General features: G+C 41.7%; 1 protein-coding gene and 1 pseudogene across 1 annotated transcript; one reads left to right on the top strand and one right to left on the bottom strand.

The window, feature by feature from the left end:
* Window positions 1–7,057: 7,057 nt before the first annotated feature.
* On the top strand, window positions 7,058–239,255 carry LOC124545596 (tetratricopeptide repeat protein 28). The gene is made up of 30 exons (XM_047124544.1): window positions 7,058–7,200; window positions 118,004–118,208; window positions 125,001–125,252; window positions 136,037–136,184; window positions 145,011–145,237; window positions 146,157–146,361; window positions 148,837–149,045; window positions 157,712–157,897; window positions 158,597–158,836; window positions 159,128–159,406; window positions 160,834–161,062; window positions 163,887–164,119; window positions 164,879–165,169; window positions 170,421–170,755; window positions 174,838–175,124; window positions 179,842–180,119; window positions 182,953–183,220; window positions 187,163–187,322; window positions 187,483–187,656; window positions 189,898–190,067; window positions 196,429–196,656; window positions 206,950–207,119; window positions 208,132–208,323; window positions 214,318–214,584; window positions 220,017–220,226; window positions 221,103–221,334; window positions 224,643–224,837; window positions 226,553–226,660; window positions 231,176–232,857; window positions 236,017–239,255. The coding sequence occupies exons 1-30, from the start codon at window positions 7,058–7,060 to the stop codon at window positions 236,251–236,253; spliced, it is 8,040 nt and encodes a 2,679-aa protein (XP_046980500.1). The 3' UTR covers window positions 236,254–239,255.
* On the bottom strand, window positions 77,413–77,530 carry LOC124546127 (annotated as a pseudogene).
* Window positions 239,256–269,016: the final 29,761 nt, after the last annotated feature.

The following is a 269,016-nucleotide window of genomic DNA, read 5'->3' on the forward strand; positions in this document are numbered from 1 at the left end:
CCACGTGTTAAAGACACTCAACACACCACTCCTCGAACACCCGACAAATCATGCAGTTTCAGAAATGCTCGTCCCGAGCCTCCAGGACATCAAATCTGCCGTCGGTCAGATGCAACGAGCGCCTTCCTCATTCTACACACGGGCAGCACGCACACTGATACCGTGCGTGTCTCGGACTAGCAGTCATTCCTAGCCAGGTGACGCTGCTATCGCCTGGACAAAGGTTTGTATCGATAGTAGGTCGGTGGTGATAATGTCCTGGCTAATCAGCTTAGTTCTGCTGCGGCACGGATAAAAGCGGGTATACACTAGACTAGTGGGCGACAAGCAACCGCTTCGCTGGCCGAAATTTGCTTACAATTGGTGTATATGGGCGGCAGATCGGAGCCAACGAATTGGTTGGCCTTGGTTGTGATTTGGACGCCTGCGATAACGTCAAAGCGTTGGCGGCAAGTTTTGCTTCGGACCCAAGTCGTAGTGTCGACGTCGCGTAGAATGGTCGCTGGTTCAGCGGCGATTTGCTGTGTCATTTGAACGCATATATATTTATTGTGTCTAATAATATTGGAGTATTGAGTGCAATACTGTCACAGCGTTGAAGCTAATAGTGTTATTGTTAACAGGAATGTTTATGCTATCTTTAGAACTACGATTGTAAAAATAAATTGAAAAGATTGGGCGCTTTGAGGGAAGTAAGTGAGCTGTTCGAAAATAATCTGCACGCTGTTAAGAAGAAAATGGCAGCTTTATGGATATATTTTTACTGCAGGTGCAGCTCCCCTGAAAGTGATATCATCTTTGAAAATTTTAGGGCCTGCATATTGCAATAGCAATTCGAAATATGTAGCTATGATTCGTAAAAAAATAATGAAATACCCCACATTAAAATTCAGATTTAAAGTCAAGTATTAACTTTGTCCCACCACACCGCTCCATACTTTTTAAAAGAGAGATGGTCCACCAACGTTTTCTGATGATCAGCTTCTTGCAGTAATATAAACGCTGCACATGCGGCGGCAGCTAAATCGTCTTTTTCACTCATAGTAGCGGTCGGTGAAACAGTAATGAAAACGTCGCTTTAAAACAATAATAAACTGGAAGGAACTTCGACAAGATATCAGGGCCAACTGCGATTCGATATGGCCGAATCCCTTGGTCCCAACCCCTCGGTTTGGTGAGGATGACAGGCCGAACGCCAAGCGCTGGCGACCAACATTCGCCCGAATCCATTCCCTGACGGTTGTTTACCTTCGTTGGTCTATCGTCTATGTGCCTTAACAGGCGCATTACAGTGTTAGAGCGAAATGGCGTCGCAACTAGAAACGTACTCCGAAGTTCATGTACGCGGCACACCACTATTCTTGCAGCCAAAACGTCTAGAGAGCACTCTCATCCATCGTGAAATTGTGGCGCGCTATTTGGACCAAAATTGATGTCGTGTGCAGTTGTAACGAAGTGGTGCCAACAAGTAGACCAAGGCCGCACACTCGTGGCTGATGCAGTTCGGGAGTAAAGGCCATTTACGCCGACCACAGACGACGGGGCAATCCGGAAACTGATTCGCGGCACTCGCAGGGTGACTATCGCGGACATTGTTTAGTAGTTGCACATCTCAGTACGCAGTGCTCGTTCCACCCCCCGAGAGCGTCTGCAGTATCGCAAATCGTATTCGCAGAGTTCCGCCATCACTGTCACCTGTACACAAAGGCGCAAGTTTTATGGGTCTCTCGACTTGAGCTTTATTCCTCGAAAAGCAATTATTTGCTTTCCCGCACCTTTACGGACGATGGGACATGTGTTCATTATTTCACACCTGCGGCAAAGGTAGTTACTGTGGAATGGAGACACATTTCCTCGCCTCCGCGGAAGAAATGCGAAGTTCCCACATCAGCAGGGAAGGTCACGGCAACCGTTTTCTTCGACTGTGATGGAGATGTGTAGACAGAGTTTATGCCAAAGGGCACAGCTATTAATGCCCACTCGCAATGCGCGATACTCATATTACCGCGTAACGCCGTGAAGAACAAGTGGCGTGGGAAACTAAGCGAAGGCATTACTCTCCTGCATTCAATGCAGCCCACCCCACACGGCGCGCACTGCTTAACTTTGCATCAGAGTTTTCGGTAGGAAGTTTGGAAGCATCGTCCAGACGTTGCACTATGTGATTTCCATATTTTCGGCAACATGAAAAACGTCTGGGGGAAGGAGTTTTTCCATCGATGAGAGGATTCGTATAGCGATTCTCGAATGCCTCCGTGACCAAAAAGCAGATTTCTATCGTCGATGAACCAAGCTATTGGTAGGAGCTTCCGAGCGATGTTTACAGAGAGTTGGTGACTATGTTGGAAATAGTGTCATGTACGAGGGGGCGTTCAACAAGTAATGCAACACACATGTTTCTGAAAGCAGGTTGGTTTTATTCATGATTCCAATACCAAAAAAAAAATGGCTCTGAGCACTATGGGACTTAACATCTCAGGTTATCAGTCCCCTAGAACTTAGAACTACTTAAATCTAACTAACCTAAGGACATCACACACATCCATGCCCGAGGCAGGATTCGAACCTGCGACAGTAGCGGTCGCGCGGAATTCCGTATTATTCCTCACACTTCGGGCTTCAGTACCCTGTTTTTCAACACAATCTACGTTCAATGCGACAGCCTTACGCCACCTTACTGGGAAGGCCTGTACGCACGCGTAATACCATTCTACTGGTCGACCTCTCATTGCATCAATCCGCATACTGCTTTCCGCGGAGTGCATCCTTGTTTGAGCCTAGGACATGCAAGTCGGAAGGTGCGAGATCCAGGGAGAACACTCCAATGAGCTCCTCACGCGTTCGCAGACCCGTTTGACGCATTTTGTTGTCATGGAGAAGGATACGTTCGTTTGCATTTTTGTTGCGACTAACACGCTGAACTCCAACGCTGAAGGAGTCATAACTGTGTGCGGCTGGCCAGCAAGCGGGGGATCGAACAGGTTTGCGAGACCTTGTTACGGTGATGAGAGACGCCTAGCCCAACGACTCACCGTGACTTTGTTGTGTGCCAGGTCTCCGTAGACATTCTGCAAGTGCCTATAAATATCTGCGATGGTCTGATTTTCCTCCAAAAGAAACTCAATGCTAGCTCTCTATTGGAGCGTACCATCGCAGCGCCGCCACTTATTGAAACCCCATGAAACTATAGAGACTGAAACGGGAGTAATCCGCGACCTCGCACAATAAATTCCGCATTTTTTCAACCGAAATTGGCCAAGAAGGACATGTGCTCCAGTACTTATTGAACGCCCCTCGTACCAGAGTGGTTTTGAAACGTAGTGCACCATTCAAAAAACGTTACGTGGCCTGCCATTATAATGTGTAACTTACATTGTGAAACTTCCCTCACAGTACTCTGAGTATTCTGACGACTGCGATGTTCAGAAAGTGACTGCGCTCTTTCACCTTACAGTGAACGATTCTGTGTCTCCTTAATCTTTACTTTTATTATTCGCTTTGCTTTCATTACATATTAGGAATTTCGGAAGAGGACTCGATGTTTTCCCTTCGAGTGTTCTGCTACAAGAGTCATGAAATATCTGAAAGAAAAAATGTTTTAACTTTTATAGTATTCCGACGAAATGTACAAAAAATAAATATAGAAAGAAACACTGTAATGATAACTGCTTCAACAGTGAAACAGTCACTTCCGCTGAAGGAGACGCAAAGGATGAAGTAAAATGGCATTAGTATTACTCGACAAAGCTAACTGTAGCGTGAACCATATTACTCACGTGGCTACGTACAGTCACGTTACAGTTTGAAGCAGAGCGCGTTCTTACCTCACTTCGCAAGCACGTAAAGTGATTGAGGAAAATGTCTTCGCAGAAAGCTGCGGGGGCTTATTGTGAACATCGTGAAATTTATTGACGGTGAGAATAAGAAAGGTGTGACGGATCTGAAGAAAAGGGTGGTGGAAAGTGAAAGCAAAGTGGTAAAACTGAGTAATTAAAAATTCAAATGGCTCTAAGCACTATGAGAATTAACATTTGAGGTGATCAGTCTCCTAGACTTAGAACTGCTTAAACCTAGCTAACCTAAGGACATCACACACATCCATGCCCGAGGCAGGATTCGAACCTGCGATCGTAGCACCAGCGCGGTTCCGGACTGAAGCGCCTAGAACCGCTCGGCCACAGTAATTAGATGAGATGCGATCTGCGGCAAGAACAACACGATACTGAGCCGAGTGGGATTCAAACGTATACAGCAGAAGCAAAGTGGAAAAAACAAAATGCACACAAAAAGTATTCCATTGACGACATAAATGTTTAATCCGAGTACTTAGTTCCTGTTCCTCCATTCCTAATTTTCCTTCTTGGTTTTTAGATACAGGGTAGTACTGTCTGAAAAGCTTGTAAGGATTTTGCAGGGTAGATTATGCTGCGAAATAATTATTAAGAAAAAAATTCGATACGTTACGCCGTTTATGAGTTAATAAGCGTTGAAGTTAGCCAACGAGGCCGCTGCGCGCGCAAATTCAAGCGGCCCGCCAGAGACGGTGGCGCCAAACGTGTTTTTCGTCTGGTTTCCTAAAAGCTGACAAGAGAGCGATCCCAAAAATGTGACGTAGGAGGCAGTAAGGATCAAACCGAGTCTCGAGCGCAACCAAACGGACACTAATTTCATCTGGTGGACTGATTGAATTTGCGCATTGGTTAACGTCAATACTAATTAATTCGGAAACGGGGTAACTTACCGAATTCTTTTCTTAACAATTACTTACCAGCACAAACTAAGCTTCAAAATCCCTACGAGCTTTTCAGATTGTTACTGACCACCCTGCGTACTGCGTATTATCCGTCTTTTCCTACAGCTTACATCTATTTTTTACACAATTTCGAACATCTTGCACCATTTTACATAGTCGAATCCTACGTAGGTGTCTTAATTTTTCTTAAGTTTTGCTTCCATTATCAACGGCTTCCATTGTCAACTGCCTCTCCGATGCCTTTACCTTTCCTGCAGACAAACGAATCGTCGTCGAGCAGGTCTTTAGTATTCTTTCCCATTTTCCTATATATTATTCTTGTCAGCAGGTTGGATGCATGAGCTGTAAAGCTGATTGTCCGGTAGCTTTTATACTTATCTGGGCATGACACCATCATCATCATCATCTTCCTTTCAAGGATTGCCTGCTCCCGACTCAGAAAGTCATTCTCATCTCTTGCGAGGTCTTCCGATATCTCTTTTCTCATTCGGCATGTAGTTCAGGGTATATGGATGGTATTTTTCCGACAATCGAATGGTATATCTTCACTTCCATACAGGGTGCCTCTCCTATCGGTCGTCGGGCACATTTTCTCTGGTGTTTCGTCATATATCTGCAAATTCTTTTTTTCGACCTGTAGCTGGAGTCAGCCCAAACAAATGTTTCTCATCACGTCTTTCATGCAACGCCCAGCGTCGATGGAAAGCTTCTATTGTTCTCTGTTACAAACAAAATTATGTTTAAAGTGTTATTTCACGTGCCCATTCGACAAATTAATCTTGCGGCATATTTAGTTGATCGATGTGTATTAACAGGGACAGTAAAAAACGAAGAATAATCCGTACTCTAGCAGGGTCAGCACCGCCCTGACCCGCAATGACTGTTACTGCCAGGCAGAAGCGCGGCTCAGCCGCTGCTGGAGTACCAAGAGTAATCAGTACTCTTTGTGTTTTACTGTTCCTGTATAACTTCGGTAAAAAAACAGTCGAGATCGCAATAACGTTTGTTTATTACGATCGGTTTCGGCTTATGTTAAAGCCATCCTCAGATTTTTCAGGCTCCCTATGCCTGGTGCTCGCGGCTCCTCGATTTTCAAGTGTACACTGTACCACGTGATGCCACGATCGTACACCGTTCATAAGTCGCAATCGGTCTTAATAAGCAAATGTTATTGTGACCTCGACAGTTGTTTTAACCAAAGCGTAGCACCAGATACCTGCGCTCCACAAACAATGTTGTCTAAATTCATATTCCTATATATATAAAGTAATAACGCGCTAGACTAATTTCGGATCGCCCTATCGAATGGACACGTAAAATTCTACTTTAAAACTGATTTTGTTTATAATGAGAAACAAACCTACTTTTTTCTGTCGACGCTGGACCCGTATGAAAGACGTGACGGGGAGGATTTGTTTGGACTGACTCCAGCTGCACACTGTAAAAACGGAATTGCAAATACTGCCGAAAATATGGCTGACGAACCATAGAAGAGACACCCGGTGTATTCATCACGCCAGCTTAAATTGTTTGATTCTCATTTCCCCAAAAGGTTTCAGAAATTCCGTTGGAATGGAACCTGTGCCTTGCGCCTTATTTAATGGCTCTGAGCACTATGGGACTTAACATCTATGGTCATCAGTCCCCTACAACTACTTAAACCTAACTAACCTAAGGACATCACACACATCCATGCCCGAGGCAGGATTCGAACCTGCGACCGTAGCGGTCACGCGGTTCCAGACCGAAGCACCTAGAACCGCACGGCCACACTGGCCGGCTCCTTATTTAATAGTAAGTCTTGTAACGCTGTGTTAATCTCTAATACTGGATGACCTATGTTATCCATCCATATCGAATCTCAGTTCTTCTTGTAGTACCTACAGACATATATTGTCTATTACCATACAGGCAGTCGTATTTGCGAGTTAACCAGGCTTGACTTTTGCGACGCGTCTCGTGTAATTACTGCCTACCTGGATTCGCTCGTCGAAGAAGTCGCTAATGAAGTACCTCACAGCTCCCGCACAGTATCCGGTTTGCAGTGGAGGCGGGCGTTACGTAAGGCGCGAATCTGCAAGTGGTGGCGCACCAGCCGGTAGTCAGACTGCACTGCGCTCGCCGCCTCCACACCCGCTACTGCACTGCCAGCTGGTACGTCCCCATTGTTTGCGCTGGCTGGCCTATATATCCGGTCGCATTGTGCCCCAAGCGGCGCGCCTATTGTGGCCGGATATGCTGCCTTGTGGGGTGTCGATAACGAAAGTATTACGTGGGGAAATTTCTGCAGCTGCGTGACGCAGCATGGGAGCTACGCTGTTTCAAGCTGAGGAGTGCTGGGTGTCGGTGCGCGTCACCATCATTGGTGGCTCATCGACGAAGCTGCGGCTGGGAACGAGAAGTAAGCATGGGAGAGTTAACAGCCCTGCAGGGCACGGTGCACTGCGGTGGGTACTTGCTGCTACGCAGTGGGGCACATAAATCATTGCATGCAGTCTCATTCGGATCAACCTTGCTTCCATTACACTAAAGGTACAGGCCAGGATCTGTACCTTCATTTACGGTAAATTTAGCGGTCTGGATTAAGGGGAGTTCACAATGGCCATCACATCACATCAGATCTCGGGGACGAAGGTTTGACAGCTAACGTCCTCGTCCTTAGTTGATCACGTGACCCCCAAGCTTATTTCTTCCCGATACACAGCCATGCACATCCTCCATACTTCTTTTCGTCGTTCTTTCGCTAGGTCGTGGTTTCTTAGTTGATATTAGTTGCTATTCTACGTCTTTTCATTCGTTCTTTGTTATTAGTTTTTTTGTTTTGTTTTTTGTTATTTGCTACAAACTGAAAACAGCTGAGGACATCGCTGTGAACAGAGATCACGTGACTAGAATTGTCTTGACGTACCGTTCCGTGATGTGAAGGACACGGGGAATATACCCTGATGTGACGGTGCCGTGACCCGTAACGCAACTGCATTTCCGCTCATGACGTTATCAGTGGGCTACGACATATCATTTTGTCTCGTGTAGCGGCGACCTAAGGTACTGTGCCGCGGGAACTTTAATGTGTACAAGGGCATACTTGCAAAGAAACAACAAACTAGTTATTTATTTATTTATTTATTAGAGGTGAAATATATGTTGCGTAGAAATCACGTGCAAATCGTAGAGATTAGGGGGAATGGCGACAGATATTTCTCCCTTACACCACAAGGGATAAAAGTGTGATAGGAAGTGCCTAATACTAGAAAAAGAGAGGAAATGCAGGTTACTGTTAAGTCTCAACAACGAAGGGATATCAGAGATGGAGCAGAAGCTCGTACTGAATAAGGAGTAGCTCTGTGTTTCCACAGAAACCACTGTCTATTATAGGTTTATAAACGTGGTAGCATTGCTAGGAAAAGCAATATAAAGGAATATGTAAGAGAGAAACTGGGAGCTGCCGACTTCTCTTTCTTTGTTCGTTTGTTTGTTTGTTTTGCACATAATTAGAATCGCACATCATTCAGTGTTAGTTCCCTGTGTATTTTATATCCTTACAGAATATAAATTGCATTTTATAAGGAATAAAAATTAGTCGATAGCGTAACTTCTGTGCTTTTATGTAGACAACGCAATTACTTTTGATGCCTGTAACTGAAGCAGAAGTGAGATGTGAAATTAGAGACCAACGCGTCTAATGGAGTGGCCGCTTATAAGAACGTTTACATAAACGGAATTTCGTACTGACACTTACTTTGGGCCCAATGTGGACTGCGGGTTGGACACCTCTGCTCTAAGAGAAGCTGGCTACCGTCCGGGACTGAGACGCGTGGTTCACGGCGTCACAACGCTCAGCAATGAGCACGACGACTTGTGATGATGGCAGTCATATGACGGAGTACGGAGTTTACTACTATTATTTCCACAAACACAGGTGTGTTGGTCGGGCTTTGCAGGCGACATCTGCGGCTGTAATTTGACTAGAGTGGCGGGTGGGCAATATTTGTCGTTTGGAGGATTTCCGGCGAGCGAGGCGCCGGCCAGGCGGCTGGCAGAGGGTGGGCGGTGCTGGTTGTGGTGGGGGGAGGGGGGGGTAGGTCTTGTCGCCTACCTGGGGACAGCGTCCTTCATTAAGGCCGAGCGAGGGGCGCGCAGGTAGAGAACACAGCCCGGGCCCGGGGGCGGCGGGTGGGGGGCGGTGGCGGACTGCCTCATTAGTGGCGCCGCCGCCGTTAATAGATTGACTCCCGCACAGTACGGCCCGCAAGTTGCTCCCCGACTCGACACAAGTCGGTCCGCCGAAGCAACACGGCGCGTCTCAGGCCCGTTTCACACGAGCCGCTTTCTCGTCAAAATCGACTACTCGCCGTGCGTGCACATCACGTGCCAGCGTGTAAACGGCCGCCAGCTACGAACAACTGAGTGCTCTAAAAGCCCCGCGTATGTAAACAAGCTCTTGCCGAGACCACACTCATGTCATAGTAATGCCTTTTGTGCTATTGTGACTTCTTAGTCTTTGTTTCGTTTTTTGCTTTGTTTTCGTGACACATTCCGAAGGTTGTGCGAGGGCCTGCTATTTTCGTATTGGCGTTCTTCCACCAGAGAAACGAAGTAACCGAGACCAAAATGTTATTTCTTCCAGAGCACCTAAATGAAGAAAAGCCAACATTCTGCATAAACATAAAACTGGCCAAGTGCGAGTAGGACTCGCGCACTGTGAGTTCCGTACGTATTTAATTACGTATCATATGAAACTTCCTGGCAGATTAAAACTGTGGGCCGGACCGAGATTCGAACTCAGGACCTTTGTCTTTCGCGAGCAAGTGCCCTACCAACTCAGCTACCCAAGCACGACTCACGCCGCGTCCTCACAGCTGCACTTCTGCCAGTACCCCCTCCTTATCTATATAAACGATTTAGGAGACAATCTGAACAGCTGATTTAGGTTGTTTGCAGATGACGCTGTCGTTTGTCGTCTAGTAACGTCATCAGAAGATCAAAACCAATTGCAAAACGATTTAGAAAAGATATCTGTATGGTGCGAAATGGTAGAGATTATAGGGAATGACGACAGAGATTTCTCCCCTGCACCACAGGGGGTAAAAGTGTGACTAAAATGACCCTAAACAGTGAAAAATGAGGTCATCCACATGAGTGCTAAAAGGAATTCGTTAAACTTCGGTAACACGATAAATCAGTCAAATCTAAAAGCCATAAGTAAAACTAAATACCTAGGGAAAAAAACACACAGAAAACGTTGTGGGGAAGGCGAACTAAAGACTGCGATTTATTGGCGAAACACAGGAAATTCCAGTATGTGTGGGTCAGCAACTTCTATTAATCAGTACAACGAAAAACCAATCCAGAGTTGCAAATTGTACCAGTTTTACTTACTCAAATACTAGTTTCGGGTCGACTCATTTTCAAATCATCATAACATAGTGAAAAATAGTATTTTCAAAGATTTGGAAACCATGTCAAAAATGTGCAACGAACAGTTACAGCGCATACAGATCTTCGAAAATACTATTTTGAAGTTACGATGATTTGAAAATGGGTCTCGGCTGAAACTAGTCATAGAGTCAATATAAAAAGTAAAATTAGCAACTCTGGATTGGTTTTTCGTCATAAAGGCGTTTTTCGTTGCTGCTGAATCTTCTCACAACATTTCAAACAGCTTTCTCCTGCGAATGCGAAAATATTTTCTTGACGCCGACCTACATAAGGAGAAATGATCATTGTAATAAAATAAGGGAAACCAGAGCTCGTGGGGAAAGATATACGAGTTCGTTTCTTCCGCGCGCCGAAATTGGAATAATAGAGGATTACTGTGATTGCACTCGGTGCTCTTAAGAAGGCGTACAGCGAACGTACTGAGGACAATCCGTGCTCAGTTATCAAATGGCTCTGAGCACTATGGGACTCAACTGCTGAGGTCATTAGTCCCCTAGAACTTAGAACTAGTTAAACCTAACTAACCTAAGGACATCACAAACATCCATGCCCGAGGCAGGATTCGAACCTGCGACCGTAGCGGTCTTGCGGTTAAAGACTGCAGCGCCTTTAACCGCACGGCCACTTCGACCGGCTGCTCAGTTACCGTTCGGTGCTTTCTTCTCCTGTCATTCTATACAACATTCAGCGGTACTCACCACCAGTAACAGGAAACGACTCCAAATGTTCGAACATGGCGATTGCAAAGTCCCTGCTCATAAAACCTGCTACCGGAATAACAGGTTTCCCGCGCTCTCCAAGCCGTAGGAACTATGCAGGCTGCACTAGCGGCACAGAAGGAGCTGCAGTTGAAAGAGAACTAGAGAGCCTTTATAGCAGCTCTCTAGGCAGAACTGTTTGTCGCTACCACTAACAGCCACTCGCCACTGACTGGTAGGCGTCGGCAGCCTGGCTACGCAATAAAATAAACATATGTGTTCTTGCCATTAATGCAGCCAAATTTTTGCACAAAAGGTGTTATACTGTGAAGACATGTGCACAAACATTCAGTCACATGTTGATAAGATTTCAAAGAGGTGCAAGATCAGACATTGCCGGCCGGTGTGACCGAGTGGTTCTAGGCGCTTCAGTCTGGAACTGCGCGACCGCTACAGTCGCAGGTTCGAATCCTGCCGCGGGCATGCGTGTGTGTGATGTCCTTCGGTTAGATTTAAGTAGTTCTAAGTTCTAGGGGACTGATGACATCAGTCCCATAGTGCTCAGAGCCATTTAAACCATTTTGCAACTACTCGTAACTTCAAAAAAATCGAAAATCGTGCACTTAACAGAACAGAACGACCACGAAGTCACTGAGTCACACCTGGAATAAATCAACTCAAAAAATACCTAGGAGTAACTATTTGCATTGATACAGGGGTGGACAGAAATGTGGAAACACCAAAAACGCAACACACTACCATGCCTTAAATGGTGCAGGAAAACCTTCGATTTTCAAAACAGCTTCCACTCGTCTCGGAAAGAATACAGGCTCTGGATGGTTGTCAAGGCAATCTTATATTATTCTTCCTGCAATACAGTGTCAAGTTCAGAAAACGGAGGTGGATAATGAATCACACACCGTTCTCTCGAAAGTAGACCACAGAGACACAATAACATTCTGGTCTGGTGACTGCGGTAGCGGGAGAAGGTGCGGCGTTTCATCCTCGTGCTCAGAAAGCCAGTCGTGGACGGTGCGAGCTGAGAAAAATGGCTCTGTCCTCTTGGGACACACCATCACCAATGGGGAACAAACACTGTTCCAGGGGATGGACCCGAAGAGCCAAAATTGTCACATAACCCTTGGCAGTAATGGAACATTCAGAGTAAACATGGATCTTATGGTACTTGTGGTGATCCATCCTTACAGAATGACGAGATCACCCAGGGAATGCCACGAAAACATTTCTCAGACCACAACGCTCCCTCTTAAGGCCTGTACGCTTCCGACGAGTTTTGCAGAATGTATTTTTTTTTTCCAGCCATTTCACGACGTCCATCTGTCTGATGGAGCATGAAACATGATTTATCTGAGAAGGCCACCTCCGGCCACTCAGCAGACGTCCAGTTGCGAGTACTGCTGATGAACAGCAGTCAGCTTGGCTCCATGAACCGGGAGGCCGCTGCGGAGGCCAAGGGCAGCATCGTTCGCTAAACGATCGTTGAGGATACACTGTTGGCAGCCCCTTGGTTCATCTGGGCAGTCAGTTGGTCAGCAGTTCAAATGGTCTGTTCGAATAGTTCAAATGGCTGTGAGCACTATGGGACTCAACATCTGAGGTCACCAGTCCCCTAGAACTTAGAACTACTTAAACCTAACTAACCTAACGACATCACACACATCCATGCCCGAGGCAGGATTCGAACCCGCGTCCGTAGCAGTCGCGCGGTTCCGGACTAAAGCGCCTAGAACCGCTCGGCCACCGCGGCCGGCTGCACGTCTGTTCGCCCGTACACATCTCCGCAGCCGTCGTTCTCCTCTGTCACTTATGGACCGGAATGCAGGTCAGCTGCCTCGGTGTCGGTTGTGGATAGCGCCATTTTGCCATGTACGGTATACTCTAACCAGGCCGTTACGCACAAAGTTCACAAACTTAGCCATATCGGAAATACTTCCACCTTTGGCTTGAAAATCAATGATCCTGCTCCTTTAGACGTCAGATAAACCACTCCTTTCCGCATTACGACGATGGCAGCACTGTTTCTGCATCCTCCTGACACGCTTTATATATCATCCACTGCTAGTGCTGCAAGCGCCGGATTAAAAGTTCACAGAAAATATTAATACGAGTCGACTGTGTATAAACACGACTGATCTAAAAGCTTTAACAATAAACTGCCTTTTCTTTAGGCCGTGCGATTCTAGGCGCTACAGTCTGGAACCGAGCGACCGCTACAGTCGCAGGTTCGAACCCTGCCTCGGGCATGGATGTGTGTGATGTCCTTAGGTTAGTTAGGTTTAATTAGTTCTAAGTTCTAGGCGACTGATAACCTCAGAAGTTAAGGCGCATCGTGCTCATATCCATTTGAACCTTTTCTTCAGTCACCAACGTACTCGTTTACTGTAACGTCGCCGTGTTTTCCGATAAAGTTCAAATTCAAATGGCTCTAATCACTATGGGACTTAACATCTGAGGTAATCAGTCCCCTAGACTTAGGACTACTCAAACCTAACTAACCTATGGACATCACACACATCCATGCCCGAGGCAGGATATGAACCTGCGACCGTAGCAGCAGCGCGGTTCCGGACTCAAGCGCCTAAAACCGTTCGGCCACAACGGCCGGCTTCCGATAAAACACGGGTTCAATAATAGCGCGGTTGACTAGCGCAAGTACTCATCACATTGATCCGCACTACACAGATACACACCAGGCACTTCATAACAGGTGGGAGAAAGGCATCGGCAAGATCATCTCCACTAGGACCTTGCCTAGAGCGGCGATCCAGGATTCGCGAGTCTGCTCTACAACACTCATTGTCTGAAGATGCGACTAACTTGATAGGAATTAAAACACAATTGCAGCTATTATTTATTTTATTTTGCGTATGGCAATACAGCGACAATATTTTATATAAGTACAACAATGTGTAAACGAAAAGTATAAAACAAAACAATGTGTAAATAGTACATGTTTAAAAAAACAAGCAATAGCACAAAACTATAAAGTACAAACACTCAAGACAAAATAACTACACGTTAAAAGCTTGGCAAGCCTGACTAGAAACTCATTCATATATTTAAAGCTCAATATCTAGATTGCACAGCTAATCCAAAGCAGAGGGTTTCACATATTGTACACTCCTGGAAATTGAAATAAGAACACCGTGAATTCATTGTCCCAGGAAGGGGAAACTTTATTGACACATTCCTGGGGTCAGATACATCACATGATCACACTGACAGAACCACAGGCACATAGACACAGGCAACAGAGCATGCACAATGTCGGCACTAGTACAGTGTATATCCACCTTTCGCAGCAATGCAGGCTGCTATTCTCCCATGGAGACGATCGTAGAGATGCTGGATGTAGTCCTGTGGAACGGCTTGCCATGCCATTTCCACCTGGCGCCTCAGTTGGACCAGCGTTCGTGCTGGACGTGCAGACCGCGTGAGACGACGCTTCATCCAGTCCCAAACATGCTCAATGGGGGACAGATCCGGAGATCTTGCTGGTCAGGGTAGTTGACTTACACCTTCTAGAGCACGTTGGGTGGCACGGGATACATGCGGACGTGCATTGTCCTGTTGGAACAGCAAGTTCCCTTGCCGGTCTAGGAATGGTAGAACGATGGGTTCGATGACGGTTTGGATGTACCGTGCACTATTCAGTGTCCCCTCGACTATCACCAGTGGTGTACGGCCAGTGTAGGAGATAGCTCCCCACACCATGATGCCGGGTGTTGGCCCTGTGTGCCTCGGTCGTATGCAGTCCTGATTGTGGCGCTCACCTGCACGGCGCCAAACACGCATACGACCATCATTGGCACCAAGGCAGAAGCGACTCTCATCGCTGAAGACGACACGTCTCCATTCGTCCCTCCATTCACGCCTGTCGCGACACCACTGGAGGCGGGCTGCACGATGTTGGGGCGTGAGCGGAAGACGGCCTAACGGTGTGCGGGACCGTAGCCCAGCTTCATGGAGACGGTTGCGAATGGTCCTCGCCGATACCCCAGGAGCAACAGTGTCCCTAATTTGCTGGGAAGTGGCGGTGCGGTCCCCTACGGCACTGCGTAGGATCCTACGGTCTTGGCGTGCATCCGTGCGTCGCTGCGGTCCGGTCCCAGGTCGACGGGCACGTGCACCTTCCGCCGGCCACTGGCGACAACATCGATGTACTGTGGAGACCTCACGCCCCACGTGTTGAGCAATTCGGCGGTACGTCCACCCGGCCTCCCGCATGCCCACTATACGCTCTCGCTCAAAGTCCGTCAACTGCACATACGGTTCACGTCCACGCTGTCGCGGCATGCTACCAGTGTTAAAGACTGCGATGGAGCTCCGTATGCCACGGCAAACTGGCTGACACTGACGGCGGCGGTGCACAAATGCTGCGCAGCTAGCGCCATTCGACGGCCAACACCGCGGTTCCTGGTGTGTCCGCTGTGCCGTGCGTGTGATCATTGCTTGTACAGCCCTCTCGCAGTGTCCGGAGCAAGTATGGTGGGTCTGACACACCGGTGTCAATGTGTTCTTTTTTCCATTTCCAGGAGTGTATAACGTCAGAGACAGGTCCGGCGTATCTTCTTAAGGGGCATTCCTCAATAATATGGCGGACGTTCTGTTCTGGTGCTCCACAGTCACAGGCTGGTGAGTCGCATAGACCCCACTTGTACTTACATGCTTTGCATCTTGCATGGCCCGTTCTGATACGGTTTAATTTAGTCCATGTACATCTCTTCAGGTCAAAGCCCGGTAATTCCAGAGTAGGGTCTTGGATACCTTGTTTATTAATTCCAGAATCATTCCAAAAGTGCCGCCATTGCTCCTTGATGTCAGGTTGATGTTCTTGTGTATTAACCCACACAGGCTTCCGTGGCTTCAAGCGGGTCGATGGTATTTCGTTCAAAACATCGTGGATTGGTAGATTCCGTGGGTAATCTGAGTCATGAATTTTTGACCACTCTCTTGCTGCTGCTTCTTGCCTTCTCAATTGTGAAGGTGGGATATTGCTTAGAGTATGCAGCCAAGGGACTGGGTTGGATTTAATAGTACCCGTTATTATCCTCATACACTCGTTCAACTGGACGTCGGTTTTCTTGGTATGAGTGCTCGAATGCCAGACAGCAGAGCAATATTCCGCAACAGGATATACCAGGGCTATTGCGGCAGTACGTAAGGTGGATACTTGAGCTCCCCATGTCGAGCCAGCCAATTTTCTCAGGATGTTGTTGCGACTCTTTAGCTTTTGGCTTACGTTTTCTAGATGTTTTTTGTAAGTCAGGAAGCGGTCTAGTGGTATGCCAAGGTATATGGGGTTGAAGTTATGTTTGACTCTTTGTTCACAGAAGTTCACATTCAGTTCCTGGTGGGCCATTTTATTGCAGTGAATCGATAACATACAACAAGGACTCGTATTTCTTCCCAAGGTTGCTCAGAAGTGAACATGTAACACGTCAGCCTCAGTTGCAAACAGAAACCAATCTTTACCCAGTTTTCAGCCAAAATAATTTGGCCTTCTTCAGAAGCCAGTGACACTAAATTACTGGATGCCAAAGTTTGGCCATGTCAGGTATAAAACTGTAGCACCGTAGTAACCAGTCATAAATTTACATCACTTGGGCTGCAGAGAAACAGCAGGCCCCACTGCGGGGACGAGGTCGATAGGCCGCGAGAGCAGCGCAGGAACAATTTTATACTTGACATGGTCTAACTTTGGCAGCTGCGCTAGTGGCTTCTGAAGAAGGCCAAATTATTTTGTCTGAAACCTGGGTAAAGATTGGTTTCTATTTGCAGCTGAGGCTGACGTGTTACATGTTCAGTTATCACAGTTGCTGACAGGGCTGCACAATGTTAAAAATTCTTTGCTCATAAGTCGTGTAACTAGCCTAAACCGATACGTCACCTGGCACAGTGTCCGAGCAACGGGTCGCTGCGTCACACTGTGATGGCAGCCTGCCTGCGGGTGTGCTGGTTCCCACGCAGCATATTAACGACACATTTAAAACCCACATTCACAATCGAGATGAGACTGGGACTCTCCTGCGTCCGACTGACGAGGCAGCGTCGCGGTCCCAACATCGATAAGACCAGCGACAATATTAATTGCCCGTCGTTTCGATGTACTTCAGATTATGTCCGACTTGTTTGTTCCACCGACTGTGCGGACATTTGCTTCACCATAAACCTTCGGAACAAGCTGCCATCAATTACAGGGCGTGCGAATCGCAATATTGGGGCCCTCAAAAGAATTGCCCAAGTGCTCGACACTCTACCAATTAAGCCCCGCCTCTGTAATTTATCTGGATTTATGGGCTCGTAATCACATGGACCACACATTGTCGCAACGAAGAAGCTGCCACAGGTTAATAAAGCATCTAGACGTACGCTGTAGAAACAAGGTTATGCCTGTATAATTCAATTCCTTCAGTACACGAAAGTATGGCTTGAGGCATTACGTGAGTAGCCACCTTAACATCGCAAAGATGCAATTAGTGGCTTTTCTGACACGCTGTCTTTTGCTCCGTATATCTTGATGCATCTCTTATATCAGTACATCAATGTGCAAATTAGCACCGCCCTACTGATACAGTGTAAGTACTATTTTATATGCGAATGCTCGCTTTTGATCTTTACAGTGTGGCGGTTATGAAGGCTGCTTTGTTAGAAGCGAACTTTCGTATTGGGCCTTACACTTCTGACCAGTTTGTCCTTATGGCTGGGAGCTACAGAAACAATAAATATGTGAGGTTTTATATATATATATATAAGGGCGACACTACGTTGTGGTAAACCAATAGCAGGAGTATCAGAGAGAGACAAATTTTCGCGAAGTTAATGACTGGTTTTAATTGCTTTACAGTCTGAAAACGTGCTTCTCATTCGACTCTGAAATGTCAGAAATACACTGAAGCGCCAGAGAAACTGGTATAGACATGCGTCTTCAAATACAGAGATATGCAACCAGGCAGAATATGGCGGGGCGGTCGGCAACACTTACATCAGACAACAAGCATCTGGCGCAGTTGTTAGATTGGTTACTGATGCTACAGTGGCAGTTTATCAAGATTTAGGAGAGTTTGAACGTGGTGCTATAGGCGGCTCACGAGTTATGCGACATAGTATCTCCGAGGTAGCAATGAAGTGATGAATTTCCCGTACGACCATTTCACGACTGTACCGTGAATATCAGTTAACCAGTAAAACACCAAATCTCCGACATCGCTGCAGCCGGAAAAAGACCCTGCAAGAACGGGACCAACGGCGACTGAAGAAAATCGTTCAACGTGGCAGAAATGCAACCCTTCTGCAAATTGCTGCAGATTTCAACGCTGGGCCATCAACAAGTGTCACCGTGCGAACCATTCAACAAAACATCTTAGATATGGGCTTTCGGAAACGAAGGACCACTTGTGTACCCTTGATGACTGCGCGACACAAAGCTTTACGCCTCTCCTGGATTAGTCAACACCGAGATTGGAGTGTTGATGACTGGAAACATGGTCGGATGGGCCTCGTTTCAAACTGTGTAGAGCGGACGGACGTGTACGGGCTTGGAGACAACTTCATGAATCCATGGGCCCTGCACCTCAGCAGGAGATTGTTCAAGCTGGTGGAGACTGTAGCGGTGTGGGTCGTGTGCAGTTGGAGTGATACGGGACCCCTGATACGTCTGGATACGACTCTGGCAGGTGACACATATGTAAGCCTCCTGTCTGATCACCTGCATCCATTCATGTCCATTGTACATTGCGATAGACTTGGGAAATTTCAGCAGGACATTGCGACCCCCAACAGAATGGCTCTAGGAACACTGTTCTGAGCTTAAACACCTCCCCTGTCCACCAAACGCCCCAGACATGAAGATTATTGAGCATATCTGGGATGCATTGCCTTTCATAAGAGATCTCCACCCCCTCGTACCCTTACGGATTTATGGACAATCCCGCACAGGATTCGTTGTGTCAAATCCCTCCAGCACTACTTCTGACATTATTCCAGTCCATGCCACGTCGTGTTACGGCACTTCTGCGTGCTCATGGGGGCCCTACACGATATTAGGCAGGTGGACCAGTTTCCTTGGCTCTTCAGAGCATAATTCATTCGATAAGTGTAGTTTACCACAAAGAAACAGTACGCAGGTAGAATGTTATTAGTTTGTGGGTTTAGACGTTTATGAAAATTTAAACTCAAAAGCTCAGATAGTAGACTTACGAAACATGTTGCCGTGAACATGATTCCCACCTTTAGAGATACACTAATCAATAAACATGGTTTACATATTTACTTTGGTTTTATTGATTCATGTCGTAGAAAATTATGTTTTCGTGGTACTTCTTAACATAAGCAAAAATGTATCACTCCTCCAATTTACGCGAGATATTTTCACACGAACAACTTGTAGGCTCTTTCTGAAGGAAATTTACTGATGAAATTATCAGTTTGGGTACAGGACAAAGTGAAGCACAGCTGTAAATTAACCATGAATTTTTTTATTTATCGTATGGCGTCAACAGTAAATATTTAAGAAAGAGATACATTTTACCATCATTATACATTTACGGATTTAGGCACAAAGCTAATATGTTTGAATTCTTAAAGTTAGTAATTCAGTAATACTAAAATGACATTTAAACTATTCAAATAAGACCGTTAATTAAAACAGAGATGTTCAATCAGAGTTCAACATCTTTTGAATGAAGCCTATTGACTGCAGAGGGAGCAGCATTAATAAAGTCACTGAATGGTCCTGGATACTTTCTCGAAGGACAGTCTTGGACAATATGCTGAACAGTTTGATCTTGGGTCTCCCAAACGCAGGCTGGAGAGTTTCGGTGTCCTCACTTGTCATCTTAGCATTACAACAGGCGTGACAGGTTCTTATCCTGTCCAGTCGTGTCTACTCACTCCTCTTCAGACCAAATCCTGGCAGATGGATCTTGAACACATGTTTATTGTTACAGCATTCCATGTCTTGCACCACTCAAACTTCTTGTTGTTTCTTTCACTGTGCCTCTGTGAAGTGCGTGACATCAAGCGGTCTGGAGGAGCGTCATTTAAGACTGTATGAATTGGGTCGTCTTAGGTGATGCAGCTTCTTCCACCCTCGATCGTTTCCTTCTTGGCGTCGCAATTCAGGTGGAGAAATATTACTGATAGCGTGCAGCCAAGGGATCGGCGTGGATTTTTGTACACCAGTAGTAATTTCACTGATTCATTCAGATGGATGTCCAGTTTTCTTGCATGAGCACTGTGTTGCCTCGCTGGGGTACAGTATTCAGCTACTGCGTATATTAGGGGTTGGGTTGTTTGTGAGAAGAGACCAAACTGCGAGGTCATCGGTCTCATCGGATTAGGGAAGGATGGGGAAGGAAGTCGGCCGTGCCCTTTCAAAGGAACCATCCCGGCATTTGCCTGGAGCGATGTAGGGAAATCACGGAAAATCTAAATCAGGATGGCCGGACGCGGGTGCGTATATTAGTGTCAGAGCTGCAGTCCGTAGGGCGGGTGGTTCAGCACCCCAGGTTGTGCCAGCCAGTTTCTTTATGCTGTTGTTTCGGGTCTGCCCATGCAGATAAAGTGGCTGAAAGCAAGAAGTATTTTGATCAAGAAAGAACTTGAATGAGATTTTCACTCTGCAGCGGAGTGTGCGCTGATATGAAACTTCCTGGCAGACTAAAACTGTATGCCCGACCGAGACTCGAACTCAGGACCTTTGCCTTTCGCGGGCAAGTGCTCTACCATCTGAGCTACCGAAGCACGACTCACTCCCGGTCCTCACTGCTTTACTTCTACCAGTATCTCGTCTCCTACCTTCCAAACTTTACAGAAGCTCTCCTGCGAACCTGCCCGTGAAAGGCAAAGGTCCCGAGTTCGAGTCTCGGTGGGGCACACAGTTTTAATCTGCCAGGAAGTTTCAAGAAAGAACTTGTTTCCCTATGGTAATTTCTTCTATACTGAATAATAATTCTGGAACAGAAATCAATAGTCTACTACCATTGTTGTTGTTGTGATCTTCAGTACAAAAAATGTGTGTGAAATCTTATGGGACTTAACTGCTAAGGTTACCAGTCCCTAATCTTACACACTACTTAACCTAAATCATCCTAAGGACAAACACACACACCCATGCCCGAGGGAGGACTCGAACCTCCGCCGGGACCAGCCGCACAGTCCGTGACTGCAGCGCCCTAGACTGCTCGGCTAATCACGCGCGGCTCTTCAGTACAAAGACTGGTTTGATGTAGCTCTCCACGCTATTTTGTGCAAGTCTTTTCATCTGTGAATAACTACATCAGACTAAACGCATTTTAACTTGCTTACCGTATTCATGTGTAGGTCATCCTGTACAGATTTTACGTCCCACTCTTCCCTAATTTACTATCTCTTAATGCCTAAAGATGTGTCCTGTCAACCGATTCCGTCTTCTAGTCATGTTATACCACAAGTTTCTTTTTTCTCCAGTTCCGTTCTTTATCTTGCCATTATTTACGCTATGTACCAATCCAATCTTCAGCATTCTTCTGTAGCGCCAAGTTTCACAAACTTCTATTTTCTTCTTATCTGAGCTGCTTGTCGTCCACGTTTCCCTTCCGTGCAAGGCTGCACTTCAGACAGATACCCTCAGAAGTCTCCCCAGCACTTAAATTTATATTATACGATACGAAAGTCCTAATTTTCATGGACAAAATGTAAGGGAACTATCATCATCGACAGTTCCTTTTCATTTGCGCGTCTTTTATTGTAAGACCAATGTGATGCTGTTTAAGGTCATGACATACGTAGGTGACCACGTGTTCTTACTGTAACTTTCGAAACATCTAAGAAAGATTAACTGCCTTTCCCTCTGATGTTTTTGCTCTTTCTTCCTGTGGTGATGGCTTGAGAGACCGAAACCGGCAGAGAATAAAGGTCTATTTGTACAACTGGTGGTTAAAATGCAGTTCTTTAAGGATTTGAAAGCTTTAGAAAGTCTCTTTGCTAAAATATATACATTCCGTTAGCCTTGCTTTACTTTTGTTGATGTTCATCTTATAATGTCTTTTTATGGTACTATCTATTCCGTTTAAGTGCTGTTCCAAGCCCTTTACATGGCATCCGCAAACGTCAAAATTGTTAAATATTCTCTCTGAACTTCAATTCCCTTTGCATATTTCTCCATGGTTTGGTCTACACGTCTACTATGTACTTGTAAGTAATGATGTATGGGTCTATAAGTAAAAAATGATTCAAATGGCTCTGAGCACTATGGGACTGAACATCTGAGGTCATCAGTCCCCTAGAACTTAGAACTTCTTAAACCTAACTAACCTAAGATCACACACGTCCAAGCCCGAGGCAGGATTCGAACCTGCGTCCGTACCAGTCGCGCGGTTCCGGACTGAAGCTCCTAGAACCGCTTGGCCACAACGGCGGGCGGTCTATAAGTACATTTCGTTTAATACGTATGTGTAATAGCTGTTCAAACGCAACTTTCTACATCCGAACGCTTACGTGAATATGATGTATGAAAATATAACTAAGAAAGTACCCGATTTCTCCAGGGAAACGCGATGTTAGTTCGGAAACAAATACAAGGCGCCTTGTTTTTTCCCCTCCTTCCTCTTCCCTCCTCCTTCTCCTCCTCCTCCCACATCAGTAAATTAGGGGCGTTCGGCCGCTAATGGAGTACGTTAGGTACCGAATCCATCACCTCCAATCACGACTGTCTGTTGCCGCTGTAGGCGTTACGGAATTAAGTACTTCATTTATTAGCGTTCACCACCGGTCCCTCTCTCTCTCTTCTCCATTTCTGCTTCAGCTGTTTAACTAGAAACGACTCAGAATGAATTAGGTGCCGCGCATGCGTAAAGCTTCGACATAACACTCGAAAACTGGTCCAGAACGGAGCTATATAAAAAAAACTAATTAGTGAGTCACGCTTTTTTTCTTTTGTAGAGTTGCTCCTCTTCTGAAACCGAAGAGTCATGAATGCGACATTAGAAGGATTTAACTGAGCCCAGGTACACGGCAAGGGCAGGACAACGAAATGATACTTCGTGTTACATATAAAAGCTGCACGATAAAAATTACTCGAAGTTGATACCAAGGACAGAGCCGTTAATGTTTAAACATGAAGTGGGTTTGTTGATGAGCTGGATATAAGATGACAACATTCTGACCGCTTTTAGTTGCTAAATCTTGCACCCGGTATTCTCACATCCAGCCAACTTCTTCGCTTATTTCTCTCTTAATACCGATAATTCCACAAGCAATGGATAACGAGGCACCTAAGTGACATTCTTCTGATCTATATTTTTCCCGACGCCAATTTGTGTTTTCGTAGTTTACCACAGTTGCGTGGACTCAACTCGAAGAAACCGACATCATTTCTCTCTCCGATAAAGTCACTTCTATATCAAATGCAAGTATAGATGTTTCGCTTCAGAAACGAATAGTAATAGCACAAAAAAGAGATGGAATTATGGGTATTCGGACACATGAAAAAAGCCAACGTGCATACTCCTGGCCCATGTAAGTTTTATCTCCAGTAAGACGATAAAGATAGAAAGCTTACTTTACTTTATTTCCCAGTGAAGTAGTTTTCACCGACTGTATATCGGATATATCGAAACATTGTTTTCAAACTTGGAAAACAATTCTGTATAATATAGTTTTCTGTCTTCTTTCGTCGTACACAATGATTCCTTAATACGAAAAACAGCAAGTTGTGCCTGATTCCATGTCTGTGTTAAAATGTTGATCCTTTTACAACTGGCTCAGTGCGAAGACAAGAGTATACTACTCCCACTTAGGACCATGCTTAGTAACGCTCTGCGGCTTTCAAACCAATCTTCGGGTGACTATGCGAGCGCTACGAGAAGTCGCTAAAGCTTGTAAGCACGTCAGTTAGTTTAACTGTCAACATTGCCCACATATCACACTGACGATGAAACGTTTGGTGTTTCCGGTAGGAGCTATATACTCTCGCTGCGCATGCGCACAGAATACTTTCTTCTTCTCGTGCTCCTCAACCCTCTGACAGAGAATGAACCCGGCCGGAGTGGCTGAGCGGTTCTAGGGTCTACAGTCAGGAACCGCGCGATCGCTGCGGTCGCAGGTTCGAATCCTGCCTGGGGCATGGATGTGTGTGACGTCCTTAGGTTTAAGTAGTTCTAAGTTCTAGGGGAGTGATGACCTCAGAAGTTAAGTCCCATAGTGCTCAGAGCCTTTTGAATCATTTGAACAGAGAATGAAAAATTATCACATTCTGGAACTGGGATAAATCACTCCAGGCTAGTTCAAGAAAAGCTGGATAACGATCCATATCAAAACCCCAACCGGTAAACTGTGTCATTTTGGGCGCTGCTGCACGTGCTAGGTGTAGTCCTGGAGAAAGCACGCGCCAGTCCTTCTTGTGTCTTAATCAAACTGTTTGTTAAGCGATCTCTTTTTGATTTCCCAGTTATGGTTCTGCATTTGTCCAAGCGATACATAACGTAGCAACTATGTAAATCTCAAGAAACTTGTGTGTCGCCATCCTACAAAACGCTCTTCGCCGACCTCTGTTCACTCTCACCGCCCTCGTTTCATTGTTTAGGCTGCTACTTAGACTCAGGAGTGCGATTATTGTTCCAACAGTCATCCACGGTGACGAATATTTCAAACGACACGTGGATGTTGTGCCTAGTCACGCCCAGACTGCACATACGCAGCTTTGTCATTTCCAAGTTTTCCTGCAGAATTCAGTGTTTACGATGTCAATCACGACCATCTGTATGCCCTTTCCCTAAGGGTAACCTTTCCAAATGTTCTCTTTGTGGCGATGTCAGTTACCATCTTCTGTACGTCTCCGACCATTTATAAACTTATTAACTAAAAAATAAGTAGCCTTCGATGTCAGTGCAAAGCCAGTTGTCCATCTCTTACAAAATGTAATTATTTAAAACGGTGTGTCTCACGGACTGGTGCAAAACATTCTGACACCATGTGGGGGGCTTGCATAGTAGCTGTCTTGAAGTACGACTGTCTGGTGCAGATGTGTGTGTGTGTGTGTGTGTGTGTGTGTGTGTGTGTAGTGGTATTCGAGCTGTTGCAATGGCGACAGAAAGAAGATTGTCAAAGCCGATGCCGGTACACACAGCCTACCCGTCTCGAATAGCAGCATCGGGCCTCCGGACTTAACATTCCCGTAAGATGGACAGATCACCACCGACAGTGGCGCATGGCCTCCATGAAACGCTGCGGAGGGGTTTGAAATTTAAAACAGGACGTTGGTGGCAAAATTTTGTACCACCTCCTACGTTAGAACCGTCTACCTCCCAATGCAGCGGCAATACACAACCGTTCCTTAGTGGCATCAACTACAGAGATGGATAAAATGTGCAGTTGTTGTTGTTGTTGTTGTTTTTGTTAGTGTTGTGCTCTTCTGTTCGCAGACTGGTTTGATGCAGCGCTCCACGCTACTCTATCTTGTGCAATCCTCATCATCTCCGAGTAACTACTGCAAACCACGTTCTTCTGGACCCGGTTACTGTATTCATCTCTTGGTCTCCATCTATGATCTTTACCCCCCACCGCCCCCCCCCCCTCCTCATGCTTCCCTCCAGTACTAAATTGACTATTTCTTGATGTCTCAGAATGCAACCGATCCATTGTTCTTTTCTCACCAGTTCTGTTCAGCAACTCCTCAAGTTACGCGATCTACCCACCTGATCTTAAGCACTTTTATGTAGCACTACATTTAAAAACCTATATACTCTCCTTGTCTGAACCGCTTAACCTCCACCTTTCACTTTAGTCCAAGGCTACTCTCCAGACAAATGCCTTCAGAAAAGGGCTCCTAACACATTTATATTCGCGCAGTAACAACCCGAAAATCGATTTGCTCTTGTCTTCTACGCCACACAACAAGCTGATTACTTCAAAAAAAATGTGCACATCACAACCGCTTCAGACTTCCAACAAATGCGTTACAAGAATCAGTTCCTCACTGGTCTGAAAACGTACGCTCTGTGAATTCCAACACCAGACCATTCTGTGGACTACAACGTCTTTCCTGTAATTTCTGTCACCGAAGACGTTTGTGACGCTCTCGCGATACTTTATTCTGTAGTCCGGTAGTGCCTTTTTTTACAATTTTCATTCCTGCCAACATAGTTTTCAATTATTTACGTGGGAAACTTGTGTCGAAACGCCACGCACCCGTTTGAGAGGACGGTAAAAACTGACAGCGGGGCAGGACTGGTTGTCATAGTTGTTAGCTGGACATAGGAAAGCTGTCAGGTAGTCGAGAAATCCTCGAGAAGCACAGCTGAGAGCTCACATTTTTTTCTAGGAGAGAATGCAGTCATTTCGGATTTCAGCCAGGTTTCGTGTTACCGGTGGGCACTGTTGAAGATGACAGGACCTAGAAATAGTTGTGATACACGGGTAGGATTTACGGAGGCGGAGAGGATTTACAGTGAAGAGCAGACAGGGACAGGACAAAGAACCAGCGGCGTCCGGCACCCCGCCTCTATCCGCGCTCGCGACGTGATGGGGAGAACAAAACGCCGGCCGCCGTGTCGCCAGCGCCCGGACGCGTTTAAACATTCATTATTCCCGGCCACTCCGGGGAATAGGAAATCAACCCGTCCGAATCCGGTTTGGAGCGCCGCCCTCCTAGAACCGTATCGACAGTCGACTCGCGCCATTTTATAGCGAAGCTTTCCTGCAAACTCTAGCCGCAGGGGGCAACTCCGGGGGCGGTTATTCGAGCCTTATCTACCTTCTGCTCATACGAGGGTGGATCAGATGAAAACCTAAAATAATTTTTAAATATTATTTATTTTGCAGAAGTGGTACAAATCCGCATTACTTTTCAACACAATCTCCCCCACGCTCAATGCAAGTCCTCCAGCGCTTACAAAATGCATAAATTCCTTTAGAAAAAAATTCTTTTGCTAGTCCGCACAACCACTGATGCACCGCATGGCGTACCTCTTCATAAGAACGGAACTTCTTTCCTCCCATTGCGTCTTTGAGTGGTGCAAACATATGGAAATCACTTGGGGGAAGGTCTGGTGAGTATGGTGGATGAGGAAGACACTCAAAATGCGGGTCTGTGGTTGTTGCAACTGTTGTACGGGCAGTGTGGGGCCTTGCATTGTCATGTTGCAAAAGGACATCTGCTGACAGCAATCGTCGTCGCTTTGATTCGATTGCAGGCCGCAATGGATTTTTTAGGAGATCTGTGTATGATGGACTGGTGACAGTGGTCGCTCTAGGCATGTAATGCTCCAAAATGACGCCTTTTTCGTCCCATAAGAGAGTCAGCATAACCTTCCCTGCTGATGGTTCTGTTCCAAACTTCTTTGGTTTTGGTGATGAGGAATGGCGCCATTCCTGCCTCGCTCTCTTCCTTTTGCGGTTGGTGGAATTGAACCCAGGTTTCGTCCGCATTAACGATTTTTGCAAGGAAGCCATCACCTTCTCATTTAAAGCTCCGAAGAAATTCTTCACAAGCATCAACACATCGTTCTCTCATTTTAGGAGTCAGCTCCCGCGGCAGCCATCTTTCAGACACTTTTTGAAACTGGAGCACATCGTGCACAATGTGGTTTGCTGACCCATGACTAATCTGTAAACCTGCTGCAATGTCATTCAGTGTCACTCGGCGGTTTTCCTTCACTATGGCTTCAACTGCTGCAATGTTCTGTGGAGTCACAACTCGTCTTGCCTGACCTGGACGAGGAACATCTTCTACTGAAGTCACACCATTTGCGAACTTCCGACTCCATTCGTAGACTTGCTGCTGTGACAGACATGCATCACCGTACTGAACCTTCATTCGTCGATCAATTTCAGTAGGTTTCACACCTTCACTACGCAAAAACCGAATAACAGAACGCTGTTCTTCCCTGGTGCAGGTCGCAGTATCAGTATAAAGATGGCCATCTTTATACTGATACTGCGACGGTATGCGTGCATTTGTACTGCGCTGCCACCTACAGTCCATTCTGCACGCTGTTTGTAGCAAGCTTACCAACTTACGGGATAACGGCGCGAAATTTCGATTTGTTATTAGAAATTTAAGGTTTTCATTTGACTCGCCCTCGTATCTGCAACTGCTTCAGCAAGTGTATTTGTAGTGTAGAACCAGTCGGCTTACATACAGTGTTGTAAAATATTTTATGCTTTATGGATCGCTTATCACGGATTGTGTGAGATTTGGAAAAAAAGGTTAGACAAGTGCGAGTAGTACTCGCGCAGTGAGAGTTCTGTAAAAAAACTTAATTATGTATAGAGACAGTTCGTCTATAGTTTTTGATGAGTGAGTCTGCGAGTATCGGCCTATTCTGAAAATAAGGTCTGATCGGTCGCAAAATGGAAACCACTGTGAACATAAAAATTGTTTTATTTGTAACATTTAGCTCCACATTCCAGCTACTTCTCTACATAGTTGCCGCTCCGATTTAGACATTTGTCGCAGTGTTGTACGAACTTTCCAATACCCTTATCATAGAAGCAAGCCGCCTGTGCTTCCTGCCAGTTCTCTATGCTGGTCTGCAGCTCGTTGTCTGTGCTAAAATGTTGTCTTCATAGCTAGTGACTGATGTGAGCAGAGATTATACTGAGGGAGACCAATTACGTGCTTTGATGTGGGTCATCAGATACTTCCCATGGAAAACGCTACAGGAGCATCTTCATTGCCCCTTCGGGAGTGCGGCCGAGAACTGTCGTGCAGAAGGAAACGTATGACAGCTGTGTTATGTGGGCTGCATGTGGTCAGGTGAATCTTACACCAGGCCCGCATACTTTGAGGGAGACACCATCGTTCGAAGCATCTTCACGTGCTCTCTGTGTGCTCAAAACTGAAAAGAGCGACATGGCGCGATCCACGGGCATACTAGAGACACTGCCCAACACATCTGGGCAAAGCTTCATGGGATTTTCATTGTGGTTTCCATTTCGCACCACGTCGGATCTTACTTTCCGAACAGTCCTCGTATGTGACAGAAATGGCCGTATATTTTGACTGCATTGACTTACACCCAAACCTCCGGATGTCAGACACTCAGACCAGTACCAAACGTTGCATGTCGATAGAGTATCAACCAAAACATCGATTTAGTTCGTGCCATGTACTGTCGTCCAGTACAACATGTGTAAACGGTAATTAAAAGTAACACCAGAACTACGGAGCACATGATCAGCTATCTATGAGTGATTATTTCGTAGATCTAGCCTGAGTGAGTTGGCAGAGCGTGCACGCGTCGTATAGAAGTTGCCGCGCTCAAACACTAATAGTGACAGTATTGTTTAACGGTTTACGAGTGAGAACGTTATGGGGAGAAAATTTTCCTGATATGTAAAAGGACTTTTCGGAGTTTGTAGGAATGTTCTTTTGGCAGTCTGCTTTCACTTCGTTAGTTGAACGTTATCTACTTATTATTGATCGTATTATTTTGTTTAATATTACTACTACTACTACTACTACTACTACTACTACTACTATTATTATTATTATTATTATTATTACTACTACTACTACTACTACTGTTACTTCCGCACGTGCGATGCAATAGTTTACTTTTCTGTTCGGATTGTCTATTCCATGAATGTACTCTATCGGTTTACTATTTTTAAAGAAACGAAGCGAAAGCAGACTGCCAAGAGAACATTGCTGTAAACTCCAAACAGACATTTTACATGTCATGAACATATTATCACATATAACACTTTCATGCACAATACAGTAAAAAATTTTGTCGATATTGGGATTTGAACCGAAGACCCATGGATGAGGATCTAACTCTCTATCAACTTCACCAATGAAGCTGTAAGTATTGATTACTCTCGGTTATTCTTTTCCTGTGCTCCGTAAATCTGATGTTAACTTTAATTCACGATTACGCCCGTTCTGCTGGATCACAGCACGTCGTGCGAACTAAATCACAGTTTCGGTTGATACTCTATCGACATACAATGTTTGGTGCCGTTCTGAGTGTCTGACATCTGGATGTTTGGGTTCAGAAGATTAATTTTTTTACACCGCCAATGGATCACAGACCTTATTAGTATTTGGCATAGGTTTCAACTTGATACCTCTACCCACTCCTAAGAAAAAGAGTTCTTAACAGATGAGGAGAGAGACAAACGGACAACAAATGACAAGAAATATTTTTATGTGATATAACTATAAATTAACAAATTTCGTTTCTTTTTTTCTTTACTTGTACGGTGATACCTTGCGTCTTGCCAAATTTCGTGATTCTAGGTCAAAGGGAAGTACCCTATAGATCTGATTAGTGAGTTGGCGAGTATCAAAATATGTGACAGTAATGACCGTATATTTTGATATATATTTAACATATATGAGGACAGCCTGCCATTCGCAGAAGACATTCCCTTGATCACAGACACGCCATGAAATGTCAGAATCCATATATAAAACCTAACTGTGCGAGGAGGATAAATTGGTTGAGAAATTTCTTCCCAAAAACAGAATCTATAACTCAGAAGAGTGTTCCTGGAGCCACTTTGTGGTACCTCTGGACGTATGGGGTGTCGCATTGTCCTGCTGAAATTGCCCAAGTCCGTCGAAATGTACAATGGACATGAATGGATGGAGGTGATCAGACAGCATGCTTGCGTACGTCTCACATGTGGCAGTCGTATCTAGACCAGGGGTCCCAAGCCATTAAAGAGCCTCTGTCATCTTGAAGAGTCCCCTGCTGACATGCAGGGTCCATTGATTCATGAAGTTGTCTCCATACCCGTACACGTCCATCCGCTCAATACAATTTGATAAGAGACTCGTCCGACCAGGCAACATGTTTTCAGTCATCAACAGTACAATGTCGGTGTTTACGGGCCCAGGTGAGGCGACAAACTTTGTGTCGTGCAGTCATCAAGAACACACGAGTGGGGCTTCGGCTCCGAAATCCCATATCGATTATGTTTTGTTGAATGCTGCACGCTGACACTTGTTAATGGCCCTGCATTGAAATCTGCAGCAATCTGCGGAAGAGTTGCACTTCTATCACGTTGAACGATTCTCTTCAGTCGTCGTTGGTCCCATTTTTGCAGGACCTTTTTCCGGCCGCAGCGCTGTCGGAGATTTGATGTTTTACCGGATTCCTGATATTCATGGTACACTCGTGAAATGGTCGTACGGGAAAATCCCCATTTCATCGCTACCTCGTAGATGTTGTGTGTCATCACTCTAGGACCGACTATAACACCACGTTGAAACTCAAATGTTGATAACCTACCACTGTAGCAGCAGTAACCGACGTAACAATTGCGCCAGACACTTGTTTTATACTGGCGTTGCCGACCGCAGCGCCGTATTCTGCCTGGTTACATATCTCTGTATTTGAGTACGCATGCTTAGACGAGTGCAGCGAGCGCACAGACTGGCACCTTCCTCCTGGCAAGTGGAGCTCAGTGGCGCCCCGGTGGTCTGGCCCACCTCTGCCAGCTGCCAGGTAGCGTCTCCTCGCCTCCTGACGCCCCCACACCAGCCGTGGACTCCGCCCACTGGCCTTCCAGGGAAGCACGCCTCTCCTCTCTAATGAAGCCTTTCCTGTAATTACGTCGCATCCTGCTCCTCCATGTGGTGCAGCCGGCCGCAGCACAAGACAACACAACACTCAGCATACACTAAGTGGCACCGTGAATGCACACACAACACAAGCTGTTATCAGCGTCTATAGGCGAGCACCAAATGTCGGATTTCCATCTCGCTGCGGACTTGCTCGGTCACCAGGGGCAAATGTTAATGAATATTCCTTGGAGGCAATTAAATATAGGACCCTTTGCGTATAGGTATGAGGTCATACAAAAGTAACAGGAAAGTGAAAATCGGCAATTCAGGAAGTACTCTTCTGCCTCGATGCAGAAAAATATGGGATAGTTTTAGTAACGAAAAATTATACTGCTAGATTAAGGCAATACGCCATACAGTGTCGTGCTGCAGCGCGCATTTCTGTGCAGTCATAGGTATATTAACTTATACACTATTTGATCAAAAGTATCCAGACACTTAGTAGCGGAAATTAATGTAGGGTTGTCCACTCTTCGACTTCGTGACTGACTGAGCTTTGCTGGGACACTTTCAGTGAGGTCTGAATGTGTGTGAAGGAATGGCACCCCATTCGTCCCTAAGAGCCGAAAAGAGGGAAGATAGTGCTGTTGAATGCTGGGGTTATGGAGCTAAATCGACGTTCTAGCTCACCCCAAGAGTATACCATTGGGTTAAAGTCGGGACTGTGGGCGGGCCAGCCCATTTCAGCAGTGTTACTGTCCAAAGCCCATCGTCTCATGGATGCTGCTTTGTGCCAGGGGGCTTTGTCGTGCTGATACAATCATCGTCTCCGAACTCTTCCTCTATTGTACCTAGTGCACAATGCTGTATCCTTCCACATTTAGCAGGGACCACGAAAAATACCCCCACTCCATAGCATCACTTCCTCCGTATTTCCACTGTTGACGTTACATTTGATGGCAGACGACGGTATAGCGTGATACACGACTCCAAATCATTCGTTCCCAGCCATCCACTATCCAGCGGCGTCGCATGCTACTCCACATCAAGCGTCATTTGGGACTAACAACACAGATATGTGGCTTACGACACAGTACCCCATTCTTTTTAGCTCGCTAAGCACGTTCACTGTGCTGGCTGCACTATTGGCAGCACTCCGTAACTCTCGAATGATTCCTCTCGCTGATTTAATGCGATTTCTTACGACCAGCCTCCACAATGCTCGAGGGTCCCTGTCGATCTGTGAATGGGGTCTGGACTGCTGACGGCACTTTGGAACTCACGAGTGATTCGTCCCCATCATTTAATGTGAGTTCTGCCTGGTCGTGCTTTAGGTGTGATTTTCCTTCGTGTTTTGACGTCACAGTCACTTCACCAACAATTGACTTGGGCAACTTTAGAAGGGCTGAAATGTCCCTGATGAATTTGCTACTCACCTGACATCCAACGACTAGTCGCCGTTCGAAGCAACCGTGCTGTACTGACCGATTCATTTTGCTGTTGCTGGTACTCTGCTGATAACACTAGATTACCTGCCTCCTTTTATACTGGCGAACCCGCATTTCGTGAGATCTAATGGTCAATTCCGCATTACGTAGGGTTGTCCGGATATTTTTGACCAGACAGTGTGTACATATTTCAGAGGGAACAATGAAGCCATTGGTTTCACGCTGTAGAAAAAGGGCAACGTTTATCGTAGAATGCTCTCGCAGAGTGTGTGAAACATTTTGTGCTTCTCCCTGGGTATCAGGAGCCATACCGCACGATGTGGCTTTTGGCGCCGAGCCACCGTGCAGTTCAGGTCGCCTCACTGCCATCCACACACCTGTCGCTCCCGATTCCTCACGCTGCTCACACGGCCTGCCCACCTCACTGCCAACATGCGATACGATCCTTATTCAAACTGACAGGACATTCCGAGAAATGTGCAACGTGGACAGGTTAGCTTATGCCTTCCCAGCACGAGTTAATTTTCCAACTTTGCTGATAGAAAAATTAGGGACTTATGTGATTTCAACATACAAGTCACGATGAAATAAATCCTTGTGTCTGTTATATTAAATTAAGATGAACTTATAGTTTTTACGATTCCTCTTTCAAATACGAAAACTATGCTTTGAAAATTTAAGAAATATAAACCCCAGTGTTAAGAACAAATAAACGCTGAAATAACGAGGAATTTGTCACGAAACGTCAGTCTTATTCGTTCATGGAACCTTCCTTTGAATTATTTTAACGATGGAGTACACTTCGTACTTCGATGACTGAGAGAATCGGTCTTCCTCGTTCGAGATATCAATTTCCGTTCGTAAGTATAAAAAATAAGGGTTAGAAGGTAACAGGCATTGAAATAACACTTCATTTTAGACTCACGTATGTACACTGTAATTATTATGTTTCTGTCTTTCTGCATTTTGCGTTTTTACTTATCATTAATTTAAAATTAGAATGACAGAGGCCCACCATCGATCTAAATGAACATGAAGGGCCATTGGAAACCAAAACAGCTCTTCTGATTATAAATCATTAATTCGAGCATTGAGGCTGGACATCTTGTAGTTCAGATAATCTAATATCTGTACAAAGCGTCAAACGAATGAACAAATACAGCTTGATACTATCTATACCTGTCTTCTAAACCGACCACGAGGATTGCAGAATGACATCGTATTTTATGTACAGGCAATTCACAAAATATAGCAATTACAAACAAGTGTAACTGTTTAAAGCATTGGGCTACATCGATAAAGATTACTGATAATGTAAAAGAAAGTTATTTTTTCACATATATCAACGATGTTCATTATGACTCAATCGAACTGCCGATGCCATCTGCGAATGTTCTTGGCATTTTGAGATGCATGACTTAATTGCTGATGATATCTTCTCCGCACTGTGACGACAAAACGACAGTTGTTAAATTCTAACTCGCGAGGTGCCGTCTGTATGGAGCCCTCCATTTTCACATACGACACGGAAGTTTGCACTTACGTATCATCGCTCATGCTCCGTCTTGGCATCAATCGCGCAACAGTCTACATGTATACACCTACTCAGCAAGTACCGTACGGTGGTGGCAGAGTGTACCCTGTACCACCAACATTCTTTTTTTTTTCTTGTTCCACTCGCAGATAGAGCGAGGGAAAAGCGACTATTTATATGCCTCCGCATGAACCCTAATTTCTCGTATCTTCGTGGCCCTTACGCAAAATATATGTTGGCGACAGTAGAATCGTTCGGCAGTCAGCGGTTCTCTAAATTTTGTCAGAAGTTTTCTTTGAAAAGAACGGCGCCTACCCTCCAGGAATTCCCATTTGAGTTCCCGAAGCATCTCCAGAACAGTCGCATGTTGTGGGAACCTATCGGTAATAAATCTGGCAGCCCGCCTGTGAATTCAAAAAATGTTCAAATGTGTGTGAAATTTTACGGGACTTAACTGCTAAGGTCATCAGTCCCTAAGCTTACACACTACTTAACCTAAATTATCCTAAGGACAAACACACACACCCATGCCCAAGGGAGGACTCGAACCTCCGCCGGGACCAGCTGCACAGTCCGTGAATGCAGCGCCTGTGAATTGCTTCGTTCCCAAACACTCGAACAGTACTCGAGAATAGGTTGTATTAGTGTCCTGTATCCGATATCCTTTACAGATGGACAACACTTTCCCAAAATCCTTCAATAAACCGAAGTCGACTATTCTCCTTCCGTACCACAATCCTAACATGCACACCGCGTTTCATATCGCTTTGCAGCGTTACGTTCAGATATTTAAACTTAGCGATCGTGACAAGCAGCACGCTGCTAATGCTGTGTCCAAATATTATATGTTCGTGTTCCCTACTCAACAGCATTAACTTACATTTTTCTATATTTAGAGCTAGCTGCCATCACACCAATTATATATTTTGTCTGACCCGTCTTGTATCCTCCTACAATCGCTCAACAACACCTTCCTGTACACCACATCGTCATTAGTAAACAACCGCAGATTGCTGCTCACCCTGTCTGCAAGATCATTTATGTGTATAGAAAATAATAGCAGCCCTCTTACGCTTTCGTGGCACACACCTTACTATACCCTTGTCGAGGACAACATACTTTTCTTTCTTTCTTGGGGCTTTTGTCCCACACCAATGCGGGGTCGCCATGTTGCTATTGATTTGGCAGTGTTAGTTGCAGAGGGTGGCCGGATGCCCTTCCTGCCGCGACCCCAAACCCCCTAGGACGGAATGAGTGTATCCCAGCTGTCTGCATCTAGTGTAAGCCATGGAAGAGTGCGAACGGTTTCCAAATGTCTGCGAGACGTGTAACTGAGGCGGAACGTGGGAACCGGCCCGGTATTCACTTACCGGGATGTGGAAAACCGCCTAAAAACCACATCCAGTTTGGCCGGCATACCGGTCCTCGTCGTAAATTTGGCGGGCGATCTGAGGGCCGCCGCGCCTATTCGAGTCCAGGAAGCAGCGCATTAGCGCTCTCGGCTATCCTGACTGGTGTCGAGGACAATTTACTGCGTTCTGTTATTTAAAAGAGTCTTCGAGCCACTCACATATCTGGGAAACTCTTCCATATGCTTGTACCTTCGTTACCAGTCTGCAGTGCGGCACCGTATCTAATGCTACAAATATGGGATCTGCCTGTTGCCCTTCATTCGTAGTTCACAAAACATCATACGATGAAAGGGCAAGCTGAGTTTCGCACGACCGATGCTTTGTAAAACCGTGCTAGTCCGTGGACTGGAACTTTTCGGTCTCAAGGAAATTTTTAACTTTCTTTTACATACTGTGTAATTCTTGTCGATGCCCGTTTGCAATCGGTACAGTCGTTTTGAATTGCTCTGTAGATTAGTCACTTTACGAGACAGATAACTTAGCCGTGCTCGATGGCTGTTATTTTCGTGGACTAATGTACGAGCACTTGACGAGCACGTATATCTGGGCGTGGCGCATTTATAGGGAATGCTGAGTGTACTGTGCCCTGTTAGTAGAAGAAGCTCGGGATGCGCATTGTAGCAACTGCGGCCAGCTTGACCACTTCTCTTGCAACAACATTTTGAACTGTCGCCACCGATTCACGGAGGCGGCGGAATGCAGCAGTGCCGCGCTGCATCTGCTGACAAAAAGGCCGACTCGACGACGCGGCGCCCCAGAAACCGCAGGCAGCCGCCTAATGGCGCCGTGTTTTGTTTCCTGACACCGACGGGGCCCGGAAATACCTGGCGCGCGCTACGTGACGCCACACCTGTCCCACTCCTTTTGTTCCTCCTCCAGTCCGGTCCCGTTGCCAACCCGCCCTGCTCCGCGGCTGACCACTGAGTGCAGACGGGACCTTTTGGATGCGATGCTATCCGGCGTCCGAAGAGATCGACAACCGCACAGACATCGATATCTAGTACTGCTCCGACGCAAAAAGTTTTTAAAATTGCTCCAGTACAGGTGACGACAAAGTTAGACATGGCTTCGTTATTAAGTAAGAAAGCATTTTCCGATATTCCCATTACAGAACTGTAGGCGAGTTACCCTGCCTGCGAGTTTGGCCTGCTCGGGTTCTTAAAGCTCCTTTTACTCGATTGACTTTCTTGTCTCAAGTTGACTACTAGACACAACTGAATCTACCGCATCATTCCTGGCATTTTATTTCTGTAGGTTAGAATAGATCCAGTTTTCGTTCCATAGACCCAAAAATGACATGATTCTCGTGGGTTCGGAATATATCAGAAGTATATCATAAAAAGAACAGAACATTTGAATGTAATACTCAGTTCCCTGACCATTTGTCAGGAGATTGTCAAGATATATGAATACAGTAAAGTAAACTGGAACTGCTAATATTTACAGACTTAATACACTGTCAGAATGAAACATAGTTATGCAATTTTAATGAATTTATAACACACAAAATACCTAACCTTGACTGTTGTCGTGAAATGCTCTCAAAATTGAAACAGACATTTTTACTTAAGCTGGTCAAACAATCCCTATTCATCTATAGAGTAGAAGGAGTTGCCTAGCAAAAAGTATTTCAAATGGTTCAAATGGCTCTGAGCACTATGCGACTTAATTTCTGAGGTCATCAGTCGCCTAGAACTTAGAACTAATTAAACCTAACTAACCTAAGGACATCACACACATCCATGCCCGAGCCAGGATTCGAACCTGCGACCGTAGTGGTCGCCCGATTCCATACTGTAGCGCCTAGAACCACACGGCCACTCCGGCCGGCAAAAGTCTTTCAGCTCTGTTTAAACTGTACTTTATATGAAACCAAGTTTTTCTTTATGGTTGTCGTCAATTTATTGAAAATGTGTGTTCCTCAGTATTGGACTCTTTTTGGACCAAGGTAAGTGATTTTAGGTCTTTACGTAGATTGTTCTTATTCCTAGCATTGATACTACGTATTGAGCTGTTGGTTGGAAATAGAGATATATTATTTGTATCAAATTTAATTAAGCAATAAATATGATGAGAAAATGCTCAATTCCTTGAGCATGTGTCTACATCATGTTCTTGAATATAACCACAAATGAGTATTATTACACGCTTTTGCACTGTAAAAACTTTTTCTCGGTTTGACGAGTTAACACTGAGTGTTGTTGTTGTGGTGGTCTTCAGTCCCGAAACTGGTTTGATGCAGCTGTCCATGCTAATCCTATTCAGTACCTCCTCGTTAGTTATGTGATCTACCCATCTAATCTTAAGCATTATTCTGTTGCACCACATTTTGAAAGCTTCTATTCTCTTCTTGTTTAAACTATTTATCGTCCACGTTTTACTTTCATACATGGCTACACTCCATACAAATAATTTCAGAAACGACTTCCTGATACTTAAATCTATACTCGACGTTAACAAATTCCTCTTCTTCAGAAACGCTTCCCCTGCCATTACCAGTCTACATTTTGTATCCTCTCTGCTTCGACCATCATCAGTTATTATGCTCCCCAACTAGCAAAACTCATTTACTACTTTAAGCGTCTCATTGCCTAATCTAATTCCCTCAGCATCACCCGATTTAATTCGACTACATTCCATTATCCTCGTTTTGCTTTTGTTGACGTTCATCTTATATCCTCCTTTCAAGACACTGTCCATTCCGTTCCGCTGCTCTTCCAGGTCCTTTGCTGTCTCTGACAGAATTACAGTGTCATCGGCGAACCTCAAAGTTTTTATTTCTCCTCCATGCATTTTAATTCTAACTCCGAATTTTTCTTTTGTTTCCTTTACTGCTTGCTCAATATACAGATTGAATAACATCGGGGAGAGGCTACAACCCTGTCTCACTCCCTTCCCAACCACTGCTTCCCTTTCATGTCCCTCGACTCTTATAACTGCCATCTGGTTTCTGTACTAATTGTGCTCCCTGTATTTTACCCCTGCCACCCGCAGAATTTGAAAGAGATTATTCCAGTCTACATTTTCAAAAGCTTTCTCTAAGTCTACAAGTGCTAGAAACGTAGGTTTGCCTTTCCTTAATCTATTTTCTAAGGTAAGTCGTACAGTCACCTTTCGAATAGAAATTAGACCCACGGATGCAGTTTAGATATGTACGGACCGCCCTGTACTTGGAAGGCAGAGGCGTGTCGTGTACCCCAAACTTATACGTTCGAGTGGACTGAGGGAATGGCGTGCCGTGACCGTGAAGCGGAAAGGCGTCGACCACACGGCGAGCGAGAGGTGTGCCGCCGGTGGTTATTGCTAGTGGGGGCGGCAAGCAGCGAGCGCGGACGAGCGGAAGCGTCCGCCAATCAGCGCCGGCAGAGTCCGTGACGGCGGCGGCCACGCCGTGCCTCTCACAAGGCGGCGCTCTTCGCCATCCACCGACCATTCCCGAGGAATCTGACAGCCGTCTAGTGGCATTATGTGGAAAATACGCCCACTGGCGCAGGCAGAAGAGGGCGTACACAGATCACACCAACACTCAAGACGGGAAATAGGAGCAATCCGCTGAATTATGGACGCCTACCACCGACACTGATTTGCAGTAGGGTTTTGGAACATATAATGTGTTCTAATATAAACAACCAACACGGATTCAGGAAATCAGCTTCTTGTGAGACACAACTAGCCTTTTATTCTCAAGAACTAATGAGTGCTATCGACAACGGATCTCAAATTGAGTCGGTATGAGTCCGTATTTTTACATTTCCAGATTTCCTTACAAGCGACTTCTAATCAAATTGCGTGTCTATGCAGTATCGTCCCAGTCATCCGACTTGATTCTTAATTTCCTGTCAGAAAGGTCACAGTTTGTAGTAACTGATGGAGAGTCACCGAGTAAAGCAGACGTGGTCTAGCGTTTTATAGGCCTTCTGTCCGCCACCGGTCGCTGCGTGGTCAGCGCGACGAAATGTCAATCCTAAGGGCCTGGGTTCGATTCCCGTCTGCGTCAGAGATTTTCTCCGCTCAGGGACTGGGTGTTGTGTTGTCCTAATCATCATCATTTCACCCCATCGACACGCAAGTCGCCGAAGTGGCGTCAACTCGGAAGGCTTGCACCCGGCGAACGGTCTCCCCGACGGGACGAGCTAGTCACACGACATTTACATAGGCCTTCTCCAGTTCTTAATCTATATATAAATGATTCAGGAGAAAATCTGAGCAGTTCTCTTAGATTTTTTGCAGATGATACTGTCATTTATCGTCTATTAAACCCATCAAAAGATCAAAACTAATTGTAAAATGATTTATACAAGATATCTCTACCACGCAAAAGGTGGCAACTGACTCTAAATAACGAAAAACGCGTGGTCACCCACACTAGTATAAGGAATCAGTTAAATTTCGCTTACACGATAAATTGCACAAATCTAAAGACTGTAAATGCAACTAAATATCTAAGAATTACAACTGCAAACAACTTAAATTCGAACTGATTTCATCCGTCATAAATGGTTTTTGAAAGCCTGCGACTGCAGAAACAATAGGTTTGTTTATAAATAAATAAATCTTCTGCTACCAGTCACCATTTTCCTTTATTTTACTTTTCGCACGACGCGTCTCTGCACAAAGGGACCATTAGAAAACTGTAAGTAGTCTGCAAATTCTTCTAAATTTCGGCACTAACTTCACCAAAAGAATTGGTACCCAACTAAGAAATCTCGAGTTTCTTATTGCAGTAAAAGTCAACGAAATGAAGCAGATTCAGACATACTGACTGTGGTGTCACCGCCAGACATCACACTTGCTAGGTGGTAGCTTTAAATCGGCCGCGGTCCATTGTTACATGTCAGACCAGCGTGTCGCCACTGTCAGGGATCGCAGACCGAGCGCCACCACAAGGCAGGTCTCGAGATACGGACTAGCACTCGCCCCAGTTGTACGGACGACGTAGCTAGCGACTACATGGACGAAGCATTGCTCATTAGCCGAGCCAATAGTTAGAATAGCCTTCAGCTAAGTCAATGGCTACGACCTAGCAAGGCGCCATTAGTAACATTGCATGTATCTATGGAGTCTCACTTATATCGTCAATAGCGATGTATCAAGGATGGATTAAAGTTAAGTATTCCAGAAGCTACGTACTTTTCTTTATAGCATTCATTACGTATCCTGTTACAGACCTATCTCTTGCCTGCTAAACGCGTGCCTTTCGGCTACTTCCGTGGCGTGGCTGTCTTGTTACGCCACAACACTGACAACATAAAAAGAAATGGCTTAATGCACACAAAAAAAGCACTTGAAAATGGGAATTATTTCTCGAAACGCGTCGTGCGAAAAGTAAAATAAAGAATAATTATGACTGGTAGCGGAAGATTTATTTATTTGTAAACAAACCTATTAAATTCGAACGATCACATAGATAATGTTGCGGTGGAAAATGAACGCAAGAGTACGTTTTGTTGCTAGAACACTTAGAAGTTGCAACAAATCCAGTCTCTAAAGAGACTGCCCACAGTACGCTTGTCCGCCCTCTCTTACGTTATTGCTGGTTCAGTAGGGGTCCCTACCATATAGTACTGACGGAGGACATCGAAAAAGTTCTAAAAAGGGCAACTCGTTTCGTGTTACCTCGAAATACAGGACGACGTATCATGGGTATGACATCCGAGTTAGGGTGGAAGTCATTAAAATGTCATTGCGATGAGATCTTGGCACGAACTTTCAGTTACCAACTTCTCCTCTGAATGCGAAAATATTTTACTGGCGCCAACATACATAGGGAGAAATGATCATCGTAATGAAGTAAGAGAAATTAAAGGTCGCACGGAACGATTTAAGCGTTCATTTTTCCCGAACGCTTTTAGAGAGTGGAACGGTACAGAAATAGTCTGAAGGAAGTTCGATGAACCATCTGACGTCCGCTTAAGTGCACAGTAGTCATGTAGATGCAGAAATGGTTCAAATGGCTCTGAGCACTATGGGACTCAACTGCTGAGGTCATTAGCCCCCTAGAACTTAGAACTAGTTAAACCTAACTAACCTAAGGACATCACAAACATCCATGCCCGAGGCAGGATTCGAACCTGCGACCGTAGCGGTCTTGCGGTTCCAGACTGCAGCGCCTTTAACTGCACGGCCACTTCGGCCGGCGTAGATGTAGACATAGACGTAGATGCAGATTTCAGTGGAACCGCACAAATACGTGGGAGCAACTCCATGTACATGCTGTAGCGAAACAGAGTTTACACAGAGTGTTTCTCATTGAGAAATCGCATATGAATATTGGTTGCTCCTCAGAAGATTGTGTAATGCCCCGTGTAAGAAGGCGAAAACGTGTACCAGGACGTGTCGGAATTCTACAGCATCAGGTTCGTGGCTTTTCGTGAATACTGTTTATCGTTCAGCGATATTGCTGCTCGCGCTGGTCGAGATGAGACGACTGTCACGCGAATCTCGAATTGCAGAGTGAGGAGGGCCCCACGCGATCAGCGCCCGAGAGGACTGTCACATTGTTCACAGGGGCGTACTGGATAGTAGAGACATGTCACGAACACTAGGCTGGTATTCTCACGGTCAGTGCGACGACGTGTGGACTGCCAGCACAGCGGCCATTGTTGCGGCTTCCTGTGACGCGGCAGCAGAGAGGGGCGCAGTGGCGCGGCGACTGCTACAACACTCGACGCAGGAGTGGCACCAAGTAGCCTTCTTTCAGACGATTCCCTGTTCTGCGCACAGGATCGGGGTGGAAAAATCCGCGCAAGATGCGAGATGAACGAACGTTGTCGGATTGTATCTGTCATCGTCACATGTGTCCAGCAACCTGCGTCATGGCGTGGGATGCCATTGCCTACGCAACAAGATCATCTCTGGTTCGCATAGCCCGTAATTTTGACAGCAGCCGTCGCATTTATGATGTGTTAAGGCTGCTGGCTGTGCTCTATGTTCGAGGTCTCCTTGACCATATCTTTTAACATGATAATGCAAAACCGCGTGTTTATTATGCTGTTCTACCTGCCTTGACACAGAGAGGTTTGGCTGTTGTCCTGGCCAGCACATTTCACGCAGTGAAAACATATGGTCACAGATTGCCGAGGGAGTATAATGCCACCATCCACCAGCCACTACAGTTGATTAGGTCTGATGTAGAGTCGAAGCAGTATGGAAGGGCATGTCATTTAACCATGTGTTGCGTGACTGATTTTCCGGAAGTATGCAAATTCATCATGAAAGGCCAATTTGATCGGAATATTTGACGCTGAGGAATATGACAAACAGCAGAGCTAGTGATGGTCGGTAACTGACTAATGTAACCTTATTCTCCATTTACTCATTATTCAGTTTTGCATGCCATGTAGAAGTGAGACAACGTTGGAAACATTTCCGAAGGTGCAAAAAGCTCATGGACCACCAGGGACAGCAAGAATCGCCCACCAACCTTAGAGCCATTTCGCAGTAGGCATCCCGGGATGGAGGACAGGGTCAAGAGCCAGCCAGATCTTTTTGACGCTTCTCTGGGGCCCCTGAAGCATCGTGGGCACACGCATAGGATCTCCTGTGGCATTGGCTCCCTTCGCCAACGTTTCACAACCCAGAGAGAGAGAGAAATGTTCAAAAAGAATGATCTATTGTGAACAAAAGCAGAAAGCAAGAGTTTTTCTCTGTATTACACTGGACTACAGTGATAAACATCTCGAATGTGGAATGGGAAGCCGCAGATTTGGCCCTTTGGAGGCGTAAGACATCGTAAAAAAGGAAATGTTTGTGAGACATAAAAATCACAGGAATGGGCTCACTTAAATAAAGGACAGGCTTGTCAGAGAAGTTCGACTGTGCCAACGGAGATCGCTTCATTACTCACAAAAAGAGAGAGGGAGAAAGTGAAGCGACTTTTTTCTGTGTAAGATGAGGCAAACGGTATTGGTCAACCAGATAGAGGAGAGGGCGGCGAAGAGAAGTAGTTTGTTGGTTCAGATGGCTCTGAGCACTACGGGACTTAACATCTGAGGTCATCAGTCCTCTAGAACTTAGAACTACTTAAACCTAACTAACCTAAGGACATCACACACATCCATGCCCAAGGCAGGATTCGAACTTGCGCGGTTCCGGATTGAAGTGCCTAGAACTGCTCGGCCACCGCGGCCGGCAATCGGCAATTACAGTGTTCTAAGGACTAATTTATCAGTTATCGCTCGGGAGAATCGGAAATACAAAACATTGTAATGCGAGGTATCCTTAGACTAAACATTCGATCAGAAATCATTTCATCTTACTCCTTTATCGTCAACTTCATCTGAGCCTTCGTCTTCGTTTTGGTCGCTGCCGAGTGCTGCCACCGTAGCTGATACATCGAGGGACATGAGGAACTTAGGGCTGGTTTGCTCCTTGCCTTTGGCGAAGGTCGTTGGTGTCTCCAATGACTGATTCTGCAGCCAATTCAGCCTCCACCTACAGCACTCTGGTGAGATCGAGGCGCACCCGCGAGACAATGATGTAATAACATTCCGATCACTCCAAGTCTTACTTTGAAGACTTATATTTAGAATCAGTGAACAGTCTGCTTTCAGATCTAACCACGTGTGTGGCAGATACCCTTTTGCGACGCTGTTTTCAATGAACATCGCGCCGACCGCATGACACCTCACAATTGAAATTAATTCACTTGCACGATTATTGTCATCTTTCTCAAATGGTTCAAATGGCTCTGAGCACTGTGCGACTTAACTTCTAAGGTCATCAGTCGCCTAGAACTTAGAACTAATTAAACCTAACTAACCTAAGGACATCACACACATCCATGCCCGAGGTAGGATTCGAACCATCTTTCTCCCCCCGATCCCTATTCCAAATATGCAAAAGTTGTAATATGTCAATGTTTCCACTGTTTATTATTAGATTCTGGATAATTTTATCGGAATAAAACAAAGCACTTGTGATTCGTGTCTCATTTAGCAGTCATAGACTTCCTCATTCGTTATTTTGGAGGGCATCATATTTTTTGCGAGCCTGATAGGGTTACAACTGATTTAAAACCGTGTCGCCTTCCATAGGCTGAGTTTCACCCGCTGGCCTGCGATGTAGAGCCTTTATTGCTGCCAAATATGGCAGTTCGGTGTATTAAATTTCGCGCCCCGTACATCTCCAAATTACCTACCTATTTAGTCAATGTTTTCCTTCTATATTGTATGCCAGAACAGGTAAATTTTCGGTATTTGCTGTACTTTCTACTGTTGCAAATTTTAATGTGTAGCAGTGTATTGTTAATTGAAAACCTCCTGATCATCTTGCACACCGTACACACATATTTAGTTGACATTCCTCGTTCGCAAAAAGAGAACATAGTTCTCCTCTTGTTTCCTTCCATCCATTCTATTGTTTTATCCCGGTTATTAACGATGCCAGGTATAGAGGCCACACGGAAGGTTGAACTCCACTTACGTGGGCTGGTATGACTGTGTTGCTGCGATTTTGAAAAGTATGGTTTCCAAAATACAACTATAGAGAGAAATTCACCTTGGAGGACGTAGCACGGCGATGGCAGTATAATGGCCCGATTGACCAATGGAAGCTCGGGTTTTAGTCGTGTATGAAACAACAGAGCAAAAAAAAAAAGTCTGCCAGGATACAGGAGCATGCAGAGAGCGTCGGCAGTGGGTATTGGACAAGCGTGGGCGGTGAGCATGGAGAGTCGTGAGACATTACAGAGTAATGGGAAAACGCACAGAGGAAGAGGTTGACGGTTGCACCTGCAGCGGCGGAAAAGCTAATAGAAGCAGTTTTTGCAGCGCAAGCTGAAGTGCTAAAGGGAACTCTCTGTAGTTAAATTATGGCCAGGAAGAAGCAATTCTGTCCGGTAGAAAACTGTTTCTGTAACTAGATTCCGGGAGACGCTCGGAATTTCTAACGGTGTTATTGAGGCTAGTGAGTGAACGTATAGAGCAAGGGATTCGGGAGAAAAGAGCGTCATTTTTAATTTACACTTTAAGGAAAAAAAAGATGCACCACGAAAAATTATCAGAATGGGAATAAGATCGGTAGATGTGATGCATATGTACAGACAAATAAATGATTACAGCTTCAGAAAAATTGGATGATTTATTCAAGAGAAGGACTTCACAAATTGACCAAATCAACAACGCCTTTCACAAATTGAGCAAGTCAATAACGCCTTGGTCCGCCTCTGACCCTTATGCAAGCAATTACTCGGTTTGGCATTGATTGATAGAGTTGTTGGATGTCCTCTTGAGGGATATCATGTCAAATTCTGTCCAGTTGCCGCGTTATAGAGTCAAGATCCTGAGCTGGTTGCAAAGGCCTGTCAATAATGCTCCAAACGTTCTCAGTTTCAGAAACATCCGACGACCTTGCTGGCCAAGGTAGGGTTTGGGAAGCACGGAGACATAGAAACTCTCACCGTGTGCAGGCGGGCTTTATCTTGCAGAAATGTACGCCCAGGACGTGCTATGAAGGGCAAGAAAACGGGGCGTAGAATGTCGTCAACGTTTCGCTGTGCTGAAAGACAGCCGCGATTTACAACTTAGCGGGTCTGCTATGAAAAGATATGGCACCCCAAACCCTCCGTATGGCGGTCGACAGGCAGGTTGGAATCCCACCGCTGTCTGGGCCGTCTCCATACACGCATTCGCTGGTCATCGGGGCTCAGTTCGAAGCGGGACTCATCGCTGAAGACACTTCTACTCCAGTCAGTAGGGTTCCAGGCCGAATGCGCCCGACAACACTGCAAGGGGGCTTGTTGTACAGTGGTTGTCAGCGCAAGCCGTGCCGTGACCTCTGACCCATTCCTGTGAACTGACTATTAATGGTCCTAGTGATCACTGAAGCACCAAGTGCACGTCGGATCGATGATAATGATGAATCTAGAGCCCTGACTGACTTTCTGACGATTGTTCAGTCTTCTGTCGTCTGTCTAGGTCGACTGCTGCCTTCTTGACGCTTTACTCATTCCTGTCAACGTCGCCGAATAGTGGCGCCGCTCCTATTCAAATGTCGAGAGATCCACTGATTACTCCAACTAGCTTTTCTGAGCCCAACTGCACGACCTCTCTCAAATGCTGACAACTACGTATATTGGTCACGCGCCTGTCTGCGAGGCACAGTTACTATGTAACTGAACACACGGAATCAAATTCGCAGATTTTATGACCTGGTATTTAATGTCCCCTGTTTACTGTCCTTGCCAGCTGCAGGGTAAAATTGCGCTGCAGCGTCACACATTCATTCATTGGCCACCAAAGTTCACTGTTTTGCATTTTCCATTGATACCTGTATGAATATCAGTTTGTGACCAGTCTGCATAATTCCTTCGTGGTACGTCTTATACACACATCACCCCGGTTCCCAGAACTCCTGAAGATAGACGTTGACTGTCGATATTGTATCACAGACGCATTTCCTTTGACTGTTCAGAGGTGTCACTAACCCCGCCCAAAGATGTAAGCAACCATGCACGAGTAGCGCCTATTAGACGGAGGGGGTCCGACAGCCGATCAGTTCCAGTCATTCCAACAGAAAGGAGATACACGGTTCGTGTTGTCTGTAGTTCAACCATGCCAGGGTCAATACCGCGGTTTGATCGCGTTCGCATTGTTACTTTGTGCCAGGAAGGGCTCTCAACAAGGGAAGTGACCACGCGTCTAGCAGTGAATCAAATCGATGTTGTTCGGACATGGAGGAGATACAGAGTGTAAGTAGGCTGTTTAGGTTTTTTTATTGGTAACGCCACCTCTGTATGAAAATCACTGGCTGTGCTGTGTGAAGTCTGTGGCTGCTTTGCATTGTTGTAATACTCGCCATTGTAGTGTTGGGCAGCGGCAGCTGGATGTGAACAGCGCGTAGCGTTGCGCAGTTGGAGGTGAGCCGCCAGCAGTGGTGGATGTGGGGAGAGAGATGGCGGAGTTTTGAAATTTGTCATGAACTGCTATATTTATATATGATGATATCAAGGTAAATACATTGTTTCTTCTCTATTAATATATTTCATTTGCTACCTATCCCTATCAGTAGTTAGTGCCTTCAGTAGTTTGAATCTTTTATTTAGCTGGCAGTAGTGGCGCTCGCTGTATTGCAGTAGCTTGAACAGCGAAGATTTTTGTGAGGTAAGTGATTTGTGAAAGGTATGGTTTACTGTTAGTCAGGGCCCATTCTTTTGTAGGGATTATTGAAAGTCAGATTGCGTTGCGCTAACAAAATATTGTGTGTCAGTTTAAGCACAGTCACTTGTATAAATTGTTCAAAGGGGACGTTTCAAGAGAGACAGGAACTGTCGATGACATGCCTCGCTCAGGCCGCCCAGGGGCTACTACTGCAGTGAATGACAGCTACCTACGGTTTATGGGTCGGAGGGACCGTGACAGCAACGCCACCATGTTGAATAATGCTTTTCGTGCAGCCATAGGACGTCGTGTTACGAGTCAAACTGTGCGCAATAGGCTGCATGATGTGCAACTTCACTTCCGATGTCCCTGGCGAGGTCCATCTTTGCAACCACGACACCATGCAGCGCGATACAGATGGGTCCAACAACATGCCGAATGAACCGCTCAGGATTGTCATCACGTTCTCTTCACTGATGAGTGTCACATGTGCCTTCAACCAGACAAACGTCGGAGACGTGTTTGGAGGCAGCCGGCTCAGGCCTTAGACACATTGTCCAGCGAGTGCAGCAAGGTGGAAGTTCCCCGACGTTTTGGGGTGGCATTATGTGGGGCCGACGTACGCCGCTGGTGGTCATTGAAGGTGCCGTGACGGATGTACGATACGTGAATGACATCCTCTGACCTATAGTGCAAACATATCGGCAGCATATTGGGGAGGCATTCGTCTTCATGGACAACGATTCGCGGCCCCATCGTGCACATCTTGTGAATGACTTCCTTCAGAATAAATAGAGTGACCAGCATGATCTTCAGAAATGAATCCTATCGAACATGCCTCGGATAGATTGAAAAGGGCTGTTTATGGACGACGTGACCCACCAACCACTATGAGGGATTTACGCCGAATCGCCGTTGAGGAGTGTGGTAGTCTACACCAACAGTGCCTTGATGAACTTGTGGATAGCATGCCACGACGAATACAGGCATGCATCGATCCAGAGCAGTGGTTCCCAACAGGTGGTCCGCGAACCCCCAGGGGTCCGCGAGCTATGCCAGAGGGGTCCGCAAGATGCTATTAGAATAAATCAGTTTTAATTATTTCCTGTCATTTTCAGTTCATACTCAGTTTTTTTTAAGGAGTTTGTTATACTAAACATCCAGATTTGAAGACAAAGATTTTGAGCAATAATCAAAAATTTAACAATAACAATGACGACTAAATTGAAAAAGTTTTAAGCTCAATACTTTTTCAATAATGAATATGTCAATGTTTTTCTAAGCACCAAAAATAGAAAACGTATAAAAAGGCTCTTAATTTGGTTTTTTAGGTACTTGATACTGTGATATGACAAGGTACCAATCATGCTCGATGAGGGGGTCCTCGAGAAAATTTTGTTGGGAAGCCCTGATCCAGAGGACGTGCTACTGGGTATTAGAGTACTGGTGTGTACAGCAATCTGGACCACCACCTCTCAAGGTCTCGCTGTATGGTGGTACAACATCCAAGTGTGGTTTTCATGAGCAATAAAGGGCGGATATGATGTTTATTTTGATCTCTATTCCAATTTCCTGCCCAGGGTCAGGAACCGAGGTGATACAAAATTTTTCTTATGAGTGTATATGTATTGGCATGCATTTTAAAATAGTTAAAAATGAAAATATTAAGTCCTTCCAATCCATATGTGGTATACAGCAAACCAGCGCTTAACAGTATTGGTTAAAAACAGTCTTGGTTGCAATTTTAGTTTATTTTTCAACGGCGCGTTTCGCCTTATTTAGGTTTCTTCAGGTTATCTTAATTTGGTAGTTCTTAGAAGAATCCTTTAGTCAGTGTAGCCAAAGGGCATCGTCGAATACATCAGGCCGGCATCGCCTTCGTTAAACTCAGTAAAAACTTTTCTAGATGGACGCGAGTGACACCAAGATCTGCATAACGCGTTCTGTTACTCGCTCCTGTGAACGGGAACGCGTTATACAGATCTTGGTGTCACTCGCGTCCATCTAGAAAAGTTTTTACTGAGTTTAACGAAGGCGATGTTTGCCTGATATATTCGACGGTGCCCTTTGGCTACACTGACTAAAGGATTCTTGTAAGAACTATAAAATTAAGATAACCTGAAGATGCCTAAATAAGGCGAAACGCGTCGTTGAAAAATAAAAAACTAAAATTGCAACCAAGACTGTTTTTAACTAATAAAAATATTGAAGTGTTTTATATTATTTCGTTGTGACTCTGTATTCCAGAGCCTGCCGTAATCTTAGGGTGTGATGGATATTAGTGGGCAGATGTGTTTATCTAAATTTATGTATTGTGTTCATTCTCCCAGTGTCGATATCCGCCGCGCGGTTAGAGGCGCCATGTCACTGATTGCTTGGCCTCTGCCGCCGGAGGTTCGAGTCCTCCCTCGAGCATGTGTGTGTGTGTGTGTGTGTGTGTGTGTGTGTGTGTGTTTTGTTCTTAGCATAAGTTAGTTTAAATAGTGTGTAAGTCTAGGGACCGATAACCTCAGCAATTTGGTCCCTTAGGAATTCACACATATTTGAACATTTGTCGATATCCCTTTCGTTCGCAGGTCCTATGAATGGATGCTGGGTCTTCGAGAAATGGGCCTGGTGAGGAAGCCCCCTTGTCTCATGGGGTGAACATTTTACAGAGAGACTGGCGACCCTTTCTTTCTTTTTTTTTTTTTTTTTTTTTTGAGCGAATGTATTTGGTTGGAAAGGGGGGGGGGAGTGAGTGTTGGACGCGGCAGAAGGCGTTTTTCTTCATTTAGGTGGTTCGAAAGAGGCGGTACGTCACAAGAACGTTACGGCAGTTGGCAGCTACCGTGCTGTGCTGTTCTCGGGCAGCGACAGCACTGCACGTGCGGCGCTACGCGCCCTCGCAGCCGGCCCGGCCCGGCGCGGCGGCGGCCGTGAACCTGCCGTGACTCGCCATCCATCGATCACCGGGCTGCAACGATGGGCGTTGTCGCCTCGTTTGCGTCCCCATAATCTCCGACGCCTTCGTGGTGGGCAGAGGCGACACCGGCCCAGATGGCAGATACCGTGGGCGGGCCGCCGCGCGCTTTTTAAGCGAGCGTTGTGTGTATGGCACGGTGGAGGAGGGGGGGGGGAGGGGCAGCCGTAGGTGTGTCTGCCGGATTAGGGGGCCGATCCAGAGAATGGGCGCCATCAGATACGGCAGTACTCAGCAGGCGAAATTCTTGTCGCGATCCAGACCAGGCTGACGATGCATGGCACTGTTCCTGCTATTTTAGACGGCGGCAAATCCACGCCTTTCGATCTCTAGTGATACAGCGTATGAGTAAGTATAGCCAAAAATACCTGAAGCTGTGAGCAATTCCACGGAATCGTAGCCTTCTTTAACGTCCACACTGTACTGACCTTGACGGCCGATATTTACCTCAGTGGTAGGATATGCATTTCAGGACTTTTACAGTTTCCTGCCGCGGGAGCCAACGTTAAAAGGTTACGAAGTTGGGTATCCTCCACGACACCTGGCCTACTAGGCGTTTTTGGCAAGAAATGTAACGTTGTACGGTGGGGAATCTCAGATGGAACGTCGTGCGATGACATTGTCGCCGGGAACGTCCACAAATATCATAATAACGCTGCAGGGCAGAGGTCAGCAAACTGCGGCCCGAACCAAGTTTTCCTGCCAACAGCGGTTGTGAGCCGTATTTTATAATAATGTGCTTCTAGCAACTAACAGTCGAACCCAAAACAGTCAACTAGCGTCAGGAGCTTCTTAAGAGAGTAATTTTCCTGTTCAGCAACAAACATGAAGACTTACAGAGACAGTAACATTTTAACATGTGCTTATTTGACTTTAGTGAATTTAGCCATGCGCTAATAAGGGAAACTCTCCATGTCACCACCTCACATTTAGTGGTAGAACGGTCCAGTGGATAGCCCATCAAAAACTGAATACGGTAGCCGCGCGGTCTAGAGCGCCTTGCCACGGTTCGCGTGGCTCCCCCATTCGGAGGTTCGAGTCCTCCCTCGAGCGTGTGTGTGTGTGTGTGTGTGTGTGTGTGTGTGTGTGTGTGTGTGTGTCTTGTCCTTAGCGTAAGTTAGATTAAGTAGTGCTAAGCCTAGGGACCGATGACCTCGGCAGTTTGGTCGCATAAAACTTACCACAAATTTTCAAATTTCCAAGCTGAACAAGGATCAAGCATGAAAACAGCAAAAAGGTGTACTGAACTCTCAAAATAGAAGCAAAATAGAACCAGAGAACGGTCAGAGTTCAAAATGTGCAATATTGGTCAAGAACGACGGCGTCGTGGTCATGTGGCCACGATGTTAGATTGCGAAGTGGGACATCCGTGTTCTAATAACCCTCGTGCACAGCATTTTTTTCCAAAAAAAAAAAAAAATCAAATGGCTCTGAGCACTATGGGACTTAACTTCTGAGGTCATCAGTCCCCTAGAACTTAGAACTACTTAAACCTACCTAACCTAAGAACATCACACACATCCATGCCCGATGCAGGATTCGAACCTGCGACCGCAGCGGCTGCGCGGTTCCAGACTGTAGCGCCTAGAACCGCTCGACCACTCCGGCCGGCCTTTTTTTTTTTTTTTTTTTCAAAAAATTATTAAGTTTCCGTGCAGTCGTTGACGTGTGTTCTCCTTCTGTAGTCCTGGCAACTGTGATACAACACATTGGTTATGGAACATCAGTCATGTGTTAAGAATACATTACTGTCGCGAGTAAATGTGACGAATTGCGACGTGCCGCATAGACCTCTCAGAGAAATGAAAACGAGAAATAAACGGGAGTGAACTATGTTAGAAAAAAGAAATGAAAAAGGGTCAAAATTTCCAAAACGGAAGGAAAGACTCGTAACATGTGGTACTAGTGTGGAGCAAATAGGAGGTACCTAGGTCTGGAGATCCCTTCATTACACCTAGCTTTTACAAACGGACGTTACGTCACGACACAGAGGCAAATTTGAATACAGCGAACAGATACGTCAGTGACCGGACGGACAGGTGATAATTTTGTGAAAAAAAATGGGGCACGAGGGAGATTTGAACATGGGAGCTGGCATTTTCTTTCCAACACCGCGAGCACATAACCACGATGTTGTGGTTCGTCCAATTCGCTCGATGTTGCACATTTTGAGCTTGTACCGGATCATCTTATCAGTAAATCTGAGGAGGTTGCGTAGGGGATTTTCCCTTGCAGGCACGGTTGGCCGCTTACCTCAGGGGTAGAGGGGCGAGAGGCGCGGCCACTGCGAGCATAGAAAATGTCGGAGCAGGAATTTTGTTGTTGTCTGTCTTCCAGTACTGACAACACACAGGCGTGCGCGACTTGTATGGAACAGCTGTCACGGTATAAATTTCGACGTGCAGGTAACATAGATTCGTGAACGCGCGTTACAGAGTCCCATACTTATTTGTAGCAAGAAATATAAAACTAAATGAAGGCTGTTGTAATACAACGCGAGGGGTACCGGTACAAGAAAGATGACATTTAAAAGTTTTAGTAAACATTGGTGATCACGTTTCATATTGAATAGTGCATTTAGTACAATCACTGTTTTAAACACTCCACCATCCGCTTACACAGGTAATACAACAACGCGTCAGGTAGTTACAAGTGTCACAACTTTGGAGTCACCGAGGGTGGCAACAATCTGAAACAGATCAGTCGATAGGAAGTGTTCCAAATGGTGCCGGCTTTAACGATCACTACGTGGGAGCCGGCGGCAAACTTGTCGCGCCATTCCTGTAGTTTCTCTATTGAGCGCCCATAAACTCTAATTTATGGAGCTTTCGAATTAATAATAAAATACGTTCTGAGGTGCCGCCCCACAAAGTCATTATCGGCTCTTGAGCAAAAGAGTTTGACGACCACCGCTGCAGAGCGTAAAAACTCGCGCTTACTGCTCAAAGTATCACCTAGCGCCAAGCCAAGAATAACAGTGCTCTCTAGCGTTATTGTACGAGGGTCACTCCAAAAGAAATGCACACTATTTTTGTAAAAATACAGTCTTCATTCTGCATGTGTGAAAGTTACAGTTTGTAGATACATCCTTCCCGCTTGTTTTCAAACTTAGTTCAACCTGTTCCCGTGAGTGGCGCCGTCACAGCATGTCTTCAAGATGGCTGCTACCCTTGACGTTCGTCAGAAGCAACGTGCTGTCATAGAATTCCTGTGTTGTGAAAACGAGACAGTGGGAAACATCCACAAGAGGTTGAAAAAGGTGTGTGGAGATGCTGCTGTCGATCGCAGTACAGTTTGTCGGCGGGCAAGCAGGTTACGTGATGAAAGCGGGCACGGCAATATTGAGGATTGTCCTCGCAGCGGCAGGCCTCGTACTGCACACACTACAGACAATGTGCAGAGAGTTAACGAATTGGTGACGGCTGACAGACACATAACAGTGAACGAATTGTCAGGCTACGTTGGGATAGGGGAAGGAAGTGTTTGCATAATACTGAAAGTGTTGGCGTTTAAAAAGGTTTGTGCCAGGCGGGTTCCCAGGATGTTGACAGTGGTTCACAAAGAAACAAGAAAAACGGTATGCAGCGAACTTTTGGAACAGTACGAAAATGGTGAGGATGAATTTCTTGAAAGAATTGTGACAGGTGATGAAACATGGCTCCATCAGTTTTCAACAGAGACGAAGAGGCAATCAATGGAGTGCCATCATGCAAATTCACCCAAGGAAAAAAAATTCAAAACCACACCTTCTGCTGGAAAAGTTATGGCTACGGTGTTTTTCGATTCGGAAGGACTCTTGCTTGTGGGCATCATGCGAAGTGGAACCACCATAAATTCTGATGCATATGTGTCGACACTGAAGAAACCAAGTTCGGCTGGGTCGTGTTCGACCACATCGGCAAAAGCAGGATGTTTTGGTGTTGCACGACAATGCACGGCCACATGGCAGTCACAAAACTCGGATGGACAACACTGAAACACCCGCCTTACAGTCCTGACCTAGCTCCATGTGAGTACCAGCTCTTTGGGAAACTGAAAGACTCTCTTTGTGGAACAAGGTTTGATGATGATGACTCCCTTGTGCACGCTGCCAAACAGTGGCTCCAACAGGTTGGTCCAGAATTTTACCGTGCGTGTATACAGGCGCTGGTTCCAAGATGGCGTAAGGCAGTTGAGAGGGATGGAAATTATGTGGAGAAATGAAAATATTGTTCCTAAAGGATGTATCTACACACTGTAAAACATTCAAACATGTAGAATAAAAGATGGATTTAAAAAAAATGTATGTCTTTTGGAGTGACCGTCGTATGACATTACCCTCGATTTGTTCCTCAAGACACCCACAACAACATCTTGTAGCTTATCGGTATCGTTTAATTACATCCTGTATAACATACTGGCGATGGCTTATGCATCTAGTCAATGACGAGGCGTGTGTTGGCCTAATCACATCAAGGGAGGCTGTCAGAGACTCCTTTTGAAATGGCACGAAATGTCTGCCGCCGAGAAAACTAACGTCGTTACCAACTGCTAGCACCAATACAAACACGGTACTGCACTATGCACGCACTCACCACACACACACACTTATACAATACTGTTACTGTTTAGACGAGTAACAAGAAAGCCGTCCACGTGGGGCAACCAGAAAGGCTCGTGACAGGCCGTGATCTGCACGATTCACCCATTGATGCGCCGAAACGTTATGGCCAGCTGCTGAGTATTTCGTTGGTTCACTTTGGAATGCAATACGGCAGCGATTCTGAATGGCATGGATTGGACAATCCCTCGGTAGGTTTCCGCGGGTACGTGGCACCACTTTTCCTGCGCACTGGTCACGCAGGTCAGGTGGTTTGCGGGCACGGCGCTAGCGCCCCAGATGCGTTCCTTTGGGATCAGGTCAGGCTTGTTTGCTGGGCAAGTCATCAGTGTTAGTTCACAGCACGATTAGGCGTTTGTGACGCAGCCAGTTATCGTACTGGAAGACGCTATCGCACTCTGGGAAGACATCAACCATGAAGAGGTGCAGGTGATCCGCAATAAAACTCACGTAGTCCTCAGCTATCACGCTACCTTTTATTAACACCACAGCCCAGATGAACGTGCCCGTAGCACATTACTGCCGAACAGCTAGCGTCCGTGGCACGGTACATGTTTCGAGCAACCGTACGACTGCAGGACAGCGTGTCCGGGCACGACCTGTGGCCTGGTGTAACAGGAGAGTGATTCATCTGATCAGGCGGCAAGTTTCCACGACTCGCGGCCCAATATCGACGATTCCGTGCTCACTGCAATCGTAACTGGCGATGTCTACATATCTACATATATACTCCGCTAGCCACCAAGCGGTGTGTGGGGGAGGGCACAATTCGCGCCAAAGTCATATTCCCCCCCCCTCCCCCCCCCCCCCTCCCCACCGTCTGTTCCACTCGCGGATCGCGCGAGGGAAAAGCGACTGTCTGAACGCCTCAGTACGAGCTCTTATTTCCCTTATCTTTGAATGGTGATCATTACTTGATTTGAAACTTGGTGAAGATTGGATTTCGGAATTTAGTGAGCAGCCCCTTCTGTTTAGCGCGTCATCTATCTGTAAGTGTGTCCCACTTCAAACTTTCTATGAGATTTGTAACGCTCTGGCGATGGTCCCATACAGACGAACAATACTCTAAGACAGGACGAACTAACGTATTGTAAGCTATTTCCTTTGTTGAAGGACTGCACCGCTTCAGGATTCTACCAATAAACCGCAATCTAGAGTTCACCTTACCCGTTACTTGTGTAATCTGATCATTCCATTTGAGATTATTTCGAATAGTCACACCCAGATACTTGACTGATGTTATTGCTTCCAAAGACTGATCATTTATTTTGTACTTGTACATTAATGGGGATTTTCGCGTTGTTATACGCAGTAGGTTACACTTACTAATATTGAGAGATAACCGCCAGTCATTACACCACGCATTTATTTTCTGCAAATCCTCATTGATTTGTTCACAACTTTCGTGTGATACTACTTTCCTGTAGACTACAGCATCATCGGCAAACAGTCTAAGGCCGCCGTCAATACCATCAACCAGATCGTTTATGCAAATCGTAAAAAGCAGAGGACCTATTACGCTGCCCTGGGACACACCTGAAGTTACTCTTGTTTCTGTTGAAGTCACCCCGTTCAAGACGACATACTGCTCCCTGTCTGTTAGAAAACTTTCTATCCAACCGCATATGTCATCGGATAGACCGAAAGCGCGCACTTCTTGTAGCAAGTGACAGTGCGGAACTGAGTCGAACGCCTTTAGAAAGTCGATTCCACATAATAAACCTCGTAGCCGGTATCTAGAGCCGGTTGTATATCATGCACAAAGAGGGCCAGCTCTGTCTCGCATGACCGCTGTTTCCTAAAACCGTGCTGGTTTCTGCAGTTTAGCTTCTCAGACTCTAGAGAGGTCATGTCTGAACACGAAATATGTTCCATGATTATACAACAAATCGACGTCAGTGAAATTGGCCGGTAATTATGTGCATCCGATTTTCTACCCTTCTTATAGATTGCTATGACCTGGGCCTTCTTCCAGTCCCGTGGAACTTTCTGCCGTTCCAATGATCTCTGATAGATGACGGATAAGAATGGTGCTATATTTGTAGCATAGTCAACATAAAATCTTCCGGGGATACCGTCTGGGCCAGATGCCTGTCTGGCGTCTAAGGATCTTAACTGTTTTACAATCCCAGATACACTAAACACCTTTTCCAATACAAAATATCAGCTTAAAATTTTTTAAAAGCGCCTCTCATCAATTAATCTTTAAAAATATTTAAATTCCCGGAAATTTATAAATTTTGGGCATTTGCCCAGGCATTTATCCTGGCCATTTGCCGCAACTTACAAATGCGCAGACGTTTTACACCACTAAGCTTGAAAAATCAACAGCTGTAGAAGAGAATCAGCTATCTTACACGTCCAGAAGCAAATTCATCGCGTGACTGGGAGCATGGGTCGACATAGGGACACGTAGTGGTCATCTGCTGCAGAGCCCCCCCATGTTCAACAGTGTGAGCTAAACAATATATTCCGATTCACACTTGTTTTGCACTACCATTGTACGCTGTCGTCAGATCTGCTGCAGATCGCTATCTATCCTGCTTTGGAGACGGGTAGTCCTCCGACCTTCACTTTCGGTGATGAAGCGTGGAGGTCCAACGCCTTACCGCGTGCTCGTGGTTTCACAGCGCTTCAGCCATTTTCCATGCATGCTGACGACATTAACACACGAACAGCCGACCAGCTTTATGGTTTCAAATGCATATACCTAGTGTAAGGTGGCAGAATAGATGGTCAGATTCGCACCTTACATGAGCCCTTTACAAATCGCAATGAGAAGATGATACCGAACGTAAATCGACAGTTATGAGAACATTTGCCTACCAATATGTAATGCAAAAAGGGATGACAGTTAATCGACGGTAATTAACACACCATTCCCATACAATCCATGTCTTTGAGCGGAAGGCAGGACAGGGAACGCGAGTCGAGTCGCTTTTAGTTTTGAAAAGCCAGCTCCACAACAGCATAGCGAAACCGCGCTGTGTGAGTTACGCTGCCAACCACTTAAAGGGGTGACAGAAAGGAGGACAGCGACCCTGGGCCAGGTGATTCAAGCTGGAGAGCCGCCTGTAACGAGGGCATACGTATAAGAACAGAGAAGAAGCTTTAGAAAACTGCGTTTCGAAATTCCAACAGGATACGAACAAAAGCAAGCGACGCATTTTCGTCCAGCGAGTGCGACACATGGAAAGGTCAACGTACTTTAGGCGTCTAGAACGGGCACAAAACGTCGGATTGGCGGAAACTCACTAGGAAGGAGAAAACTACTGAAGTTTCGACGCAGTTTGATTGAAGGGAAGGTGGGGTTTGGTAGAGGGTGTTTCTACAAAATGAGAGGAACGCTCCTATTGGTCGAAAAAAGCCGTGACGTGAAAAAGGAACGCAAGTGGAGGGAGGCAGTTCTGCCATGAGTAGGACAAGAGAGAAATTTGGTTTGACTCTTCTCTGAACTGGCGTCAAATGCAGAACGAAGCACTTAACACTTCGTACGATGCAGAGAAGAAATTGATGAGGACACTGCATTCACAGCGGCTGCCCTCCAGCTAAAATTATCTGTAGCAACATTTAGCTCCAACTGCGGAGAAACGAACCAGCCAGATTAGTATAATGTTCTTGCGAGAACTGAGAGGGCACTATAACATCCACTCTGCTCCAACCATGCACATGCATATCGCCACATAATAAGACTTGGGCTGAGTACATGTTTTCTCGCATAACGAGAACCATAGGCAAAGTTTCTGCTGGAAAGTTCAGCAAAGGCCAGAATAGTTTTGTAGGAATTTCAGTGGGAGAAGCGGCCTTGCAGACAGCAGCACGTCGCAGCTTAAGGTAAATACCACGTGCAGAGGCGTAAACTTTGTTGGTTTACCAGCTTGTGTCCACTGTAAACTCGAGCGGCCTCGGGTAATCTTGCGCTCAAATTTGTCACTTGACTAACCATCCACCGTAGACTTGATTGTCATCCTAAATAGCACCGAACTTCAAACTGGAATCGGACGATGTTCGTAGTACTGACCAACATCATAACGTATGTGTAGGAGCAATTTTGTAAAGAGATGTCCAATTATACTTTCATATTATTGTGCTTGGGATTAATGTAAAGAAACTTCCAATTAAACTTTCGTAATATTGTGTTTAAGATTAATGTTCTTTCAGAGAGTTAATATTTAACATTGTTGTGTGTAAACTTATTTCACTTTTTAATGTTGGCAAGATACGTTATCCATTGCGCTGTTTTTATGTTGGCGAGTTGAAAACTGTGTGAAAAGCTGTAATTTGGTGAGAAATACTGCGACATTAAACTTGTCATTTCACCTCACACAGTTGTTCTCACTTCAAGAACAAGCAAAAAACAAAACCCCATACCCTTACATTAGGGGCCGAACAAAATAGTCTGCCAATGTGTCACAGTTTCATATGCCACTGGAGTTCCCCATCTATGCACTGTGTCTTAGCTAGAATGATACCCCCTTCGTCTCTGCTCCGCTTATACGATGTGGATCACAGCTGACTGTGAACCGAGTCACGCGATAAATTTGCTTCTCGACGTGTAAGCTAGCTGATTCTCTTGTACAGCTGTTGAATTTTCAAGCTCCTCATTTATAAGTTACGGCAAATGGCCAGGATAAATGCCTGGGCAAATGCTCAAAACTTATAAATTTCAGGAATTTAAACATTTTTAAAGGTTAATTGATAAGAGCCGCCTTTAAAAAATTTTAAGCTGATATTTTGTAATGGAAAGGTGTTTTGCAATACTGCTTCTTTAGTGGTTGGGTAACGATGTTGCAAAAGCTGCTTGAGGATTGGGGGAGAGTTACTGCGGAAAATAAACTGGACTGTGAACATAACTTTTTACATCTTTGATGAGGTCAATTTTATCTTCACAGCAGCGCAGTCATACGGAAGTAGATAAAGAAAGGAGCAGAATGGAAAACTCCAGCCTGTCTCAAATGTCGCTACATGTTACAGTAAAGCATTTTTTTTTTTTGTTTTTTTTTTTTTTTTCGCTGGAAACAGTTTAACATTCAAGAACACATTTATCATCAAGAAACACGTGCCAGCTGTGTAACACATTCAGTAATAATTTTGCTATCAATAATCATTCCTCAATAATATTCAGAGATTTGACACGGGTTATAAAGTTTGTTACATTACAGAACGATGACATAAGGACAATGGTGTTTTTTGTTTTTAGCCAGAAATCACTACATAACTGTTCAACGCAGATTGTGTGTGACAATACGAGCGCAAGAGAGAGAGAGAGAGAGAGAGCGAGAGTGAAGAGTAGATCTGTAATAAGAAAATGGCCATTATAAATGGCGCCCTTCCTTGGTACAGCGAGGTGGAATGCTAGTAAAAAAAGAAAAAAAAACTTGCTTCCCTTTTCTTAACTTTCGTTCTTCGTAATAAAAGCAATGAATGATATACGTAGGTTTAAATGTGAATATTTACTAACTTCTAATATCGATAATTTCGCTCCGTCCCTTATTTTAATTGGTAAATTATATATTCTAGTAGTAAAAACTTCAAAAAACACTGTTATATAAACGGCCAAATTTTGGGCATTTAAAATGCTTTGGGCAAATGCCCATTTATAAATGCTCTGCCCACTGGTCATTTGCCCGGCCCACATCACTATTCAAGCTTCCCACTTTCAACTTATCAAACTTCTCAATGACCTTGAGCAGAAAGCTGTTTCCTTACGCTAGGTTTTTTGTGATTTCCGCCTTACATTCCCATCCATTATACAACAACAATGCAAGAACAAGATGAAAAGCAATTTCGTACGTCTTCAGAGGATTTTCCAGTGCAAACTGCCAAGGCAGTAATGTATTAACGTTTCTACAGTGTTAGGGTAACAGGTTAGGAATTGATTATAGTCACTTGCTCGTTTAGAGTTCATCGTTCCACCGGAGACGGAGCACAATCTATACGCCGGAAAACTTATATCTGGCTGAGTGAAAGGAGATTTGAACCGGTGTACTCCGAAAAGCGAGTCCAATGCACCACTTCACTCAGTACTTATATCCTTTCATTGCTTACTTCATTTCTCAGCATGTTTGTCTTGTTCGTTAGAGTTTGTAGCATACTATTTCAAAACCTACCTGCCAATTGATATGCTAACTGATATCTCCTTTGTTACAGGTAAGAGATCACTTCCTTCGAAGTATGCAAGCAGAGCCTGAGAAGGTAAACTCTTTATAATTATATTCTCGAAATGCAATGTGAGATTAGTAAAACTATTCTAGATTCGCTCAATTTTAACGTACCATGTGTATGCTCCTAGGTTATTTCTAAGAATCGTCGCTTCCTATCCCGCACATCAGATTAAAAAATAAAATAAAATAAACAACACCGCAAAGCCAGAAACTTTCTGCGATAAATTCTGCTTTCATAAGTGAGAGAATAGCAAGACTCTCAGGAAGTGTCATGTCCTAATTTTGTTTTCTGAAACAAATAATCCTCTGTATGTAACGACTATTATCACACATAAGAAACTACCGAAATGGAATTTAATCGACTATTAAACTACATTACTATTTTAGTGGAAATCAAATGGAGGTTGAAGGAGGATCTTCCCGTAATTCCGAGAGATACGAGAACGCCGAGAGGACGAAGGTGAGTTCCGTCTCATCTGCATAAAACATAGATCTTCATAGTCATTACTTTCTTTGAAGACTACATCCGACTGATGTAACTCTACCGTAATACGCAGCATACTAGACCGCTTTCGGTAGTATGAACTAAGCCAGGCCGTTTGTTGAAGCCTGTACAAATAGTTATAGCTGTTGTTAGCTGTTGTTGTTGTGGTCTTCAATCCAAAGACCGGTCTGATCCAGCTCTCCGCGCTACTCTATCCTGTCGCTCGGTTCCAGACTGTAGCGCCTAGAACCGCTCGGCCACTCCGGCCGGCCCCACACACACACACACACACACACACACACACACACACACACACACACACACACTCCGGTCAATACCAAGCTGACGATTCCTTGACGCCTTGCGATGTGCCTTACAAAGTAATTGCTTCTTTTAGCTAAGCTATGCCATAAAATTATTTTTTTTTCGTATTAGACTCGCTACCTCCTCATTAGTTGTTTGATATCCACGTCTAAACATCAGCGTTCTTCTGTAGCACCACATCTGAAAAGTTTATTTTCTCTTGTCGTCTGAATTTTTGGTAAATTTTTGTGGTAAGGACTTATGGGACCAAACTGCTGAGGTCATCGGTCCCTAAGCTTACGCATTACTTACTCTAACTTAAACTTACGCGAAGGACAACACACACACCCATGACCGAGGGAACCTCCGACGGGGGGGAGCCGCGCGGACCGTGACAAGGCGCCTGAGACCGCGCGGGTACCCTGCGTGGCGAACTTTTAGTCGTCCGCGTGCTACGTCCGTACGATGCATCACCCCAGAAAAAATACCTTTAGAAAAAGCTTCTTACTACTTAACTACAAATTCGATGATTCCTAATTTGATTACATCAGCATCATTGTTTTACTGTTGTTTATCTTACATCTTCTCAAGACCTATCAATTCTCTTCAATTTACCTTCCAAGTCCTCGGCCGTTTTTGACATTGTTGCGGTGTCGTCCCAAGAGCGAGGTGCTAAGGCAAGACCGGTAGCTCGCGCCGGAACCACGCGGAAACGTAATCGCTGCCAGAGGTTCCACGCGGCACCGCGTCAGCTCGCTTACTTACGTCCGAGAGCGCTGCCGCTGAGCCCAGTCGGCAGTCGTCGCCGAAGACGACGGCGTCGCCTCTCTACAGAGCCAGCAGTGCCACAACTGAGAACTCTGCGTACAAGTTTATAGTCAGCGGTTCTCTGTGTGAAGAGTAGTGTGATACATTAATCTTCCCATCTCGGCCCCTCTAGGAGTAAAGTTAAGAATCCACCGTTGTACCGATGAGCGTTATTTCGTCCGGCACAAGAAATGTCATCAGTAGACCGCAAAGTTTTTATTTCTTCTGCCTGAACTTCAAATTCCTTTCCACATGTCTCCTTGGTTTCCTTAAATGCTTGATCTGTATAAAAGATTGAACAAAATCGGGGAGAGGCTACACACTGTCTCATTCCGTTCTCACCGTCTGTTCCCTTCCATGTCCTTCGATCCTTATAGCTACAGTCTGGTTTCTGCACAACTTGTAGACTTTTTTTTATCCCTGAAAGCTTAATAATTTCAATGAGAATCTAAAAGTGCTGCAAACGGAAGTTCGCCTTTCTTTTGGAATAAGTCGTTGGGTCAGTACCGCCTGGCGCGCTCCTTCATTTCTTTGTAGCCCAAACTGATCTTCCTCGATGTCAGCTTCTACTGGATTTTCCATTCTTCCCTTAAAAAAAAAAGTGTCAATATTTTGTAAGCATGACTTATTAAACTGATGGTTCAGTAATATGTATATGTAAAGTAACATAGCAGTATATAGTTCTAATTTACGAAACTGTTCGAATCCAATAAATTGTTAAAGTTATGATTGCGTAATAGGTATTCCTAAAGCATGCTAACGATATGTAATTTACAAAACTGATAGAGTGCAATAAATTGATATAAAAATGAGAAGTCAGACACGCAAATATCTGATACATTATAAAACATGCTGGAGTAACATAGTTGCATACACCTCGACAGTACAGTGCATGGAAAAATCTGAACAAGACCTTAATCCAGCAGTGGACTTGAAATACACGATGCAATTCACTCAAATCAATAAAAAAATGGATACCAAGGTATTAAGAGTATTGTAAAAACAAAGATACCGGCTGCTGACTGCAGTACGCTTTGCAGTGTATTGTTGAAAATGGAAGAAAATTACTGACTTAAGAGAGATTTGTGCTCAATATTCTGATCATTTACAACGCGACTAATTGACTGACTCTAAATTTACAAAATTTGCAGTCAACTAAAATAAGTAAGTGGATGACGTTTTAACTACTTTTTTTATTTAACTTCACACTTTCTGAAATGAAATTGTGTTCAACATTTGACTGACATTGTACGCTGAAGAGCCAAAGAAACCGGTATACCTGTCTAATATCGTGTAGGGATCCCGCGAGCATGCAGAAGTGCCGCATTACGACGTGGCATGGACTCGACTAATGTGTGAAGTAGTGCTGGAGGGAACTGACACCATGAATCCTGCATGGCTCTCCATAAATCCGTAAAAGTACGACGTGGTGGAGATCTCTTCTGAACAGCACGTTGCAAGGCATCCCAGATATACTCAGTAATGTTCATGTCTGGGGAATTTGGTGGCCAGTGGAAGTGTTTAAACTCAGAATAGTCTTCCTGAAGCCACTATTAACAACACAGGAAGTGTGGGGTGTCACATTGTCCTGCTGAAAAAGTCTACCGCAATGTACAACGGGAATGAATGGGTCCAAGTGATCAGACAGAATGCTTACGTACGTGTCATCTGTCAGAGCCGTATCTAGATGTATCAGGGGTCCCATACAACTCCAACTGCACACGCCCCACTCCATTACAGAGCCTCCACCAGCTTGAACAGTCCCCTGCTGATATGCAGGGTCCATGAATTCATGGTCTCCATACCCGTACCCATCCGCTCGATACAACTTGGAACGAGACTTGTCAGACCAGACAAAGTGTTTGCAGTCGTCAACAGTCCAAGGTCCGTGTTGAAGGGCCCAGGCGAGGCGTGCAGTCGTCAAGGGTACACGAGTGAGCCTTCGGCTCCGAAAGCCGATATCGATGATGTTTCGTTGAATGGTTCGCACGCTGACACTTGTTCATGCCCCTGCATTGAAATCTGCAGCAATTTGCGGTAGAGTCGCAGTTCTGTCTTCTTGAACGATTCTCTTCAGTCGTCGTTGGTCCAGTTCTTGTAGGATCTTTTTCCGGCCGCAGCGATGTCGGAGATGTGATGTTTTACCGGATTCCTGATAGAAGGTACACTCGTGAAATGCTCGTACGGGAAAATCCCCATTTTATCGCTACATCGGAGATGCTGTGTCACATCGATCGAGCGCCGACTATAGCACCGCGTTCAAAATCCCCTAAATCTTGATAACCTGCCATCGTAGCAGCAGTAACCGATGTAACAACTGTGCCAGACACTTGTTGTCTTATGTAGGCGTTGACGTCCGGAACGCCGTATTCTGCCTGTTTACGTATCTCTGTATTTGAAATTGCATGCCCGTAGCAGTTTCTTTGGTGCTTCAGTGTATTTCACAAAGTAGTCATCTAGGAGCGTATAAGCTTAAACAGAATATGGAATTTCGGCAAAAGGTGCGCAGGATGAATTTGTGGTAAGTTGTGAACAGGTTCAGAAACGGGCATCGGCAGAATGCAGTTTAGCTGAAATTTTTCTTTATGATTAACGTGTGGAGTAACGACCTTCAGTGCGAGCGAAAAAGAAATGTGGCCATTCGGCGTAATACGACTGCAATGGCAACGGTGACATGGCGGAGAGGGCGACTGCAACAGCTCCTAATTGCGTCAGGAAACTAGAAAGGAGTGACATCACGTATTGGAGCCGCAGCGTGACATCACCATTACTATTCAGAATACAAATTGATAATTTATCGGATGACATCAGCAATAGCTCCACACATTACACGGCGTATGCGCGCCGTGGAGGGGAAGTACACGGGCATTAAGTCGCAGTGTGGGGGAATAATCGCTATTCAGCTGGAGGTAAACCAGAGATCTGATCAACAGGCGAAAACACATAAAACAGCGCAACACAGTGACGGCAGCTTCTTGTGTCAGACGAAATAAATTGCGTTTTATAGCTTTTTAGAAGGAAAGATAGCAACCAGTATCAAAACCAGTTACTCGTTTATTTACTATCATTACCCGTTCCGACTAACTTTTCCTTTCACATTCTGAGGCTCCGTAATAAAATTGGCACACACTTAACGTTTTTAAGCATCCATAATTCATACAATATTTTAATTAGTTTCCTGTAGAATATAGATCATAAAAATAACTAATGTACCTTATTTACTATTATCAATTTTTTGAATTGCGAATATTAAATGAAAGTAAGTATTTGAACCGTCATCTAGCATAGATATTGATTCGCTTTTTTGTAAATTTAAATGTTGTATCAATGGGCGAATTTTAATGATGATAGACAATTAGAATAGACCTTCTATTTTAATTGAAACCAGAATGTTATTACGTAAATGACACAAAAATTCTGTTACAGCAAGTTGCTACCTTTAACTAAAACACGAATTGTAAACTGAGGTTAAAAAAATAAACTAAAACCGATATGCGTCCCACATGAGACAATGAGTTTATCACTCTGTGAATATAAGAATGCAATGCAAAGCATTTTTTTTTCTTTTCTTACAAGGTATGTGATTATGTTATGCACAGACAATTGCGGAAGCCTACTTTGTCGAGACGGTTCTACTGACGTTAACAGATAAGAAAAATACTACGAACCATGAACGTGATACAAAGGGTGTTTCCGTGACGGTGTTTCAAACTTTTTGGGGTGATAGAGGATGGTAAATGTATCAATTTCAGGTACGGGGCCATGGTACGGAAACGACCGAATCGAAAACTATGAATGAACCTCTTCTACCTCAAGCTCTTTGCTTTCCATATTTTGAGAGATGGTAGTGTGGACCAAAAAAATAAAAAATATCTAGTAAACATGGACTCTAAAGGGCATACCTTAAGAACTATGAACACTCTGTGAAACACATCTCTTCTGCTGAACAAGCGCTCACAGTTCTTAAGGCATGCTTTCTATGCCTCATTTTTACTGCACTTTTTTTTGTCCATGCTACGACCCCTCTAAATATGGAAAGCAGAGAGCGTACGGTACAAGACCACTCTAACTTTCGACTCGCTTATTTCTGAAGCATAGTCCGTAAACCTCAGATTGATTCATGTATTCTTCTCCATAATCCCCGAAAGCTTGTAACAGTATCGCAGAATCATCCTGTATGGAAGGCTGAGTGCGACCTAGTGGGATTCCGTGCGTTTATAGCCAGTTCAGTGCGTCTGTTTCATGAAAATGAAATCAAATAAACATCTTTTCCGTCCCAAGAAACCCTGCTGTCAGCGAGTACGTTCCCTTATAATTTATATACTCTTCTGAAACTTAACTACACTCCACAACAATTCTACTAGCTTGTACTTCGCAGAGTCTGAAAGACACTGATATGTGATATGTGAAAGTCATCATCAATTTTTGTGTAGTAAATTTCTATACGATATTTGATGTTTCAGTCGGCCACTGTGACCGAGCGGTTCAAGGCGCTTAAGTCCTGAACCGCGCTACTGCTACGGTCGCAGGTTTGAATCCTGCCTCGGGCTCGGATGGGTGTGATGTCCTTAGGTTAGTTAGGTTTAAGTAGTTCTAAGTTCTAGGGGACTGATGACCTCGGATGTTAAGTCCCATAGTGCTCAGACCCATTTAAACCATTTTTTGATATTTTGTTATTCTCATGACAATTGATATGTTTTAGTACGTACTTGGTATAATCTTTTCGTATTTACCAACCTTTTAAAATCCCTCTACGACAAAAATTCAAATGAAAATATGGACCTATTTGAGTAGGAAATTAACTTATGATGCGTCAGTGCCATGTAACATAGCTCTCTGAAACTTGAGCCACCCACAGGAAAAACTGCTATAGTACATCACAGAAGGTAACCAAAAGAAATACCCAATGAGACGAACAGCGGTGACACTTTTATTCAAACAATTACTCTGAAGTCATAGTTGTTTATGACGGGCCCTGGACATTACAAAAAATGGTTCAAATAGCTCTAAGCACTATGGGACTTAACTCTGAGGTCATCAGTCCCCTAGACTTAGAACTACTTAAACCTAACTAACCTAAGGACATCACACACATCCATGCCCAGGGCAGGTTTCGAACCGGCGACCGTAGCAGCAGCGCGATTCCGGACTGAAACGCCTAGAACCGCTCTGCCACAGAGGCCGGCGACATTATAAAAGATGGGTCGTGGTTGTTAATAGGCTGTGTGATTACCACGGACGGCAATGCATGTTCTCCAACTTACTCCATTTCTTGGTTCGGAGTTCTAGTGGTACGGCGTTCCGTTCCTCCTCAAGTGTGGCTGACAAGTGCTGGATGACCGCTGGTGCATGCGCACGTGCTTCAATACGTCTCCTAATGCATCCTCCACGCGCTCGATGGGAAATGAATCGGAGGAATCGGCGGGCCAGTCTGTTCGCCGAATCTCCTCTCGTTCGTAAAGCTCCTCCGCCTGCGATGTTGGTCGTGCATTGTGGTACATAAAAATAACATCAGGGCCGAATGCACCACTGAAAACACGTGCGTTGGGAAGGAGCTCAATCTGAAAATATTATTGACCAGTGAGTGGAGGTCAGTACGCCCATACAACATCATGCCTCCCCACACCCGCTGAGCCACCAGAAAGATAATGTTCAGTGATGTTCCTGGGATGTATAACGTGTTTCCGCCTCTCGCCATATGATGGTACGTCAAGCATTGTCGAGCAAGATGATAGTGTTGGTCCTAGCGTTACGCTGTGGGAAGGCATCACCTTTATACGGGCGTACGGGCCTTTAAATCTTTCAACACAGTTCTCTTACCAGTCAGCCATATTGTGACACTGTACTCCATCCCCATGTGCGCTTTTCAGGGGTGCATTCTGCCCTGACTTCATTTTTACGGATGACAATGCGCGATCCCATTGAGCAGCGCAGGTGGAGCAACTGTTGTAACGAGTGGATATTCGGCGAATGCAGTGGCCTACCCGTTCTTCCGAATTAAATCTGATTCAGAATGTGTGGGATGCGTTCACACGCACAAACGACCATTCAGAGTTGGCCACCGCGCTGATGGGAGCCTGGAACGCCCTACCACAAGAACACGTTACCAACCTTCTGACCAGCATAGGAGCACATTGCAGAAGATGCAATGCCGTACGTGGTGATCAGACACCCTGTTAAGAACCATATCCCTCCTTTTGTAATTACCGTCTGAAACGCCCTCCTAAACCCGCAGGACAGGACAGGTAGTTTAAATTGTGGACAGCGGCCAAAATAAGGATCTCAAAATGGTTCAAATGGCTCGGAGCACTATGGGACTCAACTGCTGAGGTCATTAGTCCCCTAGAACTTAGAACTAGTTAAACCTAACTAACCTAAGGACATCACAAACATCCATGCCCGAGGCAGGATTCGAACCTGCGACCGTAGCGGTCTTGCGGTTCCAGACTGCAGCGCCTTTAACCGCACGGCCACTTCGGCCGGCAAAATAAGGATCTGTCAGTTACACTCGAACATATAACTTTATTATTTGATCAACATTACAAGACGGCCAAAAAAATTTTTTTAAACACACAGCTTTAATCTTTGGGACTTAATTACCGGCTAGAAGCCACTTTAATTTAAAAACGGCTGAATGCCAATAAGTTAAAACGCAAGCATAATCAGACATTTAAAAGGCAAGCCTTATATTGCAAAAGTTGTTTATGTAGGGTGAAGGCCCAAAGAATCTGAGATTTTCGGAGCAAACAATTTGAATTCAAAATCGACTGAACGCCCAACACTTAAGGCTAAACAACATTAAATTTAAAAAAAAAAACAAAGGCCTTAGGTAAAACAGTTATTAATTAGGCAAAACTCAACCAAAACAGAAATTTAAAAGGCAACGACTTACATTAGAACAATTCTTTAGTTAGGCTGAAGGCCCAAAAAATCAACACACTTCAACAGCAAACAAGTTAAATTTAAACCGGCCGAAGGCCTAACGCTTAAAACTCCATAACATCATTTTTTTTAAATACGTCAAACAGGTCTTTAATTTAGGCTGAAGGCCTTAAGAGCAAAAAAACTCAAACTCAAAATCGGCTGAAGGCCCAACACTTAAAATTCAACAACATTAAAACCGATAAAATGCCAAAGGTCTTACGTGAAACAGTTCTTTAAATTAGGCTGAAGGCCTAAAGAATCTTACGACAAAACAACCTTAATTTTTTAAAAAATCAGCCGAAGCCATACAAGTACAAACAACAAGAACAAATAAAAAAAGGCAGTACACCCAAGGGCGCTCAGATGTTCGAGGGTCGACCTGGAATTCAAGCACTAAATCTCGCTTAGGTGAGACAGCCAGTCGGGCCATCCATTCACGATCTGACCACAACCCAACCGACCGACAGTCAACAGACTCACCTACAAGATAATTTCCACTTCACCAGACCAGGGCACAACAGGGAGTTCAACGGAACAACGTAGAAGATATTGGCGTCCATAACCAATCATAATATGGAGCTGTCAAGCTACACACCGTGCTGGACATCAACAACACGATGAGAAAACTACACTGCCTGAAATTTAAGTCCACGGCCAGGGCAGGTAACCGGAACGTTAACGGCCACTGGGCAGAAGATTCCGTTGGTGCACTTCAATTCAAATAACCAAATAGTGTGAAATTCCATCGGAGGGTGGCTAGAATTTTCCAACTTGAAAACCACGTTGTTGCTTGTGGGAATATCGCAGCAGCCAAAAACGAACTCCAATCGACATAATGTGAATAGTCTTGACTTGCTGATAGATTAAATCAAAAGTCAACTTTCGTGTCCAGGGTCGGTGAGCCACGGACCTCATAGTAATGGGAACAGCCCCCCAGACTCCGACACCGCGTAGAGACCACCAGCGGTGCCGGCCAAACTACGTCCCGCGGATAATTCCTCGCTGCTCCGCGCGAACCGACCGACAGGTCGCATACCGCCCAGCCGGAAACTACAAGCGCCAGGTCAAAGATAGTCCAAGGTGCGAATATCGATGCACACCTCTGCTGCCACCAGTGGAAGGAGAGGTTAACAGCATAATTGCGATAACCGCGGGAGACTAAACACAGAATCGTAACGAAGGTTTAATCCTGTGCATAGCGTGAGCCAGCCACGGCTCACCGTCTTTGAATAAAAGTGTCATTTCTATTCATATTACTAAGTATTTCATTCAGTTACCTTCTGTATTATACTGAAGCACTTTTTTCAATGTATGGTTCAAGCAAGTTTCGTCGAGCTATGTTGGCAGTGACACATCATGCGAAAGTTACTTTTGTCATTAAGAGCACACTGATGCGGTTAGGTTCATGTGACTCAAGTGTCCCAACAGACTAACTTTCAAAATAGATCAACTTTAAAAAATTAAAAAAAAAAAGGAGTAATACACGAAGGTGGCAGAAGCAAAGAGATACCTCTTAATATCGTGTCGGGCCTCCTTTTGCCCGGCATAGTGCAGCAACTTGACGTGGCATGGATTTAACAACGCGTTGAAAGTTCCATGGAGAAATATTGAGCCATGATGAGTAAGGTATTGTGCACGAACAGACGTCCTGATTATGTTATAAATGTTCGATGGGATTCATGTCGAGCGATCTGGGTGGCCAAATCATGCTCTTGAACAGTCCAGAATATTCTTCGAACCAATCGAGAATAGTTGTGGCCCGGTGACATGGGAAATTGTTATTTGGGAACACGAAGTCCATGAACGGCTGAAAATGTTCTCGAAGCAAACGGAGATACGCATTTACAATCTACGATCGGTTCATTGTGACCAGAGGACATAGTCCATTTCATGTAAACACAGCCCAGACAATTGTAGAGCCATCAGCAGCTTGCACAGTGCCTTGTTGACAACTTGAGGCCATGGTTTCGCGGTGTCTACGCCACACTCGAACCCTACCATCATTTGTTATCAACTGAAATTGGGGCTCATCTGACCACGACAAGGTATTCCAGTCGTCTAAGGTCGTCTAAGGCATATGAGAGGCGGTTTAGGCGATGTCGTGCTGTTAGCAAAGGCACTCACATCGATTGTCTGCTGTCAGAGCTCATTAACGCCAAATTTCACTGCCCTGTCCTAACGGATGCTTTCGACGTACGTCCCACATTGATTCCTGTCCTTATTTGATGCAGTGTTGGTTGTCTGTTAGCAGTGGCAGCTCTACGCAAACGCCGCTGCTGTCGCTCATTAGCTGGAGGCCGTCGGCCACTGCGTTGTTCATTGTGAAAGGTGCGTTGTGGGTGTCGGAATATTGAATTCCCTGACGATTTCCGGTGGCGACACCTACAACGTGCTGACATGAGGAAACTTTCCAACCGACTTCTCATACACAAACAGCAGTTGCCTAGAGAAACGTTGTTGTGATGCCTCGTGTAAGGAAGAGAGATGCGTACCATCACGTCTCAGACTTTGATAAAGGGCGGATTGCAGCCTATCGCGATTGCAGTGTATCATATCGCGACACTGCTGCTCGCGTTGGTCGAGATCCAATGACTGTTAGCAGAATATGGAATCGGTGGGTACAGGAGGGTAATACGGAACGCCGTGCTGGATGTCAACGGCCTCGTATCACTAGCAGTCGAGATGACAAGCATCTTATCCGCATGGCTGTAACGGATCGTGCACCGACGTCTCTATCTCTGAGGCAACAGATGGGGACGTTTGCAAGACAACCATCTGCGCGAACAGCTCAACGACGTTTGCAGCAGCATGGACAACCAGCTCGGAGACCATGGCTGCGATTACCCTTGACGCTGCATCACAGACAGGAGCGCCTGCGATGGTGTACTCAACGACGAACCTGGGTGCACGAATGGCAAAACGTCATTTTTTCGGATGAATCCAGGTTCTGTTTACAGCATCATGATGGTCGAATCCGTGTTTGGTGGCATCGCGGTGAACGCACATTGGAAGCGTGTATTCGTCATCGCCATACTAGTATATCACCCGGCGTGATGGTATGGGGTGGCATTGGTTACACGTCTCCGTCACTTCTTCTTCGCATTGACGGCACTTTGAACAGTGGACGTTACATTTCAGATGTGTTACGATCCGTGGCTCTTCCCTTCATTCGATCCCTGCGAAACCCTACATTTCAGCAGGATAATGCACGACCGCATATTGCAGGTAGTGTACGGGCCTTACTGAATACAGAAAATGTGTGACTGCTGCCCTGGCCAGCACATTCTCCAGATCTCTCACCAATTGAAAACGTCTGGTCAATGGTGGCCGAACAACTGGCTCATCACAATACGCCAGTCCCTACTCTTGATGAACTGTGGTATCATGTTGAAGCTGCATGGGCAGCTGTACCTGTACACGCCATCCAACCTCTGTTTGACTGAATGCCCAGTCGTATTAAGGCCGTTATTACGGCCAGAGGTGGTTGTTCTGGGTACTGATTTCTCAGGGTTTATTCACCCAAATTTCGTGAAAATGTAATCACACGTCAGTAGTAGTATATTTGTCCAATGAATACACGTTCATCATCTGCGTTTCTTCTTGGTGTAGCAATTTTAATGGCCAGTAGTGTAAATATTGCGGTCAGCCTCGTAACGCGCGAGCAGTTGCTCACTGATGGTCCTTTATTGCTCCTTACGCTCTTCTGTTAGACCGCGAGGAATGCAGGTGACACACACCTTTGAGTACCCGCACCAGTGAACGAGTGTGTCAGCACTATCAACAGAGACGCCCATTTATGCAGCGAGTTGTTTGATTGTGATCCGGAGATGAGAGTGTCCGCCCGTCCCGACAGTGCAGGCGTCACAGCTGTGTGCGAGTGACCGGCACGCGAGAGGCCGGACAGGTTTGCGCGGCCTTGTTGCGACGATGACTGACGGCTCCCCCAACGACTCAGCGTACTTTGTTCGCTACCAGATGTCCGTAGACATTCTGCAAGCGCATACGAATGTCTGAGATGCTCTGGTTTTCCGCCGAAAGAAACTCAGTGACAGCTTTGCTTGGAACGCACCTCAGTTACAGACGTCACGAGGACGTAGCTGACGCATGCAACTGCTTGAATTGGTGTTTTGGAGGGGCCTGGTGGTGAGGAAGTGAAGAGGCGGTGCGCTGACAGGCCGCGTTTGTGGGCGCGCACCTGCCCGCCTGCATCCCGCCAGCCCAGCCGCGACCCCTGACCCGGCCGGAATGCCAGATATTCGGCCCCAGATAGCGGCTGCGGACGCGGCCTGACCGGGACCGCTGCCGGCCCGGCGCCTCTCCTGCCTCGCCGGAGACATCGCCCCTCTACACCAGTCAGCGATAGCCTAATGTCTCCGTCGTTCGGAGTCTACGGCAACTCTTCCGTGGTTACGGCTCATTTTAGACATCCATCATGAGAAATACACTGAAGTGACAAAACTCGTGGGAGAGCGATATTCACATGTCAAAGAACAGTACGTTGCCGGAGGTGTCATTTGCATTCAGATGATTCATGTGGCAAGGTTGCCGACGTGATTACCTATTTTGTTGTAATCTTTCAGTTGTTTCTCTACGCCAGCTATGTCCATTACTATGTTCTTAGGAGGAGAGTGAGGACGGACCTCAGTGCAAAATAACGGGTGATCAAAAAGTCAGTAGAAATTTGAAAACTGAATAAATCACGGAATAATGTAGATAGAGAGGTACAAATTGACACACATGCTTGGAATGACATCGGGTTTTATTAGAACCAAAAAAATACAAAAGTTCAAAAAATGTCCGACAGATGGCGCTTCATCTGATCAGAATAGCAATAATTAGCGTAACAAAGTATGACAAAGCAAAGATGATGTTCTTTACAGGAAACGTTCAATATATCCACTATGATTCCTCAACAATAGCTGTAGTCGAGGAATAATGTTGTGAACAGCACTGTAAAGCATGTCCGGAATTATGGTGAGGCATTGGCGTCGGATGTTGTCTTTCAGCATCCCTAGAGATGTCGCTCGATCACGATACACTTGCGACTTCAGGTAACCCCAAAGCCAATAATCGCACGGACTGAGGTCTGGGGACCTGGGAGGCCAAGCGTGACGAAAGTGGCGGCTGAGCACACGATCATCACCAAACGACGCGTGCAAGAGATCTTTCACGCGTCTAGCAAAATGGGGTGTTTTATTTTTTTGTTCTAATGAAGCCCCATGTCATTCCAAGCATGTGTGTCAATTTTTACCTCTCTATCTACATTATTCCGTGGTTTATTAAGTTTTGAAATTTGTACTGACTTTTTGATCACCCGGTATGTTTTGCAGTATCCAGAATAAGATTTCCACTCTGCAGCGGAGTGTGCGCAGATATGATACTTCCTGGCAGATTAAAACTGTGTGCTGGACCGAGACTCGAACTCGGGACCTTTGCCTTTCGCAGGCAAGTGCTCTACCATCTGCTTCGCAGAAGACCTTCTGTGAAGTTTGGAAGGTGGGAGACGAGGTACTGGCTGAATTGAAGCTGTGAGGACGGGTCGTGAGTCGTGCTTGGGTAGCTTAGATAGTAGAGCACTTGCCCGTGAAAGGCAAAGGTCCCGAGTTCGAGTTTCGGTCCGGCACACAGTTTTAATCTGCCAGGAAGTTTCATGTTTTGCAGTATGTTTGTAGGATCCTCCTGCGTGAACGATTTCTTAATCGCAAAATCAGCTTTTCTTTTGCTGTCCTCTATTGCCACTCCAGATTGGTCGACGTCTGACTGCATATTGGCCTTCGATCCGCCTAACGACTTATGGTATGGCGAGAATTTTCTTGGGTTCTCGGCACAATCTTCCGCAAAAGTATGACTGTAGAAGTTGTTGTATGCTACACGCATCGATCATCTTGCAGACGAACGAATTTCTACTAACTTCTGCCTCTCGACATTTGCACGTTCTTTTTTGAACTGAGAGTGCACCAATCACTGCTTCCTCAGCATTTTCCGAATTCTATTATTAACCCACAATGGGTCTTTCCCATCCTTAATCCATTTACGCGGCACCTACTTTTTCCATGGCTCGATTTACAATCAGTTTAAACTTTCCCGTTATTCCTCTACACCCATCGTATTGGAACTAAATGAATCATAATCCTCAGACGGCTATACCGAGCGTAGAACCGCAGAAAGAATCTGAATCTTTCTCTAGGCGGCAATATTAGATTACTGGCCATCAACATTTCAACATCTGAAAGGACAGTACATAACGAAATCTTAGTTGCTGTGCACATACGGTGCAGCAGGAAAAATCCGTGATTGTCGAGGGATGTATGCCAAACTGTAATACACTGAAGAAAACCTTTCAAGACAATGAAACTTCATTATGTCCATACACATGCAAGTTTTCATGCTTATTGAGTTTATACGGTTTTAATTATAAACATTTAAAATTTTATCAATAAGATGAGTCCAAATGTTCTTTTTTGAAACATCCATGAGAGCGAAATTAATGCCTTTTTCTTCAAAGTTTTTTGACCGGCCGAGGTGGCCGAGCGGTTCTAGGCGCTACAGTCTCGAACCGCGCGACTGCTACAGTCCTTAGGTTTGTTAGGTTTAAGTAGTTCTAAGTTCTAGGGGACTGATGACCTCAGAAGTTAAGTCCCATAGTGCTCAGAGCCATTTGAACCATGTTTTGTTCAAAGTTTGATATACGATGAATACTTTTTTGCTTTGTTTTTACATCTCTCCAAATATCTGGGAAAAAAGCACCAAAATTTAAGGTTTTTCTCCTACAATAATGCCTTAATATTGTATCAAATGAAAATTCTTTCAACAGAATGTTTCACAATAGAATTGACTAATTTGTGCAAAATTTAAGTATTCTAACGACAGTGGTTTGTTAGGAAAATGTATATACATTTTCCAGATTGTAAATTACGGAAAACCTGGATTAAGGATTTGACATTGTTTGTATTCGGCCGTACCTTCTCTGGGTGAACTAGTGCAAACCATATGCATACTCCTCTTCAGCCTCAAGCAATCTTTTTCTTTGTTCATCTTCTTAAGTTAAAAAAAAACTAAACTCCGCCCGAATTGGCCATGAAGGCCCAGAGATACCGACCGGCCGCCGTGTCATCCTCAGACCATAGGCGTCACTGGATGCGAATATGGAAGGACATGTGGTCAGCACACCGCTCTTCGAGCCGTATATCAGTTTACGAGACCGGGGCCGCTTCTTCTCAATCAAGTACCTTAACAGATTGCCTCACAAGGACTGAGTGCACCCCACTTGCCAACAGCGCTCGGCAGACCGGCTGGTCACCCATCCAAGTGCTAGCCCAGCCCGACAGCGCTTAACTTCGGTGATCTGACGGGAAACGGTGTTACCACTGCGGCAAGGCCGTTGGCCCCTTCTTAAGTTAACAAGATATTAAAACTGTGCAACAGTAACGTTAGCCGCCTCCATTATCTTTTTCAAAGCACTTGTTTCCTTGCCTGAAGAGGGTCTTCATTGATTGTAATTACTAAGCTAATTTTCAAGTTGTCCTTATAATACCTAGAAGAACGATACTTCCTAACCTTTTTAAACACTTTACTGGAACGAGTCATGCTGCAGATTGTGTTAATAGATCTACACACAACTTTCGTAAAAGCCACTCCTTTGTAACCACTAATAAACAAAAACACCTTCAACCAAAGGGTACAACAACAGTGGTAGTGATGCTATTCCAAAGCCTTTTCGATGTACCATACAAACATTCCCCGCATTTTGATTGCATAAAACTGTAGGGAAACCAGAAGGAATAAATAATATGAGAAAATACACAGCAAAAAACGGGTGTAGCGCCACTCATGCTTTTCCAAATTATCATTTTTATCACGCTTATGATAAGAACTGGAACGTAATATTCAGACATTGAAATTTCAATACGATGTAGTAAATGAAGAGCCAATACAACTTTTTTCACAATTTTTATAGCTTTGACGTGCGTCCCCCCCCCCCTTCCCCATTAAATTCGAAAGTGATTTGGAGGCATACAGGATGCAAGGTTCAATACACAGCGCTGCCATCTCTGGTAGCAATAATGGCTCTAACAGGGATGGACATCGAGTCAAGTTGAGATTAGGCGGCACATACCGGTTCGTCATTCCATATTACTGCGACTCTGTACCAGAGTTCATCAGTCGTAGTGGTTGGCGAGATGTGTCCTGAGCCCATGAGTAGATGTTCCCAGTGGGTGAGAGATCTGTATAGCCTGCTGACCATGCCAGTAATCGAACACCTTTTGTATGGTGATAAGTGTTGTGTAATCTTGTTGTAAGATAAGCTCACGGAGATCTCGAAGATAGGCTACAGCCATCATAAAGCGCAGTGACTTCAGTCAAATTATTGTCACCTCTGTCAGTCTCATTGCGTATTTCTTTCAGTTACCTTCTGTGCTATATTGCAGCGCTCTTTGAATGCATGGTCCAAGATTCAAAGAGCGGTGCTACTTGATAGTGACATATCCTGCTAAAGTTACTTTTGTCCTTTAAGTTTTGCACACCAGTGTATTTAGAGAATGATGTTTTTGTGGTCTTCGGTTCGAAGACTAGTTTGACGCAAGCCTCCATGCTACTCTGTTCTGTGAGAGTCTCTTTTTCTCCGAATAACTTCTGCAACCGACATTCTTCTGAATGTGCTCACTGTATTTATTCATCTCTTGGTTTCTACCCCCCCCCCCCCCCCCCCCCTCTAGACATCGGTCCAATACTGAGTTGGTGATCCCTTGATGTCTCAGAATGTGTCCTATCAACCAATCCCTTCTTTTGGTCAAGTTGTGTCACAAATTTTGGTCAACTTGTATCACAAATTTCTCATCTCCCCAATTCTATTCAGTACCTCAACATTAGTTATGTGACCTACCCATCAAATCTTCAGTAGTCCTATAAGCCTCCCTCGGGATACTTTTACTGATGGACATTTCATTCTTTAACAATGACATGCTATGTTACGTTTGCTATAATCTCTTCAGTCCAATCACAAAACAGTTCTCATATTGAATACGCGACACTGCGTTACTGTATCGAAAGCTTTCTGGAAGTCGAGGAACACGGCATCTGCTTGGGCGCCGATATTTATTTCCTTCTGGTTCTCGTGGACGAACTGAGTGAGGAGATCTTATCACGATCGTTGGCTTACGGGACCCATTTCGATTCTTGAGTCCTACACAGGAGTTTTTCGATCTTCCGAAAGGTAAAACGTGGCGCCTGTTAAGTGCTATAGGATAATGGTATGGTGGGTTAAGAGAGGGAGAGAGAGAGAGAGAGAGAGAGAGAGAGAGAGAAATTGGCAGAGAACGACCTGGAGCCAGTCGTTAGTATTGCTGTCGACGGTCTTCCAGGAGCATATGAGGAATCCCACCGGAAAGTTTAAACCGCGGGGCCACTCAGCAGCTTTCCCCACGCTATCAGCCATAAACGAGAAATTCCTCACTCTCCTCAGAGACGGCGGGGGCCGAGATGGGAGCCTGCCAGCTTGCGGGGTCGGAGACCCGAGGTTCGCTCCAAGGCGCAGGCAGAACGCCGTTACCAGCTGCGGTCCGTCATTATTTCCGCGGCACCTATCGCGACCTGCTGATGACGCCAGTGACGTCATTGCTGAATGTAAACCAAGAGTATATATTATTTATGACGAATATACCATTCAGTTAATATGACAGCGGATAATGAAAATCATGTGCAGAATATGCAGGGTTATTCATAAGTATCTTCAGGGATGTTTTTGTGTTCGGTCCGAAGACTGATCTGATGCAGCTCTCCGTGCTACTCTATCCCATCTTCATCTCCGAATAATTACTGCAACCTACACCTTCTGAATCTGGTTACTATATTCATCTCTTGATCTCCCTCTTCGATTTTTCCCCCCACATTTCCCTCCAATACTAAATTCGTGATTCCTTTATGTCTCAGAATATGTCCTTACAATCGATCTCTCCTTCTGGTCGGGTTGTACCACAAATTTCTTTTCTCCCCATTTCCTAGCCAGTTACGTGATCTGCGCGCCTAATCTTCAGCATTCTGCTGTAGCACCACATTTCAAAGACTTCTATTCTCTTCTTGTCTAAACTGTTTATCGTTCATGTTTCATTTCTGCACATGGCTACACTCCATACAAATACTTTCAGAAAAAACTTCATAGCCGCGCGGGATTAGCCGAGCGGTCAGGGACTGTGCGGCTGGACCCGGTGGAGGTTCGAGTCCTCCCTCGGGCATGGATGTGTGTGTTTGTCCTCAGGATAATTTAGGTTAAGTAGTATGTAAGCTTAGGGAAGGAAGACAAGGATTTCTGGTCAGATGAGTATCGGGTAATATCAACAGCAGCAGTAAATGGTATAACAGGTGTAGGATTCGTTATGAATAGGAAGGTAGGGCAGAGGGTGTGTTACTGTGAACAGTTCAGTGACCGGGTTGTTCTAATCAGAATCGACAAGCAGACCAACACCGACAACGATAGTTCAGGTATACATGCTGACATCGCAAGCTGAAGATGAACAGATAGAAAAAGTGTATGAGGATATTGAAAGGGTAATGCAGTATGTAAAGGGGGACGAAAATCTAATAGTCATGGGCGACTGGAATGCAGTTGTAGGGGAAGGAGTAGAAGAAAAGGTTACAGGAGAATATGGGCTTGGGACAAGGAATGAAAGAGGAGAAAGACTAATTGAGTTCTGTAACAAGTTTCAGCTAGTAATAGCGAATACCCTGTTCAAGAATCACAAGAGGAGGAGGTATACTTGGAAAAGGCTCGAAGATACGGGAAGATTTCAATTAGATTACATCATGGTCAGACAGAGATTCCGAAATCAGATACTGGATTGTAAGGCGTACCCAGGAGCAGATATAGACTCAGATCACAATATAGTAGTGATGAAGAGTAGGCTGAAGTGCAAGACATTAGTCAGGAAGAATCAATACGCAAAGAAGTGGGATACGGAAGTACTAAGGAATGACGAGATACGTTTGAAGTTCTCTAACGCTATAGATACAGAAATAAGGAATAGCGCAGTAGGCAGTACAGTTGAAGAGGAATGGACATCTCTAAAAAGGGCCATCACAGAAATTGCGAAGGAAAACATAGGTACAAAGAAGGTAGCTGCGAAGAAACCATGGGTAACAGAAGAAATACTTCAGTTGATTGATGAAAGGAGGAAGTACAAACATGTTCCGGGAAAAATCAGGAATACAGAAATACAAGTCGCTGAGGAATGAAATAAATAGGAAGTGCAGGGAAGCTAAGACGAAATGGCTGCAGGAAAAATGTGAAGACATCGAAAAAGATATGATTGTCGGAAGGACAGACTCAGCATACAGGAAAGTCAAAACAACCTTTGGTGACATTAAAAGCAACGGTGGTAACATTAAGAGTGCAACGGGAATTCCACTGTTAAAAGCAGAGGAGAGAGCAGATAGGTGGAAAGAATACATTGAAAGCCTCTATGAGGGTGAAGATTTGTCTGATGTGATAGAAGAAGAAACAGGAGTCGATTTAGAAGAGATAGGGGATCCAGTATTAGAATCGGAATTTAAAAGAGCTTTGGAGGACTTACGGTCAAATAAGGCAGAAGGGATAGATAACATTCCATCAGAATTTCTAAAATCATTGAGGGAAGTGGCAACAAAACGACTATTCACGTTGGTGTGTAGAATGTATGAGTCTGGCGATATACCATCTGACTTTCGGAAAAGCATCATCCACACAATTCCGAAGACGGCAAGAGCTGACAAGTGCGTTAATTATCGCACAATCAGCTTAACAGCTCATGCATCGAAGCTGCTTACAAGAATAATATACAGAAGAATGGAAAAGAAAATTGAGAATGCGCTAGGTGACGATCAGTTTGGCTTTAGGAAAAGTAAAGGGACGAGAGAGGCAATTCTGACGTTACGGCTAATAATGGAAGCAAGGCTAAAGAAAAATCAAGACATTTTCATAGGATTTCTCGACCTGGAAAAAGCGTTCGACAATATAAAATGATGCAAGCTGTTCGAGATTCTGAAAAAGTAGGGATAAGCTATAGGGAGAGACGGGTCATACACAATATGTACAACAACCAAGAGGGAATAATAAGAGTGGACGATAAAGAACGAGGTGCTCGTATTAAGAAGGGTGTAAGACAAGGCTGTAGCCTTTCGCCCCTACTCTTCAATCTGTACATCGAGGAAGCAATGATGGAAATAAAAGAAAGGTTCAGGAGTGGAATTAAAATACAAGGTGAAAGGATATCAATGATACGATTCGCTGATGACATTGCTATCCTGAGTGAAAGTGAAGAAGAATTAAATGATCTGCTGAACGGAATGAACAGTCTAATGAGTACACAGTATGGTTTGAGAGTAAATCGGAGGAAGACGAAGGTAATGAGAAGTAGTAGAAATGAGAACAGCGAGAAACTCAACATCAGGATTGATGGTCACGAAGTCAAAGAAGTTAAGGAATTCTGCTACCTAGGCAGTAAAATAACCAATGACGGACGGAGCAAGGACATCAAAAGCAGACTCGCTATGGCAAAAAAGGCATTTCTGGCCAAGAGAAGTCTACTAATATCAAATACCGGCCTTAATTTGAGGAAGAAATTTCTGAGGATGTACGTCTGGAGTACAGCATTGTATGGTAGTGAAACATGGACTGTGGGTAAACCGGAACAGAAGAGAATCGAAGCATTTGAGATGTGGTGCTATAGACGAATGTTGAAAATTAGGTGGACTGATAAGGTAAGGAATGAGGAGGTTCTACGCAGAATCGGAGAGGAAAGGAATATGTGGAAAACACTGATAAGGAGAAGGGACAGGATGATACGACATTTGCTAAGACATGAGGGAATGACTTCCATGGTACTGGAGGGAGCTGTAGAGGGCAAAAACTGTAGAGGAAGACAGAGATTGGAATACGTCAAGCAAATAATTGTGGACGTAGGTTGCAAGTGCTACTCTGAGATGAAGAGGTTAGCACAGGAAAGGAATTCGTGGCGGGCCGCATCAAACAAGTCAGTAGACTGATGACCAAAAAAAAAAGCTTAGGGACTGATGTAGTTGGCAGTGAAGTCCCATAAGATTTCACACAGAAAAATACTTCATAACATTTAAATCTATATTCGATGATAAAAGAAATTGTTCTTCAGAAACCCTTTTCTTGCTATTGGCAGGCTATATTTTATATTCTCTACTTCGGCACCATCAGTTATTTTACTGCCCAAATAACAAAACTTGTCTAGTACTTTGTCTCGTTTCCTAATATGATTCCATCAGCATCACCTGATTTAATTCGACTGCATACCATCATCGCTGTTTCGCTTTCCTTTCAAGATACTGTCCATTCCGTTCAAAAAATGTTTCAAAGTCCTTTTCTGTTCTGACAGAATTACAATGTCATCGGCAACCCTGGAAGTTTTTATTCCTTCTCCATGAATTTTAATTTGTACTCCAAATTTTTATTGTATTTCCTTTCCTGTTTACTCAGTGTACTGACTGAATAACATCAGGATAGGCTGCAACCATGCCTCACTCCCTTCTCAACCACTGCTTCCCTTTCATGCCTCTCGACTAGAGTAATTGTCGTATGGTTTCTGTAAAAGTTGTAAATACCCTTTCGCTCCCTGTATTTTACCCCTACTACCTTCAAGGTTTCAAAGAGAGTATTCCAGTCAAAACTGTCAAAACCTTTCTCTGCATAGGCTATAAACGTGGATTTGCCTTTCCTTAACCTTGCTTCTAAGGTAAGTCCTAGGGTAAGTATTGCCTTGCGTTTGCCCACATTTCTTCGGAATACAAACTGATCTTCCCCGAGATCGCCTTCTACCAGTTTTACCTCGAAGGATGCAGTAGATGAATTTAATAAAAATACAAGATCTTCATAAAGTAGACGAATATCAGTAGACAAGTTTGTAATTCACATTACAGGAGATGAATATGGACACGGTTTGTGACCCGTCTAACGTCACTACAAACGTGCAATTAAATGACGCCGCTGACACGAACTGACTGGGAAGTAGTGACGGCAGCAAGCTTTACCCATCTTCAATCGCGAATGAATTCGGCGCGTAAGTACAGAGCAAATAATTTGTCTGTGTTTTCTAATACGCCTGCCCCCGTAGTGCAACTACGCCACGGCGTGTATTAGTAATTGAAACTTGGAGAGATGGTCTGTCCACTGGTATATGTCATTCGCTGCATGTCTTGTGTTTTCCTGGAGTCGTCATCTGAAACCATGAAGGCACTTATGAATGACCCTGTACATGTCAAGAATTAAGAAAAGTTTAAAAGTAAAAAAATGAAAAATTACGATAGTAGCTAATCAAGTAAAAAATAGGCTCACTTGACAACCAAACTGAACGAAATAAATCAGAAAAACTGAGAAACTTCCTTGTTTAGCCATGTTAGTTGCGGAAGGAAACAGACGTAACACGCAAATCAGGAAATCAATTGCACCAGCAAAACGTGCTTTCGGTTAAAAGAACACAACTGTTAACGAACCACGTTTAGTGCAGAGAAGAAACAAACAACTTCCGGAATGAGATTTTCAATTTGCAGAGGAGTGTGCGCTGATATGAAACTTCTTTGCAGATTAAAACTGTGTGCCCGACCGGGACTCGAACCCGGGATCTTTGCCTTTCACGGGCAAGTGCTCTGTTTCTGGAAACATCCCCCACGCTGTGGCTAAGCCATGTCTCCACGATATCCTTTCTTCCAGGAGTTCTAGTTCTGCAAGGTTTGCAGGAGACCTTCTGTGAAGTTTGGAAAGTAGGAGAGGAGGTACTGGCGGAAGTAAAGCTGTGACGAGGGGGCGTGAGTCGTGCTTGAATAGCTCAGATGCTAGAACACTTGCCCGCGAAAGACAAAGGTCCCGAGTTCGAGTCTCGGTCCGGCACACAGTTTTAATCTGTCAGGAGGTTTCAACAAACAACTTGTCCAGAAATTCTGTTATGCCCGCGAAGACACAGAGAAAGGGCTTAGACGCGATGACAATGGCTTTGGAGAAGCCAACGAGGACCTGAAAAACATTGTAGAAACCATCCAAAAAGGCTGTGCGAGGCGGAGGGTATTTCTGGTCCCACTATCTCCTCTCCTCTTCCGCGCGAACCCTAATTTCTCCGATTTTCTCGCCGTGGTCGTTTCGCGAGACGTACTTGGGAGGAAATTACATGTTGCACACCTCACTATCTGGGAAGCTCAATCGCAGACCTCTCTTGTAGTGTCTGCCTCTGGAGTTTGTTGAGAATCGCTTTTATGCTCTCGCGCCGACTAAACAATCTCTTGACAAAACGCTCGGCTGTTCGTTGGGTCTAAACTTTTCTTCTATTAATCCTACTTGGTAACGGGTGACAGGCTGATAAGCAAAACTCAATATGCCGTCGAAGAAGTGTTTTGTTAGCCAAGCCACTTCTGTCATGGATGTAATACTTTTCCTTAAGATACTTCCAATGAGTCTCTGCTTTCCCTACAATTAGTTTTATGTGGTCATTCCACTTCAGGTAGCTCTTGATGGTTACACCTACATATTTTTTGGTAGGTACTGTTTCCAGCAGTTTGTCATCAGTAGTGTAGTTGTATAGTTGCGGATTTCGTTTCGTATATATACGTAATATGTTACATTTGTTCACGTTCCCTATCGCTGCTGGTCATTCTGCAAGCAGATACTGTTCTGGCGTTGCTGCTTTCTTACAGACAACCATTACTGGTTCCAGTGATTTGTCGACGATAGTGAAAGGAACAATATCGATACACCCGGACAGCCGCGCGTTAGCACTCCACAGCGGGATTCGGGAAGGCGCGCCGGACCCCGATTCAGCAATGGGGGCTGATACGTCGGCCAGCCTGGATGCGGTTTTTTAGGCGGTTTCCGATATCCCATTACGTGAATATCTAGCAGTTGCACACTTCACGCCTCAGTTACACGCTTCACAAGCACTTTGAAAATGTTCTCATAGATTCACATTAGACGCACACTGATACAGTACACAAATTCCATACCGGGGTGAAGAGGTGTCGATAGGAGGGCCACCCTGTATCACTAACATTGTCAAATCCAGATTAACCTTCCGTCCCCGTGACGACATAGTATAAGGTCAGGAAATAGAAGAAAGAAAGAGGGAAAGGATCTGTAGTGGATTTCTTCGACCATTTTTCCGCATTTCGTCCATTTATTGTCGTTCTGGGTCAACTCCCATCCTTGCTCCAATCATCGATTTAGGTTTTCTGTGATTTCCTTAAATCGGTTAAGTCAACTGCCGGGATATGTCCTTTGAAACGGTACGGCCGATCTCCTTCCTCAGTCCAAGCTTGTGATGCGTCTCCCCGTCGTCGACAAGACATTGACCTGTGATTTGTCGCGCGGGATTAGCGGAGCTGTCTGAGGCGCTGCAGTCATGGACTGTGCGGCTGATCCCGGCGGAGCTTCGAGTCCTCCCTTGGGCATGGGTGTGTGTGTTTGTCCTTAGGATAATTTAGGTTAAGTAATGTGTACGCTCAGGGACTGATGACCTTAGCAGTTAAATCCCATAAGATTTCACACACATTTTTTGTGATTTTTCTTCGTTTTCAAATGGCTCTGAGCACCATGGGACTTAACTGCTGAGGTCATCAGTCCCCTAGAACTTAGAACTACTTAAACCTAACCAACCTAAGGACATCACACACATCCATGCCCGAGGCAGGATTCGAACCTGCGATCGTAGCGATCGCGCGGTTCCAGACTGTAGCGCCTAGAACCCCTCGGCCACCTCGGCCGGCTTCCTTCGTTTTCACCTGTTGAGTGGCTGCAAGTGAAAGACAAACTAGTTTAAGTCCACAAAGCGGCCATGGCGGACATCCTTCTAGTCACAAAGCACAGATGACGCCCTCGCTCGTCTTCGCACAGTACAGTCCTACGACACGCAGCTTTTCCTTCCGGGGAGAGGACCCTCCATTGTGTGGTGCTTGTGGCGTACAAATCACAGCGCGTCCCATTTTATTAGACTGTGTTTTATTTTCGGACCTGAGAGCAGCAGCACATTTGCCAAGAGATTTGGCCTCTAATATAACAGGCAATCAAACGAATTTGATACAGTTTTTAAGATTTGTAACTTGTCTGATTGGTTCCCTAAAGCTCAAAGGTATTACAGACATTGAATGCTAGGGGACATTCATTGAAATCAATGGGGATAGTTGAAAATTTGTGCCAGACCGAGATTCGAAACCAGGTCTCCTTCCTTAATCGGCAGATGCTCTGACATGTCCAAAACAACTCACACATCGCCGTAAAATCTTAGGGAGAAATTTTTATGTGTCATCAGAATATCTTAACCATGTGTTTTATAAGTGCCCGGCCAGTCAAATTTCCCAGTGTAATTACTTCAGGTCTTCTCTTTTTTTACTTCCTTTTTAATTACCTGTTTTAGCACATTTCTTTGATTTTATGTCATCTTAACCCCTTCATGATTAAAATTTATTTAGCAAATATTTGAAAAACAAAAGATTAAAAGCTGTGTGCCTTTGTGATAAATAATACACTTTCACTACCAAAAACGTTGCAAGCTGACCGATTTTGAAAATCAGTGGAGGGGACGCATGTATCCCATGAACCTTACCAGATCCATCTTTTCATGTGAACCTAGGATTTTCAGAGTTAAGAAATGGTTCAAATGGCTCTGAGCACTATGGGACTTAACATCTGAGGTCATCAGTGCCCTAGAATTTAGAACTACTTAAACCTAACTAACCTAAGGACATCACACACATCCATGCCCGAGGCAGGATTCGAACCTGCGACCGTAGCGGTCGCGCGGTTCCGGACTGAAGCGCCTAGAACCGCTTGGCCACCGCGGTCGGCTTCAGAGTTAAATATGTAATTATTGAATGATATTATGAGAATGGCAATTACGGAAAAAAGTGCAACAAATCGGTACCAAAACGCATTTATTCTCGTGACAATGAAAAGTCGCGCACGAGTTTTCAACATTACATTTGAAGATGGCTTTGACATACCACATACCATTATTTTCTACGTAGTCTTCTGGCCCCCCCCCCCCCCCCCCCCAACATATAAATTATGTACAAAACAGCAGAATTACTGAGGTGTGTAATAATCTTTTAAATCAATGTCTATGATGTATAAGGAAACACAGGTAGTTACTTCAGATATTCTTGGAATGCAGGAGATGGTGACTTGATATTATTTTCATGAAACAGACGCACTGGGCCGCCTTAAAGACACACCGCCCCATTTCATTCCTCACAGCTTTCTATGTACAGAATTATTATAATTAAAGTTAAACTTTCAAACCGTTGCAGAAATAACATTACTGGTCAGAATGACGTCAAATGGCAACGTAGTATTATCGGTGAAGGGGGAAAACGTATGGCAGCAGAAAAATAAATAGTTACAAAATGTAGCAATAGAATGCCCTGTAATCATCATAATTTAATAGTGGTCGACTACAAATGACAAATGAATCTTACAACACTGCCTAAGGTGTAGGTTTGGCGTTAAACAAACTCTACTACTCAGTGTGCATGGGTGTACAGGTGTGATACTGTTAGTTACGTAAGGCCACATCACATCGGGAAAAATTGGTTTTTACTTGTCCTGAGGCCAAAAACCGCATAAAAAGCACAAATCAAAACCAAATCGGACTATTAATTTCCGTGTGACTGGGGCAAAACATGTTCAGTATGGTGTCCACCGTTTTCTGCAACAAATTGAAATCGCGAAACAGCATGTTCCACAACTGATCGAAGTGTTCCCGGGGTCACGTTCAGAATGTGATGCGTAATGCGTGCCTTCAATGCAGCTAAGTTTGCAATCGGAACACAATGTCTTTCAGATAGAACCACAGCCAGAAGATCAGGTTATCGGGATGGCCAGGCTGTAGGTAAACGGCGGCTGATAATCGTAGCATTTCCGAAATGACACTTCAGCATCTGCTTACCTGGATTCGCAATGTGCGGACGTGCACCATCTTGCCTAAAAATGATCACATCCGCGCTGTGGGAGAGCTGGAATGACGTGGTTGCGCAAAAGACACTCATAGCGCTTACCAGTGATGGTACAGGTGACAGGACCGGAAGCACGTGCAAACAAGGCCCTGTGATAAATGATGCGGTAAACCCGCACCATACAGTGACCTTTTCAGCATGAAGTGGTTATGGTTGATTTGCGTGTGGATTTTCCGTTGCCCGTATTCGACAATTCTGTGTATTGACATATACTGTCAGATGGAGGTGGGCTTCGTCTGTCCACAAAATCTTCCACGGCCAATCATTGTCCACTTTGATGCGAGCAAGAAATTTTAAAGCAAAGGTCTCTTTTGCTGGCAGGTGAACAGGAAGCAACTCGTGCACATGGATAATTTTGAATGGATAGCAAAGAAGGATGCTTCGTAGGATTTTAAGCACCGTGCTCACGGGTATGTCCAGTGCTCGGCCAGTTCTCCATGCACTACACGTTTGCACACCACCACTCGTCTCCTCCTGCACTGCTGTGGTCGCTGCCTCCACTGACGTCGAATCATTTCGTTTCTTCCCTCTACCAACTTGAACACCAGAAGAACCCGTCTTTTCGAATTTCCAAATCATTGTCTCCAGACCCACGGCAGTCATCGGACCAACGCCTTTTTTCAAACCCTTCAGTGTGCAGAACTTCTGCAGAGCGACGTGTGCACAGTCGTCATCGTTGTAATACTGATTTACAAGCAGAGCGCGATCCTGGATTGAGACCAACTTCAGTGGGTCGTGCACACGACACGTGTTATCATTTACGTATTCTGACACATACAGCAGCATCTAATGATCAATTTTCATACTTTTTTTTCTTCCGCCATACGTTTCCCCCCTTCACCTATAATATTCCGTTGCAATTTGGCGTTATTTTGCCCAGTGGTGTTATTTCTACAGCGTTTTGAAACCTTAACTTTAATTATAATCACCCTGTATTTTAATCCCTCGATGCGTAGTATTTTTCTCCAATTTCTGAAAGCATCTCGCTACATGTTAGCACCAGAAAGATATGAGGTATAGACGTCCCAGCGCTCAAAACTGCATACTACTGTATGTTGTAACTTCCTTTGCAGGCTTTGTGGTTCCTTAGTGGGCACAGGAGCGAGGGACCGATGCAGTTCGTGGAGAAAGAATTCAGATATTCATATATCCTACATCTAATATCAAACAGTAAAAGTAATTTTGTTTGCTGTAGTTGCAGCGTCAGTTGCAGCCAGTAGATTTGAATGTTGAAATATGTGCAGATACGGTTTACAACTCAGTCGGTCTTCAGTACAATGACTATTCCGTAGATGAAGAGCCGTGACCACTGTGGAAGTCTGTAAATGTTAGAAATGGCAAACACACAAAAATGTGTCCTGTGCTTCGATGTCTGAATTTAAGTACACCCGCCGCTAGGACTCCAGATAGGGGATGCTCGCATCTTACTGACGGCGGCGAAGTCGTTGGTGGCAGCGTCCTCGTGCCGCGGTGGCGGCTTTAGGGAACGCGGTGGCGGTCGATTCCGTACTTTAGTGTAACATACGTGTACGTATCCCATGAATCACGAAAGGGCTGAGGGTGTGATTCAACGGGTCGCCTGGGTTGAGGTCAGGACTGAGTTAATGCAATTCTGTAGAGCTTACTCGTCCTTGTTTTGTGACCGTTTTAACCTTTTTTAACTACAATCGTTCTCTCTCTCTCTCTCTCTCTCTCTCTCTCTCTCTGTCTCTCACTATCACACGCACAAGTACACGCACACACACACGCACACACACACACACACACACACACACACACACACACACACACACACACACACACGTGCACACGCACTTGAGTAATAGATGATTTCTGTTATGCGGTGAACTATCAAAATGTCTGTATTCATTGGACAAATATAGCATACTACAACTGACATGTGATTACATTTCCACTCAATTTGGGTGCATAGATCCTGAGAAATCAGTACCTAGAACAACCACCTCTAGCCGTAATAACGGCCTTGATACGCCTGGGCATTGAGTCAAACAGAGCTTGGATGGCGTGTACAGGTACAGCTGCCCATGTAGCTTCAACACGATACCACAGTTCATCAAGAGTAGTGACTGGCGTATTGTGACGAGCCAGTTGCTCGGCCACCATTGACCAGACGTTTTCAATTGGTGAGAGATCTGGAGAATGTGCTGGCCAGGGCAGCAGTCGAACATTTTCTGTATCCAGAAAGGCCCGTACAGGACCTGCAACATGCAGTCGTGCATTATCATGCTGAAATGTAGGGTTTCGCAGGGATGTCGCCAAACACGGATGCGACCATCACGATGCTGTAAACTGAAACAGGATTCATCCGAAAAAATGACGTTTTGCCATTCGTGCACCCAGGTTCGTCGTTGAGTACACCATCGCAGGCGCTCCTGTCTGTGATGCAGCGTCAAGGGTAATCGCAGCCATGGTCTCCGAGCTGATAGTCCATGCTGCTGCAGACGTCGTCGAACTGTTCGTGCAGATGGTTGTTGTCTTGCAAACGTCCCCATCTGTTGACTCAGGGATCGAGACGTGGCTGCACGATCCGTTACAGCCATGCGGATAAGATGCCTGTCATCTCGACTGCTAGTGATACAAGTCCGTTAGGATCCAGCACGGCGTTCCGTATTACCCTCCTGAACCCACCGATTCCATATTCTGCTAACAGTCATTGGATCTCGACAAACGCGAGCAACAATGTCGCGATACGATAAACCGCAATCGCGATCGGCTACAATCCGACCTTTATCAAAGTCGGAAACGTGATGGTACGCATTTCTCCTCCTTACACGAGGCATCACAACAACGTTTCACCAGGCAACGCCGGTCAGCTGCTGTTTGTGTATGAGAAATCGGTTGGAAACTTTTCTTATGTCAGGACGTTGTAGGTGTCGCCACCGGCGCCAACCTCGTGTGAATGCTCTGAAAAGCTAATCATTTGCATATCACAGCATCTTCTTCCTGTCGGTTAAATTTCACGTCTGTAGCGCGTCATCTTCGTGGTGTAGTAATTTTAATGGCCAGTAGTGTAGTAACATTGAGTTTCCCTGAGTTAGTGCGGACTGTAAACGCTGGGATAGACCATTGCTTCGCCGGACGAGGCTGAAGCCGGACCGGGAAGTGGCGCCTTTATCGGGGCAGTGCCCCCTCTGGTGATAAACTAAAAGCGGCCGTCCTGCGCTGAGGATACGTGGCGTCTGATAGGACACGCGCCTGCCGGCACCGCCCTCACATTCCACACCACGCCACACCGCTCTCTGTTTTTTTTTTTCCGCGTTCTTAGTTGCTCTAGAACTGAGATCGACCTGCGTTCATTTTCTGCCACTTAATCGAGCCACCGTTAGTGGGTACCCAAATCCACAACTCCGATGGGTATATGGCTTGGACAGAAGTGTGGAAACACTAGAGAAAATGCATGTTTGAACGTAAATGCAGATGATAGCAAAGCCTACAGATTACGCTGTTGTATCTGGTCACGAATGGCATATGTGCAATGTCCTCAATACGTTGCAAGTGAGAGTCGTCGTCACAACGGTGTCCTTTGCAGTTGTGGGTACATTATGGCGGAGTCACGTCAACTCTAACGGGACCAAATTGTTGGTGCTCGTGCAGTGGGTGATTCAGTTACGAAGGGAGCCGAAGTGTTTGGTATTTCAAAGGAAGTATTGAAGATTTATGTCGCGCACAGGAAAAGTGAAAAAGCATTACCTGTTGAGTCACAACGCGGACCAAAGTATGTGTTGAATGATCGTGACAGGCGGCTCAATAAGCTGTTAATTGCAGGACGACCTGGAATTACAAAACCACTCACCAGTGAAGCAAATGACCTTAACAGGAAAACGTGCTGCCGAAGCCATGAAACCTCGACTATCGAGCAAAGGCAGAATGTCATTTGGTTGGATTAGTCTTGAAACTTCCTGGCAGATTAAAACTGTGTCCTGCACCGAACTCTGACCTGGGACTTCCGCCTGTCGCGGGGAAGTGCTCTAGAGGTGGTAAGATACTTGTCTGCGGAAGGCAAAGGTCCCGAGTTCGAGTCACGCTCCGGCACTCAGTTTTAATCTGCTGGACGTTTCATATCAGCACGAACGCCGCTACGGTGTGAAAATTTCACTCTGGAAACATCCATTTTTCCGCGCAACTTTCGCAGGAGAATTTCTTTATAGTTTGAGATGTATAAAACGTGGTGCTGGCGGAAGTAAAGGCGTGAGAATGACTTGTGAGCCGTGCTTGAGTTGCTCAGTCAGTAGAGCATTTGCCCGCGAAAGGCAACGGTACAGAGATCGGGTCTTGGTCAGGCACACAGTTCTGATCGGTCAGGAACTTTTATATAAGCGCACACTCCGTGGCAGAGAGATTCATTCTGGATTAGTCTTGTTTCCCACTGTTTCCCAATTCTAGTCCAATTTTCACCTCAAGAGTTGAATATGGCGATCATTTAGCGATCATTTGGGAAGCCATATCGTGGTATTCTATGGGCTCAATGGTACTCCACAAGGTCGCATTACTGTCAAGCATTATATGACCATACTGACTGATAAGGAACACACCATGTTTATTCCTCATTGGTGATGCTGCGTTCCAAGACGGCAGAGCAGCTGTTCACACAGCTCGCATCGTCCAGGGCTGGTTTTGTGAGCACGAGGATGAGTTGTCGCGCCTTCTCTGGACACGGCAGTCACCAAACCTCCAACATCATTGAGCCTTTGTGGACTACTGTAAAGAGAAGGACGCGTGACCGCTGTCCAGCTCCATCGTCGTTATCCAAACTTGCCACTATTTTGAAGGAATAATTGTACAACATTCCCCTGGAAAACCTTGCAGAATCGCTTCCGAGATGGCTGTAAGCCGTTTTCCTACACCGTATTCGGTTTTGTAATGTGTTGCATGCCGGCCGCTGTGGCCGAGAGGTTCTAGGCGCTTCAGTCCGGAACCGCGCTGCTGCTACGGTCGCAGGTTCGAATCCTGCCGCGGGGATGGATGTGTGTGATGTCCTTAGGTTAGTTAGGTTTAAGTAGTTCTAAGTCTATGGGAGTGATGAGCTCCGATGTTAAGACCCATAGTGCTTAGAACCATTTGAACCACTTGAATGTGTTGCATTTCTGGTGTTTCCATATATCTGTCCAACCTCTGTATCTGTATTGCAGTTTTTGTCCACAGTTTTGGGTCCACACTCACAGCAGATATCTAGTTGGTATTTTTAATTCATAGCACCAATGTTAGTTTACAGCACCAGTGATAACATACGGCTAAATCACAGCAATATTGTTGCTAACCGTGTTACCGCGATACAATTATTTAAAACGAAAATACAGTGTCGTCTCTAGTGACTCACATCTGTATCTACATTTATACTCTGGAAACCACTGTGAAATGAATGGCGAAAGGTAGTTCCTATTGTACCACACATTCGGGCTTTATACTGTTCCATTCACGTATGGAGCGCGGAATGAGTGATTGCTTAAACGGAAGGAATGATCGCTTAAAAAGCCTCTGAGCGTGCTACTCCACTCTAATAGTGTCGTATGGAAGTGATACATAGGAGGTAATAGCACATTGCGAGATTCCACACTTAAAGCTGCTTCTTGTAACTTCGTAAATAATCTTTCTAGGGATACAGGTAGTTTTCGTTTGTCTTCATACGTCTGCCAGTTCAGTTTCTCCATCTCCGTCACGCTGTCCGATGGTCGAACAAACCTGTTACAATTCCCGCTGCCCTACTTAACACCCAGTCAGTATCCCTTGTTAGTCTTATGTGATACGGATCCTACACACTTGAGCAATATTCTAGGATGCGGCGCACAAGTGATTTGTAAGCAGTCTCCTTTGTAGACCCATGCGTGTTCCTAGTGTCAAACCAATGAACCGCAGCCTACGACGTATTATACCAAACACTGAGCCTTTGTCGTCGTTCCATTTCATATCCCTATATACAGGATGTAAATGCAGATATTTTTATATGTGGTACCTTAATATGTATACTTATCAGTTAGTTGGTTGCTTTTTTCTCTTTGCCGAACAGTCTTCCCACGAACACCTCACAAACTTTACGACCTGATGTTTCCTGCACAGTCGTACTGCACAACTAAGTGGATGACGCCTGTCAGTATACACTGCCCATTTTGGTCTATGAGACCACACTACAACTCCTGACATGCTACCCAGGGAAAAACAATCATTAATGGCTTGCTGTTGTCACATGTACTTGGAAGTACTAACCAACCAAAAAACATACAACTTGTAAGAGCTCTAATTATTAGTTTGTAAATGACGTAAATACTGATATAATGTAGTTCAGCACACTGCCTCGGTCACCAATAGAAATATCTGTGCTTATACTCATTACACCCTATATTTTTACACTGATATTTGTTTGTGTTGGCTGATTCCAGTTGCGACTAAAGATAGAAAGTCGTAGGGTACTACGTGTGTTTCGTTTTGTGAAGTGCCCAGTGTTACATTTCAGAACATGTAAAAGCTAGTTGTCAATCTCTGCACAATTTTCAAATCATAGTTTTTTTCCAGAAAGCACCGAATTATAATTAACTGCATCTTCTGTAAAAATTCTGAGGCTACTATTAACAACACCTTAACCCACCCTGCTGCTGACAAACCTACTGCTTGCTTTCTGGCAATGCAAGCCTTCAGCTGAGACGACAGCAACCAAGCCATTTCTCATAATTACAACAAGTTTTTTAATTCAGATTATATTTTGTATAATTTCAAAGTTACATTGTACGCCTACTTTACGTATCATTCAGGTCATAAAAATAAAAACGTGTTCCTTCAAAGATCGCCTGCTCTGTTCGCATCCAAAACGTGTTTATAATATGTTGATTCTGCTGGCCTGATATGAGGATAAAAAGACAAAAAGCACGCAAAAACACTTATCACTACAAAAATGCCAATTAGAAATTCAACATATGTTTATATTATGTATATCAAATGCTTACATTTGGATAGGAAAGTACAAATCTGATTACATTTTGTCACTACGAAGAATTTTTAAGATTATCCACATATTTTATAGGTGTTTCAGTTAATGAGTGGCAATTAAAACAGTTTTTTTTACATCAAACTAGTTATCTGAATCGTGGTATTTTGACTTTCTGCTTTGAGTGAGAAACACCAGTCGCTTCCAAAGCATTTTTTCAATGGTTTGAAAAGTAAATTGAGCAGCGTTTTCTTATCACGTTAGCTCATGTACGTCACTATGACGTGTCTTCCGATTCATACTGACGACATTAGACATGATTTCTAAAAGGAACCAAAAAGCGAAAACTTGAGTTCCACGACGACAGCTTACAGAGTGAATACAAGTAACCGACCGCTATGGAAAGAGGTGAGTAATTCCAACGAGTTTTATCCTGCAGCCGAAAATGTTTGTTCTGTTACATGATGTAGGTGAAGAGCTTGTTTCAGTATGTTAGAGTTATTAGTTATTTTGAGACTAAGCAATAAGATGATACGATGTGGTGTCGATTAGTGATCAATGTTAAGTACGATAAGTCTCTCTACTTAAAATTTAATCTGATGTGCCTTATTATATAAATCAGATATAATAAATATATTATAAACGATAGGAGGGAGCTTACATTGCTCCTAACAATTACGAAGCTAAGAAAATCGCGCACGTTTAGTACTTTCATTTTTTTAAATACAGTCATCATCCGGGCTAGAAGGAAACTTTTCACCTAACTAACAAGAAACACTCACAAATAAAACATTTTATACGGTAATCGATTGATAAAAGAACGTATATTAGTGATTGGTGAAAAGAAGCATGGTTGGTAAAAATTAAGAAAAAAAGAAACGTCTTTCGTTTCATAATATACTTTGAGTGTTGCTGGAAAACTGTACGCCGAAATCTGTGGTGGAAAACTCCTCGTACCATCTTCCTGAGTACGACACTCACTTTTGCAGACAGACACATGAGAATGTACAAGGATCGTAATGGACAGGCAGTTGCAATATCGTAGTATTTAAAGGAATATGGTTGTAGTGACTACAAAGTGTGCAGTGTCTCGTACTTGGATTTGAATAAATAGTGCAACATTAGTTTTGGAATTAGCAAGAACGCAAAGTAACTATACACCTGCATGTTTATAAACTTAAATTATGATTCATTGTTGTATTAAGCTGGCATGTCTGATGTCATTGTAAATTCGCCTGTGAACGAATAAACAACTATTTAATGACACAAAAACCAAACAAGACATGAGCATAGGTGAAAGAGGGCCAGCACTTCAGTCACGTCACATATGAACATATAATGGGTGTCAAAACGTCGAATAAAATAATACTTGATACCTAAATAGTGACAGTCCGTATTAAAACCTCTCCTCAGCAATTACCAACATTCATGATACGAAAACATAAAGATTAAAACTTACGCAAATTCTCATCAGGCAGACGGAATCCCAACTCCTCGTAACGTAAGTTCTTTATATCCAACAATAATTAGTGCATCCAAGACGACAAAGACAATCCTGCAATGTCTTTTAAAACGAACTGTCTGCAGCGGACGAATATAAGCCATGCGTCATCTAGTGATAGCAGAGACCCACCAGCTGGTTTAATTTCCCCGCTGCCAGTCCTTACTGGTTCCACCATTTATGTCCTTCAGTTAGGTTGGTGTACATTAGTAACACTACTAACACAAGAATAAAAGCGCCATTAACCAGGATTCATGGAGCACGTAATGTAGTCCGTAACTCCTACTAACATTATTATCCCATAAATTTGATTATCTAGCGACCCCAGTCTGATTTCAACCAATGATACTGTTGCCACGCGGGGTTCAGCTACGAAATTGGAGAATAATTCTGAAACTGCCTGGCGCCAAAACACGCAATATTCTCTAAGAGGATAAAAACTGACACCCATAATGGCAACCAGAAGATCATTTGAGAAATTACACAGCAAGATAACAAGCATTATCGTATTTACCAGCATCATTGTGACAGATGATGGAATAGTGCGACATAGCTTTTGTTCACTGAGCTAACAACGTCTAAATCTGTGTTGGGGGGGGGGGATTAGTTTTTAACGTCTAAATCTGTGTTATTGTTTAATAAAAATTCAGGGTGTTAGAAGTAAGAAGTATAGACACAGATTAATTTGCCTTACAGCCTTCCCGCAACCACATCACATAATTTACTATTACAGAATTTACTATTGCGGAAGTATAGACATAGATTAGTATGTGCTCACTTCAGTGAGATACTTGTTTTTTCTCTGAATCTTACAACCTTCCCGCAAGCACATCACTTAATTTACTATTTGATGTTTTCTTCACGGTCGTAAACTGCACCACGAAGTGGATTACGCTTGGGGTATAGACAGTCCGCCTTGCGTTCACGTGCCCGCACTTCAGTACCAGACCTGCTGTCAGAGGAAAATAAACATTAATGGCTTGTTCTGTAACACTTCTTTGGAGGTAAATAACTAACCTAAAAACATTCTACTCGTAATAGCTATAATTATTAGTCTGCAAATGATGCCGTAATACCCACATCAAAAAACGTTTTGCATCACATAGGTTCCAGGAGTTCCCGAACCGGTACAGAAAACTGGAATAGAGATCAACATAAACATCATTTCTGCCCTTTTTATTGCTCATGAAAACCACACATTCTATGTTGTACCACCATACAGCGCGATCTTCAGATGTGGTGGTCCAGATTGCTGTACACACCGCAACCTCTAATACTCAGTAGCACGTCCTCTTGCATCGATGCATGCCTGTGTTCGTCATGGCATACCACCCACAAGTTCATCAAGGCGCTGTTGCTCCAGATTGTTCCACTCCTCAACGGCGATTCGGCGTAGATCCCTCAGAGTGGTTGGTGGGTCATATCGTCCATAAACAGCCCTTTCCATCTATCTCAGGCATGTTCGATAGGATTCATGTCTGGAGAACATGCTGGCCACTCTAGTCGAGCGATGCCGTTATCCTGAAGGAAGTCATTCAGAAGATGTGCACGATGCGGGCGCGAATTGTACTCCATGAAGACGAATGCCTCGCCAATATGCTGCCGATATGGTTGCACTATCGGTCGGAGGATGGCATTCACGTATCGTATAGCCGTTACGGCGCCTTCCATGACCACAAGCGGCGTACGTTGGCCCCATATAATGCCAGCCAAAAACATCGGGGAACTTCCACCTTGCTGCACTCGCTAGACAGTGTGTCTAAGGCGTTCAGCCTGACCAGGTTGCCTCCAAACACGTCTCCGGCGATTGTCTGGTTGAAGGCACAAGCGACACTCATCGGTGAAGAGAACGTGATGCCATCCTGAGCGGTCCGTTCGGCATGTTGTTGGGCTCATCTGTACCGCGCTGCATGGTGTCTTGGTTGCAAAGATGGACCTCGCTACGGACGTCGAGAGTGAAGTTTTGCATCATGTAGCCTATTGCGCACACTTTGACTCGTAACACGATGTCCTAAGGCTGCACGAAAAGCATTATTCAACATGGTGGCGTTGCTGTCACGGTTCCTCCGACCCATAATCCGTAGGTAGCTGTCATTCACTGCAGTAGTAGACCTTGGGCGGCCTGAGCGAGGCATTTCATCGACAGTTCCTGTCTCTCAGTAGCTGCTCCATGTCCGAACAACACCGCTTTGGTTCACTGCTAGACGCACGGTTACTTCCCTTGATGAGAACCCTTCCTGGCACAAAGTAACAATGTGGACTCGATCAAACCGCGGTATTGACCTAGGCATGGTTGAACTACAGTCAACACGAGCCGTTTACTTCCTTCCTGGTGGAATGACTGGAACTGATCAGCTGTCGGAGCCCCTCCGTCTAATAGCCGCTGCTCACGCATGGTTTACGTCTTTGGGCGTGTTTAGTTCAAATGGTTCAAATGGCTCTGAGCACTATGGGACTCAACTGCTGAGGTCATTAGTCCCCTAGAACTTAGAACTAGTTAAACCTAACTAACCTAAGGACATCACAAACATCCATGCCCGAGGCAGGATTCGAACCTGCGACCGTAGCGGTCTTGCGGTTCCAGACTGCAGCGCCTTTAACCGCACGGCCACTTCGACCGGCGGAGTGTTTAGTGACATCTCTGAACAGTCAAAGGGATTGTGATACAATATCCACAGTCAACGTCTGTCTTGAGGAGTTCTGGGAACCGGGGTGATGCAAAACTTTTTTGATGTCAGTAGCTATAATTATTAGTCTGTAACATTGATCAATACACTCTCCTCAGTCATCAATAAAAATATCTGGACTTATACCCCTAACACCCTGTGTTTGAAACCAAATAAATCATATTCTATGTGACTTTTCATATTTGGCCTTTGGAAACATCAGATAAACTTCTAAAAATGGTGAAGTCATTGAGATGGAGTGGGCACCAGCTACAACTCCGTCTTCGGTCAACACCAATCGTGGTCTGCCTTGAACAAAGCACTCTGACCCCTATTAGTAGCACTGTCGCAGCCTGTGACTTAAGACACGTCGCTTTTCTGGCAGTACACAACTCTGATAATATGACAGTTTCTTGTAAACTCACTCCGAAACCTCGTTGATATTGTTTTGCGGTCGCTCTGTCTGCTGTAAAACGTATTTCTATGGATGGACTACTTCTGCTTCTCCCAGTTACAAGTACAACCATTGTGGCTAAGGGGTGCTTCCCCACAAAAACTGCGTCTTACTTGTAGTTTTTTACGGAACTATTCGTGCTCCAAACTTCGAGAATATTCGCGACACTCTCGCTTCCGTTCCACCTGGAGGTGTCACACCTTCGGCGGCCACGCCACCCTAACTTGCGTTATAACGACCAAATCCGGGTGCTACGCACTTCCATGAATCGTGATGCGCTACTCAATTAAAATTCGACTAATTCATGCTTCACTCGACAGATTTTGATGCAGTCTGCACCGATCAAATGAAAAATAAACAGAGCTTATATTTAGGGTATGTTTCCTCAATTATTCTCTCATGACACTCGCTAGATTCATCTTTTCTTTTTGAAATGAGTGTCTTTAGGGAAATCACAGAGCACCACCACGTTCTAGACCTTTTCGGCATCCTTTCGCTCTACCTTCTCTTATCGCGTGCGTACCTCAGAAGCGAAAGAAATGATGTTAAGTAAGTGAAGAGTCCGTCATAACAACTCGTTGACTGTCCCAGCGCTCGTTCATCCCACTACACGCAGCACACAAAAGAAAAGTAAAGCATTAATTAAGCACCTAATCTGAAATTGAGCAAATATATATTTATATAGTTCTTTCCTTTTTGTGTCAGGAAGCCGAATACAGCATCTACCTTTAGTGAAGTAGCAGTGTTTCCCGCCCAGTAAATGACAGCTCCAGCTCGATTTATCGTTTGACTTGTCGAAAAACACCACGGCGTCCATCTCACCAAACTGCAGTGCCCGATATGGAAGATATTCGCGATGAACCAAACTTTGCGGTTATTCTACTCATATCACTTTCGTCAGTTATTTTTTTGTGGTTCCGTTGCATCTGTATGTTCTGCTGAATGACACCTTGTATGGCATTGACTAGAGCACTAGGAGCGGCCATACACCGTATGTCGTCATGCGCACCACGTCAGTTAACTTTGTGAACTCTAGTTCAGTGCACAGACAGACGATGGTCGTTCAGCCATACACGGATGACACATCGCGAGTTTGAAATTATGACACAGTGATAGTTGGACCTAAACGGTTGACGTAAAGTACTTTTATGAGCCACAAACATTATCATAGACGCAGCGTCGTCATTGTTCCGTTCCCTGATACGGAGTACAATACAGGCATCAATCTGCTCAAGAAAGGGAGAGAAAACTTGTATTGTCTGGCGTTTGGTCATGTGCCTCACTTTGTATTACATCAAGCTTCTTCAGACCATTGAGAAAGGCCGGCCGAAGTGGCCGAGCGGTTAAAGGCGCTGCAGTCTGGAACCGCAAGACCGCTACGGTCGCAGGTTCGAATCCTGCCTCGGGCATGGATGTTTGTGATGTCCTTAGGTTAGTTAGGTTTAACTAGTTCTAAGTTCTAGGGGACTAATGACCTCAGCAGTTGAGTCCCATAGTGCTCAGAGCCATTTGAACCATTGAGAAAAAAATGTAGTCAAAAAATGTAGTCATCTCCTCCACTACTGCATGAGCTACTATGGAAAACACCGAGCGTCAATCAAGTTAAGGCACAAAATACGATGCCAAAGGCTGTGGCCGCAAAAAATTGAATAAGACAAGGAGATTCATTATCCTGCGTTCTGTTTAATATAGCTTTGGAAAAGATTCTAAGAGATTCAGGAACCAATACAAGGGATACTGCCCCGTACAAATCAATTCAGTTGCTTGCATGTGCAGGTGATATAATTGCAAGAACGCCAAGAACAATGAAAGAAGCCTTTACAAGTGTTAGAAGAGCTGCTAAAAAGATTAGCATACAAATAAATGAAGGGGAAAACTAAGCATATGCCTGAAACTAAGGAAGATCCTGCTAAAAAATCCTCATTCATAGACATTGGTTCGTATGTTATGCGTAGTTTCCTTTGACTTGGATCGGAAGTAAACTGTAAGTACAAGGTGACCTCTCAAATCCAAAACCGAATATTGTCCATCGACAAGTGCTACCACGTCATCATAAAACACCAGAAATCAAAGTTGGTGTTCGAAAGAGCTGAAATTATAACGTATAAGATTTTAATGAGTCGAGTGCTAACATACACTACTGAAACATGGACATTAACAAAATTTGATAAAAAGCAAAGTGGCATATTTGAAAAAAAAAAATCTTGAACCAAGATCTTGGGCCAATGGAAGAATATCGTGTCGAGAGGAGAAAATATGGTTTCAGTACGAAGACTGGTTTGATGCAGATCTCCATGGTACGCTATCTTGTGCAAATCTCATCATCTCCGAATAACTCGTGCAACCTACATCCTTCTGAATCACTCGGTCCCCCTCCACGATTCTTATTCCCATACCTCCCTCCTGTATAAAACTGGTGATCCCTTAGTGCCTCAAAAGGTGTCCTATCAGCCGATGCCTTCTTCTAGTTAGGTTATGTCACATATTTCTTTGCTCCCCAGTTCTGCTCAGTAACTCATTGGTTACGTGATCTACCCATTTAATCTTGTGCACTCTTCTGTATCACCACATTTCAAAAGCTTCTGAGATTCAACCACGAATTGCATAATTTGTACACAACGTTACGGTGGGAATGGTCAATATTCAGGGATACGACAGGAATGGTAAAAAAAAAAAAAAACTACTATTAAACTTGAGCTCTAAAATGCGTACCTCAACAGCTATGAGCACTTCTTCATCTTCGGTACTGTAAAACAAATTTCTTCTGCCGGCCGGAGTGCCCATGCGGTTCTAGGCGCTACAATCTGGAACCGAGCGACCGCTACGGTCGCAGGTTCGAATCCTGCCTCGGGCATGGATGTGTGTGATGTCCTTAGGTTAGTTAGGTTTAAATAGTTCTAAGTTCTAGGCGACTGATGACCTCAGAAGTTAAATCGCATAGTGCTCAGAACCATTTGAAATCTCTTCTACTGCAACCTCTTTGCTTTCCATGTTTTGGGAGGAAGTAGTGTGGATCAAAGCAAGAAAAATGTTTCTACTAAACATGGATTCTAAAGGGCGTATCTTAAGATCTATGAGTAATTGTTCATGTTCACTACTATGAAACTCATCTCTTCTACCGAGCAAATGCTCATATCTTTTAAGGTACGCATTTTAGAGCCTGTGTTTAGCAGGAACTTTTTTCTTGTTGTGATCAATGCTACCCCGCGCAAAACATGGAAAGCAAAGAGGTTCCACTAAAAGAGTTTCGTTTCACAGTATCAAACATGTTACGTGGTCACAGCTCTTACGGTATGCATTTTAGATTTATTAATTCGAATGATTGTTGTCATATCCCTGATTATTGTGCATTCCGTCCGGGAATGAGCCATACATTTTCAGTTACATTAAGATTAAACGTGGAAATGGGCAGGAGATGTACGGAGAGCCAATGACGTAATGATTAGGAACATGGTCAACGCAGCACCTGAAGGAACTAGGAGAGTTGGAAGACCAGAGCTGAGATGGGAAGAAAGGGTCAGGGAGGATGTAAGAAACAGTTGAATTCAGAATTGGAGGAGGTCGGCATGAAACAGGAAGGAATCGAATACTCTTCAGTTCGAGGGCAAGAAGGCGGCTAATCTTAGTGTGTGCACAACTGATTATGGAGTGCATGGGCCGCAGCAGACACCGACAGATGGAAAGACTGGAGCAAGATAGATGGAGGATGGTATCAAACAAGTGGTAGAACTGGTAAAGCAGACAGAAGGAAAAGACTGCGCGCCGTCCAAACGGAAGTGAGCAGGAATTTTGTCGGGAGAGGCGCTGTGACGGGCGGGGCATCAGGGTCGTGACGAGCGGCGCGGTATCTGCGCGGCGCTCCCGTTTTCGCCTAAGTGGCAGCCTTGTACGGCATACGGGCCTAACGAGAGTTTATCAAAACGGAGCGTGTACTTATTTCCTGCAGCGCGGGCCCGTGGCCGATGAACCGCAGATAGAAGGCCAATCTTTATAAATAATGCGCTCCTTAATGACTCGACTCCGGTCTCGTCCTCATTAAAGCCGGCCGGATCGGAGCCCTCTTTAATGACGTGATCTTTGTCGTGAGAGCGAGCTGGGAGGGGAGGCAGGATAGGGTAGGGTAGGGTAGCCAGCCTGCCCAAAAGCGGCGTATTATTCGCGTAAGCGGCGAGCGCCTCCGATGCACGACCGGTAGACAGCAACCCTAGCGCGGGCACCCCCTCCCAGTGGCTACCGTCGAATAGCGCGCCCGACATGTTATTCTACACGATCCGTAGCGAGTGGTTTGCCCCTCCAGGATGAATATGCGATACGTCGCAGTTCACACAGGTGGGATAGGGTTGTCTGGTCTTTAGAAAATCACAACTATGTGCAACCCGTGTCTCGCTATCAGTTTGGCGTGGATGTCATCATGATACTTCTACATCTACATCTACGTCTACATGACTACCCTGTAATTCACATTTAAGTGCTTGGCAGAGGGTTCATCGAACCACAATCATACTATCTCCCTACCATTCCACTCCCGAACAGCGCGCGGGAAAAACGAACACCTAAACCTTTCTGTTCGAGCTCTGATTTATTTTATTTTGATGATCATTCCTACCTATGTAGGTTGGGCTCAACAAAATATTTTCGCATTCGGAAGAGAAAGTTGGTGACTGAAATTTCGTAAATAGATCTCACCGCGACGAAAAAGTCTTTGCTTTAATGACTTCCATCCCAATTCGCGTATCATAACTGCCACACGTGGTGATAAAAAAGGAGCTGCCCTTTTTTGCACCCTTTCGATGTCCTCCGTCAATCCCACCTGGTAAGGATCCCACACCGCGCAGCAATATTCTAACAGAGGACGAACGACTGTAGTGTAAACTGTCTCTTTAGTGGACTTGTTGCATCTTCTAAGTGTCCTGCCAATGAAACGAAACCTTTGGCTCGCCTTCCCCACAATATTATCTATGTGGTCTTTACAACTAAAGTTGTTCGTAATTTTAACACCCAGGTACTTAGTAGAATTGACAGCCTTGAGAATTGTACTATTTATCGAGTAATCGAATTCCAACGGATTTCTTTTGGAACTCATGTGGATCACCTCACACTTTTCGTTATTTAGCGTCAACTGCCACGTGCCACACCATACAGCAATCTTTTCTAAATCGCTTTGCAACTGATACTGGTCTTCGGATGACCTTACTAGACGGTAAATTGCAGCATCATCTGCGAACAACCCAAGAGAACTGCTCAGATTGTCACCCAGGTCATTTATATAGATCAGGAACAGCAGAGGTCCCAGGACGTTTCCCTGGGGAACACCTGATATCACTTCAGTTTTATTCGATGATTTGCCGTCTATTACTACGAACTGGGACCTTCCTGACAGGAAATCACGAATCCAGTCGCACAACTGAGACGATACCCCATAGGCCCACAGCTTGATTAGAAGTCGCTTGTGAGGAACGGTGTCAAAAGCTTTCCGGAAACCTAGAAATACGGAATCAACTTGAGATCCCCTGTCGATAGTGGCCATTACTTCGTGCGAATAAAGAGCTAGCTGCGTTGCACAAGAACGATGTTTTCTGAAACCATGCCGATTACGTATCAATAGATCGTTCCCTTCGAGGTGATTCATAATGTTTGAATACAGTATATGCTCCTAAACTCTACTGCAAACCGACGTCAATGATATAGGTCTGTAGTTCGATGGATTACCCCTACTATCCTTCTTAGAGACTGGTGCGACCTGCGCAATTTTCCAATCTATAGGTACAGATCTATCGGTGAGCGAGCGGTTGTATATGATTCCTAAGTAGGGAACTATTGTATCAGCGTAATCTGAAAGGAACCTAATCGGTATACAATCTGGACCTGAAGACTTGCCCGTATCAAGGGATTTGAGTTACTTCGCAACCCCTAAGGTATCAAGTACACCACCAGACCAAAACACTGAAGCGCCCAGAAGATATGGTTAGATAACACACCATCGGCGTGTGTGTAAATGACTGGAGTTGCAATCAGTGCTCTGTAACAGATAGAACGGCCTCAATAGTGCATTACTGTTGTTCGTGTTTAGTGTTGCTACTAGACCTAGTAGGGAATATAAGTGATGTTAACTATTGTGTCTCACTGTTTAGAGGCACAAAACGCGTGAGTGTTTTCAGTTCGTTACTAAATGCAAATAAGTAGGAGGCAGAGTTGATAGGAGCTGAAGGAGTCCAGGTTGCAATAATATGCGGTACGGCATACTGTTAGAGAGAAGCATTGTTATTAAAGAAACACATAGTACAATGAAATTACTTATCTTCAGTAGTTTTTAGGACTGCAGCTGCGGCTGTTGTTGTTGTGGTCTTCAGTCCTGAGACTGGTTTGATGCAGCTCTCCATGCTACTCTATCCTGTGCAAGCTTCTTCATCTCCCAGTACCTACTGCAGCCTGCATCCTTCTGAATCTGTTTATGTATTCATCTCTTGGTCTCCCTCTACGATTTTTACCCTTTACGCGGCCCCCAATACCAAATTGGTGATCCCTTGATGCCTCAGAACATGTCCTACCAACCGATCCCTTCTTCTTGTCAAGTTGTGCCACAAACTTCTCTTCTCCCCAATCCTATTCAATACCTCCTCATTAGTTACGTGATCTACCCACCTTATCTTCAGCATTATTCTGTAGCACCACATTTCAAAAGCTTCTGTTCTCTTCTTGTCCAAACTGGTTATCGTCCATGTTTCACTTCCATACATTGCTACACTCCATACAAATACTTTCAGAAATGACTTCCTGACACTTAAATCTATACTCGATGTTAGCAAATTTCTCTTCTTCAGAAACGCTTTCCTTGCCATTGCCAGTCTACATTTTATATCTTCTCTACTTCGACCGTCATCAGTTATTTCGCTCCCCAAATAGCAAAACTCCTTTACTACTCTAAATGTCTCATTTCCTATTCTAATTCCCTCAGCATCACCCGATTTAATTCGACTACATTCCATTATCCTCGTTTTGCTTTTGTCGATGTTCATCTTATATCCTCCTTTCAAGACACTGTCCATTCCATTCAACTGCTCTTCCAAGTCCTTTGCTGTCTCTGACAGAATTACAATGACATCGGCGAACCTCAAAGGTTTTATTTCTTCTCCATGAATTTTAATACCTACTCCAAATTTTTCTTTTGTTTCCTTTACTGCTTGCTCAATATCCAGATTGAATAACATCGGGACAGGCTACAACCCTGTCTCACTCCTTTCCCAACCACTGCTTCCCTTTCATGCCCCTCGACTCTTATAACTGCCATCTGGTTCCTGTACAAATTGTAAATAGCCTTTCGCTCCCTGTATTTTACCCCTGCCACCTTCAGAATTTGAAAGAGAGTATTCCAGTCAACATTGTCAAAAGCTTTCTCTAATGCTAGAAATGTAGGTTTGCCCTTCCTTAATCTAGCTTCTAAGATAAGTCGTAGGGTCAGTATTGCCTCACGTGTTCCAACATTTCTACGGAATCCAAACTGATCTTCCCCGAGGTCGACTTCTACTAGGTTTTCCATTCGTCTGTAAAGAATTTGCGTTAGTGTTTTGCAGCTGTGACTTATTTAACTGATAGTTTGGTAATTTTCACATCTGTCAACACCTGCTTTCTTTGGGATTGGAATTATTATATTCTTCTTGAAGTCTGAGGGTATTTCGCCTGTTTCATACATCTTGTTCACCAGATGGTAGAGTTTTCTCAGGACTGGCTCTCCCAAGGCCGCCAGTAGTTCCAATGGAATGTTGTCTACTCCCGGAGCCTTGTTTCGACTCAGGTCTTTCAGTGCTCTGTCAAACTCTTCACGCAGTATCGTATCTCCCATTTCGTCTTCATCTACAAAAATGGCTCTGAGCACTATGGGACTCAACTGCTGAGGTCATCAGTCCCCTAGAACTTAGAACTACTTAAACCTAACTAACCTAAGGACATCACATACATCCATGCCCGAGGCAGGATTCGAACCTGCGACCGTAGCAGTCGCACGGTTCCGGACTGCGCGCCTAGAACCGCGAGACCACCGCGGCTGGCCTTCATCTACATCCTCTTCCATTTCCATAATATTGTCCTCAAGTACATCGCCCTTGTATAGACCCTATGCGGTAGACCATAGCTGCGGCTATGAACTGACAATCTCGAAACATGGAATACCATGAACTAATACAACATATTCTCAGGGACTAAGCCTGATGGACCCTCCTCAGAGAATCAATACAAACATTACAGAACTGGCTGAGGGCCGATTATGAAAGTGCGTCTGCTTAGGTTGAAATCTAGCTAAGAAGTGAACGAGGCACACTCGTTCCGTCGAGCTGCTCAGCCCGCTAGAGTGCGCTGTGCTCGGCAGACGACGGGCTGCCAACCTTTTGTTGGCGCGGCGTTGTAGTAGTATCTGTGGCAATGATACTACATTAACAGCCGTCAGATGTTGAGTGATCACTGTAAAAGACAGAGAGATGCGGCGTGGTCGCATGAGACGGCATTATCAGCACCTGACTTGAGAGGGGCCTCACACTCCGTCTCCGTTTGGTCGGTTGGTCAACTCGTGCAACATTCAGAGTTGTGAGGCAATCAGATGAGACTGCCGCCCTGTGTTGGACTGCATGGGAACTTGAGAGCTGTCATACTCTTCGTCAAGGTTCTGGTAGACAACGTCTGACCATCTCAAGAAATGAATCCCGCATTGTGCACTAAGCGCAACATAACCCCTTCACATCCGGGCCTGCCGTCCGAGTAGTAGTAATGGACTCCGTGCAACATTCTCTGTCATCGCACACAATTGATCGGAGACTAGCAGCAATCCGACTAGGAAATTACCGTCCATCGAGCATGCTACCATTAACGGAACAACAGAAACGACTGCGTTTGGAGTGGTGCTGTGACCGGGAAGCATGTACCGTTGACGGACGGCATCGCATTGCGTTCAACGATGAATCAGGGTTCTGCGTCACAGCGGATAACCAACGTCGGTGCTAGGGCGGCGACCTGCAGAGAAGTCCCATGCTTCCAATGTTTTGGAGAGGTATGAGGGTGTTATTCCTCGCCTCATGATGTGGACAGCCATCGGGTACGACTTCGGGTCACAGTTGGTAGTCACTGAGAGAACTCTGACGGCACGACTGTACGTCACGGGGTGGCCGAGCGGTTCTAGGCGCTACAGTCTAGAACCCCGTGACCGCTGCGGTCGCAGGTTCGAATCCTGCCTCGGGCATGGATGTGCGTGATGTCCTTAGGTTAGTTAGGTTTAAGCAGTTCTAAGTTCTAGTGGACTGATGACCTCAGCAGTTAAGTCCCATAGTGCCCAGAGCCATCTACACGTCACGGACATCATGCGTCCTCATGTATTACCAAGCAAGCCGCCAAAATGGCGTCCAACTTGAAGACCTGCATCAGGCCATTTGCGCCACACGCAATTATTGTTGTTATTTTGCGTTACCCCTCAGGAGCCGTTTTTTTGTGGAGCCAGTAAAACACTTGTGCACACACCCGACGGGGTCAGGAATTTTCTCTGCCTCGTGATGACTGGGTGTTGTGTGATGTCCTTAGGTTAGTTAGGTTTAAGTAGTTCTAAGTTCTAGGGGACTGATGACCATAGATGTAAAGTCCCATAGTGCTCAGAGCCATTTGAACTTGTCCACACATGGGAGGTGCCCCTATGAACTGTCTGCGTGATGTTGAGGTACACCCGTGACTAGCAAGGTGTGTCACCAACAGGACATGTGTGGGACCAGATCGGAAGTCCTCTACGTCCCACTGCCAGTATCCAGGATGGCAAAGACAATTTACAGCCGTTGTGGGCCAGCTTGGCTCAGGACGGGATACAACAGCTTTATGGCTCGCTTCATAACCGAATCAGTGGATTCACTCAAGTTAAAGGAGATGCAGTGTCATATTGACAAGTGGGCTCATATTGTCATGTTCTTTGTAAATTTGATTCGATAGTGTAATCACTAGAATAACATCACACATCCTCAAAATCGTGAAATTTCGTTTCCTCCCTCCATTCTGGATACTTCTCTTTTGTCAGGCAGTGTATTTTTGAAGAGTGCGCGAATAGGACTTCTTATTTGGAACTGTTAAAACACGGTTGATACCTCAGCACAACGGCGAAGATCGAGTGTGCTTCCAGTAGGGCGGAGTTCCAGCACGCTTTGCTACTCAGGCGCGTGAGTTACTTGACGAACAATTTTGAGACTTCTGAATAGGATGTGGTTCAGCAAAATCTCCAAAAACACTAGAGTAGCCACCCCGAAGTCCGGACCTTACCACTCTATACAGATAATTATGGGAAATAATCAAGTCCCAGTGGCTCGGGTAAGATAAAAGAAGCTCGCAAAAATGATGAAGGTACTATTTTCGAAGCATAACTGCTAATGTGCTGGGCAGATATTAAGGATTAATGCAGATGCTCTGATCTTTGAGTAAGAATACGATGGAACACATATCTGCTGGATACATAGTTTTTACATGTAAATTATATGACATACCATTTCCCCAAGGAATATGGCGACTTCTTGGACTCGCTGCAGAATGTGAAGTGGTTGTCAAAAAATAGATGTTGCGTCTTACGACTGCTATTTGCGTTTGGATTATACTCTGAAGTACCAGATGTTACAGCAGGAGCGGCCGTTAATGACGTACTCCTGGCGGAACCATGTGGAATCAGGAGGGATGAATGAAAGTCGATTCGTGTCATAAATTCAGCTGCTGCTGGTGGTGGTGGTGGTGGTGTCTTGCTAGTTGGCTCTCAAAGGTCATCGTGAAGTCACTGACAACTCGAAGAGCATACATGTGATACTAGAGAGAATGCCAATATCTGCAGTAGACACACTATGAGCGTATACTCTGATTTGAAAATTGGAAATTTATGGTGTGATCTTATGGGACCAAACTGCTGAGGTCATCGGTCCCTAAGCTTACACACTACTTACTCTAACTTAAACTAACTTACGCTAAGGACAACACACAGGGCCATGCCCGAGGGAGGACTCGAACCTCCGAAGGGGGAGACTCTGATTTGACACTAAGAATTTGCAAGAATCTGATATACAACTGTCTTTAAAGAAATAAAAGTTGGAATTGAGCTGCTACTACAGTACTTCGGAATCTCTAAGTGTAGAGCACTGCTGACAGGAAACTGGCGGAATGCATCCGCGATTGAACAGAATGTAATTAGAAAGCTAAAACAGGATTCTTCGTGACATTGTAAACGCATGAATCCCTGCCGTTTTCTCACTATTTATAGCTTCGCTTTAAGCGGAGGCACGTATAATTTAGTTCCTTTTTTTCTTTGCATGTACAGAGTAGCAAAACAACCTCGGCAGCGTAAAATCAAAACAGAACAAAGCACCGGGAGTTAAGCTAAGGGCTTGTGGCAGTAGCGTCTTCTTTACTGAAGGCGGTAGCAGGTTAAACCAGTTTGCCGAACTGGAAAGCAGACCAGGGTTCCTCGAAATCAGATACCCGCCTGCCGAGTTCCCGTGCTCGCTCATTGTGAGCTATCAATATATCTGTCGACTGCAATTCCGCGCGTTCCCGTGTGTGCGGCCAGGGTAATACAGGGTCGCTCCTGCCTCCTTTGCTCGAATTAAAATGTCTTCAATTTTGCTTCAAATTACCTGTCATTTCTTTCGTTTCCTTACTCTTCTGGGAGCCATTTAAATTCGTTATTAAATTTCTGCACATGATTTTTGTTTTGTATTGTGTTCTTGGTTACTCCCATTCCTACCGTACATTTCATTTCATACATCCACATGTTGCATTATTTGCTCATATAAACGTGACATTTATTTGGTGAGTCTACACTTGTCCACCCGCACCACATGAGCAAACAACCCGTCTCCCCTATCCCTTACAGTAAGGGACATCGTTTGTTGGTTCTTGTAGAGGTCTGCATTCCTTCTGCGCCTCAACTCGCCCTCGTCTGAGCTCGCTGCATACAGGTATTTTTTTCAAAATCTTTCTTTCCTTGTTTACTATTTCTCTTGGTGACATTTGAGTACATACTTTCTACAACAACAAATTTTCCTAATTCTGATTTTGGCGGTCATTCAAAGATTACTCTTAAAGTTCTTTGCAACTTCCAATTTTATCAGTTTTGTTTCACTACTTTGTGTCGAATCCATTGATGTGCGTAATTTTGTGCAACTACTTTACTTATCAATTTCACTAATTTTCCCGTAATCTTACTAACGCTTCAGGTAAGGTCATGACTTTTTAAAAGACATTTGAAATCTAAGTTTCTCGGTTAGTTTTTATGGGAAGATTATTTGCATAAGAGTTGCTATTAAATGCCTATAAAATAAGTCGTTTTAGTAACAAACGTCGAACTCCACTTGCTCTATCTTCTTTCTCCTAGAATCTTTTTACTCTTTTTCAGAACATTATTAAAGAGAACAACAAATCAAAGTCTTGTTTAATGCCCGTCCTAATAGTGGACTCGCCCAAAATCTTCCGTGAATTTCGTTGAAAATAATAGTTTCAGTTACAGTCAGTGACAGCTGATACAGAGCAGTATACATTTAGAATTTGGATGTTTGCTTTTAAAGTCCAGTCTCATATTTACATTCATGGCATGCACTACACATTTTAAGTAATGACTAATGCAATATGGTGGCTTAAACTATTTTAGCCCTTCAAAGGTTCAAGGGAGTATAAATTCCTAAGGCATCAAATTGCTGAGTTCATAGGTCTCTAGATTTACACACTACTTAAACTAACTTATACTAAGGACAACACACACACACACACACACACACACACACACACACACACACACACACACACCCGAGGGAGGACTCCAACCTCCGGTTCTAGGCGCTCAGCCCGGAACCGCGCGACTGCTACGGTCGCAGGTTCGAATCCTGCCTCGGGCATGGATGTGTGTGATGTCCTTAGGTTAGTTAGGTTTAAGTAGTTCTAAGTTCTAGGGGACTGATGACCTCAGATGTTAAGTCCCATAGTGCTCAGAGCATTTGAACCATTTTTGAACCAACCTCCGGCCGGAGGGGAAGTGCAATCCGGATATAGCGCCTCGAACCGCGCGGCCACACCACGCGACTTTTAACCCTTCATCCGTGAAGATGGTCCAAGACCGAAACCGGTAGAATTTGGGTTTAAAATAAAATCAGCTGATGGTTCAAATATGCAATTAATACATTACTTAACGGCTGTTGGCAGTCAACTTCCTAAAGTGTTTACAACATTTTTTTTTCTTTTTTACTTTTTTACACAGCAATTTCTTCATGTCAGTTTATTTTTGGACCATCATTTATACAACCCGTTCATTTCCTTTTAATTTTGTGTCTCTGAACTTTGTCGTAGTCTTCGCGTTTTTTTTTTTTTTCTGCGTAAACATCTTCATGTTTGCATACATACCAGACATCTTCATAATGTGAGCTGTATATTCCAGTCAGCCTGCAACTACAAGTTTTGACGTCCACCGCCAAATTTACTGATTTTTAATTAACGTGTCTCATCAAGCTATCCCTTTTTCTAGTAATGATTCTTCATAAATTTTAATCTTTGCTTATTATATTTGACTTGTAAGACGTATTACTACCTCTTTTCAATGAAAGTTTCCTGTTTATTAGCTCAAGTGATCTTCGTTTATTGTATGTTTCGGCATAGTCATCTTCAGTTATTGTTAAAGAGGTAAAAAGAAATACGCTAAAGAACTGCATTCTAATACTGCTTGAGTTTTGATCGACCAAACTAAAACGACTGCTGCCAGCACAGCACCACTAAGCGAAACTGGAGGGAAACTGCCGCAAGGTGGCGATAGTGGGAAGCTATTTTATAATGCTATTAACATTTCATTTTTTATGCGCTTTTAATGTACGTAATTTTTTTATTTTATTTATTTTCATCTTTTCTGCAGTGCCTGAAGATAACTGTGCCTAAACATGTAATAAATAAACATCTTTTAATCGATATAGATGGAAAATATTAATCAAACAGCAATACAATCGCAGATTAGTAGGCAGAATTTGTAAACCAGTAAAACTGGTAAGTGGCCTAGCATGCGGCCAAGACATACGACCCTCATTTCATTTCATATTCATGCTAACCTATGCAAATGTTGCGTGGACTTTCGCTCCTGCCACTGTTCACCGCTCCCTATTATCTCACCTGCTCATAAATTTCCAGTTCCTCGTCAAACTACAACAGCAATTTGCCTCTCCTACATTCCCTGTAAAATCGAGTCCCAGCACCCCATTGTATCTCTCATTGTCGGGAACCGTGACCTGCTGCCGCGACCCTATCAACACGTCCCATCTTCCTCTCCTAGAGCAACTTACAACACTGCCTCCTCCCCCCCCCCCCCCACTTCATATCGTGAAATCATTACCGAGCTTTTGCCCTCAGATAAGCCCTTGTCACTCCTACTGCCTTTACTCCATCCTTTCCCTGCCTAGTTGAAACCGTACCTGCCCCCCACACTTACCTTACCACTCAGTTCTCCCCAAAACTCAGCTCAACGTCTTTACTACACCACCTTCTCCAATCTCACGTCCGTACCCAATCCTCTCGCCTGGTTTTACGAGAACCTTGAACATTCAACATCTCGACAGATCAAAAACAGCTCACATTACATATGCTTTAAGACAAAAAAAAAAAAAAAAAAAGGTAAGTAAACGACCTACCACGAAGGAATTATCCGAATGGGACGGAAACTGGTGAATGTGATGTACATGTACAGCTAAACAAATTATTACCGTTTCAAAGACATTGAATAATTGTTCAAGACAAAGAGCTACGTCAATAACGCTTTGGTCCACCTCTGGATCTTATGGAAGTAGTTGTTCGCTTGGCACTGATTGATAGAGATGCTGGTCCTCCTGATGGATATCGTGCTAAATTCTGTCAAAATGGTGCATTAGATCGTCAAAATCCCGAGCTGGTTGGAGGGCCCTGCCTGTAATGCTCCAAACGTTCTCAATTGGGGAGAGATCTGGCGACCTTGTTGGCCAAGATAGGGTTTGGCAAGCACGAAGACAAGGGGTAGAAACTCTCGCCGTATGCGGGCGGGCATAACGTTTCTGAAATGTAAGCCCAGGATGGCTCACTGCAGAGGGCAACAAAAAGGGGCGTAGAATATGCTGTAATGGTGCGGCTGATGACAACCAAAGAAGTCCCACCGATGTCTGGAACGTCTCCGGCCACGTCTCCGCTGATCTTCGGGCCTCATAAGACAGTTCTACTCCAGTCAATAAGACGTGTTTGGAGACGCCCTGGATAGAGGTTCGACAACCAGGAGTGATACTCTGGGGTGCCATTTCTTTTCATAGCAGGACTCCTTTAAAATGGTTCAAATGGGTCTAAACAGTATGGTACTTAACATCTGAGGTCATCAGTCCCCTAGACTTAGAACTACTTATACCTAACCAACCTAAAGACATCACACACATCCATGCCCGAGGCAGGATTCGAACCTCCGACCGTAGCAGTCGCGTGGTTCCGGACTGAAGCAGCTAGAACCGCTCGGCCACAGCAGCCGGCAGGACTCCTTTGATTGTCTATTCTCGGCACCCTTACGACACAGCAGTACGCCGACGATATTCTAAGCCCCGCTATTTTGCCCTTCGTGGCAAGTCGTCCTGGGCTTACATTTCAGCATTTTTGTTTTAAAGTGTATATACAGGAAAATGTCTTTTTATGTTCTTCAGAGCTGATGTGTCTTCTGCAAGTGATCGGCGTTTCTAACCACCCTGATAAATGGCGGCGCCGTAGTGAATCCTCAAATGGCGCCTATGCAAGAAATTCTTTACAAGCAACGTGCTGTACCTGAATTCTTGTTTGTGGAAAAAGAAACTGCGGTGAGCATCCATAAACGTCTGTGTGCAGTATATGGCAATGACGCAGTTGATGGGAATAATTTTGGGCAATGAGCTGAGAGACTTGAAGTGTCAGGAAGTGCAGAAACTGAGCTCCACGATCGGCCACGTTTTTGACGTCTTGTCACAGTCACTGATCGCGACGTGGTGAATCGTTCGGATGCCATTATTCGTGCAGACCGGCCCATCCCAACCCGGCAGTCGGCACTACAGTTATCAGTGAACGCTGCAGGTGTGTGTACAACGGCTGAGGCTCTACGACATTCAAAGGTGTGCTCAAGATGGGCTCCACGAATGCCTACAACAGACCACAAGACTCAGAGAAAAACCATCTGATCTGAACTGTTGGAGCAGTTTGAGGCCTTTCTGTCACGGATCATTTCAGGTGACAACATGTGGGTGCATTACTATGAATCGCAACGAAAAGGCAGTCACTGGAGTGCCATCGGCAGTCAACAAGAAAGAATAAATTCGAGATAGCTCTCTCTGCTGTCAAAGTGACGATGACAATCTTTTGGGATAGTGATGATGTCATTCTCGTGGGTGATTAGGCAAAACAGTCAACCGGTAATACCGAGGCATGTGTGAAAACTATGAAGAAAGTCAGTAACTGCTCCCGACGTGTTCGGTCTGATCGGAATCCAGAAGAAATCTCGCCAAATTGATTTGGAAATAATAGCCTTAGTCACCCGAAAGCCCAGATCTCGCGAACAGAGGGGAAAAGGACAGCCATACTTTCTGCATATAGAGCTTTAGCTTCAGTGACACGCCACGGCGACTTCCTTGCTGCACCAGATACAGAGCGAGCGAGAGCAATTGAGAACGCTGATAGCATATCGAGGCGTTGAAACACACACGGTGAAATTTCCTGGCATATTAAAACTGTGTGCCGGACCAAGCCTCGAACTCGGGACCTTTGCCTTTCTCGGACAAGTACTCTATTATCTGAGTTACCCAAACACGACACACGCCCCGTCCTCAGAGCTTTACTTCTGCCAGTATCTCGTCTCCTACCTTCCAAACTTTACAGTAGTTCTCCTACGAACCTTGCAGAACTAGCACTCCTGAAAGAAAGGATATTGCGGTGACATGGCTTAGCCACAGCCCTATGGATGTTTCGAGAGTGAAATTTTCACTCTGCAGCGGAGTGTGCGCTGATATGAAACTTCCTGACAGATTAAAACTGTGTGCCGGACCGAGACTCGAACTCGGGACCTTTGTATTTGGCGTGCAAGTGCTCTACCAAGTGCTCCGCACTTGCCCGCGAAAGGCAAAAGTCCCGAGTTCGAGTCTCAGTCCGGCACACAGTTTTAATCTGCCAGGAAGTTTCATATCAGCGCACACTCCGCTGCAGAGTGAAAATCTCATTCCACACACGGTGGAGGTTATGTAGCGCGCCGTGCACGCGCTGTGAGAAGAGCACTGAGGCGAATATCTCGTGCTGGACATTAACCTCTCAGGCACGGAGCCGTGGTCAGCGCCTGTCCTCAGGAGGAGAGAAGAAGACGCGCCGGCGCCATTGTTAGAGGGTCGCGGGGTGACTCGGCTGCGGGACCATTGTCTTCTGTCTTCTGCGCTGGGGGAGCCTTCCGGCTGGCGGCTGCAGGGGTCGCCGCGCTGACCCCTCTGCTCTTCGCGGAAGAGTTACGAGTCGCGCCCCGCGCCGTATTTGAAATGGACATTCCTATCTGTGGCGCGCCTCGCCTTTTTATTCCGCGCGCCGGCGGGCCACGTCTTTTGTTTGGGAAATTATAAGGTGCTGAAACGCCGAAAGAATGTCCAGGCGTTATCGAAAAGGACGCGCTCGATAATCTCGCCCATCGCCTCTCGCCGAGTTATGGCCCACGCGGAACCCTCCGACCACGCCTCTCGCTCTCCGCGATTAGAATTTCTATCAGGTCAGTAACCCTAACTGTAACGGAAGGACAAGGATTTTTGCACCGGTACAGTCCTTCAAAAAAAAAAAAAGCGTGGATACACTGAGGGTGACAGAAGTCATTGGACAGCGGTATGAGCATATCCAGATGGCGGTATTGTCGCGTATACAAGGTTTAAAGGGGTATTGGCAGAGCACTCATTTGTACTTAGATGATTCTCGTGAAAAGTTTCCGACGTGATTATGGACGCAAGGCGGGAATTAATTGAAAGTGGAATGGCAGTGGGAGCTCTACGCATGGGACATTCTATTTCGGAAATTCAATATTCCGGTTCACAGTTTGAAGACTGTGCCGACAATACCACGTTTTAGGCATTACCTCTCACCACGCCGACGGCCTCCGCTTAACGACCGAAAGCAACGGTGTTTGGGTAGATTTCTCGCTGCGTGACACAACCGCAGAAATCAGTATGGAATGTACGACGAACTTATCCATTAGGAAAGTGTGGCGAAATTTGGCGTTAATGAACTACGGCAGCAGACGACCGACGCGAGGGCCTTTGTTAACAGCACGACATCACCTGCAGTGCCTCTCCTGGGCTCGTAACTGTATCGAATTGACCGTAGCCGACTGGAAAACCGTGACCGGGTCAGATGAGTCCCGATTTCAGTTGGTCAGAGCTGATGGGAGGGCTCGAATGTGGCGCAGACCCCACGAAGCAATTTGTCAACAATGAACTGTGCAAGATGGTGGTTGCCCCGTAATGGTGTGGACTGTATTTACACGGAATGGTTCAAATGGCTCTGAGCACTATGGGACTTAACATCTGTGGTCATCAGTCCCCTAGAACTTAGAACTGCTTAAACCTAACTAACCTAAGGACATCACACACATCCATGCCCGAGGCAGGATTCGAACATGCGACCGTAGCAGTCTTGCGGTTCCGGAGTGAGCGCCTAGAACCGCGAGACCACCGCGGCCGGCCTTACATGGAATGAACTGGGTCATGATTATGTTGGCTTACTTGGAGACTATTTGCAGCCATTCATGGACGCCATCTTCGCAAGCAACGAAGGAATTTTTATGGTTGACAGTGAGCCATGTCACCGGTCCACTGGTTTGAGGAACATTCAGGACAATCCGAGCGAGTGATTGGGCCACCCAAGTAGACCGACATGAATCCCATCGAATATTTATGGAACATAATCGAAAGGTCAGTTCGTGAACAGAATCCTGTAACGGCAACACTTTTGCAATTATGGGCGGCTATGGAGGCAACATGGCTCAATATTTCTGCAGGAGACTTCCAACGACTTGTTGAGTCCACGCCACGTCGACTTGCTGCACTACGCCTGACGAAAGGAGGTCCGAACGATATTAGGAGGAATCCCATGACTTCTGCCACCTCACTGTAGTGCGCGTGTCGACCTCGAGACCTGCATTCGATGAATTTAACAACAGCGTCCATAAGCCATGCTCTCTTTTAAACGTGAGCAAAGACGAGATAACGCTCGTAACAAGGACAAAGAGCGATCGCTAAACGTCACGATGACAAAAGCAGTGATGAACATCTAGAACACGTCCCATCGTTAAGGATAATACCGCAGTCGCGTCATACAGTGCTGTAGCCTTGTTACCGTCTGATACCTGGAACGACACTAGCGCCCCAAGCGGCCAGAAAGCCTACTGTCTCCTAACGTCATACGTCCTGTTCGTTTTTAATTATTTTCTACGTAATTTATGTAATAATTATTATACTTTATGTTCCTAAGTCTTTAGAAAATTAGCAAGCGATATGAAAAATCGTAAAATACTTTTAAACAAAGCTAAAATTCGTGAATAAAACGACGTAAGCTGCAACTTTCGAAATTATTCTGGTTTCTCCATAATGCTCCATGTTTTATAGTGGGCGACAAAAATACGGTATTTTCCATTCTGAGGCCGTACAGTGCAGAATTGGTATGCCATGAGGAAAAAGTGCCGTGAGCGTTGGAACAATCAACCAACAGGCGCACCAGATTGAAGAGGTCATATTGTATGTCTTGTTCGTGTAACTGCCTGCTGCACATCATCGTCCGACAGGAATAGTTAGCCCTTCGTGGTTTTTTTATGGGATCGAAGGCCTAATAACGGCATGGAGAGAGATCTATTGGGCGGTTGCTCGGGTGTTTCCCGCTTCAGTTGGCGTAACTTCTGCGTTACGACGTTTGCGATGTGCCCTTGGGCAGCTAAGAAAACAATAACAACACACTGTTTCCGTTTCGCTGCATTTGGTGACGTCGTTTTTACCACACGCACGTGGGAAATACACAAACGCCTTTCCTAAATGTCGGTGTTTATATGCTCACATCGGAGTTGCTGTTCGTTCCATATACGGTGCAGCAATGACTGCAAATGGAAACTTTTTCATCGCCTCTTATACATTTAATGGTTTCTTGATCTGGGTTAACAGAAAATCGCGAGCATCTTTTTTAAGCACTTGTGTCAACCAGATTTTTTAAAAATGTGTTTGTGTTTCTCCAGTTGGCTTCTGTTAGGGTAACTCGGGGTGAGTTGGACCACTGGGTGAGACGGGCCAGCGACGTATTTCGTGAATGCGCTGCTAGAGAGCAGCACCGTTCACTTGTGAGTAACCTCTTTATTGAACGAGCGTCGTGCAAAAGTGTTGTTGTCATTATCGTCTTAGTTCAGGAGAAAAATCAAATTTTCTGTCTTGGTAAGTTGCAAAGTTTTATCACACAGTTACGTTATTTTAGTATTATGGCACAGTTGGCACAGTATTCCTGCAGTTTTATTACTAAAAGCTTGACAAATGTGTTGGCATCTACCTAACCTAAAATGGCCACCGAGCACTAAAATTGCAGACTGAAATCGGGGTGGCCCATCTCTCCCAGACAGCCGAGATAGATGGACCAGTTCTATTTATGAGTGATGGACCATGCATTTTAATTAGGGAGATATGGGCCACAATTAAATACATCTTAAGTGACCATAGAAATTATATTAATATTTTAAAAATTGATCCCTATGACAGCCTGTTCCTTTAGAAGATATATGTCATAAGCCAACCTTTAACCTGTAGCTTCGCCCACAGACGCAGAAAGCACATATATGATATACATCCCCTCCTCCTTGTCGTCCTCTCTCTGTTCATATCCTCGTCACCCACCCCTGTCCATCTCCCTTCCCTCTCCTTTTCTACCTGCTCACTACTCTCCTTCATCCTTCACATGCCTCCTACCCCTGCCTGTCCTCCCCCTCTCTGTGCACCAATCAACTCCTCACCTTCTCTCTGTGTGTCCATCTACGACTCCTTGCTCTCTGTCTAACTCCTGTACACCCCTTTCTTTGTCTATCTCATCCTCCCCCTCTCGCTTCCAACTCCTCCTCCCCTCTATTTCTGTCCGGCCACACCCACTCGCGTGTATACATAGTGGAGTGCATTCAAAGACAGCCAACATAACACACCTGTCGTGCAGGGCACCCTAGATGTCAGGGATTGCCAACCATATTCATCCCCACCCTCACCCTAATGAAAGATAGGTGGTTCTTAATCCTGTGGTACTTCTTCCCACACAATAAGTAGTATGTCTACCAAATTAGGTTAAAATTGATCCAGTGGTTTAGGAGGAGATGTGGAACAGACACACACACACTCACACGCACGTCATTTGGATACTATGCAAATCACATTTAAGTGCCTGGCAGAGGGTTCATCGAATCACCTTCACAATTCTCTATTATTCCAATCTCGTATTGCGCGCAGGAAGAATGAACACCTATATCTTTCCGTACGAGCTCTGATTTCCCTTATTTTATCTTGGTAATCGTTCTTCCCTATGTAAGACAGTGTCAACAAAATATTTTCGCATTCGGAGGAGAAAGTTGGTGATTGGAATTTCGCAAGAAGATTCCATCGCAACGAAAAACTCCTTTCTTTTACTGATGTCCATCCCAAATCCTGTATCATTTCTGTGACACTCTCTCCTATATTTCGCGATAATACAAAACGTGCTGCCTTTCATTGACCTTTTTCGACGTACTCAGTAAGTACTATCTGGAAGGATCCCACACCGTGCAGCAGTATTCTAAAAGTGGATGGACAAGTGTAGTGTAGGCAGTCTCCTTAGTAGGTCTGTTACATTTTCTTAGTGTCCTGCCAATAAAGCGCAGTCTTTGGTTAGCCTTCCCGACAACATTTTCTTTGTGTTCCTTCCAATTTAAATTCTTCGTAATTGTAACACTCAGGTATTTAGTTGAATTTACGGCTTTTAGATTAGACTGATTTATCGTGTAACCGAAGTTTACTGATGACTATTAGTCAATAAACGACAGCGACATCTGCAAACAACCGAAGACGGCTGCTCAGATTGTCTCCCAAATCGTTTATATAGATAAGGAACAGCAAAGGGTCTATAACACTACCTTGGAGAACGCCAGAAATCACTTCTGTTTTACTCGATGACTTTCCATCAGTTACTACGAACTGTGACCTCTCTGACAGGAAATCACAGATCCAGTCACATAACTGAAACGATATTCCATAAGCACGCAATTCCACTACGAGCCGCTTATGTGGTACAGTGTCAAAAGCCTTCTGGAAATCCAGAAATACGGAATCGATCTGAAATCCCTTGTCAATAGCACTCAGCACTTCATGTGAATAAAGAGCAAGTTGTGTTTCACAGGAACGATGTTTTCTAAATCCATGTTGACTGTGTGTCAATAGACAGTTTCCTTCGAGGTAATTGATTATCTACACCTACATGATTACTCTGCAATTCACATTTAAGTGCTTGGCAGAGGGTTCATCGAACCACAATCATACTATCTCCCTACCATTCCAGTCCCGAACAGCGCGCGTGAAAAACGAACACCTAAACCTTTCTGTTCGAGCTCTGACTTCTCTTATTTTATTTTGATGATCATTTCTACCTATGTAGGTTGAGCTCAACAAAATATTTTCGCATTCGTAAGAGAAAGTTGGTGACTGAAATTTCGTAAAAAGATCTCGCCGCGACGAAAAACGTCTTTGCTTTAATGACTTCCATCCCAACTCGCGTATCATATCTGCCACACTCTCTCCCCTGTTACGTGATAATACCAAACGAGCTGCCCTTTTTTTGCACCCTTTCGATGTCCTCCGTCAATCCCACCTGGTAAGGATCCCACACCGCGCAGTAATATTCTAACAGAGGACGAACGAGTGTAGTGTAAGCTGTCTCTTTAGTGGACTTGTTGCATCTTCTAAGTGTCCTGCCAATAAAACGAAACCTTTAGCTCGCCTTCCCCACAATATTATCTGTGTGGTCTTTACAACTGAAGTTGTTCGTAATTTTAACACCCAGGTACTTAGTAGAATTGACAGCCTTGAGAATTGTACTATTTATCGAGTAATCGAATTCCAACGGATTTCTTTTGGAACTCATGTGGATCACCTCACACTTTTCGTTATTTAGCGTCAACTCCCACCTGCCACACAATACAGCAATCTTTTCTAAATCGCTTTGCAACTGATACTGGTCTTCGGATGACCTTACTAGACGGTAAATTACAGCATCATCTGCGAACAACCTAAGAGAGCTGCTCAGATTGTCACCCAGGTCATTTATATAGATCAGGAACAGCAGAGGTCCCAGGACGCTTCCTTGAGGAACACCTGATATCGCTTCAGTTTTACTCGATGATTTGCCGTCTATTACTGCGAACTGCGACCTTCCTGACAGGAAATCACGAATCCAGTCGCACAACTGAGACGATACCCCATAGGCCCGCAGCTTGATTATAAGTCGCTTGTGAGGAACGGTGTCAAAAGCTTTCCGGAAATCTAGAAATACGGAATCAACTTGAGATCCCCTGTCGATAGCGGCCATTACTACGTGCGAATAAAGAGCTAGCTGCGTTGCACAAGAACGATGTTTTCTGAAACCATGCTGATTACGTATCAATACATCGTTCCCTTCGAGGTGATTCATAATGTTTGAATGCAGTATATGCTCCTAAACTCTACTGCAAAGCGACGTCAATGATATAGGTCTGTAGTTCGATGGATTACTCCTACTAACCTTCTTAAACACTGGTGCAACCTGCGCAATTTTCCAATCTGCAGGTACAGATCTATGTTCGAACACAATAGGGGGAGGGGGGGGGGGGGTTCTATATCTTCTAAAATCCTGCTACATATTGACGTTAACGATTTGGGCCTGTAATTTAGTGGATTATTCCTACTACCTTTCTTGCATATTGGTGTGACCTGTGCAACTTTCCAGTCTTTGGGTACGGGTCTTTCGTCGAGCGAACGGTTGTATATGATTGTTAAGTATGGAGCTATTGCATCAGCATACTCCGAAAGGAAGCTAATTGGTATACAGTCTGGACCAGAAGACTTGCTTTTATTAAGTGATTTAAGTGGCTTCACTACTCCGAGGATATTTACAGAGTTACTCATGTTGTTCTCGATTCGAATTCTGGAATATTTACTTCGTCTTCTTTTGTGAAGGCCTTTCGGAAGGCTGTGTTTAGTAACTGCTTTGGCAGCACTGTCATCCACCTTTATACATGTGTGTACAACCCCCTGCAGGTGGAGGGCACCGCGGAGCTGCCGGCGGCGAGTCGCGCGCTGTTCCTGGAGAAGGCGCGCCAGAGCAACGCCGCGTGCCAAGCGGGCGACTACGCGACGGCCGTGGCGCTCTACACGGACGCGCTGCAGCTCGACCCCACCAACCACATCCTCTACTCCAACCGCTCCGCCGCGCTCGTCAAGATGGGACAGTTCGCGCAGGCGCTGCAGGACGCCATCCGCGCGCGCGAGCTCAACACCAAGTGGCCCAAGGTATTACGTTCACACCAGGAATAGCACTCCTCGTTCGTTCGCTTTGCTTCTAATCAGTCGTTCGAGTGGCTCGATGGTGCTCTCATCTTCGCGTGGAAAAATTCTCATTCTTGCGTAAGTAGTTCTTTAAAAGCCCGTTTCACGTCTACATCTACACCTACATCCAAACTCCGCAAGCCACCTGACGGCGTGTGGCGGAAGGTACCTTGAGTACCTCTATCGGTTCTCCCTTCTATTCCAATCTCGTATTGTTCGTGGAAAGAAGGATTGTCGGTATGCCTCTGTGTGGGCTCTAATCTCTCTGATTCAATCCTCGTGGTCTCTTCGCGAGATATACGTAGGAGGGAGCAATATACTGCTTGACTCCTCGGTGAAGGTATGTTCTCGAAACTTCAACAAAAGCCCGTACCGAGCTACTGAGCGTCTCTCCTGCAGAGTCTTCCACTAGAGTGTATCTATCATCTCCGTAAGGCTTTCGCGATTACTAAATGATCCTGTAACGAAGCGCGCTGCTCTCCGTTGGATCTTCTCTATCTCTTCCATCAACCCTATCTGGTACGGATCCCACACTGCTGAGCAGTATTCAAGCAGTGGGCGAACAAGCGTACTGTAACCTACTTCCTTAGCCGGCCGGAGTGGCCGAGCGGTTCTAGGCGCTACAGTCTGGCACCGCGCTGCCGCTACGGTCGCAGCTTCGAATCCTGCCTCGGGCATGGATGTGTGTGATGTCCTTAAGTTAGTTAGGTTTAAGTAGTTCTAAGTTCTAGGGGACTGATGACCTCAGAAGTTTAAGTCCCATAGTGCTCAGAGCCATTTGAACCATTTTGAACCTACTTCTTTTGTTTTCGGATTACATTTCCTTAGGATTCTTCCAATGAATCTCAGTCTGGCATCTGCTTTACCGGAGATTAATTTTATATGGTCATTCCATTTTAAATCACTCCTAATGCGTACTCCCAGATAATTTATGGAATTAACTGTTTCCACTTGCTGACCTACTATACTGGAGCTAAATGATAAGGGATCTTTCTTACTATGTATTCGCAGCACATAACACTTGTCTACATTGAGATTCAATTGCCATTCCCTGCAGCATGTGTCAATTCGCAGCAGATCCTCCTGCATTTCAGTACAATATTCCATTGTTACAACCTCTCGATATACCACAGCATCATCCGCAAAAAGCCTCACTGAACTTCCGATGTCATCCACAAGGTCATTTATGTATATTGTGAATAGCAACGGTCCTACGACACTCCCCTGCGGCACACCTGAAATCACTCTTACTTCGGAAGACTTCTCTCCATTGAAAACATGCTGCGTTCTGTTATCTATGAACTCTTCAATCCAATCACACAATTGGTCTGATAGTCCATATGCTCTTACTTTGTTCATTAAACGACTGTGGGGAACTGTATCGAACGCCTTGCGGAAGTCAAGAAACACGGCATTTACCTGGGATTCTTGTTCAGAATCGACTACCTATCAAAATAAGAATATGATTACTGCTGTGGGTTTTAATTTAAAAATACCTGCTATTAATGTAAAGCCTACTGCATTTGGGTCTTCAGCTCCCATGTTTCATGCATCGACTGCCAGCGCGTAAATCAGCGGGCAATCGCTTCGGTGACGTGGAATCAGTGATCAGTTGACTGCGCCGAGTGTAGAGTTCTTTAATCTTGAGTGCACTGCACTGTGCACATGTGTAGAAGTAGGGGACTACGACGTTCTCTGCTAACGTCGGAAAGTTAACCTAATCTCGCTGAGCTCGCTCGTGCTATAGTGAAGGATTTTGTGCTTTTGTGTCTTCTTAATTCATGACAAATTGCCTAGGCTGCACTACATCATGTTTTCCTCCAAAAGAAACCTAATATCAGAAAGTGAAAAAAATATATAGGTTTCACGATACCCGGACAAATAAAACACTTTTATATTCTGCATATATAATAATAACGTAAATAGATAAACATGTCAGTGATAACTGCTCCAACTCTAAAAATGTCTCCATTGAAGCAGAAAAATAATTTTTCATGTTATTTGGCATTTATGAAGAAAAGAGATAAACGATAAAGTAAAAACGCTATATGTACTGCCATCTAAATATTGTTCAATGTGCTTGTATTTATTTTCAAAAGCCGGCCACGTGGCCGAGCGGGTCTAGGCGCTACAGTCTGGAGCCGCGCGGCCGCTACGGTCGCAGGTTCGAATCCTGCCTCGGGCATGGATATGTGTGATGTCCTTAGGTTAGTTAGGTTTAAGTAGTTCTAAGTTCTAGGGGACTGATGACCTCAGATGTTAAGTCCCATATTGCTCAGAGCCATTTTATTTTCAAAAATGGTTCAAATGGCTCTAAGCACTATGGGACATAACATCTGAGATCATCAGTCCCCTAGAACTTAGAACTACTTAAACCTAACTAACCTAAGGACATCACACATATCCATCCCCGAGGCAGGATTCGAACCTGCGACCGTAGCAGCCACGCGGCGCCGGACTGAAGCGTCTAGAACCACTCGGCCACAGCGGCCGGCTTATTTATTTTATTAAACAAATAAATTACGATGTTTCGCAAAGTTTGGCAGACAATTTTCCATTTTCTTCAGTTTTCACCATTGTGAAGACATTACAGTACACCAATATTAAGCACATTCGCAATGAATTTTGCTCTGGTTGTTAATATCCTCTACTACCATTGCTGGTTAATTAACCCCATTACCACATTCCAGGTTACTGCAAGAAGTATGGTTCCTTAAATCGCAGTCCCACAGCAGACAGAATTCAGGACTTCCGCATTTTTGGAACCGACGTGTAAACACAAACGATCACTCGTGATAAGAAGGGAGTTTCAGTACAAGAATAATACGCTACGGGCGCTACACGTCCACCTGCCACGAGTAGTCGAGTGAGAAAAGAAAGACGTTCACGTAAAAGGGTTTTAAGGCAGTATCTGACAAAGCAGATACGATTTCCGCTACCGATGAGTGCAACTGCATTTATCGCTGAACTCTCCTACATTCACTGCAAAAATTTGGCGGGAACCAAGACGGCAGAAACAGACCGCTTGCGCTAAATCAGAAGGGCGCGAAAAATACAAAGTTTTGGAAATTGGCCACTTATGCTACGTAGAAGACATGGTAAATCCAGAATTTATCAGGAAAATCGGAAAAAATACATGCAGTTAAAAAGACTGGAAATATAACTAGATTAATATTGTGTGAAATTGATGATGTGAAAAGATACACTACTGACCATTGAAGTTGCTACACCACGAAGATCACGTGCTACAGACGTGAAATTTAACCGACAGGAAGAAGATGCTGTGATATGCAAATGACTAGCTTTTCAGAGCATTCACACAAGGTTGGCGCCGGTGGTGACTCCTACAACGTGCTTACATGAGGAAAGTTTCCAACCGATTTCTCACACACAAACAGCAGTTGACCGGCGTTGCCTGGTGAAACGTTGTTGTGATGCCTCGTGTAAGGAGGAGAAATGCCTACCATCACGTTTCCGACTTTGATAAAGGTCGGATTGTAGCCGATCGCAATTGCGGTTTATCGTATTGCGACACTGCTGCTCGCGTTGGTCGAGATCCAATGACTGTTAGCAGAATATGGAATCGGTGGGTTCCTGAGTGTAATACGGAACACCGTGCTGGATCCCAACGTCCTCGTATCACAAGCAGTCGAGATGACAGGCATCTTATTCGCATGGCTGTAACGGATCGTGCAACCACGTCTCGATCCCTGAGTCAACAGATGGGGACATTTGCAAGACAACAATCAGTTCGACGACGTTTGCAGCAGCATGGACTGTCAGCTCGGAGACCATGGCTGCGGTTTTACTTGACGCTGCATCACAGACAGGAGCGCCTGCGATGGTGTACTCAGCGACGAACCTGGGTGCACGAATGGCAAAACGTCATTTTTTTGGATGAATCCAGGTTCTGTTTACAGCATCATGATGGTCCCATCCATGTTTGGCGACATCGCGGTGAACGCTCATTGGAAGCGTGTATTCGTCATCGCCATACTGGTGTATCACCCAGCGTGATGGTATGGGGTGCCATTCGTTACACGTGTCGGGCACCTCTTGTTCGCATTGACGGCACTTCGAACAGTGGTCGTTACATTTCAGATGTGTTACGACCCGTGGCTGTACCCTTCATTCGATCCCTGCGAAACCCTACATTTCAGCAGGAAAATGCACGACCGCATGTTGCAGGTCCTGTACGGGCCTTTCTGGATACAGAAAATGTTTGACTGCTGCCCTGGTCAGCACATTCTCCAGATCTCTCACCAATTGAAAACGTCTGGTCAATGGTGGCCGAGTAACTGGCTCGTCACAATACGCCAGTCACTACTCTTGATGAAGTGTGGTATCGTGTTGAAGCAGCAAGGGCAGCTGTACCTTTACACGCCATTCAAGCTCTGTTTGACTCAATACCCAGGAGTATCAAGGCCGTTGTTACGGCCAGAGGTGGTTGTTCTGGGTACTGATTTCTCAGGATCTATGCACCCAAATTTCGTGAAAATGTAATCACATGTCAGTTCTAGTATAATATATTTGTCCAATGAATACCCGTTTATCTGCATTTGTTCTTGGTGTAGCAATTTTAACGACCAGTAGTGTATCTAAAGTGGTTGATGTAGCCTACTTGTCTGTCCTCTGAAAAAAGTGTTGTGATAATCCAAGTTAAAACACGCTGCTTGGAACTTGAACTGTGCTGGGAGAACATGTTCAAATCTGCAGAACACGAGGCTGTGATAGCAAAACGAGGTGGTTAATGTTGGATTGAGTTAAACCTGCCCACCACAGCTGCAACACCATTTTAAAGGGAACGACTGTTAATTTACTGTTTTCATTATAAATTCTTGTAACGCCAAGAAAGTACGACTGAAGCGCAATAAATAAATAAACAAGTTTTAATTACAAGCTATTGATTTATCAAGGATAACATGTCGTTTCTTTCATTAAAAAAATCGGCTATTTCCACAATCTTTGGAAACTTTTCCTGCTCTTATAAACTAGCAAGTTGGCTCATTCGAAATTTCCGATTTTTTCGTCCAGATTCAAGATTTGACTTTTCGTTCTTTTTCGACAGATTGTCTATTTCTGCCATCCAGGGTTTTCCAGGTATCTTAATTCAGAACATTCGGCTCTTTCTACTGCGTTGTTTACCTTTCTCCTACAATTTTAATGGAAGAGATGGAGCGCGCTGCCTGCAACACCATCAGAAGTGACATCTTTTGTGCCACAGACAGGAACAATTGTGACGGGATCCATCTTACCTATTACATACAACATTTTTCGTAATCTATTTCCATTTTCTAGTGTTGTCTTCGCCTGCAATTTTCGCATCCGATGCTTCCCTGAGCACTAAGCCAGCTACTCCTGGATGCCACAGGACATATCTCACTAACGTGCCCCTTATTTTAGTAAACAGTCTCCCTTACGTTATAGTTCTTTTTGTATTTTATCTGTCAGCTTGTAATTTAACATCCGATGCAGCATTTCTTTTAAAATGATTGCCACGTTTTCTTAACCCAATTGCCACGTTCCACTTTACGGCAGTGTTGTGCTATCAGGCGATACCCTTTCATAACCTATTTATTCAGTTCTATGTAGATATGTGGTACTAGGAGCTCACTTCTGTTGTAGGCTTTATAACACCTGCGCCAACCTACTGATTCCTTTACTATAGGTCATCCTGTGCAGTTTAGTTTCCTAGGTAGAATTATTTACTTCTCCTGCTCTTGTGTTTTTCCACTTTCATTATTTTGGAATTATTTATTTCTCCTGCTCCTGTGTTTCCCCAATTTCATTTCTGTGTTCGACCTTTTCTATGTACTTATCCTGGTAGTCTTCATCACTTTCTTATTAGCATTCCTTGTTCTTAACTCATACCATATGCTAGCTATGATGTCCACTCCCTTCAAAAGCTCTTGTACCCTTCCTAACACTAGGCCAGAAGTACTGTTACATCATCTGTGAATTTCAGTATTAGTATCTGTTCCCTTGCACTCTTGTTCCTAACCCCAAAGTTTTTTTTTTTTTTTTTTTTTTTTTTTTTTTTTTTTTTCAGTTCTATCCGTGCTTCTTCGAAACACAATGTACACAATGTTAAGCTGCAATTCTCTATAGTTCAGTCATCTGTTTCTGTGGCTCATCACCGAGCGAGGTGGCGCAGTGGTTAGACACTGGACTCGCATTCGGGAGGACGACGGTTCAATCCCGCGTCCGGCCATCCTGATTTATGTTTTCCGTGATTTCCCTACATCACTCCAGGCAAATGCCGGGATGGTTCCTCTGGAAGGGCACGGCCGACATCCTTCCCCATCCTTCCGTAATCCGATGTGACCGATGACCACGCTGTCTGGTCTCCTTCCCCAAACAACCAAACCAAACCTGTGACTCATCGCCTTTCATCGCATCATGTCGAACGTCTTACTCCACTTTATATAGTGGATTGACTTATCTATGATCACATATTTTATCACGATAGCCTGACTTTCCTTTATTCTTCGTTACATTACTATGTGTAACGGTTAAGGAATTGAGTTTTGAATTTTCGTTCTTGAAACCAAACTTATCGTTCATTATCTCTTCAATTTTTCTTTCTATTCTTCTATACATTATTCTAGTCAGAAGCTAATTAAAGTAAGATGCCTATAATTTTACACTCATCCACTTTTGTAACTACCATAACTAAATGTTCATGGCATTTGCTGTCCTAGAGTAACCGTTTCATGGTGTAAGGTACGACAATATTTTTGAAATACTAGCAACATGGGGCTCCTTTCTCTAAGGTTAGGAACAGTACGTGAAATTGGTGCAAAGTTCAGCTCTGCTTCAAAATTTAATGTATGCTGCTAAATTGATATTTCTCCCTATTTATTTCAGGTGCTCGCTCAAACTCCCGCAGATAAACTTTGGAATACGCTGCAACTGAGGATACACGTTTACGACCGTGTTACGTAATATCACACACTGGACACGATATCACACGAGTCGGAACCATAGGTGGACAACACTTTCCCATCGACAAAATGGGATTCGATTGTAACGTGCCGAGTCCCACACTACACAAAGATGGGTGAGCTTCTTTGATCTTCGAAGGAATGAGCAAACAAAAATATCTGGCGACCGGTACGGGGGTATTGGTTCTTCTAACGACTGACCTCCGCAACTAAATAAGTTGGCTGTATCACTTAACAACAATAGCCTATAGGCCTTCTCTTAAAGGGAAAATATTCTTAATCAATATCGTACCCTGGATCTAAGCTGAGGATTGGGGCGAGGAGCGGAAGGGAGCAACTCGTATTAGTTTTTTTGATTTCATGTCTAATAGTTCTGGGTACGCTCGCTACTGCTCAGAAGTGCCCATTACAAGTGCCGCCTTTCTTCAGACTGATAAAGAATTGATATATCTATCTATGTAGCGGAGCAAGATTCGAGTTCTGTTTGTGAAGGTGTACTCACCATCACTCTGCTCAGCCGAAGGGAATACCTGCGTTGTTGGTCAGTCTTCTGCGCCCGCATCGTGCCCGGATTGTCATCTGGCAAAACTTTTTAAACCCTCTTTTCGGCAGTGTAAACCCCGGTGAATTACACACAGTGGTTTCAGTGCTATCAAAGCTTACTTTTCATTTGATCATCTCCGAACCGCGTGCATTTATCCGCTTGCCGACGCAAAACTATATGCGCCTAGCTTCATCTCAATTAAGCCTCCTGAATTATTCGTCCAGACACAAATAGCTGTGGGTTATCACCAGAAAAATAACGAGCACTTGCCTCTCTTTAATCGGTGCCATAATTAAACTGCAATGGAAAGGCCAGTTTGAAAGTCCCTATGGTTCCTGACTTATAAACACACACTGATTTTATAACTGCGTAATGGCTTGGAGGAAGTCACTTTTCTACGTACGGCGTTTTATTTTGAAATAACCACTTTATTTTATGTTTTAGCGGTTCCCTATTTTCGCCGATTGGGCGTTATCGAGCTCCCTGGTGATAAAAACAATACGCAACACCAAATGTTATGGCAGCTTAAAGAAGAAATAAAACATGAAAATTATGTATATGTGTATATTTACGCCATTAATCATGCTGCTGTGTGTGTGTAGCATAATAATGCGAGACTTTATATATATATATATATAGTGTGTGTGTCGATGTGTAGCATAATTAATGGCGTAAACACGATACCAGAGGCAAAAAAAGTCTCAGTAAGACGCATATCTTAAGAACTATGAACACTTGTTCATCTTCGATACTGTGAAGCAAATCTCTTCTACTGCAAGCTCTTCGCTTTCCAAATTTTAGGAGGACGTAGTCTAGACCAAACCAAGTAAAAAAGTCCAGTAAACATGGGCTCTAAAGAGCGTATCTTAAGAGCTATGAGTACTTGTTCAGTAGAAGAGATGCGTTTCACAGTTGCAAAGATGAATACGTACTCATAGCTCTTAAGGTACGCACTTTAGAGCCCACGTTGACTGGACAAGTTTTCCTCGTTTTGGTTCATACTACCACCTCTCAAAATACGGAAAGCAGAGAGCTTGCAGTAGAACAGATCTGTTTCAGAGTATCGAGGATAAAGAACTGCTCACAGCTTTTGGGTATATGTTTTAGAGCCCATGTTTACTGAGACTTTTTTGCTTCCGGTATTGTGTAGTTTCAACTGTATGCTTTTACGCCATTACTTATCGTATACTTCGTATACAGATTTACGTGCCTTTGTTACTTCCATCGCCGTAAAAGAACTTTATAATGCGTGTAGCATGATGCAGTCCACATAGCTGTGTTGAGCTCCAGTGACCAACGGGGTGAAGTAACCCAATCGCTAAGTCATATAATAAAGTGGTCATTTCAAAATAAAGCACCGTACGCAAGAAGATGACTTTCCCTAAGAAATTCTAAGATCTACACTCCTGGAAATTGAAATAAGAACACCGTGACTTCATTGTCCCAGGAAGGGGAAACTTTATTGACACATTCCTGGGGTCAGATACATCACATGATCACACTGACAGAACCACAGGCACATAGAAACAGGCAACAGAGCATGCACAATGTCGGCACTAGTACAGTGTATATCCACCTTTCGCAGCAATGCAGGCTGCTATTCTCCCATGGAGACGATCGTAGAGATGCTGGATGTAGTCCTGTGGAACGGCTTGCCATGCCATTTCCACCTGGCGCCTCAGTTGGACCAGCGTTCGTGCTGGACGTGCAGACCGCATGAGACGACGCTTCATCCAGTCCCAAACATGCTCAATGGGGGACAGATCCGGAGATCTTGCTGGCCAGGGTAGTTGACGTACACCTTCTAGAGCACGTTGGGTGGCACGGGATACATGCGGACGTGCATTGTCCTGTTGGAACAGCAAGTTCCCTTGCCGGTCTAGGAATGGTAGAACGATGGGTTCGATGACGGTTTGGATGTACCGTGCACTATTCAGTGTCCCCTCGACGATCACCAGTGGTGTACGGCCAGTGCAGGAGATCGCTCCCCACACCATGATGCCGGGTGTTGGCCCTGTGTGCCTCGGTCGTATGCAGTCCTGATTGTGGCGCTCACCTGCACGGCGCCAAACACGCATACGACCATCATTGGCACCAAGGCAGAAGCGACTCTCATCGCTGAAGACGACACATCTCCATTCGTCCCTCCATTCACGCCTGTCGCGACACCACTGGAGGCGGGCTGCACGATGTTGGGGCGTGAGCGGAAGACGGCCTAACGGTGTGCGGGACCGTAGCCCAGCTTCATGGAGACGGTTGCGAATGGTCCTCGCCGATACCCCAGGAGCAACAGTGTCCCTAATTTGCTGGGAAGTGGCGGTGCGGTCCCCTACGGCACTGCGTAGGATCCTACGGTCTTGGCGTGCATCCGTGCGTCGCTGCGGTCCGGTCCCAGGTCGACGGGCACGTGCACCTTCCGCCGACCACTGGCGACGACATCGATGTACTGTGGAGACCTCACGCCCCACGTGTTGAGCAATTCGGCGGTACGTCCACCCGGCCTCCCGCATGCCCACTATACGCCCTCGCTCAAAGTCCGTCAACTGCACATACGGTTCACGTCCACGCTGTCGCGGCATGCTACCAGTGTTAAAGACTGCGATGGAGCTCCGTATGCCACGGCAAACTGGCTGACACTGACGGCGGCGGTGCACAAATGCTGCGCAGCTAGCGCCATTCGACGGCCAACACCGCGGTTCCTGGTGTGTCCGCTGTGCCGTGCGTGTGATCATTGCTTGTACAGCCCTCTCGCAGTGTCCGGAGCAAGTATGGTGGGTCTGACACACCGGTGTCAATGTGTTCTTTTTTCCATTTCCAGGAGTGTATGTCTATTTTGTGATGTGCCGGAGCACTTCCAGTATTTTGGCTGTACACCTTGAGGCTTTCCCAACGTCTTAAATGTTAACGAAGGTCTCAGACGTTATACTGGACAGCGTTGATGAAACCTCGCTATGTTTTGACGTTGCACCTGCTCCTCACCACCAGGCATCAATGATGATCATTGGCGGAAGACCCCAGGTGGGCAGTACACGTTGTGACAAAACACAAGTGCCAAAATAGCTCCCTGCACAGGTCTGCCGCCAATGACCAGCATCGTCGGCTTAAGGTGACGGGCGCGTGCACGGTGCGAGGTTTTCAACGACACATTCGAGGTCCTCAGCAGCAGTTCCTATGTGTTTGTCCAGAAATGAGTAACGCTTTGTCTAAGTGTGTGTTTGGTAGCCGTTCGTAACTGCAGAGCGGTATGCCTGTTCTTGCAGGCATACTACCGACAGGGAGTGGCTCTGCAGTGCCTGGGTCGCCACGGGGACGCGCTGGCTGCATTCAGCTCGGGGTTGGCCCAAGACCCCAAGTCGACGCAGCTGCTGGCCGGCCTCGTCGAGGCTTCCATGAAGTCTCCGCTCAGGGGTGAGTAATTACCTTTCTTTCTATTCTCCATCTACATATAATTCATTTCCGATCCGAGAACGACGGCGGTTCGCGCAGGTAGAGATAAGGTCGGGGACTGCATTGCAGCATGTTCCAAGCGACAATTGCGGTACGCACGTACACGCGCTTTGCGCGTGATAAAAGCCTGTGTCCCGCAATTCCCTGACTTGAATAGAATTTGTCGCCCACGACCACCATAAGCAACACCATATCGTTATAAATAGAATAAAAAGTTCATTAAATAACTCGCTACGATCGCGTGTAATGCTCACATTGCTTACAACATTCACAGCAGAGCGCTCGTAACACTACTGAACGCTCACTGGCTGTCGGAGAACGCGTGACGTAGGCGCGCAGAATAAGCGTTAACTCGACTGCCATCGTTCGTGATCTCCAGTATAGTATATGGCCACCGTAACGCCGCGTAAGTCTGGGAAAACTGCGACGGTTACGCGCACTTTATTAATAATTTCTTAAGATCGTTGCTTGATTCAATAAGCTGACGGTGCAACCTCCGGTGTGCGGGCCAATCGAGAGTGATCGGTTTAGAATCGCACGGTCGATATCTATCGTTTGGAGCCTGCGACTTCGTAAAGCAAACATTCTTAGAAGTTACCGATGTTGATATGGATTCCACTTGATTCAGATTTATTGATTTAGAACTTCTCTGCCAGGCTATAATGTTTTCATGTTCATGTTAGTTTTAAAAATACGGAATGCATGATTGTTGTTGAAGAAAGAACAGTGGGAATAGCTTGTGATTTTAAATTAATTTGTAATTCGTGAAGCTATGAATTTTCATTTTCTTCCTCTGAGATGCCTTGGACAGGGCAGGGAAGGAGGTTAATTTATTGTGTAGTTTTGTGAACATGCCTCCACCATTTGCAAAGTTTGAAAAAATAAATAAAGAAATGTCTGATGCCATATGCGATACTGCCAAAGCTTGTATTAAGAAAGCAGTGAGATACCTAGGATAGAGCACGGAAGGAGGTTAATCTGTTGTGTGGTTTTCTGAACATGCCTCTATCTTCTGCATGGTTTGAAAAAAAAAAAAAGAAATGTCTGATGCCGTATGGGATACTGCCAAAGTTTCTATGAAGAAAGCAGTGGAGGAATTGATGGAAATAACTACAAATAAATAGATCCTGGGGTAGATATTCATGACAATGTATCTCCTACAATAGTTGTGTCTGTAGATGGGACCTGTATGAAAAGGGGTCACACATCTCTGTATGGAGTTGAATCTGTTATTGGTGTTGACTCGGGTAAAATTCTAAATGTAGAAATTATATCTGAATACTGCCACCAGTGTGCAACAAGGAAAATCTCCAACAATGAAGACAGTGAGAAACTGTGGCAAGAAAAGCATGCAGTAGCAGTCTCTAAAAATTATAGTGACTCAAGTAGGGTCATGGAGGCTGCAATTGTGAGGCCGTTCTCCAGGTCTGAGGACCAGTATGGTGTTAGATATTATAAATACCTTGGTGATGGGGACTCCTCTTTGTTCAAAGCTGTAACTGATGAAAATTCGTACGATACAACAACAGAAAAGTTGGAATGTGTAGAGCACATCCAAAAGAGGTTTGGTAGTAGGCTTCATCGCTTGCTGAAAGAGAAGAAGGTGAATTACTTGAGGATGGAAAACCGCTAGGAGGAAAAGACAGGCTTACGCTGAAAGAATTTGATTATCTTCAGTTATTTTATGAGAGAGCTGTCAGGAAAAACTCATACAATTTAGAGGCAATGAGGCGTGCTGTGTAGACAATTTTTTTCCACAAACTATCCACCGAGCAAGCACCATTGCACACCCTCTGTCTGAAAGACGATTGGTTTAAGGTCGGCAACAGCAATGAGACGCATTCACATAAACACTCGTTACCAGAACCTGTTATGAATGCAATTAAGCCCACATTCAGGTTTCTTGCAGACCCTGGTTTATTGAGGAGGTGTTTTCACGGAAAGAGACAAAATGCAAATGAAAGCCTCAATAATTTAATTTGGATTAGAGGCTCAAAAAGGACATTCTGTGGACTTGAAGTACTCAAAATAGGTGTCTATGGTGCAGTTTTATGTTACGATAACGGAAATAATGGCAGAATTGAAATGCTGAAGAGAGTTGGTATAGATCCTTGTGTTTACAACAAAAGTATTTTACACTATCGATGAGAGCGGGGTCAAGAAAGCTAACAGACCAGTGCCTTACCTGCAAATACAGGCCTGGCAGATTCGAAGAGGAGAGAAGAGACCTGGAGGATGAGGAGTATCGGTTTGGGGGATTTTAAAATTGAGGTAAGCTTATTACATGGATAAGTATGAGAAGAAAATCTTTGAACCTCATTTTCTCTGTTTTTCATTTTTTTACGTTATTAGGAGCCTTTTCTGAAAAAGTATATGCAATAATGCTAAGAAATTTTCAGGAACAGTTCACAACGTGTTGCCTTCGCCCTGGGGCTAAAAAATACGAGATCCTGCAATCACTTTTTGATTTTTAGGTGGAAAAAGGTTAATTTTGGATGTGCAAAATTAAAAACTGTTAATGATACAATTTGTACCATAAATTAATAACTGTAGTTCAGTGGTCTTACAACCTTTCAGGACACTACAATACAATTTTCAGATTAATTGCATGATTAGAATTTCAGTTATGACTTTTTATAAAAAAGACAATAAAAAATTAAAATTTCACATTTCTGACAAAATATTAATCCTGCATATTTCATTATATTTTTCTGTTAAAACACAGCTCTTTTGCTTTACACATACAAAACCTTAGATTTTTACATTAATGAATATGGCTGTAATGATTTTTTAAAGTAGATGTTTACATTTTCCGTTACATCCCCCCTTAAATGTATAAGTTGTCTTATTTTTTACGTAAACTGAAATTGTAGTTACTATTAATTTACCTTTCACATCTCCTGGTGGATGTCCTGCGCGAACATTACCAACAAAATAAGAAAACCACTTTTCTATATACCCTCGGATCTCGCTTCTTTCTTTGGATTGATACAGTCAGAAACAGAAAAGAAATAGTTACAATATATTATTATATATTCAGAGTCTCAACCATGGAGGTAAGAATAAGGGGAGATGGCGCTACGTATCCCAGCCGTACTACGTTTTGAAGCCATGGGGGCGTGGCTCGCTGCCATGACACTCTGACCAAAACATTGCCAGTGTGCTATAGCGCTGCGTGTATTACAGTCGCTAATTGCACCATATACGCATGTAACGTCATCAGATTGGTTGTTTCAAAGTTTTTGTTTAAAATAAAATCTCGCAAAGGCGAAATTCCGCGTTTCTTCTGATTAAAAATAGTTTTTAATGTAATATTACGAATAGCTAGCCTTCAATGTAAACGATACGATTTTGTTAATTCAGTAATAAACGTGTATCACAAACTAAATAATAGAAACTGAAAACTAAGTTAGCTATACCCTCCCTCCAAAGCCCCATAAATACATCTTGTTTGTAATACGTACTGGGACATTTGAGTTACGTTACACTACTGGGAAACACTGTTCATTACCACCAATATTTACTGAAATACGGTACACAGAATGGCAAATCTACAGTGTGTCCTGTTTAGGCCTATACTTTACGCCAGTTAATGTAGTGTTAGCTTTTAATTTGGTACATGATGAAGACAAAGTGAGTTACTCAACACTTCGATTATCGGCGATACGTACGTATTATACTGAAACGTGAACTTGAAAACTAAGAATTTAATTCTTTGAATCAACATACCTTTTGCAAATGTTTTGGGTGTGTAGGGAAAACTGATGCTACAGCATTTTCTCGGAGCCTTACTGTTGAAAGGGAAGTTCCGTCTATGTCCTCTTCTCGGAAATGCTGAGAACATACAGAGCTCCATTTAGACGCACGCCAATTCTTCCTCCTCACGGTATTCTCCCACAGAGCTTTCCGACTTTCATTTTTAGGAAATCTATAAAATCATTCAGGAGAAAAACACGCTATAGTACAAGTACCGCTGTAGCACACGTTCATTCACAATGAAGTTGTAAAATCACACTTAACGAGACAACTTACACATGAAATGTTATTCCCTTCGATTTCGCATCACAATCGGAACGATTCGTACATCCGAACACCACCCAAGTCACCATAATAGCGCAAAATCCTTCCAAAAGCGAGCGACAAGCCTATGCACACACGCTTACAGCAGCAATGTTTTAGTCGGATTGAGATGGCTACCCTCGGCTTCACATAGCTTCACAGCTGTGACGTCACGGCGTCTCCCTCTATTCTTACCTCCATGGTCTCAACACACAAATTCTTTGGTAGACTAATGGAACGCATCGGAACATTTCCAATAAATTCATTAACATCTTTTTCCGTTCTATAGCACACACACGTGAAATAACGCAAATTTATTATGGCGTAAACTTATTTAAAAATGTTTTTAGTCATTCATTAAAATGTTGGCGCCTTTGTAACGGGGTAACGCGTTACTTTTCAGTAAACAATTGGATGATATGTTTGGAAATGACGAAGGTGAAGGTGATCTCGCAAATTACGAAAGTAAACTTCCAAATATATCACATCCTTTCGTTTTTCTATTAACGACATAAGCATATTCTTTGACAACGTCGGTCGTCGTGTGGAATACCCGTTGCAGGGAAATAGTCTGTGAGGCGTTCATGCCCATTACGGTTCTTGCCGTAAAATTATACGAGTAGTTGTAAATCATCTCGTTGTTGGCCTCGTAAAAGACCAGTTTTCACCCAAAAATATACCTGTAAAATATCTGCGAGTGTATTACTACAGCGCACACGACCCTTAGTCTATCTACTTACTTTTGTGATCGCCAACATGCAAGCAAACAAATGTGCCGTCGGCCAGTTTGATCAACAAAGGGGAGTAGCGATTCGAACAACTGGAATGGTAAAATTTGAGTGCAGTGTCTTTAGCTGTTTGATGACATTTACAAACACAAGCTTTTGTGGTTGATGCTGCATATCAAACGAACCATTCACCGATTAGGCCGTGTGACCTTTTACGTCACATATATAAATACCAACGAAGTAGTCCATGGTAATGTTTGGTGAAATCAGTTGCAAAAGAAGAGTAGTATTCACAACAAAGTGCCAGAGGTTGAAGTGCTCGTGAAAAGTAGTGAAGCCCACACAATACTAAGTACAGAAAGCTGGTAGAAACGTGAAATTGATAGCAGTGAGAGTTTTGGGGGAAATTTAGGTGTATTTTGAAAGGATGGGAAATGGAAGGGGTGTCTTTGTTGCAGTAGACAAAAAACTCAGATCCGCCAAAATAGAAATTGAAGTTGCCTGTGAGATTGTTTGGGCAAGATTCAGTATCAGGGATGGGCATAAAAAGATAATTGGTCTTTCTACCGACCACCAGAGAAAATCTCAGTTCACTTGCACATTGGTACCCCAATCATACTGTGTTATTGGTGGAGACTTTAATCATCCAACAATAAATTGGGAAAATTACAGTTTTATAAGTGGCGAATGTGATAAGACATCCTATGAAACTTTACTGAATGCTTTCTCTGAAAACTACCTGGAACAGATAGTTAGGAATCCTACTCATGATGTAAATATATTGGATCTAATGGCAACAAATAGACCTGACCTCTTTGAGGATGTCCACATTGAAACGGGTATCAGTGGCCATGACGCAGTTGTGGCTACAGTGATTAACAAAGTACAGAGGACAACTAAAACAAGCAGGAAGATATATATGTTCAGTAAACTAGATAAAAAATCAGTAACATCATATCTCGGTGAGGAACTCGAAACTTTCAGTACAGGTCAGGAGCATGCAGAGGAACTCTCTGGCCCAAGTTTAAAAGAATAGTGGAGCATGCACTAGATATATAAAGAGTCACAATTATTGAACTATATGAAAATAAATTAGTTACAAACTATGGTGTGCACAAACTTTATCCAACATGTAAGCGTTACTATAGATATATTCAGATTAGGTAATGACATGTTCGATATGCCTGCCATCGTTGGCGATGATGTGGTGCAGATGAGTAGCAAAATTCTGCATGACCCGTTCAAGTGTCAGAACATTGATGCTGTTGACATCCTGAATGGCTGTTTTCAGCTCAGCAGTGGTTTCAGTGTTAGTGCTATACACCTTGTCTTTAATATAGACCCACAAAAAGGAGTTGCATGTGTTCAGATTCGGTGAATATGGCGGCCAATCGAGGCCTATTCCGGTGGCCTGTGGGTACCCCAAGGATGGAATTCGGTCCCCAGTGTGCTCCTCCAGGACATTAAATGTTCTCCTGCTTCAATGGGATTGAGCTCCATCTTGCATGAGCCACAACTTGTTGAAATCAGGGTGACTTTGGATAACGGGATAAAATCATATTCGAAAACCATCACATGCCATACAGTAGTCGTTGTGACATCAACGAATATCCATGACTGGACATTGCACACCACACAGTCACCCGTTGAAGGTGAAAAGACTTCTGGATTGTGAAATGCAGATTCTCAGTCCTCCCAAATGCGCCAGGTTTGCTTATGATGAACCCATCCAAATGAAAGTGGGCTTCATCACTAAACCAACAACAAGGTGCATGTGCATACTAATTTCCATCATTCCCTGCAACCAGCTGTGCAGTTTGAATGTCCTGACGCAAACTGTTCAGTAGTTATGATGATTTTATTTCATATAGTTCAATAATTTTATGCACCCAGTAGAATAGTTCATAATCGGAGGGAACCTCCAGGATATACAGTCACTGCAAATAAACTTCTAAAGAAACAGAGATTATTGCGTAATAGGTGTAAAACAAAGCATAGGACCTTAGATAAAGAGATGCTGAATGAAACACATTTGGCTGTCAAGAGAGCAATGCATGATACCTTCAATGACTACTGTAGCGGAATGTTGTCAAATGACATTTCACAAAATCCAAATAAATTCTGGCCGTACATAAAGGCTGTCAGTAGCACTGAAACTAGTGTCCAGTCCCTAACAAATGAAACAGGAATTGAAACTGAGGGTAGCACAGCAAAAGTTGAAATGTTTAACTCCATTTTCAAATGTTCCTTTACAAAGGAAACCCAAAGAGAATTAACCCAATTTAATCCTCGTACCACTGAAAAGGTGAATGAAATAAGTATTAGTGTCACTGGTGTTGAGAAACAGCTGAACTTGTTAAAACTGAACAAAGCTCTAGGCTCTGATGGAACCCTGCCAGATTCTATACTGAATTTGTGGCTAAGTTAGCCCCTCTTCTCACTATTATCTATAATAGATCACTTGAACAAAAAACGGTGCCCATTTCTCGGAGAAAGGCACAGGTCACACTTGTCTACAATAAGGGTAGTAGAAGTGATCTGCAAGACTACTGTCCAATATTCTTGGCATCGATTTGTTGTAGAATCTTAGAACATATTCTGAGCTCAAACATAATGAGGTACCTTGAATAGAATGACCTCAGTGCCAACCAGCATGGTTTTCAATAACATCAATCATGTGAAACCCAACTCACACTTTTCTCACATACTGAAAGCTTTGGATCAAGGCAAGCAGGTAGATGCAGAGTTTCTCGATTTCCAAAAAGCATTTGACTCAGTACCACAACCACGCTTATTGTCAAAATTACGATCATACAGGGTATCAGCTGAAATTTGTGACTAGACTAAAGACCTTTTTGGTAGGGAGGACACAGTGTGTTATCTTGGATGGAGAGTCATTGTCAGATATATAAGTAACTTCTGGTGTGCCCCAGGGAAGTTTGTTGGTACCTTTGTTGTTCATGATGTGTATTAATGACCTTGCAGACAATATTAATAGTAAAGTCAGGCTTTTTTGCAGACAATGCAGTTATCTGTAATGAAGTATTATCTGCAAGGAGCTGCATAAATATTCAGTCAGATCTGGATAAGATTTCAATATGGTGCAGATGTTGGCAACTTGTTCTAAGTGTACATAACTGTAAAATTTTTCACTTCACAAAACAAAAAAACGTAGCATCTTATGACTATAAATACCTGGGTGTAACACTTTGTCGGGATATGAAATGGAATGATCACGCAGGAGGTAGTCTTTGGTTTATTGGTAGAATACTGGGAACGTGCTGTCAGTCTACACAGGAGATTGCTTACAAATCACCAGTTCTAGAATATTGTTCAAGTGTGTGGGACCCTTATCAAATAGGACTAACAGGAGATATTGAACATATACAGAGAGCACAAATGGTCACAGGTTTGTTTGATCTGTGGGAGAGTGTCACAGAGATACTGAAGGAACTGAAATGACAGACTCTTGGAGACAGGTGTAAACTATCCCGAGACAGTCTATTAACAGTGTTTCAAGAACTGTCTTTAAATGGTGACTTTAGGAATACACTACAGCCTCTTATGTATCACTCACTAATCTGAGGATAAGATTAGAATAATTGCTGCACACACAGAGGCATTCAGTCATTCTTCCCATACTCCATACGTGAATGGATCATGAAGAAACCTTAATACTGATACAATGGGAGGTACAGTCTGCCATGTGCCTCACAGTGGTTTGCAGAGTATAGATGTAGATGTAGGAGAAACACTACAGTTCTATAACTCCGCTAGTTAATAATTCGTCTACAGAATGCTGGAACTTGGGATGGATGGACAAATGAAAACACAGATATCTTCCTACTATATTTGTGGAATAAGTGTGTGCCTTCTACACCTACATTAGTTCCTTCACAATAGCTGAAGGGAAAAAATGATCAGGTGAAACAGAAGATAGTATTCATGAAAAATTTAGTATGAGTAAAGGTTTAGAATGATGTATTCGTCTTTTCCGTAGCAACCCTGGAACCAACCTTTCGGCAACTGGAGGCAATGAAACTGGACAAGTCACCATTTGTGATAATCTCAGTGGTGGGACAGGAACTGTTGGCGGTGGGCCAGTATGCAGCTGCTGTCGTCGTGCTGGAAGCCGCTCTTCGCATTGGTACCTGCAGCCTCAAGCTTAGAGGCTCCGTGTTCTCCGCCTTATCCTCTGCATATTGGGCACTTAACTCGCTGGATAAGGTAACAGTATTATGTAGAGATAATGTACATCACAGAATCTCTTTGGTATTTGCAACATACGATTATGCTTAAAAGAATAAATTCTTGAAACTTATTATTTCATAAGTTTTTGTTTTTGCGTAACCATAGAAACTGCCTTCAAGGATTAAGCACTTTACTTGAAAATCTCACTCTAACCATCTCTTCCATGGTCTTCTAGTTCAATACTTGTTTTGTTATTCTGTCTTGTGGTGCCCTGTCAATATATTCTGACCATCTTACTCTCTTTTTTTATTAATTAATTAGGCAATTAAGTCCCTAAGTCAGCTCTGATGTTTTCATTCCTTATTCGATCGATCAGGCTGCAACCTTTTTTCTCGCCTTTGTAATGTCAACACCTCTGAGCTGTACTTCAAACCAGGTTTAGCCATTACTTCATTCAATTTTATTTTTGTTTCTTTCCACACTTTGTTGCTTGGTGTTCTGTGTACCACACATCATCTGATATATATTTTATTTATTCTGTTTTCCTTCTCAAGTTGGTAGTTATTGTCTAAACTGATAAGTAAACTATGAAGCTTGTTTTAAAATCTGAACATTTAGTGCAATTTTAAAATGTATGGGGTCTTTTCCTCACATTCATTGGCTTCACCAACTTCCACCAGATTATCACTTTTCAATTTAATCTAGACTTTAGTCTACACTCCAAATCAGTCTGTCACCATAACCAAGATTTCAGACATGGTTGTGCACCACACCACACATTATTACTTGTCATATAGGTCTATAGCTTGCCATGTTGTCAACAGAACCTTTCAGTCGTGAATCTGGATATTCAGATAATTAGTAGAAAGAGTGACTAATCAGGTATGTTTTTTGAATTATTTTAAATGTGTGGTGAATGCCTTGTGTTTCTGACTACAGTCTCTATGTGATATAGGCCATCAGTTACATGCAGCAAGATCTTGCTGTCGCCAAAACGCTGGGTGACATAGCAGGCGAATGTCGGGCACATGGCAACCTAGGTTCTGCGTACTTCAGCAAGGGCAGTTACAAGGAGGCGCTGACTTCCCATCGTTACCAGCTTGTTCTTGCTATGAAATGCAAAGACACCCAAGCAGCGGCTGCAGCACTGACAAGCCTTGGTAATTATGTGTGTACTGTATATTTCCACGATAAAGTCCTCATGCGCGCGCACACACACACACACACACACACACACACACACACACACACACACACACACACACACACACACACTTACATGGTAAATAGTTTTTTTTAGTGGTTAATGTGTAGAATCACATATTTAACATATCAAGGTAATGGGAAAGAAAAGACTTCACAAAAATAAACTTCATCTCAGGCAAAAGCAATGAAACAAGCTATAAACCTTCTGGTATAGTTTGTAAATTTGCCATACTTTCAAGAGCATACCCAAAATTTGAGTTTGGGAGTGGGAGGTTACAACTCATTTCAGTTTTGTGGTGGGATGGTATTCATGAGCAATGCCTCTGGGTATACTTGCTACTAGTCAGTGTCCATCACATGTATGGGGTTTCTTCATACTGATACTTAGCTAATATGTCTATCTGTCTGGTGGGGCAGTATATGAGCTCAGTTTGGGGGGAAAAAAAGAGTAAGGGCTGTGTAGTGGAAGTCCTCCTCTGCCTCTCACTGGTTGTGTCATTGTACTCATCATAATAATATGGTTCAGTTGAGAACTGGAGGAGTCGAGGGAAGAAAGTATCAACCGTCAGTTTAATAAGGATTAGTCTGATCACAGTATATGTCGTGTTTCCAATTACACCACATGTTAGTAACTGGTAGTTCCAAATGTTCCACTAGAAACCAGTGTCTACTATACAAATGGTTGAGTCTTATTGTATGTAATGTCTTGCCTTTGAATTTAACCAAACATATTAACGTGCAGTATTTGAGAATATGCTCTTATGAGTTAGCACTTTCTTTTTGTTACCACTTCAATATTTTAAACTGGTAATAAAAGGAGAGAGAAAGGATGGATTCTACTTAATTCATGCATTAAGGTTAGTTGTTCTAACTTTTAACACTTTTTGATCTTTTGGTTCATTATAAGATTTTTCTGCATATTTAGTTGATATTCAAAGCTTACAAATCAAGATAAAAAAGAATTTGCTATGGCAGGCTTACTTCATGGTGTCACATTTATGCCTCTAGTATTTTAAGTTCTTGTATCTAGTAATTAATGAAATATTGGTAACATTTTTGCTTGAAGTGTCCAGTTTCCATACTATAACATCTCACATTTTAGTAAGCAGTTTCTTTTTCTACACAAAAACTGCTGTAAAGCAGACTAGGTGTTTTGCTGGTCATCTGTTTCACATGTAGGAGTTCTGGTCATGTTTGACGTTAATCAAAAACTGTCAAACAAAGCTGTTATTGTATCTAGAATGAAAAAGATATTGTAGTGTAAAAGTATTTTAGCCAGTAAAGCATGTCAAAATGTGGCTTATGGAGCCAGATCAGATGTAGATGTGTAGGAACTGGCTGTAGAAGATGACCAGTGAGTATGTTCCCAGTGTTAGAAAGCTGTGCTAGAAAGGTAGACTAGGATTTAATTTTCTGTTGGCCAAATGATCGTTAGAGATAGAGCAAAAACTCAAATTGGACAAAGATTTGGGATGAAGTCATCCATGTCTTTCTCAAATGAATTATCTCATCAGTCATATTAAGCAATTTATAAAACTTATGAAAACGTACATCTGAGTTGCTGCACAGCAATTCAGATCCTACTATTTCTGGACATGGGTCCAGTGCTTTACCCATTATGCCACCTTGCTTGGTTCTGACAGAAAGTCAATAAATCCAACAGAAATGTGGAAGAGGTGACCAGGGTGTTGTGAGGTACAGAGCTAAACTGTGGGTATGAAGATGATATGAAGAGAAGAGAATATATTAGTGGTATGCTGGTTGAAGACAATCAAATTAGAAAACATTACATTGGTGAAATAGTGAAAATCCTTTGAAGAGAAAGCAAATCATAAAATGAAAAAGTAGTGTGTAAAGCAGGCTGTTTCTTTCCCCCCCCCCCTTAGCTTCATTGTGTTTCCTACTTTTGGTGAATATGCCTCATTTATATTTGAATTTATTTAAATATATCTAAAAACAAAGATTATGTAACTTGCCAAATGAAAGTGTTGGTATGTTGATAGACACACAAACAAACACAAACACACACACAAAATTCAATCTTTCGCAACCAACGGTTGCTTCGTCAGGAAAGAGGGAAGGAGAGGGAAAGACGAAAGGATGTGAATTTACTTAAAAGTATATTTATCACTTTTAACACCTTGAGAAGGAAAGAATCATGAATGTGTTTCCAATCTTTCAAACCACATGTAGTTTATCTCTCTTTTTATGTTTTTTCTTTTACTCTTGCCCTTTTTGATTCAGACCCTCAGTCCATCTCATAATGTGGCCCCCCTCATGTTTCTTTATTACATTTGCATTAACAATTAGATTTGTATAACACCATGAATGTCAGAATTATGCAAGGATAATGTAGTAGCTATTTCCACTAACAGCTTAAGTGGGTATTTTGAGAGAAACATGGATATTAATTAACATTCCCTTTGCAGGTCATGTGTACACTGCAATTGGAGACTACCCAAATGCATTGGCATCACACAAGCAGTGTGTGCAACTAGTCAAGCAAATGGGTGATCGACTGCAAGAAGCACGAGAAATTGGAAATGTCGGTGCAGTGTACTTGGCAATGGGGGAATTTGAGAGTGCTGTTGACTGTCATACACAGCACCTAAGGCTTGCAAGGCGTCTAGGAAATCAGGTTTGATATTGTGTTGCTTACTCTGTGACTGTTCTTTTTAGTTATGTTATCTAGTAATAAAATGGGCAATGAAATTGAAATTTTAATATGTGCCTGAGAGAAAGTAGTCCCAATGTGATATCTAGTCCAATATTGTTGTCTTTCTAGCTCCACTTTGTAGCTGAACTCTTTCTTTACTTTACATAAACATGTGTCTTGAAAGTTTTACCACAACTAGCTACTGATGTTTTCCCCCCATCATATATTACATTTTTTGGATTATATCACCTGCTATAAGGTGTTTTAATGCTACAGCATACCACGTAAATTGCATTTACTCTTTAGTAATTTGATAAAATGTTTTGTGTGAGAAAATTGAGAGAATGAAATGCATAATGGGAACAGGAAAAAAGGCCACAATGTTTTTGTGCAAGACCAAGACATTATGGGTTAGAAGTTCTACTCTCAAGATAAAATGTTTTGCATCGCAGTGAAAGACAAAAAGACTGAAAGGTTTTGCAGCTGTTGTCACTTATTTTGAAACTTACTGGACACTCGTACCATATCACTGAAATGGATATGAATGTCCAAAACATTTTATGATAATAGTCATATTCAATTCAGCTCTTCATTTGCCACTGACCAGCAAAGCAAAATAGGCTTCATCATTAAATTATTATTATTAGTCTTTCTTTCTTTTCTCAGACGTTATGTCTGGTCAAAAATGGAAAGTGACGTGGACCTTGATCAAGCGTGACTTCCTTTTAACTGTACAGTATATGTTATATTGCATTTAGTAACTTTCGGGTAATTGAACGTGTATCAATAATTACGGATTTCTGTAGTTGTATATATAAGTTTGGATGTAGCTGTATTCCATTGATGTACTGGTGGATATTGTGTGGTATGACTCCTGTAGTTGATAGTATGATTGGTATAATGTCAACTTTATTCTGATGCCACATGTCCTTGACTTCCTCCACTAGTTGGATGTATTTTTCAATTTTTTATCCTGTTTTCTTCTGTATATTTGTTGTATTGGGTATGGATATTTCGATTAGTTGTGTTAATTTCTTCTTTTTATTGGCGAGTATGATGTCAGGTTTGTTATGTGGTGTTGTTTGATCTGTTATAATGGTTCTGTTCCAGTATAATTTGTATTCATCATTCTCCAGTACATTTTGTGGTGCATACTTGTATGTGGGAAAGTGTTGTTTTATTAGTTTATGTTGTATGGCAAGTTGTTGATGTATTATTTTTGCTACATTGTCATGTCTTCTGGGGTATTCTGTATTTGCTAGTATTGTACATCCACTTGTGATATGATCTACTGTTTCTATTTGTTGTTTGCAAAGTCTGCATTTATCTGTTGTGGTATTGGGATCGTTAATAATATGCTTTCTGTAATATCTGGTGTTTATTGTTTGATCCTGTATTGCAATCATGAATCCTTCCGTCTCACTGTATATACTGCCTTTTCTTAGCCATGTGTTGGATGCATCTTGATCGATGTGTGGCTGTGTTAGATAATACGGGTGCTTGCCATGTAGTGTTTTCTTTTTCCAATTTACTTCCTTCGTATCTGTTGATGTTATGTAATCTAAAGGGTTGTAGAAGTGGTTATGAAATTGCAGTGGTGTAGCCAATGTATTTATATGAGTGCTTGCTTTGTGTATTTTGCTAGTTTCTGCTCATTCTAGAAAGAATTTTCTTAAATTGTCTACCTGTCCACAAGTAGTAAATAAAATAAAGAAACATTCCACATGGGAAAAATATATTAAAAACAAAGATTCCATGACTTACCAAACGTGAAAGCGCTGGTAGATAGGCACAATAAAAAAAACACACAAACACACACACAAAATTTCAAGCTTTAGCAACCCACGGTTGCTTCGTCAGGAAAGAGGGAAGGAGAGGGAAAGATGAAAGCATGTGGGTTTTAAGGGAGAGGGTAAGGAGTCATTCCAATCCCGGGAGCGGAAAGACTTACCTTAGGGGGAAAAAAGGACAGGTATACACTCACGCGCACACACACACATATCCATCTACACATATACAGACACGAGCAGACATATTTAAAGGCAAAGAGTTTGGGCAGAGATGTCAGTCGAGGCGGAAGTGCAGAGGCAAAGATGTTGTTGAATGACAGGTGAGGTATGAGTGGCGGCAACTTGAAATTAGCGGAGATTGAGGCCTGGTGGATAACGGGAAGAGAGGATATATTGAAGGGCAAGTTCCCATCTCCGGAGTTCGGATAGGTTGGTGTTAGTGGGAAGTATCCAGATAACCTGGACGGTGTAACATTGTGCCAAGATGTGCTGGCCGTGCACCAAGGCATGTTTAGCCACAGGGTGATCCTCATTACAAACAAACACTGTCTGCCTGTGTCCATTCATGCTAATGGACAGTTTGTTGCTGGTCATTCCCACATAGAAAGCGTCACAGTGTAGGCAGGTCAGTTGATAAATCACGTGGGTGCTTTCACACGTGGCTCTGCCTTTGATCGTGTACACCTTCCGGGTTACAGGACTGGAGTAGGTGGTGGTGGGAGGGTGCATGGGACAGGTTTTACACCGGGGGTGGTTACAAGGGTAGGAGCCAGAGGGTAGGGAAGGTGGTTTGGGGATCTCATAGGGATAAACCAAGAGGTTACGGAGGTTAGGTGGACGGCGGAAAGACACTCTTGAAGTGGGGAGGATTTCATGAAGGATGGATCTCATTTCGGGGCAGGATTTGAGGAAGTCGTATCCCTGCTGGAGAGCCACATTCAGAGTCTGATCCAGTCCCGGGAAGTATCCTGTCACAAGTGGGGCACTTTTGGGGTTCTTCTGTGAGAGGTTCTGGGTTAGAGGGGATGAGGAAGTGGCTCTGGTTATTTGCTTATGTACCAGGGCGGGAGGGTAGTTGCGGGATGCGAAAGCTTTTTTTCAGGTTGTTGGTGTAATGGTTCAGGGATTCAGGACTGGAGCAGATTCGTTTGCCAGAAGGCCTAGGCTGTAGGGAAGGGACCGTTTGATATGGAATGGGTGGCAGCTGTCATAATGGAGGTACTGTTGCTTGTTGGTGGGTTTGATGTGGACGGATGTGTGAAGCTGGCCATTGGACAGATGAAGGACAACGTCAAGGAAAGTGGAATGGGATTTGGAGTAGGACCAGGTGAATCTGATGGAACCAAAGGAGTTGAGGTTGGAGAGGAAATTCTGGTGTTCTTCTTCACTGTGAGTCCAGGTCATGAAGATATCATCAATAAATCTGTATCAAACTTTGGGTTGACAGGCTTGGGTAACCAAGAAGGCTTCCTCTAAGCGACCCATAAATAGGTTGGCATACGAGGGGGCCATCCTGGTACCCATGGCTGTTCCCTTTAATTGTTGGTATGAAGCCGTCCACATAACCTTCGTAACCTCTTGGTTTATCCCTATGAAATCCCCAAACCACCTTCCCTACCCTCTGGCTCCTACCCTTGTAACCGCCCCCGGTGTGAAACCCGTCCCATGCACCCTCCCACCACCACCTACTCCAGTCTAACCCGGAAGGTGTACATGATCAGAGCCACGTGTGAAAGCACCCACGTGATTTACCAACTGACCTGCCTACGCTGTGATGCTTTCTATGTGGGAATGACCAGCAACAAACTGTCTATTCGCATGAATGGACACAGGCAGACAGTGTTTGTTGGTAATGAGGATCACCCTGTGGCTAAACATGCCTTGGTGCGCGGCCAGCACATCTTAGCACAATGTTACACCGTCCGGGTTATCTGGATACTTCCCACTAACACCAACCTATCCGAACTCCGGAGATGGGAACTTGCCCTTCAATATATCCTCTCTTCCCGTTATCCACCAGGCCTCAATCTCCGCTAATTTCAAGTTGCCGCCACTCATACCTCACCTGTCATTCAACAACATCTTTGCCTCTGCACTTCCGCCTCGACTGACATCTCTGCCCAAACTCTTTGCCTTTAAATGTGTCTGCTCATGTCTGTATATGTGTGGACAGATATGTGTGTGTGTGCGCGCGAGTGTATACCTGTCCTTTTTTCCCCCTAAGGTAAGTCTTTCCACTCCCGGGATTGGAATGACTCCTTACCCTCTCCCTTAAAACCCACATCCTTTCATCTTTCCCTCTCTTTCCCTCTTTCCTGACGAAGCAACCGTGGGTTGCGAAAGCTTGAAATTTTGTGTGTGTGTTTGTGTGTTTTTTTTATTGTGCCTATCTACCAGCGCTTTCACGTTTGGTAAGTTATGGAATCTTTGTTTTTAATATATTTGTCCATAATGTAGTCAATATAATAGAAGGAAACATTCCACGTGGGAAAAATTATATATAAAATCAAAGATGAGGTGACTTACCTAACGAAAGCGCTGGCAGGTCGATAGACACACAAACAAACACAAACATACACACAAAATTCAAGCTTTCGCAACAAACTGTTGCCTCATCAGGAAAGAGGGAAGGAGAGGGGAAGACGAAAGGAAGTGGGTTTTAAGGGAGAGGGTAAGGAGTCATTCCAATCCCGGGAGCGGAAAGACTTACCTTAGGGGGAAAAAAGGACAGGTATACACTCGCACACACGCACATATCCATCCACACATACAGACACAAGCAGACATATTTAAAGACCAAATAAATATGTCTGCTTGTGTCTGTATGTGTGGATGGATATGTGCGTGTGTGCGAGTGTATACCTGTCCTTTTTTCCCCCTAAGGTAAGTCTTTCCGCTCCCGGGATTGGAATGACTCCTTACCCTCTCCCTTAAAACCCACTTCCTTTCGTCTTCCCCTCTCCTTCCCTCTTTCCTGATGAGGCAACAGTTTGTTGCGAAAGCTTGAATTTTGTGTGTATGTTTGTGTTTGTTTGTGTGTCTATCGACCTGCCAGCGCTTTCGTTAGGTAAGTCACCTCATCTTTGATTTTATATATAATTTGTCCATAATGTAGGTATTTTATGAAACTTCCTGGCAGATTAAAACTGTGTGCTCGACTGAGACTCGAACTCGGGACCTTTGCCTTTCGCTGGCAAGTGCTCTACCAACTGAGCTAACGAAGCACGACTCACGCCCGGTACTCACAGCTTTACTTCTGCCAGTACCTCGTCTCTTACCTTCCAAACTTTACAGAAGCTCTCTCCTGCGAACCTTTGTCGATAAATCCCCTTCCTCCTTCCTTTCTGCTTAATGTGAATCTTTCAGTTGCTGAATATATGTGATGTATTCTATATTTGTGGCATTGTGATCGTGTAAGTGTATTGAGTGCTTCTAGGTCTGCGTTACTCCATTTCACTACTCCAAATGAGTAGGTCAATATTGGTATGGCATAAGTATTTATAGCTTTTGTCTTGTTTCTTGCTGTCAATTCTGTTTTCAGTATTTTTGTTAGTCTTTGTCTATATTTTTCTTTTAGTTCTTCTTTAATATTTGTATTATCTATTCCTATTTTTTGTCTGTATCCTAGATATTTATAGGCATCCGTTTTTTCCATCGCTTCTATGCAGTCGCTGTGGTTATCCAATATGTAATCTTCTTGTTTAGTGTGTTTTCCCTTGACTATGCTATTTTTCTTACATTTGTCTGTTCCAAAAGCCATATTTATATCATTGCTGAATACTTCTGTTATCTTTAGTAATTGGTTGAGTTGTTGATTTGTTGCTACCAGTAGTTTTAGATCATCCATGTATAGCAAATGTGTGATTTTGTGTGGGTATGTTCCAGTAATATTGTATCCATAATTTGTATTATTTAGCATGTTGGATAGTGGGTTCAGAGCAAGGCAGGACCAGAAAGGACTTAATGAGTCTCCTTGGTATATTCCACGCTTAATCTGTATTGGCTGTGATGTGATATTATTTGAATGTGTTTGGATATTAAGTGTGGTTTTCCAATTTTTCATTACTATGTTTAGGAACTGTATCAATTTAGGATCTACTTTGTATATTTCCAATATTTGTAGTAACCATGAGTGGGGTACACTATCAAAAGCTTTTTGGTAATCAATGTATGCGTAGTGTAGTGACCTTTGTTTAGTTTTAGCTTGATATGTCACCTCTGCATCTATTATCAGTTGCTCTTTACATCCTCATGCTCCTTTGCAACAGCCGTTTTCTTCTTCATTTATAATTTTGTTATGTGTTGTATGTGTCATTAATTTATGTGTAATGACTGAAGTTAATATTTTGTATATTGTTGGTAGGCATGTTATGGGGCGATACTTAGCTGGGTTTGCTGTGTCTGCTTGATCTTTAGGTTTCAGATATGTTATTCCATGTGTAAGTGTACCAGGGAATGTGTATGGGTCTGGAATATAACTGTTAAATAATTTAGTTAGATGTGAATGTGTTGAGGTGAACTTCTTTAGCCAGAAATTTGCTATTTTATCTTTTCCAGGGGCTTTCCAATTGTGAGTAGAATTAATTGCTTGGGTGACTTCATGTTGCAAAACGATCACTTCAGGCATTTATGGTTTAATCTTGTATGTATCTGTTTCTGCTTGTATCCACCATGCATGCCTGTTATGTTGTACCGGGTTTGACCATATGTTGCTCCAGAAGTGTTCCATGTCTGCTATGTTTGGTGTATTGTCTATTTTAATGTGTGTGTTATCTATCGTCTGGTAAAATTTCTTTTGGTTTGTGTTGAATGTTTGGTTTTGTTTCCTTCTATTTTCACTTTTTTTGTATCTTATAAGTCATTTGGCCAATGCTTGTAATTTCTGCTTCTTTTCATCTAATTGCTCTATCGCTTCTTGTTGTGAGATTTTACCTAACCTTTTTCGTTTTTTTCTGACATTTCATTTCTTATAAATTGTGTTAGCTGTCCGATGTCTTTTCTCAGTTTTTCTATTCTGATCTGTAGCCTGTGTTGCCATGCTGGTTTTGTGGGTTTCTTCTGTGTGTTGGTTGGTTCTGATCTCTGCCTAGTGTGTATATTTAGTGTAGTGAGTGCTCCTATATAAACCAGTAGTTGTAACTCTTCCATAGTTGTGTTTTCATTTATTTTGTTGTGTATGATTGTGTTGATAGTTTTTATTGTTGTTTCGACTTGTGGGTTATTTGGCGGTCTATGCAAGAATGGTCTAATGTCTTGTGTCTTTGTATTCTGTATATGTCAGCTGAAATTTTTCTTCTATATCTAACATGTGTGTTACTTCGAGTTCTATTTGTGCTTGTTCTGGTGGCTGTCTTAAGATTTCATTTTCCTCTGATTGTTTAATTGATGCGTGTTGTTCTTTGTTTGTTTGCTCTGGGATGTTTGAGTCCATTACTGTATTTTCTTCTTCTTCTGATTGCACATTATTTTGTTCCAGTATTTGTCGTACTTGTTGTTTGATATTTTCTAATTCTAATTGGGGCATCCTGTTATTTTGATTATTACAGGGATCTGATCAGCTAGTTGTTGTTCTGTTAAAAAATTTTATTCTGTGTATCTGATAATAAATGTTGTGTATACTTGTGATCTGTATCCAGTTGTGTTGTTTCCTAGGTTTGCTGCTTGGTAATAACAGAACATGAGGTGTCGATTAACTTCATCTGACCATCTCATCCTCTGTCTTTGTTTTCCTTCTAGGGTGGTTGCAGGAAGCATATCCTGCAAAACACCTCTATTTGGATTTAAATCATTTTCCAGTTGGCTAGCAGTTTCGTTACCATTGTGGGCGGGCATAGGGTTCAAACGTCGTCCCCGACCATGACGGCGCTTGTCCAAGGCTTCTTTAGTTCTGTCCTAAACCAACTAATCACACTAAAAGGGGGGTTAGCCCTATTAGTGGTATGTTCTTTTCGTCGCCTTTTACGACTGGCAGAACATACCGGAGGCCTATACTTTTCCCGGGCCTCCACGGGGTTTATTATTATTATTATTATTATTATTATTATTATTATTTTACAGTACAATTCTGCCAAAAAATCATAATACTTTGCACATTAGCTGTAAACCTTAATGTTTGGCTTGCTTAAGGATACAGAATGACTAGAATTGGGAATTTGTTAAAATATTTAGACTAATTATTTTGTGGGGACTACCTATGTCTTCTTAGTCAGTACCTTGGAATGTCAACATTTTATTTGTGTCTGATGATGTTTGCTCTTAACATAAAATATTGCAACATAAATGTAGAGTTTGATAATTGTAAGTATTTTCAAGTTGATAAAGAGAGGATGACAGTGCTCATTGCAACCAGCTTTGAACATTTTTCTAACTACCTTCTTCTGTATTTTTAGAATGACTATGACAGCTGTTTGGAAACAATAATTTTCCCAATGAAATCTGAAACTCATGGATTATATCTTAGTCACTAGAAGTGTAACATAAGCACACATGTATTTGCTGTTGTTGACCTAATCTGTTACTCAGAATCCTCATAGTTATTTATTCCGAAACTCTTTATCTTGCTTTACATAAAAAAAATATCAGGTGCCCTCTCAAGTAAATTGTTTTTAATAACACCATAACTTTTTGTAAGCAAGAATATCATTAGTTTCTTTCACGTATGGGTTTTTAGGGATGTATGCAGTACATAGGTTTTTTGATTTCACGGTATCCTTGTTATAAGCTACAGAATAATATATTTATAGTATGCAAGTAGTAGCATATTTATCTGCTTCTGCTGTGAAATGTACTTATGCCCTTCCATTGTAGTATAATAGTAGTAATATGTGAAAAGTGCATAATGAAAAGTGTTATATGCAGGTGGAAGAAGCACGTGCGTACAGCAATCTTGGTTCTTCACATCACTACCGACGCAACTTTGGCCAGGCGATAGCATTCCATGAGAATGTGCTGCGCATTGCGCAGGAGCTTGGAGACCGCGCTGTTGAGGCTCGTGCCTATGCTGGCCTTGGACATGCAGCTCGCTGTGCTGGAGATTATGCTCAGGTTTGTTTTAGTTATAAATTTGTTATTCCTCAATATTTTGTATCAAAACAAAAATAGAAGCTCCAGAATTATTTTAAATACAAAAGTAGTAAGCTGACATTCATCAAGGTTAATTTTTCACAACTGGAGCTAAGTTGTGTAAATAAAATTAACAATTATGTGTGTATAAATACACAACTTATATTCGAGATATTTCCACCAGTGACCAGAATTTTCAAATATAGTTGTTTCCTTTTCTCTACTTTCTTGATTAATATTTGTGGTAACTTCTTCATTGTTAGTTGTAGCTTGGAGAGTGCTATCCTGCACTCTGAAGAGAAGTATTTAAATTTTTTATTTGTCTTCCAGATAATGTTTGATTGTGTTGATCTTTTCTTAGCATTGTTCATAACATAATGTACTGGCATTTTAAAATAAGTAAGTGCTCTCCTTAAAAGATAAATATCCATGTTTGTCATGGTCTAGCACTCAGGAGTTAATTCCGTTACAAATATTTATTATCCTGGCAAGCTACCTATGCTAAAGGCAGCTCATACATATTCAGTATAAAACAAACTCTTGAAATCCAAATAGGAGAATGGCACGGTGATATTTGAAGTCTCAAAGTTTAGATTCTACTAAGAATGGGTACAGCAACTAAACTGTGAATGTATTTTTTTAAGTTTCTTAAGTATTTTAATTTTGTTTTTTATAATTCAGGCAAAACGCTGGCATGAACGTCAGCTGGATATGGCACTTGCATCACGAGATAAAGTTGGAGAAGGGAGGGCATGTTCGAATTTAGGTATTGTCTACCAGTTGCTGGGGGAACATGATGCTGCTCTCAAACTACACCAGGCTCATCTCAGCATTGCAAGACAGCTGCATGACCGTGCTGGCATGGGTCGTGCTTATGGCAACATAGGAAATGCGTACAGTGCCATGGGATACTATGAGCAGGTATGAAACTTATTAAACTGGAAGCAAATAAATAATATACTATTTTGTTAAAATGCATTTCCTGCTCTTTATAACCCCATCAATAAATGTAAAATAAAATAATAAGGCATATAACGCATTAATAACAAACCAGAAATTAATAAAATTTTAATGCAATTGATTATGAAGAGACTTACGTAGTTTTATTACATAATGAAGTTCCAGAACTGATACTGTAGCTTTTCTGTTTTTTAAATTTGAATTAATGTATTGTAGATTAATGTACTTACATAACTGTTCCATTTTCTGTAGGCTATCAAGTACCACAAACAGGAGCTGACGATATCGAAAGAAGTGAACGACCGCAGTTCAGAAGCGTCAACACATGGAAACCTGGCAGTTGCTTACCAAGCTTTGGGTGCACACGAAATGGCACTACTTCATTATCGTGCTCATCTCAATACAGCCCGTGAGCTTAAAGACACTGCAGGTGAAGCTTGTGCTCTGTTAAACCTGGCCAACTGCTTGTCGTCGAGAGGCGAATTTGCTCAGGCTGTGCCCTTCTATGAGAATTACCTAATGCTTTCTCAGGTAAAGTGTTCATTGCACCTCAAGACTTGCAACACTTATCTTCCTTTCAGTGGTCTGCATCATATGTTCTTAAACGCTATACTTTGAATTGAAGCTATAGGCACTGATAAATTTTTGTCACTGTCAGTTTACACTTAGTATTCAGTTGCACTAAGTACATATGTAAACTTAAAAAGTACACTTAAAACTGCATATTACTGCAATGGAACATTCTTCTAAATCCAACCATGTGTTCAGCATTTTAGCATGCACATATGCAGCTGTGCTAATTAGCGACTAAAATAAAATATGACGGATTAATGGACCTCATATAGGCTTGCTTTAGATTTTGTTTATCTCTACATATGGTCGGTTCAAAAACATTTTTCCACACGAGCCACATATCATTTGCCGTTTCCCACTCTGCCCCATTTCCTCGCACATTAATTACCTTTCCTTGGATCCTTGGTAAGACTTCTAAGGCTTGGCACCCCAAGTGGCCATTTCTGTTACTTGGGCCTGAGATTGGCACAGTCTCTAAAACTGTCACAAAATAGTGACATTCCTGCTTAGCAACTACCAGAGAGTACTAACAGCCCACACACTAGCTCTAGCCTACAAACCAACTGACGAGGCCTGTTGATTTTCAACATTCAATTATCTCATATATTAAACTTAAAAGTCTTAAATATGACAGAGGAATGATATATAGCCAGTATAACAAGTATTTTCCTTAGATTTTCTACATTATCCTGGCATTCACTATGCCATGTCTAGTTATATAATCGATTCCACTTCATGTAGAGTGCAATACAGTTGCATATCATAGACCTCTAGCCTGTACTGAATTCTAACCAGAGTTTTCTCAAAGCACCACATTAGTGTAAACAGAGAAAAAATAACATGAATTTAAGGCAATCATGTGTAAATACAATATGACAAATTGAACTAGCAAAGAAAGCAATATAAGTATTGCAACAGTGCTGTTTGTTTGAATATTTAAGTAGAAAATTGTGCAACACAGATAAATATAATGTAGCATGTTAATTTAGTATAATGAATGATACTCACTGTAACTAGAACATGTCACAGATCTTTCACCATAAGAACTCTATTTACAGCACAAACCTAATAGAATAACCTAAGGTGGTGTGGATTTTACTGGTAAATGAGGAAGACGTACACAAAACCATGTCTAGAATTTATATAATATGTCACATTAATTATACACAGCAAGCTCAACATTATCATTTTTTCATATAATGCTGGCCTCCTGCATTGAGAATTTTTTCATTCCATTTAAATTATACACAATATGTGTGCTGTAATTTTATTGTCGTAAAGAATATCTCATTCTTTACTATATTTTCTCTTTAGTGTTTACACAAGTATGCAATGGGACTTCATTAAACAGTAATAACACAGTTACTTTGATGTTTTCTGTCCAGGAATTACATGATATCGAAGGGGAATCCAAAGCATGTCACTTCCTGGGATATGCCCATTACTGTTTGGGTAATTATCGTGAAGCAGTTCGTTACTACGATCAGGATCTAGCACTTGCCAAAGACTTACAAGACAAGATGAACATGGGACGTGCATACTGCAACCTTGGTTTGGCCCATCTTGCCTTGGGAAATTTAGAAACTGCACTTGAATGCCAAAAATATTTCCTAGGTAAATTAGAACTTTATTGTTTTATTACTTAATTTGTGTTGTCATTTCTGATAGCACAGTATGTATATTGGAATACATGAATGTTACACTTCAGTTAATTACACTTCTTTTGTTAAGTAATATGGAATGTAGTTCATAGCTGTCTGTTGTACTCAGTTTTGGTTTACTTGCACTCACTAATGCTGTTCACTTTCTCTTCACATAGAAATGTTGTCACCAACAGAATGCATTGCAAAACTTTATGCATGAAAATAGACTGAACCCACTGGGCATGTGTCAAGTGTACATAAATTCTTGCCCATTTTATGTGTACCAGCTTTTGATGCAGACAACGGGAGGACACGTTGTACTGCCTATGTGAATGAAGTATTGGTTCTTGCACTACTAAATTTACACTTCACTCTATGAAATGTTTTTTGACCAGTGTATTATGCAGGTACTTGGGGAAAAAGAAATGATCACAATGCTGTTATCTAATAAGGACAAAATAGTAGTTTTCATGAACTGCTCTTGTGTTGGTATGTCATTACACTCGTTATGTTAAAAGAATTTTGTTGTGAATCTCAAGAACTGACTAGCAAAAATGTGTTTCGGTAATGGTCAAGCCAAGTATCCCAATACAGATAGAAGTGACATTCACAGCTCAAGAATGACATATTGAATGTGCATCATGACATTTTGAGTAGTGTTCTTAATGAGAACTAACTAACAAAAACATACACATACATATGCACAGCTACACTGTCCCTGTCAGGTACATTGTGCCACCACTGTAGCCCAAATTTGTCCAGTTGAGCTACAGCACTGAAACAATGTATCTGGTGGGAGCAGTGTAGCTGTGCATGTATGTTTCTTTTTAAGTTCTGATTAAGAACCTTGTGCAAAAGCTCAACAATGACTTATTTATTTAGCATCCGTGTCATTGTACAAACAATATTGGACTTGTCATACATAGAAATTAACAATATAGAATATACAAAATGAAATTGTCTACAATTGGATTTGTCATACTCAGAAATTAAAATATAGAATGTGCAAAATGAAATTGTCTCTAATAAATGACAGCAAACTTACAGTTTCTCTCCACAAAAATGGTTTATAGTAATTTGTTTCTCAGTAACAATATATAACTAGTACTATAGATGGTAAAGTATAATAAAAGCTGAAACAAATGAAGATAGAAAATTTTGGAGGTTAGTTTGTAAAGTCATTTTCTTGGTCTTCAAGATATTCATTTATTGAGTAGCACCATTTATAAATTAAAAATTTTCTAAGTTCCAATTTAAAATTTGTATTGTTCTTTAAATCTTTAATGTACTGAGGCAGTGCATTATAGAGCTTGATGCCCATGTGGCTTACATGCTTCTGAGTTCGTGTTCTTCTTACTTGTGCTATGTGGAGATCATTCTTGTACCTTGTGTTATAGTTGTGACAGTCTGCATTTGTGTGGAGATTGCTTAGATTAGCTTTGGTTAAGAGTACACATTTAAGTATATAGACTGATGGCAGAGTAAGTATTCCTAACTTTTTGAAAAGAGGTCTGCAGTGAGCTTGTGTCGGAGTGTGGCTAATTATTCGAACAGCCCGTTTTTGTAAAATAAAAATGTCTTTAAAATTAGATTTTGAGCTGGCCCAGAACAGTATTCCAAATGAGGCAACAGAATGAAAGTATGCGAAGTATGCCATTCTGATGCCTTCTAGAGTGCAAATATTTGCAATAACTCTCAGTGCAAAGCAGGCTGAGTTAAGTCTGTGTGTAAGAAATTTTACATGGTGTTTCCAATTCATAGCTTCATCTATATGCATTCCTAACACTTGTGCAAAATGCACTCTCTCTATTAGTCTGTCATCCAGTTCTAGATTAATTTCTTCATCCTGAATCATTTTACCAAACTGTATGTAATTTGTTTTCTTTGCATTGAGTGTAAGTTTATTTGCACTGAAACAAGTCTCAATACTTTTCACGATTTTGTCAGTAGTTGACTGTAACAAGTTTTTAAAGTCACTCACTATCAGACTTGTGTCATCTGCATATAGTACAATTTTGGCTGTATCATATTGTAACTGTAAATCATTGACATATATGAGGAAGAGTAGTGGCCCCAAGATGCTGCCCTGGGGTACTCCTAAAAAACTTCTTTTGCTTCTGAAACTAACCTTATTTTTTGATTTGTGTTTACGATGGTGAGCTCTACAATCTGAGATCTGTTTTTGAGATATGACTCAAACCACATTTTAACTCTTCCTCTAATACCTACTGCTTCCAGCTTTTCAAGGAGGATTTCATGGCAGACAGTATTGAAAGCTTTAGATAGATCTGAATTGTTTCCTACCACACTTTTGTTATTCTCCAAATTTTTAATTATTTATTGGGTGTAGTCTATGACTGCAGTTTCTGTGCTTCATTTTGCACAAAAACCATGTTGATTACTATTCCAAAGTTTATTATTGTCTAGGTAACTAGTGACTCTCAATTTCATCAGTTTCTCTAATATTTTGGAGGAAGCAGGGAGAAGTGAAATGGGACGGTAGTTTTCTATTTTATGTCTGTCCCCATTTTTAAATAGTGGCCTCCCTTTTGAGATCTTCAGTCACTGAGGAAATACACCTTCACTAAAGGATAAATTCTTCAGCTTTGTTTATGTGTCTGTGAAGTGCTCAGTGCCTCAACTACTTGATGAGTGGGTACTTTTACTCCTTACATTATTTATATTCTGCGCAAGACTTTCTACTATCACATCTCTGCAAGTTTATTACATTTACACTACATGTAAATTGTGTTTTCATGTCTGATGGTAGCTTGAAGCCATTCCTCTTCTTACAGCCATAGCTCATATGATGAAGCACCTCCCAGGCAAATTCCGAGCACTTGGTAATATTGGTGATGTGCTTATCAAGATGGGTGATGTAGAAGAGGCTGTGAAGATGTACCAAAGGCAGCTGACATTTGCACGGCAAGGCCGCGATAGGGGCCTTGAAGCAGCTGCATATGGGGCTCTGGGGCTGGGCCACAGATTGCTCCGGTGCTTTGACAAGGCTCTCGGATACCACACTCAGGTTAGATTCGTATAGTAGATGTTACACATTTTGCTTCATTTTTGACAGATTTCATACTTATCAGCACTATCTAAAAATTTATGAAACCGTGTTTCAGAACCCATGAATGTAATCTGTTTCTAGCTTCACGACTCTTTCCAGCTGCTAATAGAATCAGCCTGGACCAGAATCAAAAATTTCTTTTTAGATTTAGTCTCCTGCAGAACTGACACTTAACTCGATTCGGGTTTCATGCAAGTGACTGCTAACGGGGATAGTTTGAAGGCTTCCGGGAAAGTTATCTTCTGATAACACATAGTGTAGTATAGTGCAGTACAGTCATTGAGATAAGTAAAAATGAGAAAGTAGTTAGCGAGGATAGAGGTGGGTTGCTCACCAAAATAATATGTAGATTTCAAAAAATGAAAATTTATTGTCAATGTTTTTCCCTTCAGGTAAGTGATGATATATTCCTGTGAGTATATTTAACAAAGTTGTCTCTTTAATCTAAGCCTTTAATGTAGAATAAATGTAATTTTGAGTGAGCTGGGTAAGACAATAAGGACACACACACACACACACACACACACACACACACACGGAGAGAGAGAGAGAGAGAGAGAGAGAGAGAGAGAGAGAGAGAGAGAGAGAGATGCATAAGTAAAAGTAGTAATGATAACTGGATAATTGCGAAGAACTATAATTTCACTCATATTACTTTCACATGATGTTTACTTCATAGAGAGTAGTTTTTAATCAAATATTTCCACTTTTTCATAGGAACTAACTCTCCGGCAGGAGATGGGTGATCTCAAGGGAGAGTGTCGTGCACATGGGCATCTAGGAGCTGTGCACATGTCACTTGGCAACTATACAAACGCCATGAAGTGCTACCAGGAACAGCTGGAAAGGGCAAAAGAGCTGAAAGACAATGCAGTGGAAGCACAGGCTTTTGGTAACCTTGGAATTGCCCGTCTCAACATGGGTCACTATGAAGATGCAATAGGATATCTGGAGCAGCAGCTTGCTACACTAGAGCAACTTTCCTCATCCACAGCACTATTAGATAAGGTATGTTGTGTTCTAAAATCAAACAATGGAAAATCCAGGGTGGAATGTAACAATATTGTGAAAAGGAAAGTTGCTACTCACCTTATAGAGGAGATACTGAGTCGCAGATAGTCACAACAAAAAGACTGTCACAAATAATAGTTTTCGGCCAGTAAAGCCTTTGTCAGAATTAGACAGCAAACCCAGCTCACACACACATGACTGCTGTCTCAGGCAACTGAGGCCACACTGCGAGGAGCAGCACCGGTGCATGATGGGAGTGATGACTGGGTGAGGGTAAAGAGGAGGCTGGGGTGGGGAGGGGGAGGGATAGTAGGGTAGGTATGGTGGACACTGATGTGCTTTTGGGGAGCACGGAGGGATAAGTTGGAAAGAGGGTTGGCCAGCTGTGTGCAGTCAGGAGGTTAGATGGAGGGAGCTGAGAGGTGGGGAGGAGGGAAGGGGGAGTAGCAGAAAAGGAGAGAAGTAAAAAGACTGCATTCAATGGAGGAATGAGAGCTTTATTGTGCTGGGAAGGGAACAGAGAAGGGGCTGGATGGAGAGGACAATGACTAACGAAAGTTGACGCCAAGAGGGTTATGGGAATGTAGGATATATTGCAGGGAAAGTTCCCACCTGCGCTGTTCAGAAAAGCGGGTGTTGGTACGAAGGATCCGTATGGCACAGGCTGTGAAGCAGTCATTGAAATGAAGAATGTCATGAAACTTCCTGGCAGATTAAAAAACTGTGTGTCAGACCAAGACTCGAACTCGGGACCTTTGCAAAGGCAAAGGCAAAGGTCCTGAGTTCAGGTCTCGGCCTGGCACACAGTTTTAATCTGCCAGGAAGTTTCATATCAGCGCACACTCTGCTGCAGAGTGAAAATCTCATTCTGAAGGATGTCATGTTTGGCAGCATGCTCAGCAATGGGGTGGTCCACTTGTTTCTTGGCCACAGTTTGTTGGTGGTCATTCATGCGAACAGAGAGCTTGTTGGTTATCATGCCCACGTAGAATGCAGCACACTGGTTGCTGCTTAGCCTGTAGATTACATGACTGGTTTCACAGGTAGCCTTGCCTTTGATGGGATAGGTGATGTTTCATTCTCAGTCTTTCCTTCTCATCCTATACAGGAAGTCTCCCCTGACTTGCAGTTCTGGGTAACTTTCCCAAAATCTACTCCTTTTCCTAGACTTCTGAGGTCTTTTTCTTCAGCCTTCATCCTCCCCCTTCAACCCTTCTGCCTGAAGAAGGAGCCACTGGCTCTGAAAGCTTGCCAATCACAACAGTCTTTTATGTGTGTGTTCTGCTGCTGCTTGGTGAGTAGATTAAATAATTTTGTCTCTTATGTGAGTTTTTTTCATCAGGCAGGAGATGACAGCGTATTTCTCATTCATAACAATTGGTGAACACATTTTTTAATTTTACGTTATCAAGTCAATCCTAAGTGTAAAGCACAAAGCATTTCAGAGTACTTCATTATCTGACTTTAGTTACATTATCAATGTGTATCGGTCTCTTAGGTAATGACAGTAGTATAACTTGAATAGGAATTAATTCTGATATTTGAGCAATGATCGTAGCATAATATATTCAGAAGTCAGTTTCTAAATAATTTAGGTTATATTTCTAGTTGATTTATCTCAGAGTCTGTGATGTTTCCATTATCAAACCATGCTGTGGCTATTGCGCATAAATTAGGATTCTTTACATCAAGCTGACTAAATAACACGGTCTGCATTCTGAATTGAAACAATTACACTTTTATACTTCATTATTCAAGTGCTCATTTTACAGAAATTTTTTCTCTAATGCTTGTGTTTATGTGGAGTTATACCCTTAGCAGCTAACAGGTTATGAATATATTAGGTAATAGATCAAGGAAAAATACTGTTGTTGTTGTGGTCTTCAGTCCTGAGACTGGTTTGATGCAGCTCTCCATGCTACTCTATCCTGTGCAAGCTTTTTCATCTCCCAGTACCTACTGCAACCTACATCCTTCTGAATCTGCTTAGTGTATTCATCTCTTGGTCTCCCTCTACGATTTTTACCCTCCACGCTGCCCTCCAATACTAAATTGGTGATCCCTTGATGCCTCAGAACATGTCCTACCAACCGATCCCTTCTTCTGGTCAAGTTGTGCCACAAACTTCTCTTCTCCCCAATCCTATTCAATACTTCCCCATTAGTTATGTGATCTACCCATCTAATCTTCAGCATTCTTCTGTAGCACCACATTTCGAAAGCTTCTATTCTCTTCTTGTCCAAACTATTTATCGTCCATGTTTCACTTCCATACATGGCTACACTCCATACGAATACTTTCAGAAATGACTTCCTGACACTTAAATCTATACTGGATGTTAACAAATTTCTCTTCTTCAGAAACGCTTTCCTTGCCATTGCCAGCCTACATTTTATATCCTCTCTACTTCTACCATCATCAGTTATTTTGCTCCCCAAATAGCAAAACTCCTTTACTACTTTAAGTGTCTCATTTCCTAACCTAATACCCTCAACATCACCCGACTTAATTCGACTACATTCCATTATCTTCGTTTTGCTTTTGTTGATGTTCATCTTATATCCTCCCTTCAAGACACCATCCATTCCGTTCAACTGCTCTTCCAAGTCCTTTGCTGTCTCTGACAGAATTACAATGTCATCGGCGAACCTCAAAGTTTTTATTTCTTCTCCATGGACTTTAATACCTACTCCGAATTTTTCTTTTGTTTCCTTTACTGCTTGCTCAATATACAGATTGAACAACATCGGGGAGAGGCTACAACCCTGTCTTACTCCCTTCCCAACCACTGCTTCCCTTTCATGTCCCTCGACTCTTATAACTGCCATCTGGTTTCTGTACAAATTGTAAATAGTCTTTCGCTCCCTGTGTTTTACCCCTGCCACCTTTAGAATTTGAAAGAGAGTATTCCAGTCAACATTGTCAAAAGCTTTCTCTAAGTCTACAAATGCTAGAAACGTAGGTTTGCCTTTCCTTAATCTTTCTTCTAAGATAAGTCGTAAGGTCAGTATTGCCTCACGTGTTCCAGTGTTTCTACGGAATCCAAACTGATCTTCCCCGAGGTTGGCTTCTACTAGTTTTTCCATTCGTCTGTAAAGAATTCGTGTTAGTATTTTGCAGCTGTGACTTATTAAGCTGATAGTTCGGTAATTTTCACATCTGTCAACACCTGCTTTCTTTGGGATTGGAATTATTATATTCTTCTTGAAGTCTGAGGGTATTTCGCCTGTTTCATACATCTTGCTCACCAGATGGTAGAGTTTTGTCAGGACTGGCTCTCCCACGGCCGTCAGTAGTTCCAATGGAATATTGTCTACTCCGGGGGCCTTGTTTCGACTCAGGTCTTTCAGTGCTCTGTCAAACTCTTCACGCAGTATCATATCTCCCATTTCATCTTCATCTACATCCTCTTCCATTTCCATAATATTGTCCTCAAGTACATCGCCCTTGTATAGACCCTCTATATACTCCTTCCACCTTTCTGCTTTCCCTTCTTTGCTTAGAACTGGGTTTCCATCTGAGCTCTTGATATTCATACAAGTCGTTCTCTTATCTCCAAAGGACTCTTTAATTTTCCTGTAGGCGGTATCTATCTTACCCCTAGTGAGACAGGCCTCTACATCCTTACATTTGTCCTCTAGCCATCCCTGCTTAGCCATTTTGCACTTCCTGTCGATCTCATTTTTGAGACGTTTGTATTCCTTTTTGCCTGTTTCACTTACTGCATTTTTATATTTTCTCCTTTCATCAATTAATTTCAATATTTCTTCTGTTACCCAAGGATTTCTACTAGCCCTCGTCTTTTTACCTACTTGATCCTCTGCTGCCTTCACTACTTCGTCCCTCAAAGCTACCCATTCTTCTTCTACTGTATTTATTTCCCCCATTCCTGTCAATTGCTCCCTTATGCTCTCCCTGAATCTCTGTACAACCTCTGGTTCTTTTAGTTTATCCAGGTCCCATCTCCTTAAATTCCCACCTTTTTGCAGTTTCTTCAGTTTTAATCTACAGGTCATAACCAATAGATTGTGGTCAGAGTCCACATCTGCCCCTGGAAATGTCTTACAATTTAAAACCTGGTTCCTAAATCTCTGTCTTACCATTATATAATCTATCTGATACCTTTTAGTATCTCCAGGGTTCTTCCATGTATACAACCTTCTTTCATGATTCTTAAACCAAGTGTTAGTTATGATTATGTTGTGCTCTGTGCAAAATTCGACCAGGCGGCTTCCTCTTTCATTTCTGTCCCCCAGTCCATATTCACCTACTATGTTTCCTTCTCTCCCTTTTCCTACACTCGAATTCCAGTCACCCATGACTATTAAATTTTCGTCTCCCTTCACAATCTGAATAATTTCTTTTATTTCATCATACATTTCTTCAATTTCTTCGTCATCTGCAGAGCTAGTTGGCATATAAACTTGTACTACTGTAGTAGGCGTGGGCTTCGTATCTATCTTGGCCACAATAATGCGTTCACTATGCTGTTTGTAGTAGCTTACCCGCATTCCTATTTTCCTATTCATTATTAAACCTACTCCTGCATTACCCCTATTTGATTTTGTGTTTATAACCCTGTAGTCACCTGACCAGAAGTCTTGTTCCTCCTGCCACCGAACTTCACTAATTCCCACTATATCTAACTTCAATCTATCCATTTCCCTTTTTAAATTTTCTAACCTACCTGTCCGATTAAGGGATCTGACATTCCACGCTCCGATCCGTAGAACGCCAGTTTTCTTTCTCCTGATAACGACATCCTCTTGAGTAGTCCCCGCCCGGAGATCCGAATGGGGGACTATTTTACCTCCGGAATATTTTACCCAAGAGGACGCCATCATCATGTAATCATACAGTAAAGCTGCATGCCCTCGGGAAAAATTACGGCTGTAGTTTCCCCTTGCTTTCAGCCGTTCGCAGTACCAGCACAGCAAGGCCGTTTTGGTTATTGTTACAAGGCCAGATCAGTCAATCATCCAGACTGTTGCCCTTGCAACTACTGAAAAGGCTGCTGCCCCTCTGCAGGAACCACACGTTTGTCTGGCCTCTCAACAGATACCCCTCCGTTGTGGTTGCACCTACGGTACGGCTATCTGTATCGCTGAGGCACGCAAGCCTCCCCACCAACGGCAAGGTCCATGGTTCATGGGGGGGGGGAAAAATACTAGATAACCATATTTATAAATAAGGTTGCATCTTATAAATTCATGTAAAGTGGATTGATAAAAAGTATTTTATTCAACAGGGTCGAGCATTCGGCAATCTGGGTGACTGTTATGATGCTTTGGGTGATTTTGAAGAAGCTGTGAAATGCCATGAACAACATCTTTCAATTGGATTAAAGTTGAAAAGTCTTCGTGACCAGGAACGTGCTTATCGTGGGTTAGGTCATTCCCACAAGTGCCTAGGAAACCTGCAGCAAGCGTTAGTTTGCTTTGAAAAAAGACTGGTTGTTGCACATGAACTTGGAAGCCCTGAAGCTAAAGCATCTGCATATGGTGAGCTTGGTCACATACACAGTACCCTGGGTCATTTTGAACAAGCTATCTCTTGCCTGGAACATCAGCTTGCCATTGCCAGGTAAGTTTTCTTAAGTGTGGTATCTTACTTCGTCACATACACTTATGTGGTTATTGTGTGTTAAGCACACTGATCACACCTCTGTAACAGAGGCCAAACCTCAATGAAAAATTTAAACATATCACAGAAAAGTGAACCATCAGTTGTAACTCGTACTAGACAGTCATGCAGAATGGACATTCTTTCTTCAGCATTCATTAAATATTGTGGTTTAACTTCAATCTTCTCATAAAGTTATTCTTTCAGTGACAGATTCATTATCTTGAAGCCATAGATTTTTCTGTGTGAACTTTAATCCTATACATTACATGCTTGCCAGCGGGAATTTCTGTGACCCTTTTTTCATTACAGTTTTTCATGGGTGAAGTTGTTTTTGTTAATTTTACGTGCAGTCATAGCATATTAAGTCACGCCTTTCCAGATATAGGATTAAAAAGTGACAGAAAAATATATAAACAATGTAATGAGCCATGAATATTGCATATGTGAAGAAAATGTAAAATATGTATAGCACAGCTTCATTTGGCTTTTTGCATCATGGATAGTGACTTATGATCACCTGAGAATTTATACATATTGTTTACTGTTAATTGATAATAGCATGAAAATACTACTGGAAGCTTCAATTAAATGACATAGTGAACTAAATGACTGGTGAACAAGCATTAAGACAAGCATTTTTGAAACAAAAATAATAATATTGGCATGTCACTTAGGATAAATGCAAAATAAAACTCAGATTACCTGCACTTATTGTCGAAAGTATGATCATATGGTGTCTCAAGTGAATTTTGTGACTGGATTGAGGACTTTTTGATAGGGAGGACACAGCATGTTATCGTGGATGGAGAGTCATCGTCATATGTAGAAGTAACTTCACGTGTGCCCCAGGGAAGTGTGTTGGGACCCATGCTGTTCATATTGTATATTAATGATCTTGCAGACAATATTAATAGGAACTTCAGACTTTTTGCAGATGATGCAGTTATCTATGATGAAATACTGTCTGAAAGAAGGTGCATAAATATTCAGTCAGATCTTGATAATATTTAAAAGTGATCCAACAGTTAGTAACTTGTTTTAAATGTTCAGAAATGTTAAATAGTGCTCTTTACAAAATGAAAAACATAGTATCCTGTGACTTTAATATTGGTGAGTCACTGTTTGAATCAGCCAACTCATACAATACCTGAGTGTAACACTTTGTAGGGTTATGAAATGGAATGATCACATAGGTGTCAGACTTTGGTTGATTGGTAGAATGCTGGGAAGTGCAATCAGTTGACAAAGAAGATTGTTTACAAATGACTCGTGTAATCGGTTCTAGAACACTGGTCAAGTGTGTGGGACCCTTATTAGTTAGGACTAACAGGAGATATTGAACATATACAGAGAGCACGAATGATCACCGGTTTGTTAGATCTGTAGGAGAGTGCCACAGAGATACTGAAGGAACTGAACTGGAAGACCCTTCGAAGATAGATGTAAATTATCCTGAAAAAGTGTATTAACAAATTTTTAAGAACTGGCTTTAGTTGATGACTAGGAATATACTACAACCCCCTATGTATCGCTCACATACAGATTTTGAGGATAAGATTAGAATAATTACTGCACACACAGAGGCATTTAAACAATCATATGCACATGGAATGGGAAGAAACCCTAATAATGGATGTGCCCTCTGCCATGCACCTCATGGTGGTTTGCTGAGTATATATATATACACACACACACACACCACACACACACACACACACACACACACACACACACACACACACACACAGTGGAACTTCAATTTTATGTTCTCTGATTTTATGTTTTTCACAATTCTGTGCCATAAATTCCCTGTGAAAAACCCATAAGATCAATACTAAAAATTCCCCGATTTTGTGTTTCTTCCTAGTAAGGTGTACCTCGATTCTATGTTCTCACTCGACATCTCATTAGACTTTGTCCTGTTTTCTTCTTATTGACTTTGATTGACTCAATGAGCTATAAGTAGCACAAAAGGCAAATGGTTCACGCCACAGGTGGTGGCGGAGTTAGGGAATATTTTAGGCCTTTTCAGAGAGGGGAGATAGGAGAGAGGTAATGCTGATGTAATCAATGATCAACATTGCCAACTTGCAACGTTAAGACTCACCACGCAATTATGATACAACTACTGCTAGGTTGCAGCAGCAATGGAGAAACAGGACAGTTGAGGCGAAGTGTTCTGGACCGAGCCAGTACTTGACAAAGAGGCCAAGCTGCCACCTTTTCTTGTGCCACTTACAAGTCAGCCTTGTCTTTTTGCATGTACTGATGTACTAAATTCAGCAGCAGTATTCTTTTATCAACCTTTTAAATTCAAACACCGAGTCTTGAAGAACATGTTTGGTCAGAATCAAGGGAACATCGGCCATTTCCGGTTAGCGCACTCTTGTTGGCTGGCGACTTGTTACATCACCCAACATCCAGCGCAGCCACCCCACCACACTAAAATACATAATGGAGGGTTGAGTAGCCTTCACCCTACTTGTTGCAGTTGTGACATCACTAACGGATTTTCAGCTATAGATAGTTGTGAGCTTCTGTGAATGACACCTGTGTGAACTTCGTGAATTTCGATTATTCATTTCCTTTGTAGTGCATGCGTCAAAGTATACCATTTAAAAGCAGTGCTGCATTGAAAATTTATCACAAACACATCACCCTTATCATCAAATGTCAATTAATAAAGCATCAAAGATATTATGATAATCGAGATTTATCTGTAGCGCAATAAATAACGTTGTAGTTTACAGAGTTAGAGGTGGTAGGTTTGCATCATGCTACATACTAACATTTTTTTCCGTCTTAGCATTGTTAACACATTCTGGGACTTTGTTATGAACATAACACAAGTATGTTCTACAATATTCAATCTTATTTAACTTTTCCATCTGATTAGAGAACAAAGGAGGAAATAAATATTTGACTGTTCATTTCTGAATATGTAGTTATTTCTTAGTGTGTGGTTAGGTAGGAACCTAAGATGACAACGTAAATTGCTGTAAGTGAAAATGATGAGCAATGAAATTCATATTCTTCCTTGTCACAAATATTTCACACATTATGCAATGCAAACACACACACACACACACACACACACACACACACACATATTCCCCTAAAGAGTTCTTGATACAACTGAGATTCTTCCAATCACTAACACATCCATAAACATCAACTCAGCACTATAGTGATCAACAAATTGACAGCCTCATTTCTGGTCGCCTCTACAGTGTCACAATGTAACGATTACATCAGTTACTATAAAAAGTAGTGTGAAACATACTCGATCCACACAAGTAAAATGAGCCTGCTTGCTGAATGTTGAGAATACACTAGAGATCACCACACTCGTATTACCAGAGTACGCTGCTTGTCATTGACTGTAGAAGGAAAATGCACCTCTACATGTTATATTCCAAAGCCTTTTACCATACTTCAGTTTTCAGTTTAATTCACAATATTCATCAATTTTTGCTTTAATCTGGGTGAGCGAAAAGGAAAGATCTCTTAAAAACATATCTTTTGACATATAACTCGTGATCGTAGCATGTTGGAAAATAGCTCGATTACCTTTGACATGTTTTTAGTTGCTGTTACGTATCTGTGATCTTTAAGAACTGATGAAATTCTTTACCACAGTGTATAAACATTGTATTGTACATTTAGTTTCCTTCACTTTAAAAAGATTTCACACTGATTTTTAATCATATATGCCAATTACACATATTTCTGAAAAGAAGTGAGCTAACGACACTCATAACTGCCTGTTAAAAAGAAAAAAACAGTGATAAATTTCATTTTAGCTAATACTTGGCAGACATCAGCTGTAATAGTCTTATTCATGGGTGTTGTTTTGTCAGTATTGTTCAATAGGTGTGTCTTACAAAACTTTTTCTACATTTTAGGTTAGGATTTAATGGAAAAAATTACACTTCTTTGAAATTTTTATGAGTTTTAACATAGTTAAGAAGGTTACCAGTGTTCATGGATCTTTGTTATGTGATTATGTTTGAGCAACATCCTATGTTACATCATAACAGGGAACTGAAAGACAAGGTGGCAGAAGCAGATGCTGCATGTGGGTTGGGTACTGTCTACCAGCAGATGGGAGAATATGCAACAGCACTCAGGTACCACCAGGCTGACCTCGACACTGCGGAAGAGCTAGGACTGGCGGCACTACAGGGGCGTGCCTGTGGAAACCTGGGAACAGTGCATGAATCACTTGGCAACTTTGAAGAAGCTGTTCGATATCAGGAGCAGCATTTATCCATTGCTGCACAAACAAATGACAAGCTTGCCAAGACAATGGCATACAGCAGTCTAGGTATGTGAGACAACCATATTGTCAATATTATTTTGACACTGTTTTGTGGTTTAGTTGTACCATCAAAATTTTTAAGACACTGTTATTGATTTATGTAGGAGCAAGAAAGCTGATCAAATTTGGTACTCTTGTGGCATAAATGCTCTATTTCCAAATTGCATCACATGGTCAGTGATCATCAGCATAAATAGAAACAGCTATAATGCTCCTGTTTGGATTTTTTCTCTTGTCTTTATTTTCATTTCATATATAATACTAGTTATTAGCAGTTTTCACTGTAATTTTTACTTCAAAAATTCTGTTGACTTCGCAGGTCACTAAAATGAAGTGTTCTGTATTTGAATCTATATTGGGAACAGAAAATAAGATTTGTGAATACAAATCTGGCAGTTGATATAAATGTCAATACATTTTGTCAATATTATGAAAAGGATAGATTGCTACTCACCATATAGTGGAAATTCTGAGTCACAGATGGGCACAACAAAACCACTGTGCCTGTCTGTGACTCAACAGTTCCACTATACAGTGAATACCAATCTATCCTTTCCATAATATTGTCATTATTCCATTCTGGATTTTTTGTTGTTCAATACATTATGAAAAATTTCTGATTAATTGATTATGGCAAAATAATACAAGTAGTGCTACAATTCCTTTATCAACTATGTTGGAATTGTTCTCTGCCACGGGGCTGAAGAGAGAGTAAAATAAAAATAATTACAGTTAGTTTTTCTTGGGACTAGTGAGTATGTAGATGGAAATTTCGCCGATGTCAGAGGTGTATTGAGAAGTAAGTGTCAGACATAGTACTGCGCATTGATGCTCAATTAAATTCAAATACCATTGTGAAAATTTCCTTTTGCACCTTTAACGGATTTTAAAAATTGTGTAAGTTACAGGAAAATGTAAATGGTGGGAATAATTTTTAAGCACATACTTTATATATAAAAAAAAAATTAGTAATTTTATTAACTCAATTGACCTTTAATTTGAAACTGTGGTCTTACATAAGTTTTACATTTCTTGAACACATTGATATTTCACATTTCTTTACCAAAAACTTATATTTATTTTACTTTCTCCTGGTTTTCTAGTTTATTAATACTTCCAAAAGTTGTGATGTCCCAATCAAGTATTTAGTAGATCTCTGAAAGTGATTACAGGACCCAGACACATGTTGCATGCATACACATGGACCAAACTGTAGACAGGAAATACATCTAACTTCACATGATAAAAGTTGCTATGTTATATGCTACAAATGATTTTTAAGAAAAATATGTAAAATGCGGGACAGCAGTTAGCGACAGGTAATATTGATCATTACATGATATGGTGGACCCAGTGATAGAATTGCTTTGCATGAATGCCACCATGAGATTAGCTCTATGTAGAAGCATGGCAGCATAATGAAATATACTTGTACTTCTAGGGCACATGATGTAGCATAGAATGTGCAGTTAAATTTTTGCTGTTCCACAAGGTCCCAACGTAACCATCGTCATCATCTCATCCTTTTCCCGGATCATGTTGGGTTGGTGTTGCTTTGCTGGTTCCTTCTCTTCCTTAAATGCCTATCCAGTGCTTCTTCTCTAAACCATCCTTTCCCCCTTAGGTCCCCTGCTACCTTGTCTTTCCATCACAGTTTCGGTCTTCTTCTTCTCCTAGGTCCTTCGAATTCCAGCTCTTCAATTCTTCTCCCCACATAGTTCTCCCCTCTTCTCTGCACATGTCCCACCGTAACCATCAGTTCGTAAATCAGGATGTATTCCATAAGCAGTGTCAAGAGTGTGTGACCATCCTGATTGCATTTAAATAGCCTTGATGTTCGTTTCACTCATAGTGACTTAAGCTGTTCTATTAGGTCCAAAGCTAGCCTCCAACTTGGAAAGTGTTACATTTTCCAAAACGGAACACATGTCATACACTATTTGATAACAACTCCCTGCAAGCCAAAGCTATTGCATTATTTTACAAAATAGTATTCCATGTAGTTCATACATTTTTCCTAAATTGTGCCTAATCTGCAATAGTCTGCAACTAGTTTGTATATGTTGTGGCACACAACACAAATGAACACTAGCTTTTGAATTTGTTTATTTGATACGGCTATGACAGCACAACTTATAATGACGTACAACTACACCAGGAGGTGATACAAAAGCTGTTTAGCATAACAACATGTCCAAATCTGGAGGGCAGCACAATATTTAATAGTTAACAGCACAGCGTAAACTGATCCTGGAAGCTGTGCATTGGCCTAGATGTAGGCAAGCGTAGACGTCACCAGCATTGCTGGCTTAGTTCCGAGTTAGCGCACGCAGCTGGTTTGTAGCCGCACTGGAAGCTGATGGTGGAGCACCTGGTGTTGGTCCCCACAGTCATGGTTAGCCATGGCTTAGTGCATTAAGTAACTTTTGAGCGTACTGGTGCAACAAAGTTATTTGTGCAGCTGGCACAGCGAACCAATCTGGAGTGCAGCAGATGGTGGAAGGTGGTAGGAACTGTGGATTTACCGTAATATGTTATCTGGAAGAGGCATTATGATTGCTCCTGTTTATCCATGTAAATTCCCATTCATTCAAACTAATACTTTAGTTTAGCCCTTCCCAACACTTCATTCAATAACACAACTTCAAACAACACTACTCACAATATACTCATTGTTAGGTCAGCATCGTTAGAAGAAAAAGCACTCGTGGCAAAAACTGTTCAGACATTTAATGACTTCTTGCTTCAGAACTATCAAGTCCCGTGTTTAAGAAAATTAACTGTGTAATGTTTGTAAACAATGCTTCAAAGCCAAAGCCTTGTGAATGTCATTTTATGACAGTTGCATAGTTCTTTAGTTTCTCTCCATGAACATTGTTTCATTAAGAGTAAAAAGTGGGGTTTTTAATTATGGCATGCAAAAGCTATTGCACATCAGCATTTTGAACATAGAAAATTTCATGGCAGCAATAAAAAATGTGGACAGCAGGATAATATTGATTCTGGGAACATGAAAGTGGGATTACACTATATAGTCGGTACCGTTAAAAGCGACAGCACTTTTAATAGCATATTGGCTATAACAGTGCAATCTAATGGTCCTGTCTAAATCCTATGTAAGTGCTATGTTTAAAAAATTGCTTAGTGTGACATCGCATATTGGGACTTATCGTATAAAATGATTTATTTTTATTCCATTGTTGGAGAAATATATTGGCTGTAACATCCAGTGTTCATTTTTGTTTGTTATATAGTCATGTATGGAAGTGAAACATTGTCAATAAACAGTGTAGACAAGAAGAAAATACAAGCTTTCGAAATATGGTGCTACAGAAGAATGCTGAAGATTAGATGGGTGGATCACATAACTAGTGAGGAGGTACTGAATAGAACTGGGGAGAAGAGGAATTTGTGGCACAACTTGACTAGGAGAAGGGATTGGTTGGTGGGACACATTCTGAAGCATCAAGGGATCACCAATTTAATATTGGAGGGAAGCATCAAGGGTAAAAATCATAGAGGGAGACCAAGAGATGAATATACTAAGCAGATTCAGAAGGATGTAGGTTGCAGTAGTTATTCGGAGATGAAGAGGCCTGCACAGGATAGAGTAGCATGGGGAGCTGCATCAAACCAGTCTCTGGTCTCAAGACCATAACAACATGTACTTTGGGATTACTAGCAACAATGTAACACTTATTTTCAAACTCTTGTTTTCTGCAGAGTGTTGGTTTCAAATCAGATACCAAACCGAATACATTGTCAAATGCAAAATGCATACGTACAGCTTAGATACAAAAAGCAAACAAATATAACTGATTACCTTAAGTAGTACAGTACATTGTAGTATGTGTTACAGCACTGCACTTGAAAGCTGAATAACTGGTTAAAGGACTTAATAACATTATCCCTGCTGTAATCTTAGACTACTAGAACTTAAATTCCAATATGTGAAATTTTTCAAAGTACAGAAATGGAATAATAGTGTATTCGTTATTGATGTTTTGTGGTTAAGTGTGTTAGATATTTTCAGTGTGTCAGGTACACTGCATTACATTTGTAGAACATTTTAAAGAGAGACATAGGAGAAAATGCAGACCTTCATATAATTTATGTGCAAAATACTGTCTTTTCATTTTGGTACTGTTGATTAAATTTTATAATACAGTAACTGGAATGATGGAGTGTCATGACTGTTACACTATACAGTACTTAACAGCAAGTTTTAATCATGCTCAACATTTTATCTCATTCATTATCCAGGACTGTGTTCGACATTATTGAACAGCTTACATTGTTGCTACTTCTTTGTACACTTCTTATAAGATTTTACACTTTACTGGCATTTTATAGCTGTATGTATTGCATAAACATAAGAAAAATTCCTCTTTCAGTCCCTCTCCACAAATACTGTATAGTAATTACTGTGTGTTTATTGTATTTCTGCTACTTTTTGAAGGGTTAACTCTATGGCAGCATAAAATTTACACACACAGAATTTTTAATCAAAATACACAGCAAAAATCTGGTTTGTGCGGCTATGGGCTATAGCGACTGTAAACCATCTGTCCTTTCCACATTGTTATAAACAGTTTTGACTGTATATCCATTGTGAAAATTGTAATTAAAGTAACATATAATCATTTATTTTCTAAGTATATATTTTACTGTTGCTGTACACAAACCATCCTCATGTATTTAGTGAATATTGTGCTTAATTCAGGTCGAATACATCATGCTCTTGGCAACACAAGCCAAGCAGTAGCATACTTGCAGCAGGGTCTGCAGATAGCAGAACACCTTGGTCGTCGGGAAGAGGAGGCTCGCATAAGGCACAGGCTTGGTCTCGCACTGTGGGGGCACGGGGACCTCGAAGGAAGTCAGAGCCAGCTGGAAAGGGCAGCGGCTCTGCTCGAGACCATCCGCAGGGAGGCGCGGGGCTCTCCCGACTACAAGCTCTCACTTTATGACCTCCAGACAGCTTCATACCAGGCTCTCCAGGTTTGTAAACTTTTGTGCTCTTGGGCTAAGTGGGACAATTCACAGTGTAAAATAACAAAAGAAGTAGGAACAGTCTAATTTGCTTTGGATGTTACTAATGTACAAATTTATTCGCATAAATGAGCAGCCTATGTACTGAGATTCATATACAAGTGGCTTTTGACTTTAGGAGCCACTGGAAATGAAATGAAGAATAAATGTAGAAAGATGTTTGAGGTTACAAGCGGGAGGGTAAAATATTTCATACAAGAGTGTATAGAGCATTATGTTATTCAGAAACTGACTGCTGACAGTTAAAGATTCAGTGAGAATCAGAATGCAATAGTAATAATAGTAGTAGAAGAAATTAGTAAACAGAACAAAGGAAATAACTTTATCTATGGAAGGTACAACAGTAAAAATGTTTGGCAACAATAGAGGCCAGAGGGACCAAATATACTATCAAGGAAACAAGTTGGTGGAAGGTAGATAGGAAACAGATGTTCAAGAAGTGTTATAGGTTAGTGATAGGTAAAACAGTATCATGTTGTATGCACATGTTATTCACAGGAAAAGCCTTAATTCAACAATTACAAACCTCTTATATAATGTGAGCAAAATTATGTTGTTGTGTGAACAAAGATAACGTTCCTGATGCATGTGAAATATGAGAAAAATTCCCTTCATTAGCAAAATTGTAACTGGTTGTGTAAAATGATAATTCAATACTTTTGAGGTACTTCTGAACCTATTGGAGAAACTAGAGTTACTTTGTTCACTTTCTTTGACAGTAAAATAAGTCACTGAAGCTCATTAGAAAAGTCAATATTGCACTGACTTGCATTTATTTATTTTACTTGCTGAAAAAAAAAAAAAAAAAGAAAAGCTTTGCATGGGTTTTATTTTCATTTGTTTTCTGTGAGCATTTTGTGAACATAGTAAAAATGAACATTCAAATAATCATAAAAATGTTAGTACGACACACCAAATAGAACTCTTGAATGCTCAAAAATGCTCTTTTGTACACTTAAATCCACTGAAGTGTTGAGCAATACTGTAATTTTAAATGAACTGCTATGCTAATCACATCTTTATAGAACATCGAAATTATTCCAAAATATACACGAGAGATGTCCTGGTGACCACCACAAAGTATAGCAACCACTTCAAACACTCACATCTCCAGAAACACAACAGCTAACACTGCACAACTACTATAGTATACAACAGGTGAATGAGCAGAAGCCTCGGAACAAATGCTGTCTTTGCTTTATCTTTTCCTGGTATTATTTTTGCTGCTATTACATTGTTTGATAAATGATCATGTTCACTTCATGTTTTGAATTTTTAAATTAATATTGTCAATTACTTTTTTACTGCTTAACTGGCTCTTTCAAATAACCTACTTGGGTAATTTTGAACAGTGTTTGGAAAAAGTTTACATATTAATTCATTTGGACTGTTGACGATGTTACATAAAACTTCTGTAAATTCAATTTGGACAGTCACATAGTCAATTGGGTGAGTGCCTTCACTAATTTGTACAGAGTTTTTCAACAAAATGTTTCGCTTCTTTGTCATGGCAAATTAAAGTCTCATATACCCTCTGCCACACACTTAAATGTGATTTGCAGAGTATCCATGTAGATGTAAATATTTTTTCTTAATTGTCATTTCCTCACTCAAGACCAAAGAAATGATTTCTTCAAACATGCATCAGTTTCATCTGCTGGGGTTGATTTTGGAAACACTGTAAGTGTTTGTTGAAAATGTTCAGAATGTGTAAGTAATGCACCTCCCATTAATTCTGGATTATCTTGGAGATCTAGATCATTCTCAAATTTTCAAGGAGTTTCTATAAAATTCTGACACATTCTGCAACATTCTTGAATATTCTAGAAGGAACATTCTGGCCAGTCTCGGCCACTTCGACACTTGATTTCAAGCTGCTTCACCATCTTTCCATAAGAAGTCCATTGTTGTGATGCCATGTTTGGGCATCCATATTTTGAACCCTGCCTCTCCAGTTCCAAACCAAACGTTCTTCATGCCTGGGGGTGGGGAGCTACAGTATAATATACCCCCATGGTGTAGTGTGTGGGGGAATTATAGTGGCATGCATGGACAAACCACATTTGCATTTATTATTTCATTACGAACATATCCCATATTTAAACACCCATACCTTCACAACTAACCCCTGCAGTTCTAAAACAATACCTTCCTCATGGATGGGGAATGGAGGGTTACCACACTGTATTACACCCTTGGGGCTGCAAAAATCTGTTGCGAAGTTTTTGCCGCACGCGCAGACACACTACACTTACCTTTACTATGTATGTTGATTTAAATTTCATGGTTGACCGACCACTTTAGTCAATTCCATACAAATTGGTTTTCAGTTACCTGTTGCAGGATTTCTTCATTCCTTCATTCTCTCAGCCCATTACTATCTTTTCTTTTTTCTTTTTTCCTCAAAAAAATCATCCTTCTCAATGTTTGTTAATCTTTATCTGTAATCTGTTTCATTTGTCTTTTCAGTTTGTTGATTTGGTCTGTTTTGATCCTTAATTCTTCTATTTTAATTTGCAGATTACTCATTTTTTCCTTGATTTCTGTAATTCATCTCATGTTACTCTTTGACTTGCATATTAATAAATATTATATTAATTGTGAGTAGGGAAAATATTTGTAAATGAAGAAACCATTAAAATTTCTGTTTGAAACATTGGCACTGTTGATTTATGGAACGCACGCACACACACACACACACACACACACACACACACACACACACACACACACACACACACACATTGTCTTGTCACTGATAAAAAAGTATCTTTGATTTTAGCGCGTGTTGGTGGGTCTCGGGCGCCAGGAGGAGGCACTTCTAGTCGCAGAGAGGGGGCGGACACGAGCATTGGTGGACCTGCTGCTGGAGAGGCAGGCTGCTGACCCCTGCCACCACAGTGGCTCTGCCCCGGCGCCCCGCCTGGATGACAACACCCCCAATTCTGTGGAGCAGCTACTAGAGATAGTCAACAGGCAAAAGGCGTCTGTGCTCTACTACAGCTTGGCTGCAGGCTACCTCTACTCTTGGCTCATTGTGCCAACAAAAGGCAAGTGAACAGAACTTTTTATTACATAAACAGATGCATGTTTAAGTATGGCATCTGGACAATTTTTTTATGTTGTGTAATATGTCCAGTAAAGTAAACACAAGAAACCTGAGAAAGATATTTAATCTCTGAAATGGCCAAGCATGGCACTGTGGTCAAGACTCTGCACTTTTGTTATTAAGGAACTGGGCCAGATCCACTGCAGAAAACCTTGATTTGGGTATTAAATATGTCCCTAAATGAAAGGACAGCAGAAGAAAATGCTAACCTTCAGTTTAGTAAAGATTTTATAATCACATTAGCTGTTGTTCCTTCAACTGCACCATGTGTTAGTAACAATTGTTCCATTTGTGCCACTAGAATCTGCAGTTTACTATACAAATTGTTTCATCTTGTTGTATTTAACATATTGCCTTTGAATTTAAGGAAACACATTGTAGAGTTTGTTACTGAGGGGGTCAACATTCTACGATTGATGTACCCATCTGACTATTAACAATGGAATTTTACTGAGTTCAGTAAACAGACACAATGACAGTTTCTTGGAATGTGAGTCTGCACTACTCAGTTCAGTCTGATGGTTGATCACTGAAGCAGTAATTGCTGGTATTTCACTGTAATGTTCATATGTAGACGAAGTCCTTTGGATAGTGTCTGATGGACTAGTAGGGGTGGCTGGTAAGAGCAAGGAGGTAGAGTGTGCTCAGCAAAAGAACTCCTGTTATGTATGGACCTTTGGGAATGCCTGGCATAGAGCACAGAGCATAGAGTGCATATGACAAAAGAAAACTGATTGAGGAACTACTAGGCATGATTGTCATAAAGCTTGGAGTGTGAGCTGACTGTAGAGCAGTCAAGAAGAGACCTAAATACTTGTCTGGCAGAAGGCACATGACTCACAAAAGTGAGTCATTGCCACGGCAGCAGTGCTGTTTGCAGCAATGCTCCTATTTCTGCTAGTGAGGCTGGTGACACAGCCACGGTGACTGCTAGAGGCTTGATTAGACCATCTGGCTCGTGACTATCTGGCCTTCTTACAGTCCAGCCTGCTTAACTGAGCCTACTTAGTTAATATTATGATAATATTTCTCCGCAATAAAATGAGGATTAATTTATTGTACATACTGTACTTTTACAGAGCTTTAGCAAGCAGGCACTGGCTACAATGCTATGTGGCGTTTCAAAATGTCTTATGAATCTTCTGCACTTCTAGCACCTCTGGAGTCACAGCTATAAGGCACATACTGTATTGTTAATACTGAATAAATTACTGGAACCAAAGCCCTTTCCCAGCACTCACAAACAGTTGTTGGCAACCCTGTAGATTTTGTTTTTTCAGTTGTGGGACAACCAAAGTGCATGCATTGTTAAATTGTTGTTTTGTGCAATCCTTTTTGTTTCAGTTAAAGAGTCCTAATTAGGTATTACACGAGAAAAACTTTTCAGAAAGTATGTGCTGTAATGCGACTGGATTCTGGGGTAGCCGCCAGAACTGTTGCTTTGGAGTTAGGATAGGAAAAAGTAATATTGGAGACTGGAAGAAAAATTAAGCAGAAATTGGAAAGTGGTGTGCTTCTCAAGCTAGTGGAAGTGCAATACAAGTAAAGGAAACAGTGTTGAAAGATAAGCATAAAGAAGCTGAAGAAGCTTTATTTTTGTGACATCACATTTAGGAGGAAAAGTTTGCCCAGCACTGCACCGATATTGTGGCAAAAAGATCTGCAGTTTCAGTGGCAGACAGAAGAAAATTCAGAATTTACTGCCAGTCATGGATGGTTGATTGGTGGGAAAACCAATTTGATATTCACCAGATTATCATTGGTACAGGGGTTTCTTGCACTGATAAAGAGGCTGTGCCATTGTTTAAAGACTGTCTTCTGTAGTTAATTCATGAGAAGGAAATTTCCATTGAACAGTTCAAAAGTTGTGATGAGAGTGGTTTAAATTACAAGATGCTTCCTACAAAAATGCATAAGTAAAAAATGAAATCTGTGGCACCCGGATACAAGAAAAGTAAGGAACAAGTTTCCATCATGATTTGCAGTAATGCAGCTGGCTACGACAAACTTAGTTTTATCTTAATAGGGAAATCACAAAAACCTAGAACTTTTGAAAATCTGGAAGATTGAGAATCACTGCCAATCTGGCCTCGGCAGCCAGATACAGTGGTTGTGGGCGCGAGTTTATTTGCATGAGTTTGTGTGTATGTGTGTGTGTGTGTGTGTGTGCGTTTGTTTGTTTTGTCTAAGTCAGAAGAAGGCTTTTTGGCCAAAAGTTTAATTGTTTAACAGTCTTTTTGTTGTGCCTGTCTGCAACTCAACGTTTCCACTATATGGTGTGTAGCAATCTATTCTTTTCATAATACTTTTAAGTTCATTGATATGAGCGATTGATAATAATGAAGAATATGTAACCATTCTGAAGAGGACCAACTTGCTAGATGTCATAAGGTGGTTGATTGAAGTGTGGAAAGAGATTATAAACATATCACCTATAAGGTCTTGGAAAATGCTTTTAGACCATTAAGATGGGTGTCTTAACTTTACATCCATGTGTGAAACGTAAGTCAAAGATGAAATAATGTTGTTTCATTGCTCAAAAATGTACTGGACTGCGAGGATGTTGATGCTGATGAAATCACAGAATGATAGCAAATAATGAAGTTGATGAAATAAATGACAACAATATTGTGGAAATAGTGATGCAGCAGCAAGTAAGATACAAGGAGGAGGCGAACTTAGATGAGAGGAGAAATCTCATCCCATATTTTGAAGGGTTCAAGATGACTGAGGCAGCACTGCAGTACATTTGTGAAGAGGCGGAAGGAATGCCAGCTGATGTCATCTGTTTGCATAAGGGAAGGAATATTGCAGCACGGAAGAGAGCTAAAGGAGGGAAACAGTTATCTATTAAAGACTTTTTAAAAACCTCAGACCTGGAACTTTCATCTTTTTTTGTTAGACCTGACTTTCCATGTGCATGATCATATATTCATTCTTTTCAGTGTAGATCATTTTGGACGGTGTAGTATGTACATAATAACAGTTATAACTAGCAAGTATTACATAAGCAGTCAGAAAATGTTAGTGGAAGTAGGCTTGTGTGTGTAAAAAAAAAAAAAAAAAAAAAAAACTGTTTTGAATAGTCAGCTGGGGTTGGAAGATAAAATTTATGGAACTCCAGCCTCTCTGGCTTCTTTGTTATCTGGCTTGATTTTCAGCCACATTAGGCTGGGTGGATTCAGATTACCTTATCAATAAGGTTGAAGTTACAGATATGAAAGTAGCTAGGATGATTCAGGTACTAGTAGATGGGAACAATGGCAGGAGGGTGTCCACAATGAGGAAATCAAAGAAAAACTGGGAATGAACTCTATAGATGTAGCAGTCAGGGCGAACAGGCTTAGATGGTGGGGTCATGTTACACGCATGGGAGAAGCAAGTTTACCCAAGAGACTCATGGGTTCAGCAGTAGAGGGTAGGAGGAATTGGAGTAGACCAAGGAGAAGGTACCTGGATTCGGTTAAGAATGATTTTGAAGTAATGGGCTTAACATCAGAAGAGGCACCAACCAATGTTTGCACTGAATAGGGGATCATGGAGGAATTTATAAGGGGGAATGTGCTCCAGACTGGACACGGAAAGCCATAATCAGTCTTAAATGATGATGATGATGATGATGATGATGATGATGATAGGCTGGACAGTTTTCTGAGAGTGTGCTTGTGTTGTATGTATTGCACTGAAGTGTCACAAATCACTCTGCAGAGCATGATGTTTACAGCTGGTGTGCTCCTGCAATGGTCTCATTTAATTATTTGTACTGTTTGCTGTCTTTTTGTTCCTAGGAGCTCCAAATTGATTGTTAAAATTTTACAGTGAAAGAGTGGCCTGAAATGTAAGTATTATAAGTATTGTAAGTAATGTAAGTATTTATTTTTAGGTGTGGTAAGATTCCATGAAGTGGCTGTTAGTGAGGTTGAGGCTGAACGAGAGCAAGAAGCTAATGGAGAGGAACTCCTGGCAACATCAGGCTCTCTGCTGGAGCATTATATACAAAGTGTTCGAGACAGCTTGGGCGTGGAACTACACACGATGTCCAGGTACTGTAGTGGTACATTTATTTTCTTTCTGATGAAATTGGGGCATGAATTTTCAATGTGTATGTGGTCCTAAAAATTGGTGAGATGGCACAGAAAAAAACATTAATTAATACAGTGTCATATATTATTGCATGTTTATACAATAAAATTATGTGCGCAGGGGACGAGGCATCATGGGTGATATGGATGCTGATGCTTCAGATATTTGGTCACAGCACTTGGAAGAACTTGGTGATCGCCTAAATCAGGATGCTGATCGAACTGGCTTCCTGCGTATGGTTAATCGTAACCATCTCTTCAATTCCAGCAACTACAGTCTTAGCAGTCTTTTCAGGTAACCAGTGCTCATGTATTCTGATCAGAGTTAATCACATTTTATTGATATTGTCAACCAGCAAGAGAGAATCTTTACCTCTGCACCAGAGTTTTCACCGTTGTGCAACTTCCTGAAAAGCTCAAACTGTGTGCTGGGTTGGAACACAGGCCATTGTCTTTCATAATCTGTTCTCTTAATAACTGAAAATCTAGGCATGACTCAACCATTTTCGCATATTTAGTCCTGTTGGAAAAAGAAAAAAGGGAAAAGAATATTACAGAGAAATGGTTTAGTGGCAACATTGCATAGGTGTCAGTAAAATTAAAGAATTTCATTGCAACATATAATGCACTCTAATTAATTCACATAAACAATAATGCAAAATCTGCTGCTTTTAGCAACATAACATGTAATTAGCAGTTTTTATGTCCTCTTTAAACTGTTTTAAATTTGAAGGCAATGGTTTATTAATATCAATAATCAATAGTTATTTAATGTTGAAATTGGATCTTGACTTCTTTCACAAGATTGAATTTAGTGTGTAACAAAGAAAGAAGTTTAATTTGTTGTGTGAAGAACTGATTGCCTGGAAGTGATGTCAGATGAGAACACCCTGCTTCAGAAGAGATCCATTTTGCTAGCAACTTTTGTTTGCCAATGTCACATTTCCCACAACAAATCATACCAAAAGTGACCTGTTTTGGAGGTATTTGTGCTGTGCATCGATTAAATTGTATAATTCACAGTGCAAATACAAAAAATACTAAATTAAACAATCAGTATAGTATTTACTTGGTTTGCTTCTATCAGCCACTTGAGTGAGCAGGTACCATATTTATTTATATGTTTGTGAATGTTTGTGTGTGTGTGTTTCCTGTGAATATGTGCACTTTAATTGATACATCAAGTCAAAGATCTCTCCAAAACACATGATTTTTGTTAAGATTTGTTGTGCAAAGTTAATGAGAAACATCATGTTGGTAGATAAGACTGTTATCTCAATTTGAAAGTCTAAAGAATTTGAAAATGGTTTCAATATTGTAGGGAACAGAAATTTTTGGTGATGATTCAGCATGGTTTTGAAAAACATGGAGAGACAATTACATCAGGCAAAGGTGAAATGAAGAATGAAGTACACTGGGTTGCACCTTCAAATTCGGCTGGCAACTTTTTTAACCACAGATCCAAAACTGCATTCAAACCCCTAAGCCATTGTTCCAAGCCTAGGTTGATAATGGTGAAATATATTAATTTTTATATATTCAGGAGTCTGGAACGGCAGGTCTCAGCAGTGTAAGTATTCTGAAGGGATATAGATCCTTTCAGAATCTAGTGAAAAGTAACATTCCATGGCAGCAGATAATGTGTCATTGTCAAATGTGTGCTATTGTGCTGAAGGTAGTTTGTCTTCCACATCCAGGCACACTCAGTGTAGCTGTATATACACTACAGAGAAGTGTTGACAGATTTCGGAAGAGAATTTAAACTTATGATGATGGTGTCATTCAAAAAACATCCAACTACATATGGTAACAGAGCTATTTTTTCTTTAATTGGTTAGATTTATTTGGTTGAAGATAAATGTTTGTTATTTATCAATAATGTAATCATAAGAAAGTAAATAACACCGAAATTGGCCAGAAAAAGGTAAAGTCTATGGTGCAGTCCTGTGACTAGGCTATTGGCCTGACAGCTTAGTGCAGATTGAGTGCAACCTTACAAAATCTGTGGCATTAGGATGGAGAGGGTGACAGGCCAATTGCCCTGGCCACCTTTTACCAGGGAAAGATCCCTAGTACCATAGCAAGCTGAGAGGACCGCGAGGCTGTCCGGGATGGACCAGAATGAAGAAAAATCCTTACCCCTGTCCAGGATTGATCCCATGATCTCCAGACCTGGAATCTAGTGTTCTACGCACTAGACAAACACGGCCACAAAGTTGGCCATAAAATAAAATATTTTTTTCCAAATAAAATAATTTTTCCTGTTCCTAGTTATTGGCTCAAACATAAAATACAAACTTGAAATTAATTTGATAGTGGTTCTTATCATTTCCATTCATATAATATATTTTAAGGTGTTTTCAGTTTAGTTCAGATTTCACAAGGTCTCAGTATTTCAGTGATATTTTGTGCCAGTATGTAATATTTTGTACCAATATGGGAGCATAATTTTGATCATTTGCAAACAGTTTTATATGACATTACCAATTTCTCACGTTGGTAAGCCCTTTATAATTGCTGTGACCTGTGTTTTCAGCCTTGGCAGTGTAGGTGGCAGTGTAGCAAGTGGACCAGCGTCACGTCCTGGCTCGACGCGGTCACGACAGCCACCACACCAGTCTTGGCAGGGGCCATCCTGCCTAGCAGCTCTCTACCAGCTGTTGTTGGCTCCATTCGAAGACTGCCTCCCCTCTCTTTGTGCTAAAGGTAATAGTACAAGTCTGTTACAAAGGTTAATTGTAGTTAAACTTCCATGTATATGCATTCAGCACCATACGAAACAAGAAAATAAAAAGGTTCAGTTTATTGGAATCAGAATTCTGCCCTTAGATGACTATGTCAACTTTTCTGATATTATATTTACCCCCCCGTGAACCATGGACCTTGCCGTTGGTGGGGAGGCTTGCGTGCCTCAGCGATACAGATGGCCGTACCGTAGGTGCAACCACAACGAAGGGGCATCTGTTGAGAGGCCAGACAAACATGTGGTTCCTGAAGAGGGGCAGCAGCCTTTTCAGTAGTTGCAGGGGCAACAGTCTGGATGATTTACTGATCTGGCCTTGTAACATTAACCAAAACGGCCTTGCTGTGCTGGTACTGCGAACGGCTGAAAGCAAGGGGAAACTACAGCCGTAATTTTTCCCGAGGACATGCAGCTTTACTGTATGATTAAATGATGATGGTGTCCTCTTGGGTAAAATATTCTGGAGGTAAAATAGTCCCCCATTCGGATCTCCGGGCGGGGACTACTCAAGAGGACGTCGTTATCAGCAGAAAGAAAACTGGCATTCTACGGATCGGAGCGTGGAATGTCAGATCCCTTAATCGGGCAGGTAGGTTAGAAAATTTAAAAAGGGAAATGGATAGGTTAAAGTTAGATATAGTGGGAATTAGTGAAGTTCGGTGGCAGGAGGAACAAGACTTTTGGTCGGGTGATTACAGGTTTATAAATACAAAATCAAATAGGGGTAATGCAGGAGTAGGTATAATAATGAATAAAAATGTAGGAGTGCGGGTTAGCTACTACAAACAGCATAGTGAACGCATTATTGTGGCCAAGATAGACACAAAGCCCATGCCTACTACAGTAGTACAAGTTTATATGCCAACTAGCTCTGCAGATGATGAAGAAATTGATGAAATGTATGACGAGATAAAAGAAATTATTCAGGTAGTGAAGGGAGAGGAAAATGTAATAGTCATGGGTGACTGGAATTCGTCAGCAGGAAAAGGGAGAGAAGGAAACATAGTAGGTGAACATGGATTGGGGGGAAGAAATGAAAGAGGAAGCCGCCTTGTAGAATTTTGCACAGAGCATAACTTAATCATAGCTAACACTTGGTTCAAGAATCATGAAAGAAGGTTGTATACCTGGAAGAATCCTGGAGATACTGAAAGGTATCAGATAGATTACATAATGGTAAGACAGAGATTTAGGAACCAGGTTTTAAATTGTAAGACATTTCCAGGGGCAGATGTGGATTCTGACCACAAACTATTGGTTATGAACTGCGGATTGAAACTGAAGAAACTGCAAAAAGGCGGGAATTTAAGGAGATGGGACATGGATAAACTGAAAGAACCAGAGGTTGTACAGAGTTTCAGGGAGAGCATAAGGGAACAATTGACAGGAATGGGGGAAAGAAATACAGTAGAAGAAGAATGGGTAGCTCTGAGGGATGAAGTAGTGAAGGCTGCAGAGGATCAAGTAGATAAAAAGACGAGGGCTAATAGAAATCCTTGGGTAACAGAAGAAATATTGAATTTAATTGATGAAAGGAGAAAATATAAAAATGCAGTAAATGAAGCAGGCAAAAAGGAATACAAACGTCTCAAAAATGAGATCGACAGGAAGTGCAAAATGGCTAAGCAGGGATGGCTGGAGGACAAATGTAAGGATGTAGAGGCTTGTCTCACTAGGGGTAAGATAGGTACAGCCTACCGGGAAATTAAAGAGACCTTTGGAGAGAAGAGAACCACTTGTATGAATATCAAGGGCTCAGATGGCAACCCAGTTCTAACAAGGGAACCTCCCCATCGCACCCCCCTCAGATTTAGTTATAAGTTGGCACAGTGGATAGGCCTTGAAAAACTGAACACAGATCAATTGAGAAAACAGGAAGAAGTTGTGTGGAACTGTGAAAAAATAAGCAAAATATACAAACTGAGTAGTTCATGGGAAGATAGGCAACATCAACTACGTTGAAAACACAGGAGCGCCGTGGTCTCGTGGTAACGTGAGCAGCTGCGGAACGAAAGGTTGTTGGTTCAAATCTTCCCTCGAGTGAAAACTTTAATTTTTTATTTTCAGTTTATGTGACAAAATCTTATGTTTTCATCACTTTTTTGGGAGTAATTATCACATCCACAAGAAAACCTAAATCGGGCAAGGTAGAAGAATCTTTTTACCCATTCGCCAAGTGTACAAGTTAGGTGGGTCGACAACATATTCCTGTCATGTGACACACATGCCGTCACCAGTGTCGTATATAATATATCAGATGTGTTTTCCTGTGGAGGAATCGGTTGACCTATGACCTTGCGATAAAATGTTTTCGGTTCCGATTGGAGAGGCACGTCTACTAATCGCACGGTTTTGCGATGCGGTCGCAAAACACAGACACTAAACTTATTACAGTGAACAGAGACGTCAATGAACGAGCGGACAGATAATAACTATGCTAAAATAAAGAAAGTAATATTTTCACTCGTGGGAAGACTTGAACCAAGTGCCTTTCCTTCTGCAGCTGCTCACACTTCCACGGGACCATGGCACTTCTGAGCTCACGTTTTCCTTGATGTTGCCTATGTAGCCCATGGACTACTCAGTTTGTATATTTTGCTTATTTTTTCACAGTTCCACACAACTTCTTCCTGTTTTCTCAATTGATTTGTGTTCAGTTTATCAAGGCCTATCCACTGTGCCAAGTTATAACTAAATCTGAGGGGGGTGCGATGGGGAGGTTCCCTTGTAAGCAAAGAAGGGAAGGCAGAAAGGTGGAAGGAGTATATAGAGGATTTATACAAGGGCGATGTACTTGAGAACAATATTATGGAAATGAAAGAGGATGTAGATGAAGATAAAATGGGAGATAAGATACTGCGTGAAGAGTTTGACAGAGCACTGAAAGACCTGAGTCAAAACAAGGCCCCGGGAGTAGACAACATTCCATTAGAACTACTGGTGGCCTTGGGAGAGTCAGTCATGACAAAACTATACTATCTGGTGAGCAAGATGTATGAGACAGGCGAAATACCCACAGACTTCAAGAAGAATATAATAATTCCAATCCCAAAGAAAGCAGGTGTTGACAGATGTGAAAATTACCGAACTATCAGTTAGTAAGTCACAGCTGCAAAATACTAACACGAATTCTTTACAGACGAATGGAAAAACTGGTAGAAGCGGACCTCGGCGAAGATCAGTTTGGATTCTGTAGAAATGTTGGAACATGTGAGGCAATACTAACCTTACGACTTATCTTAGAAGAAAGATTAAGAAAAGGCTAACCTACGTTTCTAGCATTTGTAGACTTAGAGAAAGCTTTTGACAACGTTAACTGGAATACTCTCTTTCAAATTCTGAAGGTGGCAGGGGTAAAATACAGGGAGCGAAAGGCTATTTACAATTTGTACAGAAACCAGATGGCAGTTATAAGAGTCAAGGGGCATGAAAGGGAAGCATCGATTGGGAAGGGAGTGAGACAGGGTTGTAGCCTGTCCCCGATGTTATTCAATCTGTATATTGAGCAGGCAGTAAAGGAAACAAAAGAAAAATTCGGAGTAGGTATTAAAGTCCATGGAGAAGAAATAAAAACTTTGAGGTTTGCCGATGACATTGTAATTCTGTCAGAGACGGCAAAGGACTTGTAAGAACAGTTGAACGGAATGGACAGTGTCTTGAAAGGAGGATATAAGATGAACATCAACAAAAGCAAAACAAGGATAATGGAATGTAGTCGAATTAAGTCGGGTGATGCTGAGGGAATTAGATTAGGAAATGAGACATTTAAAGTAGTAAAGAAGTTTTGCTATTTGGGGAGCAAAATAACTGATGATGGTCGAAGTAGAGAGGATATAAAATGTAACCTGGCAATGGCAAGGAAATCGTTTCTGAAGAAGAGAAATTTGTTAACATCGAGTATAGACTTAAGTGTCAGGAAGTCGTTTCTGAAAGTATTTGTATGGAGTGTAGCCATGTATGGAAGTGAAACATGGACGATAACCAGTTTGGACAAGAAGAGAATAGAAGCTTTCGAAATGTGGTGCTACAGAAGAATGCTGAAGATAAGGTGGGTAGATCACGTAACTAATGAGGAGGTATTGAATAGGATTGGGGAGAAGAGAAGTTTGTGGCACAACTTGACAAGAAGAAGGGATCGGTTGGTAGGACATGTTTTGAGGCATCAAGGGATCACAAATTTAGCATTGGAGGGCAGCGTGGAAGGTAAAAATTGTAGAGGGAGACCAAGAGATGAGTACACTAAGCAGATTCAGAAGGATGTAGGTTGCAGTAGGTACTGGGAGATGAAGAAGCTTGCACAGGATAGAGTAGCATGCAGAGCTGCATCAAACCAGTCTCAGGACTGAAGACCACAACAACAACATCATTTACGTGTTAGCAGGTGAGCTATTTATCATGTACCTACTTGTAACAATTTGTTTTAGTCCAAAAGTGACAACTGAAATTTTTGAGAAAAATAAAATTACATATCTGCAATTCCTGAAACTAAGTTGGACAAAGAGTCTGGAATGGCAGTCTCAGAAGTGCAAATATTCTAAAAGGATAAGGCACTGGGCTCATAATTGGGAGCAACAGTGTTCAAACCCTCCTTTAGACTTTATGATTTATGTTTTTTTAGACCACCTAAGTTGAATGTCAGGAATGGTTACTTAACCCTTTTGTGGCTACGGGCATACATGCATGGCCTGCAAGTAGAGCGCCCAGATGGTTACTGGCGTATATGTACGCCTGGTAGATAGAACAAGCAGATGGCTACGGGCATTCATATATGCCGAGCAGGTGGGTGGGCCTGACGGCTAAGGACACTCTTGTATGCCTGGGTGTGGGAGCAGATAATAGAATGGCAATTTGCTGTTGTCCAATGTTCAGAACTGCTGCCAACACTATCTTTTCTGTTCTTCTTCATAATATCACAAAGTGCTACAGTTTTCACTTGCTCCTGGTTGCTTTCTGCTTATGAGTTGCTCTAATAGGTACAATTTGATTTTCTGACCTACGCAAGACAAATGACACCAGCACATATAATCTGAAGGGGATGAATCATTCTAATGAACTGACATGTAAGATATTACAAAGTCCGAACAGTGCAGCAGATACGCGCAGTTTCTCGGCAGCACTCATGGCCACATGGTCAAGTAAATGTAGTCTGATTTCCTAATTTACATAGCACACATGATACAAATATATGTAATGTGAAAGGGCATGAATTCTCCCATAAAACTGCCACATCGTAAATTGCAAAAAACAAACAGCGCACCAAACTAATTGCAGTTTCTCAGTGGTACTCACTGCGTCGTGGAACAGAAGACATATAGGGTTGTGGCTGTCATCGCTAGGAACTGACCACTTTAAAACTATTTATCTTGAAACATAGGTATCCAGAATAAACTTGTATCAGAAAGCTTGGATTAGTTTTGAAGTTCTCTTTCACAGTTATCAGGAACTGCAGCCATTGTGGCAGCACAATGTCATAAGATCTTGTAAAGGGTATTATTGAAGAGTAGTTCTGTGCACACTGGAACGTCCAATTAGCTGACAGTGGCCATAGCCTGCAGCAGACATTTTCTTGTGGCAGGCTGCTGGTAGCGAGGTACGCCATAGGTTCATCCCTTTAGCTGGCCAGGCAGGCAGGACGCTTGGCCCTAGCAGATGTGAAAGAGCTAAAGGAGACAAAGGCTGATTTCTTTCACTGGCCGTTGTCTAATCCAATATTTTACTTGTTTTCTGTTTGCACTGTTATCACTAGGATATTAAAAACTAATTCCTTCTTTTTGTAAGTTATAAAATCCCAATTTTATTGAGTATGCCATCAGTAATTTTCTTTGGAGAAAATGTGTCAGTTTTACAGTTGTACTTTTTAGGTAATTACCATAATAAGTATAAAACATGATACACAGTCACCACTTTTGCTGCCTTTTGACCTGTGAATTTTTTTCTGAACCACTTAAAGGTCTGACGAACATATACATGTATCTTTCCATGTGCAATAAACAACTGATATAGTGGCTGAACTTCCTGAACCAGAATTAGACCAAATTAGTAGTTTTTCATATAAATTCCTTATTCAGTAATCTTGAAGCCTTATGTAGAATAAACATTACTCTTTGTTTATCATCACAGTAATGTTATATCTCAGATTCATTATAAATAATGGAAACTATTCTTTACATACCTAGTATAATAGGCTATGTTATATTAGTACAGAATGTTATTACTAGGTAATATTTTATACTTCTTGGAAATTGTGGTCCTTACCTTTCCTAATCTCTTAGTGTAACCGATGTATGCAGGAAATAACATTTCTGGCACAAACGACATTCACAGGCAGCAAAGGCCGTCGTGAACTGTTGCTGGTGCTGGAAGGTGAACTGTATTTGGTTCCATTCCCCGTTCTGAAGCCAGCCACAGAGGGGCCATGTGAATACTTGTGCGAGAGGTTCAGCCTGCTTGTAGTGCCATCACTCTCATCACTCCGTGCGTCCCAGCGGTCCTCCAGGGCACTCACAGCCAGCAAGGCCAGTCCGGCTGGTTCAACAGTCACTGCTGCACCTGGTGAGAGAGAAGAGTGACATTTGCCCAAAGACACACTGAGGAAATGCTACTAATTTCACAAAAATAAGTAAAGACAACTACTCAGTTGCAGATGACTGATTTGCGGCACTTAGAAATGCCTTTGCATTTTGCTTTGGGGCTACTGATCTTTTTCTGGTGTAATTCCACACAGAACTGTGAAGATACCTAAATGTGCACCTCTGCAGCCAACGTAAAACTGACTGTTGTCTTTCCTTATTTTTGTTCATTGTTTCCATTGTAGAATTTCTGTTATTGTAATACTTTGTTTTTATGTATTTACTTTCACTATAGAAACCTAGTTTCCACTTCAAAGTTGTTAAATTCATAAAATTTATAATCTGCGTTTCAAACAGTTTTCAGCCCAGTCAGGTTAACTGTTTAGTGTGTATTTTTCAGTGGAACAAAGATATTTTGTATAACAGAAAAGGTTCAGTTGTCTTGGTGTAAAGTAGTAAGGGCCCTTTTCGTTTTCAAATTATTGGGCACTTTCATAAGGATACTTTTCCACCAACACTGAACATAAGCACATGATCTTATCACCCTTCAAAGATAAAAGATTTATGTTTTGACATTGTAATTTGATTACATGTATATTTTTGTGAGAGACATGCAAATTGTTATTACTGGAGTTCATAGTAGAATAACTGATTACTGATAGCTGCAGTATGCTTGAATATCTGCGAAGAGATGGTATAGTTGCATTTTGTGGTGCATGTAGATACGATTTTCTTCTTTGATACCAATCTGAAGGTTATATAAAATTACCCACAACAGAGACTGCATCTTTCATCAAACAAAAAGTCACTGTTAAAGAACAAATTTAAGTGTGAATGCTCAGCTGATGAAATACAGAGGAGCCCACAAAAATCAGTGTGAAGGTTCAGTCAGTGAATTGGCCCCTTAGGGCCCATGCACCTAAGTACAGCATGTGGTGCTAGGATACATTCAATCTTGCTTCCTGTCACATGGCCAGCATAGAGAAGAGGTTTGTGGGGCCAGCTGATAGTCACAAGTAGTGTGGCAGCCCTTGCATGTCAGTTTAAGAAACCTGGTTGCCCATGTAACTCAGTTGTAATGGAGACTGAATAAGTGTCAAATTGGACACAGGATAGAAAAATGTGGAAAAGGAAATGGAAGAAAGGTTGTGTCCAAGCACTAACAATGAAAAGTCATCATGCAAAAGCACTTGGGATGGAAAAGCACTAAGTGATAGTAGATGGGCTGCAAGGTGGTCATGCAAATGCATGTAGCAGAAGGAAATCATCGTGTGGAACCGCATGGGAGGGAAAAATGTTGAGCACAAGCACTTGGGAAGGAAATTGATGATGCAAAAGCAGTGGTAAGATAATGTTGTGCGAAAGCACTGAGGGGGAGTGTGTTGAGCAGAAGCACATGGGGTAAAATATTGTTGAGTAGAACCACATTGGACCAAAACTTGTTATGCAGTAACACTCGAGATAAACATTGGGTGTGTGGGAACACTTGGGAGAAATTAGGACATTGGGTGCTTAAATTAGGCATAGATAGGGAAATTGTATGACATGTCCATGGATGAGGCACCAAAAGGAGCAAAAATTGGGGATTGTGGAGTAGGAAGGGGCTGGGAAAGAAGGCACAATGAAGGATGTGTTTGGAAATGGGTTGAGGAAAGACCACATGATAGGGTCAAAGTATATGAAGAAATTGATACTACACCCAGAGTTGGAAACGGCAGCAGTGTAAGCCTGTGGTGGCAGACTTTGGTGGGGCTATGGGGACAGCTTCCGGAAGAGTCTGCTGTTTCGGTGATGCTGTCCACAGGGCACTACATTGTGCAAGAAGCAGGAGGCATTGTCAGTGGTGGCCGGATGTGATCAGCCCAGGTGGCACCCAGGGTACGTCAACTAGTTACCTCAGAGTCGTGAAGATACTAGCCCCCAATGCAGGTGCTGTGCCCAGAACCAGAAACTGTAGGAAAGTCAGGGAGGGAGCAACCTTGAGGGCAACTCCAACATCGTGGAGATATACATCAGGAAGTCCAGAAGGCACTGTTACATCTGCCAGTATTCACTCAGTAAAGAGCAGATAGGAGGTTGCTCCACTGCATTAGACATGCTGTAGCAGGTTTAAGATAAACTATCTCAAAATATCAGGATCCAAATGTATCAGGCTCAAACACTGAAGACTGGTGACAAAAGCTTGTGTCCAACAAAAGATCTGAAGTCACACAAATGAGAAGAGGCACACACAGAAACATCCACTGTATGTGAAGGAAGTCCGTGCAGAGTGAAGTTTCACAAAGACCACATCACCAACTGTTATGGGAGAAGAAACCGAAAGGTGGTGCAAGAACTACAAAACAACCAAAGGAGATGAAAGCACACACAAAACACTGTCTACCTGGGCTAGAAGCACACATGTAAGCACTGATTTGGAAGAAAAGCAAACAAATCACCGAACAGAAAAGGGTCCAGATAAAAAATGAACACGAAATTTATTTGAAGTAAGAGAACACAATGTTCCTTCTTGAAAGCAAGTCTTAAAACAACCACAAACAAAATAGTCTTGTGGTTCAAATGCAAAACATTGCTTCAGACAGAAGGCCTGGTAATGCAGAAAGAAAGAGTTTTGTCTTAAAGTTCTTAGCCCACCTTCATCTTCATCTACATCTACATGGATAGTCTGCAAATCACATTTATGTGTCTGGCAGAGGGTTCATCGAACTACCTTCACAATTCTCTATTATTCCAATCTTGTATAGCGCGTGGAATGAATGAACACCTATATCTTTCCGTACAAGCTCTGATTTCCCTAATTTTATCGTGGTGATCATTCCTCCCTATGTAGGTCAGTGTCATCAAAATATTTTCGAATTCAGAGGAGAAAGTTTGTGATTGGAATTTTGTGAAAAGATTCCGTCGCAACGAAAAACACCTTTCTTTTAATGATGTCCAGCCCAAATCCTGTATAATTTCTGTGACACTCTCTCCCATATTTCGCGATAATACAAAACGTGCTGCCTTTCTATGAACTTTTTCGATGTACTCCGTCAGTCCTATCTGGTAAGGATCCCACACTACGCAGCAGTATTCTAAAAGAGGACAGACAAGCGTAGTGTAGGCAGTCTCCTAAGTAGGTCTGTTACATTTTCTATGTGTCCTGCCAATAAAATGCAGTCTTTGGTTAACCTTCCCTACAACACTTTCTATGTGTTCCTTCCAATTTAAGTTGTTCATAATTGTAATACCTAGGTATTTAGTTAAATTTATGGCTTTTAGATTAGACTGATTTATCATGTAACCAAAGTTTAACATGTTCCTTTCAGCACTCATGCGGATGACCTCACATTTTTCGTTATTTAGGGTCAACTGCCACTTTTCACATTATTCACATATCTTTTCTAAATTGTTTTGCAGTTTGTTTTGATCTTCTGATGCCTTGTGCAGAATCAAAATCTGAGTTTTAAAATATAGATCCCAGTCCACTTCCATATAGATACAAAGTCCAAAAGGAACTAGATTGAATCACAAGTTCACTATGACACAGTTTCCAAGTTGTGAAGCCAAAGTAAAGGCAAAACTACACATATTACAAGTCCACAAATTAGTAAGTCTGGCAAAGACACTTTTTAACAACAAACACAGAAAATTACAAGTCTACAGATTTGTCACAACATTGGGGTGATGTCTTCTTCAGCAAGGCCACGTTGCAGGTTCTGAGACACAAAGGTAGGCTCAGATAGCAATGATGGCACAGCAGTGGCTCTGGAGTGTGTTCTTAATTGAAGAAATGTGTAAGCATTTGGCACCTGATCCAGGAAGCCCACCAGAATAAACTAGCCTCTCAGGACGTGTGACAGCTGAAGAACAACTCTCAATGCCAATGTGGTATGTAATGTGGTTTGCACGCAGAGTAGACATTAGCCTACTGCAGTCAACATTTTCAGTTACTAATGTCAGTAGTGAGAAAGATTATGTGGAACTATTCAGACAATTTGCACTCTTTATTCCCTATTAGTTAATAATGTGCTGTTCTGTGAGACATAAAATGAAATATAGAATACATAAAACTATAGAGACAAGAGACAAGCAAGACAGTACACATTTCTTTAATCCTTAGGTCCTAGCATTTTTTTCTCTCTAATCTTGCTACAGCTTTACACGGCATGATTTCTTTTCTGTGAAAGAATCTATTACCTCATCAAAGTTCGTAAAATGCTGTGCTACATGAAAAATCGTAATGCTGCCGACTAATACTGAAAAAACTGTTAATACAGTTAGTACCCAAGACTGGTGTGATTTCTCCATCTGATTACATCTATTTTGTCACTGTCTGCTAGATGAAACTAAATAGGCCTGTCTAATATTGCAGCAATTGTAACACACACCAAATAAATGAAACTGTTTTGGCACAAATGGTCATTTTTATTGCATGACAGAATGTAATTCATGAAGTACCAGTATGAAATGCCTATTAGGCCTACTAAAAGCAAAAAGCCTTATGTTAGGAATAGTTTCACATTTCATTCATATACTCCAGTTTCTCAAGCATGAGATCGGAAAGAAGTAATAGTAGTACAAAATTTTTGTATAAATTTGGAATTGTCATATTCTTCCATAATTTGTGTGGTGTCCCAATTTCTTCTCTTTCCTCATCCTAACAAACAATATTGTCATCACTAATTCTGTAACTATTCCTGCCAGTGACAAGACTCATTCTCTAGTTGACTTCACTAAGCCTGCCACAATCACCGGTTTAGTTATCCTGTGTTTATTCCCCGGTTAGGAGTTATTACGCGTTCATACAATGTATTCCCTGTGCTACTCCCGGCTGCTAGCCAGGGACTGTACAACTGGCCATTACTAGTGTAGCGATCTGGCCAAAACTTTTCTGTCAAAATTTCACCTTCTTGGATACACCGAGAAGATAATACATAATTTTTTTTATCTGTTATTCCTGTGTGTCTTTTATTTCCACTCTGGTAGTCTAAATCTATGGATTTCACTAGTAATTATAACAAAGTTGATAATTTGAAAACAGTCAACCCCATAACAAACAGTGTTTGGCATTCACCCATTCGGCTTTATTCTGCTCAGATCATATAGCCCCATCCTCTTCTGTCTACAGGAAAGTTTATTTCTAGATGTGATTGGGATTCCTCTTGCAGAGACATCACGTACACTATGCACGCATTGAAAAATCAACTTATGTTTATTCAGAAATCAACTTAGAATGTGTTCAAAAATGTTAAACAATCTATAGGGGTGCATTTCAAAATTATATGAATAATCAATAGACCAACATGCGCAGGATGCTAGACACTCCAGAATAAACTTGGCGCCCCCCCCCCCCCCCCCTGTCCTGAAATTGCCAGGGCAGACACCCCAGTTGCACTCCCCCACCCCCCACTCGCCAGCTCCTAGATCCAAGTCTGTTCAGCATGCATGAGTCTGGCAGCTTGGGCACACCAGCAGAATTTTTCCAGGTAGCACTGGCTGCTCGCTGCTATTGCTTATACAGCTAACAACCACACTTCTGTATCCAGAAGCGGGAGAAGGTACTACTCATGCACGACTCAACTGCGCATACGGATGAGCCTGCTCGCAACAGCTCGAACAATCTAATATAAACATGAGGCCCACGAGAAAGACAGGCCGCTGCACGTACGTCACAAGGATAGGCCTGAGCTCGTGCGCTCGCTCACTCAACTCAGCAGACTAAATGCATTTCTAAACCTCCTAACTCGTGGTTAGGTGTTTATGTACTAACGAGAATTACATCTTGATATGATGCTTCATGCGGCTGATAATCATAACGGCACAATTTTAATTTTATTGTACCACAGTACAGCCGTAACAAATTATTAGTAGGCCTCTGGTCTTCCGATTGTTGGAGGGCTAATAAACAGTAAGACTTCATAATGGTGGATTCTAGTAAAAGTTGCAATTCTTGTTTGTACGTTAGTTACGAGTTAAGAGGTGTTGAAACACAGTGTGTCTGCTCAGCTGAGTGAGCGAGAGAACTCAGGCCTACTTTCGTGATGTACGCACCATGGCCTCTCTTTCTCGTGGCACTCGATGTAAACATTTGTGACGTCACGCTCATCGGAGGCAATTTGTTGTTATGAAGCATTGCATAGTCTTCCTAAAGCGTTTGACACATTTTGCTGTTGGCTTGTATCAGTACTGTGTTTTGTTGTTGTATGTAGCGCATTTCCTTTGCAACTGAAGTTTTATTTTCATTTTTTCCTCTCATTCATGTGTTATTGCTGGAGTATTATTCTGCAGTAGCGGGATACAGTAATATCCTCTGTTAGAGTATCAGTTCTTACCAACCAAAATTACAAAAATTTAACTGCAAACTAAAACAATGAAAAATTCCTGGAATTCTAAAAAATCCCAGGTTTTTCCAGGTTTTCTCCTGGATGAAAAAACTCCCTGGTTTTTCTCGGATCTCCCAGTTGTCCCGGGTCGTATGCCCCTTGTTTATTCTTGATTTGTTCTCCTCGGTGTCGATGTAATGGCTGCTCGAGACCAAAAATTGGGCCCTTATACATCCTCACAATAATAGGTCCTGGAACTACACATTGTTCGAAGTTTAATTTACAGAAATTAAAATTAAAACTTAACTCATTAAAGTAACTGAAAACATCGAAAAATTGGTTCTTTTTAACAGTTTCTTCTACTACAAGGATCAAGCCAAATTATTTGTTTAAATCATGAAATTAACATGTATAGTTATGCAAACAATGCTTTTGACAAAACTGTTAATTACTTTGGAATTAATTAATGGCTAGTTTTGCTAACATGTTTCTGACTAGAGCCAAATAGATACTTCAAGCATTTACTAGCATTTCATGTACCAAATGTTTATAATTAGTACAGAATTTATATTTGTTTATAAGTCAACAATAGAACTTAAGTTACGAAACAATTATGGATTTCTCCCTATAACAAAACATACTAACTAGGAATAGTTGACATAAATTAGAAAATCAATTATATCCATAAAACTAAGCACAAAATAAGATCTGGTGTTACATTCTTTAAAACTGAGGGCCTGCCTTTCTCTTTTATGAAAATACCGATTACACTCACATATGTTAATGGTAATAAGTTAAAATTGAAAAAACGAATTTAAGTAGGCAGATGGCAAAACAAGAGGGGAAGTAAAAATATCCCAGCTTGCTTCATCACATCACCCCCTCGTTGGATTGACCAGACAGATATTGCAAATAGCTAACTGGGAAAGTCAGTGACCACAAGTGACCCCAGAAATGGAGTTTAAAATCCACACACAGAAAATTTTACATACGAAATCTTATCAAAAGCTACAGTACATATATTTGTTTAAATTTATACGTATATGAACTGGCCATATGAAAATCCCCATACAAAGTATTTACATACAGTGTATTGTCCATTTGCACAAAATATCCACAAGTTATACTTTTAACAAAAATTAAGGCATGTTCATCATAAGTGATGTCCTTTTTGGGTAAGTGAAGATTACATTTATAGATACATATCATTTGATACAAGTCCTGTCTTGCTTCAAATAATAAATCCTCCTGGGTTGCAATAGACAGAAAATTTCACTTTCTCAATGTTTAGTATTTTTCACAAGCAGTTTCACACTTTTAATGAGCTTTTTTACATTTTCTCACAAAGTTGTCCACACCTCAACAGGTCCAAGTGGTAGTTATTAAGGAAATGCACTGCTGTCGGTTCCCTTGGAGGTGGTTCTCCTCCAACACAGTACATGAAACAATTAGAAAAAATGCCCTATTTTAGTACACTTACTTTTACTTCTGACTTAAGTATAGGAAAAAAATTGTTCAACACAATGGCAAATAGTAGTCATTACATCATAAATAAATACATTACATAGTCCTCTTAACATCACAATAATTATTATTAAAATTGACTATATTATGAAAGGGGTGGACTAGAAAAAATTTTAAATCAAGTACACATTACACTACAATACATTACTCTAATTCATAACTGTCCAAAACTGGTTAAACTTGAAAGATTTTGGTCTCTCTTCCATTTGCAAAATAGCAAAAACTCAAGATGTGCAGTAGCATAGATTTATTAATCATTACATTATGAAAAAAGAATAGAGTCAGTATCAAATAACTTAATTACCACTCAAATCAAAATTACGGGGACGGAAGTAGTACCAAATCATTGCCCCATTTCTCTACTCAACTCTGAGCACTACTCTCATGCCACCAGAAAATTAAATCCTCACAAAATCACACCAAATGTTTGACCTCTCAGAACTACTCACATCAGTCTAGCATCACTGTTACCAGTTAATCAGCAAAATTATTGTTCTTCGTGCCAGTATTACTACTTTAAGCTCATAATTCCTCAGAACACAAATAGAAGTTTTCAGATAACCTATAGATCCAATAATACAGCATTATATGACTTGTAACCCATTAAAAGAGTGCTCTTTTGGTTAAACACTCATTCCCAACTGCAGTGTCATGAATTACACAATATAAACAGTACCCAATGTTGCCTAATTTGCAATTAGATCATCATTACAGTTGCACTTCATTTGTTTGTATACATTTCTCTTTTTCATTACTCAAGCATGTCGGTCAGCTCCATTATTTTACTTACATTTCTTACCTTGTTAGCTAGAGGAGTGCATTCTCAAAAAATATCCCTACTGCAGAGACAGGCTCCGTAACCATTAAGACCGTAACATTATTAATTGTTTTATTATTTTGTTATTGTATCATTATCTAATAAATAAACACCTGCTCTGCTTATCAAATGCAAAATTGACTCTACTGAAAAACACTCCACAGTAACAGATCCTTATGCTAAGGCAAACTTAACTTTCTTTACCGATCAGACAAAATTATCACTCAGAAAAACTATTATTTCACTGTATTCCATCAAATTGCTTGAGATTCTGGTCTGAAGGGAAATATACATACAAATCTTACTTATTCTTTCCACACACATTACAATGTTTAAAGTTGTAATTCCTTAATGTTAGAAGAGGCTGTACCATGACACACTTCTACAGGTAGATAGTTATTTCTATGTACTGATTGCACCGAACACAAAGACTTCTATTATACCACAATTAATATTAAGATCTCATATTTAAGATGGTTTTTGCTGCATATTGCCTCTGCTGCTGCACCAATGAGCTGATTACTTCAGATGTTAATCATCCTCCACACATGTTGACACCTTTCATTTTCTGTTTACCTTACCACCTTGTTTGGCCGAAATTCTTTAATCATGGAACCACTTTATTTTCTCCCATCTGCTTATGATTAAATTATTTATCACTAACACAACATAATATATATAAATAATATTGGAGAAACCTTTTCTAAAATATTCTTATAGTAAAGTATCCTACTACGCAAAATTACATGAAAGTCGAAGATAGTGTTTCTGATTTACATATAAACTACAAATAGTATAGGAGAAGAGTGTGACTGCCTCAGGAAATGTGCAAAATGACTCAGACAGCTGGGGTAAGCATTATCGCCACATAAATTTTTGTTTACAACAGAATATAGCTGGCTTTTTCCTTCTTCTTGGCTGGCTCATTATCTTTATCATCAGAAAAGTCTTCAACATTACAGAGTAGACCTTCTTTGTCTACTTTGTCGTCTGTAATAAGCATCTTTTGTCCTAACATTTTGATGGTAGACAGATAAAGTTTTTTCTCCTATCACCACTGCATCTGCAGAAATTGTTCCCAATTATTCTGTGTCAATAAGATCCACTTCTTGAAGAAGACCATCACAGTACGCAGACAGAACTTTTAACTGATGTTTTGCAATTGCATTAAACATTGAATTGGGAGTCACCTCCATTTTTGCAGTAAAAATGTAAATTTTATGATTTTTTTAAAAATTGCAAATACACTTTCTTGCTACATTATCAAGGTCTCCCCACTATGCAAGTTAGCTGCCAAACCGGGCCAGTCTCTGTGTCTGCAGGACGAAGCATTCAGGTGCAAAGCAGTTTTGGGTTCCTTACCCAATTACAGGTATAAGGGGTCTCATAAATCATTAAAAGTTTACATTTTCAGGAAAACTTTTGCTCATTTATGTATCTGTCGTAATGGACTACTATAAGTGTACAAAGTTTGAAGTAAATCCGTGATCTGAATGTTGTGGCCTCCTCTTGTCAGCTGTAAAGAAACTGTCGATTCCCTCATATTTTCTAGCAGTTACTTTTATCTCGTTTGATTTTAAGTTTCCAGCAGCTTTTTCTGGATGAGTTCTCATATGCCACTGTGTTACAGGTATGGACCAGACACAGCAGAGCACCAACATGTCAGCACTGGTGGTGGGAAATCCAAGACTTCCTGGCTCAGTCACTGAGCAGTGGGGTTGGAGTGACATTCCGTATGCTGAGCAGGAAGCTGCCATGGTGGCGGAGATGTTACAGGCAAAGGCTTTGGTTGGGGCACAGGTATACTCTTGATTTCTAGCAAACTTTTAGTTTAACAGCATTAGTAATAATTTTCAGAAATGACAAATATGCACTATGTGACACTTTTATTTTTGCTGTAAAATATTATAAAAGGAATTTTGTTTAATCTCAGTTCCTGAGTGACTCAAACCATTATATAGGATAGCTATGCAGAGAGATGATACTGGTGTCTTACTGTTTGTGGCTAACAGACTGTTTGTCAGTGCCCTGTGTTATGTTAAGAATCTCTCTACAGTCTCTCGTGGGATGAGGACAGATAGCACTGTAGGTGGTAAGCTGTCTGCCATGTGGAGGCCTTAAACATAATGGACACTCTTTGTGTTATACAGGAAGAGCAGTCTGTGTGCTAGCAATAGCCTTCACATAATCCCACCCTGTCCCCCATCTCTTTATCATCCCCTCTATAGAAATATAACTACCCTCTATTGAGGCCCCATTAGTCACCTGTGCTACACAGATAATTTAAGACACTTGATACAGGAGCTGCTGAGAAAGGTACAAGTGGGCAATGACACACACAGGAGTATTATTTTATCTTGCCATATACTATTATTTGTTTGTTGACAAGTGATTTTTTTCTTTTAAATGGGATTTTGCTTTAAACATAACATGAAACAAAGTCTGGATACTTTTTAAGTAAATACACACAATTATTTTTCAATATTTTTTATCACAGTTAATAGAGCACATTTTCAACATAATTTTGTATTGTATAGTTATATTTTGTGTGTGTGTTGCATTAACTTGCAGTGAGTCTCATTGGTTCATCGGCTGTAAGTGTGTTGTATGTGTTTCAGAGTTATTAGTACTGTTGAGCAGGGTGTACACATGTTTTCAATTGAATATTTGTGAATTTTTACAGCAAGAAACAAGAATTATCAATACCTTTGTTTAATGATGCTAATACAGAGACAATATCTCCACACATGGAGCTTTTTCAGTGTACAGTCTCTATGCCAAATAAAGATGAAATTAATTAATTATTTTACAGGCTAGCAAGGAAGCAGTATTAAGACAGATTGGTGAAGCTGAATGTGTACATCTGGCTACGCATGTGTCCTGGAAGTTGTCAGCTATTGTACTCTCTCCAGGAGATGTGGTTGACTCACAACAGCCAAAGAGGTACTTTGCCACTGCAGGATCTGATCCTGGACATGAGCAGGGAGATGAAGAGGGATCAGAGGTATTGACTAGTTTACTACTTTTACAGAAGTCATCTCTAGCCACTTAATATTGCAGGAGTCTAATTCACAATTATAAAAAGGTGTTATTGACTGTTTGTTAGTTATGCTTTATGTGAAAATTGTTGCTCATTTTGGATAAAAGAAATGTTACATTTAAGTGGAAGTCGATGATTTATGACACTTAGTTCTTTCACAGGAAAATGTCAAAAATGCATTGTTAGAACCTTTACAATATCAATAATATTTATTTGTGTACTCTAGAGATCACTGGTTGTGCATGCCTTGGATGATTTTGTTATTATATAGATCATATATTCTATTTATCAAACATAAATAAGTAGCCAGCTTATAATGTTACTTCACTTTTTCTTTTAGAAACTAATAATCTCAATGGAACATGAAAGCAACTCATGAATGTTGTGACATACAAAAGTGCAAGCAAATATAAATTATATATTGGCCTGTACAATGACACCTTTCCAGATAATTTCAAAAATTCTTGTTATCACCTTGTGTCCATTAATATTGTAGTTGTGATCCAGGTTCCCTCCAGACATTTTGATTTAAACTTTTCAGTCAAACTTTAGATGTTCTGTAACACAAAGCCTTGGGTGATTGCTTTCCTTATGTTAGCAAAGTTCAAAAATATCATTTAATTTTATTGCAATGAAGAACAAGAAAAGACCTTAGACTGCTTTTAAAAAATCTGTGCTCTCTCACTTTCTCCCTCTCTCTCTTTCTCTCTCTCTTACACTCAAATATCAGGTGTCATCCCATGCATATTATTCATGAAGGAAAATCCTAGTGACCTCCCATTTTGAAACTAAAGGTAAATGACCTTTTTTGGTACACAACATTTAAAAAAATGAAAATTTACTATTTTGGTAGCCCATGTGCATTAAAGACATGCAGCTATACTCTGCAAGCTACTGTGAAGAGCATGGCAGAGGGTATGTCCCATTGTACCAATCATTAGCAGTTTCTTCTGTTTCATTCACGTATTCAGATCACATACAACACTAAGTGCATTTCAGTTCAGACTGACGTGATTGAAGGATTCTTCATTTTAATGAATGTTTCTTTGTTTGTCCCATATGCATTCATATGCCATTAATTTTACAATTGGTTCATGAGTTGTTGCAAGAAATGTGTGTATTTAATATATTTTAGCAGCAGTTCATGTGGTTTCGGTGTGCGAATGTGAGCACAAGACATAATTGAATTGAATTATATGCAAATAGTAACATTTCAGTTCTGTTTGATGTAACAAGTGGTGTTGATTATGAAATTCCAATTGCTGACTGACATTAGCTATTAGATATCATGTTTTCTTTTCTTTTTCAAAGTGAATTTGTAATAGTCATCACAAAGCATCAATTTCACTGTGAAATCAGTAATGCCACCCAAAAGACAAGTGACTGGTCAATTTAAATGACGTGCATGAAAGAAAATGTTAGAAACAGATGAACAATGGGAAGTAAGACTTGAAATCATTCAAATACACACTGTTCAAACCCATTCATGTAAAACGGATGAACAATGGGAATCAAGACTGGAAATGACTTGAATACACAATGCTCAAGCCTGTTCATCTGGAACAGTCAAGCAATAGGAAGTAAGACTGTATTTACAGCTTGCTGCATTCCAGTACAATGATAATATTTTCATTACATGCAGTCTTCATCCAAGTGTGTGTAGTGGAAAAATGGATGAAGTATCCATGTATTGTAGTGCTCTCAAATTTAAGAATGAAAACCAGGTATGTGCCAGAATTATATTCGATACTTGAGCCATTCAGCCATTCGTATCAAGTGACACAAGCCAGTCGAAACATTTCTAGACAAACATATGCAAGTACAACTCATTTTTCCAAATGACATTGCTCAGTGCAACAAATATTGTGCTTGAATAATACACGACAACATTCAAAGTGCAAGGGCAAACTTATCATTGTGCAAGACCGGTTCTACCACTGCTGAATACAGATCACAAATATCTTAAAATTTATTTCTTGAGAAAACATTGACGAACAGTTTAGGCAGCATTATTGATTCAATATGAAAACGAAAGAAAAATGGAAAAAATTGTGTTGGATCTCAAACTTTATTCAATGAACATGATAGATTAATTCGATTATTCAGAACTGTCCCAGAACAAATAGCAGCTGATGATTGCACAAAGTAGTAGTTAGAACAGACAAAACACCTGTCAGCTAACATGAAAGACAGGACATGCACCAACAATTGATCAAGTGATGATCATTATAACTGGTGAAGAATTTAACTTGTGATATAATTTTTCATCATAGAAGTGGCGAGTTCGACTCTCAGAAACACATCACTCATACTGTAGATTGCAGTATCCAGTTTTAATTTGGCAAGGAATGGTGGATATCATTTCAAAATCAAATTGAGAAGTCTGCAAACAGATGAGAGGAAATAAATACTGTGTGCATATCGACTGATGATTTATAAAAACACTGAAAACCATATCTTGAGATCTTGACAATTGTTCATCCATCAATACACTTTCAATATATATGTGAAAATTGAAACTGAACAACTCCAGACTTATTTGAAGTTATCACCAGAAACATGATTCATGGTCCACGTTGCGTGTTCAACAAAAGTTCACCATGAATCTGATGTGAAATGTATATCATGATACCCAAGAGTTGTATTGCTGAGACATATACTGGCAATGGCAGACATCAACTGTATCATTGATGAGCAACTGAAGATCATCACTTGAAAGCATGAACTAATGATGCTGAAGTCGATAATTGTTGGATTGTATCATGTTCATGATTACTCATGAAAACGTACAACAAAGCACACATCACTATTGAGTACTGTAGTGTGATGAAATTGCAAATATGTCAACAAAGGAATGATATGGTGACTTTTAGAGTGGGAAATGCAACAGAATCTAGCAGTGTAATTGACCAGTATCAACTGGGATATTACATCATTAGCAGCAATGAAGCAGTATGGTGTTGTTTGTTTGTTAGGTTTTTTTTTCAGTCTGTAAACAACATGTACCAGTTGTTCATTTGGCAGTGCACTTTGGAAATGGATGGTACATGTACTTCACAATAGAAAATGTATGTGCGAGAGCATTGTACCCACCATCAACAATGTTAACTGCAATTTTCTCATTGTGCAGACATGATATGTTTCCTGGGATGCTACTTTACTCTGAAGTACCAACATACTACACATAGAATGAATCAGCGAACAATGCCAAATTAATCTGCAAACAATGTATTCAGTCATGATTTGCAATGAGAAATACACTTTGATATCAAGAAATTGGATACATTTGTTCAAATGAACCTTTTGAAACTGATCCCAGAACAGCACATAGCTTATGACAGGATCAAAGGGTTGTATTTCTAGATGCACCCGGAGATATAGGCAAAACTTTTCTCATTTTCCTTACTTTGGCAACTATATGATCATGATAAATTATTGCACAGGCTAGTGCATCATTTGGAATTGTGGTGTCTCCTTTGGATGGTGGCAGACAGTGCATTCAGCACTGAAATTTCCATTGAATAGCCAGACCACAGACATACCAACAAGCAATCTCAACAAAAATTATGGAATGGCTAAAATACTGCTATAATGTCAACTCATTGTATGGGATGAATGTCCTATGGTGCGCAAAAAAGTATTGAAACCACTTCATCGTACCCTCAGATATTTGAGAGAAAATGAAAAGTTCTTCTATGGCAAACTTCTTTTACTCTCTGGTGAGTTTCGACAAACTTTACCAGTATAACACTTTCAGTAGCCTTTGGTGAACTTAATGCATGTCTAAAATTGTCAGTTTTTTGACAACACATACAGAAATTAACTTTGAAGACCAGTATGCATGTATGAAGACCAGTATGCATGTACAACTACAACATGACACTCCATATCCCATAAAAATAATTTTGGATTTTGTGCATGGCAAAATAGCCAATGAACCCACATAATGCATTACATTGCAAACAAACTTCTCTAAAATCACAGCAACCACAGACAACTTGATTCAAAAAGTTACTCCAAAAAATCACACAGAACTACAAAAAACATCAATGACTTAGTACACTTGCTGTATTAGCAACCAAAAACAACTATGTTAATGCCATTCAGCATTCAGAATGAATTATCAGTGGAAGCAAAAATATATCAGTCTATCTATACATCAATGAATCAGGATTAAGTTGTCCATTATCCAGCTGAATTCTTGAATGTACTTGATTTGCCAGGCATGCTGCCACAAGTTTTAGTATTGGAAATTGGGATGCATATCATTCTTCTCGGAAACATAAATCCACCACAACTTTGCAAAGGTACCAGACTTTCAGTGAAAAAGACAATGAACAGTGCCACCAAAGTTAAAATTTTAAATTTACAGGAAAAGACGTACTGTTACTACACATCCCAATTCTGAAAAATATGTCATTTGAATTCAAATGATTGTAGCATTCAGAGTGACTTGCATTTGCAATGACAATCAACAATGCACAGGAACAATTACTACAAGTGTGGACTAAATTTGACAAATCCATGCTTCTCCCATGGTCAGCTGTAAGTGGTTAACTCAAGCATTGGAAAACATTGTGATTTATTCACATTTGCACCAGACGGAGACAAAAATTGTATATCCAAAAGCAGCAGAATTTAAATACAAACACTTTGTTTCTGTGGTTGGCATTGCAACACATGCTGGGTATTTGGCTAGTAGAAGTATAATTGTTAGTTGTTTCACACATAACATTGCCCATGTTTTCTCTTAATGGATAGTAGCTGCCCATATTATATTGTTTGGTGTTTTTTATCTGTAAGATGTAATTTTTTCAAATTAAAATTGAAAAGTCTGAGAAAATTAGATGCACCTTTCATATCAAAGTTTGTATGCTCCTGTGAGTTGGACTGACTTGATGTTCAGCTCTCTGTATTTGTAGAAATACTGTTAGCTGCTCTTTCTTCTTTGATGCTAAAAATATTAAGGAGAGACTATGTAAAACAGTAACATACTTAAATAACAATGAATTTAACAAGGCCAGTATACCATTTCCCCTCCTGCATTTAGTTTTGTTTCAAATGGAAGATTTATAAGTCACCCTTGAACTCAGATTTGTTGTTGTTTTTTTTGCTACCCATTATGGAAATCCAGTATGCTTGGTAAGTATAAAGATTTGAATATAAGCGAAAAAAAAATATTTACAGCATTTATAAATGTAAAGACTTAGAAATATTACTAAATTATTAGGTAATATTATATTTTGACAACTACTGAACTCGAATACATTATCTCACCACCACCCCAACAATGAAGTTTTTAATCTGGCCACTGATCTTTGATGAACTGTGTTTGATTCTCATCTGTAATAGGAGAGATATTTATATAGTAGTCCAATTATTGCCGAGGTTTCATCAGTGTCTGTCCCTCCACTTCCAGCTTTATCAGAACAGTAAAGCTGCATTGCCAGTGCCATTTGTAACTATACTAGAAGCAGCTGTGGCCACATCTGCTAGCATACTTTAATGTTGTCGTAGAAGTTCCAGCTATCAGACATTCAACTTACAAAAAGGTGTTCCAATAACATTTCATTTTTAATATAGTCATTTCCTGGCATAATGACACAATCTCAACCAATAAATAATAGTGAAATGGTTTTATAGAGAATGAATGAGACCTTTTATAGACAAAGTAGTAGGAGGCAAGAAGGCACACTAAAAGAAAATAGTTACTTCTTTGTTATCAAACTTTCTTCCATCTTAAAAGCAAAAGGTTGTTTATATATGTAGACACACATTTCCAGTATTCCTTGGATGAGTGGCTGTCTTGATTGTCAGTTATTACCTTTGTTACACCATCCAGAAATGTCCATTATCACAATAAATGTTTAAGATGTCTGTAAAGACTATTAGCAACTAAGAGCAATACTGAAAAAACTGCATTGTCACAAAGCTTTTATCAAAAACCCAATGTGTCAGGTGTCGAGCACTACGGAGTTGCCGGCGCCCAGCGAGTTCCTGCTCACGGCGGCAGACCTGCTGCAGCTGCGGCTGTCCGCCCGGCTGGTCGTGGTGAGCAGCAGCCACACGAGGGACCACCATGGCTGGGCAAGTGCTGACGGTGTGGTCGGCCTGACCAGGGCGCTGCTCGCTGCAGGCGCTCAATGTGTCTTGGTCTCACTCTGGCCCGTGCCGGACACGGCAGCACGCCTCCTACTCAGAGCTTTCTACTCTGCCCTCTTGCAGGTGTGCATTCCAAAAAATACTTTTGATCTAATGATTGTATACATGATAGAAATTATTATGTTAAATGTAATGATGTATTGTGAATGATTCACTTCCTATTGACTGTCACCATTTTTGTCAGTCCTGGATATGAATGAAATATGTAAATGTATGATTAACTACCAAAATGTGTTATTACCACATCCTAAGAGTCTTCATCCCCTTGGCTGCAATGTACAGAGTGGACAAGAAGTCCCCCTGTCACCTTGTATCAAATGCTAATTGATTTTATTTGTTTTAGTGCAAGTATTTACTTACATATTAAGTGTTCAGTACATCTATATTTTCCCCCTCATGCTGTAAATATATTTCCATATTCTTCTTGACATATTTTTGAGCATGTCAGGTGTAGTAGTGTGAAATGCATGCTCAGCAGCATGGAGCAATTCTTCATTTGTAGCATAATGACATGCCTTAATGATGCCCCGTAACAAAGTACCAGGTATGGTGAGGTCAGGACTACTTGGTGGCCATTTCAAGGGTGCTGGTATTGCTGATGAACCATGACATATCCACCATCCTGGAAACCATTCGTTTAGGAACCATGCACTGTAAGAGCATAGTGAGGAGGTGCTCCATCTTGCTGCAGCCATAAGTGTTCTGGGAGGCCCGTTTCCTCAAGCTGAAGCATTAACCATGTTTGCAACATGTAAATAATTTGCACCATTCTGAGTCTCTTAAAAAAATATGGTCTAAGCAGATGTTGTGATGTCATCCTTGCCCATATCATTTGTGAGTGAGATCCCTTTTTAACTCAACTGTGTGATGATAATTCTCTTTGGCTCAAACGACAAAATTTGTAGCATGTGACCTTGGCATGGTTCACTGCATTTGGAAATTGAGTTAACAAAGCATTAACTCGTTTACAAACATCAGTTTAAAAGGTCTGACCTTAAGGTCTTTTTTCATGTGTTGCCCTTGGTACACCGAGTTCTGAAGCATGTTTATGTGCTAACTTCATAGGAGATTGTTAAATCAAAGCAGAGACTCCGACTCATTTTTCTTCTTGTGCCTTCTTCCTTCCACTCCGTGGTTTGTAATTAACACAACCAAAAGTAAAAGCTCATCTTTCTCAATCCAGAAATGTTGCCTTCCATGTATCATCGTCAGCTGTGTGTTATCATTCATGCACCCACACAGTTGTCATTAACTGCTCCTCAATAGTGTAACTATGACCACTCACATTTGCCACGGCTACAAATTAAAACTTGACTGCAACTGTGAAAACATGTAAACACGAATTCCAACGGATTCCAACAATCAATAGCAAGTAATATTGCTACCATCCTGAATAGTAACATTTTATGCTAAACAGGGGTTACAGTGGTATGGGGACTTCTCACTCATACTGTACATTTATTTTTGGCAATTAGAGAGCAATTCATTTAGTGTAAGTTATATTTCCATATGTAAGTATTTTTTCCCATTTGCTTCTATAATCTTGCATGTGGACACGTGTTCTTTGTTACACATATAGAGATTGTGGATAGAATTGTAGAACAGAAAAGCCCATTAATCTGGCATCCAACAGTCCGGAACATTCAATAAGCCAGCATCACTTCATATATACTGAATATTTTGGACACATTTGGTAGAATTTAGTCACACTCAGCAATGGTCAACAAATTTAGAGTTCTCTACTGCCAGTAATAGTTTCAATGACATGTCAAATAGCATCTGCCATGCATGAGTTGTCTATAGCAACGAAAGCATCCTGTTTTATTAAAGTGTAATCACAATCAGTGCTGTTCTATATCACAATTACAGTTGTGTTTCTTATTGTTGTGGGAATGTTTTCTAAACTGAGCAACTCTGAAAACAAAGTGGAAGTGAAACATAAACATGTTACACTTACGATACAACAAAAGCTTGACATCATTAATCAGATTGAGAAAGGTATGAATAGAAATAAAGTTCTGGAAGAGTATAAAGTTGGATCTCCAACAATCTATGATATTAAAAAAATAAAGGCCAACCTTGAAAGTTTGCCTCATAGAGAGTTGCAGTACTGTGCCAAGCGGTCTGAAGGAAACCGTGCAACAGGCACTATGATTATGGAAAAAATAAACAGTTCTGTGATGACTTGAGTTTATTAGAAATTGAATGTGTATTTGCTTATGGTTGACTATACTGATTTAAAACTTGTCATGGAATTTGGAAGCTTGATGTTGGTGGGGAATTATGATCAGCACATCAAAATGCATCTGAAGAATACAGAGAAACTTTTTGCAAGTTAAGCACCATAACTTACTTGGTAGTAAAATCTACAATGCCAATGAAATGAGTGTACTTTGATGTTGTTTATCACGTTCAACTTTGGCAGGTAAAAATGACAAGTGCACCTAAGGTTGCTTAAAAAAAAATAAAAAGAATAAAAAAAAAAAAATTGGCAAGTAAAAAAAGACAAGGGATTTTAAAGACATTTTAATAAATCTTCCTGTAATTTATGGAGCCCATTCCAGTGCATGGGTAACTTCAGAATTGTTAGAATTGGTTTTCCAACAATTTTGTACCTTCTGTAAGAAATAATTAAGGAAAAAAAGAAAAAAAAATTATTTGCCTGAACGGAGAAGGGTTGTGTTGCTAAATAACTGCAGAGCTCACTCTCCAGCATCTGAATTGATCTCGGGGAATATATTCATCACGTATCTTGCAGCAAAAGTGACTTCTCTGGTTCAGGCAATGGATCAGGGAGTAATTAAAAGTTATGGATTATTTACAGAGCTTCTTTTATTCAAGAGCCCATCAATTCAGACTGTTCATTGGTGGATTTTTTTTTTTTTTTTAAATCAACATTAAAAATGTTTTTGGAACCATTTTGGTGTGGAATGAAATTAACCCTGCTTCTCTTCGGATGCCCTGGTGCAAACTCTGGCCAAAAACCTACAAAGAAGAAACAGATTCCACTATTCCAATCGAAAATGCTGCTGTTCTTAAACAGCTAGATGTTGCTCAAAATGAAGTAATGAATCTGCTGCGAGATGAAGTTTTGGACTGGATAGACATTGAGAATAAAGAACCTGTATTCGAAAAGATATCAGGTGATGTATGAAACAGGCGAAATACCCTCAGACTTCAAGAAGAATATAATAATTCCAATCCCAAAGAAAGTAGGTGTTGACAGATGTGAAAATTGATGAACTATCAGTTTATGCAAAATACTAATGCGAATTCTTTACAGACGAATGGAAAAACTGGTAGAAGCCGACCTCGGTGAAGATCAGTTTGGATTCCGCAGAAATGTTGGAACACGTGAGGCAATGCTGACCCTATGACTTATCTTAGAAAATAGATTAAGGAAAGGCAGACCTACATTTCTAGCATTTGTGGACTTAGAGAAAGATTTTGACAATGTTGACTGGAATACTCTTTCAAATTCTAAAGGTGGCAGGGGTAAAATACAGGGAGCGAAAGGCTATTTACAATTTGTACAGAAACCAGATGGCAGTTATAAGAGTCAAGGGGCATGAAAGGGAAGCATCGATTGGGAAGGGAGTGAGACAGGGTTGTAGCCTGTCCCCGATGTTATTCAATCTGTATATTGAGCAGGCAGTAAAGGAAACAAAAGAAAAATTCGGAGTAGGTATTAAAGTCCATGGAGAAGAAATAAAAACTTTGAGGTTTGCCGATGACATTGTAATTCTGTCAGAGACGGCAAAGGACTTGTAAGAACAGTTGAACGGAATGGACAGTGTCTTGAAAGGAGGATATAAGATGAACATCAACAAAAGCAAAACAAGGATAATGGAATGTAGTCGAATTAAGTCGGGTGATGCTGAGGGAATTAGATTAGGAAATGAGACATTTAAAGTAGTAAAGAAGTTTTGCTATTTGGGGAGCAAAATAACTGATGATGGTCGAAGTAGAGAGGATATAAAATGTAACCTGGCAATGGCAAGGAAAGCGTTTCTGAAGAAGAGAAATTTGTTAACATCGAGTATAGATTTAAGTGTCAGGAAGTCGTTTCTGAAAGTATTTGTATGGAGTGTAGCCATGTATGGAAGTGAAACATGGATGATAAATAGTTTGGAGAAGAAGAGAATAGAAGCTTTTGAAATGTGGTGCTACAGAAGAATGCTGAAGATTAGATGGGTAGATCACATAACTAATGAGGAGGTATTGAATAGGATTGGGGAGAAGAGGAGTTTGTGGCACAACTTGACAAGAAGAAGGGACCGGTTGGTAGGACATGTTCTGAGGCATCAAGGGATCACAAATTTAGCATTGGAGGGCAGCGTGGAGGGTAAAAATTGTAGAGGGAGACCAAGAGATGAATACACTAAGCAGATTCAGAAGGATGTAGGTTGCGCTAGGTACTGGGAGATGAAGAAGCTTGCACAGGATAGAGTACCATGGAGAGCTGCATCAAACCAGTCTCAGGACTGAAGACCACAACAACAACAACAACAACAACAACATCAGGTGAACTAATAGTAGAAAGTGTGACAGGGCCAAACAAGGATTTCAACGACCAGATATCAAATCCAGTGAAGAAGAAGGTGCTGACATGACAAACTCCACACCTTCACTTATCTGGAATGAAGCAACTGCTGCTATTGATAAACTTTTAAGATTTGCTGAAAGCAGCAAATTGTACAACACTGCAGAATTTGTAAATTTATGTACTATGCGCAACGAGTTTTTGAAGAAAAAATTGAACTAAAAAAAAAGGACATTGAGTCTTATTTCGAGTGAATAAAATATAGAAATTATGTATGTATTGTAGTGTGAAACATACACAGTAATATTTTACAGTATACTACTGTACTGTCCTGAATTTAACGTAAAATCTCGAAATTACAGTTCGGGATGTGTGCAATGAATTTTTTTCATTTGTTCTCTAAAATGTTGTGTTGTACAGTACACATTTTTTTAATCACTTTAACAGAAGCAGGGAATGTACGATAAACAATCTAAGGCTGGTCACTAGTTGGACATTGTTTACCTTGTGTCTCCCTCGGTACACCACTATTTTTAAAGATACTTGGTAATCTGGCATTTTCAGTAGCCGGCTCCATCATGGTCAGATTAGTGGATTTCTACTGTACAAAATCGCTTTGATCAGTTTATCTACACATATATTCTCAAAATGGGTGCAAAACAATTGATTTTTTGTTTGCAATGTCAAACAGAAGAGATGTGGAGCAACTGTGCTTCCATTCTTCCACCATTGCAAGTGAGATAAACCAAAATTAGTGCTCATCTTTGGTGCACTGATGTTGATGAAATTTACTGAGCGAGAACAATAGCTGTAATTTTGTGTACGTGTCTTCATTCTGTGAGCATTTAGTTGACTTAGAGTTTTTCCTTTGCGTACAGGTGAGTGATAGTACTGATATTCAATTTTTAATTATTTTGATGGTTCCATAGAAATGTTTTAACTCTATTCACAGGGTTCACGTGTATCAAAAGCTCTAGCAGAAGCCATGCTAACTGTGCAACATACTAAGCATTTTGCTCATCCTGCCAACTGGGCTGGTTTCCTATTGGTAGGAACAGATGTGCGCCTATCAAACAAGGTGGCTCTCATGGGCCAGGCTCTGTGTGAGCTCCTCAAGAGTCCTGACAAGTGTCGTGATGCTCTCAGAGTCACTCTCCATTTGGTAAGTAATTGCAGCTGTGGAGAATATTAGCAGGGCCATTCTTTAATCAATACTGAAGATGTACAATATATGCCAATGTTACAATTAGAATCTTTACTAGTTTCATTCGTTTCTTGAACCTTGACCTGTTGCTCCCCTTATTGTCCTTTGTAACAATCTGTTTTACTGTCGGGCTATACTGCAGTTTTCTATTTTACCCATTTTATGTGTGTGCCATTGCAGTTGAGGCTAATGTATCACTGCTTTGCAATGGTTTTTAAGTCTGTTGTCAAATAATTTGGCCCTCTTGCTTTGTCAAGTACAGTAAAAAAGTTTTCTTATTCTGTAGTTTTTTCTATCAGTCATCAGGACTGAGATAATATAGTGGTTAAGACATGGAAGTCACAACTGTGTTCAAATCTCCAAACTGCTATTCTGTTCTGGTTTTCAGTGGTTTTCATAAATTTCTCTGTTGAATACCCAGTTTACTTAGTGAATGTTAAACAATGTTAAACTTTCTTCTTGTTGTTCACCATTTTCTAACCACTCTCTCATTTTATGATCCTCTTCCACTTTTATCACCCTTTCGATGCAACTTTCTCTTGTTCTTTTTCATATATGAATTGTTTTATTTTCCATTAGTTAATATTACCTTTATTCCATTTGAGGATTACTCCTCCCCCTCCCTCCACCTCATCCTCTCCCTCCTCCCTCCCCACCACCCCATGCCATCTTTCATATTTGTTGCCCTCCATAGAGGCCATTAAAAACCTGCTTCCCAAGTGAATTTTGAATAACAGATTTTGAAAATATTGTTGGCACTGTTACTGTTGTAAGTTCATGGAATGCTGATTCATTTCTTTACTGATTAACTTAAAATAAAATTTATCATTTCAGGTTGAAAAGTCACTGCAAAGAATCCACCGTGGCCAGAAGAATGCCATGTACACAACGCAAAAGAGCATAGAAAATAAAGTGGGCCATGTAAATGGATGGAAAGAGCTGTTGATGTCTGTGGGATTCAGATTTGAACCTGCAGCCAATGGCATTCCATCATCTGTATTCTTTCCTCAGAGTGACCCAGAGGAAAGGTTAACTCAGTGTAGTGCCAGCTTGCAGGCTTTGTTAGGTAACAATATATTAAACTTGGAAATTCGTATCTGTGTTGTTACAGAATCTTAGAAAATGATAATGCCAAGAACAGTTGTTATCTGTAGAGATTGAGTACTTTGATTCCATAGTTTATTTAGTGTTAGTATTCTCACATAACAGTTATCTCAGATCTTTACAAATATTTGTTTAAAAATTCAAGTACCTGAACTCTTGTAATATGAGTATGTCTTGGTGTCATACTGAAAAAAAGTACTGTATTTTATAATGTCAACAAACAGATTCTAGGATGTTACAGATAATCAGTCAATACAGTTTTACCACCTTACAAAAGTCAACAGTAATTTTATATAATTGTTCTTAAAACTGCTTTTAAAACTGTCAATTCATGGCCAAGTTTGACATAAAGGATGTCTGCACCATTCTTTACTGTTCCATTACTTCCCACCCTTTCTTTATTCCCCTTCTGAACTTTTTTATCTGTCTAGCATTTTCTCTCTCAAATTCTACTTTCTTCTTTTCATTCATGATTTCCTGGTGTTTTGAGCATGGTTTGTACTCTGAAGATGGAGCTATTTCCTACATGTATATTCCACAGAGATAGCAACCTTCTTAGCAGTTGATGTGGTTCATGGAAACAGCTGTGGCCTTTGATTATGACACAGTCACACTGGTTTGCTACCCAATGATCCATTCTATGAGGAACATATGTAGCCCTCATTTAAGAAATCCCTGTGTTTATTTGGGTTCAGTAAACTGGGAAAATAACATACATTCTAAATTATGATAAACAAATTAAAAATTTAACCTCACATGAAATTCTGACATTCATTAACAATGCAACACTAAGTATGTGAGTGTTGGGGCTTGATGAGGTTCCTATGATTCCTGCATCTCCGCTGTGCATTGGATGTTTTACTAATGTGTTTCATAACAGTGTCCTTTTTATCTTCTGTTATTATAAACACAAATGTAATTATATAATAATCTAACAGTCTGCACCCTGAGTTGATTCTGTGCCACATGAATATTGCATTGTTCAACAGAGTAATAAAAATACAATTAAATATAAAACTTCAAAAATAGTCAAAAATTAAAATATTAGGCAAAGTAGAGATGAAAAAAATTGTCTTATCAGTATAAAAGATGGCAACAGGTTCTCAAGCAAAACCATCTTTTACTTTCAGAAACAGTAGTTCATTCTGTTGGAGGAGAGAGGAAAGTGTAAAAGTGAATGATGTTGAAAATGTAATTAAAATGGAGACAGATAACATTGTGTTTGCATAGGGAACTGCATCAAGAAAAGTATAGAGCAGTATGATAGCACAAAAGTTAACAGTGGAGTGTGCCAAATAAGATTCATGAACTGTCACATTAGGAAAAAAAGCTGCAAAAAATGAGGCAGAGGCAGTTGACATGTGAGAGATGAGCACACAACAAGCTGGAAACTGTACAAGAAGTAGGCAGAGGGTCAATAGAAATTTCAGGAGGGCGAAATAGTAGAGGAAATAAAAGTACTGGATGAAACAATGATAAAACAGAGTAGGGAGGAAATGATGACAGAAAGAAAGCAATGCAAAGTGCCAAGAATTTTCTGAAGATTGGCATGGTCATGCAGAGTGCTGCATGTTATGTGTACACACTATCTATGTGTACTTATTCATCATGTCATTCGTGTAGAATGATTGTACATGAGCTGTAATAGAATACAGATAATACTACTCTGATGAAGTAGCCATAATGGAATGTGCATACAACAGATTTTTCAGTAGTATCAATGGTCTGGCAAAGAAATAAGTTGGAATGAGACCATAAAATCTCACAAGGCAGTTCCAAGTGTATGGGCAGATAACAAACTGATATTCTGGTGGAGTAAGTAGACTTTTAAACAAAGCAGGCCTCTTTCCAGAATAAGATTTTAGAAAATCGTACTCATTGCAGAGTAAGTACTATCTACCGGCCTCACTGATCTTTTAGCGTGTATCCAAGCAGCATCTCTTATGTTACCCAAATTTCTTCGTGCCACACTGCATTGTTTTCTGCAGTCCTCACAACATTATTGTGAAATCGTATGCTCCTTAAGTCCATTTACCATATAGTTTGTGTTCTTGTGAATTACTTCATGCAGTACTTACACTTTGCCCCCAAAATTGACACTGTCTTCTCATAAAATGGGGGCCATGTGTGAGAGTATTTACATCAGATATTGCATCTAGTGCAGTGATATTCAGCTTTAAGCATGAACATGACTGCCATTTACTATCTACGAGAATAAATTGATGCATGCAAATAGTTTGTACACCAATTATACACTTCACTATTACCTCTCATCTACCTTCTGAAATGCCACAGAAACACTCTTGAAGACTTTGCTGGGGCAGTGCACAGAAAGGGGAGGGGGGGGGGGTGTTTCTGCTACACGACCTCAGTCAAAGTTTAGTCATCATCACATCTCTAGTGGCGTATTAAAATAAACCTTCGTGACATTTGAAGACTGCGACTTGAATTTTGATCTTTGCCATTTGCAGGCAGTGTTCTGACATATAGATCTGTCCTGTGCCTAAGTTGTTCTCTTTCATATGTTTCTTTCCCAGGCATACTATACCTACCAGATGTGCAGGATAGAGGCAGTGGAGCTTGAAAAAGTAAGAATGCCATTGAGGGATTGAAGTTGTGAGTCATTCTGTGATGCATCTCCAGAAAATGCAACATATTTGAGGGGTAAACCATCACCAAGATGGTTATGTGGAAACTCGCTCCACATCAAGGGTTTTGTTACTGCTAAGGAAATCTTGATTTCACTTGTTTCCATCGTCCTGGTGACTAACTAACCCTCACACACACTGCTTTTTACTGTTTATCTTTCTCTTCTCATCCTTTGCTTCTTTTTCCCCTTCTTTTCATGTTGTGTGGTACTTCAACCTAATTTAATTTCCCTTGTAGACTTTTATTCTTATATTTGATTGTATATTGTTTCTATCATCTTTTATGAACACTTGGCCTTCCTGCTTCCATTTATATCTGATTCATTAATGACACTTTCTATTCCTCTTCCTTGGCATTGTTTTATCCTTTGACCACTGTTTAATCTAATGTACCACCCCTGCATTTCTGTCTCCAGCAGTCTAAATGATCAAATCCATCTGTCTCCAGATTCTTTTCTTTCTCTCTGCTCCAGCAGAAGGAATTAATTGCAGTGGAAACTTTAAGTTGTGGCTGTAGAATTACTGTTGTTTTTAATATCAGTAAATATAAGTATTATACACTTTTATTCAATTGGACTACATCACATATGTGTAAGTGCTACATTGCTGTTCCTGTCTGCAGGTTTAACGGGTACATCTTTGTATGCTCTGTCTAAACTTATGTCGAATGTGGAAGTGGCAGATGACATCATTGGAGTCATACGACAAGTTATAGGACAGTTCAGCATGAAGAATCCTGAAACAGATAGTGTAGAAATACCTATCAGTGTGAAACTATGGAGGGTTCCTGGCTGCCATGAATTACTTGCTTCCCTAGGTATGATCATTTTGTTATCTTAATTTGCTTTCTGATTAAAATATAGTAACAGGATCAAATATTGCATGAAAACACAGCTGTTCACAATCCTCAGTTCTCTGAAATTGAGGCACACGGTATGATGAACAAATAAAAGCAGCTCTGCTGCCCAACATTTAGTTAACTGTTCTTTATACACAACAAACCACTTCCGGCAGTACCTTTTCAGTTAAAGTAATGGCGATACATATGTATAATAAAGAGTACAAAAACATGCAGCAAAGAGAAGATGGTGGTAGGTAACATAACTTGTCAACATTGGATTATTAGTTCCTAATCTGTGGCTGAAAAATAGTTGAAACATTACATCTTTCCAACAAAAATCAGATGTGTAATGTCTAAAAAAGAGGTTATTTTGTAAGTAGTGTGTTTTGGCACAATTCATCATAAACTGGATGTCATAACAACATTGTTTTGCAGAGTGTGGAACGTTGTTTATAATGTGAAAATTGCCAACAATTATGTGTACTTATGAATAATCCATCCATCCATCCGTTTCAGTACCCTTCATCCAACCTATGTTGGGTTGTAACTTGCATGGTGTGTCTCCAATTACCCAGAGAAACAACCATACCTGCATATAGGCTGTTATTAAGATGGGGTCACCACTCACCACTCCCTAAAACATTTTAAAGCTCCTTACTGCTCCCCTCCTGCCCCCTCCCCTCCCCCACCGCCCACTCTCTCAGTAAATTTGGGCTCAAAAGTTGGTGAAATGATCTCCAATTGTCCGTATACCAATAGAATAAAAATTTTCGTATGTCTTCTGTGTGCCATAAATAATACTGAACATTTGTTTTGTAATGTAAATGGACAGATAAAAAAATTTACTCAGCAAGCGGTGGCAGGGGGGAACATATACACAAAAGGATTGAACTTTCACAAGCTTTCGGAACCAGTGGCTCCTTCTTCTGGTGAAAGAGTTGAAGGGAAAGGAAGAGGGGATGAAGGAAAAGGACTGGAGAGGTTTAGGGAAATGGCTACAGTTTAGAAAAGTCACCTATAACCCTAGTTCAGAGCAGACTTACCGGATGGGATGAGAAGGAAGGAAAAATATTTGTTTTGTTTGCGATGTATGTCATTAAGAAATATGAAACCAAGCCACATGCTAGCTTTTCAATGTTGCATGTGCAACTGCACTGCCATATAAACGCAGCATGTTTGCAGTTTCCACTCTTCACTCTCCTCTGCTCAGAAAGGATGGCGTGGTAGTGGGAGAACTGTGCAGTGAGATGAGAGAACTTTCCACATGTGCAAGAGTACTGCCCCTGTGCAGAATTGTTAGCTATCTGCCACTGTGTTTCAAAGTGTTTGTAAATCATATAACTGAGGTGGGAGATAGGAAAAAACTGAGTATTTCCCTCGATGAATGTGGAAAACCACTTAAAAACTACATCCAGGCTGGTCAGCACACTGGCCTTCATCATTAATCCACCAGGCAGATTTTATACAGGGTCAACATGCCTCACTGTGTTCCAGAAGCAGGCATTTCAATGTGCTCAGCTATCCAGGTGATCGCTTAGAAGTATTGTAAAGTTTAAATTTCATGAAGCATATATTGTATTGTGAGAAAGTTTTGGTTCAGTTTTTGTTAATTTGTGCCATTTACCTAGTTGTATGAATGCTGCAGAAATATGTAATTTACATTAAAGTGATGGATACATTGTTTGTTTTAGGTTTTGACCTCATGGAAGTTGGCCAAGATGAGGTTACTTTAAGAACAGGCAAGCAGGCAAACAGAAGAAACATTCAGTTTGTTCTCCAGGCCTTACTTGCATTATTTGGTAAGCACATTTGTATTTGTTTTGCCTTGTATTTTACAAAATGTGCCAGGAAGTAATTAGTCACAACTCATTAAATATTGTATTCTCTGTCACCCTCTGACTTTTCCCTTTCAACATATGCTCTGAATTGTCTACAATGAATCAGTAGTCTTGTTATTAGACAGTGTAAGAAACTAACCCAATCATTGCATTTAGAGCAAGCATACCAGTACACCAGAAAAATCTTTGCGATAAATCACCAACTTTGTAGTAATCAACAAAGACCTTTACCCTAATCAGCAAATATAATGTCCCGTGAGTACACTGCACCAATCTAGGAATTAGTCAAGTTAGCATTTGATATACCACAGCTTTCTTTAGAGAACCATAAACAAAATGCATGCATGTATATTCTACTTCATCTAAGAAGTAAATCTTAGCAAACTGCCTATTGGCTTCTGTCTCGGGTTCTTCGGCCGATGTTCATCTAATGATTTTACTGATGTTTCACCAGCATGAGTGGCTGGCACTGTCAAAGCTTCACCTTCCATTGCCGGTGGTGAACTGGAGCCAAGCTTGTGGCCGCAGACTATATGTACCTGGCGCGCCAACGTCTGAGGGCTTCTCCGCACTCATTTCCGGTGTGGTTCTCCTCTTGCTACATGTGACGGTCATTTGCTGCAGTACAGGAAGCCAGGATCCATTTACCTTAAGGCTTTCCTCTTTCTTGTTGAAGCTGTTCGCATGTTTTTGTATTTCTACAGTTTCTCTGAACAAGCGGATGTGATAATGCTTCTCTGCAGCCAGAACTTCCATGTCAGCAAATTTTATTACGTGGTCAGTCTCACTCAGTCTCTGCCATGGCCAATTTCTCCACCTGCCCCAACCTGCTATGCCGCTTATGTTATTTGATCCTGGTGTTGATTGATCATCCAGTCATTCTGACGTAAACTTTTCTGCATGTGCACAGTATACGGTATATTCCTGACAATGCAATTGGGTCCCTTTTCTCCTTTGCCGATCTAAGACACTCTTTGATCTTGCTTGTCAGTTTGAAATTCATCTTTACGCCATGTTTGCTCAATGTACGGTCAGTTCTGTCTGTCGCTTTGGGAATGTATGGCACGTGAACAGCTTCAACAAGAAAGAAGAAAGCCTTAAGGTAAACAGATCCTGGCTTCCCATACTGCAGCAAATGACCGTCGCAGGTAGCAAGAGGAAAACTGTGCCAGAAATGAGTGCGTAGAAGCCCTCGGATGTTGGTGCACCATGTACATATAGTCTGCGGCCATGAACTTGGCTCAGTTCACCTCTGGCAATGCCAGCCACTCCTGCCGGTGAAACGTCAGTAAAATCATCAGATGAACGTCGGCCAAAGAACTCAAGACAGAAGCCAATAGGCAGTTTGTCAACAAGTGGCCAAGAAAGCCTTAATAATTTTGTAAATCTTAGTCTCAACATTTTGTCCTCTCTTGTTTATTAAAAGAGAAAAGAAAAAACAACCTGATGTGTAAAGTGAATCTAATCTGCTTACTTTTTCCATCTGGCTTTTTGATCTGATGGAAATGCTTTTGAATAAAGCAATTAGCAAAGTAAAGTGAACAGCTGTCAGATGTGAAGACAGAGGCGAGTGAGTTATGTAAGAAGAAAATACAAAGTAATGTGAAATATGCAACACCAGAAAAGATGAGTCAGGGAGGTTAAAGGAAGAAAAATTGATTTGTCATGGAAAAATTAAGTGTTTTGATTCTTAATACCACAAGCAGAATATTTAGCATCTGTATATACATGTTTTATGGTGGGTGATTTTTTGGCAACAACAGCTCCTCTTAAAACTTCTTGACAGATTAAAGCTGTGTGCCAGACCGAGATTTGAAATTAGGACTTTTGCCTTTTTTGGAGCCATTGGTAGAGCACTTGCTTGCAAAAGGCAAAGGTCCTGAATTTGAACCTTGGTCCGGCACACAGTTTAATCCATCAAGAAGTTGCATATCAGAGCACACTCCACTACAGCATGAGTTAAGTGAATATGAGAACTCTTTTCCAGGGTGTTCCAAAGGTATTTTCCTGTTCCAAACACACAAAAATTTAAATATCCATTAAAAGGACATAGTTTGCTATCTACAACTAAATACTGTACACTTCTAAGCTCCTCGTTATTAATTCTGTATCTTATAATTACCACTTATATGCTGAATCTTGCCACTGTGTATTATCTGCTCTTTTACAAAGCCTATTTATTTGTAACAGCAGTTGTGTTATATAATAGTTGTATCATTAAGATACATGTCACTTACACAGAGCACTGATAAATGTGTGAAATAAGAAGCAGGACTAGAGAGAGATAATCTGTGAAGGCACGAATGGAAACTATGGTAGATTTAATAAAAAAAAAAACTGCATGTGCTGACTCTTTGTCACTGGAAGTACACTAGACTCTCGCTAATCCGGCCATTCCTGGCACATACAGGGGCGGATTAGCAGAAGTGCCGGATTATTGAGTGTCTGAAATTTATTTTGTTTTTTATTTATTTTGAAATCATAGAGAATATAGTTACTGTACTTTATTACACCGAAGAATACAATTTTAAAACATAGACGATATACTTTATTAAATCTAAAAATACATTAATTTTCAAAGAAAATGTAGTCCTTGAGTGTACAATATACTGTACGTAATTATACAGTTGTATCACTCACTATGAAACATGTCCCTAATTTTTAACTGTCGCAATGATGATACGCTACAGTGGCATGGTTTATCATGGAACCGCTTTACAAGCATTACATTGGTAGTGCATGTATCTGGTTGTTTCATAATGTACTCCAGGAAGACTCCAGCTTCAGCACCAGTTGTATGAGAAATCTTCATGATCTCTCCACCTGTGTCCTCTTCTTCATCACTTTCATCTCATTACTTTCTTGCACACTTTTGATTATTTCTTCATCTGTCAAAGTTTGGCCCGTATCACAGTTTTCATCATTCAGCCACTTATTCATCATCTTCATCATCAATTTCTTCTCCTCCTGGAAGGCTGTGGAACATGTCAGTGAACAAAGTAATTGATAATTCCGAATTGACATACTCATTGCTGTCACTGACTACTGGATCCAACTCGGGATCAATGGATGGCCACAATTTTCTCCAGCTCTTCATTATGGTAGTGCGCTCCACTTTATCCCATGCATCATCACGTATGTTAATTGATTTCCACGCCTTCAGCATAGTCTCGATAGAGTCGTTTTCACTCTCGTTCAGCAGGGAGATGAGAAGTGAATGTCTATAATGACATTTAATTGATTCCAAAGTTCCCTGGTCTATGGGCTGAATTAGGGCTGTCACAATGGGTGGGAGAAAGAGTGCTTATATAGCATCGGACTATAGAGAAACATCTGAAGGATGACTGGGAGCATTGTCAATTATAATAATAACTTTCAGTGGAAGCTTTTTCTTCTTTAGCTCTTTTCTTACTGCTGGTACAAATGTTTCATGGAACCACCAAGAGAATATTTGTCTGCCCATCCACGCTTTCTTCTGAGCGCAATACTGCACGTAGAGTATTTATGTCAGTGTGTTGAAAACAACGTGGATGCTGGGATTTTCCAGTCACTACAAGTGGTAGTTTATGACTCCCATTTGCATTACAACACACCATTCATGTTAGAGGCTGTTTCTGTTGCTTGTAACCACGACCTTCCTTCTCATTCTTGGCAGCTATTGTTTTTGAAGGAAACATCTTGTAAAAGAGTCCTGTTTCATCAACATTATACAAGTCATCAGCAGTTAAATCTTCTCCCTCTGCTACCTTCTGTATCTTGCTTACAAACTCATCAGCATCCTTATCATTAGCTGAGCGACTTTTCTCGAAGACTGTAATGACGAATGCCACGTCATTTTTTCCAGTTAGTCAACCTTCATTAGCTGCAAACAAGTTACTACCGCCAATCTGTTTGTTAAATGCAGCTGCTTTTTCCTTTATAATAAGGCCACTGATTGGAATTCCTTTACTGCATTGTTGTATGAACCATCTATAAACAGTTACGTCCAGGTCTTCACTCTCACTCTTTCACATAATGTTCTGTTTTCCCAACTCACTATCCATTTGTGTTGAGTACTGTCGAATATCATCTCCTTTCTTTTCAATGTCATAAATAGTTGCTCGTCCATCATTGAACTCAGTAGCAATGGCTTTCTGCGAAGGACCTCGAGTTTCTTCATGAGGTCTAGCGTAACGTGTTTCCTTTTAGAAGACATGGTTCCAAATAGTAAAGAAAGCTACAGTTTCAAGAACAGTATATAAAACATTGTTTAACTAAGCACTGTTGCGCACAGTTATTCATTGTGCACGTTTTTGGATGTGAGCCGGATTACTGAGAGACCAGACTACTGAGGGCCAGATTAGCGAGAGTCTAGTGTACAACTTATGTTTGCCCCTGGATATGCAAGACAATCTTCTATATTTTCACACAGTATTTTTACATTTCATTGATATTAAATATAAGCTTGAATCAGTTAGCATGTTTCAACTTTTTCAGATACACAAGAAGCACCCAAGAGCCTCAGTTTGGACTCATCAAGTTCACTGGAGAGCTTGACGTCACTAGACGGAGAGGATGAGAGGGTTGGAGGTGGATCTGGAGGCCTACGATCCAGGTCCCCACCACCTGTAGCAATGCCACCACCCCCACTGCCTTTCTCTCTGCTGCCTGGACACCGCAGTACTGGTGGAGCCTTCACAAGCTATGTCCGTAGGAGAGGAGAACCCGACGGCCATACAGCGTGTGCACCAGAGACAGTGACTGCTGCCACTGTCACAGCAAACACCAGCAGTACCACTTCAACAGCTGCAGCTCCTCCAGCCAAACCCACCATCGTTGGGAGACCTGGAGGTGGTGGTGAGAGTGATGCCGCATTCACTCCAAGTCCACCGGTCGTTCAAGACATTGCAACACTTACACTCGCACACCAGACACGTATACGTACACTGTACTCAGGCAATATTGCAGGCAGTGGCAAGGGCGGTGGTGGAGGAGGTGACGGATCACCTCCATCTGGTGAGACGAGCGTGGCGCTACTGCGCTGCAGCAGGCCTGCCAGTTCCAGTTCAGCGAGCTCTGCCACAGACTGGGAGGGATCCGGACACAACACAGTGCTCCGCAGGGCGGCACAGCAAATGCCCTTGCCTCCACTGCCCCCTCCGCGACAGGTACCCGCCCCGCCAGCACCTGTGGTCGAAGCTCTGCACCCTCTGCCACCTTCGACACTGTATAACCCTGGAGGCGAGTCTCAGCACAGCTCTGATTCTGACTTTGGTAGTCCAGTGAAGTCTGTCTTCAAGACGACAAGATCAAACTACCATAATGCACCCACCCTCAAGCTTCAGTCCACCTCTGCAACATCGTCTGTGCAAAACCCACAGCAAGCTTCAATGTTAGAAAGGCTGAGTGTGAGAACTGAGCTCGGGAATCTGGGAAGTGCCGGGTCTAGAAAACCACTGGCGTTGAGTTCTGGTGATGAAGGGACTTTACCAAATATTAAAGATTCATCATCACGTATTCATTACTTCCCTGTCGCAGATAGTAATGATACAAGTGAAAGCAAGACATTTGAAGAGACACCTGATGTAATGGCATCTAACAGCAATAATGCTAGTAGCAGTAGCACTCAGAACAACAACAGCAATAGCATACAAGACCAGATAATTGCAACACAACTCAGGCGCCTGAATCGTGAACTGACGCCGACAATATCAGACGTGTACCACGAGCGCAACATCGGCCTCGGCCTCGCACCGCCCCTGTCGAAGTTGCTCTTGCCATCTCGACAAGCCGCAGGTACAATTGGCGCCAAAGAGAACCAGCAGCACGGAAACGAAGTGGAATCTGGTACCGGTGAAGCGCTTCTCGCAGCTGGTCTTGATAAACTGGGATTGCTGTCCGAGGAGTCTAAGTCAGGCACAGACACGTCGACATCGAAGGCACCGTGGCTATCACTGCAACAGTTCCAGCAGAGTGGTGGAGATCTGTCTACTGCTGATCTCCTTGCCGAAAGTAAGGTTCGTGCAACTGGTGGCTCTCCGTGCAGTGAACTGAGTCGCAGAGATGAAGGAGATGGGCGATCTATTGCAGATTCACAGTGCAGTGCAGGCTCCTACAACAAGCCCTCACTTTTAACGAGGGCAAATCCAGGAATTTATTTTGGACAGGATGATCAGAAGGCAAGTATATCAGCATTTCTACTTAATTGTAATTAAGATTATATTCTCGTTATTATGTCACAAGTAAAATATTTGACAAGCAGTTGCTAGTTTCACGAAATGTTTCTGAAGATATGAACTAAAAGGCAGACTTTGTGTAGGATTAAAATTACAAGAGGTAACAAATCTTATTCTTGTGTGAATAACGAATTTTTCACTGAAAAGTAAAGGTGCTGAGTTGTCAAAGGTACATAAACAACATTGAGAACTGTTATAGTTTCTGGACAGATGCAAGCAGAGCTTTCAGTGTTGTTTATGTTGCTTTCAGTGACTGAACTTCAGTACTATTACTTCCAATTACCATGATTTATCAGTACATGTTTAAGTGTTACCTGTCTTTTTTTCATACTAGCTGTAAGATAACCAACCTGATTTTTATTGTCTCTTCTTCTTTGCCTCTTTGCTAGTGCTGTAGTCAGGAACCATGAAACTAACCTTAATGAATAGTGCATGCTGTATGCAACTCCATATTTTTTGATTCACTTTTTTACAAATTTATTAAATTTGATGTCACATTGTTGAGACGATAACCAGTTCCTTAACTTTGCAACACAAGTAGCACATAAATCAGGCTAGCCACATTCAACAACAGTCCAGTGGCAGAATTTAACAGATAAACTATGATATTGTTGAAGCACAGTTTTTAGATAACTATCAGTGAAGTGATTGTTGTTATAAAAGTCTTCAACACAAAATATTTAGTATGGTGCAGAACGGATTTCACCTTCACATCAATTGTCACAGTAAGTACAGTGTCTTGTAGAGAACCACCCAAGAACATCACACATAGATGTTTCACTCAGTCCATTCTTTAGCAAAGGTCAAAACACACAACAATCAATGTTTCCATAAAAATAACAGTCTGACTTTCCCATTATTCACAACACAATTTAGTCAAAAAATTACAAATTTAAATAAGAAAATTTGCTAGTGGGTTCGTAGGCACCACCACATAAGTTTTCTCAGGTACCGATAAGTATACTGTGTGGGAATCTTAGCGCAGTGAATGAAATATATTGTGACCTATGATATCAGAAAAGTTTATGAAACTGTTTTGTGACTCTGTGTTGGGAATAGCCTCTTACAGGTCTAAGTGCCATATCAAAAATCATAGTAAATTAGGCAACAGTTTTAATTAAATGGCTTTATCAGTTAGTGAAGTATGCCACCTTGTGCATAAAAATTGGATCAACAAAAGTATAATGACAACGATTGGAATCTTGAAATTTTTATGTACATAACACATATAAATTATGTAGATAACTGTATAAAGGTAGGATGAAGATCAGATGAAGTAACTCCAACTTGTTATGATTCATAGTAATATAATAAAAAAGGAAAAAGAATGAAAAAGGAGACTGAGACATAGATGATGAAGGAATATAGATCAAAAAATTAAAGGAAGTTAAGGTCAAAGAGTGAAAGACATGACAATGAGGAGAAAGGAGCAGATGAAGAGAACTTGTGCATTGCTTAATTCATCTGGGTGCACAAAACAGCCCAAGGTAATTGTGAAGATGCCTAACAAAGAATTAAACATGACTACATTATACTGAAGCATCTGCTTTGAGAAATAGCATACATGGGAAACATTTTCTTAGAGCAGTCACATTTCTACAAGAAATTTTGGAAAGTACAGTTGTTAGTATGGTAGTGGAAGGTCCTGATAGAATGTAAATAATTTTAGGAGTAATAGGAGTAAATGTAACAACTCAGTGAAAGGTTTAGGTGTTGGGTCATCATGTGTGTGTGTGTGTGTGTGTTTATGTATTTATGTAATTATTGAGTGCCCATTTCACTGAATTATTACATGTGTTCATACATAAATAGAGAATAATTTGGAATAAATTGTGTGCTGGTCATTATTTTACTGCATTGTGTGGCTCAGCATCATAATCTACAAACCACTGTGAAGTGTATGGCAGAGGGATGTCCCATTGTAGCAGTTATTAGGACTTTTTCCCATTCCATTTACATACGGAGCACAGGAAGAAAGATCACTTAAACAACCTATGTATACTGTAACTACTTAATCTTGTCTTCGTAATTCCTATGAGAGCAATACATAGCAGGGTGTAGTATATTGCTAGATTCATCACTTAAAGCTAGTTCATCAAATTTAGTAGGCTTTCATGTGATAGTCTGGATCTGCCATTCGGTTTTTCAGCATATCTGTGACATTTTCCCATGGCTTAGACACATCTATAACCACCTGTGTTGACATTCTTTGCATACATTCAGTATCCCATGTTAGTCCTGTTTTGTATGGATCCTACAGACTTGAACTGTGTTCTATGAAGTTGCCCAAATTCAATCTCCATTGTTGACTGATTGCATTTCCCTTATATTCTACCAATCAATCAAAGTCTGTCACCTCCTAACATTGAATTGATCCTGTGTGATCACTTCATTTCATATCCCTACAAATAGTTACAGCCAAGTAATTGTATGTCTCGGTGATATTTTAGGCATAGGATACTACATTTTTTTGTTTTGTCAAGTGTGCAATTTTACATTTATGAGCATTTAAGGAAAGTTGTCAAATTTTTTCCAAAGTGAGATTGTCACTCTTGTTGGACTGAGGTGGGCTGAACATTCTGCAGTTTTTAAAATTAATTCCTTGTTGTCAGAAATACTTCTCACATTTGCTTTGCTAAGTAACTTCCCAACCTCAATGTCAATAATACATCCATATTTTTCTTAGCAATAAAAACTGCTAACTTATTTTTTGTCAAATACAACATTAGTACAAGCTATTTCACCTTGTCAGGCCCATTACTTTTCTTTTCTCCTCCAGTTTTGAAAATGAAACTTGCTCACTTATGGCTATGGATCTGCTGCAACAGTACTATAATGATAGAGATGAGCAGACATAACGTATTATTGTTTCTACTTAATGACAGATAATGCTGCAACAGTTTTACTCAACATACCCTTATGCATATGTTACCAACAGTAAAACTCGTGAGTAATGAAAGCACAGTTATTGAGGTTTTCCTGTACTTTGCATTAATTTAGCAAGCAGAATCTGTCTGTACTCCCAATTTTCTTCTAGCTGAAGAACTTATCACATTGCTGACCATTAGCATATAATTCTGAATTTACTTTGCTCCATTTCAGATGCAGCCAGCTAGAGTAGTCAGCTTCCTGGAAGATGTAGTTTCAATGGGTGCAGATGAATGTGGGGGTTCGAGTAAGTCGAGGGGTGCTTCCAGAGACAGTAACACAGCGCCCCTCCCCAGGCTGAGGGCTTCTAAACAGCCCCCACCCCCAATTCCCACTTCTAGGCCTCCGCCCACACCTGTGAAGTTCCCTGGAGGTTTTGGACATCAACAGCAACCACCCTCACAGTGCTGATTGTAGCTACAGTGAGAGTGAGCACTGAATCATTCATTACGTGTGCTGCAAAACTGTTTTGTTCTTACAGTACCAGTGCTTCTGTTACGTGTGAGAGTGAGTGTTGAGTGTATAAATTTAATTTTTTGTCATCAGTTTATCTTCTTAACTGTGCTTCAGTTATATAAAAAATACTGTAATCATTTGCAAACTGAAAGTGTAAAGTTTCACCATATTAGTGTCTTCCAAAAGGCAATCATTTTAGGGAGATGTTGCATTGTTATTGTCTTCCAAAAACGTTACTACCTTTTTAAAAAAGATATATACTTTGTAATATGTAAGTGGTTTCCATTGTCATTAGGAATAGTATTGTGTGCAATACGGGAAACAAAATGGCATCATCCATGGATGATATTTGTTGTAATAATGAAATAAGAGATATGTGAAACAGTTTAATACAATAATGTTGTTTCTATTGTGGCTGAGGACTTATTTTCTGAAACTAAAAAGCCAGAATTTGTGAGAAAAATGTTTTTCGGTAGGCTAGTGGTGCTCGCACGCAGGGTAGGGAAAAGGACTGTGACTGCTCAGTTAAATTGTTAATTTATATAATGGAAATGTACCTTTGTGTTACATTTTTGTTATTAAGTTTCAGTACTTGTGGGGATCTAATACATAAAGTGATAGAGACCTAGCCAACACTGGAAAAATTGTACACAACTGTAAACTATGTTGGAGAAAGTATGGAAGAGTGTAGAAAATAATGCCAGAAGATTCATTATGTGTTGATATCTTTGTTTGTACGTGACTAAAATATTAAGATATTCCTTCAGCTTCTCAAAAATTGCTGTGACCAACCTTGCCATCTATCTTTGTCGTAATGATGTTGACTACTAGTTAGTAGACATTGAATAGATAACAAGTTGCATATTGTGAGCTTTATGATTTCTCTCTTATGCATCAGAAAGTCTTCTAAAATTTATTGTTTATTTACTGCAGCAAAAATTGTATCACATCATGAAAATGGCATTCACTACACAACAACATTAAAATTTTAAAGAAAAATAGGTATGGGCATTTCAAAATAGTTGATGCTATTGCAGAGATTTATGGCAATGGTACATTAGCACAACTATTTTCTTCCTGAAGTTTATGTAAAATTGTTCTGACTGAGTAATGGAAATCAGTAGTTTATAATATTCCATACAAAATAACTATTATTCTGCATGCGTAGAGCTTTACCACCCAACTGGTAATTTACTAGACTTTATTTTTATATAATGTTTCTGCAGTTACATTAAGTTCTAAGAGAAAAATAGTACTCTGTGCAACATATCGAATCTCAGTTTAATTAAGGACATTCTCAAAGAAAGGATATGAAAAATAATTGTGATACGCTTTAAAATTTCAATCTCTTGATAGTCTTTTTGAAATTATCTTTTTTATTCAATTCTTACTTCATCTTAAAGTACTGCTTTCAAGAGTGTAACATTAAACTCATTCTTTTCTGGTCTGCAGTCACTGCAGAACACAGGTCATCATTGACATACATATTTCAACAATTTCAGGTGCAATTAGAGTTATCTTGTGATGGGAAAAGTTGCTACAAAAGAAATCAGACCTTTATTAAAAGTCTTGTTGGTAACTGGAATATATGTACATATTCAAAAGATAATCATTTAAAAAAATCTGTAGATTGTTATTAACTAACCAAGATTTTTAGCATAGTTCTTGAGAACTTCTGTATTTACTACTTGAAGGCAATGCTTTTTTGGACATTTTTGTTTCATAGAAAATGAAGAGGAAAGAATAAAAAAGACAGAAATGCTGCATGCACATTCTACAACCAAATTTTTTGTGTCAGTCATCAGCATTGATCTGAAAAAGAAATACCTGTTATATACATTTCTTACTTTTATAATTATTTTATGTAACACGGATACAGATGCACTGTAGACACTAACAATCTATTGTCATTGTTCCTTTAGGCGCACTGTCTGGTGTGGTTGATATCTTTGTCAGTGGTAATATAGTAAGTGGAAATTCCATCCTTCTTGGCAAAATGAGTTGTTTTGATATTGCAACTGTATTATTCCTCTTAACTGCACATATATTTATGAGTACTGACGGCCTTGGTCTTTAGAAAATGATATACGAGTGTGAAGCATCTGTTCCAACTTTTCCATTATATTTGAGGTTGGCTAGATACTCTGGCTTTCTTGTGAAGAGTGTATAGAATGTGGATTTGATGTCCTGATTAGGATTGTTAAAACAAGTAGCTAAGATTGACAAAAGGGAAGCATAGCAAATATAAATTGGTTTTAACATCACATTGTTTACACTGTCCCAGCCAGTTTTTAACTTGTGCTCCTCTTCATTTCTCAGTTCTTAATTCTACTTCATTGCCATACAAAGAATACAAGTTCACATCATAAAGCTTAGAGCTAAATGGAAGGTTCTGTTTAAAACTGACTCCCTGTTTCTTATTTATTTATCTTTTTTAAGCTGGCTACAATTGCAATTGTACCATCATATTATAAAATAAATATTGTATCTGTGAGTTATAAATGCCAGTTTCTGTGTGTGTGTGTGTGTGCGCGTGCGTGTGTTTTGTGCAGAGAGAGAGAGAGAGAGAGAGAGAGAGAGAGAGAGAGAGGCATGAAATGTAAGTAATGACATAGGATTGTTATTGTTGAAATTTGTGTACCACCGAAATACAGCAGCATGTATAATGTGGTTAGTTATAAATTGGTCCTAATCATGCAGTTCTTGACCCTCATGTATAATTTATAATGAGCTTCTAAACTACCTGGACCAAAGGCTGGTATTGTTTTCCAAATGTAAAAAAACCTGTTACAAATGTAGGATATTTATATAAATGTTAAGAGACTGATATTTCAGGATATATGTACTTTTACTGTCTACAGATGATTTAGTGTTTCATAAAGAATGTTAATTTTTGTAAGAATGATATAAAAAGAGAAATATGTATCTTGTAAAATAAATGTGTACAAATGTTATAATTTCATAGTCATACATTTATTTGATGCAAAAACATAACCTGCAGTCAAGTAATTATCTTTCCCATATCTGAACAGCTATTTTGATACTTACTTCATAAATGTAAGTAAGTGTTCATAGTATTTTAATAAACAGTGCCTAGTTGAAAACTTCTCACAGAAACTAACACATGCTAGCACTTGATAAGAGAGTATTCAGTTTCAGTATTCTGTTTATTCACCATTGACCACTTATAGTGAAATATACAATTAAGGGTAATTTTTACAGTGAAGTTTTTATAATTTAGTTCCATATCATTAAGGAATTTCCTTGAGTATTAATGTCAGTCATATTTATTTCACATATTTTGACTATCTTGTAAAATTGGTGTTTGAGTAACCAGTCATACATCCTAACTTTGAAAATATTATAGGGCAATATCTGAGCAGATATTGGAAGTTCATTAAAAATTTTTAGGCATGTTATTTTGTGCAAGTTTGTAGTCTTTGTGAGTTTATGTCTCAGTATATCCAGATTCAGTTTGCCTCTGGTATTGTGTAGATGCATCACCTCTATGGTGTTGAACTCATTTATGTTGCTTTTGACATAAAACAACAGTGTATATATGTATAGATTAACAACAGTTTATATCTGGAGCTTGATAAAGAGAGGATGGCAGTGTTCATTTGGTGTAACTTTGTTTATTTTCTGCAAACTTTTATTTTTATTTTATTTTTTTTTTTTTTCGCTGACATAAATGGAATGTCTCTACAGCAGTATGCCATACGAAATATGCTATTGAAATAGACCAAAATATGCAACCTTCAGATACTCACCAGTGGCTGCATCTGTCTGTTTCCACATCAGATAGCTTACTCTTGCTATTCTCTTGTAGACATGACTAAGACGTTCCTCCCAGTTTAATTTCAAATCAATGTGAAACCCTAACAGATTTACTTTCCACAGAATTAGCTACTGTGTTTTATCACGATTGCATAGAAGTTTACTGGAAGAAAAACGGTTCATTGCTAGTTCCAATTTTTCCTGTGATGCCAGATTCAGTTCTGTCATGTCATGGTTGGTATTGAGCAGTGTTGTGTCATCTGCATAATGCACCATGGAACCTGCTCCTACATGGTTAGGCAGATCATTAACTGCAATGATGAACAGAAAGGGACTTATGATTGAGCCATGTGGCACTCCAGTCCAAACTTCCTTCAAAGAAGAGCATCTGTTTTTGACTGATACAAACTGCCTTCTGTTTCTTTGACTTGATTACATCTAAAGATGGGTTGTTTATGCCATAATACACCAATTTTGCAAGTATGGTGTTGAACAGTACACTGTTGAAGGCTTTGCTGACATCACAAAGTCAAGTAATACTAGATCCTTGTGTTCAAATGCAGTCAACTCTCAGTTAACAACTTCAGAAACATCAGTAGTGGTATTTTCGGGATGTTGGAATACAAACTACCTGTTGGAGAGGAGGTCATGCTTTCTCAAATAGCTATTTAGCTAGTTTTACATTAGATTCTCAAAAAAACCTGGAGAAAATTGAGACAATAAAAACTGATCAGTAGTTTTGGGGCAGATGCATATCTTCCTTTTTCAAGACTGGTATCACTTTACCAATTTTGAGTGCACAAGGAAACACTCCAGATTCTAAATACATACTGACGCTGACAGAAAGAGGTTGATAGATGAGATGTATTAATTTTTTTATCACATAGTTGGAGGACCAATAACAATCCATATTTCTGGAGTTTGAGAATCCTGACACAGCTTTTATAATATCCTTGAGGGTGACAACATTCCAGTGGAAGGCATACCACTTATGTGGCTTAGCACCAAGGATATCGAAGCACAAGTGCCAGTTTGATTAATTTTGTCTTTCAGCTTGCTCACAAAGGTTATAAAGCAATTGGTAACTTATTCAAGGTCCAGTGCTGCATCTTGTGTATGGGTTTGGATCTTTTATGTAAGCTTTTTGGACAGGGTCAGTTTGTCTTTGTAGTTCATTTTATGTTGTAAATAAACTCTATATGAGGTGTCATCCAGCTCAGGCTCTTGTTTACAAGAATTTTTATATATTCTGTAGTCTGAGCATATCTTCCCTTATATGAGCTAGTGTATCTGTACACCATTTTAATTGTTCCTTTTCTGTTTATGCTTAGGGCTAATTTTGATTAATGGTGAACAAGAGTAGCATATTTCAGTGGATTTTTTTTTTCCAGGAAATTATCAGACATTGCTTGCCCAGTGCCATTCCCAGTCTCCTTGTTGTATACAAAGCTAACATCAGCTAATCTATCAATAAATAGATTAATACATTCATCTTTCTGGCCTCTCATCCATGTAGTATTACACTTGATACTGGTTACTGTGTCTGACTTAGATTACTGATCTCAGCAGAATGTCAAAATTAAGGGTTCATGGTCCGCTAGTCCATCACTAATGAGTCTGACATTGTACATATCTCTCGAAAAATTAATTTTAAGATTATCCATGTGGGCTTGTAGTTTTTAGCATGTAGATTTAGAGATCTTAATATATTAAAAATGTTCTTATAACATGTTCATCCTTATTGGTCATTTCATTGTTGAAATCACCACAGATAATAAGTCTTCCGCATTACTCCCAGAATAGAACTTCAGTGGCTGCTAGCCGGGGACAGTCCAACTGGCCCTTACTGGTGTAGCAGTCTGGCCAAAAATTTTATGTAAAAATTTCAATTTCTCGGATACACCAAGAAGATAATACGTAACCTTTCCTACCTGTTATTTCTGTTAGTCATTTATTTCCACTGTAGTAGTCTGAATCTGTAGATTTCACTAGTAATTATAACAATGCTGATTATTTGCAAACCCAGTCAACCATATAAGCAGTGATCGGCATTCACCCGTTCGGCTTTATTCCACTCAGCTCGTATAGCCCTGTCACCTTCTGCCTGGAGGAAAGTTTATTTCTAGATGCAATGGGAATTCACATAGCAGAGACATTACATACACTATGCACACATTCAAAAATCAACTTATTCGTTTAGAAATTAACTTAGAATTTGTTCAAAAACTAAAAGACATGTTTCAAAATCATATGAATAATCGATAGACCAATGTACGCTGGATGCTAGGCACTTTGTGAAACAAGGTTTTTTTCCTCAAGAATATGAAATTGGCGCCCTCCCCTCCCCCCCGAAATGCCTGGGGCAGATATCCTGTTTTGTCCCCTGCCCTCTAGATCCTGGCCTGTTGCGCATGCGTGAATCTGGCAGCTTAGGCGCACCAGTAAAATTTTTCCAGGTAGCATCTGGCTGTTTGCTACTGTTGCTTATAAAGTTAACTGCCACACTTCAGTAGCCAGAAGCAGGAGAAGGTACTACTCATACACGACTCAATGGCGCATGCACATGAGCTCGCTCACAACTGCTCAAATGAATCTAATTTAAGCAGTTGTGAAGTCACACTCATTGGAGGCAATTTGTTGTTGTGAAGCATTGCATAGTCTTTCTCAAGTGTTTGACACATTTTGCTCTTGGCAGATGCTTGTATGAGGACTGTTTTGTTGTTGTATATGGCACATTTCCTTTGCAACTTAAGTTTTATTTTCTTTTTTTTCTGTCATTCATGTTTTATTGCTGCAGCATTATGCTGCAGTAGCAAGAAACAGTAATATCCTTTGTTAGAGTATTGGTTCTTACCAGTTAAAGTTATAAAAATTTAACTGAAAACTAAAACAATGAAAAAATTCCCGGAATTTTAAAAAATTCCCATGTTTTTCCTGGTTTTCTCCCAGATGAAAAAAATCCTGGGTTTTTCCCAGATCCCCAGGTTGCCCCAGATCATATACACCCTGAAATTATATTTTATGAACAAAGAATGCTCAGTACAAAAATATTTTGTGAATATTTGTCTTACTTAGAGCATAACTTATTTCTACTGGGCCCTTTAGAATGGGATTTAATTAAAGTCTTACAGAATTATTTTATTTGATTCATTAAGTGATACTACATTAATGAAATGTCATGTGGCTAGGGCCTCCCGTCGGGTAGACTGTTTGCCTGGTGCAGGTCTTTCGAGTTGATGCCACTTAGGCGACCTGCGCGTCGATGTGGATGAAATGATGATGATTGGGACAACACAACACCCAGTCCCTGAGCGGAGAAAATCTCCGACCCAGCCGGGAATCGAACCAAGGACCATAGGATTGACATTCCGTCACGCTGACCACTCAGCTACTGGGGACTACATTAATAATGATTACACATACAGAAACTAATTTTTTGTAGTATTACCAACCTTTTGTTCAAAACATCGGTCATCCTAGTGAATGTCTGTGTTATCACTGTCTCCATCCTCATTAACTAGTCATACATCATTATCCTGTACCACACTTTCGTACAAAGGAATTTGGTTTAATTCATAGATCACTGCAAATACCAAGTCCTTTTTTTTTCTTTGTCTGTTGTACATGACTACTATTTGGTAAATCTTTTACTTGAGACAGAATATGATCATGTTATCCCACTTCTGATCATTTTGTGTTTGTACATTGGTGTCATTGCATATGCAACATGCAGAGCAACCATTGGTAATGTATAATAAATAGTGAGATGTTAAGCTTCACATTTTTTTTTTTAAACTGATATTTGACTGACTTCTTACCAATTGCCCAAGGAAAAGCAGAATTCTGGGAGTGAAGCGTTTCTACTGTCTGAAATACACCATCATATTCCTCTGGGAGCATTACAGTTTCAAGTTTTGGGAGTTTCTTTTGTACAATATCAAAGGACCTATCTGCAGGCATGTATGAATGGCAATATATATTGACGAATCATGCATTTTGAAATTTATATTGTCATGCAATCACACAACACAAAAAAATACAATAATTTTTGTTTTGAGATGCACAACTGTCACAAAACAAATGAATACACTTAAAATTATTTACATCACATTATGGTTTTAAGACTGACTTGAAAAAATGCCACAGACAATATCTAATTTCCTTTGGACTTTTCACCTTCGCTCTCAAGCCAACTACAAAAATGTGTATCATGTTTGGTGAAATAAGTTTGCACTCCTCATGAATAACTATTCCCAACACATGATAACATAATTGGTGCAAATAATACTCTCTACTAATTTGTGTTTTTGGTAAAGACTGATTCTGCATCAATTCAAAGTTACACTGCCATCTGGGAATATATTAAGTTCCTAAAAAAAAGACTTTGCTTTTAGTTTATGAGCAAGTCTTTCCACAGAAAGCTGTTTTTTGATATCCTCAGTAGCAGCTTCTAAATGAACACTGAATGCTAGGGAGTCATTGCAGATGTCCTGTTTTATGTTGCCAAGCCTCAGACTGAATCTGATGACAAAACATTAGAAACTGCCTTCTAGTATGCAATGATCTTTACATAAATTTTACGCATAATATTAATCTAACTTTTTACTGTCAACTGATGATACCATATCTACTAGATAATTAATTTATTGCTCACTTTATAATACATAGCATAAGTAGATTTGTTGAAATTGTACTGTCAGCTGCTCTCTCTTCGCAAAATAAATTCCACATCTTACATGTGGTTAATTCTGGAGGCAAGCATTTTTTTTAAATTGTCTTTTTTTCTTCCCCAGTGCTGTTCTCTGCATTTAAAACCTGTTATGTGAGCTATATTTCAGCCTGGAGTTTCTTCATATCACTGTGAAGCCTTGCATCACCTCTTGTTTCAGAAACTCCTGCTCCACTATTCATTTTCTCATCAGCTGCATGCTCAACCTTCCTTCTCTTAACAATAAAAATACTTAGGAATACAGATTACAAACAGGGACCTAACACTGAAGAGCAGTTTGCATGCTGTAGCTCTTACTTTCTCTTTCTAGAACAGTCTTTCTTACCTCGATTAGGCCTTCTTCTTTTTAGGTTAGTTCACTTGAATATACCCCATTAAAAAGTTTCTCTGATTCACAGCATTTATAGTGTTGACTCACAGCATTTGTAATGTTCCAGTATCTGCTATATTCACATATCACATCATCTTCTGATACACATAATGCTTTGCAAAACTTGTCAGCATGATTTGAGATTTTGCACTTGCAGCAGCATTATGTTTTTCTCATTTCAAAACACTCCATTTCCACATATTAACGTATCTTTTACGTTTCCTTGGCTTTTCTGCTAATTCTGGCACATTCATCGGACATACCAGAATTCATTGTAATTGTTCACCATAAACGAACATCTTGTTATGGAAGTTCAAAGGGATTTGGTATACTTTCGTACAAAACGCAAGATTTAATTATCTCTGTATACGAGATTTGGTACTTTTTGCAAGATAATATTACTTGTTAGATCCAACAAGCCATTAGGTAGGAGCTGCTATCTCTAACTCAATTTTTTTTGATTTGGTAACTTTTGGGAAATAAGCTCCTTTTGAGAAACAAGCTCCTCATGGAGATCTATGTAAACTACCAATTGTAGTATTCTCTGTACTATGTCTTGTACAGCTAAATTCTCTGTGTAGTTCAGTACAGTAAGGGCTAACACCTATCTTAGAAAACATTACAGTATCTCTAACAAACATTAGTGCACCTCCATTCTTTCTTTGACATTTACACATAATGTCACCAAAAGTATAGCCCTGAGGAACAAAATATTCTACATGATCTGTCATCCATTGTTCTGATATCCATAAAACATCAACATTTTCAGTACTACAAAAATGTTCTAATTCTAATATTTTTTCCAAATTGAGAAAATGTTCATTTGCACTACAGTAATGGATTTAGATTTATTGTCTGTGAACACTCACCCTTTCGAGTGGTACTTCTTGTATCTAGCTCAAGACCAAGAGATTTATTGCCTGTTGAGTCACTGTCTTTTATCCTAAATATATTCCTGTTCTTATTCAAACCACTAAATTCATAGGCAGTTTTATTCTGTTTGAGTCTTTCTGTAATTATTTCACTGACATCATCACACACAAACATTTTCCCTTCATAGTTCAGGTGGAAGCCATTTGTGGCGTAAAAGCTACACAGCAGTGATCAACCGCATCATAGTTTGCTTAATTAGTACACAGTTTCTTTATTTTAATATTCGTCCTTCAATTTTTTTATTTAGACATGAACTATAGATTAGATTGTGCCTGTGTGTAACTATAGTAACTCCTGTGTTTCTCTATATTCTTTCCTAGAAAATTCTGCAGAGGTTTTACGCGGACACCTGTTTCATTTTTTGTTACATCATTGGACTCCATTATGCATAAAACAGTCATTTTCTTGTGTGGTTTTTGTTTGAAGGCCTGTGCCGACGGCATGTTAAGTTTCTGATCATGGTTTGACCACGTTATTCAGAGGTACATCTTGATTTATTTCTCAAAACATACTAGATAGTTTTTTGCCACGCTTATCTGTTAGAAAAATCACACTAGTCTTTTTACCTGATAATCCTTGCTTGTTATTATAATTTTTTCTGTATTTCCCTTCATTTTCAGTGCACTGTTTTTTGCAAGTTCTCAGTCATTTGCATAATCCTTAATGTGGCAACTTAATTGCAGAACATGATATTTGTTTTATCCATAAATGTAGCAGATCATTGTTCTTGTTGTGACTAAAGTCTTAACTTCGTGAATCACTTCTTTCCCTTTAGACACTTGATTACTTTTGCCTCGAGTCACTTCACTATATTTTTGCTTCACCCTTAGCTCCCAGTTTTCATTGTCGATTTCATTGATTTCGCTTCTTAAAGAGTTGGCTAAGAATTGTAAGCTTCAGACACTTAAATTTGTTACTTCGACATTGTAGTTTTTACAAATTTCCTTTTTAATGATAGAACTGTAGCTTTTTCTCACGTTAGAATTACACACTTTTACAATCTCGGTCATTTTGACTTAATTCTAAGTAAGCAGTTTCTCTCTGGCTAGTGTTTCATAATAAACAATAGTTAGAATGCTTTAAAAAGGCATTGTGGATCACAAAAATAAGTCACTCTTAAAGCTCTGAAAATGTTCCTGTAAAAAAGTCATGAACAAGAATGTGAAGCTGGAGAAATTCAGGACCTTACTGAGGTCTATAACCAGTCTGTCTTCCTGCTCACTGACTGGAAATGGAATGAGACAAGGGACTTATTAAAAGTCATTCCACTCCATTCCCAAACTCTGTGGCACCGGTACAGCAACCGTGGTAATGTTACAGATAGAAATCAGTCATGGTTGCAATTAAGATGGATTTATTAGTTTTCCATTTGTGACCTTGGAAAATTACAAAACCCAACCATGGCTAAATTCTCTCTATATACTTTTGTACTGTTTTTCAAATTTCACAAACTGCATTGTAACACAAGGGCTGCACTTTGTCATATTTCATATTGGCTCTTGATTGTCTATGACTCTATCAGACATAATTTCACCTTTGTTGGAATCCAAAACCAAGTTGCCCAAAACTTGCTTAACTATTAAGCTCAATAAGACCCGACTGTCTGAAATCTCACTCCAAAGTGGGTTGACTACTCACAAATAATATAAGTGAAAAATGGACTCAAGATTAAAACAGAACATAAGTGAAAATTGAAAGATTCTTGAAACAAGCAATTCACAAACTACATCTTGAATTGTTTTTAGTGCAACCATGATAATGAAACTACGCCTCTTTCTCTAAATTATTTTACAAAATGTCAGATATTTAACCATTAATTCTTTCCCCATATATTTTCAGTAAATAAATCATTCTTCTGCATTATCATGGTCCATCTACACCTTTAATATATCAAATAAATCACTTTGCACAAAACTGATCAGGTCCCTCGAACAGAGAAACATTCCCAGTGATTGGAAAAAAAGTATAGTTCACATACCTCTAAAATAATGGAAGTAAAACAGATCCGTAGAAATGCCATCTTAATCACTCACTTCTATTTGCAGTAGAATTCCAGAGTGTGTTCAGAGTACAAACATAATGAGCTATCAGGAACAAAATGACCTTCATGGAAATGTGTTTTGGAAACACCATTCATACGAAACTTGATTCACCATATCCACAGATAAAGGAATCCAGGTAAATTTGGTATTTATAGGGTTTCAGAAAGCAGTTTGTTCAGTCTGATTCTGACACCTCTTAAAGGAAATATTTTCATAAGTGATATCTAACCAAATCTGCAACTAGATCAAAAATTTCTTTACAGGCAGGAGGCCACATGTTATCTACAAACACTGAAGCAATATTTGGAGGCAGGGCTGGTTCAAGAATGTTTTCTCACACACACGACATATAATTTGGCGATTCCCTCTCTATTTTTCCACACAAGCAACATATAATTCGGCACCCCCTTCCCCTCCATCATACACTAGTTGCTATATGTAGGGCTCTTGGTAGGATCTTTAAAACTGAATATAAATATGGTGAGCATGGAAACGGGTTGTTTTCTATACAATCTGTGGACAATTTTTGCACTAGATGCACCTCTCTTGCCCCTCTCGGTTTGACACTGCAAGTGGCCACTTGTGCCTTAAACCAGCCCTGCCTGGAGGGATGTATGATAGATAGAACAATTACTGTTCTATTATACATTGACTTCATGTATAGTGTTGCATTAATGAATTCACAGATAGTGTTAGTTGCAGTCTCAGACTCTCTGGAAATGATGCAGTTATCTGTGAGGGAATTCTGTTTGGCAAAAATATCGGCCCAGTGCAAAGACTGGCAAGTATCAATTTAGAAAATTGCAAAAGCTGGCCACTTCATGAACTGCAAAAGCCCAGTATTCTTTGACTACAGGATTAACGAGTCACATATAGATTCAGTCATTTCAGATATATCTGAAGGTAACAACGAAGTGGAATGACCACATGGGCTGATTGCACCAACTTTGACTAAAAGTTAACCACAGTTATGTCAGCATTCAACCCTTGTCAACACAAAATTTGACTGCACCAACCTCGGTTAAAGTTGAACAAGGGAGTTGATCACGGTTAAAGTCGACCAATGTTGAACGATCATTTATCTTGAAGTGATTATGGTTAGAATAAAGTAAACATGTATCGTATTAACAGAGTGATGCATTTTGATGTTTTAGATGGCACAGGAGACGAAAAATGTTATATCTTAAACATGTAAATCATCATTGCAACCATATTGGTGTACTTGTGAAAAGGGCAAATTATCTTGAAAATTACAGGGATAGAACATTTAAAGAGAGATTTTGTCATTCAAAAGAAACAGTGTGGTGATTATGAGGTCAAATCAGTGAAAGGTTGGCGTTTCCTATTTATAGGGTTAATCCTGTTTTGCCCATGAACAGACTTCTAATAACATTAAGGGTGTATGCAACTGGTGCATTTAATATAGTTATTGGTGACAGTGCTAATGGTCATAGAATAACAGCGCAAAGACTTATCAGTGATGTATTGGGGTCACAGCACCAATATCACCACAATTTTAAAGTTTCCTCCTCAAGCAGAATTACACTCTGTAGTGGATGGTTTCAGTGTGTTGGATGGATTTCCTGGAATCATTGGTACAGTAGATTTCAATGCAACAGCACAATGCTGATCTATCAAAAGCATGCCACTAACTTATCATTTTTAAATACAAAATAATAATGTTTGCAGACAAGGTAAGTACACAGTGTATACTGATACTGAGAGCTGGCTGCTGTGTTGAAACTGTAGCTTAATTGTTAGCATAGTGAGCTATGAAGAGGAAGGTAGCAGGTTTGCATCTACCTCCTTCCAAATTTTTTTTTTCTAAAGATGTCCTGTGCCTTTCTTCTTGATGTAATAGAAGTATTACATGTAGTAGTAGATGTTCTTTATTATAAATAATCTATTTGCTGTTTTTCTCATTGCAAAGGTCAGTGTCTGGAATGTTACCCCACTGGCCAGTAACACACACACACACACACACACACACACACACACACACACACACACACACACCTATCTCTTTGTTTCATGGAGTGCCTCATGTTCGTATCTTGTCAGTAAGTATCTTTTCAATGATGATGAGTAGCTTAAAAAAAAAAAAAAGTCTCCTCTTTCACTCAAATGAAACTGCAAAAGGACTCGTGATCTTCAACTCTGTGTGATGAAGTATGTTACTTCCGAGTTATGGTAGCCAATGCAACATTGGGAATATGCATGTGCAAATGCAAACTGACATTAGACACTATGCCTTACCTGTATTGAATTTAAAGCCAAAAATGGGATGAAGTTTCAATTGAATTAATGAATAACTTCTACTAGTATTTATGTCAGATTGTAGTACAGCATTATTTGCTGTTCAAGCCATCAACAAGTCCAGAATCTTCTTAACACATCTGTCCATTTTTTTTTGCATTCTAAAATTTTCACTTTCAGTTCCAAATTTTAAGAAATTTTGCCTCCTTTTCTTGCTCTCCATAGCACAATAACAGTACCTGTTATGATAACAAACTGAAAACTGCACATAATTGCAACAGACAATGATTATTGTTATTTTGAATGTATTACAGGCACTTTCTAAGCCATAAACTTAACTGTGGTTAAATTTCTTGTTAGCTGAATGTGTTTTGCTAACTGGCATTTGGTGCAGTGCAGAGACAATTTAACTGTGATTAAACTTTAACCATCACCACAAGACACTTTGTTATCTTACTTTTTAATCAACATTGATGCAGCTGATGGTCAGTTGTAGAAAAAGCAAATTATAGGCTATGATTCGTTGGTAGCCTACTGCAGAATGGCAGTTCATGAAATGCTGGTGGGTCCTCCTGCTGTAGAAGGAACCCATCCGTGTGTCATATGACTGCCATGTTCGGAGGTCTTGAGCATATTGTACTCAAGATAGCACTTTGTTTATTTTTTACATTTAATTTTTGCCATTTGCCTGTAAATATACAAACAGAATATTCCAGAACAGGAGCTTGGCACTGCTAGTAATGTGAGCTTATTATTTCACTGATAATGCTGACCACGCAGTATGTTTCTCGGCCTACAGTAAGATTGTAATCATTGGTGCCTAGCTTGCCTTCCATTGGGATGGCTCTTGCAACTGTAAAAGAAATTCTGATATTCAACTAATTAAAGCATGTTTCAATATTTTTTGGTTGAAGTGAATTTTACTGAAGTTCGTCATTTAATAAACAGGCTTGGAGTGCACCTGCTGGAGTTCATGCTTCTATGTGCAACTACCAATGTCAAAATTTTATGTTCCACACTGTAATATCTGCGGGCTGCCATCAGGAAGCAGCACTCAGGGATTCTCAATGTGGGCAATGCGGTTATCCACAATACAAGGTGACATTCGGCAATCAGAACTGCCGACAGGATCCAGTCATTTCAATAGGATAGTCTGGACCACCCACCACACAGTCCAGATTTTGCTCCTGTAGTGATTTCCAAGTTATCAGTCTGTTGAAGAGTTTCTGGCAGGGCAGCAATTCACATGCAGCAGCCCAATAGTGATTCCAGTCATCCAGACAAATTATATCACAAGGACATCTTAAATATAGTGCCGCCATGGGGCAAATGTCTTACTCTGAACCAGAGTAAGGGCTAAATGGAAAAATAGTGTAAGATGTATAGAATAGCACATATATTTATAAGTACCTTTACGTACCTTACTTTGGCTAGTAAGAAATAGGGGCGAAGACTTTCTGATATGCCTTTATATTTTAGGCAGAGGAGGGTGTTCTGAGAGGACTAGTTTCTCTGCTGAAAATATCCTTTTTAACATCCTTTCATGTTTCATGTTGGTATCAAGTGACCTCTAGTTATAGGCCCACATCCCTTTGTTCCATGTTCTCAATAATTTTTGAGAAGGTACTTTACCACAGTATACCTCTCCGAGAATAATATTTTAATAGCAGCTCATTTCAGCTTCTGTAAAGGCTCCTCTATGGAGAAAGCAATGTCTGACAATTCAACTCTGGTAGAGTTAAACAAGGAAAAGCTATCCTACTGGCATAGTCTGTGATATTACCAACACCTTTGATTTCATAGAGCATAAAATTCTAAAAGAAAAACTATAATAGAGTGCTCTTAAAATCCTTCCACTGGCATTGATAAAAGTTGACACAACGAATGGTCCTTTTGACAAATGATACAACAGGACCAAGACTAAATTTGGAGTGAGGAGACACTAAATACAGTGTCCCAAAATGTCTGGTACATGATCTCCTTCTGTTCTCGGCTCTCGTAAATGATTTACCTGTTTGGCAGTGACATTAGTGTACTGATAATAAGTCAAACACATTCACACCAGACACTGGTTCACAGCAAACAGTTTAACCCTTAATTTTATAGAGACTCACATTATGCAATTCCAAAAAATGAAAATAACTTTCAGTGTAGCAGAAGTAAAGTTCAAAGAGCACATACTGGATGACACACTGTTGTGAATATTTGACATCCTGATGGACAGTAAACTGAGATGGCAGCAGCTACTAAATACAGAAAAGCTCCGTTGTGCCTGTTTTGCACTGAGAAGTCTCCCTTTGTGTTGATCTGCGGATAGGATTACTGGCATATTTTTCATACTTCCACACAATTGTCTTACAGCATAACCTTCTGGAATAATGTAAGTAATGTGAAAAAACTATTTATTCTACAGAAGCATGTGGTAAAGATAATGTGTAAAGTTGACAACTGATCATCTTGCTGAAGTCTCTGCAAAGACCTAAGGATTCCTACAATTACATGGCAATTTGTATACAGGGGACAGCCAAAAACTTGTAAACACCAACACATTTTTTCCCCACTCTCATTTTTTGAGTCACCAGTCTTCTTACTGGTTTGATGCGACCCCCTACGAGTTCCTCTCCCATGCCGACTACTTCATCTCAAAGTAGCACTTGCAACTGACGCCCTCAATTATTTGCTGGATGTATTCCAATCTCTGTCTTCCTCTATAGCTCTTACCCTCTACAGCTCCCATGGAAGTTACTTCCTGATGTCTTAACAGATGTTCCATCATCCTTCACTATCATACGTTATAGGAAAACTGTTGGGATTCAAAACAGCTTTTGTTTGTCTTGGAATGGATAAATAGTGGCCCTGCATGGTTTTCAAAGGAATCTTACAACATTCTTCCAGCAAAATAGTGGCAAGTTCAGATAACGATGATGGAGATGGTTAGCAATCATGCACCCTTCTCTCTAAGTTGTGTAAACAGAAGCGCTGCTGGTCTGGAATACAGCATCTTCACTAGGGAGCAAACATTGTACCATGGGATTGACTTGATCAGCCAAAATGGTCACATAATCCTTAGTGGCAATGTGACCTTGCAGAATAACAATGAGGTCCATGGAATAGCACAATATGGCCGTTCATATCATCATTGATCCCCACTGTGTTTCAGACATAAACTTAGCCAGTAGTTGGAAACAGTGTGAAACAAGACTCAACTGACCAAAGGCCGTTTTTCAATTGCACCCTAATCCAGGTTTTATTGCACACTGGACTCGCATTCGGGAGGACGACGGTTCAATCCCGCGTCCGGCCATCCTGATTTAGGTTTTCCGTGATTTCCCTAAATCGCTCCAGGCAAATGCCGGGATGGTTCCTTTCAAAGGGCACGGCCGACTTCCTTCCCCATCCGCCCCTAATACGATGAGACCGATGACCTCGCTGTCTGGTCTCCTCCCCCAAAAACCAACCAACCACCCAGGTTTTATTGCTTCAGAGCCACATTTTCCTGTTATTGGTATTTGCATCAGCGATGAGTGGTTTTGGAATTCCATCTCGCCCAGAAATTCCCTACTTATGGAACTCCCTTCACATTGTTTTGGGGCCAATATGGTTTGCGAGTGTGAGATTCAGTTGTGAAGTGACTTTTGCAGTTTCATCTTCTGCCAAAACTTTAATTCCCTTTCCAAACTTCTCCTTGATTTCCTCCACAGCTTGCTCAGTGAATAGATGGAAAAACATTAGGGATAGGCTACAATATTGTCTTACTCCCTCTTCAGTGACTGCTCCCATTTCATGTCCTTTGAGTCTTCTGCAGTCTCGTTTCTTTACAAGTTGTAAATAATATTTTGCTCTCTGTATTTTATCATCCCTGCTCCCTTCAGAATTTCAAAGATCGCATTCCAAATAACATTGTCAAAAGCCTTCACCAGATTGACAAATGTAAAAAATGCAGGTTTATCCCTTTCTTGAACCTATCCTCTAAGGAAAGCCTCAGGGTGGTCAGTATTGCCTCATGTGTTCCAGGAAGACTTCCTGCACAGTTAATACTATCCATTGCTTCTTGAAATAGGTACAAGCATACTTGTCATAAGATGATTTTCCAAATCTGACTGGTCTAAATGTTCTGAAAATCAGGACAAATGTGCAAATGTGCAAATTGTAAGAGGTTCGTTGGCGCTGTGCTGTTCATAGCAAAGAAATGTATCCCAAGAGGCTTTCTGCAATGAATATAAAGGGGATGGATGGAAATGTTCAAAATCCTATACAAAAGATTTTGTCACAACAATGACCATGAAATAGCTGATGAACTTCCGCACAGTATCAATACAGCTTGCCACAGGCAGTGGACTGAAACAGTTGAGGTCTTAAGCTCTGCACTTCAAGCAGAAAAGGTTGGTGCTTATGGAGAAATCTTGGAGATGCCAACTCATCAGACCAAATGAAGAAGGCTGTTACTCCCAAGCAAGTAGTAAATAACATTGTATCTACCTCCAGAGGTTATCAGATTCAGTCATATACAATTAAGGTAAAAAATTAATTGAAGACTTTCAAACTAGCCCATAACCTGAGTCGTGTTTCTCTAGACCCATGTTTTTCAACATATCTTCCTTTGGGGCACACCACTGTATGTTTCAAACTTTCGCATCACCACTACATGCACACATCAATACACTTTTTTTAATTACTGTATTATTATTATGCATGGGATCATATATAATATAGGCGATTTCTTACGAACTGGGCTACTCCAAGAAATGATTTGGTGATAAATTTGTTACGTTCTAGATATTTTATCAGTGGAAGATCAAAACATATTAAAAATTTTGCAACACGTCCGACATGTATTTGTGACACACCAATGTGTCACGAAATGGCAGTCGAGAAACTCTGCTCTAGACCATTCAACAGTGAGGAAATGATAACTCTCAATAAAATGAAAGCAGGGAAAGAATCTTGTTTTGATGGATTCATTCAGAATTCCTAATCCACAGGGGGAAGTATGTAAAAAAATGTTTAGCAGTATTCTTTACCGATATTCTCCAAAGTGGTGAATTATCCCATGATTTGAAAAGAGCAAAAACCATAGGCATCTTAAAACTGGGTGAACCAAATGACAAAATGTGGAGCTACCAACCCATTGCTTCGCTTAGACAGTTCATAAACCTTTGGAAAGAGTAATATATAATAAAATGAGCCACATTTTCCAAAACCTGCATACTGAATGGACTGGTTTCCACTCACACCACAGATGCATTGACCAGGTTCTCTCACAGAAATCTTATATTGAAAGCAGGATTTCAAAACGAACAAAAGACCTCAACTTTGTTTGTATATCTAACAGAGCATTACAATAATGTAGGGGAGTGGTGGGGTGTGAAGAGGGGGTGGGGCCAAATGATGATATCCAAACTGTTATTAGTCATACCTTGCCTTCAAATTGGAAACCTCATCAAACATCAGTAGACACTTCTAACTTCTAATTTACAATAAGATGAGCCCTTTAACGAAGTTTAATAATTGTCTTCCACAAATATTGGTACTAACTCCTCCTGTTTTCCCAGCATATAGCAGACGAGCCTAAGACAACACCAAGGAAATTTGGATGTGCTGGCAATTGGGCTCTTGATGCAAGTCACAAAGAGCTTGGCTTTAGTGAGGCTGTCTTGACCAAAGTTCTACAAACTGGTGGATACAGTCAAGTGCTGCCAAGAGAAAAGTCATCAGTTTTCACATTGTCAACAAGCTCTCCAACAAGGAAATAAATGCATATTTTGAAGGGAAACCACTGAGGCATAACAGAAGTCCATGTTATCTAGCAGTCACAGGACACTCAGCTTTAAAGAGTATTTGCTGAAAACTTCTGCTGACATGAAGTCAAGAAACATCTTGCAGAAACTTTGTACTATGACATGAGATTCATCAACTCCAACACTAAGAACTTCTGCTTTTGTAATGGTGTACCCTGTGGCAGAGTATTGTGCTGCAGTCAGGATAATAACCCTTACGTGCACTCATTGATAAGCAGCTCAACCAGACTCACTGATAAGCAGCTCAACCAGACTGTACGCTTCATCGTAGTAACAGTTGGAAATACTCTAGCTTTCTGGTTTGACTATTCTCAGCCAAATAGCTCCCCCATTTTTGTGGTGAGAATCTCCTACTGCCATGAGGTAATTTACAAAAATAGCTGGTCATGCTGAGGACATTCTTGTACTCATAAAAACAGACTTCACAATAACAGACTGATGGACAAATTATGGTAACACAATGCTATCCCAGAACAGCTTCAAATGCACTACATATTGTCCAGGCCATCATGTTTTGAAGAGCATACCAAGATCTGATCTGTGCTGAACAGAATAAAGACAGGTAATGGAAGATATGTAACTCAATGTAAAAATGGGCATTAACAATACTGCCCAGGTGTACTTGTGGTGCAGAATGACAAACTGTTCAACATAACATATGTGTACGACCAAAATAATTATTTCTTGGTGATCTGGAGGTGTTCCTGGTGGCAACTAAGACATCAGTTCAATACATTTAGCAGTTGGATATACAAGGTGTCCATAAAGCCCCTTAAAAACTTCAAAATTTTATTACAACGGTAGTTGTTGAAATATTATATCATCATTTATTTTATTGTAATCAATGTTTATAAAAGTTTTTTTGGCAGTGTTTAATAGACCTCTATATGGGTGCCTTTAGTTGCACGAAGCACATCATGATTGTACTCTTGCCATGTTCGCTGTAGCATAGTGTCATCAATGGCAATGGCATTACGAATCCTTTGCTTCAAGTCAGCAATGTCCCGTTCCTGTGTTTGATACATGATGGAAAGAGGCTATCGGAGCCTTAGTGTTGATCATCTTGAGGAAAGATGGTTCATAAACTGATGATCCAAATGTTTCATACCTGATTTGTCAAACGTCTTCACGCTTTCAGTGATTTCACATCACTTAGATAATGTTCTTAATATGGAGATCATGAATTACCTCTGGTTCACAGGGTTGTTAACAAGGTTTTAACTCAGAACCTTCTTGATAGCATTTTCTAATTTTTCAATGTATCTGTCACATAAAACATTACTTTACCAGCAACATACCTTTTTTCACATTGCACAAAACCTTTTTCAAAAAGGCCTTGGTATAAAACTCACTTTGCAAACCAAAATCAAGAAACTGCAGACTAAAACTGACCAATCTGAAAAATAGTGACTTTTACTGACTGTTTTTCATACCTGACATGCCTATCACAATGATATTTACTGAACAATAATAGCAAACTACATTAGTAACACAAAGCACGTTTACAATGAATATTGCTGCTTTTATGTAGCTAACAGGAGTTTCAATCTTTGAATCTTTACAGTGAGGTAATTTGTAGGATTTCCTAATCTTGGTATAGCCCTTGTTGTATTGCTAGACACAAACAATAGTGCAGCCACAAGAAGAAAAGTTTATTTATCCACATTCAAGTAAACAACAAACGTAGAAAACAGTACAACAGGCAGTACAGCACAATCTGGTGTGCTGTCCTTACATAGAGGAAAGCTGCGGTAGGCAGCACGGTGAGTGCTGTGCCGCGTGCACAGTCGCACACAGTCTTTGGTGGCCAGCCTGTGCAGATTTTGTTGGTGGAGTCTAGGGCGCCAGTGGCCAGGTGCCATGGCATGTATCAGGATATGATGTACAGGATTGCAGCGCTCCTTCACCTTGGGGAAAGAACACTCCTTTCACAAGAGCATCAGGGCAACTGATAACACATCGATGGCGTCCGCAGCAGACATCGCAGGTGGTGATTGATGGTGGTAGGAGATACTGAGCTGTAACTGGCGAGTATGGGCAGAAGTGGTGAGGCTGCAGATGTGTGGCAGGTGCCTTCCCCCCACCCTCCCGCATAGTACTGGAACTAAGAAGATAGTGAAGGCACCAGTCACTTGGTTGGGGGCCCAGGGAACATCGATGAAAGACCCGATAGTACTGACCCACCTGGTGGTGGAAGTGCAGGTGGCAGAGAAGCATCACGAGATCAGCCAGCGTCATGCATTCGGGTGGACCCAGGAGGAGAGGGCGAGATCCACAAGGAGGATGTGTCTGCCCATGCAGCATAATGTCGTGCGAGGCATGGACAGGTGTTGAGTGTTAAGGAGAAGGCGACGGCAAAGGTGGCGGACCTGAAGTCCCCCCATGGTGCAAGGTTGCAGCTGATCATGGTGGATTCCCCACCAGCCATTCACTGGTGTGCAACATACAGAGGCGGCAGCAGTGACCAAGGCCAGAATCCACTTCAGTCAGTGGCTGAAACTCAGAATCAGAGCATGAAGCCAGGAGTGAACCTCAATGAGGGACACGCCGATGGCCAGTGGGGCAGCATGAGCATTAGCAGGAGGGTACACGCCTCGCAGCTGTGGATTAGCTCAGAAAGACTCAAACTACCTACGGGCGTAAACCTGTAGGATCTCCAGACGGGCATCAATGCATCATACGTGATGTACTTCTTCATTTGAACCTGGACGTGCCATACAGCTTCACTGTTAGATTGGAGGTGGAATGGAGGAGCAGTCAAGTGGTGAATGCCTTAATGGATGGAGAAATCGCTAAAGGTCTGAGACACAAACTGTGGACCATTATCTGTTCAGCTGTGTACAAGGAAATCATTCAATAGAAAAAAAAAATTTGAGAGGGGCTGCACCGTAACCACAGCTGGCATGAAAGGACATTGGAGAACGTACACAAATTTCGAGAAAGCAGCGGCAATCAACAACCAGTAACAATTTAGGAAAGGGGCCTCACAAAATCAACACGGGTGCATTCCCACGATTGCTGTGGTGCTTGCCACGGAGAGAGCGTCGACCACGGTGCCACCTGTTGTGTAGTACTCTGAGAGCAGGCACCAGCAAGATGCAATGTCACCATCGATGCCAGGCCAAAACACATGTTGATGAGTCAGTGACTTGGTATGAGAGGCCCCCGAATGTTCCAGATGTAAGAGCTGAAGCACATCCCTCTGCAGGGCCGCCAGAATCACAACCCTGGGGAACAGGCCATCCGTAGTTAAGATGACACCACCATCAAGCACCAAAATTTGGTGTTACTTGAAGTATCAGAAGCCCTTCCCAGAGGCCTGTACAGCCAAACATCCAAGGAAGGTAAACAACTTGGCACAAAACCAGATCAGCAGCAACAGCAGCTGTGATCCAGAAGCCTTTAATAGGAAATCCTTTCACTGTATGTTGTGCTTCAGCATTTAAGTGAAAACAAGGGAGCTCATCCTGATCAAAAGTAGGATCTGGCCCCACTGGAAGGCGGGCAGCACATTGGCATTGGCATACTGTGTGGTACGCCAAAATGTATTTCATTAAACAACGAAACAAAGGGCTTGTGGTCAATAATGAGGTGGAACTTGGACTCATACAAGAACACATGAAACTTTTTGATGGTGTAGATAACAAGCGCTTTCTTTTTAAGCTTGGGAGTAGCATAGCTGAATGTTTTTGATGCGTAAGATATTGGACGTTTGGAACTGTCCTCATAGCAACGTGCAAGAGTGGTCCCAAAGCCATAACGAGAGCCGTCTGTACCCAAAACCAGGTGGGCCAGTACAGAAGGTAGCCAAACAACGAGCAGAGTGCAATTTAGATTTCAACAGTGCGAATGTGAGCTCACAGGCCGGCGCCCACAAAGAGGAACGTCCTTGTGGAGCAACTCATGAAGAGGATGGGACAACATAGCAATGAATTTGTGATACTAGGCAATTTTACCTAGAAAAAATGTTTTCCTAAAAAAAATATAGCTGTCAGAACAGCGGCAAACATGAAGTCTTTACATCATCCCGAGAAACCTCAAATACACAATGGATGACTGAAGGAAGTGGGACTTGGCTAAATTGCACTTCAAATCAGCATTATTTAAGAGCTTGGATAAGGATTATAAGTTGTGTAAAATGCTCTTCCAAGAATGCACTTGTCACTACAACATCATCGAGATAGTTTACCTACCCTGGAACAGGCATCATCAATTGTTCCAGAAAACAAAGAAAAGTCACAGAGGCGCAAGTCACACTGAACAGGAAGCACTGACATTGGTACAACCTGAAGAGTGTGTTAATCACAAAGTGTCTTTTCAAATCCTTATTCAATGGAACCTGTGCATAGACTGTAGATAAATCAATTTTAGAGAAAAACTGACCCTTTGCAAGTTTGGCCAACAACTTATCCCTACAGGGCAAAGGATAGGTCTCAATGATAGATTGAGTGTTAATGGAAACTTTAAAGTTGCCGCAGAGGCAAAGCTGACCATTCAGTTTTTTTTTAACAATAATGAGGGGACTGACCACTCCCTTGATGTAATAGGCTGGATGATCCCCAATAATGTCATCCTATCCAATTCTGATTTCACTTGCTCACACAAGGCCAGGGAAATAGGGCGCACACAGTAAAAGTGCAGCCACATCATCAGGTTTCAAGGCAATGTGGGTCGCAAAGTTAATGGCACAACCTAACTCATCCGCAATGTAAAAACCAGTCATTGAAGGCATCCACACCAAACAACCTATTGGTAACAGCACCCTCCACTACCAGAAAAATAAGTGAGCAAACCACATCTTTATACACTGTTGGAGCAGTAAACTGCCCCAAAATTGTAATATGCTGCTTGTTGTAACTCACAAAATGTCAAATAACCAGAGATTTGTGAGCTCAGCAATGTGACAGCAGTGCTCTCCTCCACTTAAAAGCCTGAGGTCTTTATCCATACGTTGCACTTAAATAAACAGTTTGTTGAAGCACTACACAATTGACATCCATGTCCATACCTGCAGGAGATGGCTGTAAATGACACAGATGCTATACATCCTTTTTGCCTACAGCTGTCACAAGTCGCCCAGAGCTTAGGCGACACTGGTAACCCTATCGTGTTGTACAAAACAATATGGTAAGATGAGAGCACTGATCACTGCCTTGGTTATTATTGTCAGGCACGTTGCTGTCCAGTGAGGAGCAGAGGCCCCATTTGTACAGCTGGCACGCCGTCCTCCCCCGAGAACAAACTGACATCTGACAATAAAGAGCATGAGCTACCACGACACTGTTACACCAAGCCTCAATCTGACCACCAGCAGCATGAGATACCTCAAAAGACTGAGTAATAGTCAACACTTCAGCCGAAAATGGATTCTCACACTGTCGTGTGCATTGACGCACCTCCTTGTTCAGTAACAACAGAATAATATTGTCACGGACCACAGAATCAGCATTGGAATCCTGATGAACATTGGCAAAAAACTGATATTTGCAACTGGGGTCGTAGAGTTTGGCTGCCCAAGTCCAGTAGGCCTGGTGGGACTGTTTATGACAACAACAAAACTTGACAAATGCTGCAATGACATGCGTGCGCTTACAGTGATAATTGGACACGAACTTCTACATTTCATCAAATGAAAGCAACACTGATCCCTGCAGTGGGGCTAGTGGGCACAACAACTGGTAAATACGAGGGGAAATCCAGGAAAGGAAGAAAGCCTTGCACATGTTTGCATCAGAGACATCACAAGTGAAGAAGTGTTGCTGAAGCTGCTTCTCATAAGTCACACAGTCTTCGACTGTATCATCGTAATGGATGGCCAGTATGCACCAGTGTAAAAGCTGGCATAGTCAATGTGACTGAAAAATTCATGATAGCAACTGTAAGAGCCTGCTACTGTTTGAGGAGAGATCTGAGCACTGCCTCCATGAACATGAGAACTGAAGGAACAACCAAATAGACTAAGCACATGGAAGTGAACACTGCACTTGTGAAGTAATTTCTAGGATTGCCTAATTTCTTGGTTAACAAAAGTTTATTTATCAACATTAAAGAAAACAACAGACATGTAAACAGTACAATAAGCAGTAGAACACAATCTGAGGACAGGCATCTGCTGTGCTGTCCTTAAACAGGGTGTTCATTTTAACTGAAGGCATTGAAACATCTCAAAAACTACACATTAGATCAAAAAGAATTCTAATTCCAATTTGTTTCTCATGTACTGCAACCATGCCTCGTGTATAGTACAGATGCAGAACAGAAAGCAGCTCTAAACATCTCAATAATTGCGCAGTGTTTATTGCCCGCACACCTGCCTATCATTTGGAGAACAGATGTGCAAATCGATGATGAATGTTGCAACCACAGAATAAAAAACTGAAATTATCCTGATTTATGGACAATGTATGAGAAATGTTGAGGCTGCTGTAGACTCATACGCCGAGCGTTTTTCAGAGAAAGCTCACTCTTGTTTGTTCTTTTACAAGGTTGTGAATACTTTCATGTGTGATGGCAGTATACAGACCAGCAAAAGGAAACAAAGCAAATATGTTACAGGAGAAGCTAATGAAATAGCTATATTAGAGGCACAGCAGCACAACACATGGATAGCACCCGGCAATTACAGCGCAATGCTATTATGTCTGTCGGCAGTGCTGTAGCAATTCTGCATCATCATAAATATCATCCATACCACGTGTCACTCCATCAAGAACTCCGTGGCACCAACTTCCATCACTCTGTAGTGTTTAGCGAATGGACATTTCAACAAATGCAAACACCTCCCCACGGTCTTTGCTGATGTACTATTTTCCGACGAGTCTACAGTCACAAACCATGGTAGTGTTAACTGGCACACTTAACTGCATTGTTCAAACTGATCACACTGCCATTTGGCATTGTGGCATTACACTCAGTGATTTACTTGCCTATGCCTGCTTTGTTCAGGTGAGTAATGTTCTCCTTAAAAACTAGCCAGCTGATACTGATTATGATCAGTTTAATCACACTTGCTATCCAGCAGAGTTTCCCATGAACCGTGGACCTTGCCATTGGTAGGGAGCCTTGCGTGCCTCAGTGATACAGATAGCCGTACTGTTTGTGCAACCACAACGGAGGGGTATCTGTTGAGAGGCCAGACAAACGTGTGGTTCCTGAAGAGGGGCAGCAGCCTTTTCAGTAATTGCAGGGGCAACAGTCTGGATGATTGACTGATCTGGCCTTGTAACACTAACCAAAACGGCCTTGCTGTGCTGGTACTGTGAACGGTTGAAAGCAAGGGGAAACTACAGCCGTAATTTTTCCTGAGGGCATGCAGCTTTACTGTATGGTTAAATGATGATGGCGTCCTATTGGGTAAAATATTCCAGAGGTAAAATAGTCCCCCATTCGGATCTCCGGGCGGGGACTACTCAACAGGACGTCATTATCAGGAGAAAGAAAACTGGCATTCTACGGATCGGAGTGTGGAATGTCAGATCCCTTAATGGGGCAGGCAGGTAGGAAAATTTAAAAAGGGACTTGGATAGGTTAAAGTTAGATATAGTGGGAATTAGTTGAGTTTGGTGGCGGGAGGAACAAGACTTTTGGTCAGGTGAATACAGGGTTATAAATACAAAATCATATAGGGGTAATGCAGGAGTTGGTTTAATAATGAATAAAAAAAATAGGAGTGCGGGGTAAGCTACTACAAACAGCATAGTGAACGCATTATCGTGGCAAAGATAGACACAAAGCCCATGCCTACTACAGTAGTACAAGTTTATATGCCAACTAGCTCTACCGATTACGAAGAAATTGAAGAAATGTATGATGAAATAAAAGAAATTATTCAGATAGTGAAGTGAGACGAAAATTTAATAGTCATGGATGACGAATTCGGTAGCAGGAAAAGGGAGAGAAGGAAACGTAGTAGGTGAATATGGATTGGGGGTAAGAAATGAAAGAGGAAGCCACCTGGTAGAATTTTGCACAGAGCACAATTTAATCATAACTAACACTTGGTTCAAGAACCATAAAAGAAGGTTGTATACATGGAAGAAGCCTGGAGACACTGACAGGTTGCAGATAGATTATATAATGGTAAGACAGAGATTTAGGAACCAGGTTTTAAATTGTAAGACATTTCCAGGGGCAGATGTGGACTCTGACCACAATCTATTAGTTATGAACTGCAGATTAAAACTGAAGAAACTGCAAAAAGGTGGCAATTTAAGGAGATGAGACCTGGATAAACTGACTAAACCAGAGGTTGTACAGAGTTTCAGGGAGAGCATAAGGGAACAATTGACAGGAATGGGGGAAAGAAATACAGTAGAAGAAGAACGGATAACTTTGAGGGATGAAATAGTGGAAGGCAGCAGAGGATCAAGTAGGTAAAAAGACGAGGGCTAGTAGAAATCCTTGGGTAACAGAAGAGATACTGCATTTAATTGATGAAAGGAGAAAATACAAAAATGCAGTAAATGAAGCAGGCAAAAAGGAATAAAAAGTCTCAAAAATGAGATAGACAGGAAGTGCAAAATGGCTAAGCAGACATGGCTAGAGGACAAATGTAAGGATGTAGAGGCTGATCTCACTGGGGGTAAGATAGATACTGCCTACAGGAAAATTAAAGAGGCCTTCGGAGAAAAGAGAACCACATGAATATCAAGAGCTCAGATGGAAACCCAGTTCTAAGCAAAGAAGGGAAAGCAGAAAGGTGGAAGGAGTATATAGAGGGTCTATACAAGGGTGATGTACTTGAGGACAATATTATGCAAATGGAAGAGGATGTAGATGAAGATGAAATGGGAGATACGATACTGCGTGAAGAGTAGACAACATTCCATTAGAACTACTGACAGCCTTGGGAGAGCCAGTCCTGACAAAACTCTACCATCTGGTGAGCAAGACGTATGAGACATGTGAAACACCCTCACACTTCAAGAAGAATGTAATAATTCCAATCCCTAAGAAAGCAGGTGTTGACAGATGTGAAAATTACCTAACTATCAGTTTAATAAGTGACTGCTGCAAAATACTAACGTGAATTCTTTACAGGCGAATGGAAAAACTAGTAGAAGCCGACCTCGGGGAAGATCAGTTTGGATTCCGTAAAAATATTGGAACACGTGAGGCAATACTGACCCTACAACTTATCTTAGAAGCTAGATTCAGGAAAGGCATACCTACGTTTCTAGCATTTGTAGACTTAAGAGAAAGCTTTTTACAATGTTGACTGGAATACTCTCTTTCAAATTCTGAAGGTGGCAGGGGTAAAATACAGGGAGCGAAAAGCTATTTACAATTTGTACGGAAACCAGATGGCTGTTATAAGAGTCGAGGGACATGAAAGGGAAGCAGTGGTTGGGAAGGGAGTGAGACAGGATTGTAGCCTGTCCCCGATGTTATTCAATCTGTATATTGAACAAGCAGTGAAGGAAACAAAAGAAAAATTTGGAGTAGGTATTAAACCCATGGAGAAGAAACAACAACGTTGAGGTTCGCTGATGACATTGTAATTCTGTCAGAGACAGCAAAGGAAGAGCAGTTGAACGGAATGGATAGTGCTTGAAGGGAGGATATAAGATGAACATCAACAAAAGCAAAACGAGGATAATGGAATGTAGTCGAATTAAGTTGGGTGATGCTGAGGGAATTAGATTAGGAAATGAGACACTTAAAGTAGTAAAGGAGTTTTGCTATTTGGGGAGCAAAATAACTGATGATGGTCAAAGTAGAGAGTATATAAAATGTAGACTGGCAATGGCAAGGAAAGCCTTTCTGAAGAAGAGAAATTTGTTAACATCGAGTATAGATTTAAGTGTCAGGGAGTCGTCTCTGAACGTATTTGTATGGAGTGTAGCCATGTATGGAAGTGAAACATGGACGATAAATAGTTTAGACGAGAAGAGAATAGAAGCTTTCGAAATGTGGTGCCACAGAAGAATGCTGAAGATCAGATGGGTAGATCACATAACTAATGAGGAGGTATTGAGTAGGATTGGGGAGAAGAGAAGTTTGTCGCACAACTTGACTAGAAGAAGGGATCAGTTGGTAGGACGTGTTCTGAGGCATCAAGGGATCGCCAATTTAGTATTGGAGGGCAGCGTGGAGGGTAAAAATCGTAGTGGGAGACCAAGAGATAAATACACCAAGCAGATTCAGAAGGATGTAGGTTGCAGTAGGTACTGGGAGATGAAGAAGCTTGCACAGGATAGAGTAGCATAGAGAGCTGCATCAAACCAGTCTCAGGACTGAAGACCACAACAACAACAGCAGTTAAAATTTTTCAGAATCATTCTAATGTTTCCACCAAAGACTGCACAAGGAAAACACACCCAAGTAGAATAAACTTGAAAATGTTTATTAAACTTAAACAATCTGCTCTGCAACGGGAATGTATAAAACACAAAGCTAACACTGATTTTGACCAGTTAGGTGTTTAATGTTTAAGAAGCAACTTGACTTCAACAAGATAAGAGTGTCGTCTATACAAAAGAACAAGGGGCTAAAGACCAGTAACTATCTTCATGTAAATTTGTTGTGAAACAGTTACGAAATCAAAAAAATTTCTTGTAGAATTAAAGAATACAAAAAAGGTTATAGCGACCAAGACTGTTACAGTACCTCAGAAAATTTCTCGTTGTGAACTTCGTGGGCACGGACTTTCAGTAAGAATATCATACTAGAACAGACAGTAAGAAATATACACTTGGTTAAGAATCCAAGAAGAAGAGACACAGTCAATTTTCAGACGGTATGGAAAAAGCCTAAGTGCGAAATTATATCAACAGTTAGCAAGAGGAAACATTACATAGTCTGATGGCTGGTTGTGGTGATGGCGTCCCCGTCTTCAGCACAGGACATGTCGGAGGTTTTGCGTTGCGGAGACTGGCACGGACCAGTGGTGCTAGTGCAGCACTGGTGTCAAGTGAGTTCACAATGGACGAAATGTGAGTGCATTCGGCACCTGGTCCAGCAAGATCACTCTGAGCGAACTGGCCTCTCACAGCCTACGCAATGGCCTAATTACTGCTCTGGGTGCTATGATACAGAAAGTACACATGGCCGGTGTAAGTCTATCAGCACTTAGGTCATCATCTGGTTGCCATGAGTAGTGCGGCCACCCCTGTGTGTTGCCTGCTAGGAAGTCAGGACACCTCCACAATTTGGATGTAATGTATTTTGCTGACAGAGTAGGCATAAGCCCATCATACAGCTCATTCTGCGGCACACCATGCTGTTGATGCAGTAAGTGGCTGAATGGGCTGCAGAAATCCAGAAAAATTAGGCCAGGACTCGGACCTGAAAGCTCGCATTTTATCTGGCAATGCTTATAAGAGGATTTCCTATGAAAGGCAGTGTTATTGGTTCAAGTCTCGGTTCTGAGCACAGCATTAATGAGCCAGGAAGTTTTCATTTCAATCTTATTTATGAAACTGCTGACTGCTCAACATCTAAAATACACAATAAGTGGTTACTTTTACTTTTTTCAGTTTAAATCTTAACAATATGTGCAACAGAAGAAAAGCATTTACTTACTTCCTGTTGAACCAGGATGACCAGTAGCAGGGTTGACAGACATAAACATTACCCGATCTCAGACTTTCAATACTTTTTACTTCTATTGCAGGACCGGAAGAAAGGGTACTAAAAACAATCAGATGTTACAAATGAGCTGACTGGAATGACGTGCGACACCAAATCATGAATCAAGAGAAAACAATTCAGAAGCAGTAATGGTCTTATCAATATTTGTACAGGTTCTACTCTGGTGTGATCATTATTAGGCACTATACATTACCAACTCTCAATGCACTTTTGCTGACTGTACTATGAGACACATTTCCATTTGCAATTGATTTCTTTTGTGCTCTGCCATCACTTTAAAACCTATTGACAAATGACTATTTCTCTCAATTCATAGTAACAGGATGTATGTGTGGACAGTAAAAAAAAAAAAAAAAAAAAAAAAAAAAGCAGCTCCCTGGCTTTCCTCATTAAAAGTACACTATATCCTAGGTAAAAGAACATATTTTCCATATGAGTGTCAATTCACATGGTCTTTCATATATTGTGCAATTTTTAAACTGAGTGGTAAAATTTTGTCAAGTTTGAAGCACTGTATTATTACTTTTAATATCAACTCATTCCTATTTCTTGATCAATCATTGTGTGTGCATTTCAGGATCTCAGTTGCCATGGAGTGGTTCACAATGTTAGAACATTTTATAATTGTGAAAATCTCATTACAGAACCAGCAAGTGCAATGCACAGACTGTTCATAGAGTTTGCAAGATCTTCATACATAACAATGCTCCTACAGCAGCAACAGTTCTGCGACTTATAAAGAAATTTGAGTAAATCAAGTCCACTGCAACCATAAAATCGCCTAGGCAAAACTGTACAATCCATTCGGTACAAAACATTGCTCACTGGTGCAGGATAATGTGACTGAGCCCTCAAAAGTTGCCACGTCATTCTAAACAACTGAGAATTTCGACAGCATTTTAGCAAAGCATTTTGAAAAAGTATCTTCATATGCACCCATAAAAAATTCAGTTGACTCAATATCTTAAACACTCTTCATTTGAAACGGATTAATTTTGTCAATTGGATTCTCGCAAAACAAGAAGAGGATAACAATTTTACAAAAAGAATAATTTTTGGTGTTAATGGACACTTTCATCTGTGTGGGTTTGTAACTGACAAAACTGCCATACCTGGGGTAAAAAAAAAAGCCCTAGGGTGATCCAAGAATGCCCATGCATCCACTATGAACCACAGTTTGGGGTGGCTTATGAGCAGCTGGTGTATTTGGCTGCTTCTTTT

The sequence above is a fragment of the Schistocerca americana genome, chromosome 8 (assembly GCF_021461395.2).
Source record: "Schistocerca americana isolate TAMUIC-IGC-003095 chromosome 8, iqSchAmer2.1, whole genome shotgun sequence".
Lineage (NCBI taxonomy): Eukaryota > Metazoa > Arthropoda > Insecta > Orthoptera > Acrididae > Schistocerca > Schistocerca americana.

What these genes read in the sequence shown, in the direction of transcription:
- LOC124545596 (XM_047124544.1), top strand. Translation starts at nt 7,058, where the DNA reads ATGGGAGCTACGCTGTTTCAAGCTGAGGAGTGCTGGGTGTCGGTGCGC. An exon ending in AATGGCATACAGCAGTCTAG is followed by an intron (nt 175,125 to 179,841) that starts GTATGTGAGACA and finishes TGCTTAATTCAG; the next exon opens with GTCGAATACATCATGCTCTT. An exon ending in GAGATGAAGAGGGATCAGAG is followed by an intron (nt 208,324 to 214,317) that starts GTATTGACTAGT and finishes CCAATGTGTCAG; the next exon opens with GTGTCGAGCACTACGGAGTT.